Below are 259,811 nucleotides of genomic sequence, written 5' to 3'. Positions count from 1 at the left end.
AAATGTTTGCTAAAATCAAAGAAGACAGCAAAATAAATAAATATTTATTTCCTCAGAGTGCCCATTGATCAACAACCCAAGCAATTCATTCCAAAACGTATTAGATAGACATTTAGGCGGATGGCGCTGTGGTCTAAACCACAGAGCCTAGGACTTGCCGATCAGATGGTCGGCGGTTCGAATCCCCGCAACGGTGTGAGCTCCCGTTGCTCAGTCCCTGCTCCTGCCAACCTAGTTGTAACCCGGCTCCCTCGGCCAATAAAGCGAGATGAGCGCCACAACCCCAGAGTCGGCCACGACTGGACCTAATGGTCAGGGGTCCCTTTACCTTTACCTAACACCACTTTGGTTTTTCATGTGTGTTTGTGTAACCTGCTCTGGCATCTGTATATCTGGAATGCTGCCTAATACAAAGGTGAGAGCCACATCCATGGTTCCACTCGCTTTTGTCTCTTGCCCTGACCGCCACTGGCATGCAGCCCTTAGGCTGAAAAGGGTCCTTCTATCTTGCGTTTAAATTCTCAGGGGTCAGCAAACTTTTTCAGCGGGGGGCCGGTCCACTGTCCCTCAGATCTTGTGGGGGGCCGGACTATATTTTGAAAAATAAAAATAAAAATGAACAAATTCCTATGCCCCACAAATAACCTAGAGACGCATTTTAAATAAATAAAAGGACACATTCTACTCATGTAAAAACACCAGGCAGGCCCCACAAATGACCCAGAGATGCATTTTAAATAAAAGGACACATTCTATTCGTAAAAACACGCTGATTCCCAGACCGTCCACAGGCCGGATTTAGAAAGAAGAAGGAAGAAGAGTTTGGATTTGATATCCCGCTTTATCACTACCTGAAGGAGTCTCAAAGCGGCTAACAATCTCCTTTCCCTTCCTCCCCCACAACAAACACTCTGTGAGGTTAGTGAGGCTGAGAGACTTCAGAGAAGTGTGACTAGCCCAAGGTCACCCAGCAGCTACATGTGGAGGAGCAGGGAATCGAACCCGATTCACCAGATTACGAGTCCACCACTCTTAACCACTACACCACACTGGCTTTTCCCCAGGTTTTGGCTGGGAAGAAGTTAATAACATTTCAAATAATGTACTGATCTCATTGCTCCTATGTGTATCTTGTCTAACATATGCCCCTGCATAATAATCAATTAATTATTTCATTATTGCAGGCGTTTTGGTTCTAAAACATTGTTCTTGGGTATCTCTGACACATCCCACTGTTTTTTGCAACAATTTTATTTATAAAAGGGATGCGCTGGCCTGTTCTCTCTGTTTTTTGCACCATCCCTATCCAAAGTGTTTGTTCTCACTTATTCAGTCTCACCATTTTAATTCCTATAGAACCATTGCTTTTTGAACCAATTTGAATCATGATTTGTTTTTCCCATCTACACAAGGAGAATATCTACCATTCACATATAGAGCACAGCATAACTTTATGAAGACATTATGAAATGTTGTCATAGGGTGTATGGCATATTTAAATACCTTAAGAATATGTGTTTGGGTGCCTTGATACATTTAATAAATAATAATAATAATAAATTTTATTTATATCCCGCCCTCCCCAGCCGAAGCCGGGCTCAGGGCGGCTAACAACATTCAAATAATCAAACAATCAAATAAAACAACATTCTAAAAATATTTCACTATAAAAATTAATTAAAATCAAGTTGATGGCAACCATTAAGCAAAACTCTATGCAGGTTACCAGAGGAGGGAGTCAGGCTGCGCCCTGACCAAAGGCCTGGTGGAACAACTCTGTCTTGCAGGCCCTGCGGAAAGATGTCAGGTCCCGCAGGGCCCTAGTCTCTTGTGACAGAGCGTTCCACCAGATTGGAGCCGCAGCCGAGAAGGCCCTGGCTCTAGTTGAGGCCAGCCTAACCTCTCTGAGGCCTGGGACCTTCAGGATGTTTTTATTTGCAGACCGTAGGTTTCTTTGTGGGGCATACCAGGAGAGGCGGTCCCGTAGGTACGAGGGTCCTAGGCCGTATAGGGCTTTAAAGGTTAAAACCAGTACCTTAAACCTGATCCTGTACTCCACCGGGAGCCAGTGCAGCTGATATAGCACCGGATGAATGTGGTCTCGCAGTGAAGACCCCATAAGGAGTCTCGCCGCGGCATTCTGCACCCGCTGGAGTTTCTGGGTCAGTCTCAAGGGCAGCCCCACGTAGAGCGAGTTACAATAATCCAGTCTGGAGGTGACCGTCGCATGGATCACAGTGGCTAGGTCAGGGCGAGAGAGATAAGGGGCCACCTGCTTAGCTTGGCGGAGATGAAAAAATGCCGCCTTTGTTATAGCTGTAATCTGCGCCTCCATAGAGAGGGAGGTATCGAAGATTACACCCAAACTCTTAACGGACGGTGCTGGCACTAACTGCACCCCCGCAAGAGATGGGAGTTGCCCCCTCAATCCCATATCGTCCCGTCCCAGCCAGAGGACCTCTGTCTTCGAAGGATTTAACTTCAACCGGCTCCCACGTAACCATCCAGCCACAGCTTCCAGGCATCTGGTCAGTGTGTCTGGGGCCGAGTCAGGATGGCCATCCATCAACAGATAGAGTTGGGTGTCATCGGCATACTGATGGCAACCCAGCCCAAAACTCCGAACAAGCTGGGCGAGGGGGCGCATAAAGATGTTAAAAATCATCGGGGAGAGAATCGCACCCTGAGGCACTCCACACACCAAGGAGTGGCGCGATGACAATTCCCCCCCAAGCGCCACCCTCTGTCCCCGACCAGAGAGAAACGAGTGCAGCCATTGGAGGACTGTGCCCTGGATCCCCACGTCGGCAAGGCGGTGGTCTAGGAGTTCGTGATCGACCATGTCGAAGGCTGCTGACAGGTCTAGAAGAATCAGCAGCCCTGACCCGCCTCGATCCAGCTGCCTGCGGAGATCATCTGTTAGGGCGACCAGAGCCGTCTCGGTCCCATGACCAGCGCGGAAGCCAGACTGGAATGGATCGAGAGCCGATGTTTCATCCAGAAACCTACCAAGCTGTTCAGCAACTGCTCTCTCAATCACCTTACCCAGGAATGGAAGATTCGAAACCGGGCGGTAATTGGACAGATCTAAGGGATCTAATGATGTTTTCTTTAAGAGCGGACGCACCACTGCCTCCTTCAGTTCCCCTGGGAATATCCCGGTGCCAAGGGACAAATTGATGATATCCCCCAGGGGGGCCCGCACCTCATCTGGACACGCTCTAATCAGCCATGACGGGCACGGGTCAAGAGGACAGGTGGTGGGCTTTCCAGCTTGGAGGAGTCTGTCCACATCGGCTGGAGATATCCGGTCAAAGTGGTCCAATACTGGACCCGAGGACAGTCGAGGGGCCTCCAGTTCATTTATTGTATCCAAATTGGCAGGAAGGTCATGGCGGAGCAACAGGACCTTCTCCGCAAAAAAGCTCGCAAATGCCTCACAGCTGTGTGTCAGATTGTTATTTAAATTTGGCTGTCCTTCAAGGGACGTTAAAGACCTAATTATACTAAATAATTGCACCGGGCGAGAGCTAGCGGATGCAATGGAGGCCGAGAAGTAAGACTTCTTAGCAGCCTTCACTGCCATCTCATAGGTTTTCATAAAAACCCTATAAGATGTTCTTGAGGCTCCGTCACGAGCACCCCGCCATACTCGCTCTAGCCGTCTGAGATCCCGCTTCATTTTCCGAAGCTCCTCGGTAAACCAGGGAGCCCGGTTTCTGTGGGGTCGCAGAGGGCGCTTAGGTGCGATATCATCGATGGCTGCCAGGAGCTGGATATTCCAGCCCTCAACAAGCTCAGTCAATGAGTCGCCAGGGGGAGCAAGGTCCCGCAAGGCTTGACGGAATCTATCAGGGTCCATCAGCCTCTGCGGGCGAGCCCAAATCGGCTCGCCACCTAAGCAGGGTGGGGGTGGAAAGTCAATCCTGGCTTTCAGAGCGTAGTGATCAGACCATGGCACTTTCATCAAAGGAGACATGATCACATCTATACCGGCGCCAAAGATCAAATCCAGCGTGTGGCCTGCTTGATGTGTGGGGCCCAAAACAAACTGGGAGAGCCCTAGTGTTGCCATGGAAGACACCAGGTCCAGAGCCTGTGAGGAGGGAGTGGCATCAGCATGGATGTTTAAGTCCCCCAATACCAATAGGTTAGGGAACTCCAAGGCCCAGCCAGCCACCGCCTCCAGCAGGCCTGACAGGGTGGCTGCTGGTGCGCTAGGTGGCCGGTACACCAGCCAGACAGCCAAGCTCACCTCAGAGCCCCACACTAGGCCAACACATTCAATGCCGGGGATCAGTGGCGATGGTAGAGCCCTGAAAGAACAATCTTCCCGGATTAATAATGCCACCCCTCCCCCCCGGCCCACAGTCCGTGACTGGTGGAGGACGGAGAAACCCGGGGGCGCCATCTCTCGTAAGGTAACAGTTTCCCCTTCGCGCACCCAGGTCTCCGTCACACAAGCCAGATCGACCCCCTGCGAGGTAAATAAATCTCGCAGGGTGGCGGTTTTGTTGCCTATAGACCTGGCATTGCACAACACCAGTGACGGAGGTGAGTAATCCTTGCTCACCCTACCCTCGTCCCTCGGGATGGGGCGCAGATTGGAAGGGGTACGAGCATATCCGTATCTCGATCCCCTTCGCCTATTTGTGGAATTTAGAAGTTCCTCAGCTTGCTGTGAGAGAGAGCAGCAATTGCAGTCTTTTTTATTTCTTCTTTTGTGTAGGTTTTGTTTTAGAACGCCTTGCAGCCGTCTGATTGCGAGTTTACAAATGCCTGAAACAAAAGCAAAATTAAAAGAAGTAATAAAAGCAAGTGTTGTGTTATGTACTGAAGTTCTCACCCCGGGCCAGCAGGGGGATACTGTAGATAGTTTTCACTCAGGTCTACATATGCAAATAAGGGATCGAAAGTGACGTTCAGTGATTGGATAGTTACAGAAAGTTGTTACAGTTACGTTGTACTTGAGCTCTATATAAGCAGGCTGACTGAACCCTTCAGCTCAGTTCTGTTCTGGCCTGTGAATAAACGAGCTGTTTGAAGAATCGCTGTGTCATCTGATATGTTCACCCACAACTTAACATGTTGCTTCTAGAAGACAAGCAGAATGTTAAAGGTCATTAGGATTCAGATAGAATAGTAGGTAATATGGAAATACAGGTCCCCAAAGTGGAATGTGCACAGCTAGTTCAGCAACCCACTCTTAGCTGGGTGTCCCAGGACACAGACAGGCCAAGCATTTGAAACTTAGCCTACATTTGGTTCTGCAAGGGGGACTGAAACCTGCTGCCTGTGCTGCGGTAATGTGTCAGATCCCTGAGACCACTTTGGAGCATGGATGGGGAATCTGTGATCTTCCATCTCCTATTACCCCTCACCACTGGCCATGCTGGCTGGTACTCATAGTGGGAGTTAGGAGTCGCAACAATATCAGGTTTGCTACCCCTCCATTAGGGGTTGTTTAGTCGTGTCCGACTCTTCATGACCCCATGGACCAGAGCACGCCAGGCACTCCTGTCTTCCACTGCCTCCCGCAGTTTGGTCAAACTCATGCTGGTAGCTTCAAGAACACTGTCCAACCATCTCATCCTCTGTCGTCCCCTTCTCCTTGTGCCCTCCATCTTTCCCAACATCAGGGTCTTTTCCAGGGAGTCTTCTCTTCTCATGAGGTGGCCAAAGTATTGGAGCCTCAGCTTCACGATCTGTCCTTCCAGTGAGCACTCAGGGCTGATTTCCTTAAGAATGGATAGGTTTGATCTTGCAGTCCATGGGACTCTCCAGAGTCTCCTCCAGCACCATAATTCAAAAGCATCAATTCTTTGGAGATCAGCCTTCTTTATGGTCCAGCTCTCACTTCCATACATCACTACTGGGAAAGCCATAGCTTTAACTATACAGACCTTTGTCAGCAAGGTGATGTCTCTGCTTTTTAAGATGCTGTCTAGGCTTGTCATTGCTTTTCTCCCAAGAAGCAGGCGACTGTTAATTTCGTGACTGCTGTCACCATCTGCAGTTAGGGGTACCATGGAAAAAACTGAGTAGCCATGCTGAATTAGACCAAAAACAAACATCTAGTCCAACAGCTGTTCTCTCACAGCAGCAAATGAAATGCACCCATGATAAGGTTACCAAATGTCCCCGTTTCCCAGGATTTACAAATCAGTCCCCATACAAAATCCATTGAAGTTGAAAAGTGTCCCCGGATTCATTGAAAAAAATCTGGTAACCTTAACCTATGAAGTTCACATGCAGAGCATGAATGGGATAGCTCCCACCCCCTTTGCTGCCATGTCCTCTGGCAACACTCTGAAGATGGACAGACGCAGTGCTTTTTGTCTGCGTCTATTTTTGCTCCTCACCAGCCTTACATCTCATCTTATTACAGGGTTCATATGAAACCCTCTTTCTCTTTCAAAACCCGCCATCGGCAGCCTGTAATTTAAGCAACGAGAGACCTGGACTTCTCGTCCCTTTCTTAAAACTTTACATCTACTGTGATGGGGAATTTCCGTCCCTTGTAATCAGTTACTTTGACAGAGGCTTTCAATAAGCCCCCAGCCACAGAGTAGAAATAGGCTTGTCCATTTACCAGAACAGATAAAGTCAGTGCCAGACAAGGGAAATAATTTCCCCCCGAAAGAATATAGGATTTGGGGCAACATTTTTTAATTTTTTTTAAAAAAGGGGAAACTATCTCTGGAATTCCGTTGCCAAATTCCACATATAAGCACATTTTTAAAGTTAGTGAAGTAGCAAAAGACTGATAATACGATCCCCATGCATGTTTACTAGGTAGGAAGATAGTTTTATTGTGTTCAATGAAGTTTATTCCCCCAAGCAAGTGTGCCTAAGACTAAAATCCTATGCGTGTTACTAGAAAGCAACTCTCATTGCATTCAGTGGATCTTACCCCTAGGTAACGGGCCTGATCCTGGACAGCATTTGCGTGAGACTAACTTGGGGAATTTATTTTTGAGTATGCATCCTTCTGATCGTGCTGACGTTGTAAACCAGGAAGATCTTGCCTCCGTGTCCCCGTTAAGCAATAATACTGGGCTATCAACCTACTCTGTTTAAACAGTTGCTGAGACTGGGTTAGTTTCTAGTTATGCATCTCTAGGGATTCTCCCAGAGGGGGGCTAAATATGCAAGTGGGTCATTCAGATCTGGTTTTTATGTGTATGTGTGTGATTGAAGAAGAGAAGAAGAATAGTTTGTATTTGATATCCCGCTTTATCACTACCCAAAGGAGTCTCAAAGCGGCTAACATTCTCTTTTCCCTTCCTCCCCACAACAAACACTCTGTGAGGTGAGTGGGGCTGAGAGACTTCAGAGAAGTGTGACTAGCCCAAGGTCACCCAGCAGCTGCATGTGGAGGAGCAGAGACGCGAACCCAGTTCACCAGATTACGAGTCTACCGCTCTTAACCACTATATCACACTGGCTCTAACATGTTAGGTTCCTAACATTCCAGGTTTTTGAATATATTTCTGCATGCCACCCCAATCTCTGAGCGCTGCAAGACTCCTGGGGTTCCAGGCAGTTATTCAGGGTCCGGTTTCCTTGGAACAAGGGACAGCAAAGATCTCATATGTGCTGTGTTGAAATCCCCGAGGGAACAACTAATCCAAACCAGGTTGTTACAATTTGGAAAGCCCTCAGCATGTAGGAACTGGTAGAATCAAATGTGCTTTTCTCATTTGGGTTGCCAGAAACAAAACAGAGAGGTTGCAGTCAGGTGAGGAAAAAAAAGAAGCAAAGGAGGAGCAGGGATAGCGGGCAACCACCAAAATGTCACCAAACATGACAAACCTCTCACCCCCCCAAAAAAAAACCACCAAAGAGCTTTCACGTCAACTGTGTCTGTGAGTGTATATTACATGTTATTCTTTCTTGTTTAATTTTCCTGGGAATCTGTAAATCCACATTAAATAAAGAAAAGATAAGGGCTGGCATTTTGATGACGACTGTTAAGTTGTGGGTAAACATATCAGACGACACAACGATTCTTCAAACAGCTCTTGTTTATTCACAGAACAAAACAGAACTGAACTGAAGGTTCAGCCAGCCTGCTTATATAGAGCTCCACTACAACGCAACAGTAACCACTTTCTGTAACTATCCAATCACTGAACGTCACTTTCAATCCCTTATTTGCATATGTGGACCTGAGTGAAAACTATCTACAGTATCCCCCTGCTGGCCCAGGGTGAGAACTCCAGTACATAACACCGATGACATTATGTGGACAAAACAACTTCCAAGTAGCATTGATTCCACCATAAACTTCTACCTGGAAGAACCTTGGGCAACAAGGTTCTCTTGGGCAACAAGGTTTGGGACTAGCTTGAAACCTGGTATTCTTTTTCAAGCAAAAGGCCACCTTTCAAGTTTATTTGAATGGGCAGAGACCACAGAAGTTTCCTGAGTTCCCTCATGTTTGCAAATTTCTTATGGTGGCTGTTGTTGTTCAGATTCCCATCTTAGACTTGGATTTTATTGATACTGTCTAGAATCTTATGATGAATCATGTGAAACTGAAGATGTTGTGATGGCTCAGGGGTCCAGGGTGGAGTTGTAGAATCATACACTCCTTGTCTTGGAGAATGTGAAAATACTTCATTTGAACAGCCACCAGCACTTATCACTTTGGGCTAATGAGAAATGTATTGCAAAAGATCTAAACAGCCCCCCAATATACTTTATGAACTAAGGAAGATAAAAACTCTCTTGATAAGTAGGGTTGTGTATGTATTTATTCTGAAGGATAGATTGTATAACAAAATTATTTATGGAAATCGGAGTTTCAAGGCATTTAATTTTTTTTTTTAAAAGGGTTAAAATATGAGAATATACCTGGTCATTCCCAATGTGTTTGTGTCAGGAAGCTTTTAGTTCTTGGTTGCAGAAAAAAGCTTTACATTCACCCAACTTTACTAGAGAGTGTCTAAATTTGGGGAAATAACTTTAAAAATCGCAATACATAAAGAGAAACAAAAATGTGCATATTCAACAAAATTGTATATAAAAATGTATATGTTAGGCAAAACCTGCTGGTGAATTTTCATGATGACCTTTAAAAAATAATAAATGCAAACTGATAATAGAAATGTGGAGAATGGAATTTAAGATTGAAAAAGTAAGAAACTAGAATTGACAAGTTTGCCCATCCCCATGTTCACCCTATTCTAAGAAAAGAGGGAACACAGTAATATTTTCCACTAGCTTTTCAGTTAATATAATACTTATGATATTACATTACAGTTTTGGCAATTAAATTTCTCATTTTAATTCTTCTGGAGATTACATCAATTTAATTCACTTAGAAATAAATAAATTAATATGTATTTTGTTTCATTTGAATGATTAGTTGAGTTGTTGATCATTTGGTATATTGGGGAAATGAATGAATTTGTATTTATGAATAAATAAATGTCTATCTGGCGGGATGCGGGTGGCGCTGTGGTCTAAACCACAGAGCCTAGGGCTTGCCGATCAGAAGGTCGGTGGTTTGAATCCCCGTGACGGGGTGAGCTCCCGTTGCTCGGTCCCAGCTCCTGCCCACCTAACAGTTCAAAAGCACGTTAAGTGCAAGTAGATAAATAGGTACCACTCCGGCGGGAAGGTAAACGGCGTTTCCGTGCGCTGCTCTGGTTCGCCAGAAGCGGCTTAGTCATGCTGGCCACATGACCCGGAAGCTCTACGCTGGCTCCCTTGGCCTATCGAGTGAGATGAGCACCGCAACCCCAGAGTTGGTCACGACTGGACCTAACAGTCAGGGGTCCCTTTACCTAAATGTCTATCTAATACTTTTTGGAATGAATTGCTTGGGATGTTGATCAGTGGGCACTCTGAGGAAATAAATATTTATTTTGCTGTCTTCTTTGATTTTAGCACATTTGCAAATTTATTTTAAAGTGTTACTCAGTTCATAATAGCTTTTGTCATTATGTTTTTCTTAATTAACAGAGCCTAAAACTACAATTAACATGTGGGCATCTGCAAAAAGAAGAAGAAGAAGAAGTTGTTGTTAGACGGGGTCCTCAAAGGTTTGCATTAGGGTAAAGTGTTCATAAAAGTGCATAAACAAGTGCAAAATAGCATACAAAGTACATTATAGAGGGGGAGATTGCTTTTAAAAAATGTGTATATTATGCAAAATTGCATTAAATGATGTGTTTATTGGGATAAATTCATGCTAAAATGCTGCTGAATTTTCATGAGGACTTGTTTCTTGAAAATTCACAAAATGATGAGGAAATGTGGAAAACTGAACCTAAAAATTGGTTAAAAGCCTATCCCTGCTTCCAGATCACCTGTTCATCGAGCCTTCATCCTTATGTGCTTACACAAAGTTTGCAGGGAGAATTGTTGTTGTTTAGTCGTTTAGTCGTGTCCGACGCTTCGTGACCCCATGGGCCAGAGCACGCCAGGCACTCCTGTCTTCCACTGCCTCCCGCAGTTTGGTCAAACTCATGCTGGTAGCTTCGAGAACACTATCCAACCATCTCATCCTCCGTCGTCCCCTTCTCCTTGTGCCCTCCATCTTTCCCAACATCAGGGTCTTTTCCAGGGAGTCTTCTCTTCTCATGAGGTGGCCAAGATGCCAATTGTTGTACAGTGGTTACAGACGCTTCAGGTTACAGACTCCGCTAACCCAGAAATAGTACCTCAGCTTAAGAAGTTTGCTTCAGGATGAGAACAGAAATCGTGCGGCGGCAGTGGGAGGCCCCATTAGCTAAAGTGGTACCTCAGGTTAAGAACAGTTTCAGGTTAAGAACAGACCTCCAGAATGAATTAATTTCTTAACCCAAGGTACCACTGTATTGAGCTTTCATTCTGATTTGTTTCACGGGAAATTATATGATGTTGCATCAAGTAACTGTTATCCCACATTTTCCATTGCATTTTCCTGTCCCTTTCCTTACTGCAAAAGGGCTGGTGGGTTTTCTTTTCCCCCGGGGGGAGGGGGATCCACTTTAATTGTGTCACCTGAACTTGTTCAGTCCCACCTGTGATATAGTGACAATCCGGAAGCAGCCCAAATGTAAATGCATATATTTATCCTAGCCTACTACTAGTTTGACAGGTGAATGCAGTTGAGTTGGAAAATATAAATACATTTGAGCTTTGTTGTTTTCTATTTGCCTTTTTGCTTTAGGTCTTTAGGTAGTTTTGGCATTGGAGAAAACTTACCTCTGGAAATAGGTTAGCTAGAAACACCGCCCCGCCCCCAATGAATAAAATTACTGGATAAATTGAAACACTGGATAATTGCAGCCTGATTCAAAAGCTTAGCTTCTTAGTATGCCTGGAATTGTTTGTCACTTAGTTTATCACCACTAACTTGCACAATTTGGGGGCGGGAATGAGACCTACCATATGCCAGCTATGATGGTTGGGGAGTGTGTGTGTGTGTGTGTGTGTGTTTTAATTAAATAAATAGGAAAACGGGGAGAAATATATTCTTTAGCAGTGCCTCAAAACTTGGGATCCATTGCTTATGTATGATCACCATGGCAACCAGGAGACTAGAACAAGGGGAAATGCCTTTTATGGCCTATTTCCGTATTGAGCATGGCCAGAACGGCTGCCTGCAGACTCCACGGTTTCTTAGCAACCTGTTCCTTATGCTGCAGTCGCTAGGATACACTGTCCATTGCAAAGCGAGGTGGGGTTTTGGTTTTTTTGTTGGTCTCTCCCCCCCCCCCAATTTTAGCAGAGGCTGACATCATGATCATATGTTCCATTCTGCTTACTTTTGGTTCCCCCCCTCTCCCTCCCCCTTTTTTGCTATGAATAATTAGTATGAGATAAAGCTGTAGAAAAAAACTGCTGTTCCTCCTTTGTCATTGCTGCTGCTGCTGCTGCTACTCCCCCCCCCCCCACGACCATGATTATTTAATGCATTAGAGAAAGGACAACAAAGGCACTCAGATCTCGTCTTTGAAAATAAATGTTCTCTTTCAATGTGATGCTTATCAGGTAGATTCTCCCCCTTGTTGGTAGTTGGCACCATGTAAACCTGGTGTGTGTGTGTGTGTGTGTGTGTGTGAAAATGACATAGCACCCTAGTTTTGTGATTATGTAGTGGGTGGCGCTGTGGTCTAAACCGCTGAGCCTCTCGGGCTTGCCAATCATAAGGTCGGCAGTTCGAATCCCCGCGATGGGGTGAGTTCCCATTGCTTGGTCCCAGCTCCTGCCCACCTAGCAGTTCGAAAGCATGTCAAAGTGCAAGTAGATAAATAGGTACCGCTCCGGAGGGAAGGTAAACAGCATTTTCGTGCACTGCTCTGGTTCACCAGAAGCGGCTTAGTCATGCTGGCCACATGACCCAGAAGCTGTCTGAAGAAAAACGCTGGCTCCCTCGGTCTATACAGCGAGATGAGCGCGCAACCCGAGAGTTGTCTGCGACTAGACCTAATAGTCAGGTGTACCTTCACCTTTAGCCTTGTATATACTTAGAGCAGTCTTCCTATAATACTACCCAATATACTATTGAATACAGCGTACATATTAAGGGTCCAGCCTTATACACAATATGCTAGCTTGGGGAAAGCGTTTTAGGATATCGTAGAAGACCTGCTGCATTGCCAGAACCTCCCATTCGCCTCCACCAGTGGAACTATGCTGGTTCAACCCAAGCGGTGTGCAACTCCATGTGAGTGTATATGAATCGCCAACACAAATTGACCAGTGTTGGCAGAAACAAGAGTAGGAGCAGGGAAGGAACAGATATATTCAAAATCCTAAATCCCCCTTGTCTCTGAAGAGCCCACATCGTTGTATACAATATGATGATGATGGTGGTGGTGGAAGTCAAAAAGGTACCACTGAACTCAGTAGAGGGCACAAACCAGCCTCCCCAACTCCTGCGACGAAACCCAGCTTACCACAACAAGGACATGATTCAGGCTACATCTGTGAACATTGACAGCACACCAACCCTGGTATCTAGCTCCCTGACAAGAAGGCCACAATTCAGGGGACAGGCTTTGTCTGTATTTGTATTGTTTGTATTTTTAATGTTTGTTGGAAGCTGCCCAGAGTGGCTGGGGAAACCCAGCCAGATGGGTGGGGTACAAATAATAAATTATTATTATTATTATTATTATTATTATTATTATTATTATTATTATGGCATGGGCCCATATATCTCTGACGACACATTCAGATACGGAGCACACACAAAAGAGACACAAAAAAATAGGACATATCCGGGGATTTTTTTCAGCCAGAACTCAACAGGAACTTGGTTCCTGCACCTCTCAGGTGGGTGCCATTGCCATTCTAAGAGGAGGTGTTCGTGGTGAGTTCTGGCACCTCTTTTTCTAGAAAAAAAATAGCACTGGACATCTCTATTTTCATCAGAGAAATGTTGGAGAGTATGTTTTAGTTGGGCCATACGTCATAGCTCACTTCAGACACATTGCTCTCTACTTTGCTTCCATAGTATGGAGACGCAAGCGTAGAAGATTCCCAATTGATAACCTGACTTATTTTCATTAACCTTCCCCGGTGTCAGAAGGCTTCAGATGTTTCTTGAGCACCTTTGCTATTTTACGACACACCTGGGGAATGGAGTGCACAGCACGCACTGGTGGAAGGCAGAACATGATGGCTTCATTCCTCTTTGATGATGTTCCAGTATCAGTAGCAGAACACTTGCTCTTCTAGTGTCTTCCGCCAAGACAGTGAATGTTCATCTGCACCTCAGGTAATATAAAATCAACAACAGGAAAATAGGGATGTTGACGCAGATTACACTTTCCATATTCTCATTATATGACATTTCTCTGACCATTATTATACCTGTCTCTTCAATATGAGTAGCTTTGGGTTCTGCCCTTCACATGATACCTGGGCACTGTTAACAAATTAATACCTGTCAAGTGTACATTAGGCTGGTGTTGTAATGATTATTCAGTAACACATCCGAGCAAGAGGTTCTGTATCATATCTTCTATGCTGCATGCCGGTGTGTGCTGTTAGTTTAACTTGTAAATCAGTAATAATGTCTGTTAAGTAAGTGTCTCAATGTCTTCATTATGTAAACCACTCATTTGTCAACATGAACTTGTATTATAGCATGCGATGGTCAAGGGATAAACTGTGGGAATGTTCAGGGAGGCAAGAGAAGATATATTGTTTAATAATATCCTTCCCAACTTGCGTTAGCAAGTCCCTTTACTTAGCAGAGGACATTCCCCTTTTAAACGCACAGCAGTTAGCTTGCTGCAAGCTTGTTTAAGCTTCTCAGTTTAGGATTCCTGGTAATCCCCTTTTCTCGCCCTTAAAAAGAATAGACACGACACAATCTTGTGTAAAGTATTATAAAAGAAGTTTACTCACACATTCAGTTCACAGATGGATCCCTGAAGGCAGACTTATGTTACAAAGTATATACAGTGGTACCTCGGGTTAAGTACTTAATTCGTTCCGGAGGTCCGTACTTAACCTGAAACTGTTCTTAACCTGAAGCACCACTTTAGCTAATGGAGCCTCCTGCTGCTGCTGCGCTGCCAGAGCACAATTTCTGTTCTCATCCTGAAGCAAAGTTATTAACCTGAAGCAATATTTCTGGGTTAGCGAAGTCTGTAACCTGAAGCGTATGTAAGCTGAAGTGTATGTAACCCGAGGTACCACTGTACATGTGGAACTACCCCATATGGGAGTTAGTCCCAGTGACTGCAGACAGGCAGTCACTTGCTGCTCACTCGTCGAAAGCAAGATGGAGAAGAGGAGAGTGTGGTGCCTGCCTTGCCCCTTTTGATACCTGGGCAGGTAAGGTCACGCCCACCTCTAGTCACATGCAGAGGAAGTTTGCCCCAGCTCAGGAGGAAACAGGAAGTTTTCTACTGACTGGAGCAAACATCCCCTTTCATGTCCACTCAAGGAATGTTGTATTTGATTGCTATCTATGTGTCACATCCCACATAAACCAGGGAACTGCACATTTATTAAGGATGATAACTTGTGAATTTGGTAATGCTTGAACTGAATGTTCAGCTACACTCCTTTCAAGGCTTGTGTCGCCATTACAACAGCCATATTACCAATGGTGTTCCCATAGGCATAATTCATGCATAACAATGTTCAGGAGGTCTTATTCAAGTGATGCTTTTGAGAATTATTTCTGAACATATTCACCCAATATTTCCCAGGTATTATGGGGATTCTTAGTCAAAGATGATTTATTACATGTGTGTTCTGTTGCTTTCCTGTGGTAAGCTGTGCTTTACTTCAAAGTAGTAGTTTGTAGTTGTGGATTTGATATCCCGCTTTATCACTACCCAAAGGAGTCTCAAAGCGGCTAACATTCTCCTTTCCCTTCCTCCCCCACAACAAACACTCTGTGAGGTGAGTGGGGCTGAGAGACTTCAAAGAAGTGTGACTGGCCCAAGGTCACCCAGCAGCTGCATGTGGAGGAGCGGGGAAGCAAACCCGGTTCCCCAGATTACGAGTCTACCGCTCTTAACCACTACACCACACTGGCTCTCATGACATGGTGCATGACAGGGGGTAGCAGCCCCACCTCCCATTTTTCTCCTTCTATCTGATTGATCCATCCTGACTCTGTTAAGAGGAGTACAGATAAGGAAAGGAGTTTGACTGGGCTGAGATCTCAGCCTATCAATAGTTTATTTTTGCTTAATTTATTTATTGGCTTATTTACGTTATCTCATAGAATCATAGAATCATAGAGTTGGAAGAGACCACAAGGGCCATCGAGTCCAACCCCCTGCCAAGCAGGAAACACCATCAGAGCACTCCTGACATATGGTTGTCAAGCCTCTGCTTAAAGACCTCCAAAGAAGGAGACTCCACCACACTCCTTGGCAGCAAATTCCACTGTCGAACAGCTCTGTCAGGAAGTTCTTCCTAATGTTTAGGTGGAATCTTCTTTCTTGTAGTTTGGAACCATTGCTCCGTGTCCGCTTCTCTGGAGCAGCAGAAAACAACCTTTCTCCCTCCTCTATGTGATATCCTTTTATATATTTGAACATGGCTATCATATCACCCCTTAACCTCCTCTTCTCCAGGCTAAACATGCCCAGCTCCCTTAGCCATTCCTCATAAGGCATCGTTTCCAGGCCTTTGACCATTTTGGTTGCCCTCCAAAAGAGGGTAGACTCTTTATTTCTTTCCTTTTTTTAAGTTATCACTTCCCTGCTATGCTAGTCCACTGATTATACTGAACAATGGTTTCATCTTTGCTCCCCAATTAAATAGAAGAGAGCAACACAATCTTTCTGAAGGAGCATCCAGACACAGTAACTTTCAAAGTCTCAGCCTGAGTGAAAACTCACCTGTTATGTCTTCTGAAGGGAAATTTTGACACATAAATCCAAATTGCCTAACATATTTGCTCTTGTGGCAGTTTTTTGATGTCTCAGAAGAAATAGAGTAGGGCATCTATTTACCTACCACAGACACATTAGAATTTTATGAAATTGTGCCAGGGTCCAATTAAATTATTTGTTCTTACAGATGTACTACAGGGCAACACAAACTAATTTTGACACTTTAATCGCAGTGTGACACGTGCAACCAGGCAGCATAAAAGTCTGAGTTTCTTTCAATGCAATCTAACTTTACCTTAAGTTTACTATGTTTTTAAAAAGCCATTTCCCCCTCCCCATCACAAGCCAGTGGGATCCATTCAGAATGGCTATTTTGGGAGAGGCTGATGCATGATCAACCCTGGAATCCCAGATGCTGTTGACAGATCTGTGTTATTTCATGAGCTTATCACATGTTGGATCTCTGAGGGCGGTATAGTTCCATGTTTGGAGCTCAACATGACTTGTACGTATACTAAAACAGCATTGTGCTGCAAAGATTAATTCTAGCATTTGAATGCAAGTGTGGAACAAGCAGGTGACATTATTATTATTATTACTTTGCAATAACCAGAGTTAAACATACACCATCCAAAATAACACCATTCAGATTTCAAGGGCAAATTTCCTTCTGTCATTGTTGTCATCCAGATGGCGACCTATAAAAACTTAAATTCAGCACGGCAAAAGAATTCAATAAGATCTGTCAATAGTAAAAAAAAATAGTGTTTAATTCTTGGTGGTATATGGGACAATATTTCAAGGCAGGCCGTGTACAGCATGAGACACTACAGAATGTGTTGCTTCCTGCATGCAGTTTACACAGGGAGTGTCCCGCTTTGCTTAACCAAACAATGTAATTATATAGACTGCACTGTCCTATTCCCCCCCCCCCTTTCAGGCCTTGGCTTCTGTTGCAGGCAAGAAATAAAGATGTGTATCTACGATCTGCTGCAGTCTTTGAAAGGCATGTGGGCACTGCTGGTGAAGAAAAATTATGTGCTCTTTTGACATTGTTTTCATTTTAGTGGAATATACCAGACTAGGTTTGTGCTATATATCAGTATCAAACTTAGTTCTCCAAGGAAGCTTGGGCAAAGCCAGTGGGCAGAGGGGCAGCTGCCCCCCTAAATCAAGTAAATAAATAAAAATACTTAACTAAAAGTAGAAATAATCAGAATATTCAAAATTGAAATGATTGCTGAGGTCACTTGGGTGATGTTTTGGGCATTCTAGTGCAACTGAGGGGGGCGCGGGGGGCGCTGCGGGTTAAACCACATAGCGGTTCGGCGGTTCGAATCCCCGCGATGGGGTGAGCTCCCGTTGCTCGGTCCCTGCTCCTGCCAACCTAGCAGTTTGAAAGCATGTCGGAGTGCAAGTAGATAAATAGGTACCGCTCTGGCGGGAAGGTAAACGGCGTTTCCGTGCGCTGCTTTGGTTTGCCAGAAGCGGCTTAGTCATGCTGGCCACATGACCTGGAAGCTGTACGCCGGCTCCCTCGGCCAATAAAGCGAGATGAGCGCCGCAACCCCAGAGTCGGTCATGACTGGACCTAATGGTCAGGGGTCCCTTTACCTTTACCTAGCGCAACTGAGCAACAGGCTTCTGCAAACAGACCAATCGCGTCAGTAACTTCCTAGTATTCAAATGACTGATGATTTTGACAGGTTTTTCTCAGCGTTTGGGGTTGAAAGGAAGTAATTTAAAGCAACTGTTGAGACATTTCATTCTGAATCTGCTGGACAGACCCAGACAGAGGATGATGTCATATAAGTGTCCTGCTCCCCATAACATAAATCCTAGCTACGCCCATGCAAGCATGGATCCTTATGTAAAAACAAAAACCCACCACAGCACCATCAGTGTGCAAAAGTATCAACCTTCTGTTCAAGTCTTACTTACTAAATGTCATTGGTGTTACCATAGTTATTGAATTAGGTAGAAACAAATGGAATGACCCAAAGCCAATAAGGTGCCAGTTTTAATGGTCTAGTTAATAGTACCTATTGTCGTTCCAGCTCGGGAGTTGAAGCACTGAACTGAGAGGGTTATTCACAGATGTGCCCTTAGAAGTGCATGCAACAAAACTGTATTTCCTTGTTCAGAATCTGCTTAAAACAATGGCTTGTGGTAAGTTGTGCTATCTCTAATTGCCTATTTTGAATTTATCCTTAGGTGAGGTAAGTGTTGCAGGGCTGTTGTTGTTGTTGTGGCTGCGGTTGTTATTTAAAGTCCTCCTTGCCACTGTCCCCAAGTCCTATTGTGTTCAATGGGGCTTACTTCACGGTAGATCGGCACAGAAGTTAATAACTGTAGTTTTAATTATTTTTGCAAGTCAATCAATCATTTTTATTGCATACCGTGGTACCTCGGGTTAAGTACTTAATTCGTTCTGGAGGTCCATTCTTAACCTGAAACTGTTCTTAACCTGAAGCACCACTTTAGCTAATGGGGCCTCCTGCTGCCGCCATGCCACCTTAGAACGATTTGTGTTCTTATCCTGAAGCAAAGTTCTTAACCCGAGGTACTATTTCTGGGTTAGAGGAATCTGTAACCAGAAGCGTATGTAACCCGAGGTACCACTGTATAGCCAAAGGCCTTTACAATGGACAGCAGAAAACTTTCATCTAAAATCACACACGTAACCTGTAGCATCCACCTACCCACCCAGAGGTGTACCTGGGGGGGTGGGGTACCAGGAATTCTTGGCAAGGGAGCTGTTATCAGTGTCCCTCCCCCGAAAAAAAATCACTTTACTACAATAGCCACATTAGAGATTAGGACATTTCATGTCTCCCAAGTACTTGAAATGTCTCGTATGACAACAAGATGTGTATCTGACGAAGTGTGCATGCACACGAAAGCTCATACCAAGAACTAACTTAGTTGGTCTTTAAGGTGCTACTGGAAAGAAAATTTTTTTTTTGTTTTGACTATGGCAGACCAACACGGCTACCTATCTGTAACTGGAACAAGATGGGGAGTGAGGGCACAGCGTAAGGAGTAAGGGTTTGATCTTGCCCCATGACAGCAGAGGAGCATCAATACACACACGCGCGTCACCGAGGGGCTATTTTTCCGCTCCTGGGGGGGGGGGAGAGAGAGAGAGACTTGGTTTCCCCAACCCCCAGGTACGCCTCTTTACCCACCCACTCCCCTATTCACGGCAATGCTTCCTTCCCGCTTCCTTTAGGGAGCACCCCCGGTTCGCGAAGACCCACCCTGCTCTATTTCGAGAGATGGAGACCCTTACTCCTGAAGGGTCAGGGGCGCGCCTTGAAACGTGCAAGGGAGGCGGCGGCGGGGGGGGGCGGTGAGGCTCGCAGACCGGGAAGGGAGGAAGCCGAGCGGCCACACCCCCCCTCCCGCCCCGCGCGCACCCGCGCCGGCCAGCCAAGGGAGGCGCTTCCTAACCCCACCCACCACCTGTGCGCTGGCAATCAGCTGCGGCTCCTGCTGTTGTTGCTGCCGCCGCCGCCGCCGCCCCTCCTTCCTCCTTTCCCCCCCAGGGGAAAACGGAGAGAGAGTGCGCGCGCACCCGCCGCCCCTCGCCGCCCGGCCCTGGCAGGCGCGTGGCGCGTGCGCGGCAGGCGCATGCGCGCGGGGGGAATAGCCCTGAAGAAGAAGAAGAATAAGGCTCAGGAGAAGCGCGAGGCGGTACTGCCGCCGCCGACCCCCTCCCCTTTTCTATATCCCAAACCTCGCCGCCGCGCGCGCGCGCGCGCGCGTGTGTGGAAGCGGGTGGCGCGCGTGCGTGCGTGCGCGCACTCCCTCCTCCTCCTCCTCCTCCTCCTCACTATCTCGTCATTTGCTTCTCCCTTGATTGGTGAGGTGTGTGTGGTGAGGGGGGGGGCGGGAAGGAACCAAAACAAAAGCGGCCGGGCTGACTGACTGACTGACTGAGGAGGCGGGCGTTGTGAGTGGGGGGGGGGGTCCAGCCGCCATCCCCTCCACGGTCCCCCCCGTCAGCGGCAGCATCGCCTCCCCGCCCCCTCCTCGCCTTGGCTTGTGTCTGTGTGGAGGGAGGAGGGAGCCGCTCCTCCTTCTCCTCGTCGCTTTCGGGATGTGGTGAGGGAGGCAGGGAAGGCTCCCCACTCCCTCCGCCTCGCAGCCCCTCCCTCACCCCCCCCCCACCCCAGAAAAGAAACCCTCCGAAGAAGGGAAGGAGGTGGAGCTGCCGCGCCCCGGAGGCAGCCGGACGCCCCCCCGCCCCACTCACGCCCCCACCCCGACGCCCCTCAGGAGGTGAGTGTGGGATTGGCGAGAGGGGGAAAAGGGGGGAGCAGGGTGGGCGCTGGATGGGTGTAACCCAGGCGGGGGAAAGTGGGATTTTGTCACCGTCTCCCCCTCCCCCTCCTCCTCCTCCTCCTCCCAGCTGGCCCTATCGCTCCACAGCCTCGATGTGGAAGGAGGGGATAGGTCGCCCGCGCCGTCTGAAGGAGTGGTTGCGTGACAGCGAGCTCCGTGCATACGCGGGACGTGCGGGCGCGGATGCTGGCTGGGCATCGCTTTTATGTAGATGCCTTCCCTCCCTCCCGGGCGGGCGGGCGCACCTTCGCGCGCCGGCCCGACACGCATCCGCGTCCGGCTGCCATTAGCGATGCTCCTGCTACACGCGTAAAGTTATAGGTGGTATGTTAATAATAATAATCATCATCATACCTTGCTCGTTTGCGGGAGGTCACTTGGCCGGCCGGGTTTAGTCGTGGCAGGGTCGCTTGAGGTGAAAAGCACACGCTCTGAACGTACAGTCTTAATTCTTAGATCGGGGGCGAAAATGGGGTGGCGTTTGGACTGGGAGGAGGAGGAGGATGTTGCTGTTTGGGAGCATGTTTTGCGAAGAGGAGGATATCCTGGGCTGCTGATATCCTTTCTCTCCTTCGCCTCCCCGCCATCCCAGTTTGCCATGGTCTGAGGTCATCTGGTCTTGCACGGTTGTATGTGTTTGTGTGTTTTGTGCTTAGTTAGAAGTATGTTATTACAGGCGATGGGGGGGGCATGAATCATCTCAGTGACTCAAAAGGGGAAGGGGTGGTGGTATCTTATGGGGCAGTGGAATTTGCTGACAAGTATTAATCTAGTGGGGCAGGAGTTTGTGGTACCTTGCTTTTTGTTTTGGGTGACAGATGCGAATGTGGGAGCTGTGCGGGGGGGGGGGGCGAACATCTTCGTTCAGTCCGCATATGTAAGAGTTGGGTCACATCAGCCTGGGTGTGTGTGTGTGTGTTCAGAGTGGGGGTGATGCCTGCACTACATCATTACTACGGGTTGTGTGTAGATTGGGGGCAGGGAGCAGAAAAATCCCATGATGTACCAATGTAGGCATGAAGCCCTTTGAACAATGATGTCAGCCATGTATAGAGAACAGAGGGTATATTGACATGAAGAGTATGAGAAATCTTTCCGCCATGGGCTGGAAGGTAGAGACATTGAGTCCATATGGGTATTGTAGGGTGAATGGGCATTATAGCCTGGTGATATTGAATTGGCAGTCTGTTGTCGAACTGGAGGGGTGGGTCTCTTTAGGACTTGTTGATATCAGGGTGACAAAAGGTGCTTGTTATACAACATTCGTACTCATAAGCCTGGATGCGGTATAGCGATTACAGTGGTCCCAGTTGGTGTGTGGAGGGCGGGAAAGTCTGTTTTCAGTATTACTGATGAGGTAGCAATTATATTGGGGAAACTAGTACCCGTATTTTTCGCTCTATAAGACGCACCAGACCATAAGACGCACCTAGTTTTTGGAGGAGGAAAACAAGAAAAAAATATTCTGAATCTCAGAAGCCAGAACAACAAGAGGGATCGCTGCGCAGTGAAAGCAGCAATCCCTCTTGCTGTTCTGGCTTCTGGGATAGCTGCGCAGCCTGCATTCACTCCATAAGACGCACACACATTTCCCCTTACTTTTTAGGAGGGAAAAAGTGAGTCTTATAGAGCAAAAAATACGGTAATTACTTTAAGAAATGTGAATTCAAAACTTGGTGGCCAGTATTTGTATTGGAGTCAAATTATTCACACACAATAACTGAAAGTAGAGACCAGTCTAATATTATTACCTGTTTCAGTCGGAGTAGCACTAAAACTGTGCTAATAGACGTAATATGATATATTGGCTTGTTATGGTTGAAGTGAAGAGTCGCTGTTTAACATTTATTTACTAAAAGTGCTACTATGGATGTATTTACTATTTAACTTTACAAGAATCATGGTCAACTACTCTTCCTCAAACAGTGTGACCTATTTACAAAAATGAGGACGAATCCCTTTCGCCCCAGAAGTAAATTCCACTGAAATGATGCCTAGCTTTGATAGCTTTAGCAATTTCCTCCTCAATTTTGTTTTTGTTTGTCTTATTATCAACTTTACATTTTTCTTTTTTCACTTGGAAAATACTTACTCTCCTCCCCCCCCCCCATACTAAGGAGTTAGACAGTTGGGAATAAGCCCCATTGAATTCAGTGGGACTTGCTTCTGAGTAAAGATGCATACCGTTTTGGGCCTGTTTGCCTTTCCTGATGGTCTGTGGCACTGAGCCTCCATGATAGTGGTTGCTTAATTCTCCAAACTTCGAGAAGGGTTTTCCCCCCTTGTGCTGTGTGCCATCTAAAGCTTTAAACAAATAACACAATTGTCTAATTTTGATAGATGCCACTATTTGAAATTATTGTGTTGCATATGTTGTAAGCAAGACTGTTTGGGAGCTCTACTGTCCCTTGGGGGAAATGCTGAGAATTTATCCATTTTCTATGAATATGATACTGGTGCCTAGGAGTTACTTCCAATTCTGCTTTGGTGGGCTCCACTAGAAAATCTTGTGATGTAGAACTTGTCATTTATTGGGCTGCCATTTGTGGCAGGAGTTAGGGAAATAGTATAATTCCTTACTTTGATATCATTTTTAAAAAATTAAACTTGCATGTCCTTAAAACTGTTGGAATATAAAGGCCTATTAGGAGGAAATGTATTGGACACCATTCTTATTTACTTTCCCCAGAATTTAATTTTACCTTATGTTTAGCTTGATTTCACTGTCTTGAGAAAGGTGAAGAAAAGTTTAGGTTCTAGTCATACAACTGGCCAATTTTGTGCTAGGCAGCCACTGAATTACTTTCATGTCTGTTCCTGTTGGGATACCAATTTTATGTTGGTGGATCCTTGGGTAATGATATAATTTCAGGACTGCGAGCCTTATTTAGCAATGTTGTTGTTACAAAAACCAGAAGAACCTTTAACTCAATTTTCCCATAGCACTGTGCTATAGGAAATGTCTGAGGTGGTTTGTGAAAAATTGTTTGCTATGCCTTACAGAACATGTACAGAAACATCTCACTGGTTTTCTTTGGTTTGCTGTTTGTCAAATAGTGATTTTTGAAACTTCAGATTTTCGGTACACTTGTTTGGGTGCAAAGGCAACCATTAGAACAGTTTGGTCTTGAGAGTTTTTTTTAATAGTCTGCTTCTATATAAGCTTTCATTTTGTAAATGGCGCAGTTCCACCCAATTGTATCTTTGTAGAATGTATTGCTAAGGTTTTGAAATTTTAGAAATTAAGCTTTTACATATGAGTAGCTTTTACATCTTACTGCAATATTGGACTACAGAATGTGCATATGCTCCTATTCTGAATGTGAATATTTAGTTCAATGGTACTATTCATGTTGTGTGTCTTGACATATTTAAGGCTTTAGTTCTTCACAGGGAAGGCTTTGTATGAGGACTAATGGGTGGGGAAATTAATCTGTTAGAGTAGTATGCCTTTCAGATTAGCACAAAAAAGAAGGAAAGCAGATGAATCACGCTTGTTGACATTTCATTTCACTTGTTCTCAGTATTTGCCATTTATTCATGCTAAAAACGCATTTTGGAATATCAAAATATGATTTTGCACAGACAACTAGAATTAAAGCAAAAACATCAATATTAAGGTCCAATGTTATGTTTTAAGTTATTGTGAAGCATGAAAATAAGATCTCATAGAACATGACAACAGGATAAATATACCTTTAAAAAGATCTGACACAGACACCAAAGTTCATACCTATACACGTCTGTTTGAAAGTAGGGTAAATCCCATGGAATTCACTGAGGCTTTCTAACAGTCAGATAGAGGGGCTGCAACCTTCCTTTTCTTTGTTGTTCTTTACAGCATTAGGTTTTGACTTCACTCATTTTTCTTCATATGTGAAGTAGGACAATTACTCCTCTTGGATTTCTGCCCCATCCTGTCTTAGAATAATAGGGTGAGTTACTGTTTATTTGGTTAAGGATGAAGGATTCTGATTTGTACTACATTTGGACAAATTTGCAGTATCAAAGGCCTGCCTTCATTCTGTTTGCGTCTTGTGGAGGCATAATGCTCCCAGTTTGCCTAGCGCTTGGGAGCAGCCCATGGGACTTCAACCTCCCTCCAGTCCCTGGAGTGTGAATTCCTGTCACAACTTAATTATAATTAAGCATCACATTGGCAGAGATGTACACCATGGTCAGGACTATTCAGCGTTCCCACTTAATGAAGATTTCAAACTGCGGTTTGAACCCAGCTCCAAATTATGGTTAAGGAAAAGCCCTAATTAGGCAAGGTGGTGGAAATTTGCACTCCAGGAGGAGGGATTGGGAAGGGAGTGCAAGATCCATTCCTGAGCAAACTGGGAGTGTTACACCTGCGTTTATTAAACATATTCATCAAAATGTATTACCCTCACTTTCCATTAAAAAGTCTCAAGGAAGTTTTAAAAAGTTATGAGAGCAGTAAAGGAGGGAAGCAGTAAACAAAAATTCAGATAAAGACTTGAATGCAATTAACAATTCAGCAGATTAAAGTTTAACCATTTTATGCCAATTGCTCACTGAGATCTTGAGTAGACCCCTTTGCATGTTGTGGCCTCCCCAAAATACATTTAGTTGGGATTAGAGCTAGGGTGGGGAACCTGATTGTGGCCTTCCAGATGTTGCCGGACAACAGTCACCCATGAAGATTGAACATCTGCTGGCTGGAGCTGATGAGAGCAATACAGTGGTACCTCGGTTTTCGAACGTCTCTGCTGACGTACATTTTGGTTCCTGAACGCTGTAAACCCTGAAGTAAATGCTTCAGTTTTCGAACATGCCTTGAAGTCGAACTTGCCACACGGCTTCCGCTGAGTGCAAGATCCTGAGGCCTAGCTGCCGGCTTTTGAGTTTTCGGTTTTTGAACGTTTCAGAACCTGAACGGTCTTCCGGAACGGATTGCGTTCGAAAACCAAGACTACGAATTTCCCACCCCTGGACTGGAGAGTGCTTTTGCAGTGGCTGCCTATGGTTTTAGAACTCCCTCCCATGTGAGGTCTGCTTTACTGCCATGTTGATCACCTTTACTTTTTAGGAAAGCTTTTGATCCTTAAGTCAGAGGCTGATTTCGGCGCAGAGCCTTGGGAGCACCACAGGGGGTATCACAGCTATGATGTAGAATGAAAGGTAAGAGGCATGGGGCATCAAATTTTGGCATTGCACAAGGCGCCGCTGAAATTCGAGGCCTCAAGGTCTGCTACTGCTTGAGTATATGGAGTTCAGGACAGATAAAAGAAAGTATTTCTTAACACAGTGCATAGTTAAACTGTAGAATCTGTTCCCCCAGGAGGCAGTGATTACCACCAACTTGGATGATTTTAAAAGAGGATTCAACAAATTAATGGAGGGGAGAGCTATTTATGGCTACTAGCCACAGTGGCTAAGCGCTGCCACCATGGTTAGAGGCAGCAGTGTTTTTTAAATGCCAGTTGCCGAGGGCCACAGGTGTAGAGAATACTCATGTGCTTAAATCCTGCTTCCTGGCTTCCCGCATGCATCTGGTTGGCTGCTGTGAGAATAGGATGCTGGACTAGATGGGCCATTAGCAGCAGCAGGCTCCTCTTATGCTCTTATGTTCTAATTCTACCATATGTTGTTTTAGTAGAAATGGTTTTAGTGGATGTTTTCTATTTCTCCTTTTATATTCTCAGCATTGTTTTTTTACACTTGTATTATAATGCTTTCAGGGACGCGGGTGGCGCTGTGGGTTAAACCACAGAGCCTAGGACTTGCCAATTAGAAGATCAGCGGTTCAAATCCCCACCACGGGGTGAGCTCCCGTTGCTCAGTCTCTGCTCCTGCCAACCTAGCAGTTCGAAAGCATGTCAAAGTGCAAGTACAGTGGTACCTCGGGTTACATACGCTTCAGGTTACAGACTCCTCTAACCCAGAAATAGTGCCTTGGGTTAAGAACTTTGCTTCAGCATGAGAACAGCATGCTCTGGTGGCGCAGCAGCAGCAGGAGGCCCCATTAGCTAAAGTGGAGCTTCAGGTAAAGAACAGTTTCAGGTTAAGAACTGACCTCCGGAACGAATTAAGTACTTAACCCGAGGTACCGCTGTAGATAAATAGGTACCGCTCTGGCGGGAAGGTAAATGGCGTTTCCATGCGCTGCTCTGGTTCGCCAGAAGCGGCTTAGTCATGCTGGCCACATGACCCGGAAGCTGTACGCCAGCTCCCTCGGCCAGTAAAGTGAGATGAGCATTGCAACCCCAGAGTCGGCCTAATGGTCAGGGGTCCCTTTACCTTTACCTTTATAATGCTCTAAGTTTCTCTGTGTTAACCACCTTAGACTTTGCTTGAGGAAAGGAAGGGCAGAATGATACTTTTCATTCTTGTTTATTGAGAATATTTCAATTAAAAATTAAATAGAAAGTGAAAGTGAATGATTAAAATGTTATAAATAAAAAGCTGATGGAGCAAAAAGGGTTTTATACTGAGTTGGAAGGCTGGCAAAGAAAGAACAATACAGGCGTCGCTAGGAAAGCTTAGGTGGGGCAATCAAAGCAACACTTTTCTGTGTTTTAACCAAAGGCAACTCAAATGTTGGTGGAATGCAAAGGAGTGTGTCTCCAGAAGATTATAATCAGCTGGCGGACCTAATGGTACCGTATTCCCAAGTTGTTCAGGGCATTTTGAATTGGAACCAAAAGCAGACCAACAGCCACGGAAACTGTTGTAATAAGTGGCTCTGGTCAACAGATTGGCCACGACATTCTGGACCTCTGAAACTTTCAAATACTTTTAAAAACGTAAGAGGAACTTGCGTCAGGCTGGCAGACCATCTGTTCCAGCATATTGTTCTCACAGTGGCCAACCAGATGCCCGTGGGAAACCTGCAAACAGAACCTGAGCGCAAGAGCACTCTCCCCTCCTGCAATTTCCAGCAGCTGGTATTTTCAAAGGTAGCTCCACATGGAGCACATTGCAATAATACACTTGCATTCTAGCCAAGCCATGGGTTACTCTGGTAAAATCAGATTTTTTCCAGGAGCAGATACGGCTCATCTACCAGCAAAAAAGGGCAATTTCCAGTGAAAGATACACAGAGAGGGAACCTAAGCAATTTCAATTAGCAGGGCATTGTGACATAGCCACAGCAAAGGCACTATCTCTTTTGTTCACTTGCCAAATCTCCTGAAATGGTATCCAGAACAAGGTCTTTGACATTAATCTTAATTCCTAGGCAGGCTTCTCAACGAGAGAGGTCTCTAAGGTAACCTGGTCCTAGGCTGTTTAGGACTTAAAAACCTATAACCAACACTGCTTGTGCAGCTGTTTTTAAAAATGTTTGAGCAAAACTTTCCATCCCATAACTGGATTTAAAGATGTATTGTAATATGTCTAGATAATCCATATAATCCTGGAAAATTTGGAGTTGAAACATCTCCCTATGCTTGAGCACGTTGCCCCAAAATAGAATATTAGGTACAGTCAAACCTTGGTTCTTGAACGACTCCGTTTTTGAACGTTTCAGCTCCCGAACACCGAAAACCAGGAAGTAAATGCTCCGGTTTTCGAACGTTTTTTGGAACCTGAACGTCCGATGCGGCTTCCGCTTGAGTGCAAGAAGCTCTTACAACCAATTGGAAGCCGTGCCCTGGTTGTCGAGAGTTTCGGAAGTTGACCGGTCTTCCGGAACAGATTATGTTCGACAACCAAGGTTTGACTGTACTATAAAACCTATCTGAACCCTGATGCCAAGTCTCAACACTGCTTCTTTAAGGCTGGGTGGAAAACTCCTTTTCATTCCTCTTACCAACTTGGCCAGATAAACTATGACTGCTTTTATCAGGAGGCAGAGCAGGAAGAACACACAGATGGTTGGCCTTTCTGCTCCAAGAATCCTGTACACATCCTTACGTCTGCACAGGTACTTTGTCCTGCCTACTAGTGCTATTGACTAATGGCCTTCTCCAGTTAACTGAAAAGAAATAATTTTGGTACTGAGTGAGGAGGGAAAGGCCTGACAAGTCAGCAGTGATGAATTCTTCTTATAAAGGAACATGTTTTTGGATGTCTGTGGTGATAATATGGAATAATAATAACAACTTTGCATATTTCCAGGAGCCTTTTTTGTATTCAGATTTTCTTTCCTAAATTGAGATTGTTCACATTATCAATCCGTTGTGAATAACTGAGATGACTAACTTCTATGTCAATGACTGCAGGAAAATGTGACTTTATATGGTATATTGGAAAGTTCTGCCTTTCTTTCACATGGCATAGAACATGGGTTGGGAACTTCTGGCCTATGGGCCAAATCTGGCCCACTAGGCTAGGTTCCTAATTTGATTCACAAGTCACAGCACTTTTCCTCCAGCCTTGTCCACCTATCATTTGCCTGATGTGTCATTACATTAGATATTAACATTAGATATGGAACAGGTAAAGCTATGAATGCAAAGGAAGAATTGGGAGCCTTATAGGACTCCCTACTGTTCCTTTGCATTTGGTGCTGTTTAAATTTGATGCTAAATGCAAAGTCTGCTGCATTTGGCCTGGATTGCATCCACTTGGGAGTTTGAGCGGAGCCAACCAAGCAACACAGCTTGCATTCTGCACCAAATTTAAATAGCAGTGAATACAAGCTATGCTTCAAAGGAACAGTTGTTCAGGAAGGCTCCCAGTTCAGCTGTGTTTTACACTGAATAAAAACTGCACTGCTTTGGGCTTGATCTAATTGGAAGGTCGATAGCCCTGTTAAACTGTTAAACATGTGGAGGGTTAATCAGAATTGCATCCATCCTCCTGTCTGAAGCAGGTTCTTCACTGTGGCATGAAAATAACTTTGTTTGGTTTTGAGATCCCACAGTTCAGTATTTATTTATATTTATATGTATATGTATATGTATATGTATCATATTTAAATTTATATTTATTTATTTATATCCCACATAATCTGTTTTGCAAAGAGCAACAGCATCTCTTGTGCTGGAGATCCATCTTAAACAGGAATTCTTAGCTGAGGATCTTGGTTTGCTTAAAGAAACAATGTAGTTTTGAGATTCATCCATTTTCAGATGAATTTAAGATAAGGCTTTCAAGTTGTCATAGCTTTCTCTGAAAGCAAAAGCAATTTTTTCATCATGCATCCTTCAATAGATGTAATAATTTTATGTAGTTACATGTTTACTGTCCTTAATTAAGCTAATCCACATAGGGGTAGCATAAAATAAGAAACTATGATATCTAGATATACCGTATTTTTCGCCCGATAGGACGCACCTTTCCCCCTCCAAAAATGAAGGGGAAATGTGTGTGCGTCCTATGGGGCGAATGCAGGCTTTCGCTGAAGCCTGGAGAGCGAGAGGTGTCGGTGCGCACCGACACTTCTCGCTCTCCAGGCTCCAGGAAGCTATCCACAAGCCTTGCGCTCCCGGTATCAGTTGCATCATGGCGTGTACTCTTAGTTTTTCAGATAAAGCAATTGTCCATACTTCCTGTGATACCGTGATCTCTTTATTTAAAATATTATTTCACCCTTTTGGTGAGAAGAGCCTCCAAAGCCTCTAAGGAATTCAGTGGTGTGACCATGAATACTTATGGGTACTTTAGCTGGAGAAGATGACCCTATTGTGGATGGATGCTTCCATACAACCTTGACAGAATAACATAGGAGAAACTTATTAGAAAATCTAAAAAAGGAATTAATATTCTAAAGGCATGGAGGGGGGATGGAGGGGTGTTACATTTAGTTGTCCAGTGATATTTTGTTATACATCTATGAAAACAAATAAAATTACTTTTAAAAAAGTAAACACAATTTTAAAACAAATGATGATACTAAATAAAGATTAAAAACCATAAGGCAATGAAACCAGATCAGTAGCAGCACATTAAGTATTATTATAAGCATAGGGTAAACAGCATGGAATTGACAGTTTATTTGAAAAATAGTGAAGATGGCAATAATTGAGCTCTCCTGGGTAGAATTCTTGAAGACAGGATGCCTTTGAAAAGACTCTTCCACCTGCCTAGCCTCAGGACTCAGCTACATTGGCAAAGAAAAAGTGCTTTATATGCGTTGTTTATGTATTATAACACTGTGATACCAGATGGCAGTGTAGAGTTCCATTTTTGCCAACCTGATTTCTCATACAAAGTTTACAACGCATTTAACGAGTACCCAGAGAAAGGCCTCAGAAGAAGATCTTAATTGCTGGGTAGATTCTTGCTTTACACTGCACCTGAACTGAAAAGCATCTCTTGACTGAATTCGGAGAAAGTGTAAATCTTAAAGACAGAGAAACAATTTTAACTTATAATTAAAGAGTCCATGTACCTGTAATATTCTGCATGGTTCAATTTGCAACACCAGCCATAGCATAGACTCTGTACCCTGGGCAAGAGTCAGTAAGTACATTATAATTATTGTATGAGGCTTGGTCATGGACTTGGGGTTAAGTTTCTTGAGTTTATAAATCTGTGGTCTATACAAATATATTAAAGTATTGACTAGTGTGTCTGTGAATATTTGCGTGTTGTATTGTGGCTTGACTGGTGGATCTGGCAAGCTACTTGCTCAGAAGAAATTGTTACTATTCTGCATTCTAACTGCAAGGATGTCATCTTGGTTAATATTTACATATTTATTTTATTTATTCCACAATATTTAGATATCATTTGATTTTAATAAAATCTCAAAGCAGTTTAATATTTGTCCAGCGTCCTTTACTCTTTCTCACCTGATTTCAACATTGGAGATTGCATATAAATCATGTGGGGAATGACAAGTGATTTCTGATAAAGAAATTCGATCCAGGGAAGGAAATAAGAGTGAATAGATAAGAATACGTAACTGACAGTTGAATACATAATTTGACAGTTTTGGCTATCCTCCCTCAATAATTTTTCTATCTACTTCAACAGTCACTGTTTAAGGGAGTACCCAAAACTATGTTATAAAAATATGGGTGCAGCATTAATTTTCATAAGGGTGCTCTGTTAATTCTTTAATATTCTGCTGAGTCTGCTTTCTCCTTTCCCCATCAACATCCCTTTCTAACCTTGATGTAGTATACTCCTGTGACCTACTTCCTTTCCACTCATTAACATTCTTGCTTATCATTGGCCCTTAAACCTGGACTTAAATTAATAGAAACAACAGAGCTCACACCTGAATAATTGTTTCTGGTTGACAGAAGATTGATTTACTCTGTTTATATTTAGAAATTCATGTGTACCTCAGTGGAATGGAAGGCTTTTTCAGAAAATCAAGCAAAAACATCAAGCAAAAACATAATGAAAAATTAAAATAAAAAAACACATCCATTTAAACTAAGTTTCACAACTTTATTACTTTATCTGCAATGGAATAGATGGTTAATTAACCCACTTCCTTTTTCTTCCTATGTGCATTGCCTGCTGCTTAGGTGAGAACCAGAAAATACTGTCTGCATTGCTTAGGTCACCCTATCTTGGCACAAAACATCAATTCAGTGCTAAAACTGAACCTTGCGCCTCTCTGCCAGCATCCCTGAAAGGTGTGTCTAGGAGACCATTGACAGCAGCACCAGTCTGCAAGCCTGTGAGTTTGGGGTCAATGAGTCCCAAGGCTTATTCCCTTTCCATGGTGTCTTGGTGACATGTGAGGAATCATTCATTCATTCAAGAAAAGGTGAATTTCATTGTCACTATAGAAATCAGTCAGTAAGTGCTTGATGCCAGGGATGGAGAATGAAAATCTCCAGTGATGTGTCTCCCCCCCACCCAAAAAAATTCTGAATTAGAAAATGTCCCAGAAAATTAGTTTAACTTAGAACAAGAATGGAAAGAAACCATAAAATAGGCAAAAGCATTAAAGCCATAAATAGTACTAAAGGTATTCATCCGCCAGCAGTCAGTAACAAGGAAATGTAATTTAGCATGTTTATATTACTTTTATTTAGTAGTACTCCAGGGCAGATTTTTGAAAATCCAATTTCTAAATAAATTGTGCCCAAGTCCCCTAAACCTTTACATATGTACCCTTGTACATATTGTAATTTCTCTTCTGATTTGAGATGCCATATCATTTATCCTCTTCTGTCTGTTTTGCCAGGGCACCCAAATGAAAGATTTGTAATCCCTTGTTTATTGGATAAAGTCTTGTATCACTGGACAGGTGTCTAATGTTTTCAAAATTGCTATATCCATAAGAGGTCAAATGATGGACTGTATTACAGGGACTGCATTAATTGTGTTCTGTATCTAAACTGGATCAGGTCTTATTACTGTAATTAAGGTATTGATTGATTACTTGTATTTAGTAAACAAAACTAAAAACATTGAAATAGCCAGGCTTGCCTAGTTTTTATTTGTAATTGGCATTCATTTGTTGTTGCTAATGAATTTAGGAAACAGATCTTTTGTGTGCAGAAAAATAAAGCAGTGAAGTTTTTTTTTTAAAAAACTTCCTCTTCACATCACTGACTGTAGCTCTTCCCCTGTCCAAAAAACCAAGGCTAAGGTGAGGATTAAGGCCACATTCATTCTGATAGTCTAGTTGTACCTTAACCTCAACTGAAGCTCATAAAGTTTCTGCATGTTGTGTTAAGATACTTCACTTGACCAAAATTGGGTGAATGCTGCAATCCAGTTGACCCAGTTGCAGTCAACCTGCTTGTGATGAATGTTCTCCTGGTCTTTGGCATAGCCTGCCACTCTGATCTTGACTTCATGCTCCTTATTCACTCTCCCTTCCCATTTTTTCCCCCTTTTGTTGCTGCAGGCAGGGAGTAACCCTCTTTCCAAAAGAATATTGTGCAACTCTATTAGAGTGAGCATAGTCATTGCCCACCCATCTGTGGGTTATCCCTGGTTCTTGCAGGATGAAGGCATAATGACCTTGATTCCAGCAGGTTCAAGATCCTGTTTCTAGCAAGTTGATGATATGGCCACACCCAGCCATACTTGTTTATATGTCCTACAAGGAAGGCCAAGCTGCTTGCTTAGGGCCTAGAACACCCCCATCCTGCCGTTTAATGTGATATTGAGAAGAAAGACATAGCATCTATACCTCCTGGGGTTGGTAGGGCCCTTATTAGCCACTTAAATCAGGGGAGTCAAAACTCCCAAGTCCTCTCCATCCCCCAGCTAGGTGGAATTAACCTATTTGCACTAGTGCTGTCTTGTAATAATCATTTTTTTGTCTTCATTGGATGACCTAGCTGTTCATTGTTTGCTCATACAAAATCCTGTTAGAAAGTGACTTAAGTTTCTTTCATATTTCCTTCCTTGTATTGGCCTCTGGTTGCCTAGATCAAGCTCTGCTCTATGGGTTGACGTCGGTTTCCCTTTCCTGCTCCAACAGCAGTTGGATTATTATTATTTTTTCCACTCCTTGTCCTCAAATGAAATTAGTTCGGTGTTGGATGAATGCTGTTTCCTGGAGAGCCTTTCTTGGTGGCATGCTTACTGCTGCCATTGATGCCCACTGTCATGAAATACAGTAGGCTGGGTCTCTCCATCGCATGTGTGTCAGAGAGAGGGGGGGTTGGAGGAGTTATTTAGGTATTTCCCCCCCCTTTCTTTGGCACAGCCTGCCATGCTGGTGTATGCACCTGCAGGCTTCATTCCTAGCTGTCACTTGTACTGTGGTCTAAGGGGAAGAGAGAAAAATGGTGTTTATACTGTATGCAGTTTCCTTTAAGGTACTGGGGCAGGGCCGGCAGCAGCCCAGTCAGTTCACTGTCCCTGGATTGGGAAGAACCAAATATATTCTGGTCCAATCTAACTTCCTCAAAAGCACCCCTTCATCATTAAACAGTTTCCTCTGCCAAACTTCTTTTCAGTCATGCTGGACTGCAAAGCCTGCCAGTGCCAGACAAGGAGCAAAAACAGTGTGATCTTGTTCCTGATACTTCACCTAGAACAGGGTGGTGGATGGACACTGTAAAGCAGTCCTCAAGTAGCACTGACTTTTGGTGGCTCATCATAGCACTCTTGCCACTGTCAGCTTGATCTGCCTCTCATACCTTTCCAAGAAGTGGAGGAAAAGATGCTGCTCCTTCCACATAGAATTCAGCATTTTTATTTTGAAATGATAAATTGTTTTGAAGTGAGAGTTTTGACACATACATTTGACACACATATTCCTGTACCACTACACTTGATTGTATGGTAGTGTTTAGAAAAGATACACTTGGGAGTATAATGTTTCAGTGTAAATGTGTAATATACATAACATTTTTATAGAAGTCAAATTAAGCATAGAAATGATGACTGTTGAAATGCTTACTTCTAGAGTATTTCCTTGGTTTTTGCACAAGTTGTTTCAGACATACTTATTGATTAATATTTGCATTCATAGTATGATTACTTTTGTGCACTGTTGACTTTTTTCAGCTGTACTGATGATATATTTCCTCTTCCCTTTAAGTTGCATTCACATACAGTAATTGGTGCCATGTTGTTTATCTCCTAAACTATGTTACCTATTTCTGCAGGCTACAACGATATAGCTATGTAAGCAGTCTGAAAGGTGGTATTATTGTCATGGTAAAGGTGCCAATTTGTAGTAGCTTCAAAGTGGGTAAATTAGTAATTGCCATACTAGTTCATTGAAATGATACCTCAGTGTGTGACAGTGGCCACACCCCAGGAATGGCTTTGACTGGCCAGCTAAACCAGGCAAAGGTAGCCTATTGGTCTCAAACCCTCAGTGAGATAGAGACTTCTCCTGCATGTGAAGGCAGGCTCCAGCGAATCGAGAGGCTGAGACCAATAGCAGGTCCAACAGTTAAGAAGGTGGTTTCTGCACGATCTGTAGAGGGAAGTGAGGGGCAAATGGATGGCTGCTGAATGCTTGAAGCAGGGTTTTGAGCTCCAAGGCCAACTCTAAGGCAAGTTTCTGCTCTATAACCAACCCTTAGCATTTGTTTTTATCCTCTCTTCCATTTTATTTCTTAACTCCTTTCAGTGCTTTGTTTGTTGTTTTAATTTATTGTTTTATCTCATTGTTTTATTGTTCTAACTCCGCTAAACTGTGAGGCTGCATGAAGCTGGGCTGGGCTGAGCACTCTGTTAGGCAGTGCCAAACGCAAGATCGAGCCAAATCAATCAACCTGGTAAGGCATCCCATCTTGGAGAAGGAAAACTTAGTTCCTAAACCCTCTGCCTTTCGGGATATATTTGGGAGAAGAAAAGGCTAAGGAGTAAGCTCTACACAAATCCAGAGTGGAGTCCCTAAGGCAGTTGGATGGCGTCTTGTATGCCTCCTTCCAGCGACTCCTGCAGCCAAGTTGGTGCCAAATGTATTGCTCTGCTTTCCTTTGGACCTCATTAGTGAGGTTGAGAGCAGGATCTTGTCATCTGGGCAGCCCAGGACCTCCATAGACAGTGCCAAGGCTTGTGCCCTAGGAGGGTTGCTTCAGTACTGCTAACACAGCTGTTTGACTTCACCTCTGGAGGCACACTCTATTGTCCCTTGAGACAGACTGATGCCAACAACAACAGCCTTTTAAACAGCTTAGCTTGGATCACTTATACCCTATCCCGAAAAGTGTTTACCCATGATGTAGTTATCAAAACTGACGGGGAAAATAAACTCTATTGATTTATGTTAAATCCAGACAGAATAGATTTCCTGTGTTTTAGATTAAATTGTCAGTTGACTTGTAGTATAGATAATATTTTTTCTTTGGGGCCTTGGGTTGCTTTGACATGCTGAAATACTGCTTGGATTTCTTCTGGGAAAACACTGAGATGACTCAAGTCCACAAGCTAACCACGGTTTGTCGTCATGTCAGGTATGCAGATTAGTATGGCTTTCAAACCAGGATCTGAAACCCGGCAAAGCAAGCACTCACACTAAGGGCACACTTTTAATGTTGCCTAACAAAATGCCTTCATTTTAAGATACAGTAGCTTTAGTATACTAGTAAATACATATTACATTTCTGCAATTTTAGAAGAGATTATCACTGTGAATCTTACGAAGTTAATATAGATTCTGAAACAGGGGTTGGAGAGAAAATAGATTATTTGCCAGGAAGCAGCACATTATATCTATTTCTCATTTGAGTTGCCTCTTCTGTCCCCTTTGCCATCTTGTCTTATAAAGAATAAATTTGCATGTTTGGTGGTAATGAGAAGATGTCCATTGGATAGAATCCTAGGGATTTTATTATTTATTTATTTTCCTCAATAAAAATGATAGAAAACCTTAGCCTGGTAATGGATGGTAGGAGGGATATGTGTGTGTCCCAATGGTTTTTATTTTAATCTTGCACTGATACAGGACTGGATTTAAGCCTATTACTCAGACATGCTTCTGAAACTTTTTGATGTAACCTATTGGAATATCCAGTCGTGATTCTGGTGCAACAAACTGAACACAGCTTCTACAGTTCATATCTATTCAGTGTAGACGCATCTCAGAAGTAGGTAAAACTGATACTAGATTTAGATTTATCCATTGTTGTAACTTCTGGTCTTGTCGAGTTGAAGGTTGGAGGATGGATGACTGTTCTATGGAAGGATCATACTGCGCAATGATATCATTCACATGCTGGAGTGTGTAAAAGGGTTTGGAAAAACTCTCCAGGGTCCAGGTGGGTTGGTCATCCTGTTCACCATTGCCCTCCTCTTCCGTGATTTCAGTGCTGGAACTTGATCTCACCAGTTCCTCCAGGTCTTCCAGACTCAAGGCCTGTTGCCCCTCAATCAGCTCCTCCTCCTGGATGAAGTCAATAAAGCCATCGCCACCAACTTGCCTCACCATCTTCATGATGTTCTCAGCCTCATTGTCAATGCCTGGAAATCCCTTGAAGTCGTGAATGCATTCCTTCCACAGTTTGTGCCAGCATGTTTTAGGTTTCAGGCTTGATTGCATCCACTGCCTGCTTGATGTAGGTGACACAGCCGGCAGTGTTGAAGGACTTCCAGAATGCCATGAGGTTGAGATGTAGATCAGCGTCCATCATATTGATCAGCGAGGCAAAGGTGAGCCTGGTGTAATGAGACTTGAAGCAGTGATCCAAAGGTTGGATGAGTGATCCAAAGGTTGGATGAGTGAGGTTGAATTGGAGGGGAGAAAGGCAACAGTGATGTCGTCGTGTGCAAATGGCAGCTCCTGTGGGTGACCAGCAGCATTGTCCACCACCAGCAGCACTCCAGCCTTTTCTCCTGCAAGTAACACCTCACCTCCAGAATGAAGCGCTTGTGGAACCAGTCCAGAAAGCTTGGAGGCCTTCTTGTTGGACTGCCAGAAGATAGGCAGCAGATTCTTGTTCTTGCCTTTGAGGACATGGCTTTTTTTTTAAGCTGTACACCATGTCTGGCTTGATTGAGTGCCTAGCCACATTGCCTTCTCTGCTTTGTCAATATAGTCTTCTCAAGGATCTTCTACCAGGACAGGCCTGTCTCCTCTGCTCTGAAGACCTGCTCTGGAAGGTATCCTTTCTCCTGCAGCAGCCTCTTCAGTAGCCTCCTGGTCTGTGGATGCAGCTTCACCAGCTGCCTGTACAGTACTTGCCCAGTTAAGTGAAAAAGCAGATAAATGGAGCCAGACTGGTACCTGGGAATAATTTGCACCAGCATGGACCTAAAAGAGAACATGACAAAACACTATTTATAATCTAATAAAGGTAAAGGTAAAGGTACCCCTGCCCGTATGGGCCAGTCGTGTCCGACTCTGGGGTTGCGTGCTCATCTCGCTCTAGAGGCCGTGAGCTGGCGCCGTCCGAAGACACTTTTGGGTCACGTGGCCAGCGTGACGAAGCTGCAGCTGGCGAGCCAGCACCAGCGCAGCACACGGAAATGCCATTTACCTTCCCGCTATAAAGCGGTCCCTATTTATCTACTTGCACTTAAGAGTGCTTTCGAACTGCTAGGTGGGCAGGAGCTGGGACCGAACGACGGGAGCTCACCCCATCGCAGGGATTCATATCTAATAGTCTATTATAATCTAATAGCTCTCAACTAAAACCACACATCATCAGCGATCCGCAACCCATCCTGAATAATCACACTTCCCTCTCTCACAGGCCTTGAGTGTTAGGTCTGTACTTGCTTACAGACAGTGCCCAGCCTAAAACAGGCATTTGCTATCAGCAACAGGCCATATATCAAGAGAGAAACACAGAAGCCAGCCTTGCAGCAGGCGGAGATACCAACTTTATCCCCATATCTTGCAGGCAACACTATTACAGGGCTTAATAATGTCAGCCACATCAGTGGTTTCTGTGTGTGCTCATCTACTTGCCATCATCTCCCAGCAGTGCCTTTCTGCATTCTATATAGGACAAAACAATCCAATTTCTATGCAAAATAAGAAGTAGACTTCAGCCTAACATTAGAAATAGCAATATGCAGAAACCAACCATTTCATTATACCTGAACACTGATTTTAAGGTGGTCATCCTTGAACAAAGGATCTTCAGAGGTAAACCCTAGTCTGAATTATAATTTATTGGGGAATTAATTTTTGTCACTTGCAGCTTGCATTGAGATTAGGGTTTGTTTGGTTTTTTTTTAAAAAATTCTACATGTGCTTGTTTATTAGCTTACCAATGCCAGGATGTTTGTGTTCTCAGCAACAGTGCTGCGGCAATCGGTCATTGCTTTTAGATAACTGTTGCTGTCTGTTACTTTTGCATTTCATTTCCCTCTTACCTCACTCTCTTACATTCCACCTCCCCCGGTCATTACCTGGCAATTTAGGAGTACAATTCATGCATCTGATAAATAATTATTATTTTAATTTCTATACTACCTTTCCTTCTGAAGCTCACATGGTAGTTTACAGTATATTACACAAAAATACACATCATAATAACAAACCAAAACAATGTCTCCTACAGTTTAAAAGGTCATAGATTGTTTAATTAGCCAAAGGCCTGGGAGAAGAGGAATGTTTTTACCTGGCACCTCCCTGGGGAGAGCATTCTGCAAGCGGGGAGCCACCACAGAAAAGGCCCTTTATCATGTTGCCACCCTCTGGCTCTGTCATGGAGGGGGCACATGAAGAAGGGCCTCATACGATGATCTCAGGGTCCAGGTTGGTTTATATGGGGAGAGGCAGTTCATGAGGTATTGCGGTCCTGAGCTGAAGGGGACTCTAGTCCACAAATGCTTATTTCATAACATTTTTTCTTAGTCTTTAAAATGCCACAGGATTCATTGAGTCTTCTTTTTAAGCCTGACTTGCATGAATCCAGGAAAATCTAATATAAAATAATGCTTGATTTACCACTCCTTTTTAAAGTACCAGGAAGCAATATTCACAATGGCTGTTAAAAGCTTCTTCAGCATAGCCGGAGAAGATTTCACAAACCAGATTGGACAGGGATTGAGTGAACAAGTGTGGAGCCTCAGAATTCCAAGAAACCTGTCCACATATTTGTGCAACAACAGTTGCACCCCTTCTTAGGACTGCATGAACTATGATATTGGAAGCAGCTATAAGTGATTTAAGCTGCAAAATGTTTAGCAAATTGGTCACAGCGACAGTACTTCCCAGGAGTGGGTGCATGTGATAACAGTTCTATATATATATAAAAACAAATTGGCCAATGCTGAACAGAAACAGTGGTGGCAGAGTGTTACTTTATTTGCTGTTATCACTGCCACATTGTAGGCTCTGTGAGAATATACCAGATTTTCTGAATTTCTATGAATTCTGGTAATTTTAAGATCTTCAATAAATTTATCACATAGTTTTCATAAATAGGATAACAAAACACACCTACTTTTTCTCCACAAATGAACAAATCGCATTCCGACGAATTTTCCTGTATTTTCTATCTATAAATGTCAAGGGCATTTCTTAGATGGGCATTCTGATTTTTTTTCTCCCTTTAAAAATGGAAAAGCATGAATACCTTTGCTGACAGTGATCCATTTTGTAGTAACAATAGAAAGCTCTATTTTATATTCTTTTCAAGTCTAGATCAGGTGCAGAAATCTTTCCCTTTACTTGTTTTTTTGACCTTCTACTTAGAAGATGATATTATCTGGTCTTGTGACAAATTATATTCTAGCATTAGCTTCTCACATACCAGTGTCTAATATAGTGTATTTGTTTGTTTTAAAGCACACTTTGAATTATATTGTAAGCATGGATGATTTCACAGATTCTACCAGAAGAGAGTCAGTTATCACCTTACTTCCATAAAATTTTGAGAAGAGCCTATATTGCTTGAGATGCAGTGAATCTGGTTATATATTATTTTTTGAAGACTTTAACTGAACCAAAGGCCCAAACTTTTGAATGATATATTATGACCCGTTTCATTATACATTTATGGTATTCCAAAATACCATGACTCTGGATTCTAATTGAGAAAGTGATTCCTGTTGACAATGCAGCCTACATTTTTACAATATTTTCAGCTCCACTTGTGACATTGAGATTAGGGACATAACATGTGTACAGGTGACGACTGATTAACACATGTCTGAAAGGTCTGTGATCACACATGTGCACACAGTGCCAAACCTGTAAGTAGTCGAAAATGTCACTAAACACGTCACCAAAAAGGGTGGAATGGGGGCCAGGTGGGGGTAGAATGGGCTCATACGTGCTCTGCTGATGGGCGGGGGGGGGGATGGAACCCCTGCACAAAATGGTCGTTGACTGTATACTTAAGATCAAAGTGTGTGTGTGTGTGTGTATGTAAAGGTAAAGGAACCTCTGACCATTCGGTCCAGTCGTGACCGACTCTGGGGTTGCGGCGCTCATCTTGCTTTATTGGCTGAGGGAGCCGGCGTACAGCTTCCGGTTCATGTGGCCAGCATGACTAAGCCGCTTCTGGCGAACCAGAGCAGCACACAGAAACGCCGTTTACCTTCCCGCCGGAGCGGTGCCTATTTAACTACTTGCACTTTGACGTGCTTTCAAATTGCTAGGTTGGCAGGAGCAGGGACCGAGCAACAGGAGCTCACCCCATCGCAGGGATTCGAACTGCCGACCTTCTGATTGGCAAGCCCAAGAGGGTCAGTGGTTTAACCCACAGCGCCACCCGCGTCTCGTGTGTGTGTGTGTGTGTATATAGAATGAATATATGACACATGTAAAGAAACTCGTAGAAACATTTACATTCACATCAAAAGTAAACAAGTAGGGGTGGGGTGGGGACATTCATAATGGAAAGAAAGAACATGGTTTATGAAAGTTGATGTTCCAAAATATTTTAAGTAAAGACTGCCCTTTGATGAATGCACACCAAATAGGTTTATCAATCTCTTAATTTTGATAAAAGTGCAGTATCCCATATTCTCCCATACTAATCAGACTTCAGTGGGGCCACTGTTTCCAGTTTGTAGCTATACTTGTTTTTGAAGCCATGAAAAGTTTACAACTACTTCAAGATCAATATCATTGATTGAAGCTTGAAAATGTAGTGGCTAACCTTTTTGGGGTGAGGGCAGCATTGGCACATGGACAGCTTATTTGGGGCTGCATGTCAAATGTATGTGTCAAAAGTGGGCATTTACATTTTTTTTTTTTAAGGAAAACTATAATGAGGGGGTGGGTCTTGGAGGGTCATAACAACCTTTTGGCATCACAATTGCAGCAGGGGGAATGGTCAGGAAAAGAATGACTATTGTTTTTTAAAATAAAAAATGGGTTTACATAAAAACCTTATTGGTGGGGTTAGAGTTAGGTTAAGTTAAAAAGTAATAATTAAGAAAGAAGGAAAATAGAGGCGAGCCTGTCGCCCCTCAACAATCTTTTGGTTTTTTGACATCACATAGAAACACAATAACAATAATTTCCTATATTTATTTTTAAAACGGCAGGATTTGTTTGAGTGTGTGTATATTATGCGGCAAAACAGAAACATAACATAACAAAAATTATGCAGAGAGGGATGGATGCTACTTATGGGTTATTCAACCCTGCCTGAATGAATGGGATGAATATCAAGTTTTTTTTTGGGGGGGGGAATTCACAAGGTAAATGGCAGAGGGGAAATAGGTAACACAGACACATACTGTGGTCTCAGTTTGAACACTCAAGGCTTGTAGTAGCTAACCTAAATCTAAAGAGATGGGAGAACCAGTCATGGATTTCTGTCATTTAATATAGTTCAACCTTTAATCAGATATTGGAACGTTAAACTTTTCTTATATTGACTTGGTTTATGATTAGATCTGTGGATAATCTGTTGTTCCAGTTTTTGCCATTCTGTACATATATGCTTGCTTTGCAAAGTTTATTTTTACTTGCTATGGAGAGGAGTAAGGACTTAAGCAGGGCACCAAATGTGTATTCCCGGCAAATCTTATTAAGCAAACCCTCTGAGTTTTGCCTAAGTTTTGCCTCTGTGTAACAGTTGTTGGAAATCACAGGTGAGAAGACTGCTGTTGCCCTTAAGTCTTACCTGTGGGATTCTCATAGGCATCTGTTTTCCACTATGAAAACAATGGACTAGATGGGTCCTGATCTAGTTGGGCTCTTCTTATGTTCTTCTGTGATATTGCCTCCATGGTTTTAAACTTACCTTAACATCTAAAAGAGCTGGAAGAATTAAAGGTGAATCCTGCACATGTTCAACATTATTTGAGTTTTCTGAGTACAGTTCAATATCCTTGGCAAATACTAATAAATAAGGTTGATAATGGGAGCCATTCAAGGTTTGTGTAAATAAATTCACCCTCCAAGTATCCTGAGCCTGTTCCACTAATACAGCTTGGTGGATCTTTCATACCTGGTCTGTTTCTTATTTATGTAGGTTTGGTGCTCTCAACTGCCTTTACAAGACATGGCCTCTCTGCAATAAAATTCTGGATTCCACATTGTTACCAACATGGGGGCTACTTTGCAAATTTTACCCCATTTGCAGAACCCAATCATGGCAGCATTTTGCCCCAAACTATTAAACAGGTGAGGCAGAACAGAATCCTGAAATATGTGCTGACCATGGTTAGTCTCTGGAAGAGAAGAAAAATTACAATAGAAGATTAGCACTTTATTTCATTTACGGGTTTAAGATCTTTTTTTCTGAATGCTTAGTTTCCTACAAAGAGCCAATTCAGATGTTACATTATTAATACAAATAGCAGTTGCAGAGACACAATAAATCTTTACGTTGTTCCTTGCTGCTAATGACCAAAAATTAGTTAATGGATGCCTTTTATTTTTATATTTATACAGCTTTGGGGGCGAGCTGATTAGACCAGAACAGCCATGTTTCGGAACAGTCTCAAGATGCTTCTTACGGGTGGGAAATCAAACCGCAAAAACAGATCCAGTGGTAAGTGAAGGAAGGAGTATTTGAATGCAGCACAATCATCCCAGCCCAGCAAATGAAATTTGCATGTAGAAACTGGCTGCAAGGTGATGTAGAATATTGCCATGCTAGTAATATAGTGATCCCATTCCTTATTCCGTATCTTTATTGAGACTCAACTAGTGGATAGACTGCTCCCCGCATTCCTAAGATCCCAGACGACTCGAGTTGATGCTGATGGTGCTCCTGAGACTTCAGTTATTTTGTCACCCCTTAATATAATGATAACAGTATAACTTTCAAGCCAGTTTCATGCCTGATGAGCTGAATAATACTGAATGAGAAGGGAAGAGGAAGTGATTCTGATGATTCATGTGATTGCTGGGCAACCAGAAAAACTTCCTCTATATCTTCTAGATTGTAATCCAGTAAGGCCACATTAAAAATTCATATTTAAATGGGTGTGGCTTCAGGCTTGTGTACCAGCAGTGGGGATCCTCTGGGCCACGAGTCTAATTAGGCTTGGCAGGGGTCTTAATTTGTGCCATGTGACATGTTTACAGCAAACCATGCCCACCTGTAGCACACCTGACAACATACGTGACGTCAGCTGTGGGGCAAGCAAAGATGCAAAGGGACAATGGAGAGTCTTACAGTGCTCCTTGGCAAGCGCATATTGCATTCAGCACATTTAAAATTTGGTTTCAAATGCAAATCCTGCTGGGATTGGTTGCACTCTGGAGGTCCTAAGTGGAGATCCTGAATACAACCAGTTCCTCTGAAAATCAGAATTTGCACTCAGTTCCAAACTTTTTGCAGTGATCTTCATTTGCAGCTGGTTTTAGCTCAAAGTGGACGGAAAAGAAAGAATTGGGAATCTTTTTTTTTTTTTTGAAGTTGGGTCTGTCCTGAAATCATGGTTATGTCAGGCTATTGGTGGGTGGCCCCATCCGTCATAATGGCCCATAGTGGTTGGGGGGAACTTGCAACATGCTTATTTAGAAGTTGGACACATTGAACTCAGTATGATTTGATTTTGAGTAAATATGTATAGGATTGGGCTGCAAATGAACTAAACATTTTGTGAATGAGAGCCATTGTGCTTTGAGTTTCAAATGTTTCTGCTATAATATACAATGTTCCTTTTGATCTGAAGAAAAATGTTTGTTTTGTCATATAGTGCACAAAAGATGAATTATCCGCAGACTTCTTTGCAGGATAATTTCTTTTCAAATTCTGGCAAGACTTGATGACTTTATTTTACAAAGTGGCAATATGCCTAATGTACAGTGTTTTATTTATTTGCTGTCCAAGTTGTGTTCTGGAGTTTCTGGAAAAATTGTTACTGTGATTTTTTCCCCTGCCACATAAAAGTCTTTGATGGGGTTGCAGGACTGCCACTGAGTGCAAACCTTGAATCGGTGAGACCTGTTGGTTTGTGGATCTACAACAGCAGTGTGTTTTTGCTGGAATATGAATTGCACACTTTGATTTGATATTTAGAAGTCAGATGAACTATGTTCATCATGCAGAGTAAGCTTGAAAATAGGGAGCCACTCTATGTTGGATATTTAATAGACAAAACATACCGTATTTTTTGCTCTATAAGACTCACTTTTTCCCTCCTAAAAAGTAAGGGTGTGTGTGTGTGTGCATCTTATGGAGCGAATGCAGGCTGCGCAGCTATCCCAGAAGCCAGAACAGCAAGAGGGATTGCTGCTTTCACTGCACAGCGACCCCTCTTGCGGCTCTGGCTTCTGAGATTCAGAATATTTTTTTTCTTGTTTTCCTCCTCCAAAAACTAGGTGCGTCTTGTGGTCTGGTGCGTCTTATAGAGCGAAAAATACGGTAGTTTAAAAAAAAACCTTGTACCTAACCTGCTGGCTGTGTTTTGCATATCATGGTAAGCCATGACTAATGGCTTACCATGAACACACAGATGGCTCTAACGTCACTCCTTCCTGCTGGTGAGTGGGAGCAACAAACTACTATCATTGGCTTAGCCTTATGTCTGAACTAGGGATCATGGTTTGTTTCACTTAAGCAAATCAGATCAATTTTATTTATTTTTCAGGTTCGGTATTAGGCCTTTCAGCTATAGTGAAAAGTACTGTAGCTTCTTTCATTTGGGTTTTATTTGTTTTGGTTTTTACAATGAACACGTTGACTTTTATCAAATTACAATTCTTTGCGGTGTTTTCCCAAACTAAGCAGCTAGCACCAGCAGTCAGGATAAGTGGAAGAATGCTGAAGATGTCAGTATTTGGTGATGTGGTCCCGTAATTCTGGCTGACTATTATTTCAGCTTTCTCATTTTTCATCACCCTAGCGAAGTTGTTTTCAGCTTTTTCACTCACAACTTCTTGTTAGTTCTTTTAGATTCCATGTTATAGTAACAAATACCATAACAAAAGAAAAAACAGAAATTGGTGTGTGTCTGCATGTGTGTGATTATATAGATATCAAAAGTTTTATACTTTTACTCAAAAAAAGCACTGCTTTAATATGAAGTATTGGGTTTTTAACTTGCAAGATGAATGTGAAGGGATGCACTCTCAATTATTCTTAAACACAGCACTAGGACTATTACAGTTGTACCTTGGTTCCTGAACGGAATCCATTCCAGAAGTCTGTTCGAATTCTGAAAACGTTTGAAAACCAAAGCATGGCTTCTGATTGTCTGCAGGAGTTTCCTGCACTCAATCAGAAGCTGCAAAAGCAGCGTCGAACATTTGGGTTCCAAAGAATATTCACAAACTGGAACGCTCACTTCCAGGTTTGTGGTGTTCGGGAGCCAAAACGTTTGAGTCGCAAGGCGTTCAACAACCAAGGTATGACTGTATAGTGTTTAAGGTTAATGCTATCCATCTAATGAAGTAAGGTAAAGGTAAAGGGACCCCTGACTGTTAAGTCCAGTCGTGAACGACTCAGGGGTTGCGGCGCTCATCTTGCTTTACTGTCCGAGGGAGCTGCCATTTGTCCACAGACAGCTTCTGGGTCATGTGACCAGCATGACTAAGCCACTTCTGGCGAACCTGAGCAGCGCATGGAAACACTGCTTACCTTCCTGCCAGAGCGGTACCTATTTATCTACTTGCACTTTGACGTGCTTTCGAACTGCTAGGTTGGCAGAAGCAGGGACCGAACAATGGGAGCTCACCCCATTGCGGGGAACCGCCAACCTTCTGATCGGCAAGCCCTAGGCTTTGTGGTTTAGACTACAGCACCACCTGCGTCCCTGAAGCAGGGGCTTGCAAATGAAAGCTCATGTCAGAAAAGGTTTGCTTGTATTTAAGTGCCAAGGGGTCTTTGATGTGTTTTCTATGATAGACTAATTATCTGCAATTTAAATACAGATCAGGTTTCAGGCAGTATTTAAATTAAGTGGTGCATCAAAGTCAGTGCAGTGAATACTTGTGTAAAACCAGCTTGCGGGGACATCTTGTATTCTGTGTGTTTCCCTGGTGAGAACTTGTGGAAAGAGTATGAGGCATGAGTTGAGGTTCCCTCTCAGTCAAAAGTTGAGCAGGTAGTTTTGGGCGATTTTTGCCTGTAAAGTGAAATAATAGTGACATATCATGCAGGGCAGTTGTATCTTTTCCCATGACCTTTGCTTCTCCAACTCTACTACCACCAGACACCCTGTGATATGATGTTCTTTCAGCTGTGTTCATTCTTTCTTGCTGCCCCTCTTTACCTGGAAAATGCACAACTCTGATCTGTAATTGGTGCTCCGTTCTCTCCCCTCCTGCCCCTTCAAATCCTTACTTCAATCCAACATTTTATTTGGAAGCCTTTGGTTTAATCTCTTCATCCGCAACCCCATCTGTAACCAAACTTAAATATTTGAAGCTGTATTTACTCTGATTCAGTTCCCCCCCACTTTGTCTCCTCACTGCCTTCCTTCTGTTATTGTTTCCCAGTGTTGCCTACCAGGAGGGATCTCTTTTTTTTTGCCAATAGAAATCTTTAATGTACTATAATTTTTAATTATTTACTACCATCAGTGCACACACACACACACACACACAGTAACAAGATGACAGATCCCTACCCCAAGAAGCTTACGAGGTCATGCAGGGCTTTGATGATTAAGGTAAGGAGTTTGTCCTAAATCCAGGCTTGGACAGGAACCCAATGTAGAGCAGTGAATTAGATGAATGAATTTGGTGGTGGAGTTCTGGATAGTGGTGAATAATGGAAGAGAAATTGGGTGGCAGATGGAGAGTTGGGGATGGGTTGATTTTTTGTTTGATTGATTGTTTGAAGTAGGGAACAATGGAATGCTTGAATATAGGAGGGGAGGAGCCAGAGAATGATGATAGGACTTCAGCAGCCAGGAGTCTGGAGGGGATAAGATCAAGGGAGCATTTGGGTGGGGTTAGATGAGGACTAGTCAACTTGTCAAATAATAACATAGAAGAGGGATGTATCTCAAAGCACAAAGGTGGGTCTGCCTTCCCAAGTATGGAGTGAAGATTCTGAGGATCTGAGTGGGGAATGGGAGAGACCGTTGGTGAGGAGAACTATTGCCTTTCATTTCTTCCATTTCTAACTGTAACAACTTTAGTCCACTTGGTAATTGTTTTTTAATTTTTATAAACAACAACATCAACAACAACAACAGATAGTCAACAATACCTGGTATCCTTAAATGCTTCCTTTGATTTTTGCTGCTATCTTTGCAAACCTCAGAACACTCCAAGGAGGCTTTGGAAGGCACAGTGTATAGAATGATTTCTGCCATTCCCCAGAGGAAGAAGAGACGTGTGGTGGTAGCAGGTAACTCACTATTGAGGGAGACAGAGGCAGTAGTGTGTGGAGGAAACAGAATGTCCCAGGAGGTGTGCTGACTTCCAGGTGTATAAAGATTCACAATGTGACAGAGAAGTTGCCAAGTCTTATAAAGTCCACTGACCACAACCCCTTCCTTCTGATTCATGTGGGTACAAACAATATGGCCACACACCGCTTTCAATGTGTAGCTCGGGACTATGAGATTCTGGGCAGGAAGCTGAAGAACCTTGGGACACAGGTGGTCTTTTCATCACTCCTTCCTGTTGAAGGTTGTGGCCCAGGAAGAAAGGATAATACTGGAGGTAAACCACTAGCTGCACAGGTGATGTCATCAGGAAGGGTTTGGCTTCTTGGATCGTGGTATCTACTTTCTTGAGGAAGGACTTCTGGCAAGAGATGGGCCGCACTTCACAGTTGTTGGCAATAGTGTGTTTGCTAAGAGTCTCGCGAACCTGATCAGGAGAGCTTTAAACTAGATCAGGGGTTGTCAACCTGGTCCCTACCGTTCATTAGTGGGTGTTTCAGGATTCTAGGTGGGCGGTAGGGGGTTCTACGGCACAAGCTGAATCCTCCTTCCATTAAGCACTGGTGGGTGGTGAGGAAGTTTTACCATCAAGAAAGATGCATTAGTGGGTGGTAGGTATAAAATGGTTGACTACCCCTGAACTAGAGGATACAACATTACAGACGATAGAAGAACATCTGGTACTGTGGATGATAGATTCATTACTGCACAGGTAACTGAGGTGGAGCTCCAGAAACCTGCTAAAGGGCAAGAAACTTCAAGATGGAAGCAGCTGGAGAGAATGACTAATGGTTTCATTTGCCTCTACACAAATGCACAGAATATGGGAAACAAGCAGGTTGAATTAGAGCTTTTAATGCAGGATGGCATGTATGACCTGGTAGGCATTACTGAAACCTGGTGGAATGAGACTTTGGAAGACAGAGTAGAATGCAGGAATTCAAGCATGATGGGAGGAGGAGTAGCATTATATGTAAAGGATGTGTGCATTTGTGAAGAAATCCATAACCTGGCAGATTTAGAGTATATGGGTAAAATTTTGTAGAGGAGAAAAACCAACACCAATCTTATGTGGATGTCTGCTTATAGACCGTTAAGCCAGATTGAAGACTTGGATGATGTCTTCCTAGAGCAGATTACCAAACATTCAAAAAGGAGAGATGTAGTAGTCATGGGAGACTTCAGCTTCCCCAATATGTATTGGAAATCAAACCCTTCCAAGAATGTAAGGTCCAACAAATTCCCCCATCATCTTGCTGACAGTTTCATTTCCCAGAAGCTGGAAGAAGCAACAAGGGTATTATCTATTGTGAACCTGGTCCTCACCAACAGAGAGAGACTCATTGACTAAGTGAAAGTACTGGAAAATTTGGGAGAAAGTGATCATGTTCTCCTGGGTTTCATGATACAGAGGCAAGGGAAAGTTGAGTGCAATCAGACATGCATTTTGGATTTAAGAAGTCCAATTTCCAAAACCTTGCATTTGATCCCATGGTCAGAAATACTCAAAGAGAAGGGAATCCAAGATGGATGGGAGTTTCTTAAGGATGAAATATTGAAGGCCCAAATGCAGATGATTCCAACAAGAAAGAAAAGTGGGATGCACCTAAGGAAACTGGCGTGGCTGCATAAGGAGCTTATAGATGAGATTTAAGAAAGGCATGTACGTACAGTGGTACCTCGCAAGACGAATGCCTCGTAAGACGAAAAACTCGCAAGACGAAAGAGTTTTTCGTTTTTAGAGTTGCTTCGCAAGACGAATTTCCCTATGGGCTCGCTTCGCAAGATGAAAACGTCTTGCGAATTTGTTTCCTTTTTCTTAAAACCGGGCGCATTGCTTGAAGAGGTGCAGTTCCGTGCTTCGCAAGACGAAAAATTCGCAAGACGAAAAAACTCACAGAACGAATTAATTTCGTCTTGCGAGGCACCACTGTATAAGAAATGGAAGAAAGAGGAAATCACAAAGGAGGCGTATACATGTATTGTGAACATTTGCAGGGTAAAAGTCAGGTGGGCTAAAGCTCAGAATAAGCTCAGGTTTGCAAGAGAGATTATAAATGATAAAAAATAGTTTCTTTGGCTATGTTTGAAGCAAGAGAAAGAACAAGCAAGTGATAGATCCTCTGTGTGGAGAAGATGGGGAATTGCTATTCGGTGACAGAGAGAAGGCGGAACTGCTCAACACCTACTTTGCCTCTGTCTTCTCCCCAAAGGAAAGCAATGCCCAACCTGGTGATAACATAGTAAATGATGTAGTGAGGGAGCTGCAGCCCAAGATAGTTAAGGGCTTAATGAGCTGCACAGGAGGGTACTAAAGGAGCTTGCGGATGTAATCTCAGAGTCTCCATCTATAATCTTTGAGAATTATTGGAGAACAGGGGAGATCCCTGCAGTCTGGAAGTGGGCAAATGTTGTCTCCATCTTCAAAACTGTCAGCTGATCTCTGAATGACTGCCCCAGGATGTTGGCTATTGGGGAGGGCTCCTGGAATATTAAGACAAATTCCACTTCTTGTGGCACTCCTTTCTTTTTAGTGTAAAACTGTAGTTATCCATGAGTGCTGTCAGAGCCTTAGTGATGGAATGAGATATATATCAAGCAACCTCTGCGTAAGAGTGATTTGGTTGTTTTGAATCTACCACTTTGAATATCCCTGCATAGTGTAAACACCATATAATTGTAAATTTGTATAATATATCACATTTGTACTTATTATCCCCTACCCAGACTGGATCAATAGCTCTCTATGTATAGGTAAATTAAATATGTTATTTCTTGTGACTGTGTGGTTCAGATTTTCCAAAGTTTGAAAGGTCAAATAAGCATTTTTATTTATTAAATAAATAAATAAATAGCAAATTTATTACATTTCTATCCTACCCTTCCTTCCAAAGGAGTCCAGGCCACTTGTTAAGCCCTTTTTGGTATACCAGTGAAACGTAACTGCTGCATTCACTATTGCTCTGGTAAAGTTATAGTACCAAATTATGTATTGTTGGTGAGGAACCAGTAGAGGGAGTACAAACATGTTCATTCTACTCTTGCACTAACTTCTGAGTTATTTGTTGCCCTTCTGTTTGCATGCATCTTTCCTGGTCAATCTAAAGGTTCTTGACCCTTTATCTCACTTGTTCCATATATATTTTGAGCCTGGGCAAAAATGTGGCCATTCCATTCTCTTTTGCACAAGAGCTTATAAGGAATGAAGTTGGGGCAGGCACCATACCACTTGAACTCTTTATTTCTCCAGAAGACTAGAACATGATGCAGAAAGGATCATGTCACCATTTTATTAGCCTCTTATAAATGAAAAGTCAGTAAAAGCATTACCAAAATAGTTTTGGAGGTTTTGGCTTTTTACAGGATACTTTCTAGCGCACTGGAGCGATTTCACATTTCTACTAGGGCTTTTAGGATGCCAATACTGCATTGCAAAGTGATTTTGAAGTTCCATGTGCATTTGAAAGCTTCTTGTGGGGCGCTGTGAGGGCTGGGGGAGATAAAAAGCCTCTTCAGGCTGTTGGCACCAGTTTTCTATGTCTTTCAATCCTTGCCTGTGCTTGCTGTTGCGGATTTTGTTGTTGTTGTTGTTGTTTTTTACAACACAGGATTAGTTTGGAAACAACATGGTTACATTTTGAGTAAATATTTTGGAAATTGAATTATCTCAGAGGAAGAACTGATGGTTAAATGTCTTTTTTGGAACATACTGGCTGGCTTTATTTAAAAGCAGCTATAAAGGGAAATTGGTCTGTTTCTCCTTGAACACTAGCTTAATAAAACTTACTAGGTGTGAAGCACTCCCGAGTTGCATCTATATTCAAACAGATAAGGTTTTCTTCTCATGGAAGGGCTGTTTCTGACGTGGCAGAAGAGCATTATGCAGAAAATAATTAATTGTTCTTTTCTTTTTGCAAGCTCTTGCACAAGGCTTTGCACAAGCAATTGTTCAAGTACTTTTTACTTATATATTTTTTTTTTTACAGAAAGCCAGTAATCTCCCCTCCACCACATAAATTAAACCATTCGGAAACCTTACAAATTTGGGGCCCACAAGAAACCATATTCTGGAGTCCATACGTTGTAATTCATGGCCAAAGCGCCCATGCATCTAACTTTCTACGGTAGCACCACAGTCATCCTTTAATTCTTATTTGTTGCAACCATAACATCCGCTGTGTATTGAATCAAGAGTAATGGTTTATTTAAAATGAAATACTAGTTATACAGTAAAATAAAAAATAAAATATTTTAAAGATCTCTCAAGGCAAGTTACATAAAAAGGAAAAGTTAAAATATACCAAAAGCCAGCTTCTCAGCACAGAAGGGTTATTACTTTGTAAAACAGAGTGTGCAACATAAAAGCAACTAGCGGAAATGTAAGGCGTAATTGAAACTTGGCAACGTCAGTGATTATGCTCTCTGTTCTATCCTAGTTCCTGCTGTACGGAAGCTACTCTGCTTGATAGGAATGTTGCCCCTCCTGTTTAGTCCCAAGTAGAGGACAGCTAGCATGTCAACTGTTGAGGCAAGGTTGCTGTTTTGCAGAATACATATTTCTGACTATTATTTACACAAGGGGGGAAAACCCTTTTGCTGAGTATATGGATTATAGTTAACAAAATCCCACTCAGTTGCCACAATTAAGTTAGTCGTTGTCAGGGAACTGCCATCGGAGCCAAGAGTGGAGGTAAGGCTCCCCAACGATGCAGGAGAAGGGACCAGCAGGGAGAGAGAGAACACTTCCTTTGGGGAAGGAAATCGGCGTGACACCAGGAAGAAAGGGGAGCAGGGAAGGACTTCGGAGAGATGGCTCCAAGACTCTTCCACAGAGGCCAGCGGGGAGAGCCCAGGACCTCCGCTGGCCACGCCCACTATGCGCAGAAGACTTCCACGCAGGGAAGCTAGGCGGAGACTTGGCGTCAAGCAGCTTTTATGTTGGAAGAAGTTCAGGAAACACCCACTGATGGATTCTGCCAGTGACTGACACAGCCACGGAGAAAGGGCTGTCCAGCCAGGGAAAGGTTTAGCCAGACAACGTTGCCTAGAGCAGCAGCCCCCTTACGCACGAGCAACCCCAATTCCCTTTACAGTCATGTTGATTAACTTCAGTGGCTCTACTCTGAGTAGGACTAGTGCCCTTTGTGTGCAGAAGATCTAGCATCAGTCTGTTGAATGAGTACTAATATTCTAGCTTGATTACTGATATCAGGTGCAGGAGCACTGCTGGTCATTCCCCGATATATTGAGGCTCATTTGATAACAATAAACTGAGCCTTTAGTATCATCAACTCAGTATTGTGGAATATTCTGCCAGCAGATATTCAGCAGGTGTCTGCTAAAAACTTCTTTCTTCCATTCATTAAGAATGCCTCTCAACATAATGGTTAGCTGTTTTCTGATTTTTATATGCTTATTACTGTGTGGTTTTGCTATCATTGTTGTAAACCACTGTGATATTTTTCATAAATAGTGGTATGTATATACATATTTTTTTAACGTAGATAAAAATAATGATCTAACATAACATTTTGGCATATTGAACATCATGCCAAACTACTGTTACATGCAGAACATCTAGTGGGGATCATGCAGTTGCACTCACATTTTGCTTCCAGCATTCCCACAGGCATCTGGTTGGCCACTGTGAGAACAGAATGCCGGACTAGATTGGTTGAATTGGCTCCAGGATTGTTTTAGGACCAATAAATTAAAAAAGGGGGTTATTGAGAGAGCACAAAGTATAAAATCTGAGGTATGTGAGAGTCTAAAGTATGTAAGGAAACAGCTGGCATTTTAAAACTGAAATTCCCAAAGAGGAAACAAAAGTTTGAAAGAAATACAGTGTTTGAAAGAAAGTTTGAAAGAAATACAGTGGTACCTCGGATTACAGACGCTTCAGGTTACAGACTCTTCTAACCCAGAAATAGTACCTTGTAGGAGATTTAGAAAGAGGCTAATAAAATGGTGACATGAAATAGTACCTTGGGTTAAGAACTTTGCTTCAGGATGAGAACAGAAATTGCATGGCGCCAGCCGGCGGCGGCAGGAGGCCCCATTAGCTAGATTGGTATGTCAGGTTAAGAACAGTTTCAGGTTAAGAATGGACCTCCAGAACGAATTAAGTTCTTAACCCAAGGTTGTTGTTGTTGTTCAGTCATTTTATCTAGGTTTTTGGCCTATCAACAAAGGAAGAAATTGGTTCTTCCCATCTAAGCAACAGCAACCATGCAAGGACAGCAAAGCAAATGTCAGGGACTTGCATTTGGTGGGAGGCACCAGCTGGGGAACCCCCTAGGGGAGCCCCCCGAGATGAGGAGGGCTCAGAGCCTGGGGAGTGGTGGTGGGATACTGAGGACAGGTCGGAGGTTGAAGGGGGAGGAATGGTTGGATACTGAAGAAGCAACTGGCTTTAGTGAGTAAGAAGAACAGTGTGCAGAAAGCAGTTCAGACTTAGCTGAGGATGATGAGGAGGAGTGGCCAGAGGCTGCAGAAGCATCCCAGGAGCTTGCCTTTCCTACTGTGCTAAGTTCTCCATCTCCCTTGTCTCCCAGTAGACTGAGACCTTTGTGCGTTGCAGAACGAAGAGCACAGCTTCCTCCCTGGCGTAGTTTAAGGCAGCTTGAGAAATGTCCAGCTGAGGAGGAGGAGACTTAAAAAGGAGTAGAGGGAGGATTATCATCATTATTCCTGTTCAGGTCCCGCAGTTTTTTGAGTACCTGAGAGCTAACGACAAGCTTGCTTAAATGCGCTTCCTGTAGCAGAATACTCGGAATGTATAAAGAAAATCCCTTGGAGTGCCAGAGTATTTTTGTGTAATTTGCTGGTGGGGAGAACCTTACACATTTTTAATGGAGTATGAAATGCAAATAGAACTGTAAGCTAAACATATTTTTCCATTATTATTATTATTATTAAAATTCAGAAGGAAATCCAACCATGAGAAATTAGTGTAGTTATTTCACACTAAGAATAGGTATGTCATAGTCAGAACAGCAAAATGCATTGTATAGCAGCTTTCTAAAAGCACTCTAAATTTAGTGGCCCTAGGTAATGATTTACTTGGTAATTTTTAGCTAGGAATTAATCCTTCTGTACTGTATGTAACTATAGCAAGTATAATCTAGACTGATGTGTTCGTTTGTGTTTAGTTTTCTGCATAATCCTTGTATGCTTGCATGATCTCATTCTCTAGATTCATGTTCAATATAAAGCTAAATGCTTAACAGAACATATACCCACCCTCCCCTGGCACGGAAAATATATGATACCTAGTATAACCCCCACAATCAAAGATGATTGGCTTGGCTGAAAAGAAATGTAATGCAACTGACGGGGGAAAATCTCCTGCCTCTCGATTCATTTCTGGAATGGTATGTTAAATTTGCCATTTTATTAATTTTCATTCAAACAATACATTTAAATTCATTGGAAAATGGACTGTGATTTGGAAAATGGATGTGAGTCTACTGCGAACATAAAGGATACAACTCTTTATTTGCATTGCTTGGGAATAACAAATTTCAGTATTATATCCAGACATAATTCTTTTCATCTTAGTTGTAAAAAGTATTTGTAATATTTTATTTTTATTTTTTCTTACCTGCTATATTGATGTATCTATTTTCTGCTTTAATGAAAAAAGAAAGAAAAAGAAAACATTGACTCAGTGTGTGGCAGCTGCAAAAATGACAAATTTCCTGATAGTGTTTATTAGGAAAGGAAATGGAAAATAAAAGTGCCAGTATTGTAGAGCCTGCATCAGAGCTGTAGTATGGCCACATTCATAATAATGGAAAAACTCGGAGATATTGCAGGTTCGGTTCCAGACCACCACAATAAAGCAAATACAGTGGTACCTCCAGTTATGAACTTAATTCGTTCTGGAGGTCCGTTCTTAACCCAAAACCATTCTTAACCTGAGGCGCACTTTTGCTAATGGGGCCTCCCGCCGCGGCCGTGCCACTTCCGCTCGCATCCTGGGGCAAAGTTCGCTACCAGGAGCACCTATGTCCGGGTTGGCGGAGCTTGTTACCCGAAGTGTTGGTAAGGAGGACGGTATGTAACCCGAGGTTCCACTGTAGTACAATCATGCGAGTCACACTGGCTGCAGGAGTGGAAGCCGAGAGACCTGGCTCCAGCCCTAGCTAGCTCCACCCCTGTGGCCAGAAGAGGGGTGGCGATGGCGGGGGGCTTCATTCTCCTGGAAGCGGCCGGGCTGCCTGCAGCTGCACCCGTGTCCTTGTAAGGAGAAACACTTGTGAACCGCAAGAAAAGCAAAGTACCAAAAAATCAGGCATGTCTGTACTGTGGACGCTTCTGGTTGTCACATTTCAAAAACAGTATTGGAGAACTGGGAATGCTGCAGAAAAAAGGCAACCGAAAATGATCATGGGTCTAGAGCATCTTCTGTTTGAAGTGAGACCACAATGGTAGGCTTTTTTTTTTTTAGTTAGAACAAAGACAACTAAAGGACAGTGGTAGAGGTGCAGAATACTGTGCATGGTGTAGAGAAAGAGGATGGTGAAGTTACCCCTCTCATAATAAAAAGGTTAAAAAAAAATGCTAAATAATGCTAAAACACAGGCCAGCTAATGCAATTACTTCGTAGGAGATTTAGAATGGACAAAAGACAGTACTCTCACATGATTTTCGGATTTAATTGCCACAAGACCATTAACCTAGATTACTTAAAACGGGTTATGCAAATTGATGGCTTGCAATTCTCTCACTGGCTACTAGTCATAATGGGTGTGTGGAGCCTCCAAGTTTACATTTGGAGAGGTGAGGAAGCAGTGTGGGAAGAATATTGCTTTCATGCCTTGCTTATAGGCTTCTCAGGGGTTTCTGGGCAACCACCATGGGGAACAGGATGCTGCAGCAGGTAGACCAGAGGTGGGAAATTACTAGCTCATGGGTCAGAAGCAGTGCACAGTGCGCCCTAATTAGGCATGTAGCCCTGGACCCTTGTCAGCCCCTCAACGTGCCCCACTTCTGCTCTCATGAGCCACTGAGTGCCTCCCCCGATATGTGTGGCTCCTCTGCCCCTCTGGTAGACTTTTGAGCTGTTCACCTTTGCGTAGTTCATAAGGTTCTATGTCTCTTTCAGAATGTGCCAATGGATATCTCAGACTAATGATTAACTAAATGCAGTCTGCAACTCAACTTTTTCAAGGTTTTGAACTGTTGACTGAACTCTGTTCAGCTTGAAGATTTGCATTCAAACTGTGAAATGTACTTATTCATTGGTCACTAATTAAATGTTAGAGGCAGTTGCTGTAGCACATCATTATTTAGAGATAGAAAAATGAGAAATGCTAAATGGCTGGTGCATATTGCAAAGTAGCTGTTCTGTTTGTGGAGTGTGAAACCATGCAAAATATACTGAAGTGTGAATGTGACTAATATGTGCTTGTAAGCAATCCCACCCACCCACCCTGTTGCTAATCCCCCTCCCTTTACACCTTGCCCCAACCCAGGCATAGGCAAACTCCCCCCCCCAGATGTTTTGAGACTACAATTCCCATCATCCCTGACCACTGGTCCTGTTAGCTAGGGATCATGGGAGTTGTAGGCCAAAAACATCTGGAGGGCTGAGTTTGCCTATGCCTGCCCCAACCCCTCCTCCCTTGCAGCTTGCCCAACCCCCTCCCTCTTCCCCTCACAGTCAACCCAACGCCTTCCACCGTAGCTTCCACAGCTGCTCCTCCCAGCTCGCCCAAATAACTTCATCATATTTCACGCAACTCCATATGCCCTCACAGCTCCCTCAGCCCCCCATCCCTTCATTTCCCCTATCGTTATCACCACTGGCCGTGGGGAAGAGACTGAAGGGGAGACTATATCAATGACTGTTAGCCATAATGGCTAGACTTCACCCCTCGTTTGTCTAATATTTTAAGGTCATCCAAGCTGATGACCATAACTACATAGATTGAAAGTAGATTCCATAGTTTCACTATGTGCTGTGTGAAAAAAACACCTTCCAATATTTGGCTTCATTTGTCCTGGATTCTAGTATCACAAGAGAGGGAGAAAAACTTCTGTCCGTCTACTTTCTCTGCGCCATTAATAATATTATACACTTCTATCATGTCTCTCCCACTCTCATTCTAGAAAAACTCCACCTATTTTTACCTTTCCACTTCTATCATGTCTCCCCCACTCTCATTTTAGAAAAACTCCACCTGTTTTAACCTTTCCACATAGGGGAGTTGCTGCAGCCTTCTGATCATTTTGGGTTGCCCTTCTCTGAACCTTTTTCCAGAAGAAGAGACTAGATTTATCTGGCATTACCCAACTCATCTATCAAGGTTTTAGGTTACAATTCTATGCATACTTAACTGAGAATTAGTTTCATGGACTGCTGTGGGACATGCATAAACATACACATGATTGCACAGCTGGAAACACAGACCTAATGAGTCTTGACTTTTGGTACTGCAGGATTAATAATAATAATAATAATAATAATAATAATAATAATTTATACACCGCCCTCCCTAGCCAAGGCCGGGCTCAGGGCGGCTAACAGCCAATAATAAAAACAGGTTGAATGATTACAACTTAAAAACAAGATTAAAATACATATTATTAGTGATAATATGACAATTAGGTGATCTGTACAAAAAAACCAAAAAAACACTAGCCATTATCATGCTTCCTGATGTTAGTTAGGCTTCAACTATGTTTCTTTTAAGCACACAAACTGAATTAGCATTAGCAGTCTAAATTTAAGTATGCTCTACTGAGTGAAAAGCCAGCTTTTTTATTTTTCTGCCACTGTTGCATCAATAATTCTGACATTTAATTAAATTATTTGATTTCTCCCTCTGCACTTTTCTGACTCATACTTAAGTATACATGACTCATCTGATCATATAACAAATCCTAAATGTATTCTGTAATCTTCACGGTTTATTCTCATACTGATCACCGGTCTGCCAGTGTTGTTATAATTAAAGGTAGGGGAAAGATATAAAGCCTTATATGTGCTACTGCTGCACTGGTGACTTAAATTTATATTCATGGAAGGTTTGTGAGCTCTGTTAAACAGCCTCTTAAGAACCCTTCTTTCCTGTACCTCCACTGATAAAGTCATTTCAAGATTTTCAGTTAAATTCTGCTGTTCAGAGATTTAGTGGATATGTTGAGGTGTGAAGTATAACATGAACTATTGGGTGCCTTAGAACCACTTTTGGCTGCAGTTTCATTGTAGAGATCTCTCTTTTATTCACATTAGGAGTAAATAATACTGTATTAGGCAGGAACCCTTGCTACACAGTACTGTATTAGATGCCTGCTTAAACATTTTTCTTTTAGCAAGCCATATAATTTAGTTATGTATATCTGCTTTTAAAGTCTGTTGATTTTATCTGTATATTGCTGATAATTATTTTATATCAAAACCTAAAGAAAAGAGCAATCCCAAGTACCTTTTAAAATTCTAGTGAGAGGGGCTGTTAACCGGAATTGAGTTGCCAGGAGCCATGATGTCTTAGACTATACTCATCAAAACTGATGTTCAAAACTAGAGGATACTTTCTCTTGTTTGCCTTTCTAGCTGAGGTGCATTCCAACACCAAGGTAGGACAAGGGTGTGTTTATGTCCAATATTACCACTGCAAACCTCATCAAGTTCAGATGGTGGTGTTAAGATGGTGCTATGGTGAAGGAAGGGACGCAGGTGGCGCTGTGGGTTAAACCACAGAGCCTAGGGATTGCCAATCAGAAGGTCGGTGGTTCGAATCCCCGCAATGGGGTGAGCTCCCGTTACTTGGTCCCTGCTCCTGCCCACCTAGCAGTTCGAAAGCACGTCAAAGTGCAAGTAGATAAATAGCTACTGCTCCGGTGGGAAGGTAAACGGCGCTTCTGTGAGCTGCTCTGGTTCGCCAGCAGTGGCTTAGTCATGCTGGCCACATGACCCGGAAGCTGTACGCTGGCTTCCTCGGCCAATAAAGCGAGATGAGCACCGCAACCCCAGAGTCGGTCACGACTGGACCTAATGGTCAGGGGTCCCTTTACCTTTATGGTGAAGGAAGAGCCTAAGTATTTTTCCACTACTCATAAGTCACCTGTGCTTCACAGATTGCTGTTTTATTTTTTTTAAATAATATTTATTGAAGTTTCAAATAATTACAGAAAAAATAAAAAAAAATAAAACAAAAAATACAAAATACTGAAAAATAAAAACAATTAAAAACAAATCAATCCTCGCATTACTTATCTTTCATTGGCTTATTTCCCTGACCTCCTCACACCTCCCTTTTTTGTATTCTAGGTCAATTATCCATTTCAGCAAATCCTTTCCCTCTTTTCAAATTATTGTCCTGTAAATTTATCTTGAAACTAATATAATTTTACTTTCCCTCCTTTCACGAATTAACAGTCTATTTTTCCTAAGTCTTTATAGCATATCTGCTAAAGTCACATAGATTCATTTCAACATCCTTCTAACATTCATTAATTTTACAATGTTTCTGTAAATAGTCTTTGAATTTCTTCCAATCTTCCTCCACCGACTCTTCTCCCTGGTCTCGGATTCTGCCAGTCATTTCCGCCAGTTCCATGTAGTCCATCACCTTCATCTGCCATTCTTCCAGGGTGGGTAGATCTTGTGTCTTCCAATACTTTGCGATGAGTATTCTTGCTGCTGTTGTAGCATACATAAAGAAAGTTCTATCCTTCTTTAGCACCAATTGGCCGACCATGCCCAGGAGAAAGGCCTCTGGTTTTTTCAGAAAGGTATATTTAAATATCTTTTTCATTTCGTTATATATCATCTCCCAGAAAGCCTTAATCCTTGGGCATGTCCACCAAAGGTGAAAGAATGTACCTTCAGTCTCTTTACATTTCCAACATTTATTACCGGGCAAATGATAAATTTTCACAAGCTTGACTGGTGTCATGTACCACCTGTATATCATTTTCATTATATTGTCTCTTAAGGCATTACATGCCGTGAACTTCATACCTGTGGTCCATAACTGTTCCCAGTCAGCCATCATAATGTTGTGTCCAATATCTTGTGCCCATTTAATCATAGCAGATTTCACCATTTCATCCTGAGTATTCCATTTCAACAGCAAGTTATACATTCTTGACAAGTTCTTCATTTTAGGATCTAACAGTTCTGTTTCCAATTTTCACAGATTGCTGTTTTATATCCATCTCTGGTGCGTCCACAATAGGAAGTTCTGATTGCCTTGTCTCTCGAAGGCTTATAGTAGAGCTAGGCAGAGGGCACAGAAAAACCAAAATAATAGAAGCAACGGAGGGTTGTCTTCTGGAATAAAGGCTTGAACAACTGGAATTTCTAGATTAAAGGGGAGAATGATGGGAAGGGCAATTATACAAATTTATAACCTGCTTAGAAGTTTATCAAGTAAGCAGTGTACAAGTTTTGTTAAGTAAAATACTTCAAAGAACAGTGGAGAGTGTAAGACCAGCTAGTATTGATCTTTACAGGTTGTAATGGTGAAGTCAGCAACAGATGGAGTGCATTGCTCCCAATATGTTCTCACTGTTCAATATGCTATGCTCATTTGGCTCTCATTTTTAAAAAGCTGGAAACCAGAAGTTCCCCTCCTCAGAGGCAGATTTTTTTTACTTGCTCTCTAGTGGGATTGACAGCCATTCTTCTGTTTAGGTGCTAGTGATAAAGACAACAGCTATGGAGTATGTTGCTTCTGTCAGTTCTCAAAGCGCCAGACACTAAGCTTGGGCATTGTTCAGTCTTGAAAAGAGGGAAACTTAAAGTATCCTCCCCCCCATGCAACAGATTTTCAGCCTGGCATGTTTCCTTCAAGAATTTGAGCTGCCGTTTCCGGCATGTGGTAGTGGTGCAGGCAGCAGCTAATGCAGGCTCCCTCAACCTCAGCCCTCCAGATGTTTTGAGACTACAGTTCCCATCATCCCTGACCACTGGTCCTGCTAGCTAGGGATCATGGGAGTTGTAGGCCAAAAACATCTGGAGGGCCGAGGTTGAGGAAGCCTGAGCTAATGTTACATACTTCTGCAGCATTCTCCCTGTCCTGCATGCTGTGCTCAACTGCTTCTCATACTTAAAAAGGAGGGAAATTGGAAGTTTCCTTCCTGAAAGATACTCACGATCATAAAATATAGCGAACTCTGCAAGTTAGATATAAAGTTTAGACTGACCAATTACTGAGGTGGAAGTCCACCTGTATTTAGCCTCACTTGAAGATCAGGGTCTAGCTCCCTGTACAATGGGCATCTAGTGGCTATCTTCTTATTTAATAAAGTGCAGGGGTACCCAGACCCATCCTGTGCATTCAGAGCATGTTGAAGGGTGATGCAAGGCCAGGTGGCAGGAAACCCGTACCTTATGAACTGCTCAACAAAGTACATCAGGCCTTGGCCTCAGGTTTGAGATCATCCTGTTCTGGGCTGTTCTATCCTTAACATTGTTTGGGGCCCTTTGTATGGGGGAATATGTGACAGAAAGACAGGTCACACAAACGTCTAAGTGATGCCCATCTGCCAGGGATGCTTCATTTGTGATTTTGCACAATGTGGAGGGTGGACTAGTTGATTATGACTATGATTCTATGATGTGGTATTGCAGCTGAAGGCTGTCACCCTCTATATAAGATTCTCAGAGTCAGGTCAGAGAAGCTGGGGCAATGCTGTTTATTTCTTTGTTTTAAAATTTTATATATGGATGTTTTATGATGGCCTATATTTGTAATGCCCAATAAAGGTTTGGTTAAGTAAGTAAGTAAGTGAGAGCATCTGGAGAGCATTCCTAATAAATTTTTGAGAAATGGTTCAGGAGTAAAAAAAATGTAACTCTTCCTATTTCTAAATGGACATATAACTTGTTGTCTGTTTTCTTTGAGAAGAGAAATGTGTTTGGTAGTATCTTGTGACTAACTTTTCTGAACATAGTTATTGTAAAAAAGCATAAGCTGCGGTTGGCAACAGCCTACTTAATCATATGTAGTATTGGAAGTGGAGACAGCAACATGATAATGGGATAGATGAAAGACTTTCAGCCTTTCCACCTAGCCTAGTGCTGTGATGTGGATGCAAGTTGTCCCATTGTGAATCATATGGTAAGCAGGGAAGGGGTGCTAACCTGCGTCTCAGTTGATGTGCACGAATCACTGAGGGTTTTTTTTGGGGGGGTGCTTTATGACCTGTATGTGCATATGAGTGTGGGTTAGCCACACCCCTACTGGCATGTGGACCCTGGAGGGTTGTTCAGTAAGTGAAAGTGGCCCTTAGACTAAAAGAAATTAGCTGCCCCTCCTGCTCCATGTGTCTACATGATTTGCTGTTCCTCAGAGCTAACTCTTAAGTCCTGTCACACTTTCTCCAGGGAGATTAAAACGATCATTTACTGGTTTCTTAGTGTTCTTGCTCTTTGTACCTGATTTGTGATCATTCAGTCTTTGCCTTAAGGACCATTTAGTCTTTGCTGATGGACACATGAAGCATGAAATTAAGTTTACCATATCCTGAGATGTGTAGGTGTAAGAACCATTGATGTGATGGATTTACATATCTACTCGGTTTACATATGGCTGATATTTGCAAGATTTTGTTCATAAACTAGAGAAGATGTGTTTGTCCATGGTAAGTAGTATTCAGGTTATGTGAGCATTTGTCTGTATGCCAGCAGTGGTGTGCCTCCTGTGGTTTCTTTGAGAACAGGATCATTCCAGAAAATAGGTTGTAGTTTCCTTATGAAGCATTTTAAGACACCCAGCAGTGAGCTGCAGGTAATAATCAACAGGAGGTCTGTCTTTTCGCTTGTGGTGCTTTTATGTTGAAGTAGTTGTCTTCTGAGTATTGAACTGGTCATTGAAATCTGGAGATGTTTAAGAAAGCTTATTTCAAAAGGTTCAGCTGATTGTCACAACTCGATAGATATGAACAAATGCGGTTGTAGTGTAAGGCTTGGTTGTGTTGTGTGGCATGTATAAAACAGATCTTACTGTAAAGGCATAGACGAATGTGTAATTCTCACTTGGATTCTGATATAAGCAGTCTTGAAGCCCCACATACCCTGTTCATCAAATTGTGGTAACAAGGAAATTAATGTTCAAGGTGGAGTAGATAATGCTCAGATTGATGGTGAGATGGAAAGAACTGAAGGTAGGACGGAACATCTTAGGTGACACTTCAAAGTGGGTCCATATTAGTCATGGTTGGTTTATTTATATACCACATTTCCCACAGATTTGTGCCAAAAGTGGTTAATTAGACAAATGTCGTTGATTTAGTTAAGGTATAATAGTGGGGCTGCATAGCAGCTAGCTGGGAATCTTTCTAAATCTGCCATTAAAAAAAGATTAGTGTATTGAGGGGGCATACGTGTACCTATTGCAGTAACTTGCAATAGGTATAATAATGAAGGTATAATTTATCATGAATTTAAAGCAGTATATATCTTCTGAATTTTGTGGACTTGCAGAACGCCTGTAGACCAGGTGGGTCATTATATTTTATAGTAGTTTCCTGTGCTGTTATTATAAGCGGTTGATACTGTTAACACTTTTTGGTCTTTGGATAGACTTCTGTGTCATCTCTATAAAAGCTTTGCTTCTTCATACTATAGCATATCAGTAATAATCACTGTGATCCAGAAAATATAATCTGCATGTGGAAATCAGCCTTCTCCGTGTGTACTTGGTGTACTGGATGTATTAAAAACAGGCATGGTATATGCACATGTATTTTGGGTGGATGGATGTACCGTATTTTTTGCACCATAACACTCACTTTTTTCCTCCTAGAAAGTAAGGGGAAATGTCTGTGCGTGTTATGGAGGGAATGCCTACGGGTGGCATGCCTACGGATTTTCCTCCTCTAAAAACTACATGCGTGTTATGGTCGGGTGCGTGTTGTAGAGCGAAAAATACGGTAAATACATTAGACCAGGCTTCCTCAACCTCGGCCCTCCAGATGTTTTTGGCCTACAACTCCCATGATCCCTAGCTAGCAGGACCAGTGGTCAGGGATGATGGGAATTGTAGTCTCAAAACATCTGGAGGGCTGAGGTTGAGGAAGCCTGCGTTAGACACTGGTAGGTACACCCATAGCTATGCGCCATTCTATAGAAATATATTTGTGTGCATACTTGTATGCAAGTTTGTATACTAGAAAGTTTGCTTCTTGTAAACAGACTTCTTTTGCTTCTGCAACTCTCCTGTGAAAAAAAACGTATTGCTTATATACCATTGTAAAAGCAGAAAAATATCAGTTTTTTTGATGCCTTTAAGCTTACTAAATTTCAGCTTATCAAAGAGAACTAGCAATAGTTCTTTTTGAACCAGTTTGAAATTTTGAAAACCGCTAGCCTGTGTAATTTCTAATCTACAGGGAAATGAGAGCTGCCTAATTTAATACTATGCAAATGAAGTTTCACAGAGTTACTTACCACAGTCAACTGAAATATTATGTGATTAAAAATGCGTGGGAGGAAAATGGGACTTAAATTTTTTTAATTTAAACCTTGCTTTAGAAGAGAACATACGATTTTCAAAACTGAAGCTAAATGGGTGTAGGTCTGATTTCTGCTTTGGAAGTGAGACTGCCTAGAAATTCCATGTGGACTGCCTTAACTTCCATGGAAAAAGGGCAAAAATATAAATGGATTTAAAAGAAAAAGAAAAAGAGAGAATATATTTTAGCATTCTTTTTCTTTTCTTTTTTCAATTGCATGGAAAGGTTGTGCTTGATTATAACCTGGCCTTGATTGGCACTGATAACATGGTGGCTACAATAGTAATTATAAACAACAATTAGTAAAGAAGAAAAATCTTTAAAACTTCAGAAAAGACAACCAAATAGAGGAAGACTTAAACAGTCACTCATTAATAACCTTGGGTATGTCTTCACTTGGCGCTGAAATGAGAACATTGTTGTCTCCTGGCATACCTGTAAAGGGGAGGGGGCATTCTAGAAATGAGGCAATGTAATTGAGGCTGCATTAACTGAAACTGATCCCAAACAGCAGGAGTTGAGTATCTTCTTTGACTCCATATCAACAGCGGTGTTAAGTTCAGTGAGAATATTAGTGACTTTATCCACAAAAAAGTGCCTCACAGATTTGTTGCCGCAGGCTTCTTATGGTTATACCACCTCCCTATGCAGGACTGCTTTCACCACCTGGAGGTGTTACGCTATTTGGCAGAACTTTGGTGGACTTGAGATGCAATGCTGTCAAAAAAGTGAGCTTGATGTGCTGCAATCCCTGCCGCAAAGTAGGCACAATAATAAACCCTTGTATTTGATCATCGTTAATCTGAGACTTGTGCCATTTGTGTTCTAGCTGTCATCGTGCTTGCTTTATAGGCCTGCAGTTGCCCAGAAAACCAGAGAGCCAGTCAGGCTCCACCCTGCAGGAGAGAATGACTGGGAGTGATAATGTCAGTAGCCCTTTGAAACAGTCAGATGGAAACATTCAGACTAAGGCTTTCACAGGAGTACCAAGCTTGCCAGTTGGAAACTCCTTTAGAGCATTCAGGAATCCATGGGATTACATCAGGAATAATCTTGGGTCCCTTTTGTAGGTGTGCTCTGTTCCCTCCCCATATCTTACTGTTAGAAAGTTCTTCCTGATTCTTAGTTGGAATCTCCTTTCTTGCAACTTGAAGCCATTGGTTATCTCATCTCCTCTCAGTCTCCTCTTTTCCAGGCTAAACACACCCAACTCCCTCAACTGTTCTTCATCAGGCTTGGTTTCTAGACCCTTGATCATCTTGGTCGCCCTCCTCTGTACACGTTCCAGCAGAATAGAGTGGTACTATTACTTCTCTTGATCATACCCAACTCCCTCAACTGTTCCTCATCAGGCTTGGTTTCTAGACCCTTGATCATCTTGGTCGCCCTCCTTTGCACACGTTCCAGCAGAATAGAGTGGTACTATTACTTCTCCTGATCGGGATGCTATACCTCTGTTGATGCAGCCTAGAATAGCATTAGCTTTTTTGCTGCTGCGTCACACTGTTGACTCTTGTTAAGCTTGTGGTCTACTTAGACGCCTAGATCCTTTTCACATGTACTACTGACAAGGCAGGTGTTCCCCCCAAACCCCGCTCATATTTATGCATCTGGTTCATCTTGCCAAAATGTAGAACCTTGCATTTGTCCCTATTAAAATTCATATTGTTAGTTTGGGCCCAGTTCTCCAATCTGGTAAGGTCACTTTAAATCCCAATTCTGTGGCATTGGCTACCCCTCCCAGTTTGGTGTCATCTGCAAATTTGATGAACAACTTGGCTTCATCAACCATCACTGCTCACCCCTAACTCCAAACCATTTATGAACAAGATAAAAATTATAGGTGACTTAGGAAACCCAGTCAGATGGGCAGGGTATAAATAATAAAATTATTATTATTTATTATTATTAGGTTCAACATAGATCTTTGGGGTGCTTCACTTTCCTTGTTCCTCCATTGTGAGAACTGGTCATTTATTCCTACTCTCTGCTGCTTTTACCATTTCCTGATCCATAAGAGGATCTGTCCCCTGATTTCATTGTAAGCAAATGGTTCAACAATACTTCCATCTGATTATCATTTAAGCACTCCCAGTTAAGTCCAGTAGAATGGGTGAATATAACTATATTCTGCTGCTTCTGTCCTTTCCATCATGCTGCTGATATAGTGGGCATATCAGGGTGGAGAACCTGAGGCCTAATGCAGACTTCCAGGTCTCTCTATCTGGCCGCTGGGACTCTGTCTAGGCCACACCTCTTCCCCAAGTCATATATCTCACTGGCTCCTCTCAGCACCCTCAAGTGCTTTTTCTTGTAACTTGAATCCATTGGTTCAAGTCCTACCATCCAGAGCAGCAAAAAACGAGCTTCCTCCATCTTCCATGTGACAGCCCTTGAGATATTTGAAGATGCTTATCATATCTCCTCTCAGTCTCCTCTTTTCCTTTTTTTTCCCCCGAGTGAATTTTTATTGTTTTCCTTACATATTCTTTTCCAACAAATTGTAATAGCACCATACATTCCCTTTGACTCTGCCAAGCCGCGACCCCCCTCCCTCCCCACAACTGGTATATTTATCCTCTTTCCATCACGCACATAATTCTCATATTAGTACTATTATACATTGGAGGTGTTATGTCAATCCTGCTAGTGTCTTGACCTCTTTACAATTCTTCTTTAAATATTCAATAAATTTACTCCAGTTATTTTGGTATCTTTGATCTCCCTGGTCCCGGATCCTCCCTGACAGTTTGGCAAGTTCTGCATATTCTGTCAACTTCGCCTGCCACTCCTGAATATTTGGTATATCTTGTACTTTCCATCTTTGGGCCAGAAGGGTCCTCGCGGCAGCTGTAGCATACATGAACAAATTTTGATCTTCTATTTTAATTTCTGTTCCTATTAAGCCTAATAGACACGCTTCCGGTCTTTTGGGGAAAGTATATCTAAATATTTTTTTGAGTTCATTATAAATTGATTCCCAAAATTTTTTTACCTTATCGCAGGTCCACCACATATGGAAGTCTCCGCTTTTCCAGGCTAAACATACCCAGCTTCCTTAACCGTCCCTCATAGGGCCATGGACACTACCTCAGTATCCATCTGTAGGGCACCCATAGGCTGTGGACACTATTCTTTTGGGAGAGGGTTGCAGTTCCCTCCCTCACATAAAAGTCCAAGCTCTCAGTCCATTGTTATCTTTACTCATCAGCCCCTTGGTCTTACCTGGATTGAGCTGGAGTTTCTTTGGCCTCTAGACAGCTGAACTTGAGACACTTGTTTATATTGATCTCACAGCTAACTTGATTTGATGACAAGGAGATATAGATATATGTTACCAGCTTACCAAAGACACCAGCATCCAAAAAACCAGATGACCTCTCCCAGGTGCTTTGCTGTCTGGTCCTTGGAACTCTGCCCAGGCCACACCCCTCATTGGCCCTGCTCTGCATCCCCCCCCTTCAACTGGTTTTACCTAACTGGATTGTGTCCTTTCACTGTGATACTACCTTTTGCTTGTCTGGAAGAAGGATGGAGACTGGTGTGTGTGTGACCACACCCACTCTTGCCACACTCATCAGTAGTATGTGCTGTTTGTGAGGTTGCCTGTGAAGGCATCAGACTGGAAACGGCTTCATACTCTTACCTTACAGACTACTGTCATACTACCAATTCCCAGATATAAAAGGCCTCCCTCACACTAAGGGCCTAACCACATTCATCTCTGACTTTGGCACATTCAGTTGTATAGACTCTAGGTGTAGTAATTTGAGAAAAGACCAATAGTAACTAACAAAGCATGAGGACCCTTATGCTCTCCTGCTCTTGCCACCTTTGAAGTTGCCCTTGCTGGCAATGACTCAGTCTGCTCACAATAGGTTACAGAGGAGAATACCCTTGCACCCTGGAAATAGCTGCCAACAAGCCAGGCACCTGTTGTCCTTCATAGGGATGGAGCTTCCTCCTTTGATGTATGTTGGTTCCAGCATGGTCCACCTCCTTTCTAGCAGTAAGCAAATAGACTTGGGGTAGTAGCAGTCATTATGGATGTTAAGTGCCTCTTCCTAGTTCTCAGCTTTTCCAGCTGCTGCTCTTCTGCAGCTTTTCTTTCGATAGATGGATTTTTAATTGAATTTGTAAGTTGGCCTGGGACCATGATATGAAGAAAAATGGGATAGAAATTGAATGAGTGAATGAATGAAATGAAAGTAAGAACAAATGCCTTAACTACCTGATGACCAAAATAGAAGAGCTATCCTGATCTTTTATCTCCCTCTGTTCTTTCAGTGTCCTCTTCTGAAATCACACTTCGGTTAGCTATGATTGGGATTTATTGCACGTCTGATTGCAGCTTTTGAGTCTTCAGGTTGAGGGGAAAAGCAGAATTGCTTCTGTAGTGGACTCTTATGTTTTCTGTCCTTGCAAGAACAAATTATGGAAAATCTTGGTAGGAGAGCGAGCACATTTTGTAACTTCAACCATTTTACTGTACCAAGCATTTTGCTAGATAACCTCCCACCACCATACGGTTTTATAGCTTTCACAGATGGTTTTGAACAGTATTATGAAAGATCTTGTGCCATATTTTAAGAATATCACCCCGGTAGTCTAGTTTTTTTACACTTCTTGGTTAAAATTGCTTTTTGAGCATTCAGCAACCTATAAAATGAATGTAACCTGTAACATTTCTGAACAGTTTAGGTTGCGTTTGTTCTTTGTTATTATTGGAGAGTTTTGGATTCAAATCCTACCTCGTCCACAAAAGCACACAGGCTGATTTTGTGCCAAACACTATATTTCAGTATATGGTTGTAAGGATAAAATGGAAGAGACCATGCCTAAAGCCCTTGGATGAAAGGGTTGTCATAATTTTATTTTTCCGTTTCTGTAAGAAACTCAGGCTGGTACACATTATCTTTTCCCATTGTATCCTCACAACAAACCTGTAATGTAGCTAAAAGATAGTGACCGACATCTTTCAACTTTTGTGACCTGGGCTGGCATGTTAAACACAGGTTGTCTCAGTCTAAAAGTACCTACTACTACTCCATGGCTGTCAAATATTGTAATGCCTTGGGCCAAAACCTACTAGAAACTGAGAATTGTAGAGTTGGAAGGGACCTAAGGGTCATATAGTCCAACCTTCTGTGATGCAGGAATCTCAAGGGCACTGATAATGAGAAGCAACAGGATTAATTCCTTCATGATTCCAGTCATAAGTGAATGACTACCGTTGGCCCCAATGAGGGGGGGGGGGGAAATGTGTTGCGGCTGAGGCATTGTTCATTTGTATGCAAAATCTATACCTATCAAGCTGTGGGGATTCCATTTATGCATTATATATGTGTTTTATTTTCAGAATACCTTGGGATGAATTGTATTATTTTGCAAGTGTCCTTGAAGTATGGGGAGTTCCTCTGCCACCCACCCAGGCATTTTAAACACTAAAGCTGTGTATTTTAAAAACTAAAGCTTTAAAAAAAATGGTGGTCATTGTAATGCAAAAAAGCTTAGAAGCGTGTGCCTTTAAAGTAACTTAATGCGGTAAGGTAGAATATTCATAATCCATATGCACACACAGCTATAATTGTCTGGCCTTCGCTATTGGTTTAGATATCAGGACATGCCTTGCCCTGATGCTGCTTGATATGCATCCTGTCTCCTTAAGTTGAGATTTTGCCGTGAGCATCCTAAGGGTGGTGCTGATTTACCGTGACGCAATGGGTTAATGAAGAATGAAAGTAGAGCACAGACATTCTACTGAGAAGACGTAACAGCTTGCCTGCAGCTGTAGGGCTCTACGTAGGCACCTGTGGGTCTCAGTGTGTTTAATGCACAGACTGCAGTATGAGGCTAGCACTGACATTTGCTGACTCCAGTATACTCCTTTGCCTGCTGTTCTGCCAGCTTCTGCACCATCCAGAAGACAGGCAAAATGGTGCAGTGTGTGAGAGGCTTCCTTAAGAAACAATAACCTTCAGTATGATGCAGAGGTAGGTTTGCAATGCCGTTTAGCTGCACAGAGAGGGGGAGAACAAGAGGAATTTGCTTTAGCAAAAGCATTCTGATTATACTAACCTATTTAATCCTTCTTTTAGTTACAAGTATTTAAATATTGCAAATAAAAAATAACATTTGCATGCCAATAGAAATAAAATTGACCATATTACTTACATGCATAATGCAGTATATACTGGTTTTCCTTGTTTTTAAGAAATATTTTTTATTCTTATATCAAGCTGTATTCTTTAGCTAACATTACAGCAAGCTTCTTTTAGTCACAAATTATTTTCAAGTGAGGGAGGCAGGAGAAAAGAATAAAGTTTTATTTTATAATAGAGTGGAGGATTCTCAGTTGAGATGGCAGAGGAGGAAAACACGCAGTGGAAAATGAATGCTACACTTGCCACTTTATATTTTATTGATGAATGCAATACCCTGTTAGGTTTGAATTGCAAATGGTCAGCATTAAAAATAGTGCCTTTGTCTGACTGTTGATCAGATTGATCCTGTTGGAGACAGGGAGGGATATAAAAGAACCACGAAGAACCCAAGAAAACAAACATTTAAGAACAGTTGGCTTTTGCTTTATATTTTTTTGCTCAGAACATTGTATGTCCAAGGTAGCTTTAGGTTATTAGATTGATATGAAGATACAACAACCGTACAAACATTTTAATAAAACCTGACACAGAATGATACCTCATTGCGACATATTATTTGTTAGCTTTTAAAGATGGATTTTATGTTTCTTTTTGAGCAGCCTACTTTGGCATGACTCAAGCTTTGGTCGCTGGATGCTGGTGATTAAGGAGCATGATAAAAAGGTTAAATTAACTGGCCACACCTGGGCATTGGGGGGGGGGGTGGCATTTTAAACTGTGATATTGTAAGTTTATAATTAAGTTACTCCCACAGAAAGTGGGAGTGAGAAACGTTTTAAGCAGTGCTGTGTTAACTGAAGGGAAAAGGGATAGTACAGATTGCTGTCCTTTGGTTAAAGCAGTTAGAAAACCTTTGCTTAAAGAATTGCTTCTGTCAGTGTACCTCAAGATAAAAACCTCTCATATACATAGAAATGGTGTGGTGCTATGGATTATGATTGTGTGCAAATTACCCAACATGATGATTGCGTTCATGGAATAAAATGGTTACACAGGAGAAGAATGGAAATTTAATGGAAATGTAGTTTTATGCAGTTTTGTATGTTAAGAAGTACAGGCCTGAATGTCGCCCATACTGAATACTGGTACTATTTCATTTTCATCCTCTTATTTTGAGGAATGGAAGGCTTTCCCCTTACATTTCAGTTGCATGTTGCTGCTAACCGGGTAGTCACTGGTGTGTTTCAATTGTAATCATGTTATTACTTGAAAGCATCAAATTATTTGCCAGAGTTACATATGCTTGCTCTACCTACTAAGGCTTAACCATGTGATAACTTCTGGACATCTTAATGTCTCTAGAATGTTATATAATGCTGATGGAGTGATTGCAGATGAAATGGAGTAATATGATTGGTTCTGTAATAGGATACAGTAACAGTGGGAAGTGTTATACCTTTCTGATTCAACCTCACCTTCAGCATGCTGGTGAGAAACAATCATTTCTGTTAATTTTTAAAGTAAAAAATAAAGATGAATTGCAGTGAGAGCTGTCTTGAGCTGTTTCCTTTAGAGAGCAGCACGTTTTGTCTGGACCAAGAGGTACTCTGTTCTTTATTGTGTAGTGAATATTCATATATTATGCTATGCTCTTTGAGTTGGTTTCTGTTAGACAAATGATTGCGCTATATATTTTGACATACAGGCACTTTGCAGTTTGCAGGAGGAGGTGTGGGCAATCGCTTAAAAATGGGATGTAAAATTTTACGTTCGTGACAGATTAGCTGAATAAAATCGTGGGCCGTTAGCTTCGAAATTGTTTTAATTTATCTTTAAAAAGGTGTAATTTTGGAGATCATTGACACGCCTTGTAATTGGCATTCCTACAGCAGGCTATTGCAGTCCAAGCAGGTGGAGAATAAGCAGTCTTCCTTCGACTGCTTATTAGGTCAGAATAATGTATGCTGGCCTTGATATATTTATTACTTATTGCAAGCTGATGCAGTGAAACACACTTCTTGCATTGTTAAATGTATGACCATTTCCTATTAACCTAAAATATTTAAAAGGCTAATTGTACTCTGAAGCTTCTTGTTGCAAAAGGTACCTGTTTTGAGATAATAGAATTTAAGCCTTGTTTTTGCTTGTGTTTCAGAGGCTGCAGAATATAGATGGCTGTGCAGATAAGAGTTGCAGATAAAATGGGATGTAGCAGTGTTAGAAGCAAAATACATTCTGTTATGTAAAATATTTGTTGCTATGTATTGTTTTAGCACTTACATTTCGTGATCATCTGGTATGCTAAATAGAGAGGTAGAATAGAGACATCTGCTTGTTAGTCTTTCATGCTCAAAACAAAATGGCTGGTGACTCCCATTGCTGCAAACTGCAGATGAAAAACTGGCTGCAATTAAAATATATTTCCAGTGAAAGGGGAAAGCACAAGGATTTTGACTCGATGTTTGGTGCCAGTTGTTGTTTGCAGAGAAGAAGAGTAAAACAGTAGCTTCTTATTAGAGCAAATTTGCAAGCAAATAGCCTGGGCTGTGATTTCTAAACAAAGTTTTAAATGCGAGATTACATGCCAGATGAGTATTTTTAGTTCCGCTTTTGTATGTGTTTATTATCTTTTTTAGAGCAACTAATGTTTCCATTTATTTAAAATAAAATATCATTTAATTGCTGCATGTGAAGTGCATCAAATAAAAGTAAATGAAGTTCAAGTTTCTGAATTCGTAGGCTTAAAAATATATCTTAGGAGGGGAAAAGGCTTTTCATGTGTGTACTCAAAGCATCTTTAGGGGAGCAACTGTTACGGGTTTAAATGTAGGAAAGTGATGTTACAGAAGATAATTCTCAACTTTCTGGGATACAAGGAATTGTCCTTCTAGCCCCTTTTTCTAAAGTGACAATTCCAGACATGACTTTTCAATTTCCAGCTGGCTGTTAATTGAATATATAGATCCACTCCCACAGTGGAAGTCACTTGTCTGCTCTGACCCAAGCAAATGCAGTCTCTGTGTGGAAATGATTTGGTCATGCCACACCCAGCAGCCTCTTAAGGCATACATAACTGTGTGGCAGTCTATGCACACACAAACACCATTTATTTCTGGCCACAGCAATATGCGCAGAAGCTTCTGCTGCCCCAGGACTGTCATGCTCAAGATGTAGCGTATTTAGACAGTGGGCTAAAGAGATTCCCTCCCCCCAATAGTTATTCTCCTGATAGCTATTGGAAATGTCTTGATGGTCCAATTTAATTTACATAGCAGCAAAGAGCTTCATAATCACATATGTGACTATAGAATCAAAGAATAGTAGAGTTGGAAGGGATCATGAGAGGCCATAACTCAATGGTAGAGCACACTGCATGCCGAAGGTCACCCATTTTATTCCTGGCATCTCCAATGAAAAGGACTGCAGATAAGAGACTTGGGAAAGACCACAGGCAGCTAGTTTTGACTAAAACCGCTCTGAATAGGTTGTAGGAGGTGGAGCACCAGCTTCTACCCATTTTTCACCCCAGAACAAATATATTTTGATATAGTGCTTACCATGTTTAGTCATATTTGATTAATTGATTGGTTGGTTGGTTGGTTGATTTTTTTACAGCCACCCATCAAAAACTATTTCCTGAGCAGCTTACAACAAAACCATATTAAAATACAACATATAACAATTAAATGCAACAATAACCAGTAACGGACAGGGAAAAAAACCTAGCCCCCTCTTAAAAAAACCTTAAACACAAACAACATAAAACAATTTGTAGCTTGGATTTTAAAAACTCAATTAAAAAGCCTGGGTGAGTGAAAATGTCTTAATCTTGGTGCAGAAAAGACTAGGAGGCTGAAAAGCAAGGTAAAAATGTAACAAAAAAATAGCTAGACTGCAGGGTGAAGTATGGTCAGAAGCGGCAGGGTGCAGGAAGTTGAAGCGAACCCCATAAACCCTTGGAATCAGTGTGACCCAGGATACTTTGCACCGTTTTAGAGGACTCTGGGCACATTTGAACTTTTCACAGGGCAATGGCTTCAGCCACAACTTGGGTGTACTTCCTTCCAGCATATCTTGTGTGTCCCCTGTTCCCGCTTGTTGTTGTTTAGTCGTGTCCGACTCTTCCCATGGACCAGAGCACGCCAGGCACTCCTGTTTTCCACTGCCTCCCGCAGCTTGGTCAAACTCATGTTCGTAGCTTCTGGGAACACTGTCCAACCACCTCGTCCTCTATCCAGCCACTGGGGAATGGGGGCTGAGATTTGCCACCAGGATTCAACTGCCAGCCCTAGAATAAACAGTACTGGACTGGCTAGACCCAGTAGTCTTAACAATTATAAGACAATTGATGTTCAGAATAATAAAAAAGACAGAACATTGGGGGGGGTACATGTTTATTTATTTGCAGATCTAAATTCAGCAAAGTGGATAATGTGCAGGATAATGTGGTTCCAGTTCTTGTTTTTTTCATATGGGCCTTGCATGCAGAGGGCCCCAGTTCCCTGTCGTTTCCAGTTAAAAGGTTTCAGATAGCAGAGCTAAGAAACATCTCTTCCTCTGACTCTGGGAGAGATCCCTTCCAGTCAGAGTAGACAATCCCTGGCTGGCTAGAATATTGCTCTGACATTATCAGGCAGCTTCAAATTATACTGCAAGTGATACTGAATTAGCTATTCCAGGTGGCTGTCTTTCTAAAGAGGGAGAGGTCCCCTCTTCTCATCTCATCTCTTTCATGAGATGCTTTGAACTGTTCTGTAAATGTGCTGTTAAAGTTACTGCTGTTATTACTGTGTAGTTAATACAATTAACTCTGTGATGGCTATAGGTGACTTTTTCTCATCAAGCTCCCGTCATATTAGTTTGTTTACATAATCTGCTTTTCTAGACAAGGGAATGGGAATCCAATGAGCAAGGAGCTTATATGAAATCACTGGAATTGCTTACCTTTAAGCATGGTTGATCTTTTACTTTCAAACAGCTGACTCCCCTGCCATATCTCAAAAACAATATTTAACTCCCCAGCGTCTCAAAAGCAGTGTGCCTTGCAGCTTCAGAGCTGCTGTTTTGGGCAAAGCATGTCTAAGGCTGCAATCCTATGCACACTAAACGGTGACTAAGCTGAAATGAATACAAAAAAACCCCACCTTCTGAGTTAACGTGCATAGGATTGTGCTGTAAAACACACTTTTGACTATTTGGCAAGTGAAAAAAGATTTTGAGAAGTTCATTTGCAAAACCATTAAGATAAACAGAAGCAGGGAAGCAGCTGGGCCATGAGATAGCAGGTGGGAAAATAAACATTGCAGAGAGCTCAAATAAAATATTATTTCTGTTCATTGAAGCTAACAGGAGCTTTCCCTTCTTGCAAACAGCAGGTGGGTCAGCCAGGTCTGGGACTGCAAAAGGGTTCAGAAGGCTAAACCTCCTCTAGCCTGATGTTGGGGTCCCAATCAGGACTGGAGTCCTGCATGGGCTATTTGTGAAAGCAAAACCCTGCACTAACAGGCAAACCACATGGTTAATGTAACATGTAGTTTGCCCCTTAGATGCCAGGGATAGACTATTGTTTTACTTGTTCAGCTTATTATGGATAACTTGCAGTTTGTGCAGCTTGAGGATGGTATTTTGAGCTTCCCTGGGTGGACCTGTGCTCAGAAAGGCAGTATATAAATAATTTTACATTGAAGGATGGCGGCTAACTATGTGTACCCTTTACCTCATTCTTTCTGGTTAATTAACCAGAACTAGCTCCCATACATAGGGTGGAATTCAGTGTCGCACTATTACAAATGTCTTGCCTGTGCAAACATTTTAGCTTGACAGAACAGTCTCACCCTCCTCACATTCTCTGTTCTGGGTTTTCTGCTGATATCCTCCTTGAACCATGGGGGAAGGGGAGAGGGGGAAAGCCCCACTGAGCAAGTGAAAGTCCTTGTGCATGGCTTCAGCTGAGGAGGCTCCTTAGGTGAATCCCACTCTTAGACATTGGAGGTAGCCAATCTTCTGCTCAGTTGGTGCCTCTGCATCTCATCTCTGGGTGTTTCTAGATGAAACTAATTGTTTTAGACCTTTTATGATCTGAGTTCTAACTTTGGGGATAGAAAATGACTTCCAGAGAATCCCAGCAGCAGCACAATCCTAGTGGATTACTTGCACTGAGTGATGGACTGAGAACATGCCAACATGTTGATTCTTGTACACTTCTCAGCAGCTTTTGATACCATCAACCACAGTATCTTTCTAGGTCACCTTGTCAGGGTGGGAATTGCTTTATATTGTTTTCTGTACACATTGCACATACTGGACACACCTCTCGCCACTGAAATTGGGCTTGAAAGAACATTTTGTCAAGCCTAATGCCTGGGGGCAGCAGGAAGAATGAGTGTGCATATGCAATGGTTGTCATGTTTCTGTGCATGTGTGTATGGTGCCTACAACAATTTCTCTGGTTTGCAAATGTGCTCATGGGTCCCAAAAGATTGGTGACCCATTTATGGAAGGATGTTCCCAGAAGGTTGTGCTGGGAAACTATTGTCCTTTTCTGTGGTTGTCTCTGTCTTGTACCTCATACTGATTCACATCAACATGAAATTTTGGCAGATGTCATCCAGAGGTTAGTCTGAATAGTTATGAGCATATTTTCCTCATCATTGTAGGGAAGTGCTGAAAATTCTGAACTAGCGCTTGGAAGAAGTTCTGGTGTGGATGAGGGCAAACAAACAAACTTATTTCAGAAAATCAGAGATATAGTGTTGATGGTAGACTTCACTGGTCTGGTTGGAAGTGTCTGGTTTGTTTTCTGGCTCAAATTAAAGTACCAGAAATGGCATTGAAAGCTCTAAAAAGCCTAGGATCATAAGGACTGTATTCATCCATTTGAATCTTAAGATAGGCATCAGAGGTCCTGCCATTTTTCCTTACTGATAGTTGGAAAATGAGGACAGGACTTTTTTGGTAGTGACACTATAGCTGAGCACTTTCCAGGAAAATCTGATAGCCTTTCTCTTTTTTCCATTTTTAGATGGCAATTATGAATGCTTTTCTTCATTTTTTGCTGTTTTTTAATGCTGCTGCATGCTTTTACCTTACATGATTTTTATATTGCATTGCTTTTCTGTTAATGATACCACTTCAAAAAATAAATTTGAAAAACATTGTGTAAATAATTGAAATAAATTGTGTTCCAACTTTGTTTTCTAAGTGGCAATGAGAGGTCAGGAAAAGTCAATATATGGGTTTTAAGTAATAGTTGGGTTTTTTTTCCAGATGCTTTAAGTATGATTATAGAAGAGAGAGATTCTTTTCTTATTGTTATCAGGCTTCTAAACTATCCCAAAATAATGTTCAGTCAAACATGTTGGCAAAAGATTCCTGCATTGCAGGGGGGTTGGACTTCACTTCCAACTCTATAATTCTATGATTCTGTGTTGCAGAAAATGCTGAAGAGAGCATTTGTGCTCATGTCATGCAAACCAGACACCCATGAACCTTATAGCCTTACAGTTTGTAATATTCATTTTTATTTTTTAAAAAATCTGTCCCACCCTTCTAATGCATACGTATTGCTTAGTGTGGTTTATACAGTTTCTTCTCTGTTTTGGACATGGTTGCAACCCCCCTGAAGTGTTTGATTGGTAGTCTGAGGGTTCTCCTTGATCTGTTTTTGTCACTTGATCACTGGAGGTATAAGTAGCCTCCATGCAGACTTCTGCATTTTCACTTGCCACATTCATGACGCCCAATGTGCTGCTGCTGCTCTCTGGTGAGCATGGTAGGCAACCAACCTCCCACTCATGTTTGAGTTTGCAGAGGCAGGTGGGGATCATACTAGCAGCTCCCTGGTTTGTGGCAGTTTCTGCTTCCCTCTCTAGCTGCAAGGTTAGGAGGAAGGGTGGGGGTTGCTCAGGTAGAAGAGACTCCTGCTGCATCTTCTCTCCAAACAGCCAAGCCAGTGAGGGATGATGGTACTTCCTTAGCTGTTTGGAGGAGAGACATTCAACTGTTCTGGAGGGAAGCATCCAGCCAGCATATCTTACTGCTCTAAGTGGTCAACCTGCCCTGCAGGACTTGGGAAGACTGGACACAGGCTTCATGGTCAGGCAAAGAGTGTAGTTCCTGCTCCTAGGGGCCTTTACATGTGAGCTGTGCAGAGGGGAAAGGCACAGCATGGGGAGAAAAGAAGAGTGGAAAGTTATTTCAAAAGGGGTTGTTGAGAGTGGGGCAGCAAAGGAGAAAGGCTAGGGGAAGCTGAGGAGCTGGGGAGAGATGTCACGAAGAAGAGAAAGAAATGATGGAGGGAAAGTGGATGGGCGAGAGAGCAGAAAGAAGAGTGGTCTCTCCTAGACTGAAAAGACCTGCGACAGACACTGCTATTTGTTTAGCAACAGCTGATGGACTTTGTTTATTTATTTATTCCTCAAATCTACTGTTGCCAGGTAACCAGGAGTGATTTGTGTTGAGTCACTGTGGAGTGTGTTAATTGTTCATTAATTGTTAACAGTTTTTATTCTTATGAGATAAAGAAAGACTGTTATAATTCATTAGACACTTAGAGTGATTGCCAATCTGCCCCTCCTTATCTTCATTACAGAACCCTGAGGCATTAGAAGAGGAACCTGGTGACCACAATTTTTGACTTGGGCAAAAAGTGTAGGCCATTGCCTCCATTGAACAGAGTTCCTCTTACCAGCTTAGGCTTGCAGTTGGAATACCAGCTTATCTAGACAGCAGGAGCATGTCCTCAGTTATTCATGATCCAGTAACCACCAGATTTGGACTACTATAATGCATTATACATGGGACTTCCATTGCTGATGGTAGCTTACTGGGACTGGGTGTTATGTATGTTCATATTATATTGGTGCTCCATCCACTGCACAGACTTTTGGTCTATTTCCATACTCAATCCAAAGTGCCAGTTTGAGCTTTTAAGTAATAATAATAATAATAATAATAATAATAATAATAATAATAATAATTTATTATTTATACCCCGCCCATCTGGCTGGGCCTCCCCAGCCACTCTGGGCGGCTCCCATAGAAACCAAAAATACAGTAAAATATCACACGTTAAAAACTTCCCTGAACAGGGCTGCCTTAAGATGTCTTCTGAATGTCAGGTAGTTGTTTATCGCTTTGACATCTGCTGGAAGGGCGTTCCACAGGGCGGGCGCCACTACCCAATTTGAGATCAGGGTACTTTAAGAATCTCTTCTCTTCATATGCATCTGTCCAGACTGTTAGGATCTTCATCTGCCTTCTGTTTCCAGCTGTCCTCATTAATTAAAGTGTTGTGGGTGGCTTCTGGTGAACATGCCTTTTCTGTACTGGGGCCCTGATGATAGAACGGTCTTTCTAGCGAAGCTCACCTGGTGCCCAGGAATCTTCACTTGGTCGCAAGTGGCTGATAGTCAAAATGCAAAATGCGCCTGGTGTCTGGGGAATTTCGAACACTGTTTCGGGCTATGATTCTACACTGTGGAAAGAGCATGCAACTTTTAGATGAAAAAGTGGGGGGAAACAACTATAAAACCCATAAAGCACAGCTGAGGAATACCAAAGCCTTGTAATAAATAATTAGCTCAGTTTTGGTAAGCTATGGTATGGAATTCTTAAGCACAAACAAGTAACAAATACCTTTCAACATATAAAGATTTCTTCCTCTCAGCACTGAGCAATTGAAGCCACTTAGAATTAAAATGGGACAACATACCATCAGCTCCTGAAGAGACCATCAATGGCCAGAGATAACCACAGTGGTTCCTCAGGTTAAGAACTTAATTCATTCTGGAGGTCCGTTCTTAACCTGAAACTGTTCTTAACATGAGATACCACTTTAGCTGATGGGGCCTCCTGCTGCTGCCACACCGCTGCCACACGATTTCTGTTCTCATCCTGAAGCGAAGTTCTTAACCAGAGGTACTATTTCTGGGTTAGCAGAGTCTGTAACCTGAAGCTTCTGTATAACCTGAGGTACCACTGTATCGGACACACTTTTCCTCACTTGACCTGGGAATGCTTAAGAAAGACCTGTGTGCTCTGAGGGAATGTGGAAGCTAGGAAGCCCAGGCCAGGGAGCTTGTGCCACCAGTTCTTGAACAGACCATTAGTTGGCCTAAGAGGACTCTGTTGCTCTATATTTTATAAAATTTATTTGTCTTAGTATTTTAAGACCAAACTGCGGGAGGCAGTGGAAGACAGGAGTGCCTGGCAGGCTCTGGTCCATGGGGTCATGAAGTGTCGGACACGGCTAAATTGTATTTAAATTGCAGATAATGAGTCTATCATAGAAAACACATCAAAGATTCCTTGGCAAATACAAGCAAACCTCTTCTGACATGAGCTTTCATTTGCAAGCCCCTACTGCAGGGACGCGGGTGACACTGTGGTCTAAACAACAGAGCCTAGGGCTTGCTGATCAGAAGGTCGGTGGTTCGAATCCCTGCGACGGGGTGAGCTCCCGTTGTTCGGTCCCTGCTCCTGCCAACCTAGCAGTTCGAAAGCATGTCAAAATGCAAGTAGATAAACAGGTACCACTCCGGCGGAAAGGTAAACGGCGTTTCCATGCGCTGCTCTGGTTCGCCAGAAGCAGCTTAGTTATGCTGGCCACAGCTCCCTCGGCCAATAAAGCGAGATGAGCACCACAACCCCAGAGTCATCCATGACTGGACCTAACGGTCGGGGTCCCTTTACCTTTACCTATGCAGTTTTTTATGGTTCCGACACTGAGATTAATCTTTAGTTGTCATCAGCTGCAGAAGTATATGGGTGGGGAAGTTAAGTTGCTTCCTTAAAACTGAGATAATGGATTGGTTGTGTTTTCCCGGGGACAGGATTTTGGAAGACAGGGCTGCATCATGCCTATTAAGAGAGTACTTAAATAGTATCAAACTCAGTAAAACTACTACTCATTTCCTCTCTATTCTGTATGTGAATAACTCATAATCTATTTGTTAAAGTAGTGATACCCATAAAGCTGCTTTGGGCTTAATTTTGTTCTTCTTTCCTTAAGAGCCAAATGAGAAATGGCATTACACCATCTTCACTTAGGTGTGGGAGACAGGGGTGCCATCTGACCCTCAGGATTGTGGGTGCCCGCTACCGCAAGGTGGACATGTGACGTCACATGCGTACGCATGTACATAATTAATTAAAACAATTCTTTAAAAAGATACCGTAGTTAAAAAGACTCTTCTTGAAAACCTAAAAACTCCCTTAAAAGAATCGAGTCTTCAAAAAAGTTATATGATCTAAGAAAGTCTTTAAAAGAATCCTTCCAAAAGAATTTAAAAATTATAATATAGCACCTTAGAGACCAACTGAGTAGTTTTAGGTATAAGGTTTCGTATGCCTGACCCCCACATTTATATTATTGAGGGTGCCCAAGCACCCACGGCACCCTGCAGTTAACTCCTATGGTTGGAGAGATAAGAAATGCCAGGAGCTCTAGAACGAATTGTGAGACTGAAGTCCCTAATGTAAGGTGTGAGTTGGAAGGGCACCAGATCCATAGCCTGGAGACTGTGTATTGCTCTTTTGGTGGGAAGCTCCACTTTGTGGTTCGAGGACCCGACCCCCGCAATGTGAAATGAATACGTAAGGACACATGATCTAAGGTTAATGGGCAAGAAAAGGCCACAACTTTATTGATTACAGCAGTGAAAAGGTATTGGCTTAGGCATTGGATGTCTAGAACAAGTGGGTTTATTCACCAGTAGGTGGAGCCTGTTGATGCTAATCTAACTATAGGCTCTCCCCTGATGTCACCGAGGGTCGTGCCATGGCCTCCCGCCAAGCAGGCATCGGACAGAGTACACGACCGCCAGATTCCTTTAACGGAATACCCAAAAATTGAAGGCATAGGCGATGGCCACACCTAGCCCTTCGACACACCACAACACATTATTCCAATGCCTAACCTACCCACCAATACCACAAAGTTGTGACGATTGCTACGAGGTAGGCGAAAAAACCAAAAAGCCTAATGCCAAATGGAAAAATTCCTACCAGGCCCCCTGGACAACCAGGGCGACCAACCTAAGGTCCATAGCAAGGCCAATGAACTAAGACCCTGAGCTAAAAGGGAGTGGAGGGTGGGTGACTCGCGACGAGACGACGGAGAAGAATGAGGCCGAGGAGAGGCTGGCGCTGCAGCAAAAGGCTGCTGTAAACGCCCCCTCGGAGGCACCTGATTGGATGCCTGCTGAGGGGCGTGGGCGCCAGCCAGGTGAGAGGAGGAGGCAGGGGGCTAACGCCCCCTGCTAGGGGCGGTGCTCGGGCTCCCGCCCACAACCACTCCCCTCTCTTCCAGGGAGGAGAGTCTCTGTCATTTCTCCAGCAGATAGGAGAGCACCACCCTTCATCAGCAAGGTGAGCACAGCCAGAGATTCTTTGCAAACAGATTTCCTTCCAACAACAGGAACAGGCTGAGTTGTCCCAGTTCCTATGTGGCTCATCCATGCTGAAGGAACCTTGCCACAACTATATGCTTGTATTTTACAGATTACTGCTTTGACAAAAAATAAAATAAAATAAAATATATGCAGTAGAAAAGCATCTAAAAGATATAAACACAATTTCTGTAGCAGTTATATAAAAAATACCCAATATCAAATGAGTGAACTGCATTGTTCATTATATTACTATCATGCCCACCTTTCAAGAAACATGAGCGTAGGAGGAAAGGAAGCATAATAATAATAATAATAATAATAATAATAATAATAATAATAATTATTATTATTATTATTATTTATACCCCGCCCATTTGGCTGGGTTTCCCCAGCCACTCTGGGCAGCTTACAACAAAATATTAAAAATACAGTGGTACCTCGGGTTAAGTACTTAATTCGTTCCGGAGGTCCGTTCTTAACCAGAAACTGTTCTTAACCGTAAGCATAAAGGTAATATAAAAATTTGGAAATGTGTATTAAAAAATTAGAATTCGAACGATTGGCAGAGAAGCTGAAGGAAGTCTAAAAATCGAAAATTTATTGTAAATTGTTAATATGATATGAATATATGGAAAATTAATAAAATATATTTAAAAAAAAAAAAAGAAACTGTTCTTAACCTGAAGCACCACTTTAGCTAATGGGGCCTCCCACTGCTGCTGCACCCTGCCCTACGATTTCTGTTCTCATCCTGAAGCAAAGTTATTAACCTGAGGTACTATTTTTGGGTTAGCGGAGTCTGTAACCTGAAGCGTATGTAACCTGAAGCGTATGTAACCCGAGGTGCCACTGTACATTAAAACATCAGTCATTAAAAGCTTTCCTAAACAGGGCTGCTTTCAGGTGTCTTCTAAATGTCAGATAGTTGTATATTTCTTTGACATCTGATGGGAGGGCGTTCCACAGGGTGGGCGCCGCTACCGAGAAGGCCCTCTGCCTTCAGAGGGAGTGACTATACTGTAGATACTATAAGATCAGAGGAAGCCAAAGGAACTCAGGAATTCAGCATATGTGACTGTAGCAAAGCAGTTGGTTGATAGCTTTTATGATAGCTTAGCTGATTGTGATCCTGGACAAACAGCAAGGCAATTGGATACCAGCTCCATGACACACCAGATACGCTTCATATTAGATAAATTTTCAGACTCCTTGGATTTTTCATTTCCCGTGGAGGCATTTGCTTCCAAGAGCATAATTGTTAAGGGCTATGGAGAATTTCTGTCATTTGGAGTTTGGATGTGGCATTCACAAATCCACTGTTTGTACATGCTGTTTGACCTTAGTTTTCCCTTGAGTAATACTTGTCACAAATGAATCATTGACTCATACAACCTGTGCTGAGTTTAATTTGATCAGCCTTGTATGTAAGAACTCCTTGCAAGCAAGTGCATGGAATTAATTTTGTGCAGGCAAGTGAGCAGGCTGGCATAGGAAGGAGAGATTTCTCAGTCCCTTCTCTGGTAGTCCACCAGGTAGAAAGCTCTTAAAAAAACAGGCTAGTAACTTTTCCGGCTTGATATATAAGACTCAATTAGACATGCCACTGTACTAATCTCCATTCTATTATGTGCTGTACCAATAATACCTAGAGAAGTCAGGTAGCAAGCAAGACTTTGACCAGCCAGAAGGAGGAGCTGGTCAGTGATGGCACTGGAGGCAGAGGGGAAGGGCACAATCCTGTCACAGAGAGCTAGGCGCCACCTTCATTGGGGCATCAGATGAGTGTGGATGGGTGTGTGCTGCAGATCCGTAGGGAAAGAGAATCTCGTGAACTCGCTCATCTTTAAAAACTTGGCAAGAGGTGTGTGCCAACTATTGGGACATCTTTGTAGCTTTTGTTCAGTTATGACTTCTGGACCTTATGATGGCTGCTGAGGTTGTACTGCTATGAGCCTGAATGAAGATCTCTTCCTTATTCTCAAGTAATAGCTGCTCTCATGGCTTTGGACGGGAGCACGACAGTCCTCCAGACCTCTCTATGTGTCCCTTGGGACTCTCATGAGGTGACACTCACTCCAGGGCCAATACCTGTCACCAGCCCTGCTTTGCACTCTTTTTGAGCGCTTCGTGCTTGCCTCAATGGAAAATAAAGTGGATTGTGAGTGTGTGAACAAACTAGGCTAATACACAAAGGTAAAATTTTACATTTACTCCTCCCTATTTTGTCTCTGGCCCCGCCTACCAGTTAGCATTTATCCCCTGATTGGCGGCCTGGAAGGGACTATGGCATTGAGTTGAAAAAATTCTCTACCCCAGCTGTAGCAAAATCCCAAAAATCCTATAGAGACACCAGCAAAACAAATAAGGACTGCCAACCTATGAAATAGTTTTTTTGTGTTATATCATATGCCTTTTAAATAATAGATTTTTGATTCATTGATGGTGAAATACATTTATGGGAGACTTTCTGAAGGATGTGTAAGTGATTTTGCAATTTAATACGCAAACTGCCTTCTTCTAAATCTGTTCAGAGATCCCACCTTATCCAATGAAACTAACCTAAGTGTGCCTAGAATTGCAGCCAAAACTGCCATTTGGTATTAATTGTCTTTAATTCCCTATTTTTGTAATACACCAGGATCAAAGCAGTGTTTGAAACTCCCATTGTTCTAGGTGCATTTTGCGACAGGGGATTTCATTAGCGTGAGCAGTTGCCGAGCATAAGATTTCAGATTGAAACTGAAGTGTGGAAGGAAAGGAAGACCCTTTTCTGCCTCCCCACATCCAGCTATTCTCTGAAGACTATAGAAGAGACCCTTGTAATAATATTTTGGGGCGGGTGGGTAGGGGAACGACTAGACCATGTGGAAAATGAACATAATATTTTAGCTGCAGTTCATTCATTTTCAGCTTTGTATTCTTGTTATAAAAAAAGCGTGCCTAGACAGTCCGTTGTTGTACCCATAACCTAGGTCAGGGGTCTGCAACCTTTAAGACAAAAAGAGCCACTTGGACCCGTTTCCGAAGAAAGAAAAACTGGGAGCCACAAAACTCGTCATTATAAAAATAACTTTTTTGTCACGTTTTTTATTATTTCTTTGTTTGACCCCTCAGAATTACTCCTCCTCATAGAAATAAATGTTAAATTAACAAGTCTGTGTTCTTCACTCCCCTTCAAAACAGTGACCAGCGTACATGCCCCCTTTCAATGCAGTGACCAGCATACATGCCCCTTACAATGTAGTGGGCGGGCGGGAAGGTGATGTCGGGACGGTGCGTGACTAACGCACGCACCGCCCCCATGCGACGTCACAGCCAGTACAGCGCCCGCCACAGTGGGGAGTGTCGGGGCGCACAATGCGCCTCCTCCCCTTGCTAGTATCCGCCCCGGAGCTGCGGCAAAGGTGTAAAAGAGCCACATGCGGCTCCGAAGCCGCGGGTTGCAGACCCCTGACCTAGCTTGAAGGTGTCATATCTCAGTTTCTAACACTGCATCAAAGTAGCATTGACAAATAAAGAAGCATGAGCTAAAACTGCTTCCAAGCAATGAGTCTATCGAACAAACTAATTTAAGTTTTGTATCTTTTTCTCTTTATTGATCTCCGATTGATGTTTGGCTTGACATTAACGTGATTTTCAGAATTTTAAGTGTTTACTCCTGTAGACACCTTCTAGACTTGAATGGTGGCATCAAAGATATTTGGGGAAGGTTTCCAAGGAGAGTCTGAGGCCTAACTTTGTGGAAGTAATTTAGCATTGGATGTCTCACTCTTAAATGTGTGTGTGTTTGTGACTATTGCTTGGGCAGACTTAGATTTTTAAGGCTATGTGGTAGTGAATATCACATTTGGCATGGAACGCTTCAAGTGTGTAGCCTGTCCTGCTACTACTGTCTAGTATTGTCTGCCTCCTTCGCTCTTCCATTTGTAATTAAATTTATAGTTCATATAGTTAATATAAGCTTCAGCTAGCTGTTAATGGCTTTACTTCAATGCACATTCTAGTTTGAATACGCCACGCATTCTGGTATATATGTATTGACATGTTTATCTATTGTAACTAATCTGGTAATTTGATCAATGAGAATGACGTGTGGTTAATTGCATAAGATTTCCGTGTCCCCATTTATCCACAAAGGTTTATTTGCATGTTAGTTTCTGCTGCTGTAACTTTTTTTTCTGAACAGCCGCACAATATAAGAAACACTTGTGTATTATGATTGTCTGGATAATAAATTCAGTGTCAAGGAATATTTCACAGAATAAGCAGCTGGTTTTCAACTACCGGTTTTATTTTGAATATTATCAACTACCGGTACTTCTTTTGATCAGTTTATCTAAATGGTTTAGATCTCTCTTGTAAAATTAAATGATGGGCATTGTGATTTTGTCCAGATATTTGTGGAGGCATTGAGAGACTCTTAAAGTAGATTTGGGGGGCCTTTGGTTCAGGGACTAATGACAAGAACCAAAGAGATTTTGCTCTTGGGTTGCTTTCTTTCTCTTGCAACCGAAAGAAAACCAGCTGGCCTCCCAGCCTGATAGTGATGCTAATGGAAGAGAAGCTGCGTCTGCCAGATCTATCTGCCTTGCTGATTTACTTGTGCTGTTTTGGTTCTCCTGCAGATGGAGGAAGCGAGGAACCATCAGACCGAAGGCAGGCAAGCATAGACTACTGTCAGAGCCATTCTGGGCAAGGTAAGTAAACCATGGATTTCCAGATATTACATATGCCTTGCAGAGGCCATTTGTGATATTATATTTTAATGTATTTCAGTCTGCAGCGATGCACAATCTTTTTAGAAACGCCAAACATTTACGGATGAAGATAGACTCCTGTGAATAGTTCTATGTATGTACTTCCGTTAAATGTGATTTAGACAAAATAATGTTCTGTTTCCTTGAATTAGTAGCCCCCACTTCTCCTTTTGTAGTGGGCTTTGTTGAGTATACTGTATTGGGAATAGTGAATACAAATATCCATAGCTGTTGGATAATGGGGTTTGATAATGCAGCAGCAGCTTTCTTCAGAGAAAATACCACATCAGAATGCAGTTCAGTTGGGCTGCTTCAAGAAATCAGTGGAAACATATTCTGAGCACTAACCTGCTTGCTCCACTAAATCAGATCTGTGCCAGCTGTTTGCATACTTCCTCTTTTGCTCCACCTGCAAAAAAATTCCACATTTATTTATTTTGAAGCATTTAAAATCCACTTGATAGTTTTAAGTTCTCTAAGCAGTAGACACTTTAATATTTCTAGGAAGTAATTACTCAAAATATGAAAGATGAACCTTCGTCTCATATCTTGAACAGAAATCTAATTAAATACCTGATAGAAAGTTATCTAATTTTCTGTCAGTAACTTATTAGCTGCACAGATTGTGGAATGTCTGTATTACAAGTAAGTTAGCAGACTGTGACATTGGAGATTACTTCATTTTTATTGTAGGTCTTCACTGTTCCAATCCAGAAAATGACCACTTGGTCATTCTTGTGGCCCTGCTTTGGGAAGAAGGGCAGGATAATAAATTTAATAAATACATTATAACAGTATTAGTGCTAATGCCTCTCTAAGGTGAGATGAGCCAATGGGTTGTACCCAGCAGTGTCAGTTTGGTTTGTGCAGAAAATCTCATTGCCCAAGGTGACCCTGTAGTGGAACAAGTTCAATGTTAACTCTCTTTAGTTTAGCAGTACAGTGGTACCTCGGGTTACATACGCTTCAGGTTACATACGCTTCAGATTACAGACTCTGCTAACCCAGAAATATTACCTCAGGTTAAGAACTTTGCTTCAGGATAAGAACAGAAATCGTGCTGCGGCGGCGCGGCAGCAGCGGGAGGCCCCATTAGCTAAAGTGGTGCTTCAGGTTAAGAACGGTTTCAGGTTAAGAACAGACCTCCAGAACGAATTAAGTTCTTAACCCAAGGTACCACTGTACGTTGGATAGATAGAGCCCATGCCTGTCTGTTTTTTGTTTTGTTTTTTACAATTGTAATAAGTTCTCTAATCTAAACAGTTCTCTAAAACATATACAGGAAGCAATCTCCTCATCATTGTTTGCATGGCTAAATAAACAGAGTGTGGCTTTCCTTGGAGGAGAAGTAAAGAACGGAGAATGAGAGAAGTGGATGAGCAATTGAATCTGCAACACTTAATAGGAAGGACTTGGGAATATATTTTATTTATTTATATAGGGATTTATAGCTTGCCTTTCTAATGCACGCAACTTACTCAGGGTGGCTTTCTGTAGTTGAAACCATAGCCTCATAATAAAATAACAATATACAAAACCAGGCAATGTGAGATAAGATAGGGACATAATAAATGAAAATAAACATAATTGAATTAAACATTATCTATACTGTAAGGCAAAACCTGCTGGGATAAAAATGAAGAGTCTTCCAGCTGTTGGAAGATGGCAAGAGAAGGGACCAGTTTGGCCTCATGGCGCAAAGAGTTCTGCAGTTTGGGCATAGCTACTAAGGAGGTGCTTTCTCTAGTTCCTGTCAATTGTGCTTCCGCCATGAGTGAAACAAAGAAGAAGACTGTCTGTCTGTCTGTTTGTTTAATTTGTATACCACCGTATACCTGCAGGTCTCATGGCAGTTCACAAGATAAAATCAGAATATAAAACCACAAAATAGAAAATAAAAATAAAAACAGAAACAACCCAATATCTCCCTCCAAACACATTTTAGGGAAGTTTTTAATGTTGGTGTTTATTGTATTTTTAATATTCTGTTGGAAGCTGCCCAGAGTGGCTGGGGAAACCCAGCCAAATGGGCATGGTATAAATTATTAATATTAATATTAATTATTAAAAGGGCATAGGGTGTCAGTCAACTAAAGGCCTGGTTATAGAGGAGCGTTTTTGCCTGGCGCCTAAAGGTGTATAGTGAAGGTGCCAGGCAAAACTCCCTGGGGAGGGCATTCCACAGACAGGGAGCCACCGCAGAAAAGGCCCATTCTCGTGTTGCCACCTTCCAGAACTCTCGAGGAGGGGGCACATGAAGAAGGGTCTTGGAAGATGATCTCAGGGTCCAGGTAGGTTCATATGGAAAGATCTGTGGAAGTGGACAGGATGAAATGGGAGGAATGGCCTCTAATATATCTTTGATTCAAGCTGTTTAGGTCTCTAAAGTAATCACCAACACTTTGCATTGCGCCAAGAAACAGATTGGCATTCAGTGCAGTTGCTGCAGGAGAGGCATGGCTGTCCACTTACATTCTTGTTGATGCATTCTGGACCAAGTGATGTGTCTGAAGACTCTTCAAAGATAGGCTCATCTAGAACGCATTGTGATAATCCAGTCTGTATATGATTAATGCACGTGTTGGCATGGCCAGGTATGATCTCTGCAGGAATGGGTGCAGTTAGTGGCTCAGCCTAAGCCAGGTATAAGCACTCCTGACTGCAGCTGCCACCTGAACACACAGATGCTGAGTTAAATCCAGGAGCATCCCCAAACTGAACCTGGTTCTTAAGAGAAGTATTACCCCATACAAAGAACATTTAACCCCAGTTTCAGATTTTTGTTCCTCCTGACCCAGAGCACTGCTGCCTTGTCTGGATTACGTTTCAGTTTATTAGCAATTTTGCCGATTAAGCTTTTTACTGGTTTCACAAGTTAACCTTATTCCCTGTCCCAGTGGGTTGCTATTTGAAACTTGACTGGGGGATCCAGTTGGTGCATTGACCAGAATTTGGCATGGTATGCCCTGGCCTTAATTGGATGAATTCAGATGCTCAGTATTTCTTACTAATTTGTATCTGTGCCCAGAAGGCATTCATTTGAGGGATTGGGCACTGTTTCAGTTCTTCTGATCAAGGCAATCCAGATAAATGAGCTACTGTGTGATGTGCTAGTCAGTGCTAAACCCACATTGGCGATGTACCGTATTTTTCGCCCTATAGGGTGCACCGGCCCATAGGACGCACTTATTTTTTTTTTGGGGGGGGAAATAAAGGGGAAAAAAATTATTTCCTCCCCCGAGCCCCAAAAAGCAAAGAAGCCATGACAGCGAGCGGGATGGATCCTGCTCGCTGTCCTGGCTTCGTTTTTAGCCTCGGGGCTGGGGGTCCGGGAGTGAAGGCGAGGTTGCGCAACCTCGCCATCACTCTTGGAGCTTGCGGGGCTGGGGGCGGGGGAAGCCGGAGTTTCCCCCGACCCCAGCCCCCAGAACGGGTCCGAGAGCGATGGCGAAGCTGCACGCAGCTTCGCCATCGCTCCCGAAGCTTGCCGGGCTGGGGGGATAGCTTCCTGAAGCCTGGAGAGCGAGAGGGGTTGGTGCACACCGACCCCTCTCGCTCTCCAGGCTTCAGCGAAAGCCTGCATTCGCCCCATAGGACGCACACACATTTCCCCTTCATTTTTGGAGGGGAAAAAGTGCGTCCTATAGGGCGAAAAATACGGTAATTTATAAAACTGGCTCCCCAGGCTGAGAACAGGGATGTCCTGAAGGAAAACTGGCTTCTTTTTTTATCATAGAGCCCACCTGAGAGTGCAAGGCTTTCACTATGGAAATTTAAAGATTTTCCAGTTTTTGATAGTTTTAGGACATTCCCCCCCCCCCCCCCCCGTCAAGGATCACCTTTCCTCCCATATTTTGGGAGCCACATTAGGGTGAGTAGAGCCAGAGACAAAACTAGAATCATAGGACTGTAGAGTTGGAAGAAACCCCAAAGGATATCTACTCCAGCCCCCTGCAATGCAGGAATCTCAGCTAAAGCATCCATGACAGATGGCCATCCAACCTCTGCTTAAGAACTTCCAAGGAAGGAGAGTTCAAAACCTCCCAAGGGAGACCGTTCCACTGTTGACCAGCTCTTACTGTCAGAAAGTTCTTCCTAATGTTTAGTCGGAATCTTGTTTATTGTAACTTGAATCCATTGGTTCAAGTCCTACCCTCCAGAGCAGGAGAAAACAAGCTTGCTCCATCTTCCATGTCACAGGCATTGAGTTATGATTTATGTGGAGATTGTTCAGTTTGGTTGTGTACTTTTGGATGTTTTATTTATTATGATTATTTTTGTTAAGTTTATAATTATGTAATTTCCCCCCATGTTGTAAACCAGTACAGTGGTACCTCGGGTTAAGTACTTAATTCGTTCCGGAGATCTGTTCTTAACCTGAAACTGTTCTTAACCTGAAGCACCACTTTAGCTAATGGGGCCTCCCGCTGCCGCCACGCCGCCAGAGCACGATTTCTGTTCTCATCCTGAAGCAACGTTCTTAACCTGAAGCACTGTTTCTGGGTTAGCAAAGTCTGTAACCTGAAGCGTATGTAACCTGAAGCGTATGTAACCCGAGGTACCACCGTACAGTGGTACCTCTGGTTACGAACTTAAGCTGAAACCGTTCTTAAGCTGAAACCGTTCTTATCCTGAGGCGTGCTTTTGCTAATGGGGCCTCCCGCTGTGCATGCACTTCTGGCGCACAAATTTCCATTCACATCCTAGGGCAAAGTTCACAACCAGGAGCAACTGCTTCCGGGTTAGTGGAGCTTGTAACCTGAAGCGTTCGTAACCAGAAGCATTCGCAACCAGAGGTACCACTGTAATGGAAAGGTGGCATACAAATTTAAGGCTTTATGTATGTATTTTAAACAAGGAGGCAATACTTGGTTAATGATCTTTTATTTGTTATATTTCTCTCAGGTGGCAGCTCCACAGAGAACGACTGTGCTTTTGAACCAGAGTATGCTATCCCAACACTCCCAGTGCCTGAAGGTATGCAGCACATTCGGATTATGGAAGGCATGTCCCGCTCTCTCCCATCCTCCCCATTACTAACACATCAGTCTATCAGTGTTCGGCTCCAGCCCATGAAGAAATTAACTGGTAAGGAACTTACATGAGTTGAGTGAGTTTGAAATGTTGAATAAAGGTTGTTTCCACCACCCCACCGAAAACTTCCACGCAGTTTCTTTCCACAAAGCTCCATTGATAATCCCCCTTGTCTGAAATGGTACAAATTGAGCAAGTTTGGGCTGTATGCAATATTCATGTTAGACGTTTTCTACAAACAAAACAAATCATATTAAGTACCTTGCAATATTTATAAAAAGTGGGATAGAAATCAACCGTTTCTTTCTCTGTCCACAGAAGTCTCATGTTCTAGTGTGATCAAAAAAGAGAACAGGGATGCCGCTGAGCTCCCATTGAGTTTTCTGGGATAAGTAAATGGCCTATAATCTGGGACATACTTGAGGGTTCAGAAGTTGCTTCTCTCCCCAGGCCCTGGGACTTCCTGGTTCAGATATAGGGCATAGCCCCTTACAAGCCAGCTGTGTCCCTGGTTACCTTTTCTTTCTCTCATATAAGCAAGCAGTTGTCATTCCTTTCTGTGATGGAACATAAGGAACTGCAGTTGCAGACAACATGGCTGTGGGGCGCAAAACTGTATGCCCTGGCCCTCTGAAATGGGTATGGCACTTCTCTGCACTCCTGGCTTGTATGAACAAAACAAAATAAGAGCCGAGTTTCTGAGGTGGAAATTTCCCACCCTTTATATAATTTCAGTAAAAGGTAAAGGTAAAGGGACCCCTGACCATTAGGTCCAGTCATGGCCGACTCTGGGGTTGCAGCGCTCATCTCGCTTTATTGGCCGAGGGAGCCGGCGTACAGCTTCCGGGTCATGTGGCCAGCATGACTAAGCCGCTTCTGGCAAACCAGAGCAGCGCATGGAAACGCCGTTTACCTTCCCGCCGGAGCGGTACCTATTTATCTACTTGCACTTTGATGTACTTTCGAACTGCAAGTTGGCAGGAGCAGGGACCGAGCAGCGGGAGCTCACCCCATTGCGGGGATTCGAACCGCCGACCTTCTGATTGGGAAGCCCTAGGCTCTGTGGTTTAACCCACAGCGCCACCCATGTCCCAGATATACTCAGACTTCACTCAAAAATATAACTCTTTATCTTCTGCTCAGGGCCTGAACCTGAGGTTATATTTGTAGGGAACAGAGGCAAAGGCCAGGTTTGGGAAAGCAGACATGGTCTCATATTTTGCTTCGTCTAAAGCAGAGGTGTGGAACATGTGGCCCTCAAGATTTTACTGGACCCTTAGCTTTTTTCAGCCCCAATGAGCATAGCCAGTGGTCAGGGATGATGAGAGCTGTAGTCCAACAACATCTAGGGGGCCGTAGCTCCCCACTTCTGATCTAAGATAATGGCGTCAGTGATGCTGGACAGGAAGTAAGGGCTAGAACTCTCAATTCCTTCCTCAGCTCTACTAGTCATACCTGACAGGGCTTGAATTAGTTGTTAATCAGGGCTGTCATGCAATAAAAGAAAACTTAATTGATTCATTGTTTGAGCTTTAGTTGATTAATCAGTTTGCATAAATATGTATATTAATAATGCAGTACTTCTGAAAAAAGCTATCTTTTTAAAGATGATGCACTTATCTTACAGCAGACACCATGAGAGATGCTTCTGCTGCCACATCAACTACAATATTTGTTAGTAGTTAAATTGATTATTATTTTTTAACCAAAGACACTAAAGTGCAAACAATATAAAAACCATCACAATTCTCATATACTTTATCTTAAATAATGGCAAGTATTTCTTTCTTCACATTTTCATGTGGTTTGGCCTTTTTTTGCAACCGATCTGAGCCAATATTTCAACAATGACAATTGATTAGTTTTTAAACTCACTTGTATTTCTTTATTTCACATAGTTTATATACCACTTGATAGTTTAAAAATAACAATCTCAAAGTGGTTTACAAAAAGAATAAAGCAATATAAAATACCTTCCCAACCATCTCTACATGTGAATAAGAAGCAGCAGTTTATTGTTTCCTTTGTTCTTCCCACCTGCATCCAGAATGGAAAGATGCCACAGTAACCATTAAATCTTTGACACCAGTTTGGCTACCCAACCTTTCATTTTTCTACTCTACCAGCCTATGCATTGTGTTGGCTGAGTCAAATAAAAATGCTTTACTTAATTGCATTTCTGGAAGAATATACATGGCCGTCTAACTGCCAGAGCAGATTATCAATTAGTGTGTTCTTCACTTGATGTGTTTTTGAAACAAAAAGTTATCCCAAGGTGGCAATCAGGATCCTAAAAACTTGTTTAAAAACCCACCACTATTTAAAATGTTAAAAACTAGAAGAGTAGCACATATCATTTCAGACCAGTGATTCAAACAAAACAGTTAAATGTTATCACACATTGAAGCATAAAGCAAGAATGATGTACAGTCATACCTTGGGTTACAGACGCTTCAGGTTGCGTTTTTTCAGGTTACGGACCGCCGAAACCCGGAAGTACTGGAACGGGTTACTTCTGGGTTTCGGCAGTTGCGCATGCACAGAAGTGCTAAATTGTGCTTTGCGCATGCACAGAAGTGCGAATCGCAACCCGTGTGTGCACAGACACGCCGCTGCGGGTTGCAAACGTGCATCCTGCACGGATCACATTAGCAATCCGAGCGTCCACTGTAATAGCGTTATTATTCCTGCTGTTCAGCTAGTGATTTCATAGTTACTTACAAATATCAGTGATAAGGCAGTCATTTCCTTTTGGCTTTCATGATGTGACACAAAGGAAAAAGGGGTTGGGAGAGTGGAGGAGGGGAAAGCAGAGGTGGCTCCAAAAGTTGCTGGTTTTTCAGCAGAGTGGATGGACAGGCGCTGCTGTCCCATCTCTCTCTCTCTCTCTCTCTCTCTCTCTCTCTCTCTCTCTCTCTCTCTCTCTCTCTCTCTTTGTCTCCTATACCCTTATGGAATAGCTATTGTACATGACAGTTGAGGGAGGAACCTGATGGAGCTTGTTTTACAGCAGAGGCTGCCATTCAAAGAAAAATTCAAATTCCAGCCCTTCATTTTTAAACAAAGGTGGCTTGTAGTAAAAAGGTCTCTAAAACAATGAGGGAGACAAATTGAAATGGAGTTCCACAGTGACAAGGCCACGACTGAAAAAGCCCTGTTTATTATACCTGCCAATATGTCTAATATGGTGGACGTATGAACATGGTCACTTGGTGATCTTAATGCCTGGGCATATTTAGGCTCAGGAAACTGTATAGGGTAGCTTCCTCCAGCCTAATGGCCTCCATATATTTTTGATAGCTCTCATCACTCCTGATGAGGCTAGTTTAGGGCATTAAAAAGGTCAAGACCATTTAGTAGGCTCTGAAAACCCAACGTTCACAAGCGTCCATCAGCTGCATTCTGTACCAGAAGCTGCTGAACTGTCTTTAAAGGCAATTCTATGTAATGTACATCACCATAGTTTAATCGGGACATAACCAGGATATGAGTAATTGAGATAAAGTACACCATTTCCAAATAGGGCCTTGGACTGGTGTTCCACCCAAAGATGGTAAATGACACTGCAGATGCAGCCTGTGCTTCCCCAGATAGCACTGAGTCCAGGAGGACCTCCAATCTGCAAAACTGAATGGTTCAGAGAGAGTGGAATCCAATCCAGAACCAGTTACAGACCTCCATCTGCATAGGCTGATCTTTCCTCCCACAGTATCACTGTCTTTTCAGAGTGGAGTTTCAGCAATTTGGCCCTCATCTATCCCAAAACTACCTCCAGATATCTGTTAGTAGGTGGAAATGAGAGGTAGAATTTAATGTTATCAGCATTATTCCAAAACTCCAGATGACTTCCTTTCCCACCAGCGGCTTCATGTAAAAAGCCTGGGGACAAGATGGCGCTCTGAGGCACCCTAAGGTACCATGAGGTAGAACAGAAGTCCTCTTGCGCCAACATCTGGATTCATCTTGCAAGGAAGAACCAGATCCACCACAGCATTCTGCTTCCCAGATTCACTCCAGCTAGATGAGCTAGAAATAGACCATGGTTGAGGCACCCAGGGAGAACCATCAGGACTGCACTCCTCCCATTATCCACCAGTTCACCCAATGCTGCTGTTAGGATATTCCTTCAATCTTCTGTTTTCCTGAACTTTCTTAAAAGAGATCAAATCTGTTCTTCCTATGTAAAAGACCTGGGATGAGAATTATCCCAGTTGAGGCTTTTGGAATATTGGAGTGTGGAATTGACACAACAGGATATATTTGACAACATTCTTCTTAATTCAGATTTCTCAGGTGTCCTACACTGCATGAGTATCTCTGCAGTTTCAGGAAGTGTACTTAGGCTGGTAATTTTTTAATGATCTTTTTGTAGTTGTAGAAATAAATTAATATTTATAGAAAAAAAGATACTACTAAGAAGAAGAGAAGAAATGGGAAAACACTCCCCCCCCTTAATCTGACTATAATTGAAATATAATTGAAATGTTGTACCTTTTGTGCTTCTCTGGATTCAGTAATCCTATCTAGCACATTGTAGCTTTTACTTAATTAAAATAAATGGAATTAGTTTATTTTATTTAGTAAATTATAAAGTACTTAAGCCTCATATTGACACTTTCCATTGGAGGTTTTCCCATCATGGTAAGACCATGTCAGACTAGAATTGGTGTAGAATTGCAAATCTTTTGGCTATCAAACAATAAACAAAGGTGTAAATTCATGCAGCCATTTCAATCCAATTTAGCTATTGTGATAGAAATGTTATAATTAATCCTCTCATAAAATGTTGTTGTTGTTTTTGGAATTAATTTTTTAATCCTGGTGTGGCCTGAAATTAATCAAAATGTGAATTTATAATCCCTACGTGTCCTACTTGTCAGATTTGTAACATAACCTTTCTGACACCCCCTCTGTCTGAAAAATAGTTTCGTCACTTGTGGCAACAATTGTCTATGATAGAAACTTTATTGGTCAATTTATAACCTAATTGGAGAGCTAATCTGGAGTTGTTAGATCACAGGAACCTGGGTCACATCTCTTTCACTGTGGGACCTTGAGCCAGTTACTAGTCCTGTCTTTCCTACCATAAGTGACTATTTTGAGAATCAAATGGGATAACTTATTACAGGCACCCCTGAGTTCCTTAGAGGAAGGTAAGGATACAAATTTGATAATACGAATAAAATATATTTGGGCACCGAATTAACTGTGCCCCTATGGAGAAGTTGTGAATCCAGGTTGCTGTGTTTGACAGAAAAATAAGGCAGGCCTACATGGTGCTTAGATTTTTAATGTTTCATTTCTGTAATTTGTAACATTTCCATAGACAAATTAATGGAGGATATGGTTATCAAGAGCTACAAGTTTTGGTGGCTGTATTAGCATCAGTACTGTAGTCAACTGCAGTATGCTTCTGAATGCCTGTTACTGGGGATCATGGATGGGAAAGTGCTACTGCTTGTGGGCTTCCTATGTGCATCTGGTTGGCCTCTGTGCAAAGAGAACTTTGGTCTGATCCAGCAGGGCTCTTCTTAATATTATTTTTAGGTATTCATAATATTCATGCACTGCTTTTCAGCCAAGTTTGGCATCTAAGCTTGCTTCCAAGACCCACACAAAGATACAATATAAGTAGGATTATGTTCATGTGTGGGGAGGACATTCTGGTACCCTAATAATTGGTGATCCTGTTGGATTCTACACTCTTATTTCAAGAATTAGGGAGCAGAAGAAGCTGCAGATGGACTCAGGGTTGTCTGATGGTAAAGGTGCCAACACAGAGAACTAGCCCATCTGAGAATACTGTACTTAATAGGCCAGAGGGTTAGCAGGCTGTCTTTGCAGGTTGAGCCAGGATGTCATAACGGAGGACAGGTTGGGTACATTTCTCTTCTTCACAGGCAAGATAAACCCATAATGCTATCTTGAATAAAAGGACTGCAGGGTGTCTTAGCTATCCCTGCCGAACCTGGAATGCAGCCAATTCCTTTGCCAAGCAACTCAGAGCCTTCAGAGAATTGTTGGGGGTGGAAACGGAGAGAGGCATAAAACACAAAAATAGTCTGCTGTGGGTGGAGTAATGCTCGATGAACATATAAGGTGTGTGGTTTTATGAAGAAGCCGTGAAAGAGACTGCATCATGGCCCAAAGGCACAGGAATAAACCTGTAATTCTTAGCTACTTATCTTCACTTACACGGTGCAAGAAACTCTTCTATCTTTCCTTCAAGATGTGTTTGTAAGGGGAACATACCGTAGACAAATGCTTTGGAAAAATGCAGAATGGTTTGAGAGTCTGACGAGAAAGAGTAATATTGGGGAAAACAGCATTCCTATTGTCACAATTATTTTACAAGTATAGTGATACCTTGGACTCATAATGAAAGAAAATAGTGCAATGTGATTTTCTAGATCAAATGTGAGATTGATATTCTGGAAAGTCAAAAAACATCAAACATCATTTCCAAACACATAATATAGCCAGTTTCTTACCATTGTCTAGTTTGAGCATCTTGCCTAGGTTGAAGTTTTGTGGCTCTTGAATGTTGGAGACCCAAAGAAGGTTGCATGGATATAAGATACCAACCACTCTAAAGCAAGCATGGGAGCAAGGAGCTGTCCTGCCTTTAAAACATAAATGTGTATTTTATTAATTCCATTTGGGAGTTTTAATCGGGTGCATCTGCAATAGCAGGGATAGAGAAACAATATATTGTTGGACTATAGCTTCCATCATTCCTGGATACTACAGGTTCCCTCGGCCATGATACACACACACACACAACACAAGATATATATGTGTGTATATATACAACAAGAATGATATGTTAGAATATTGGTGCTATACCTGCTCTACTTGCTATCCTGGCTGTCGCATTTTGTACTACTAGAAGTTTCTGAATTGTCTTCCAAGAAAGCTCCTCATTAAGCTCCTAGCTTGTGTAAAGGTGTATTTAGTTGTAAAGCAACATGTTCTGATTGGTATGGTAACCAGTTATAAGGTGTGTACTTGCTTTGGAAATATATGAATTTCAAATTGGAAAACTTGAGTTAAATTACTTTCAGTTTGTCTTCCCCCTCACACCTGGTGGTTGTGACCTAATGTTCAGAGTAAGCGCTGCTACTCCCCTCCCCTGGCTCCTGCAGAAGAGCCCCAAGGGTGGCCATAGCCTCTGTCACCTCCAGATACCCCAAGCAGCTGCTGTGGAGTCATGGGCTATGCAGAGAGCCAGCACAGAACTACAGGGGAGTTTGTGAGGAGGAGACAGAGCAGAGCAGCAGTGGCAGGCTGAAAAGGGAGTTCCAATGAGCTGGAAGGGAGGTGAGGAGATGGCAGGCAGAGCACAAGCAGGTTCCTGTGAGTGGAGGAGTGCAGGAGCCAGATCAAAATCTTGAGTGAGGAGGAAGGCAAAGGAGGAGAGTGTAGAGGAGAATGGGCAGCTGGAAGAAAGAGACATGGAGGAAGAGGGCAGGGCAGGTGGCATTGAGCCAGAGATGCCAGAGGAAGAGGAGAGAGATCAGGTAAGTGGAGGGGGTAAAGCGGATTATTGGTGGAGTGGGGAGTAGCCTCTTGCTGGAGAGAAAATGAATCCCAGGACCAACTTGTGAAAGGGCCAACTGTGAGAAAGCAAGGGATAGTATGGGGCAAAGCAATGTGGTGATGGGAATACCTTTTGGAGGTGGTCCTCAGCCCTGTTGAGAGGATTGAGGAGAAGCACATCAAAACTTTTCAGAAAAGGTGCTGCAGGCAGAAGCAGGACTTCTCCCCCCCCATTATGAAATAGACGTCAGTGGGCCCCCCCTCCTTTCCCAAGCTGCTTCTTCTTGCCAATCACATTTGGATTAGTATATTTTTATGTTAACAGAAACTGTCAAACTCTCATACTAGTGTCGCATGTGTTGTTTTTTTACTGGCATGAGGTTGAGGAGTGGCTGTTTGTGATGCCGCTGTTGCCCAAACACACCATAGTGATTTAAATTAATCATTTAAATCAACCATTTAAATCGTTTGGGTTTAAAGCAACTCATCCTGATCAATTACTAGGATCATTATGTCTTGCCGGTTTCTGATCCCAGCTGTCGCCTTTCGTGTGCGTAAGATCCACTCTGTGCTTGCCATCATTGTAGCAGAGTAGGAACCCAGCAATGGCTCTTGAAGAGGCTTGCAGCTGACACCTGGGGTGGGTTATCCCAGGATTGGAGCTGAGTCTCCAGCCAACCCTCTGACATGCTGAGCTGCTATTAGTCCTGTTTTCTCTTCCAAACATATGATTGATAGAATCCCAATTCTCAGCCAAACGTTTTTCTCCCTTTCCCTTGCCTAACCACTGCAAGAGGAGCCTTTGTGTTATTTCAGTGTTACTGCTGCTACTGCAGTATTCCCGGTGCAAACAGTTTTTCTTTTTGAGGTGATTATGCATGTGACAATTTGTTGTGACTGAAAATGAAGGCTGCACAGACATGCAATAGAGAGAAGGTAAGTGTTAAAGGGTTTATTGCTTTTTAATATAAACCATTCCCGGAATCCATGTCACAGTTCCTTACATGGTAGTGCTTTTTTTTCTGTAAGTTGCCATGACAACAGCAGCACTGCACCATTCATCAGCTCTGGACTGGGTTGCATTGCTAGCCTTCGTGTTACTCCTGAATGTTAAGGAGCATATCAGTGAATCATTCACTTGGTATACTGCGCCATTACCTTCATGTCCCTTCTGTAATTTACTCCGACAAGGGGTAGGACAAATTAAAGTGCGCCATAGAGAGATTCCGTATGAAAATACTTAATTTAACCCCCAGGGAGCTGCAGAGTCTACTACTTGTGTGGTAGTCTAGAGAAGAAGGGTTATTTTGTGCTAAAGGACTTAATAGCGAGAGAAGCTTAGCATTTATGTCAGCTCTCCTGAAATTGACCTTGAATTGGCTTTCCTTGCTCACCCAGAAAATGCAAGCACTGTAGGGAGATTGGCTTTTGGGATCAAACCTCACAAGACACGTAACATCACACTGATGCTGTCAGCAGTGATATGGATCTAGCGGCAAACAAACCAAGAGGGTGGATTGCTGGCAACATTGCCTGTGAAAGAGCAGGTTTTTTGTCTTACTGGCAGAAAGATTGCATTCTATCGACTAATAGGGAGGAAGAACTGAACCCTGTAAGTATATGGGGAGGAAAATTTGCATCTTGCATGTACTCTAGCTGAATCTTTTTATTAATATTTTCAGGCCTGCTTCAAACATTAAAAAAAATATCATTGCAGCAAAAGGGTTTTTGTCTCTTGAAAACTCTTGTCACAGAAACCATCAAGAAGCTGCTGTTGTGAATCAGAGGTGTTGTTCTGAGATTTCTGATTGCTTGCTTACAGCTCTTATATAATGTATTTAGTATTGCATTTTAAAATAAGATGTTCACTTTTACATTGAACTAGTGAAAATGTATGTTACAGTAATATTATTTTCTTTATCTTAATAGAGTATTACTAGTTGCATTATTTTTTTGCTTTAAGCTGTTGAAGATCCTGTTACTTGGAACATGGTATCTAATAGATTGCTGCTGCATTCAAAGATGTTTTTCAGTTCATGTTTTAATATATGGCTGGATTATGAAACCTGCAGCTCCCAAGAGATTTTCACCACCCACAAAGGAAAAAATAGACTTGCCACTTGCAGAAGTTGTTTATGTACTAAAAAGCTACTCCAATGTCAAGAAATGCAGCCAAGGTTATGTGTTCTAGATTTTATTGCTAGAAACAGTAAATGATTTCATTTAGCATAACTGTTTACAAATTTTGAGTGCAGTACAAAACATAAGTAGCAATTTTTGCATTTTCAAACCAATGTATTTAGGGGTTTTTAAAAAAATATTTTGTTGAATTGGAATATTCCTTGTTTGTGAACTAGACAGATAAAAGTATGTATTGAATTTTCAGAAAAAATTATGAAAATACATAATGTTTCCCTTCTGAGCCTATTCTGGTATATTTGCTTGGAATAATATTTAAATGTGTAAAGTAGCTTGAGAGATAGGTCAGGTCAAGTGAATATAAATTTTAAAACTTGTTTAAAGATGGGGAAACCTTGGACTTTAGCCATAAAACTTAACAACTATAGAACTAAGCAAAAGCTTTTTGGCTTGCTGCTCATTTGAGCTCGTTAGGTTTGCAGCTTTAAGCCAACTGACATGGAGAGAGAGTCCCTTGAAATCAGTATGGCATTTTCTTATATGTACATTGCTGGAGTGAATTAATTTTATTTCTTGTCTTCACATTAAATAATTTTTCCTCTTTGGGATGTTATGTAAACGTTTTGCCCTTCAAAATTAAGACGGTACCTCTGTGAATTACTAATGATAGAAGTGCAACTTGAGTTGAAGGAATTTGGAATATAACCTCAGTTCAAAATGCAGTGCAAACTCCAGTGCAAGGGGAACCGAAATCGTGTCAAATTTGGGCCTAGGCTCATACTGAAGTCCACTCAGAATCATCACCACTCTTACTAACCAGAAGTAGACATACCTGGCTATGGGGTGGGGGCAGCAGCAGCAGCAAAACCTCTCCTCCTGGCATAGTATGAAAGTGGAAGGCTTGGAAAACTTTTATATATGAGATACTGCTTCCTTCCCTGCCCTTTGGCTCTTTGGCAAGCAGCTCATCCAGATGTCTGCTTTACCTCCAGACCTGGGCAGGTAATCTCCATCACCAATGTATAAAGGTAAAGGGACCCCTGACCATTAGGTCCAGTCGTGGCCGACTCCGGGGTTGTGGCGCTCATCTCGCTTTACTGGCTGAGGGAGCCGGCGTACAGTTTCCGGCTCATGTGGCCAGCATGACTAAGCTGCTTCTGGCGAACCAGAGCAGCGCACGGAAACGCCGTTTACCTTCCCGCCGGAGCGGTACCTATTTATCTACTTGCACTTTGACGTGCTTTCGAACTGCTAGGTTGGCAGGAGCAGGGACCAAACAACGGGAGCTCATCCCGTCGCGGGGATTCGAACCGCCGACCTTCTGATCGGTCCTAGGCTCAGTGGTTTAACCCACAGCACCACCCGCGTCCCACACAATTGATGTATACATTGATGTAAATGAGCACCACAATAGCACTACAATGGTAAATGAGGTAGCCACAAAATTGATGGAACAGTGAGGAAATTTTACTGCACAACTGCCATGTCTATCCAGATGGCCAGTTATTTGGCATGCACATCAGCCTTCTCTGAGGAAAAACTCATCTTGTTCCTGAACCACCTGCCTCAAGGGAAGGAAGCATTCCAACTTGTGAGACAAGTAAATGCAAAAATTCATGTCACCGACTGTTGGTCTAAAATGATTGCCAGAGTTGTGTGTCTCTATGGACACTTGTGGCTACTTTCCTAATCCCAGATACTGGCAGTTTGGTCTCATATCAAGGACCTTCCATTTGATGACAGAGATTGTTTTGTGACAAGTCTGATGGAGAAAAATCCAGAAATATAAGTCAACAGCACTGTCAGCGTGTCTCTTACAAAATTCCAGTAATTCTCTTAAATCCCACTTCTAGTTTCATGGTCTCTGCCCAATGCCAGAGTCTAAAGTCACTTAACAAACCCCCCTCATTGCATTGGGCTAACAACTTTGGGTCTTGGAGGTGTAGCTGTTCTGGTCTGTTTAGTAATTCTCCTCCTCATCTTGTAGCATCTGAAAGTCTACCACATTTATTATGGCATAAGCTTTGTGGACTGGAGTTCACTTTTATCAGATGCATATAGCAGTGTCCTCAGTTGGCCATGTGTATGCATGGTTGTAGAGGGGGGCGGAAATGTAAATGTTGAAGTTACATAACAATGAAATGTCGAAAAGCAGGTTCCCAGCAATCCAGTTAGAGCTAAACAGGATGCAAAATAAGCACAGTGATCATCCGTTGCATATCATGCTAGTACTGGGCTGAAGTATTTGCCCCAGACTTTTTTCAACATTTTTGAGTGGTGAAATCTCAGAACTTTCAGGTTGAGGTTTGGGCAAATAAGGTAGGTTCCCACCTGAGGGTTCTCCCTCCTTCTCCACCCCTCCCGTCTGTCTTTCTCTCTCAATAGAGGAAAAAATCCTTATGGCTGCTTCTGATAAATACTAGACTGTCAGCAGCCCTGTAGCACTCCCTTCTAATATGGGACAAAATTCCCCTATGGGGATGATGCTGTACTGTATCACTCTTTTGGGGGGAAAGTGGCTGCTACCAATGGGTCCTGGGATAGACAGAAATATGCAATAAGTTTCTGGATGAGGCATATAACCTGTTTTTCAGACTTGGCTATGCTGCTGATTATTGATTTTGTAAGAAAGGAATACACAAGTAAAATGCCTAGCACAAGCATGTCAAAAGTAAAGTTCACTCTGTTGCATGTGACAAAATAGCCATGACTTTCAGTCCATTAAGGCTTGATAAGCCCAATTTTTGGCTCCGTGCTGGCCACAAACTACCGCATACAAATTTATAGACTTGTGCTAGACAATTTTAAGAGGGTTGTGTATTTTTACAATATATGTTGAGTACATTGAATGTATCATGTGAGGACTGAGCTTTATTTATATATTATTACATTTATATCCTACTTTTCCTCCAAGGAGTACATGGTGGTGGATATACTTCACCACCACTCAGTTTCTTGTGATGTAGATGAGGCTAAGAGACAGTGACTGGCTCAAGGTCAGGTCACCCACTGAGCTTCACGGTTGCATAAGGATTTGAATCCTTATCTCCCAGGCCCTGGTTCAATACTTTAACCACTACACTCACACTTCACAGGCCTCATTTAGCCAAATTTCTTTAGGAAGAGTTTCTGCTTGGCTCTTTTTATGTATGCTCTGGTCCATATTATCTCTACCTCTTGTGAACAAATATTATTATTTTCCCCCTACAGTAGAAGTGATTTTTATTTACAATCCTGACAAGAAAGTATTCTAGCAAGTTCTGCAACGCAGTGGGAACCCCTGTACCTTTCAGTAGAGTCATAGCTGGTTATGTAAGGCAGGAAGCAAATTGTTCTTGTGTACAAGATTAAAGTACACACACACACCTTGCTTTCTGTATTGGAGAAACAAAAAAGAAAACAATATTTTCAAGGGATCTGCTTTAACTAGCTTGGCAGGCTTTGTCAATGGTGCATATTTTATTTGTTTTATGTAAATACTCTTTCCCAACTTGTTCTTCTGATTTCTTCGAAGTATTAATTTCCTTAAGAAAAAAGGTCAAGGCAGGCCACTTACATGGGAGAGCAGAATATTTCTATGTGGTGTGCCATAACCCATGTGCTGGATTGCAGCTATAGCAGCAGCATCATGTCTTGACCATGAAGGGGACAAGAGGGAGAGAAAAATATCACCAGACCTAGATGTATGGAACCTACTAATGGCAGCAGTTAGGTAAGATGGTAGGATAGGCTACAGGTCAGAAGATCAGGGTTGCAGGACCCCCAAAAGCTCTGAGGTTGACAACTTTGTCTAATGAACGTCAGAGTTAGACAGAACTTTGTTGGTATAAGATCTGAATTCCAAGTCAGGCTCTGCTTTCTTGGGTGAGTGAAGAATGCATCCTTACTCTTGTACCCCTGTGGTACTAGTGACGCCTTGGTGGATCTTCTGGCATCTCTGTTAAATGGAGATAAGTGATAGGTAGGACAGTCATTCTGGTTGTCTGTCCAGGTAGACAGTGATAGTGGATCCAGGTTTTGTGCCCATATGCATTTTACTGATCCTGTACTGCTCTGTTTTATAATGGGCACTCTGTACTGGTCCAGGGTGGCTGTGAAGCTACTCTGTGGTGGCCTTGTAGTGGTCAGTACTGAAGCCTTTTGTAGGCCCAGACAAAATGCTTTCCTCTCCCCTGCAGGATACAAGAGAGGGAAGTGAATAAAAGGCTCCAGTAATTGCCATTTTTGTTATAATTGAGTTTTATAGTGGAAAACCAAGATAAGCTTTAAAAAGCAGAAAAACATGATATTTTTAAACAGTGATTTTGACTACAGTATTTTGCATTGGGCTGTGCTTACAAATATTAAGTATCTAATGATCCATTTCCAATTTTTCCCTGAAGGGTTGAATATATGAGTTTGCCTATGCATGCATGTTCCACAAATTGTATTTACTGGGTGTGTAACCTAAGAATCACCGGCCTATAAGAAAATAGAAACCAACAGAGAAGAGTTATTTAAATAGAATTGATCAGCTAGAGGGTCTTGTGGTTAGGTACTGTGAATATATATATATATATATATAGAGAGAGAGAGAGAGAGAGAGGTTGAATCTCATAACTTTAGAGTTAATTTCAACATTTACTTGGTTTCTTTGAATAAATATAGCATGCAGTGGCAGGTTTATTTTCAGCTTGAGTCTTTTAATGGAGTAACTTGCGAAAGCTGTCCATACGCCTGACTTCTGTCTTGTGATATTCCACATTAGCTGCATATTTTTAGAATCATTTTAGGCTGTAATTCCTGTAGGAGTGAAAGTGTCTCCTCCTTTTGTTCCTACAGAAACAAGAGTACTTTTAATAGCAGGCATGGTGAGTTATAGAATGATTGTGTTTTGTTTAATGCAGTTCCTTTGCAGTAGTCTCTCAGAGTCAAAAAGAATTCTAAGAATATATAGTATAATTTAGCTATGGTCAGTATCTTAAGCTTTGATACATTTGTATTATAGACCTTGACGTATAGATGTTATAGAACAGGATGTGTAGTTTTGTGATACAAATAAGTCAGTGTTTGAGAAGTCCTGACAGATTCAAAGATTTCTGAGGTTTTAAAAAACATAATGAGCTTGGATGTCATTTGGATTTTATTTTGTGTTTTTCCCGTCAGGCTTTCAGATAATGCCACTTCAATCCCTGAGGGTTACCAAATATATAAAATGAAAGCTGGGATTCTACTAAAGAATTCATTTGTTACATAAATGTGCTTTGTACATATGTAAATGTGCCTCCAGATATGTTAACCAACCCTCATCTCACCAAAAAATCAGAAAAACAGAGGCAGTAAATACCCTAAGTCAAACAAATGCAGTGCTCTGTCTCTTTCCTTGGAAGGTAGAATGGTTCCCTAAACATAGTTTTGTCATGTTGGCATTCAGAACGCAAGTGATATTTTTAAGCATTTAACAGTGTTGTGTAAGTTGGTCCTTGGGGTGGATTGTTAGAAAACTGAGCGCACTACAATAGACATGGGTCATTGTGCTGTCTTGGAGATGATATTTTCGGTAGAACATAGTCCTGTTCTTCTATAGCTTAGACCATAATATGGCTCGATGCTTATGCCCTAAGTGAGGCCTGTCTGTGCCTCTATCTCTCCTTTCCAGAAAATTTAAGGACAGACTTGTTCTCTGTCCAGGATATCCCTTGCAAATAAACCACCAGGACTTGTGGAGGGGCAAATTCTAAGCACTGAAGGTGGAAAGGTTGTATCTGATCCAGTGGAGTTGCATGTCCTCCTGAACATCAAGATGTTGATCTAATTACCATGATAGAATGACCGTGAATCCTCACCCTCCTTGCTGGTGGAAGAATAGGGGACATTAAAACTTACACTGCTGTCATGGAGATCCTAGCTTTCAACATTTGTACTTCAGTTTGTAGGGCTACTTGCTGTACCTGCAGTGTCTGGAGTGTCTGCACCATGCCTGGACCTGCCAAGTCACCCGAAGAGTTATTTGTCTTATTTATGCTCAGGACCAGTTTGCTGCAGCCTGGCAAACTGTCAGAGCTAAACCGTATATAAGTGTCAAATGGGAATCAGTAGCAGGGAACCAGAGTAGTCACTGTGAATTTTTGTCCCCATGAATTTGTCAAAAACCTGTTTGAAAAGCCATCTAGGTAGGATCCTTAACCACAGTCTGTGTAAACCCCCCAATATACTATACTCAGGGGTATAGAGTTTCTGCATATAGAGGTTCCATTGAGATACACTAGCCAGTAATCACCAAGAGACCAAATCAGTGGTCCTGGGCAGATTGTCGGAGGTACACATTTTCTGAAATGGAGATTCCATTAAGTCACCTAAACCATCACTTGCTAGAAGCTTGTCAGAGACTGTTCATTCCCGTTTTACAGTATCTTGGAGGCTGGGACAAAGAACCAGTTATTAGCTGAAAGCCATCATCTATGTTCATATCAGAGCAACCTTAAATGTACTACAAAGACCTACTAAGATTACTGCATTATGCATCTGATGAAGTGTTTTTTGGCTCACAAAAACACACACCCAAAAGCCTGTGCTGCAATTATTCTGTTAAATGTACTGCAAGACTCTATGCTGTGTTTGTTACAACAGACTTAACAAGAGTTACGCAACATTACATACCCCTGGAATGTATATTGTATGTACGATTAGCAAAAGTTCTTGTTGACTGGGAGATTTTGTGGATTTATTTTGCAAGACTGTCATATATGAGTGAACAGTTCTTGGGTATTTATTATTGGGTGTTTATTTCTTCTTTATGCCATAATGTGAAAGTGCAGCTTTTAGCTGAAACTGAAGTATTAAGTGAATTGATTTCTTCAGGGCAGAATACATAAGATGGGTCGGTGTAAGCTGCCCAGAGTCGCTTGGGAAATCCAGCCAGAACGATGGGCTATAAATAATAAAATTACTATTACTATTACTATTACTACTATGTGTTTCCTTATCTCTGGTGCCTCGTGAACAGCAGTATATCCCCACGAATGAAAAGTAAAACCATGTAGAATTAGAAGTTTCTAATGGTACACAGAAATGCAGAAATTAAACGTAGAATCCCAGATATTTGATTTTTGTGTTCATATTTTATAAGCTTAGCCTGGAGTTTATTAGACTACTTCGAGGACTAAAATCATTTGTGAAAAACAGGCAGTTCTCTATTTAAAAGAGCCTAGCCTTTCAATAGTCAAGATGCTACTTCCTCTAATAGTGGGTGACTTACCATGGAGTTAACATACATACATGCAATAAACATTAAATAAGGTATGTTTAGAATAATTTAAAATTGGAAGTCATTTGAAAAATCTTGACTAGCCAAAGAAACCATCACATGGTGCAGCTAAGCATTCCAGTCTACAAAACTTTTATAATTACCTCTACCTTTTTTGCTTAGCAAAGTGTGTGACATTCAGGAATACATTGACAATCATAAAGTTGAAAATACTCTAAACGGCCCTTAAGTTGTGCAAAATGAACACAAATACACACCCTTTAAATCCCATAGAGCAAATGGTTCCCATAAGAGTATCACTGTCTCCACTTTCCAGAAACAAGTGAATACATTTTTGTTCTAACAGGCTTTTCCGGCTGGATAAATGGGTTTTTGCCATGAGTGACTGTACTGTACTGTATTTTGTATTGTTTTAGTTCTCTTCTAAATGTGTCAGCTTTTTGTGTTTTTAACTTGTTTTGCTGTTTATGTTGTACATCACCCTGAGATGATAGTGCAGAAGGCGATAAATAAATTGATGATGATGATGAAGTTGATGATGATAATAACAGCATGTGTATATAAAAAAAATAACCTGTTCCCCACCCACTGGATCATACCAAAGCTCATATGGTCCAGAATCCTATTCTGACCATGGCCAATCAGATGCCTATGGGAAGTGCTCAGGCAGGACATGAGTGCAACATCACTTTCCTGCTAGTGTTCTCCTTCAACTTGTGTCCAGAGGAATACCCACCTCCCAATACGGGAAGAGAGCACACAGTCATTGTGACTAGTAGTCATTAATAGACTTATTCTTCATAAGTTTGTCTAAAGGTAAAGGGACCCCTGACCACTAGGTCCAGTTGTGACCGACTCTGGGGTTGCGGTGCTCATCTCGCTTTATTGGCCGAGGGAGCCGGCATACAGCTTCTGGGTCATGTGGCCAGCATGACTAAGCCGCTTCTGGCGAACCAGAGCAGCGCACGGAAACGCCGTTTACCTTCCTGCTGGAGTGGTACCTGTTTATCTACTTGCACTTTGACGTGCTTTCGAACTGCTAGATTGGCAGGAGCAGGGACTGAGCAACGGGAGCTCACCCCGTCACGGGGATTCAAACCACCGACCTTCTGATCGGCAAGTCCTAGGCTCTGTGGTTTAACCCACAGCGCCACCCGCATTTGTCTAATCCCCCCTTTAAAACCATCACAGTGGTGGCCACCATGACACTGTGCAGTTATGAATTACATAGTTATGAATTACTACTTTTCCGTAGTTTAAAGTAGTACTTGTTTGTGTCTGTCCTTCAGCTTCATTGGATGAATCAAGGTGGCTTTTAGATTGAGTCTAAGCATTGTTGAGTCCCCTAATTTGTTTTCAGGCCCGAGCATCCTTCAATAATTTTGTGGGTTTTTTTTTCAGCTTAGATTTTGTACTACGGCAGCCACCACTATTGTTTCATAATTGTGATTTTTAGATGCAACAGAATAAGGCTCATTAAGGCTCGCAGAATAAGCAGGTCTAGAACCTGAGCTATGTTTGGAGTGGTCTTGCTATTTAGAAATGGATTGCTACATGTCTTGAACTATTTGAATCAATAGCACTGCAGCACTTAAAACATTTTAACACCAAAGGCCGCTGGTTAGTGTCCAGCATGTGAGTCAGCTTCTGGCAAGAGAATTCATTATTTAAATGGAGGGGGGCAGGAACACTTAGCTTAATCTGCAATGGCTGGATGTTTGCTTTATTTAAAATCAATAAAAATTATCCTGCTGTGGTCAGCAATAAAAAGCCTTGTGGTGAAACTTGAGGAGGAGTACAGGATAGTGGGGCAAATTTGCTGCCCCACATCCAAGCAGCCTGCCAGAAAGTCTCATTACCATTGCTATCACTGTCCCCATACCCTTCTTTCACCTTTAGTACAACTAGAGAGCCAGATTTGGCTCAGAGGCCACTCAGTTATTGAACCTTACACAATGCGGAAACCTTATACTGCCAAAAAGCCAGAATCGAATATTAGACTGCATGGATACACTGTTGCCCAGCTCCTGTTCAATTCAGCAAATAGGAGAAAATTCGCAGAACGTTTCCCCCTGAATGCCTTAATTTGTCCCTTTCAGTCACCAGTGCAGATGTAAAGCTGGGGATCCCTTAATCGTGGGATTGCTCACTTCCTCCTCACTCTAGTGTCTGTAAAAATGGTAATATTCTAGTAGACATTTTTGATAAACTGACTTTTGAAACTGACTTTTACTCTAGGCTGCTGCTTTTAATATTTTGGTGTAACGTTGTTTTCATAATTTTGACTGCATTGTTGATATTTTGATATGGTTTGTAAGGTATATTGTTATAGAGAGATATGATGGAATGCCACAGCAATGCCCCCCCCCCACGAAAAGCAACCTCAAACACAAGATAGCTCTCAATTCTATTGTCAGCTGTAGAATTCCATGCAGAGTGAGAAGGTTGAAATCTCATATGTATATTGTGGATTTCAAGACTTCTTCTGTTGACATTTGAGGCTTTTCTCGTACCTCAGGTATGTGTGTTGTAGATTAGACCATCAAGCTACAAAGCTCTTTTAAAAAATAAATAAAAATACCATAATTAAGCCTATTTCTTTTGAGAGCTGACATGCTATTTTTCAATTGTACTTTATTAATAATGTTTCTAAAAAAGAAGTCTAAATAAATATTTCCTAATTAAATACCAGCTCAATCATAAATGGCATGTCACAACAAAATAATGTAAATAGAAAATGCAATTATATTATTAGCAAGCTAAATGGATTTAAGTATGGAGTAAATCACATAGAATCAAGAGATTAAACTACTTCAGCAACAAAAGCATTAAAATGTGTTTTTGTTCTCGCTTCTTGCATTAGGAATGGTTCTGAAAGTGATCTGCTATTCAGCCAAAAAGGGCTGGGTGGATGGAATAATGCAAGCAGTGCCAAGAAATGTTCACTGTTATCGTATTGAGTAAAAGTACATCCTTCTTGCAGACCTCAGCTTCTTGCTTTTTGCTACACTGCAGGCCTAGATCCTCTCCCGGGCCGTTGTCCTTGATTCTGCCTTGCTCTTGAGTCTTGCCTAGCTGCTCATTCCTGGCTTATCCTGTGGCCTCTGGACTGCTGCCCACGGCCCAGACTGGTCGCTTTTTGCCTTAGCCTGGTGCCCTTTGTTTATTATTAGGCCACAGCAACTATGCTGATTGGAGTGGATGGAAATTGTAGTCAGACAGCATTTGGAGGGCGCCAGATTGGCAAAGTAGGGACGCGGGTGGCGCTGTGGGTTAAACCACAGAGCCTAGGACTTGCCGATCAGAAGGTCGGTGGTTCGAATCCCCGCGATGGGGTGAGCTCCCGTTGCTCTGTCCCTGCTCCTGCCAACCTAGCAGTTCGAAAGCACGTCAAAGTGCAAGTAGATAAATAGGTACTCCTCTGGCGGGAAGGTAAACGGCGTTTCCGTGCACTGCTCTGGTTTGCCAAAAGCGGCTTAGTCATGCTGGCCACATGACCCAGAAGCTGTACGCCGGCTCCCTCGGCCAGTAAAGCGAGATGAGCGCCGCAACCCCAGAGTCGGCCACGACTGGACCTAATGGTCAGGGGTCCTTTTACTTTTACCTTAGATTGGCAAAGGCTGCTTTGCCTCTTGACTCTCTCCTGAGGAAGGACGGAATCACAATCTCTCGGGCTAGGAAAGTGCAACTGTTTAGAGATGGAGCAAGACCCACCAATCCCATGTTTGTTGAATGGGGTCTCTATAATTCAAAGCATGGGCTCTGTGTCTGAGCTGCAGCTCCTTTTCACTAACTTAAGCTGGGCTTACCCAGTTTCCTCAGTGCAAAGCCTAGTTCTCATCTTGCTGGTGCTTTTCCTCATGGGAACATGGCTGGACCCTCCCTTAGTGTCATCACTGAGCAAGGCTTTGAGGAAGTATAAGCAAAGGACAAGAAGTATCCCAGCTTTGCTAGTCTCCGTTATACTTTTGTTGGATTTCTGGTAGTGATTGTAATGGATGCATTTTTCAATGCGGCTTGTCATACCAGAAAGGATTTTTTAAATCAACTGTTAACTTTCTCACACTGTCCTATTTAGCCATAATTGGTTGCTGTTAACATATGTTCTCTCACATTTGTACACCATAATGAGGCTTTTTGAGGTTACGGTTTAGGAATGATATTTATAATGATTAATAAAAAAGTGCATTTTTAAAAAAGATATTGGTGCTGATATAATGCAAAATGAAAGCCCACTAATTCTAAGTGAGAGATGCTTCCCATCATTGCTTTTGGGAAGCAAGGTCTCCGAAGTTGTTTCTGTGTATTCTTACTCTATGAAGAATTCTCATTTAGTTGCTTATGGTTATCCTAATGACTTTTACCGACAAGTTTTTGAGAAAAGGAGATAACTATCACCATAACAAATCTCAGAAGCCTGTTGCCTGCAACTCTTGTGTACATAGCTTGTGCAAGGTCTTGCAAATTCAAATGTAGAATACAATATAAAAAGATGAAAGATATACAAGTGTTATTTCTGCATTTCTTGTGGCCCCCTGATTCCTGTTTAAAAGGACCTGGATTCTAAGAGAGGTCATGCTGAATCATGGGTGAAAATAGATGGGAGCCTCATAAACAGTTTGTGTTGTGCCATTGGGTGGGGTGCGGTTTCCTGTTCAAAAGAAAAAAGAAAAGAAAAAGCACACAGAAACACCCAGATATCCATTGGGCCCACCCAAGGTTTTCAGAAGCCCAGCCATAGTAAAATCATATTGAAAACCTGTTGGGATTTGCCTAATTTTGCACTTTAAAGAAGCCACATTCTGCAAATATTTTCATGGGGATTTATTGCAAAAGGGAAAGTGAGGTAAGAAAAATGTGATCCCCACATATGCTTTGGAAAAGTTTCCAGACAAAATTAGAATCCATGCTTCATAAAGAAAGGGAAATTTTCAGCAACTTTCAGGTGGGAATGGCAGAAATCCATTAATTTTAATTGGTGTCTCTGTGCGTATGTGAATCTTGTTTTCAGTTGAGGTACCACAAGGCCACCAGCTTCGCTGCTCTTTCAAGTGCTGGTGGAATCGCAGTTAAATCAGCCCTGCAAGATTCCTTTTTGCTGCAGAATGGCTCAATCGAATTGACACTGCATTGTGACATTCCTTTGTTGCTGGATGCCCAACTGACATCCATGGTATAAAGTCCCTTTCACTATCAAGTGCACCGGCTAGAACCTCTCCACCCCACCCCCTCCTGACTCCTGGATAGGCCTGCATTATCCATGCTCTGATAATCTCCAAACTGTATGCGGTTCTAAATGTTATGTCCAGAGCAGTATTTCTTGAACAATCTGTGGGTGAAATTCTTTGTCTGATTGTGGCAGTCGTTTCAGCAGGGTTTACACAGCTTTCTGCTGCTTCCGTGGTCTAGAACCAGATAGAGTAGATGCCATCTGCCATTTACTGAAAACGTTTTCTGGAGAGAGCTTATGAATGCCATTACCTGCATTGAGTCTAAAAAGAGGGCAGGTAATACATTGAAATAAAACAAATGGTAGAAATAACAACAACAACAACACTTTATTATTTATTATTATTATTTCCCCAGCCACTCTGGGCGGCTTCCAACAAAACACTAAAATACAATGACCTATTAAACATTAAAAGCTTCCCTAAACAGGGCTGCCTTCAGATGTCTTCTAAAAGTTTGGTAGTTATTTTTCTCTTTGACATCTGGTGGGAGGGCGTTCCACAGAGCGGGTGCCACTACCGAAAAGGCCCTCTGCCTGCTTCCCTGTAACTTGGCTTCTCGTAGCGAGGGAATCGCCAGAAGGCCCTCGGGGCTGGAACCTCAGTGTCCGGGCAGAACGATGGAGGTGGAGACACTCCTTCAGGTATACTGGACCGAGGCCGTTTGGGGCTTTAAAGGTCAGCACCAACACTTTGAATTGTGCTCAGAAACATACTGGGAGTCAGTACGTGGCGAAAGGAAAGAATTGGCTGTGCCAAGCAATGCTTTTGTGTTTTCTCCTCTTCCTCTCCCTCCTACCACACAGCATTGTATCAGCTCTCAGGCTGGACAAGAAATTGCAGAAATGCACAGGCCACCCCAGAAATGTGTTTTTTTGTAGATGTTTAAGAAAGCTGGAGGGGCCAGCCAGGTGGAGATGTCAGTCGCCAACCTAGCATCCAGAAATCTCCACTGAACCTGTGCCACTGGACCCATACCTGGCTAATTTCTAACACTCTGTACAAGTAACTGTTAAAGCTGATGCTTCTCAGTGCTTTGAAGTGGGACCTGCCTGTAAAGTTACTCTTTCAGAATCTGCTTCTAAACTTATCTATGTTTCAAGTAATGCTCTGTCCGGTGAAAGAGAAAAAGCCCTTGGAAAGGAGGAAACCCCTTGTTGTGCAACTGGGCGTTCCCTTTTGATGGTCTTGCACCATATTTAAATAAGGTCAGCAAAATTTTTCAGCAGGGGGCCGGTCCACTGTCCCTTAGACCTTGTGGGGGCCGGTCTATATTTTTGGTGAAAAAATGAACAAATTCCCCACAAATAACCCAGAGATGCATTTTAAATAAAAGCACACATTCTACTCATGTAAAAACACCAGGCAGGCCCCGCAAATGACCCAGAGGTACATTTTAAGTAAAAGCACACATTCTACTCATGTAAAAACACCAGGCAGGCCCCACAAATGACCCAGAGATGCATTTTAAATAAAAGGACACATTCTACCCATGTAGAAACACGCTGATTCCCGGACCGTCCACGGGCTGGATTGAGATGACTGGGCCAGATCCGACCCCCGGGCCTTAGTTTGCCTACCCATGATATACGCTGACACAAGAAACGGCATTCTTTGTATAGATGGCATGACTCTGCAATGCCCTTCCCTTCCAAATCTAAATGGTGCTACCTCTTATCAATTTTGGCACCAACTTAAAGACTTAATTAGGGACGTGGGTGGCGCTGTGGGTTAAACCACAGAGCCTAGGACTTGCTGATCAGAAGGTCAGCGGTTCAAATCCCCATGACGGGGTGAGCGCCCGATGCTCAGTCCCTGCTTCTGCCAACCTAGCAGTTCGAAAGCACGTCAAAGGGACCGCTCTGGCGGGAAGGTAAACGGCGTTTCCGTGTGCTGCTCTGGTTCGCCAGAAGCGGCTTAGTCATGCTGGCCACATGACCCAGAAGCTGTATGCCGGCTCCCTCGGCCAATAAAGCGAGATGAGCGCCGCAACCCCAGAGTCGGTCACGACTGGACCTAATGGTCAGGGGTCCTTTACTAAAGACTTACTTATTTACCTCCTAGACCTTTGGGTGATTCATTGGTCTCTGCTGCAATGAAGCTTATTTTATTGTGCTGTTATTTTATATTTTCAGCCTGTTAATGTGTTAATTGGTGTTTTATTGTTGGCAGTTTTATTGTTGGCAATTATTTTATTACCAATCAGTTATAATGCACTCTGGGATCTTGAAGAGTAGAATAAAAATATGTTAAATAAACAAACAAATAAACTTACCCAGGAACATGTCAGGATGCAAAGTTTTAGAAGCATGAAGTTTGAGAAGCTGTATGACAGACCTCTCTACTTAATGATGAAAACTATATTTATTTATAACACTCTTCTTTTCCATAAAGCCTATGGTTTATTTTATTTTTAAAATAATCCCTGAGGTGAATGAGGGCAAAAGAGCGAAAAACTAAATTTGGGGGTGAAGATGAGTTAGTCACAAATATGTATCAAGGATATTTGGACACTTTTAATAAAATATTGAAATGCATTCATTTAAACAAGATGCTAAAAATGCTTTTATTGTATCCAAAGATGTAAAATGGGAACAGAGGAGTACGAAGCAATGCTGGAAAAACGCCCTTGGTTTGTGTTGCTTAATTTAGCCATTCTTCTGCCTAGTGACTAAAGTGAATCATGCAAGGTTTAGCTGTATAATTTTTGAAGCAGTTTTGAATTCAAGAAATATGAACATTTGGTGTGTTTCTACTACTTATAAAATTATAGTCATATTCTTAAAAACGTGATTCTGTGATCCTTAAATAGTTTGTAAACCTAACTCTTGGCTATAAAGTCAATTAGCAGCAAACTACTAGCTTGAACTGCAAGGGACCAAATACCAAAAATAATTAGAAATAGATTTAAAAGCAAATGTGAGGAAAATAACCCAGTGCAAACTGGAAACTTCTTTTCCTTTCTTTGATGCATTTTCTACTTCAAACCAGTTGTTTATATGTTTAAAATATTTGTAAGATTGTTTGCATTTCTAATTAAAAGCTAAAGGTTGTATTTCAGCCAGTAGAAAAAGAGCCTTTGAAATTTGTAGTTAGGCAGTATTTTTAATTAATGCAGCAGATTTCTGCCATCCCACTCCCTCTTCTAAACAGTTACCTTCCTCAGTTTATTTTTAAAATAAAACTTACTTGGCTAATAGAAGTGTTTAGCTCTGAGTTATATATCCATATTTTGGATTTTCTCACTAGAATCAAGAGCAACGTGGCATCTGCTTGTGATAGATTCCAAGACTGGAGCAGATCATTCTATAGGCAGTTGAAAAAGGAAATAAATCACCCATTCTTATGACCTTTAACGAAGGAACATATATACCAACATGTGATTTAATCATGAATTTTATTTAAAATAATGAAACCCTAGTGTAGCTTTTCCAAAACCTATGGGCAGTGTGTTTCAGTGATCCATCTTGGGGGGAAAAACCTAAATCTGCGAAGTAGACTCTTAGCTTATGTAGACTTGTGCTACGAAAGCATAAATTGATCAAGACAATATCTGTGCTTATAGAGTAAAATAATATTGCTGTGCTATATTAGAAGCAAAAAAACTTGTTCTGATGAATTGAAAGAGCCGCAAAAAGATTCCATTGAGCACATGGATTGACAATATGGACAGACTAGCCACATACGAACGAATTGCATGTCGACACAAATTAAGAATGGATAAATATGAAGAAATCTGGAAGGAATATTTAAGCGATAAGGGGGACGGTCGTAGGAAGTAGGGGGATGAGAGGTGGGGAAATATTGTTAAAAAGGTGTAGTCATAGGTATATCAGTACTCAAATCTGAAATGTTAAATTGTGTTATTAATGTTATTGCGTTTTTTTGTGTATGTGTTTTTTGTTGGTGTTTGTATTGAAAAAATGATTAAATAATTTTTTTAAAAATAGCTGGCTAGTAGAAAGTAATGCTTGCCCACAAGGCCAGCCATAACTTAACACACCCCTGTCTTTTATACATAAGCCTACTGAGTTCTGTAAGTAAAGAAAACTGCCCCAGGAGTTTGGATCTTAATCAGGAGGGTAGGTCTGGGATAAAATTTGAATCTCGTGTCCTTAATTTTATTTGTCTCTTAATAAGAGCTAATGCTCTTAGAGCATTAGCATTTCGTGTTTTCTTTAGATGGCATTCCACACCATTACATTTAGGTCACATTAATTTAGATTTTTGTTCTTTAAATTAGAGGGCGGGGGGAGCGCAGATTTATTCCCCTGAAACGTTCTGTTGCTGAGAGAACTATCCAAAGATCTGTTCTTTTCTGGTTTCAGGTTGTTCAGTATATCAAGAACATTACAGATTTCAGAGCGCTATTTGAATCTACAGGCATTATATTAGGAAGCTTGATTGCCTTACTCCTTGTTGCAGTCAAATATGTAATCACAAATCAAGGGATCTCTTAATTGGATACCTGCAGATTATTTCCTGGAATGGTAGTTATCTTTTCTGAGTAATATAGATTCTACCACTTGTCATATGCAAGACCTTAGAAGCTTAAAACTACCGTATTTTTATTTTGTATGCCCTTATGTAATGGGTTGTGATGCTGTTACGTTTTCCTTGTTAATGGTGTTCCTTATTGATGTTCATTAGTGCTTTATATTCTGACTTCCTGGTGCCTCTATTGCTTACCTGTTATGCTCTATTGCTATTTAGCTCCTCTTCTTTTTTTTAAGTGTAGGCACTTCCAATATGCAGCAGAAGAAGGATCTTGTTTTTTGTTTTGTGTAATTATTGTATGACTTATCGAAATAATGTAAAATTAACAAGTTTTTTTTTTTTAAAAAAAAGGAATGTACTTTTAGCCTCACAATAACCCCAGAGTTAGGTTATGCCACAAGAGGATGTCTTTTCCAAAAACCACAGAGAGATGTGCATGGCTGAGCAAGTCCAGCACTCCGTTCTTTACACCATTCTGACTCACATTGTTTAACGTCTGTAATTGGATCTTACAAGCTGATGATGTGTAACTAGCAATTAATGTGCTGCTTCTCTGCAGTGGATACTGGAGTTCCTTTAAAGCTTTGCTGGGGTCACTCAGGGACTTGTTCTTGATGTTAAGATATTCTCTCTCTACACATCTCTGGGTGACATCATAAGTCTCATAGGTTTCAGTATTGCTTATATGCTGATGACACCCATCTCAGCTGCTCTAACATAGAACTCCCCACCACCATATCTGTTGCTGGCTCTCTTTATATTTTATGTAAACTTTATATTTGGGTGCTTGATTGCTTTTCCCAACTCTTCTGTTCTGCTTCATGCTCATGCTGCAATTTTGAACACACTTAGTTGGGCATAAGTTTGGAATGTAAGTCCCACTAAGGGTAAATATGCTTAGCTGGGTGCTGTTATATGTTTGGTTCCTGCAGGTTTTGTCTACAGAGCTGCTCACATATTTTTAGTTATATTCGCTGTCTTTTTGTTGGTAATAAGTTCCATGCCTGCTCCTTTCATATTCTGTATGCTTTGTCACCTTTCTGTGTGTTCTTAGGTCCAGTAACAAGCTTATCCACTGGGATACATGGATCGAGTCATCTTGACCACCATCGTTGTAGATCCAACAGTTATAATAATTGCTCAGAAGAGTTTCACTGATTTACAATCTGGGCTACTAAAATGCCACACTTCTTCTAATAATAAGAGGCTAGGACAGGAAACATGAATGTGATGAGTGCCACTCATGTGCTTAATAATAATAATAATAATATAATAATAATAATTTATTATTTGTACCTTGCCCATCTGGCTGGGTTTCCCCAGCCACTCTGGGCGGCTTCCACAGAGACCAAAAATACACTAAAATGTCACACATTAAAAACTTCCCTGAACAGGGCTGCCTTAAGATGTCTTCTGAATGTCAGGTAGTTGTTTATCACTTTGACATCTGATGGGAGGGCGTTCCACAGGGCGGGCGTCACCAGAGCCAGTATGGTGTAGTGGTTAAGAGCGGTAGTCTCGTTACTTGGGGAACCGGGTTCGCATCTCCGCTCCTCCACATGCAGCTGCTGGGTGACCTTGGGCCAGTCACACTTCTTTGAAGTCTCTCAGCCCACTCACCTCACAGAGTGTTTGTTGTGGGGGAGGAAGGGAAAGGAGAATGTTAGCCCAGTGGCGTAGCGTGGGTTGTCAGCACCCGGGGCAAGGCAAGTAATTTGCGCCCCCAAACCCGTGGATTTGCGCCCCCTAACCCGTGGATTTGCGCCCCCTAACCCATGGATTTGCCCTAACCCCAGATGTTGCGCCCGGTGCGGCCCGCCCCCCCTGCACCCCCCACGCTACGCCACTGTGTTAGCCGCTTTGAGACTCCTTAAAGGGAGTGAAAGGCGGGATATCAAATCCAAATCTACCAAGAAGGCCCTCTGCCTGGTTCCCTGTAGCTTTGCTTCTTGCAATGAGGGAACCGCCAGAAGGCCTTTGGCGCTGGACCTCAGCGTCCGGGCAGAACGATGGGGGTGGAGACGCTCCTTCAGGTATACTGGGCAGAGGCCGTTTAGGGCTTTAAAGGTCAACACCAACACTTTGAATTGTGCTCGGAAACATACTGGGAGCCAATGTAGGTCTTTCAAGACCGGTGTTATGTGGTCTCGGTGGCCTCCCCCGGTCACCAGTCTAGCTGCCGCATTCTGGATTAGTTGTAGTTTCCGGGTCACCTTCAAAGGTAGCCCCACATAGAGCGCATTGCAGTAGTCCAAGTGGGAGATAACGAGAGCATGCACCACTCTGGCGAGACAGTCCACGAGCAGGTAGGGTCTCAGCCTGCATACCAGGTGGAGTTGGTAGACAGCTGTAGACAGCTGCCCTGGATACAGAATTGACCTGCGCCTCCATGGACAGCTGGGAGTCCAAAATGACTCCCAGGCTGCGCACCTGGTCCTTCACTAGCTTCACGTTTGCTTCTAAGCACAAATTAGAGTGTTTGCTTTGACCTGTAAAGGCCTAAACAGCCTAGGACCTGGGTATCTGATGGAATGCATGCTCCTATTTCCCCATTTTTGTTTTTGTTTATTACTATAAGAAACATACAGGAATATACATCAGTGTTGAACACACTAATGTGAACATGTTAGCAAAACACCTCTAAAATTTCTTCTTAGAAACAAACTCTATTCCCTTAATCATGCAATATTTGATGAAGCATGGCTACTTTTCTCTGAATTTTATCCTTCTTTCTCTGTGTTCTTTCAGTCCAAGATAATATGGTAATTCTGTCATCATTGCATATTCTGACATTTTGTTTAACCGGTCTTTCACAGACGGTGTTTATGTTATTTCACATACAAAACCGCTGTTGTCATATAAAATACTATTTCTTCATGTCATTGATGGACATACCCCTCCATAGAAATTAAAACATTATTTTTTATATCAGTATTCTAATTCTTTTTGAAAACATGTATAGTTTTTCTCATTGCTTGATCAGATGTCAATTTATTAAAATGAACTCCAATTGTTGAGGACTCTGTTAAAGGTCCCACCTGCAGAGTTGAAGTACTTTGCTATAACATGGGCATAGCCTTCTCAGTTGGCACCCTGTTTATGGAATTTCCCCAAAAAACTGTCCATCAGGCTCATATTTGACCATCACTTTGGTGTCAAACAGTTCTGTTTACCTAAGCATTTAGTAGCACTTGCTTGAACTCTTGTTTTAATCTGGTTCCCTCCCCCCTGTGTTCTGCTTTATTATTTGTTTAAATGTCTTGACTTTTGAGATTTGTCAAGTGGGTTCAAATTATTGTTTTTGAACTGTCATAGGGACTGCATGGTCAAAAGGTGGCATAGAAATTATGAGCAATGTTTATCACTTCACCCCAAAGTCTCTTAATTAAGTGCTTTGAAGCAGTCACATGATTGCTTTGTCACAAGCTCAGCTCAGCCTACAGATTTGTCACACCAACTTTTGTCCTGTGACTTGCAGGACGAATAAGCAGAAAGCATGCTTTTCTTAAATTTAAGTCCTGGTGCCCTTTAGGTCACTCAGAGGAGCATTTTAGGCTATCACAAACAGAGGTAGGTTAAGATGAGATTACAAACTTCCCCAAGATCTGCCAGTGGGACTCATGGTGGAAGAGGGCTCACATCCTGAGTATTTCAGTTAAACCTAGTACTCTGGCTTCTCTCCCAAGCTAGTTTTTCAGGTCTAACAGATGCTTGCTTTATGAAATAATTTGTGTATTATAAAACAATGGAGTAATTTAGTTATGGTTTTATGTACTATCAACATAGTAACTTAGTTATAAATATCTTCAATCCGAATTCAGCAATCAGCACCATTTCTTTCATGGTTGACATGTTTTAAACAGTAATTATGAAGCTCTAAAAAATTGTTCTAGAAATCTGTTCACTACCCACACAAATGTGTAAGTCAGCCTTTGGGAGGCTTGCGTCTTCAACCTGTGATGAAGTGGAATCTGTTTAAATACTTGAGCTACCTTCTTTGGCGTGCAAGTTCACATGATAGGCTGCCTCCCACATTGCTTCCTTGCTTTAATTCAAAGAGGTGAATGATTTAATTCTTCTTCTTTTTTTAGGAAACAAATTTTCCCATAATTTAATCATAGCAAATTAATCTTCACTAAATGTGAAGACTGTTTATTCTTCCTAAATTGAAATTTGCACGTGCTGTTTTCCTTTGCATAAACTTTCTCCTGGAAAGGTGATGTCAGGCTAGGTAGCTGCTGGGTTGCTATAAAGATGGTAATTTTTCGGATGCTTGAAAGCTCTTCAACGTTGGTTTTATAACATTTGTTCAGATACTTTTTTTTAATCCTTCTAGGATCTTTGGCCAAATAGGTTGTGTGGGTTTTTGCACGTCCTAAAGGAAGTGATTGCTTTCATTTCACACATTAATGTGACTCGGTTATACTGTCTTCTGTTATCTGAAAAAGCTAAAGTCTGTCTAGAACATCAGAGTACAGTCTCATAAGGCCTCCATTCAGTAAGCAGAAATTGATGGTATTATTTGCACAGTTACATATTTGTGTGCCCTTAGGATTGTGCGGAAGCTGTAACTGGAAGGAGTCTGGTGCATGGTTTTTTTGTTCAAAGTGGCTTATAGAATGGGCAGTGAAATGTGGTTCCTTTAGATTACAACGAAGGGTGAATTAGTCCCATCACTTGTGCGTGTGCATAATCTGTCCAGGAGACATAACCTTTAGTATGCAATTCTAACCATACTTATATTGGTGTAAACCCCATGGGACAGAGTGGAATTTGCTCCTGAGTAAATATGTGTAGGGTTGTGCCATTAACTGTTTTTATTTCACCTGGAGGTGGTTTCTTCACGTAAGTTTTCTCAAAAGACAGCGTGGAAATTTGCATTTTTAATATGACCCACCTCTTTTCTGAGAAATGTAGAGTTCCCTTTTTTGGTTTTACAAAAGGGAACATGATCTGAGCCTGACATAGTTTGTTTAGCTAAATGCTTCCATGTGTTATTTACTGTTCACTTTCTCATGACCTTCCTTTGTGTTTCCCTTCTTCTTAAGCTCCTCTAAGGAAGGCAAAATTTGTTGAGAGCCCTCGAATTCCAGAATCTGAGCTTGGCTCACCAACTCTCACTTCTGCACCAAAACTGGACCTTGATGCCTACTGCCCTGGTAAGCATGCATACAAAGCCCTCACTGCGTTCGAAGAGAGACACCGTTTAGACCTTGATAAATAGCTTACAGGTTTTGTGTGCTTATCAAATCTGGCAGTTTTAAATTTTGGCAGCAGTTGCTTACAGTACTTGATGCTTGAGTTCTTAGGTGTTAAATTAAGGCTTTCCAGAACTGAAATTACTTTACAGCCAGCATTATATCTCTGCTGGCTCATGTCATGGAGAATGTTTGGAAAAGTTACAGCATTCATTTTTTAAATTATTTTTAAAGATACACTGTGTTGCTCATTCCCTGTGTGGCCTTGGGTGTTAGAGGTTGCTACAGGGGCTGCTTGGGTGCTTCTGGGTCAGGCTGCTACAGATGTGAAACACTGATACTGAAAGCAGAGACAAAACAGTTTTATTTGCCTATTTCCCAGCCAGAGGTGGGGGACATGTTGTGTTCCTTCTGGGGTAGCTTGTCCACCTTCGGTCCCCACTTTGCACTTCACTCTCACCTGTGGCTCCTAGAAGCTATCAGCATGTGACAGCAGCCACATCACGGGAAACGGCTTCAACTGGCCAGCTAAACCAGGTTAGGGTAGTCAATGGATCTCAGTCCCTTGGTGAGTTAGGGATCTCCCCTGCATGTGAAGGCAGGCTCTGGTGGATTGAGCAGACAAGACCAATAGTGGGTCCAATGGACAAGAAGATAGTTTCTGCATGTTCTGTATAGAGAAGTGAGTGGCAGATGGAGCTCGTCAACCTGGGAAGATAGCCCATCTAGGAGAAGGAAAACTCTGGTCCTAAACCTCCACTGCCTTGCGGAATATCGTTGGGAGAAGAAAAGGCTAAGGAGTAAACCCCACACAAATCCAGAGTCGAGTTTCTAAGATGATTGGATGGTGCCCTGTACATCTCCTTCCGGCAATTCTTGCAGCCAAGCTGATGCCAAACGTATTGCTCTGCTTTCCTTTGGACCATATCAGCGAGGCCAGGAAGGGGTCTTGTTGTCTGGGCAGCCCAGGAGCCCATACACGCTACTCCAAACATTTTAAACATCTGTGAAAACACTGGATGAATTGACAAGCTGAAACAGAATCCAAACAAGATGAATGTGCTTGTACTCAAACATACTGGTGATCTAGGTGAAATGTTCAACCTGTCTTGGATGGAGTAGCATTTCTGATGAAGCAGGTATTGCAGGTCTTGCAGTATTCTTCAGTGTGTCGTTTTTCCTGGATACTCAGGTGAGGGTGGCCATTAGGGTGCCTTTTATCTACTCTAGTAGATATACTGGCTGTGTGTGATCTTTCCTGGAGAAGTTGAATTTGGCTTCAGTCATCAGTCCTTCAGTTGCCCCAAGGATGGACTAGTGATGTTGGCCTGAAAACTTCATTAGTCCAAAGTGTGATAGCGAGATCTTTGTCTGGCACCTATAGGGGGGTATTATTACAGTGGTACCTCGGGTTAAGAACTTAATTCGTTCCAGAGGTCCATTCTTAACCTGAAACTGTTCTTAATCTGAGGCGCGCTTTCGCTAATGGGGCCTCCTGCTGCTGCTGCACCACTGGCTCACGAATTCCGTTCTTATCCTGGGGCAAAGTTCTTAACCTGGAGCAACCACTTCCTTGTTAGCGGAGTTTGTAACCCGAAGTGTTTGTAACCCAAGGTACCAGTGTACTATTGAATGTCAGTTTGTTAGCATCTTATCCTCTTCTGGGCTCGATTCAAAATGCACGTTGAAGCGTTGGCTGTAAAACGGTTTAGGACTAATTTGTCTTATGGATCAATTCCTCCTATATGGACTTGCTTGGGAATTAAAGTCAACTTCAGAGGCCTTGCTCTTGGTGCTGTTTTTAAGATAGCCACAAGTGCCTGTTAAAGGCTGGGCTTTTTATGTGGTGGTGTCATAGCTCTACCGTGCCCCCCACTCCCCATCAAAATCCATGAGACTCTTTCTCTGTGCCTTTTCCACCAGAAATTGAAGACACTTTTGTTTCAGTTGGCTTTTAAGGTATAACTGCATTGTTTTAACAATTTTATCTTTATTTTATGATACCGTACTACCTTGATACCTATACAGTAGTACAATAGCAGCATAGAATATTATATTCTATTATAACACAAGAGTGCTCCAAAAGTGCGCCCTCCTTCTCACACAGAAAATCTCCCAATGTTTATGTGAGCAGACTGAGGAGTGGATTTGGGCGATGGCCAGTTGCTAGGGCACCCTCTGCACGGGCTTTAGAAAGATACCTGCACCTGACCAATCCCCCGTCCCGCTCTCTGCCATGCTTGATGCTCATGGGGCACTGAAGCTGCCACTCGGCTAGGTCGTTGAGTTATTGGTCCTTTGTTCCAGCCTATCAGTGGGCAGTGCTGAGGAGCTCTGCCCTACGCCACTGCCCCCTTGCCAGCTGGTGCTGCTGGCAGCGCTGGCGACAACATGGAATAGGAGGACAAGCAGGTTATAAGCTGCAGACCAATCAACAGAGTGGAGTTACAGCTCTCCAATCACCTGGACAAAAATAATTGAAGTTTTTATAAGGTTATGAAAAATAAATATTAGGCATCACATTTGGTTGTGTGGGGGCCCCAAAGGAGAGATAAAAGCAAAATATTTTACAATTTGACTAAATAAATGATAAAGAAGTGAATAATTAAATGTATAGATTGAATATATAATCTCCTAGGAGATACAAGTAAGAATACCTATACTGGTTAATTTTAATACATTAATAAATATTTTACAGTGTTGCCCAGATATGTGTGGATTTGTATTTTCCTGCATCATATTATACCAGTAAGATACTCTCCAATTCTATAAGCATATTGGTCAATTTGACCATATATACTATGTGCCATACGCCAAGTAACCAGTCATCCAGTGTCAGAGTCCTTAAATTAGAACAAATAGTTGTTCATTCTGCTGTCAATAAATGTTGGACCGGTTCCCTGTCATCTGCTAATTCCAAATCTTTAATGCACCCAAATAATATAACGAATGGATCTGTTGGCAAATCTGTTATTTCAGTTTCTTATTTACTATCCAAAGATTTGCTGAATATCAGCATTATGTACTTTATACCCTCAGCATGAACAACTTGCTGTTCTGTAAATACAATTAAGATGTAGTACGGTTAAACACCATTGAAATAGAAATTTATAAAAGCTTCCTTTAAAACTGATACTGACTATACATTTTGAACAAAGCAGATACTTTCTGTCTCAAACATTTGTAGAACTAGATATGACAACTGGAAGCAGGGGTGACTGTAGGTAAGAGTAATCTCATTCTCCTCTCTACATCTAAGCAGGGTTTTGACTATTAGCCAATTGAATTGCAAAGATATTTCTTTTCCAGCAACAGGTTACGCCCTTTCAGAGATTTCTGGGTGATAATCACTTTGGACAAGGGAGTGTTGCCTGGAATTTAAAAGGTTATGTTATAGAGCTTATTCGTGCTCTTTTAGACGTACCTTCTGTGGTTTCAAAAGTTCAGCTTCAGTTACAACTTCAACAGGAAATAATGGGGTCTAGTTCAGAAAAGTGCAGTGAAGGTTTTGCCACCCATTTTGTAGGGGAGGAAAAAAAGGAGAAAGACAAACACCTGTATTGGATACATGGGTTATTAAAAAGGTTCCTTTTTAATAACCCATGACTCTTGGGTTGTGCGCTCATCTCACTCTAGAGGCCGGGAGCCGGCGCTGTCCGCAGACACTTCCGGGTCACGTGGCCAGCGTGACGACGCTGCTCCGGCGAACCGGCACCAGAGCAGCACACGGAAACGCCATTTACCTTCCCGCTATAAAGCGGTACCTATTTATCTACTTGCGCTTTGGTGTGCTTTCGAACTGCTATGTGGGCAGGAGCTGGGACCGAACGATGGGAGCTCACCCTGCCGCGGGGATTCGAACCGCCGACCATGCGATCGGCAAGTCCTAGGCGCTGAGGTTTTACCCACAGCGCCACCCGCGTCCCCATGGGTTATTACAAGGGTCAAAACTACAAAACTTGGAACTGCTTTCATAAAGGGAATTCCTGCTACTATTAGACAGGAATAATGTTTACAATAATGGATTTATAAGATGTTTGTTCTCATGTCTTTTCAATAAACAGTCCAGAAGTTTCCCTTTCAAAGCATTAATTCTATCATGCAACAGCAAGCTATCACTGTGCTTTGGAACACATAAAAAAAAAAAGCCTGACTAGCTTTTCAGATACCTTTTAATTGAATAACTTTCTAAAGAAATGCCTGAATTAACTGATATTATAATTTGAAGTCTTGTTTATTCCGTTATATTTTATTCCAAGAAGACCCATTTATCCTAAATAGAATCCAATAAGGCAGACATGTATGTACAAAGTGCAATGGTACCTTGGTTGTCAAACTTAATCTGTTCCGGGAGTCCATTTGACTCCTGGAACCATTCAGAAACCAAGGTGTGGCTTCCGATTGGCTGCAGGAGCTTCCTGCACTCAATCGGAAGCTGTGTTGGATGTTCGGCTTCCGAAAAACGTTCGCAAAATGGAACACTCGCTTCCAGGTTTGCAGCGTTCGGGAGCCGATTTGTTCGGGAGCCAAGCCGTTCAACAACCAAGGTACCACTGTATTTTTTTTTTATGTGATAATTTTTAAAGGCCTGCTGAAAATGTTTCTATTTGACCAGGCCTATGCGGGCAATGAGGGGACGCAGGTGGCGCTGTGGGTAAAACCTCAGCGCCTAGGACTCGCCGATCACATGGTCGGCGGTTCGAATCCCCGCAGCGGGGTGCGCTCCCGTTGTTCGGTCCCAGCGCCTGCCAACCTAGCAGTTCGAAAGCACCCCCGGGTGCAAGTAGATAAATAGGGACCGCTTACCAGCGGGAAGGTAAATGGCGTTTCCGTGTGCTGCGCTGGCTCGCCAGATGCAGCTTGTCACGCTGGCCACGTGACCCGGAAGTGTCTGCGGACAGCGCTGGCTCCCGGCCTCTAGAGTGAAATGAGCGCACAACCCTAGAGACTGTCAAGACTGGCCCGTACGGGCAGGGGTACCTTTACATTTACCTTTTATGCAGGCAATGAAGAAAATATCTTTCAACAATAGTTATTCAATGTCTAATTTTAATTACTTTTATGGTTTTTATTGTATAGCTTTATGTATTATTGTAAACCGCTTTGATTGTTTTTAATGAAGTAGCAGTATGTAAATATTTTATAAATAAGCAAAAAGGAGCACAAAATTTGGCAAAAGAAATGCAAACAGACAATAAGAGATGCTAGAAAATAGCTCAAAATATAAAGATCAACTACAAAACAATTAAATACATTAATAGCAGGAAATAGAAAGGCAGTTGGACCTTTCGAAAAACAAGGGATCAAAGGTGTGCTAAAGGCAGATAAGGATTTTGCAGAGAAGCTGAATGAATTCTTTGAATCTACCTTTACAGTGAAGCTGTAGGGTAGATCCCTGTGCCTGAACTAACTTTCACAGGAAGGAACAGAAGCAACTAGCGGTGACAAGAGACGACATTTTAGGCCTTGTTGACAAAATAAAAAACTGATATATCACAAGGTCCAGATGGCATCCACCTGAGAGTTCTGAAAGAACTCCCATGAATATTACTCTGTGCGACCTGCTGTAGCTTCTTATTTTATCTACCGATGGATTTCCTCCAGAGCTCAGAAAGGAACTGGGAAGCAGATGTGGTATTCCTCCACTCTTCAAGATAGGAAAGTGGTCAAAGCCATTAGGGAAGTGTCTCATGTGTAGAAGGGTTCTATGAGACTCTCTGCAGCCGGCCTGGGTATGCACGACTCCTAGGGCTGAACTGTATGGAAACCCATTTGATAAGCATCAGTTACAAGTAACAGCAGTCCTGGTTTTTTCCTTTCTCTTCTTTCTGTCTTTACCCTTATTTTGGAAAGGCACTATGGGCACTACTATTTGGGGTCAAATAGCTCCCTTAGCTCATTTCCCGCAGACACAGAGATAAAGATTTTGTACTTTGGGGCAGGGCATTGCTTTATTTAAAATAAAACAACAACAACAACACCCCACCCATCTGGCTGGGTTTCCCCAGCCACTCTGGGCAGCTGACAACATATCTAAAACATTAAAAAGCATCAATCCTTAAAAACTTCCCTAAGCACAGCACATACTTGTCGTTATTTGAAACTTGCATCAAAATAATGGCCTGTATTCTCACCTTTTAGCATGAATATGCCTATTCAAGCTTCCAGCCAACCACCCAAACATTCTTCAAGATTTCATAACATGTAAAGAGCTCAAAGGGGACATTCCCCTCCATTTCCCCCTTTTAGTCTTCCTGCCCTTTTATGCAGTCTGTGATCTTTCAGTGGCTACTGAGCATGATCAATCACCGTTGATCTCCTTCCCTCCCCCTTAAGCTTTGGAGGAAAAACACTTCTGCCGAACCTGGAGCTCCCCCCAGGTATACTAACACTTCTTTCTAAGTTCTCTGTGGCCTCATTTTGGTTCCATTTCTGTCAGCACTCGCTTCCCAAATTTACTATTACAGTGGTACCTCGGGTTAAGTACTTAATTCGTTCCGGAGATGCGTACTTAACCTGAAACTGTTCTTAACCTGAAGCACCACTTTAGCTAATGGGGCCTCCTGCTGCTGCTGCGCCGCCGGAGCACGATTTCTGTTCTCATCCTGAAGCAAAGTTCTTAACCCGAAGCACTATTTCTGGGTTAGCGGAGGCTGTAACCTGAAGCGTATGTAACCTGAAGCGTATGTAACCCGAGGTACCACTGTATAAGGAGTGATCAGGGCTTTTTTTCAGCCGGAACGCACCGGAACTGAGTTCTGGCCCCTCTTTGGTGCGTTCCAGGAGCTCTTTAGGTTGGGGCTGTGTGCTGGCGGGCGGCACAGCACCTGGGGTTGTGCGGTGTGCCAATCGGGTTGCTGCGGCGATTGTGTTGGTGCGGCAATTGTGGCTGCACAAGGTGGAGGTTGGCAGCAGCATCGCCGAAAGTGGCGGTGGGGGGGGGGCGCGAAGAAGAGAAGGTGGGTGCCCCCCTAAGAAAAGCTCAGCAACTTTGGGCGGGTGCTCAGCAAGTTCCACCACCTCTTTTTCTAGAAAAATAAAAAGCCCTGGGAGTGATAATGTTATTATTAATTGCTCTATCTAAATTCTGTGAGCTCCTATGACTGCACTCATGCCATAGGCTAGCAGCCTAAACTACCATCACCCTCCCCACCCCAACCCACTGCGAGCTATTTTCAGCCATCTTTCTCTGTGACTGTGGGGAAACTGTGGAGAGGCAACCAGAGGCTGTTCACCTGATATAGGAGCACTTTCAGTGTTCCTGCTCTTCTTCCTCTTTGTAGGAGTCCTTCTTGCTCCTGCTTTAGATGGAAGAAATTTAACAGGTGGCTGCTGACTCTGCTCTTATTTACCATCCTCAAAAGGGAAGGTTCCAGTGTTCTCATAGTGTTTAAGTGTTTCACAGTTGCTGCCCTGAGTTGCTGTAGCATGTAGTTTGTGCATCTGCAAAGAGATCCCTTTGACTTACAGATCCAGGTACGTAACATGTAGCTTGGTGGTGGGGTCTGCTTTAAGGTTCTGCTTTTGATTCCCTTCTGTTTTGCTTGAAACCCTAGCATAGCAGAATGCAAATGGCTGTGGATTTGCATGCCAAAACGTACCTTTTCCTAACTTGCTAGTTTTGATTCTCTGCAGATTTTGATGAAATGTTTGCATCTCGGTGTAGTCTGCAGAAAATAGCATGGTTAGAAAGAAAGGGCCTCCACGACTTAACCTGATATGTTCCTTGACTCTTCTGTTCACCAGTTGACTTCTTCAGTATCTTGAGGGACTGCAGGCTGTTGCAGATGTGAGAATTCCATTAAATCTTTATTTAGCTGCAGCTCACTGCTTGGCTGCTTCTGAACTTGGACTAGTTGCTTGGCAACCTCATGTAGGCTGTGCACAAAGGGAGCACAATGCAGGCAGACAAGACTTTTATCTGAAGAGTTGGGGAGGATCTATTTTTAGCTGTTTTCTGAAATTTTGACTGCTGAGTTCTTATATGCACAGGTATTGCATGGAGATTGTATTCTTGTGATGTGGACACTGACATACGCTATACTTTGATAAGTTGTGGTCACACAGAGTTTTCCAGTTTAAAACGGGTTCTGAGAACAAGGTCAGAAAAAGAGGCAATGGCAAACACCTCGGTTTCCCCTAGGAGAAAGCTGACTTCAATTTAGCTGGTGAAAAAATGTTGAAAACCAATTGTCGCAGTTTAGCGCAGGCTATGTGTAAGGATGCATTCCTAATCCCGCCTGAGACCTGGAAGGTTAATATTCCTTAAAGAAGCGTTTTGGAATAAGATAAAAATAAATGGCAAAGTCACAAAGCATATGGGAGAGTCATGGAGAGAGCTGTTTATGTGTCAGCAATGCAGTTCCATATGTTAGGATATCTTTCAGGGGAACTTGACTCCCTCCTTCTCCTCTCACCCCTCCCTTCTCTTCAAAAAGGACTGCAGTTCATTGGAGAGAAGGGAGCAAAGAATCTGAATTGCTGGGGAAGTTTGCAGCATGTTTACATACGCGTGTTTGCAGATGATGAAAGAAAAAAATAGAAGAAAATAGGCTTTTTAAGGTTTATGTTGAGAATACTGGAAGCCAAAACTCACCAGAGGGAATTACATTGACATAAAAGGTTTGTTTTTCTTGCTTCCCACCACCTCTCTCCACTCCCTGTTGTGGAACATTCCATATGAGGTATGTGCTATTTTCTCCTGTGATGAAATAGGGTTAGTCCTCAGAAACCTCAGGTAGGAGAGGGGGAGAGGAACTTCGTGTTGCCGTTCATACTTAACATTTTGAAGTTAAAACCAAGGTCTCTGGCCTTAATTTTTCTTCTTGTTTCCCCACACTGTAGTTTCTCATTGCACTCCAGAATAGTTAAGTCCTTTGTTGCAGAGGTAATATTTCAATTATTGTAGTGAAAATGTTGACCCTCGTTTCTTAATTTGAAGATTATTGTTGCATGCTGCCTTTCCCCCACAAAAAAACAGGATTCTTTTCATACTGCTGTGTTTTCACAATAAATTTGTAATGTTTTATAGAGAGAATTAATGGAAGAAAATGCCAAATAAGCAGATTATGTTTTACTTAGAATCTTACATTTTGCCTTTGCTTTTATATCATGAAGATTTTATCTGATCAACAGTGGAACATTTCTCTGTATTATATTTGAAGTAGTCCTGAGATATTAAAAAGAAGGTCTTTGGAAGCTTATTAATTTGACCCTGGACGATATAATGAACCAGAAGGCCCAAGGTGGCTTGAATACTTCAGTTTACAGTGAAACCTTGTGTTACGGACGGGATCCGTTCTAGAGGCCCATCCGTAACACGGAACCGACGCAAGCTGAAGCACTGCGTCTGTGCGCGGCACGATTTAGTGCTTCTGCGCATGCATGAGCGGCGAAACCCGGAAGTAACCCGTTCTGGTACTTCCGGGTTGCCGCGGGACGCAACACGAAAACATGTAACCTGAAGCGGACGCAACGTGAGGTATGACTGTACTTGGGACAGCCCCACAAGATCTCAAGGGGAAGCATCTCAGAGCCCAAGCACTGAGGGCCTTGCCCAATAAGCTATAGCCTTACCCCTCTTATTTGCCTTTCTGTGGCGGGCTCTTGGTTCCAGTATCCCAGAGAGACTACTACAGTGGAACCTCGGGTTACGGCGGGGATCCGTTCCGGAGGCCCTGCCGCAACCTAAAAATGACGCACATCAAAGCCCTGTGTCTGCGCACGTGCGTTTTAGCGTTTCTGCGCATGTGCGAGCGGTGAACCTGGAAGCAACCTGTTCTGGTACTTCTGGGTTTGCTACGGGCGTTCGCTGAAGCGGATGCAAGCGGAGGCGGATGCAGAACAAGGTTTGACTGTAAATGCTTGGTAGAAGATGTTGCCCTTGTGAAATCTCACGTCCTGCCTAGAGATTTTAGTATGATAGAGTCTTCCCCAAATAGGCAGCAAAATGTGAGAGAAGGGATGTGCACGCCATTAAATTGGGACAATTTAAAAAATTTTTTTACAATAGCTACATTTCTAAATAAAATTAACATTGAGTAAAACATGGTTAAAAAGAACCCTGGAATGCCTTCCCACAAAGATGCAGAGAGTGAACACATCTTTTAAGATGGCTGTCTTTTATTAGCTACCTCCCAGGCAGCATTGTTCCTTTTCCTTGGCGGCTGGTGCGATTCTTCAAATGCTGCTGTTAGCATGGTGCAGCCAGTCACCTTACAGAGTTACTTTAAAGAGCTGCAAACTACTTTGGACTCTTTGAGTCTCTAGAAAGGAGTCAAACATAAGATATGGCACAGAGGCAAAAGGATCTTAAGAAATCCTGCAATCTTAGTAAAGGGTTCAGGGAAGCACAGATGGGAACGGGGAAAGGAAGGAGCTGTTTCTGCATGTCAGAGAGAGAGAGAGAGAGAGAGAGAAAGAGGAAGAGGAGGAAGTTATTAAAAGGAAGTAAGACACAAATAGGTATGTGGAGAACTAGGTAGAACATATGTGTTCTTGAGAACCTAAATGTTTATTCAGAAATATGAAATGTATTAAGCATGTACAGATTTTTAAAGAGAACAGAAAAGAAAGCGCTAAGGTAACAGATTATTCCATCGCGTTGCTTAATTTGCCAAAGAAAGGAACTGGAATGGTTCAAGCATGATTGAGCACCATGCTCTGCTTCGGATGCCTGACACCAGTTAATTCTATGCTAACCAGAGTATGTTTGCCCATAAATCCCACTAATTTAAGTGGAGCTTATTTGCTAGAGCATCTGCTTAGGATTACAACCCAGCACTCTTGAAACAGGCTGAGGTGGCTTAATATTCCTGGACCCCAAATCTTATTCATACCCCAACTTCCACCCTATACAGTAGGACGTAATTCTGAATAACATGCAGAGAATTGAACCGCAAACTGCAACCAATGATAATACAATCATACCTCATGTTACGTTTGCTTCATGATACCTTTTTTCAGGTTGCGTCCTGCGGGGCGGCCTGGAAGTACCGGAAAGGGTTACTTCCAGGTTTCGTCGCTCACGCATGCGCAGAAGCACTAAATCGCGCTTTGTGCATGCGCAGAAGTGCCAAATCGCGCCACACACCTGCGCAGATACGGCGCTTCAGGTTGCGGGCTTTTCATGTTGCGAACTGGCCTCCGGAACGGATCCTGTTTGCAACCAGAGGTACCACTGTACCAGATGACAGTTATGCATTATTTTACATTTGAGAATGCAGTGTGTGATTTTCTTTGCTGTTCCAGTGAAAATGTCATGTGCCTGCTCTACTACTCATGAAGTCATTCAGTATATGTTTCTGTGGGGCTTTTTTTTTTTTTGATGGAGCAAAATGATTTGTCTGTTGCATTGACTATTGCTTCTGTGCTATGTCTATCTGATCTGAACCGCATGACTGTAAGGAAGCTGTGTGAATGAAGAATGATTACCCTGTAACTTTAAGAACTGGTGTCTGCTTTCTTCCTCCTCCCTCCCCATCCCTTTTCCTTTTTGTGTTTTGTCTTTTAAACTGTAAGTCTGAAGGCTGGGGCTGTCTTATTTTTTATTCATCAGTAGAACCATTCTGGGAGCGTTTTCAATTGAAGATAAGGAAAATTATTTAAGTAAATAATGGATGCACTGATTGACTTAGGCAAGTCAACCTTGACTAGCAGTAAACAGCAGTGTGGTGTAGTGGTTAAGAGCGGTAGTCTCGTAATCTGGTGAACCGGGTTCGCGTCTCCACTCCTCCACATGCAGCTGCTGGGTGACCTTGGGCCAGTCACACTTCTTTGAAGTCTCTCAGCCCCACTCACCTCACAGAGTGTTTGTTGTGGGGGAGGAAGGGAAAGGAGAATGTTAGCCCCTTTGAGACTCCTTAAAGGGAGTGAAAGGCGGGATATCAAATCCAAACTCCTCCTCCTCCTCCTCCTCCTCTTCTTCTTCTTCTTCTTCTTCAAATGGGAAAGTAGGGATGAAGGAAGTGGTGTTTGTGAACAGCCATTGATATGGTAGTCGGTGGTTAGTAAAAAAAAAAATTTCTGTAGATTCACTCAGTCTTGGGCTTGTCCTCTCAGCTTTGGTGTTTCCCACTTGTAAAATGAGACAGATGCTTTTTACAATGACATTCACATTATTAATTCCACAATAAAAGTACTGTGTGTGTGTGTGTGTGTTAGAGATTTGTGTGGGTTCTCTATGCAGCCCAAATTACAAGGGGCATGATTCAGGTGAGGTTTTTGGTTATCCAGGTCAGATCATGCTGTTAATCAGGCATCTCCTGTCAAATAAGGGACTCCTTTAAAGTCCCAAGTTGCTCTGTTGGCTTGGGTGTCCAAAATTTCAACATTTTGCCATTTAAAATAAAGCAGCTACTGCATCTTTTTTAAAAAAGCAAAGCAAAAGCAATCCATTTATTTTTATTCTGCTGCTTTTCTTTCTCTCCCCACAGGATTATGTTAGTTTTGTTCTTAGCTTGCAAACTTTTTAAAAAACTTAGGGTCATTCTTCAGTTCGTCTCTGTTCAGTTGAAGGGCTCTTAATGTGATTTATTTCTGTGCTTTTTATTCTAATCCCTATCTGTTTTCCAAAAGAACACGTTTGATTTCGCTTATTTTTCCTTGGGTTTGGGCTCACTTTTCCGTTACCCCAACCCTGCTACTGCTGCATGTGTGCTGTTTGTTGTCCAACCTATATGCATTTACAGTTGTTGTTTTCCTTCCAGTTTTAGTTTGCTAACTTAAAGTTTCATCCTGCTCTCTTTGGTTTCAAGGTACCTGTGATTTCATCACATTGAATTACTGTTGTCCAATATTATTAATAAGGGACGTGGGTGGCGCTGTGGGTTAAACCACAGAGCCTAGGACTTGCCAATCAGAAGGTCGGCGGTTCAAATCCCCGCAACGGGGTGAGCTCTCGTTGCTCGGTCCCTGCTCCTGCCAACCTAGCAGTTCAAAAGCACATCAAAGTGCAAGTAGATAAATAGGTACCGTTCCGGTGGGAAGGTAAACGCCGTTTCCGTGCACTGCTCTGTTCGCCAGAAGCGGCTTAGTCATGCTGGCCACATGACCCGGAAGCTGTACGCCGGCTCCCTTGGCCAATAAAGCGAGATGAGCGTCGCAACCCTAGAGTTGGTCACGACTGGACCTAATAGTCAGGGGTCCCTTTACCTTTTAATATTATTAATAACTGATGTTTTCTCCCTTCTGCTTTGTAGGCCTCATACTTTCCCAACACTAAGATAAGCCTGCTTGTCTCTGAAGTAGGCTCCCAGTGGTGTTAGGGACAGGCAACTCTGTCTTAGTTTCTCATTTTTCTGGTTGCGTTCTACACATTTCCACATCGTTTGCTGGATTGTTTTTTAAAATGTCCTCATGAAAAGTAATCAGCACTTTTATTTCTCACAATGCACACATTTTTACTTGCCATTTTGCCTAATACAGTCGTACCTTGGATCTTGAACGCCTTGGCTCCTGAACAAATTGGCTCCCGAACAATTGAAATCCGGAAATGAGTGTTCCGGTTTTCGAACATTTTTGGAAGCTGAACATCTGATGGGGCTTTCGCGGCTTCCGATTGGCTGCAGGACCTTCCTGCAGCCAATCAGAAGCAACGCTTTGGTTTTCAAACATTTTGGAAGTCAAACGGACTTCCAGAACGGATTCTGTTTAACTTCCAAGGTACAACTGTATATTCTTTTTTTTTTTTGGCAAAGCTGTTTCCCCTGGTAGAATTCAAAGCAATTTCCCTGAAACGTTTTTTACTAATATATGCATTTATATGCACAGTTTACCCCAGTATACACATTTTTTACATATTACTTGGCTGAAGAACTGCACCGGGAAATGTTGAGAAGTGCAAATTTTGAAGGTTGGCCATGTTTTGGTTCACATATTCTTTCTAAAAGTGTAATATGTAATATTTACTTCCCTTCAATGGAGAACTTCTCCATTGTCTCTAAGAATTGCTTCAATGAAAGATTTTCTGAAAAACAACAGCAGCCCCCTGTCTACATCTCAGACAGTCATGTCAGGGAGGGGAGGATATATAGCATAACCATTCAACTACATTGGATTCCCCCCCCCCCCCCGACAATCTGACAACTTTGTGGCTATGGAGGCTCTAGTAGATGAGGGAGCTTTGTCTGTTACAGAACTATTAACATATTGGGAGCCAAAACAATTATTCTGGTTGTTGTTTTTCAGACTTTTGAAATAAATAAATAAATAAATAAATTCTAACTAGGGCACTTAAATCTTCCATTTCCCCCGAAGTGCTACTCTAGACTGTAAACCATAGAGAAAATGGATTAATTCCTAAATGAGATAAATCAAAAGAAAAACTTTGGATTTTACCATTAGCTTAAATGATAAAAAAATGTTACTTTTAGCCTCTTAGGAGACTTTGCAAGTTGGGAAATTAATGCATTCTCTGGATTCTCTGATGGGGTGGAAGCAGATATATCAGAAAACAGGATACCAATGTGGTTTCAAAATGTTGAGATAAGGGAATTCCTTTTATCAAAATGTGGTGTGCAGTGTATTGTCACTCATTTGCTAATCTGCAGGAAGTGTACAACATATGGTCAACTTTTATCTTTGTATAGCGTAACCACTCGAAGAGCTCCCTTGTCAAGTAGGAATCTGGTAAAAATGCAGCATACTATCTACTACTTCATTGCACTGGCTCTCTGCAACTTCAGGAATACATTACCAAGCTGGACGTGTCAGTGGGGGAAAGATTTTTCAGGAACTTTTTCATATGAGAGCATGCCATTCTATAATGGCAAGTCTGAGGAGAGATGGGCATAAAGGTTCCCCAGTACTTATTTGACTCATGTTGATGATATCAGCATTTTTCCTTATTTAGCCATCACCTGAAAATGGAACCTTCTGTCTGTAGGCAAGGCCCCCACTTCTTATAGCTACTGCATATATGACCCCAAAACTCCTTTATGCATATGGGTAAGAGAGCTATGAGGGATGCGGGTGGCGCTGTGGGTTAAACCACAGAGCCTAGGACTTGCCGATCAGAAGGTTGGTGGTTCGAATCCCCGCGATGGGGTGAGCTCCCGTTGCTTGGTCCCTGCTCCTGCCAACCTAGCAGTTCGAAAGCATGTCAAAGTGCAAGTAGATGAATAGGTACCGCTCCGGCAGGAAGGTAAACGGCGTTTCCGTGCGCTGCTCTGGCTCGCCAGAAGCGGCTTAGTCATGCTGGCCACATGACCCGGCTGTACGCTGGCTCCCTTGGCCAGTAAAGCAAGATGAGTGCCGCAACCCCAGAGTCAGCCACGACTGAACCTAATGGTCAGGGGTCCCTTTACCTTTACCTTTAAGAGAGCTATGAACTTAAGTTGCCATCTTGACCATTGGGAAACATTGCCCCCCTGCCTTGGTCTGTGTTTCCCTTTCAGTGCTGGATGAAAACCTTTTTATTTGTTCATGCTTTTTAGTTGTTTTAATGTGGATATATGATATTACGCTCGCCTGCTGTGTTTCTGTGATTATTATTTTTTTGTAATTGTATTGCTTGGTGATTTATTTTTGGTAGGCCTCTCTGAACGTTTCAGTTGAAGAGTGACCAATAAGTACTTTTAGTAACACAGATATTGTTGACTAGGGCAACAGAGGCGGTTCGAATCCTGAATAAATTTAGGGCAGAATAACCAAACTATTATGGGAATATAAAGTATCCTGAAGTTGCAAACTCAGTTTGCCAGTCAAGCTAATGCTGGGCACCTTCATACTTAAAATGGCTCAAATATTTTGTGCAACGTATTTATTCAGTAAGGAATATTTACCGTATTTTTTGCACCATAACACTCACTTTTTTCCTCCTAGAAAGTAAGGGAAAATGTCTGTGCGTGTTATGGAGGGAATGCCTACGGGTGGCATGCCTATGGATTTTCCTCCTCTAAAAACTATGTGCGTGTTATGGTCGGGTGCGTGTTATAGAGCGAAAAATACGGTAGTCCTAATTGTGCTTACGGTGTCCACGCTTGAACCCCGGGTGTGTAAAGTAATAACGAAGACGTGAGTTCATTGCAGCATGGAGGGCAATTTTCCTTCTTACTCATGAACCATAGTCAGCCCACTCATACTTAATATCTAGGGGTGGACCTTCCAAATGAGAGTATGGGATATTTCAACGTCTAGTGGAGGCCTAGCACATCTCCTGCGGGAAATTAAGTATCACAGCAAATGAAAGCAAAACAGTAGTTAAAAGCTCAAATTTGGGAAACTGTTAAATGAAATGTGAATTGACTTCAGTGTCTTAGCCAAAGGTTTGTGGCTGGAAGACTGCAACTGTTAACTGAGCTGGAGAAAGGAGGAGTTTATGCCTTCCCCAGCTTTAGAAAGATCTGCCTCATATTACAATAATTATTATTTATCATGTTAGGGTTTTTTTCTTTAAAATGCTCCAAATTAAGCTTTAATATTTCTATATTTCCTCCTGTAGTAGTGCTTTCGTGATCTTTTAATTTATTATGCTAAACAGAGATCATTACTCTGTTGTCCCAACAACTGTATATGAATAATGAGAGCAACTGTGGACATTCTAGGTTGCATGATTGCTGACCTTCCACTAAAACTTGCCCCCTCTAATCAAGCCTTGTCCATGTAAAGGCCAAATGAACCAAGAGAGCTGGGTGTGAAACGTTGCAAATTATTCTGATGAAAATTACTGATAAGCAAAGTACATTAATTTATTGAGCTGGACTTTTATAAGCCGTACCTTCTACAGAGCAGACAAAAGGAGACATTCTGTGTGGGACAGAATTCTTCTGCCAATAGGGAATACAGCTAAAGAAGAGTACTTGTAGAAAATGAAAGAATCTCTTGCACATCCCTTACCCAAATAGGAGAGCTTAACTTTTCCCCACACTCCTGTTTTGCTGTGAACTGTTTGAGCACGGATCAGACAGACTTCTTGTAAATCCTCTTTTGCATCTTAGCAGAACATAAGTCACTTTCTGGCCATCAGTGAATAGGGGCAACACTGTTGTGTCCTAAATGTTAAGATCGCAGAAAGAAAAGTATATTATTTATTTATTTATTCGTTTGTTTGTTTGTTCATTCATTCAAAGGTAAACCGGATGGTATTTTGAATGGATTTTGTTATGTAAGCCCTTTTTCAGAAACCATATATATTAATGCTATGTAGGTATGCATTGTAGTATGAATGAATTGTGTTTTGTATTCTTTGTTTATAGAATATATATAATAATGTTACGTTACTAAGCAAATTTAATAAAACAGTTTAAAAACAAAACATGGGGATATTAAAAAAAATAATCATTCATTCATACCCCACCTTTTTCCCTGACAGGGACTCATAGTGGCTTACAAATAAAATAGGAACAGCTAAAAATATTTTTTTATTGTTAAAACAATTAAACATTAATAGAAATAATACTGTATTTACGCAAATCTAATGTGCACCTCAATTTTCAAAACCTTGAAACCAAAAAAGTAAATGTGCCATCAAATCTTATGTGCACCCTAATTTTCACAATGTAATTTGGCCAAAAATGGTGTGCATTACATTCAGGTAAATACGGTATATGTCCCCCCCCCCTCTCTCACACACACAACAAACACGGCATGGCACCAGCCCTCTCATTAAAAGCAGTCAGTTCCCCAATGTCTGTTGGAACAAGAAGATCTTTACCTGCCAGCAGAAGCACAACAAGGAGGGAGCCAGTCAACTTTTTATAGGGTGGGAGTTTCAAAGTCTGAGAGCAGCCACAGACAATATGTGTTAATGACCGTAGTCCAGCCATTGCGAGCTTCTTTGGAGCAGCATTTGCCCCTCTCTTGAGCTGCCCATGTGAATGAAGTTCATTGAGCTAGTTGCTGGTTGAACTAAAGGTGAATTAAGTTTGTTTTAGGATAGAATTTTAAACGGTTTCTAGTTAATCAATCTTTATGTTCAGTCCCTCCTCACCCCCAGCAGGAGGCCTGAACTCATAGCCTACATTTTTTTAAATAAAGAAAAGTAAGTCAATCAGGCATCTTTAAATAATGTTAGAAAGCAAAATGTGGAGGCAATACTCTAAAACTTATTTAGGCAAATATGGAGGCGCTGCTGTTGCTAAGGTTGCTTAGTCACTTAATCACTGTTGCTAAGCAATCCGAAAGAAGCAATGTATTCTTCCTCCTGGGGAGATTCACACTCTTCCAACAAGAGCACTTTGCAGTGAGAAATACAGGAACAAAGTAAATGATGACTTGTCCTTATCAGCTGTGTGGAAGGCAGAAATTAAACAGGGTAATACAATAATTGGGAAAAGCCTCACCTTTTCACATTCTGTCAATCACACATATTATTTCAGTATAGCACCTGATTTACTTTTTTACACTGTACTTCAGCACAGCGGCCTTTAACATTCTGGATGCTATTTTTGTTGTTGTTGTGGATGAACTGAACTAGCAGTTCACTTTGTTAAAGGAAGAGCTTGCTCCTTTTGGGGCAGGATGAACCTGTACTAGAAATAATAGCTGAAAATAGTTGATGTGCTTTGAGTACATTTTGGTTAATAATCCAAAGAAAGCATTATCACAAATGCACCACCTGTTGTTGCATATATATAGAATGGTTAGCTGGAGAAATGGGCAAGAAATCAACAAAATGGAGTTGCTGGAAAGAATTACCGTAAACTGTTGATGAGTAAAAACTTAATTAAAACATACTAGAATGCACTGGAGTCAAACTGGAGAAGCTATAATAACATTATGGAAGAAATACTAAGTTTCAAACCCAAAATATTCTTGCTAAGCATTAACAATATCTGGAGAGAAAGAGGGGGTACTGTTCCCTATAACAGCCAAGCTAATATATGCCAAATATTGGAAGACTCTAGAAATACCTAAATTAAGGGAATGGTATGTAAAGTAATCGAATACATCTGTTTTAAATCAACTAACAAGGGCACTGTAGAGGAAACAGGAAGCATGTAATTAAAATTTGTTTGAAACAGAATAGAGGGTTGTATTCAGTGTAGCACTAAAGTAAATGTCTTATTAATGCAAAAACAGATTGGGGGGTGGCATGGAGGGAGGAGAGGGGAAGAAGTTATGCTAGTGCCAGAATTTTGTTGCATACTGTCCAGGGTTGCTGTCTAGTACAGAATGGGGTGAAAGATAAAGTATTCTGCAGTTGGAGCTTTGTATGACATTGGAATCAAAGATGTGTTAAAGGAAGAAAATTAGATCACAGAGAAGCTGACTACATTGTCTGCATCTGTCTTCATCGCAGAAGATGTGGGGCAGGTCCCTGTGCCTGAGCAAACTTTTTTGAGAGTGTGAGGAAGTAATGATGCTCTAGTCCTCATTGACATATAAAAAAATGCACAAAGCACTCTTAAGCTCAAATTTGAAATTGCTTATATTCTAACCAAAGTAACTTGTCCCTAAGGTCAGCCTCCATCCCTGAGGATGGGAAAGTGTCCATTGTAACACCAGCTTTTTAAAAAGGGATTGAGAGGGGCTATGGGAATATTAAAGGCCAGTTGACATATGTTATGAGAACACTGGTGAAAACCATTATTGAAGATTAAATTGTCAAGTAGGGTTGCCATATTCCCAAAAGTGAAAATCTGGACAAAGTTGTTGATATTATATATCTATATCTATCATCTATCATCATCTATCATCTATCAATCATTTGTCTTATCTAACATCTATCTATATATCGCCCTACTTGCCATACGTCCCGGACATTGTGCTGATTCATCAAATATCCACTGGATATATGGCAGCCCTAATACAGTGGTACCTTGGGCTACATACGCTTCAGGTTACATACACTTCAGGTTACAGACTCCGCTAACCCAGAAATATTACCTCGGGTTAAGAACTTTGCTTCAAGATGAAAACAGAAATCGCACGCCGGTGGCGCAGCGGCAGCAGGAGGCCCCATTTGCTAAAGTGGTGCCTAAGGTTAAAAACAGTTTCAGGTTAAGAACGGACCTCCGGAACGAATTAAGTACTTAACCCAAGGTACCACTGTATAGATGAACAATCTTGAAGAAGCAGATAAAAAATGACTTTTGCAAGAGTAAGTCTTCACGGATGCTGTGACACCTATGTGCACTGTAGGTAGTATGATTCCAGTTTTGTTTGACGTGACACATCTTCTTGAGGGAGATCCAGGAGAACATCCAAGCACATTTCAGTTTTATTAGTGTCCATGTATTGTTTACTCAGCAGGCACCATCCAAATACGAATCCTTCCACCTTGAAAGGAGCCAAATGGTTGATGTATGTAACACCCAAATTGTTTTGTTACCTTTAAGCTCTAAACTGTTTGGGGCCAAGTTACTTGAAGTAATTGCTGTGCATATAGGTCCTAACAGACCCTGTTAGCAGACCCAGCATCAATATCAGCCAGACCTAGTAGCTAGAAAAGGTTGTGGCCCTCTCACTTGAACTCCCTTCCATGGAATATACACATTGCCCTTTCTTTGTTGTTGTTGTTGTTGTTTAGTCATTTAGTCGTGTCTGACTCTTCGAGACCCCATGGACCAGAGCATGCCAGGCACTCCTGTCTTCCACTGCCTCCTGCAGTTTGGTCAAACTCATGCTGGTAGCTTCGAGAACACTGTCCAACCATCTCGTCCTCTGTCGTCCCCTTCTCCTTGTGCCCTCCATCTTTCCCAACATCAGGGTCTTTTCCAGGGAGTCTTCTCTTCTCATGAGGTGGCCAAAGTATTGGAGTCTCAGCTTCAGGATCTGCCCTTTCTTTAGTCTCTTTTAAAACAGGCTTTTAAAGACTTTCCTATTTCAGCCTGCTTTCAGTTACTGTTGATCTGGAGTTGTTGTTGCTCTTTCTGGCTTGGGAGTGATTGCTGATCTGGACTGGGTTGTTTTCATGTAACTGTCTTATTTTAATCTTTTTACATGTGTACTATGTTTTTAAATTGTCTTTGTTTAAGCCGATACTACTTTTACCTTGCAGAGTCTTTTGCTTGAACTAGCTGGATGTAACCACCTGAATAAATAAATTGCTCTACAGAGTTCCATGCAAAGATATACAGAGAAGTGCATAGACATTTTTTGTTACATTCACCCCTCTTTTGTAACTGTATAATTAGCTGTTTTGGACTTTTCAAAGGAGCATGGGGGAACACAATGGAATGCTTGACTTGAATACGTTGTTCTTTTTTTTAAAATAATATTTATTAAGGGTTTAAAGATTACAGAAAAAAAGAATGAAAAAATGAAAAATTAAATACATAAAAAAGAAAAAAGACAAAAAAACAACAACAATACAGTAAAACAGAAAAAAGAAAAAACAAGCATTTAAAAACACATCCAATGTTTCCCTATCTTTATCTTTCATTTACCTGTTTCATTGACCTCCTCACACCTCCCTTTTTTTGTATTCTAGTTCAATTAGCTGTTTCAGCAAATCCTTTCCATCTTACTCAATTTTTGTTCCATAATTTATCTTAACCCAATCTAACCTTAAATTTTCCACTTTGACCCATTAACAATCTATTTTTACTTAATTCTTTATAACCTTTATGCTAAAGCCATGTAACTTTATTCCAGCATCCTTCTAACATTCCTTAATTTTACAGTATTTCTGTAAATAAACTTTAATTTTTTTCCAATCTTCTTCCACCGATGAATACGTTGTTCTTTCATCCTAGAACTATTAAGGCTTCTTGTGAAATATTGGCTCAAAATCTGAGCAGGTGTGGTGAAAATTCTTATCTCAGTTTTATTTTGTGTGTATGAAATTGGATGCACAATAAAATGGTCTTCTGCTATGAGTGAATTTCTCCTGAAAACATCTTGAGAGTATGAAAACCCCTTTTGAGGCACATTTAAAAGACAAGTCACGCTGCATTATTAATATTCCGGTTGTTCATAAAACTGCACTCTCCGCTTGCACTGTATATCATTCCAGGAAACAGCTGCTTCAGCCAACGACTGTTGCTTGTGCTTAGAGCTCTCAGACATTTTCCTTGTGAGTCAAGAAATAGTTTCCCCTCCTCCTGAGTGTAGCTAAGCTGCTGCAGAATCTGGGGCTAGACAGAGAAGATGGTATGTCTATTCAGCACTTACTTGAGAAACTAGAAATGTTCACTCATATAATCTGATCACGCCAAGGCCAAACCTCAGTGGCCCCCTATAATGGTGCCACTTTTGGACTCATAGCCAGCCCTGACCTGGGCCCCCATTCAGCACTGATGCCACCTTCATTGGGACCATCTTGTTCTTCTGCTGTTGTTGCAAGTGCAACCACTCACCTACCCTCCTCTCCCTGGGCCCAGATGTGTCTCCTTGATGGGCAGACAGACAGACAGTCATGCTTTGTAGAGCCCTTCTCAGTGTCAAGCCCATTAGCTTGTACCTAACTATGCTTTCCCCTATGCCAGCCCTGGACATCATCGTTCATACTATCTATGCCAGATACCATTGAGCGGTAGTTACATGGGATAAACAGCAAGATCTGCACAGTCTGTGCATCTTGCTCATTGTCATATTTTTTACGCTGGTGCTGTCTCTGACGAAAACCCGTTTGCTTTGCTACAAATACTTGCCTGCTTCACTGAAAACCCTGAGGAAGTTCTGAACTAAGACCTGCAGGAAGATAAAAAAGGAGTGTCCACTGTTTGTGTTAGGATCACAGGGTACAAATATCTGCAGAATGGGGTGAGGTTTGTTTTGTTTGCCTGTGTCACGGTGTAGTGTAATAATACTGGGACAAGACATGCTGCTCTTTGAGCCTTCACCTATCTTAATTCAGAACCATCTCTCAGAACAATCTAGCTAAAAGCAGTTCACCCCCTAGACTGCTGCTTTTATGTTGAACATTAAAAAAATGCTATTTATTTGTTTTTTAAATTAACGTAAGCTGCCATGGGCCAGTTTTGATAAGTATATAAAAATTGCACTGTTTAAACATGTAATCCAGGAGCAACTCTCATGAGCATATGTGTGTATAAACATTTCTTGGCTTGAGATTTATGGATGTGTTTCTAAGTTTAAGTTTGTAACACTGGAAACAGTAGCAAGGGCCAAGTATAGGAAGAGTTTTCTGTACATACAGACTCAACCAGTTTTGTTCAGAATTGTTCATAGGGGTTATTTATTTGCTTGCTTTGTAATTGTGGGCTTGCAGATTTCTCTCTAGGAAATCGGAGTCTAATAATTTGGTAACTTTGAAGAACTTTTCTCTTTATTTATTAAAAAAAAAGTTTCTAGCCCTTATAGCAGGCAGTTGGATTGTTTCTATCCTATAGGTGCAATGAGATAATTTGTTTAGAAGTGAGCAAATACTCTTGGCGGGAGAAAATGGAACTATATATTTGGTATATCATCATCATAATCTACAGTGGTACCTCAGGTTACATACGCTTCAGGTTGCAGACTCCGCTAATCCAGAAATAGTGCTTCAGGATAAGAACTTTGCTTCAGGATGAGAACAGAAATCGTGCTCCGGTAGCGCGGCGGCAGCAGGAGGCCCCGTTAGCTAAAGTGGTGCTTCAGGTTAAGAATAGTTTCAGGTTAAGAACGGACCTCCGGAACGAATTAAGTACTTAACCCGAGGTATAACTGTAATTTGAATATTGGGAAGAGATAGTGAGGTGGGAAAGACCTGGGAAACATTGGATAATGATGTTGTGAAGTATAATTTTTACAGTTGACATCCTATTTCCTCCCCTCTCTGCAGGTGAAGCTGAGCAGGAACTGGGACCCCCTCCATCTGTAGATGAGGCAGCAAACACACTCATGACTCGCCTGGGCTTCCTCCTGGGAGAGAAAGTCACGGAAGTGCAGGCAGGGCAGCAGTACAGTATGGAAGTACAGGAGGACAATCAGGTGGGCTTGTTTTGTGCCGATTGATAGTCATTTGACTGTGTCTTGTTCCTTGACATAACGCTTGATTTGCAAAATGAGGGGTTCTGTTAAAAATATAATCCCCGGAAGCCATGGCTCATAATCTAAGATTCATCGGAGATTACTTCATAGGCTCTCTCTTCTCTAGTGGCAGAGGTGGGGGAACCATGTCCCAATGAAATACAAAATGCTGAATTCGAATTGTGAGGCAACCGTAGTAAATTCGGACACAGCTGAAGTGGGTGCAAAGCTTGTCCCCTGTGGCCCAACTTGTTCCCGCAAGCTCAGATTAGTGGAGCATGAGAGCTGAAAATAATGCCACATCTGGCAACCAATGTGCCCCTTTGGTTTCAGAAGTACATTGGTAGGGGAGTCTAAAAAGCCCAGGACACAAATTTTCATGGCCCTCTAGCGGCTATAGTGGTTCGTTTATCAGAAGTAATGTATTTAGTATTAAATCTGTAAGTGTATATGTGATTGTGACCAAATTAAGCCTCCTGGGCCTCCTAGACTGTGGAAATTTGTGCCTTGGGCTTTTTGGTCTGGTCTACCCATGTACTAAGGGGCGCGGGTGGCGCTGTGGGTTAAGCCACAGAGCCTAGGACTTGCCTATCAGAAGGTTGGCAGTTTGAATCCCCACAACGGGGTGAGCTCCCGTTGCTCGGTTCCTTCTCCTGCCAACCTACCAGTTCGAAAGCACATCAGAGTGCAAGTAGATAAATAGGTACCGCTCCGGAAGGAAGGTAAACGGCATTTCCATGCACTGCTCTGGTTTGCCAGAAGCGGCTTAGTCATGGTGGCCACATGACCCGGAAGCTGTACGCTGGCTCCCTCAGCCAATAAAGCGAGATGAGCGTCGCAACCCCAGAGTTGGTCACAACTGGATCTAATGGTCAAGGGTCCCTTTACCTTTACTTTACCCATGTACTATCTGAAACCCAAGGGTGACTTTGTTTGCCAGCTGTGATTTTCCCCCCAGCTCTCCTACCCCACTATGAGAGCCAGTGTGGTGTAGTGGTTAAGAGCGGTAGTCTCATAATCTGGGGAACCGGGTTCGCGTCTCCGCTCCTCCACATGCAGCTGCTGGGTGACCTTGGGCTAGTCACAATTCTCTGAAGTCTCTCAGCCCCACTCACCTCACAGAGTGTTTGTTGTGGGGGAGGAAGGGAAAGGAGAATGTTAGCCGCTTTGAGACTCCTGAAGGGAAGTGAAAGGCGGGATATCAAATCCAAACTCTTCTTCTTCTTCTTCCCACTAGAAAAATATTTTTCTATCTGCAGATGGGGGCCTCCCCTATTTACATTTTTAATGGGGGGAGGGGGGATGCTCCCATTTTCAAGCTAGTGATGGCTCTGCTACAGGCAGCAGAGTTCTTGTGGAGCTCCCAGTACCATGATCTACAAACTAATTTTAAAATAGAATGAAAAGAAACTTTTGATTTTTGAATGTTTATTAAATAAGCTGAGTTGTACATTCTAATGATGTTAGATAAAACAGGATAACAACTACCTCAAATAATAATTAGTAGCTAGGTTTACATCGAATAACAAAAATTAACAAATATATCCAATCAATATTAAATTACTTAAATTTAAATCAAGTTAACAAGAATCACACACAGTTATTCAGATCATTCCCAAAATAGAACAGAGTTGCTCTGCATCATTCCAATATTGAATAAAAAGGCTTCATTTGTCAATGATATCACTGTGTTGCCTTCCCTCTATAACCTATCAAATTTGTAAGTTTAATTGAGTAAACTGTATCTCATACCCTCAGGCACCCGTTCTCTAAAGACAGTGGATTGATCTTTTTCCATTTATGACTGATAGTCATTCAGGCAGCCGTTAATAAATGAAGTACTATTTCTGTGCCCTCAGTTTAAAACGATGCCCTTGACAAAGCCAAATAAAATTAACAATGCAAATGAAATAATTTGTAGACATTTCTTCCTCCTGACGGCTCTAGTTAAGGCGCTTGCAAATATCTTAGGATTGCCATATTTCAAGTGGTAAAAATCCAGACGCAAAAAGTTTTTGAGCTTTTTTTAGGGCAATTGCCCGGTAGCCACTCTGCCGCCGCCGAGCCAAAGCCTGGGTCACCCGAGCCTGAACCAGAACCGCCTGCGCACAATTATTTTTTATATTGAACCACCCCCCCCCAAATCCAGGACATTTGCTTTCAAATGTAAAATTCCCCCTGGATGGGCATGTAGGACCCCCAAAAGAGGACATGTCCAGGAATTCCCAGACTTATGGCAACCCTAAAATATCTGCCTGTGGATCAAGCTTTATCTTCTCCTCACAGTGGCTGCAAATGAGCCCAGCTAGAAGTGCTTTCCCGCCAAAGTTTAGGTTGACCTTGCATGGATATCACTATTTCTTATTTCAGCAATGTACCGTATTCTTCGCCCTATAGGACGCACTTTTTCCCCTCCAAAAATGAAGGGGAAATGTGTGTGCGTCCTATGGGGCGAATGCAGGCTTTCGGTGAAGCCTGGAGAGCAAGAGGGGTCGGTGCACACCGACCCCTCTCGCTCTCCAGGCTTCGCGGACCTCTCCGCAAGCAGCAGGAGCGCTCCCGCTGCTTGCAGAGAGTTGCCTGCATGCTGAAGCCTGCGCGCGCTGAGCTCAGCGCGTCCAGGCTTCGCGGACCTCTCCGCAAGCAGCGGGAGCGCTCCCGCTGCTTGCAGAGAGTTGCCTGCATGCTGAAGCCTGCGCGTGCTGAGATCAGCGCGTCCAGGCTTCGCGGACCTCTCCGCAAGCAGCGGGAGCGCTGCCGCTGCTTGCAGAGAGTTGCCTGCATGCTGAAGCCTGCGGGCGCTGAGATCAGCGCGTCCAGGCTTCGCGGACCTCTCAGCAAGCAGCGGGAGCCAGCGCTGGGCTCCCACGGCTTGCAGAGAGCTGCCTGTTCGGGGGCTGGGGTCAGGGGAAGCTCGGGCGCCCCCCCCGCCCCAGCCCCGCGCCTGGGGGGGAAATAATTTTTTCCCCTTTATTTCCCCCCAAAAAAACTAGGTGCACCTTATGGGACGGTGCGTCCTATAGGGCGAAAAATACGGTATATGCTACTTAATCACAACGGTCTCTAAGCAGTGTACAAGAAACTCAATGCAATAAGAATAAAAATCAGTTAAAATTATAAAATTAGAATTGTTAAAATGCCTTTTGGCATAAAGAAAAAAGTATTCATGAAGCACCAAAAGGTCAACAGGAAAGGGGGCCTGCATGACTTCAGCCAGGAGTTCCATAAAGTTGGGCTCCAGGTTGATATGAGCTGTGCCTGCGAGTCATGGGGCACCATTAACATTGACCCCCAAAGACCTCTGTGATTGGGAAGACCCTCAGTGCAGACTGTTGGTTGCACAGAAATTCACTTCCTCTCCTTTACTCACTCCAGGCTGAGTCGGTATTGAGCAGTATATGAGTGCAAAAGCAGGGCCAATGTTTCTTGCACTCTCAGTTCTCTAGCTCTAGATTTGGTAGCTAAAATTCTTCCGTACTGACAGTATTCGTACCCAGTTCAAGTCATGGTACCCGGAGTTCATTCATATTGACAGTCCTGCTACCAAACTCTAGCCTTGGGGCATTTCTTGGAATGGGCATTTCTGATATCTAGCTCAGGCCCCGGTATCTATAGTTCCTTGGTGCCGGCAGAGATTCTGTTTCTGATTCCAGCTGTCAGTACAACAGTTTTTGATACCCAACTCAAACCTTGGTAGATGGCATTTTACCAAGACATCTTTCTGAAGTCCTTTTGCAAGTGGTTTGCTTGCAGACAGACTTCAAATGCGAGCCCCTTTCAAGTTGTCACAGGATGTCATAATGGCACCAAGTGATTGACAGGTAACGTTGGCCTGCGTGGGGTTGAGTGGGAAGGATCTGGCGTACCATATGGATGCACTTATGCCCTTCAGCTTAAATTGTATTGAGATTTTAATCGTAATCTTTTGTGGAGTATATTCTTATGACTAAATAAAATGTGTTGGGAAGTGGAATTTCATGCAGTCCCACCTTTAAGGTCATTCCATTCCAGCTTGAAAGGTGTCCTCAAGTGACAGCCTCCCAAACTGGGATTGGATGGTTGGCTGTATTTGAAGGCACAATCCCCCTTCACCTCTTTGAGCAGCCTTGTAGGTTTGCAAGTGGGAAATGTCTGAACTCTTGGCCCATGCAGTCTCTACCTGCAAAGTCACCCTCTAGCTGGCTACTAGGTGGCTCTGCACTGGGTGACGTTTAAGGTGAGAATCACATGGAGCTAGCTGACCTGACTGGAAGAATCCAGGGCCAGAAAGAAGAGGAGTTTCAAGAGGACTGGAGGAAATTCAAGGACTATTTGAATAAATATTGTAATATAAAAATAAAAAATATATAAATATATATAATATATGATAATATATATAATATATAAAAATTAGAAATTACTTGAAAGAAAGAAATAGGCCTAGGATTAAATTAAGTTATAATTAAATAAATGGGATTTAGAATGTTAAGAAAAGTGAATAAGATGGACTATAATTGGAAATTGTTTTAGTTTAATAATGATATTGGAAAGCTGTTACTTTTAATTACAAGGAAACTCAGAAGGGAGGGATTTGAGGAAGTCAACCAAGATGTTTAAAAGGTCGGATTTGTGAAGAATTAAGTTTGTTGTTATTGTTTAGCTGTTTAATTCCCCCCCTTCCTTTTTTCTTTTTCTGTTTTCGTGTATCATTTTGCTTTGTGGTTTGTGTTATCACTGTGGAAAATCGTAATAAAAAAAATTATTTAAAAAAAAGGAGAATCACATGGGTTGACAACTATCACAATCCCCTCTTTCAAAGCCACTTATTTTCTGACTGCCAGGCAGTTTCTTGTGGGGGCAACCTGACAGCCAGTGAAGCGGTGTGCCTGGGTAGCGTTGAAGGCAAGGATGTGTACAAACATCCTTTTTCGTTAGTTTATTTTTAATGGGCGCTTAATTGAATACATCAAAGCAGAGAGCAGAGACTTCCGTTATAAGTGGTTCCTTGTGTTCAGGGATTAAAAAATAGATTCCATCTTCTTATAAAAAAGCAAATATGCTTCTGGAAGGCAAGGACAAGAAGGTATCTGTGGAGGAATGGTTGCATTCTGTAATAGATTTATATCTCTGAGCTAGTTTTTGCATGAGCAGGTTTCTGATGGGCTTTGAATACTTTCTGTGTATGTAAAGGAAAAATAATACCTGTAAAAGCTGTTTTCTGTGAGTGGTACTTTCGTTAAGGGCAGTGATAAGGCTGTAGTGAGGCATGGGCAAATTGGGGTGGTTTTGTTAAGAATTCCTCTTGTCCCAAATCAGTGAGTGAACGTAATAACTTTGGCCTAGATGCCGTGTGATGCCTTGGAATTATATAGCAACACAACACAAAGGCCCTAACTTCAAATAGCCTGGTAGAAAACTCAGTGAGACTTAAACATGAAAAACAGCACTTAAAATGGGCTGAAGCACTAGAAGGACCTGGTTAATTAATGTCAGATACATAAGATAACATTCATGTTATATTTTGCGGAACTAAAATTCCCTTTGTTTTGCCATTTTGAAATATATTAGCAATTTGGTCCCTATGATGTTCATGGGTTATATGCGCTTGAACAAGTGACTGATAGCTGCTTCGATTTGGGCCTGGTGGAAGAGTTTTCCAGTTGAGATTCCTTCCTCATGCAATGAGCAATCTGTAGGAGAAGATTATAAAGTATGATGGTGCTCTGAATCAGCTAGCAGGAGGCTGTTATATTAATAGCACTGTTACCCCTTTCCTTCAACCCTCTCAGAGTCTCTTTCCACTCATTGTAGCTTACTGCCACTACACATAGCAGCAAACCTACCTCTGGAACCTGTCTGTCCTGGGATTGATTGCTCAGCATAATGAATCATTCTGGGGAAAATTGTTTGGATTACCAACCGTGGTCTTGCTAATCATAGTATCTGGTGTTTGGTTGAGAATCGAGTTATTAATTTCCCCTTAACTTTCAAATCCCATTAAGTAAAGAAAACCACTCCGAGACACAACAGCTTGCAGACTGTCCCTTTTGCAGCTGGGAGTTTCTTACATAACCAGAACTCCTGAAAAGCCACTTACAATCAATAAAAAAAATAAGAGCCCTGATGGTTCAGGTGGGGTGCTTGGGCTGTTGGCAGTGGTTCTGTTGCCTCCAGTCATTCTGTGTCGCTAACAGATTTTGTGTTCTGGTATCTAGTGTAAAAGCTTGCCTTTCTTTGCTTTTATTGTGAAGAGGTGCTCTGCTTCTTGCCACACTTATGTATTTGCTTTCCGAAGAAGTGAGAATTTTCACAAGCAGCAGTAGAATTTCTGCAGCAAATTCTATCGCTTCCCTCACAGATACCCAAGCAAGTGTCCTTCTAAATTAATTCTGGCTATATTTTCATTGCCCTACTTTACAAGAGTCAGTTGCAGACATTTCTCACATCCATAATGCTTAAACAATTTTTTTATATCATTAAAAAATTAATGCATCTGATTTAAGATTCATATAACATAAGGGACATGTGTGGCACTGTGGTCTAAACCACAGAGCCTCTTGGGCTTGCTGATCAGAAGGTTGACACTTTGAATCCCCACGACGGGGTGAGTTGCTGTTGCTCCATCCCAGCTCATGCTAACTTAGCAGTTCGAAAGCACACCAGTGCAAGTAGATAAATAGGTACCACTGCAGCAGGAAGATAAACTGTGTTTCTGTGCGCTCTGGCTTCTGTCATGGTGACTGTTGCACCAGAAACAGTTTAGTCATGTTGGCCACATAACCTGGAAAGCTGTCTGTGGACAAACGCCGGCTCCCTCGGCCTAAAAGCGAGATGAGCGCCGCAACCCCGTAGTCATCTTTGACCACACACACACACACATATATATGAAGAAAACAAATGAAATACCAAAGTATTCCTGATTACTAATAACAGCACTCCCAAAATTGTTGAGTTATGTTTCATTTGGTTCCCAATTTCATTGTTTGTATAATTTTTGTATAGTTACTACCCTGTTTTTCAATGCTATTCTATTTTTCAGTCATACAAAAGTCTTCCACTTAGTGGCAAGGGTTAATCTGGCCATTGTTATAAAATATAATACAGCTTCTTATATATTTTCCGCTTTTATATTTGCAGATAATTAAGCACACATTCTAGTAGGTTAGGAGCGACGCTATTACCGAAAATTCCTTTAACATTTCTGTTAACTGTTTCTGTATATATTGGTGCTCTTTATATTGCCACCACATTTGGTAGAAGTCTGCTGTTATAAGACAAATGTTGGACAGGAAAGGCTTTGAAAGTTTCCCTAATAAAGAGTTTAACATTCCCAGGGTTTGTTTGCTTGCAATCGACATGTACATCTGGAAGCCTGGGGGAATGGTCTCACAAATACAGTACATTAAGCAAGACAAGATCATTGGTGCACTAATGGCCGAGGAGCAGCACACATGCTATTTGATCTGTTTCTCCAATGTTTCAGATTCCTTATGCATAATCAGGGCTCAGAGAATTGGAGAGCAGTAACAAGTACCAGTACCAATTTTGGTTCTGAGTTGGCATGTGCATTTTTGGTAGGAACACTGTCACAGACTGCAATGTGGGTGGCCTATGATGGCTTTTAAAAGTAACTTATTTTAAATGTGCAAAATTAAAGCAGCTGGCTTTTTCAGCACGCTATAAGCTGAGCATACAAACTCTCTTCTTCAATAGAATCAAGATTATTTGTCAGATTAGACACCTTGAAGCCACTCATCTCTGTGCATGGTTTTGCAGACAGTTAAAGTGAAATAAATCTTCACTTTTTGATCAGTACCAACCTCATGCGCCTTCAGCTTTGGATTATTCTATTATGCAAAGGAAATACTTTATTGGTTGCTCTTTTTCAAAAAATTAAATTTGGCACGAAAAATGTTCCCTGTGAGAAAAAGGGGAGCTGTTTTGATGCGTCCTTCTTTATCTGAGTACAAAATCATTGTCATATTTCGTGAATGGAAGAAGCACTTACAAAGCAAAATTAGATGCCAAGAGAGCTTCCTGAGCAGAGTCATTGGGGAAAGTGCCAGACTGCAAGTCTTTATTGGATTTCCTGTATATATTGTGCCAGGGATGCTAAAATAGAAGGAAACTCAAATAGTCTTCTCGGCTTTCACAGCTGTCTTGCTTGTGTAGAAAACCATTTTTGCCAATGTTCTGCAAAATGCTACCATTCCGGTATTCGTATCTAGCGCAAATAATGACATTATGCTGGTTAAAATATGTGTTGCTTACTACTGGGGGAAAGCAGAAAATAGAATTATGTGTGTCTTTTCTGTGGCTAGCTCTCAAAGTAGCAGGTATGTGGGATACAATCGAAATACAGCATTTTAAATAGGTATTATGGTATTATGTGAGGAGGCTATCAGTCCCAGGTACAATGCAACTTTGGGTGTACTTTCAAGTATTACACCAGCAGCCTGTACTAATTTTGCGGGTTTTTGTTGAAAGAATGTGATTTTAGTGTATTCTGCACCAAGAGAAAATGGTAGGACTTCGAATGGCCTGGAAGTGCAAGAGAGGTTACTTTAGAACCATTGTCTTAGCCCAGATGACATTCCAACAGCCAACTGCCGTATTTTTAGCTCTATAAGACGCAGTTTTCCCCTCCTAAAAAGTAAGGGGAAATGTGTGTGCGTCTTATGGAACGAATGCAGGCGGGAGGCTCTGCTCAGCACTCCCTTTAAAGAGCTGCGTGGAACGTGTGTGTGTCTCTTGGGGGCTTTTCCCTGAGGAGGGAGAAGGGCTGCCCTTCTCCCTCCTCGGGGAAAAGCCCCCAAGAGCCGCACACATGCTCTATGTGCTCTTTAAAGAGAGCACGGCTCTTGGGGGAGCCTTCCTCCCGCTGCCCGGGAGAGGCTGCGCGCGGCTGTCCCATAAGGCAGAACAGCAGCAGGCTATCCCAGAAGCCAGATCCCTCTTGCTGTTCTGGCTTCTGGGATTCAGAATATCTTTTTTATTGTTTTCCTCCTCCAAAAACTAGGTGCGTCTTATGGTCTGGTGCATCTTATAGAGCGAAAAATACGGTATATTTGTTGTTATACTATATAGATGCTGAAGTATGAGCCAGAGTTCAGTATCTGAATGCTATACGAATAGATTGCAATGACTGAATTGTTCCTGTTTCCAATTTTGCAGACCTCAGCAGTGTCCCAACGAATAAGTCCTTGTTCCACGCTGACCAGTAGCACTGCTTCACCACCTGCCAGTAGTCCCTGCTCCACCCTCCCTCAAACTAGCACCAAGGATGTTATAGCAAAAGACTGCAGTTATGGAGCTGTCACCAGCCCCACTTCTACTCTTGAGAGCAGAGACAGCGGCATAATAGGTGAGTTATGTTCATGGGCACCAGTAATGCTATGTGTCTTGGAATCATGTTTAATAGAATGTTAGTGACATGAAGAATTGGCATGAAACTGCTGAATTAAAACTTACTAAGACTGATTCTATTTGCTCAGGCATGAAAAGAAACAATACTTTCCTTTCCTACTACAGGATTAACTTAATAATGAGAGGGTGATTGTATTAATACAAAGTGCTGCTGTTATGAATGGTCACTGTGCTTATTTTGCATACAGCTAAGCGTCAATTTAATAGTTGTAGAGTGTACTTTTTGCATTTCATTGCCATTTGATCCCACTATGGACCACTTAGACACACCCACACATACACCCACACCCACACACCCTGAGGATAGTATTTAATTCATTGGGTGGACTTTAGTCAATTAAAAGCATATGCCATAATAATCCATTAGTCTTTAAGGTGCAACAAGACTCTTTCTCATTCTAACCTTTCTTTGGGGTAGAGTATATCCATGGGATGCTCAGTAGATGAGCCTTCTACTTAACTTGCAGAGCTTGGATCAAGAGAAGCAGTCTCTCAAAATAGATGCATTTCACAGTCATGATCAACTGTAGAATCCCTATCATAGTACTGTTTTGTTTCTCCTGTTAGCAACAAAGTGCAAAGCTTCTCCAGGTCCTTGTGCCAAGGTGCAAAGGGGACCTAACTGCTGTTGTCACCTTGGCTCAGAAATTTGCTTCCATCTGCAGTAACCCTGATTCCCAGAGTGTTCAGGAAAATCAGAACTGAGAGAGTAGATATAATCTGTGTTACCTCTCAGTAGTACCCGCTAGTGAAGCTATTGATGTGATACCAGAGAGACTTCCACTGGAGCGCAGTCTTATCAACTCAGGGACTGGCAAATGTCTGCCTCTTGGTTATCTGACAGAAATGATCTCAACAGCTTTCTACAACACAGTTTATGAAGTAATGTGGAAGGTGTGTATTATGTAGTGCTGGAGGAAGAGAGCCATAGCTCTTCGTGCTTCTTTCAAGTAGAAGTTAGAATTGCCTTAACTTGTCCTGTCTCTCCTCTGTTCCCCCAATCCTTAAAATACTTAACCAGCTTTAAAAAAGATGGAGTTTTGACATGGGAAAGAGGACAAATTTATGTGTATCGATAGACCACTATCTTGCCATATTCAACATTTTCTGTTGCCTCAGTAATAAAAGTTTTAGCTGCCAATTTCTTTGTGTAAGGCATTTACCTCTCAGCCCTTACTCTATTCTCTGCAGTAGAAAAGTTATCAAAATAATTCTAATATATACTTCCCCATTATAAATTGTTAGAATTTCTTGTTTGAAATAATGAAAGGCAAAAAGGTTGTTACAAGTCTGTCTAGAAAACAGATTAGAGTTACCCTTTTCACGTGTGTGAAAGCCACGTGTGTCCAAAAGTAAATTCTAAAATAGCAAGCAAGTTTGTAGTATATTTGTTTCAAATGAGAAAAAAGAGAGGTTTGTGCTCACCCAACACCATTCCTTTGATGAACCACATTTCTTTAACCAGAGGCTGCACCGGAGGAGCCTGTTCTTGCAGAAATATTCACTGCTTGGTTCATTTCCATGAGGATCACGTGAAAATTCTAATCAAATGCTCGTTCAGTGATCTGTTTTGCTTCAGTGGCATCTTGGTAGGTCTGGCTCATAAGTCTCTCCAAATCCGCTGCAACTTCTCTCAGAGAGTCCTCCTTTTTCTTTCTTCCTCTAGTCATTCCTGCTCTGGTTCCTGGCCCACTCTGTCCGGTGGTTTGATCTAAACCTTTGATCAAAAGCCCTGAAGTTTTCATCTGGGGCCATCTCTTGCTGGACTTGAGAGGTCGAGCCATTCAGGCTAACTGCCAGTAGTTTCTGTTTCTTTCTGTCATTTCCATTTTACTGAGCATGGTCTCAATATGAGACAGATATGCTTCTCAGACTGTCTGGCTTCCACGGGCTTCTGAATTAATCCTACTGTAAGAGATTTGATCCATCCCACCAAGACCTTTACACGAGGCTTTCACACAATTAATCCTACTGTAAGAGATTTGATCCATCCCACCAAGGCCTTTACACGAGGCTTTCACACAATTAATCCTACTGTAAGAGATTTGATCCATCCCACCAAAGCCTTTACACGAGGCTTTCACACAAGGTGAAAAAGTTTAAGGGTTTCCCCCCGCACCAATGGCTACAACTAAATCTCCTTCAAGCCACTATTAGAATAGGTTGCACTTTCACTAGTCAGCAGCTATTCATATAGCTTTTTGCTCTTGTTTGCATTGGAAGGCCAGAAGGTAGATGAAGCCTGCTTATTTTCAGCATCTGACTGTAGTACTCCAGTCCAAGCTCATTAGATACTCATACATCTTGTGGAATGTCTTAACCAGACTCAGATGGGATCTGTGCAGCTGGGCTTTTAGGTCAGCTTTGATCCCTTTAGCTGCTGAGCAAGCAAGGCTTTCACCTATTCCTGTGCAGCCTTCAGGGTTGCTTTAAGTCATCTTCATCTCCTAGTGGGATACCCTGATTCTGCTAGAAGTGCTGCGGCAATTTTCTACATATTGGCTAAATCACATCACATCACAGTTTCTCCTGAAAGAAACATTGCTCTACTTCTGACGCTAGGGTTAAGCACTCCGTACTTTCTCAAGTATGAGAAATCCAGGGAACTGTACTATGGGATTTAGTTTCCTTTGAATGAAAGTACGCTACATACTTAAGTTGTCACTGAAGTATCTGTTTTATTTACAAGCAGAGTAAAAGGAAATAGATTTCAAAAATAGGCAGTAAAACTGGTGACCCAAGGCAGCTCCCCAGCAGAAGCCAGTGCAGATGAACTCACATCTGCCTGCCTGTCTACCTCCATCTGTGTCCAGATCTGTCTGACCTCAGCATCTCTCTCCCCATCTGCTTCTAGTGTTCATCCTGTCCTTCCTCAAAACTCTGATGGGTGCCTTATTTCAAAGGCATGGGAGGGGAAGTCCCTGGCTACCCATTGGTTTAACATTAGGTCCATTTGCGCTAATCAAGGCAGCCAAACTCATAACAAAGATTACTAATGGAAGCAATAGAAGCCTCAAAGGAAATTTGTTGCAAACTAAGTTCATCGTTCTTAGATTTGTCGGTCCATGTTGAGTATGCATATTATCTCACTTCAGTTGCAGTTTCTCTCTACCTCTCTCATAACCCATAAAGCAGAGGTTTTCAACCTTTTTGGGTCCACGGCTCCCTTGACCAACTACATTCTTTCTGCATTGGATGCCTGCCCCCCAGCCCTCACACTTCCTTTCTAAAGCAAAGCTCTGGTAGGGTTGTAGAGTCCTTCTTCCTCCTTCCAAAGCATAATTAGTGCATTCCCAGATTTGGGGAGTGGTGGGAGGGCTCTAGGACCCTGCCGGAGCCTCTCTTTGGAAAGGGGAGGTGTGGAGTGTCAAATTGTGTGGCCTGTGGGTTCCATGTCAGAGTACTCTTGCGGCCCACTTGGTATGCAAAGTTGGACTGCCCTTGTTTATAGCTTGCTAAGATAATTTCATACGGTGATGTATACACTAAGAAGATCTAGAAAAATCTAGTTGACCAGATTTCTGTAGGGTGGGGGAAGTTCCTCTGGTCAAGCTCATAATTGGGCTTAGATAATTGGTTTGTTTATTCCTTGACCAGTTGCGAGCCAAATTGGACATCATCATGCACACTCCACAATGTCTTTGACAGTGCAGTGGGCTCCAATCCCACCTCCAACTGTTCCCCTTCCACCCCACAAACTCCTTCCTTGCTTGCTCTCATTCACCCATGTTCTTCCAAACTCCCTTCTAACGCATAATGCTGCCCATGTGCCTGGCTGCTAGATCCAGTGCAGAGGAGGCAATAGCAGGTCTATCCTCACCCTCCACCCCGATCTCCAGTTCTGGTGCCTGCTGCACTGCTATGCAATGTGCTGGATGCAAGCACACAGGGAAGTACAATGTGCTGGGAAGATGGAGAGTCGAGAGAAGTGTCTATTACTTATTTCCTCACTCCTTCTTTCAGCCAAAGCAGCAGGAGCAGCCAAGTAAGTGGATGGAAAAGAAGGAGGCTTGGAGGATCATATGCATTGGGGGTGGCAGGGACATGGCTTGAGGGCTGTGAAGTGTAGAATTCTCCTTTGCCTCAGATTGAAATCTAAACAGCAGAGAACAGACTCCAAATTTCATATTTCAGGGCTGGGTGATATAATGCCTGCATACACAGAAGCCCAGAGCCAATGGCTGGGAGTCAACCAATGAATCCTGTCAGCAGAATCCCTGTGCAAAGGCTCCTCTTTGCACAATGGGGATCCTCTCTCTTCCCCTGCTTGCCCCCCAAAATTGGTTTTGGGGAGTCGGGAAAGTGGGGATCGTTTAATCTAGCAAGCTGAAATGCTTGCCCTGGCGGAACAAATTGCCTTAGTGCAGTGTTGAGTTCCACCCAGTGATTGTGTCCTGTTTGAATGATAGCTAAATTAACCCCGTTGGAGGTAATGTGAGAGAATGACAGAGAAGTGGGAAGTAGCCGTCATCTTGAGTTCACTGTAGCAATGAACAGATTGATGAACAGAACAGCTGAGAAGAAAAGTCAGGGCTCCTGTATATATTATGCTGTAAGCGCAAAACTTCTGCTTAATGATGAACTCCAGCAACTAACAGTTTGGCCTTTGTGACCTTCATGTTTCCTTAAATACAATTTGTGGTGTTACATTTTTCAAACTGCAAATGTATATTTGCGTATTCATCTCCCCTGTAATTACAAAACTTGCATTTATGTGGCAGAATAGTTGCCATATGTCATCTTATATTCTCTTTCTGATTGTCAAGGGAAAATATGCATGCTTGCATAGCCACAGTAGACAACACTCATGCATAAGAAGAAGGGGGGAGGAATCAGCAGACTTAACTTCAAGGTTTGCAGAAAACAAAACAAATAAAACCCGAAAGGTATCAGCAAAGATCCTGGTCTTTCTCATTTAGTTTTTTTTTTGTTTTTTTGTTTTGCAAAATCCAGAGCAAGTGCAAATAATTGCCTATATTGCAGGTTAGAAGGGCATATATCTGGAAGAGAGTGGCTTAACTGCAACATTTTGTTCTGCGGACCAATTTGGATTCCATAATCTTTGAATTTACAGTTCACTTTTTGGTATCTGAATGCAATGCAAAATTATGTTAGGGTTGCCAGATTGTTAACTGAGAGACCACACCTAAAATTTGTCCCTGAAGGCTCTGCAGCACCACCTCCCTGCTCTAGCCTTAACACTGTTGGTCCCATCGCTCACCAGAGATCTAGGCTTGCCTCACAGCAGACAGGAGTGGATAGTATACAGATCAGCAGTGGGGTAGCAGGCCAGAAAGTGCAACGGCTGCATTCATACTCTTATAAGGCAGCTGAAGAAATATACATTGTTGAACCATGGCAATCCTTGCCTTCATCTATAGAGTCACACTTGAATTAACTGCCTCCTTTGTTATTCATGTTCTCTGTTTGTTTGTTACAGCAACACTGACAAGCTATTCTGAAAATATGGATCGTGCTAAGTATGGAGGGGAAAGCAGTAAAGAATTAGGATCTGGAGGAAACTTGAAACCTTGGCAGTCTCAAAAATCCAGCATAGACTCTTGTTTATATCGAGTGGATGAAAACATGACGGCCTCTACATACAGTTTGAACAAGATACCTGAAAGGAACTTAGAGACTGTTTTATCCCAGTCAGTACAATCCATTCCACTCTACCTTATGCCTCGCCCAAACTCTGTAGCAGGTAAGAAATTCTCATTAAGTGCTAAGGTAAATTGTAATTAATGGTGAGCCAGAAACTCGTTACTTACATTTTTATCACCCTTGTAAAAAATTGTGTGAATGCTTCAGGTGTTTAAAATATTATTTCTGAAATAACATCCCACACTAACTTTACATTTCAAGTTATCCAGTGTCTTCTAGTTTTGTGTCCCATGGATCCTGCCTATCTCTACCTTAGTCGTGTCCTTGGCCATGAGAAACTTGGTGAAGGATTACACAAAGCAACATCTCCACTCCTGATAGTTTCAGAAGTACTTGCACAATGTCACTTGCTCTTTGTTCAATTTAACCCTCATATTTAATTAAATCACATAAATTTCTAAATGTGCTAATGAGAGATTAATGAAAAGCTGCTAAAGAGTGATGCTGCGTGAACCAAGTAGTGAAATTGGGAGCGGAGGGGAGCCAAAATAAGACTGCACAAGGCCGCTACAAACTCTAATATTCTGTCATTTCCCCTACTCCTAGGAACAACTTTAATCCAGTCTGGGTCTGCCTTACTTCCAACTAGCTCTAAGTCAAACATTTCTATTGGGTAGTCACCAATCCTAAATTGATGAGTGACTCCCTAGAAGAATTTCACATGTGGGCAGCGACCATTTTAGGCGTGTCCATGTTGGGTGATAACGCCAAAACTGGAGCTTCCTCCCTATGAAGCGTTGCCTGGGATTCATCACTCCGGTCCCGTCATGTCCCAAAGACATGAGCACATGACTAGCAGAGTCCAAACAGAAGCTCAGCCTTGAGGAGTAACATCTAAGCCTAATTTATTGCAAACTAAATCAAACATAACAGAACAAAGAAAAACATGGCTTCTCTCTCTGCAAAGAGAACTGCAAAAACAATAGCTATACAGAGCGGAAACAGCGTATCTCCCTTCCTGCTCACAAGACTCCAGTAATCAGTGCTGGAATGTAAACAGACATGTGACATGTAACAATCCCACACATCTGCAGCACCAGAGGAATGGAATTCTCAACAGTCCAATTGATGTATGATTGCTGACATGTGGGTCCTTTTGGATCCTGAAGAGGGTAGAACCGGGGTGGTGGTGGTGCAATGGGGGTAGGGCATGCTTATGTCCATTCAACAGATGCACACGGGAGCCGGGAACAGAACCCGCACACAAAATGGTTGGTGCTTGTAGTAACAGACCTCAAGTGGTACACAAAAGGTTTATATCAGTGATATTGCAGCAACTAATAGATACTGGTTTGAGACACAGATTTCCTGAGCTTGTATGCTTGGGAGAGGTGCCCATCAAACATTGTTTCCTTCATAATTTGCCTACAGCTGAGAAATGAAATTCTCCACATTGGGGGGGGGGGCATTTCTTCCCAGATGTCTCAGTGCTGGACGCAGAGACACTGGAGAAAAATCTTGTGTTTCATTATAAAGGAGAGGTGGAAACATAAGCTAATGTAGGGGTTCCCAAACTGTGGTCCACGGACCACCAGTGGTCTACAAATTTCATTCAAGTGGTCCACAGTGTATTGATAAAAAGGACAATTAAAGATCTAGTGCAGTGCACTACAATTACTACAACAGGCAGAAAAAGCAACTAAATGGTCTGCCAGGACCCTCAGCAATTTTCAAGTGGTCCATGGAGGAAATGTTTGGGAATCACTGAGCTAGGGGAAGCTAGCAAAGCCTGTAATAAAATTATTTGCAAATGCGATTGGTTGCTTGAGTTAGGAAGCTTCCTAGAACTTACTTGGTTAAACAAGCCTAAAGGCTGCATAGCTTTTCCCCCCTCGAAGTTTGAGAGCATCACTAGACTTGCTCACCTTGTTTGTGAGTCTTAAACATCCCCCTTTGGGGCAGGGTGCACTTGTTTTAGAGCTGAAATTAATATTCAGGGCTTAGGACAAAAGATAGGTGGGATTTTGAACCAATCTGATATAGTACATTAAAAGTCAATTTAAAATAGCTGGTGACTCATTTCTAACCTGAACTGAGGGAGGTTTGCCCATCCCTAGTTTATATCACAAGGGCTTTATAGAATCATTAAGTACCTTTAATCCTAGTTAAGCTATATTTCCTTCACTCTTGGAAAGTCTTATCCCAAGCTCTGCTTCCCCTTTTCTTTTGCAAGAACTTGTGATTAAGTGTTACCTGGAAACTAAATCTGACAGCATGACCTGAAGACACATGATCCAGAAGTCTTGCTAAAGTTGAGCAGGCTTGGATATGGTATGATTTCGTAGGGAAAAGTCATGATATCAGTGAAATAAAATGTTCATCTCAGTAGCCCCCCTCCAAACTCCAGTGGACCCTAGACTGCAAGGCATTGGCTAATATAAATGGGGGGCGGGCAGTAAAAGGTTTAAGATTATAGGCTATACTGGTATCTAGATCCTGATAACTTTCATTTCTCCAGTCTTTGCCACCCTCAGCTGTCTGAAGATCTCTTCTCCCTTAAACAGTTCCAGCCCACCTTTCCGCTCTTGCTAAACTTCCTCCCAGAGCACCTTACTTCTTTCAAAGACCCCCTCAAAATCTACTTTTTTGTGAAGCCTTTGACACGGTAGCCTGGTTTGCATGTAATGCTGAGTTAAACTGGCTTACCTTGAACAAGAAAATTCTGGCCACCTGGCTGATCCCTCGCTCCTCTGCCTCCTTCACTATCAGGAGCTAAGTGATTTGGCTTGGCGTTATGTCTGAAAAGGGGCTTGAGATTTGTCTCACTCCAGACGAGCCATGATCTGTAACCAAGCTTTGTTCATGGCTTGCCATTTGTGGTTTGTTTGGGAGAGACAAGTCCCAAGCCCGGATTTGCTTGTAATACTAAGCTCCTGGCTTAGCTGTTCGTAGCACAGCAGCAGGGAGAGAGAGGAGCGAAGCAGCTGCCAGTTTCGCGTTGTGTGATCAAGGCCACTCTCCTAGTTCTTGTGCCTTACCGTACCTAAGCCTAAGTATCTTTAACTGAAGTAGCGCATATTCTTTTCCTGTTTTCCTCTGCCTGCCTCCACTTCCCTCTCCTTCCTTTGTTGTCTCCATTGTGTCTAATTATAGATTATATCCCTTTGGCAAAAGGACATCGCCTCTTGTAACTCAGCAAAGCAACATGCGCACCAATTATGCTGTTTAAATCAGTCATCTTCATTGCCCAAAATAGCCTCATATCTATAGAAACCTTTGACATTCTTCTTAGGACAAAGAGGTCATTTTTCTCTCCTTTGACCATAACTGTTCTTCATATATTCTCCACCTTTCTGCTGAAATAATATTTCATCATTATTATTCTTTACTGTGGAACTGTTCAAAACAACATTTTAAAAGCATCTAAGCAATTTGTTTATTGTATTTATTCGTTCAATAAAAACTCAAAAGTATTTTACAAAATGCAAATGCAAGTGACACCTTTTGCTTTGTGTGGTTGTATATTATACTTAAAATTACATATACATTCTGTACCGGTTTTCTTTTTCCTGTTCCACGCAATCTGAATACCTCTCTTGCAGTTCTCTTTTTTGGGCTGAGTAAAAGGAAAATATAGATTGAGTGATTTTGTGTGTGCATTGGGCCTTAAGTATTTTGCATTGTTAGTGACTGAAGCCATTCAGCATTCCTTAATTTCAGCTGAGAATATTTACAGTGTACAACATCATTGTTTTCTATGTAAGACTTCTAAAGAACTAATCAGGCTAAAGGTACATTACAGCATGCTGCTATATCATTTTATTCTCACAACAGCCCTTTGAAGTTGGCCAGGTGGAGAAATAATTACTTGCTCCAGGCTGTGGTTTATGGGTGAGAAGGTATTTTTGACCTGTGGTTTCTCTGTAACATATATTTTAGCCTTATGAACAAAGAGCTGCCTCCACCTAGTTATCAGGGTTGAAATGCATCTATTTTCAGGCATTGCATACACCTACCATTAGGTGACATGAAGGCATTTTATAGCTGGATGGAAGTATTCATGGCAATGAAGTGTTTGCCTCATCAAACTGCAAAAGGGTCAGTGAGGGAGTTGGGAATCTATTTACCGCAAGGTTTCAGGCTCCAATATACTCATAAACAAATTCCAGGAAAGGAAGGTCCAACTCTGTATGAACTCTAGATATAGTACCTGACATGATATATATTCTCTTGGAACTACTCAATCTAGGGCCAAAGAAATAAATAAGTGGCTACTTTTAGGTCATTTTGCTTAGGGAAGTTAACACAATTAATTTAAGGAATCTTTCTCCCCATTCTTTAGAAACCTTCAGGTTTACATTTCTATCTTTTTCTAAATTAATAGATATTAACATTCTAATAAGCACGGCCAACATATCTGATGAAGAGTTTTTGTTGACTTTTCTTTGGTCCTGTGTTAAAGAGCATGAATTATTTGCTTTGATCCAACGAGCACAGCTCAGATTCCATACACCGGGGGTGGAGACCCTCCAACCTGTAGGCCAAATTAAACCTGCCAGGCCCTGGAGGTTGGCCCACCCAATAGTTTTGGGCAAAGAGTGCCCACGTTTGTGGGCCTGGCATGTATGAAAGTTCAAACCGCAGGTTAAGGAAGGAGAATCTTCAGCGCACTTTTGGTATGCCTCTGATTCTTCCTTTTGAAGACAAAACACTACACTTTTGAATATGGTGCCTTTTCCCGTCACCCTTCAATATGTATTGAATGAAGAGTGCTGTATATTTACTATAATGTCTTAATACCAATCCCAAAAGTGTGTCTCATCAAGCATTCTATTCATTGGCAGCCACAAGCTCAGCCCATTTAGAAGATCTAGCTTATCTAGATGAACAGAGGCATGCTCCCCTACGAACATCTCTACGGATGCCTCGTCAGAGTATGGCTGGTGCTCGCACACAACAGGACCTAAGAGGTAAGTATTATATGTGTGCAGCTGTGACATATCCCGGGGTCTTTAGCAGCTACCACCCTAGTACAGATGCCTACTGAAGGTGTCCACATTCTGAGAAGGAGCCTAGTGTAGGCTGGGCTATCTCTGGCTGTGCTACAGTAAGTTACCCCGAGCTATCCAAAACATAATTGGAGTTACTTTAAAGCAGGGTTTCCCAAACTTGGGTCTCCATTTGTTTTTGGACTACAATTCCCATCATTCCTGACCTGCTGGCTAGGGATGATGGGAGTTGTAGTCCAAAAAAGCACACACCAAAAAACAAAACAAACAAAAAAACCAGCTGAAGACCCACGTTTGGGAAATCCTGCTTTAAAGTAGTAGGATTTAAATAAAAAATATTTACCACCCTTTTGTCTACTAATAGGACAGTATAAATGGTGCTATCCACATATAGTATGAGAGCTTATACGTACTGGGGGATTTCCCAGCTATGGCAAAAAAGACTGTATATTAAGAAAGATTACTTTATATATTTTAAAAAGAGGCAGGGAGAGAAACCTTTTCAAATGTATGTGTGGTGGGGGGCGGGGGCAGGAAGCTCTTTGTATCTGCAATGTCCTTCCATAGTAACAGAATCTTAAAAACAGTTAAAAGCTCCATAATTATTGAAAGACAGAGCACAATATCCAAAACAGAGGAAAGAAAATCTGTCCACCCCTATTTTTTATAGTCAGCATTCAAAAAGTGAAGGTGGTATGAGGCTGTTGGGGACCCCACCCCACCCCCAAAAAATCCCTTCCCATTGAATTACATTTCCTTCCGCCTTTTCTGAAATTTCCCAATTTCTCTGTATTTGAATAGAGCAGTGCTATAGTAGCCAATGATACCTAAGTTCAAATGGATCCCTTGAAAAACTCACCATTGTTCAGGACTAGAAGGTGGCACTTGGCGCTTCCTTAACCATAACTAATTATAGTTACTGAATTGTACACGTGTTTTTCCCCCCTTTGCAGTACGCTTTGCACCTTACAGACCTCCTGACATCTCTCTGAAACCGCTGCTTTTTGAGGTGCCCAGCATCACCACAGAATCTGTATTTGTTGGCCGGGACTGGGTTTTCCAAGAGATAGATGTACAATTGCAGAGTGCTGATGCCAGTGTGAACAGAGGTGTGGTGATCGTTGGAAATATAGGCTTTGGCAAGACAGCAATCATCTCCAGACTGGTTGCGCTGAGCTGCCATGGCACACGCATGAGGCAGATTGCTTCTGACAGCCCCCATGCATCCCCAAAACGTAAGTAAAGAGATGTACTAACTGGATAAATCTGTTGTGTGCTTATATAGGTTACATATTACCTAATGGAGATGTGCTCCTATATCCTGTACGCAAGCAGGTTGGGACAGTTCCTTACATTTGTAAGAGTGAGAAATTATAGGGATTCTGAACTATTCATTTTCCAGTCATATACTATAAGAGCTTGGAATTGCTAGAAATTCAGCTTTTATTTAAGTCTACAATCTAGACTTGTCTTTCCACTTACTACAGCTCAGATAAGAGTGCTGGCAGCTATCTGCCTATATACTGAAACATTTGGGTGCCAATCTTTACAATGAGGACAGATACAAAGAGTTCTTAGTGACTTCTCCACAATTAAGACTTCTTCCTCTGGAAATCATGCTGAGCAAGTCAGAGGATGTTTTGGAAAGCTATTTTTAGTGGCCAGGAATATATGTCAGCTTGGGTTTATTTAATGCACAAAGCTTTGAATAGGTTTGGTAGTACTTATGCATCAAGAGCCTTCAGGGTGACATAAAAAGCCTAATAGAAAAATGCTTTTATTGATGGTGGAGAGGTACTGTGGTAATTTCATTCTGGGGACTGTAGGCTATTCTAGTTTTATATGGTGCCATTTTGGCTGCATTGCCTTAATGTCCAGCTGCCCATTCCTATATTCCTTTATTTGACTCCTGTTTTCCATGACCTGCTGTTTACAAATGTTGGCTTGTGTAAGTAAAATCGAGCTGTCCTTCTAGGGTGCATAGATGTGATTTGCTTGCTTCTCACTCATTCCAGTCTAAGTCCATCTTTCCGCCTTTTCTGCATTGCAGATGTTGATGCAAACAGAGAGCTCCCCCTCACTCAACCACCTTCTGCTCACTCTTCCATCACAAGCGGAAGCTGCCCTGGAACCCCGGAAATGCGCAGACGTCAGGAGGAAGCTATGAGGAGGCTTGCTGCCCAGGTATCACTTCCCCACCCAAACTTTTCATCCTGTTTTTCTTTCATATGGATGAAGCAAACCAAGGGAAAGGAATAGTGTACTTTAAGTCCTGCTACAGATACTTAACAACTACCGTATTTTTCGCACCATAGGACGCACCGGACAATAGGACGCACCATGTTTTAGAGGGGGGAGAACAAGGGAAAAAAATTCTTCTGCTCTCTGCCCAGCGCCCCTTCAGCGAAGCGGCAGGAGGCGCTGCGCAGAGAGTGGGAGAATTTTCCCCCTCTTGTTTTCCCGCTCTAAAACAAGGTGCCGTTTAAGGTGCGTTCAGGCGGCTACCTTGGAAGGTTCCTTTCGACCTGCTCTTTGGGGCTGGCGGGGGGAAGCCCACCACCAGCCCCAAAGAGCAGGTCAGGGAGCAGCGGAAAGGCACAGCGGAGAGGCTGCTGCCATAGTCACGCGTCACTTCTCCAGCTGGGAGAGGGTCGCGGGGCTATGGCTTCTTTAGCCCCGCACGCGCTCTCCCGGCTGGAGAGGTGACGCACGGCTATAGAGGCTCCTGCCATAGCCGCGCTTCACCTCTCCAGCCGGGATAGAGTAAGCCGGGCTTCTTTAGCCCCATGCGCACTCTCCCGGCTGGAGAGGTGGCGCGCGGCTATAGAGGCTCCTGCCATAGCCACGCGTCACCTCTCCAGCCGGGAGAGTGTCGCGGGGCTATGGCGTCTTCACTCCATAGGACGCACACACATTTCCCCTTCATTTTTGAAGGGGAAAAAGTGCGTCCTATAGAGCGAAAAATACGGTATTTATTATGCTATAAGGTAAAGGGTCCTCTGACCATTAGGTCCAGTTGTGGCCGACTCTGGTCCTAGGCTGTGTGGTTTAACCTACAGCGCTACCCACGTCCCTTTATTACGCTATGGCCATGCTAAAATTCCCAAATATTCCTTCTGCTTGCACAGAGGTTCCACTAATGTCGGAAGATCTCTTCCACCTCTTGGGGTTATTCCTTCACCAGTGTTGAGTGGGAAGTCTTTCCTGCAATGTGATATTATGAAGATACTCACAAATACTCCCCTTCTTTGATAGTTGGCTAGTTTGTTCTGAACAATGAAGTCACTGTGTGGAAGTATTGCTAAGTTAAATGACCACTGTTTGGTTTTGTGGGAGGGAAAAGAATTAAAAATACACAACCGCATCAAACCATTATGTAACCGGGTGTTTCCCAAACTTGATTCTCCAGCTGTTTTTGGACTACAATTCCCATCATCCCTAACCATTGGTCCTGCTAGCTAGGGATGATGGGAGTTGTAGTCCAAAACCAGCTGGAGACACAAGTTTGGGAAACACTGATCCAACAGATAGACCCAAGGTGGCAAACCTCCAACCCCCAAGCAAACCTTGGTCCACCAGGTGTTCCAATTTGGCCTGCAAGGGCATTTACTATACCCACTTGTCACTTAGCTGACATCAGCTAGCTGATGCCAGCTCATGGGCAGGGAGGCACGAGTTCAACTCTGCCTTGGCTGCATGAATAGGTGTTTTCAGCCAAAGCAGGGTTTAGTGGGGGGCACTGAAGCCTGCTCAGTTTGACTGTGCACACTTCTTCCTTACTGGAAAAAGACTCCCATAGCCAGTGCAAACATTCCCAGTTTTTACAGGTCTCAAGTGCGAGAGAGACTTCTTCCACCACGCTTGCAAACTGCACCTCTCATGCGATGGGGAGGGGAGAAAGAAAGTTTCCTTTTGCAAGCATTAGTGGAATGTGGGAGAAGTCCCTCCCGCAGCTAATGCCTGTAAAAAAAGGGGCACCTTGCTCAAGGGTGGGGGAAGCAGTTTCCTGCAGTCCTTGTAAAGGACTCTGAAGAGTTAGGAAACACCCCCCCCCCAAGCTACAAGTACCCTTAATAAAGTACAGTTCCTCAGATCCTATCTGGGACACCATGACCATTAACGTTCTTTAAGGGTGCTTTAAATATGTGGTCTAGGTGTGAACCTAGGCACTCCGCCCCTCATGTCAAAGACATTTAGCACAGGATCCTCCTCCTTGTTAGAGTGAGGGAAACTAGCAGGCAAATGTGGCTATTTTTTAACGTCTGTCCGCTGAGAAACTGATGTTTGATTCCCCTTTTGCAGGTTGTTGCATACCACTACTGCCAGGCTGATAATGCCTACACCTGCCTTGTGCCAGAATTTGTACACAACGTGGCAGCCTTGCTCTGCCGCTCCCCACAGTTCGCTGCCTACAGAGAGCAGCTGTTACGGGAGCCCCATTTACAGAGCATGCTCAGCTTGCGGTCCTGTGTTCAGGATCCCTTAGCTTCTTTCCGGAGAGGAGTTCTGGAGCCCTTGGAAAGCCTTCATAAAGGTAGTGAAAAGCATGAGTTTACCTTGATAGCACTGCACACGACTGCGGCATCATTTTAAAAGCATAAGCTGAACCTTTCTGTCCATATCTTTCTCCCACCTCCCTATTCCCAAACTCTCAGAACGAAAGATCCCCGATGAAGATTTCATCATATTAATTGATGGGTTAAATGAAGCTGAATTTCACAAACCTGACTACGGGGATACAATAGTATCATTCCTCAGCAAAATGATAGGGAAATTTCCATCCTGGCTGAAGCTGATTGTGACAGTTAGAACAAGTCTACAGGTAGGTTGGGGACTAGTTTTTCCACTGTTCTGTTATGATAATTGCTTTTCTCTGAATGGGAGCAGACACCTTACGTGGCCTCTGCTGTGATGGGGCTATCTGTTTGGAAGCAGATGATTGATGCACAGTTTGCAAGGCATCTGCACTGATTGGGAGGAAATTTGGGACGCACAAATGTTTATTAACCACTGCAGCCTTACGGTATTAAGGTAGCTGTCTTGTTCAATATTACCCTCACAATTTCTAACTAAAAGAGAAGATAGGCAGCCACCTTCATTGTCTACAGCTGCAAATAGAATTAGTTCACTTACTAAAGCTGAATTGTTGACTTCTTAGGAAATGAAAACTGTTACAGTTCAAAGGAAGATGATGTTTCCAACCAGTATTTTAAGAAGGCAAAGCCACAGTTAGGTGCACCCAGCAGGACTTCCGGTCTTTTTACATTGTGCCTCTACATGAACTGCTTTTGAAACTCCCCCAGCTTTCAAGAGTACATTGAATGCAATGGAGAAGATTGATATATTAAAAAGGAGTAAATCCCCCCCCCCCTGACATTGTGGTTAATCCTATGATTCTCTGAATTGTTCCCAAGACCAAAACAATAATGGCAGTCAGTCATTTGCAGCTGCTACATTTGGATAATGAAAGTACATCTACCCACCTGCTGGTTTACTGATGAATGGTTTGGCTTCTTTTAAAAAATGACTTTTTCAGCAGCAGCAGCAGATTTTTTCCCCCTCTTCATTTTTTTTTAAAATTAGTTTTTAACGAAAGTGCACTTGTCACCTTTGAGACTAGTAAATTTATAGTGGTGTGAATATTTATAGACAACATAACATGCGTAAATAGGATGGAAAAGGCGATAGAAGAGTTAAAGTACAAAGGAGGATAAAAGACATTCATATGGCTATCAGGGGCATAAAATGTTAATAGAACACATTGCTAGAACATCTGCTTGAGTTTTTAAAAAGTGCTGGAGCACTGGACTTGCAAATGGAATGTGTAACTTAGGGGAATACAGTTTTCTCAGTGAGAACCACCTGTAATCTTCAAACCTTGAGAAACAAAAATGTTTATTAGTTGATTCTAACACTGGCTTAGAATAACACTGAACACTTGACACCTTTCCTTCCAGCCAAGGTTCTCACATTGTTATGGCAGAAAAACAGGTGGAAGCAAGTGTGGAAGAGTGGAAAACATAAGCACAACCCTATTGCCTTTCACTGTGGTTCCCATACCTTGGACTCCACCCAATGTGTTGTTCCATCTTTACTTTGAAAGTGCTGATTCCAGCCTCGTTCCAAGGAGAAAAATCAATTTTTATTTATTATTACTATTTAAATTTATATCCCATCCTTCCTCCCTGAGGGGGATCCTCTTTTCTATCCATTGCTGTGCACATCAAAATCCTGTTCTTTTAAAAAGATGGAAGAGTAGCATTAAAGACATCTACACCTTTGGAGATCATGCTTCTCTTGGGCTCTTCGGCTGGGGAATCAGACTTCTGGCTTCTGAAAAGAAGACTGATGAACCATGATGAAAATGCAGAATGATAATGATGGCATGACATGGGTACCCCATAAAAAAGTGAATGAACAAAACATGGCAGTTTCACACTAAACTGCTAGTGTAGAAGCACCCTAGGTCAGTGTATAAAGGGCAATGAAAGACCAGAAACAAATCTGTAGATACTGCTGATTCCATTGTCCCTTTGCTCTCTTGGTTGTGGTTTTGATAGGCAGTTTGGAAATTTAGCTTTGTGTTTATTTCAAAGTCAGTTTAACTGTACCACCCAGGTTTAACAAGTGGTGTAACCTCATTTGGAGCCAGTATGACAGCATGTTTGGCCTATAACTCATAACTATGTGTGCCAATATTTATACTTCCAGTGGGAGACTGATTGTATTTCTCCCATTTTTAACTTCTCCATTATTTACTTTATTCTTTTTTTTTCTTATAGGAAATAATTAAGTTATTACCCTTCCATAGGATATTCCTGGACAGACTGGAAGAGAATGAAGCTATAGATCAGGATCTCCAAGCCTACATCCTACACCGAATACATAGCAGCTCTGAGATACAGAATAACATCTCTCTTAATGGCAAAATGGACAATACAACCTTTGGCAAACTTAGTTCTCATCTCAAAACCCTGAGTCAAGGATCCTACTTGTACCTTAAGCTCACATTTGATCTAATAGAGAAGGGCTATTTGGTGTTAAAAAGCTCTAGCTATAAGGTAGTCCCCGTCTCCCTTTCGGAGGTGTACCTGCTTCAGTGCAATATGAAGTTTCCAACACAGTCTTCCTTTGACCGGGTGATGCCACTCTTAAACGTGGCTGTGGCATCTCTGCACCCCTTGACCGATGAGCATATTTTCCAGGCCATCAATGCAGGAAGCATTGAAGGTTCCTTGGAATGGGAGGACTTTCAGCAAAGGATGGAGAACCTCTCCATGTTCCTTATCAAGCGCAGAGATATGACCCGAATGTTTGTCCATCCATCTTTTCGAGAGTGGCTGATCTGGAGAGAAGAAGGAGAAAAAACCAAGTTCCTCTGTGACCCTAGGTAAGTAACCCATCACCTTGTGGCAGGAGAAGGCGGATATGAGATCACTTCATTTTTCATTAATATACCTCTGTGTAGTGTTATTGAGATGCGGCTAAAAAAGATGGTCCATTTACAATAGGAAGAGAACCAACCGGGTGTGTGTGTTATTGGGTTGATGTTGTTTTCATTTTGATTATGTATTTTGTGGTTTTATATTCTGATTTTATTCTGTGAACCGCCCTGAGGCCTGCAGGTATAGAGTAGTAGTAGTAGTACTGTAGTAGTAACAACAACAATTTATGAACAACAACAACAATTTATTACTTAAACCCCGCTCATCTGGCTGGGTTTCCCCAGCCACTCTGGGTGGCTTCCAACAAGAGATTAAAAATACATTAAAACATCAGTCATTAAAAACTGATGTCTTCTAACATCAGATAGTTGTTTATTTCTTTGATGTCTCAACTAGGGCCAGGGCCTTTTCAGTACTGGCCCCGACTTAGTGTAACTCTCTGTCACAAGAAACTAGGGCCCCGCGGGACTTGACATCTTTCCTCTGGGCCTGCAAGACATAGCTGTTCCACCTGGCCTTTGGTTTGGACTCAGTCTGACCCTTATATTTCCCTCCCCTTATGGTTTTGATCTATGGGCTACTATTAAAATGAAGCTGCATTTTAAATTGTATTTTAACCTGTATTTTAAACTGGTTTCTCCCTCCCCCCCCTTTATGTTTTTATTGTAATTTTACCAGGTTAGCCACCCTGAGCCCGGCTCTGGCTGGGGAGGGTGGGATATAAATAAATTATTATTATTATTTATTATCTGGTGGGAGGCCGTTCCACAGGGCGGGTGCCACTCTGCCTGGTTCCCTGTAACTTTGCTTCTCGCAGTGAGGGAACCACCAGAAGGCCCTCGGCACTGGACCTCGGTGTCCGGGCAGAACGATTGAGGTGGAGATGCTCCTTCAGGTATACTGGGCCGAGGCCATTTAGGGCTTTAAAGGTCAGCACCAACACTTTGAATTGTGCTCGGAAACATACTGGGAGCCAATGTAGGTCTTTGAAGAGTGGTATCTATATTCAGTAAATAGCAACAACAACATTAAGATAATCATTCTCTGATCACTCTCTCTATGTATGGAAGTCTGTGAAGGAACATCAAAAGGTTGGTGATCTTTGAGGGCATACACCTTTGTGTTTCTTTGGATGCGACTAAGGAAGATAATCACGTGCCAAGATGCTTAGTGATTATTCGTTGTATTTATTTTTAGGTCAATACCTCCGCATTTAACTTGATGTTAGAATTTACTTTGACTTTGCTTAATAATGATTAAGCCGAGTCAAAGAGTTCAAAGAGTTTTATGTACATTTTGCCGTTGTAATCTTTACAGAACAAAAAGGAGAACAGGCTCTGGTATTCGCTCATGCACAACTCTTTATTGTAGCTCAAAACGTTTCAGAATATAAAACTCCTTCAGGAGCTTGAACAAAACTAGAAGGTTCTTAAAATACCCTGTTCTTAAAATCTTGAAAGCTCAAGAACCATCTTGAAAAAATGGTAGAGCCAAATGTTTATTGTCTTGAGATCAGTTGAACGTAGATCTGGAGGGCTTTACAGATGGAAGAAAACTTGTAGGGGGAAGCTAACACTTTGAAAGACAGGAAGAGAATTCAAAATGACCTCCATAGAATGGGAAACTGGGCCAAAATTGGCAAAATGAAATCAACATAGACAAATGTAAAGTTATGCATTTAGCCAAAACAACATAACTAATCGAATGCACAGGTATAAGATGGGGGCCACCTGGCTTGACAGTAGTTGATGTGAAAGGGATCTGGAGACTGTAGTCAATCGTAAGCCAAATAGGAGTCAGCAGTGAGTTTTCAGCTGCAAAAAAACCCTGAATATGATTTTAGGTTGCATTAATAAAACCATCTTTTGCAGCCTTCTGAAAACTGCTGCCCCTGAACTGGATTCCACTTGTTCTTGGTGACTTCATTCTCTACAGAACCCACTTGCTAATGCAGCAATGTGTCTACTGAGAAAGAGCAGAAAGGCAATGGAGTGCAAGGCTCTGGGCCAGAGAACTGCATGTCCAAGGGTCAAAACTCCTCAGCGAAGGAGCAGAGCTTTGGGGGCGGGTTGGGGGCACAGGTGGTATATAAGGGCTCCATAGGGACTAAGCACTTGTCTGAACAAGTCATCTATGATCTGTCCAGGGTGCTGAAAGTCCTGTCTGTGACTGCCTTTGCTGTCCAGTGGCTCCTGACCTTGAATGGGACATCTGCATGGTTTTTGTGCCTGCATTCACCTCAGTTCAAACCAGTTTACTGGACAAGCTTCTTCCCAACACTCCCATGGTCTCAGCCACATCTGAAGTGGACATGACTCCTCCGTAGTGAAGTATCTTTAAAGTTCTCTCAATAAGATAGATTCATAAGTTTGCTTCCTCTCCCCTTGCAAGAAAAGAAAAATGCTCTGCTTCAACCTCCACCTGCTCTATGACTGCAGAACCAAAGGGAAGCATTCCCTGGCCTTTTACCACCATCGACAACTCCAAGGACACCTGGGAGGCTGCACCCAGCCTCACTGGAAGAACTTTGTGACAAGAATGAGACCAATCTGGCCCTATTCACTGGCTATTGAAGCAACAGCTGCTGCAATGCTTGCTTTTCTCTTCCATTCCTTTTTCCTTTTGCATCATGTTTGTAAGCCTATATTAAAAGCCTTATGATTATGATTTACAAGGATTATTGTTATTTAACCATATAATCTCTGATAATCTTAAAAGAAATATTAAATTATGAGACTTCTTTGATTTCAGGTAGCCAAAAATTATAAAGTTAAGAAGGCATACTGTAAACTGCCCTGTGATCCTCAGATGAAGGGTGGTATAGAATTTTTAATAATAATAATAATAATAATAATAATAATAATAATAGCCGGTCACTGCAGCTTTAAACGCAAGTCCCAGCCTGGAAGCATGAGTAGTGGTGGTTGATTGATTCTGTCTGCTATCTTAAAAATAGATTCTTGTGGCACTTGCCTTGATTTCATTGGTTGAGCTCTTCAAAGGGGTGAACTAGATGGATTTCATAGTCACTAAGTTCCCCTTCTTCAATAGGGCACATGCAGAAATAAACCGCTACTGCTTCCAGCTCCAGGAAATAGGTATTGCCCACTGAAGTGGGTAAGAATTATTATTATTATTATTAGTCTGTTTATATCCTGCTGTTCTATTAAAAGTACTCACTCAGAATAGAATCCATCATTAAGTGTAGCTTCCTACAAGAAGGGGTCACCTCAGACTTTGAAAGATCTTTGCTTCTAATATCTTTCCTCTATGTTAGTTCTCCTAGAGAGAGGAATGAGCTACAGTGCTATCTAGTAGTTCAGCAAAGGTTTGATCAAAGCTGATGAACAATTAAGGACAACATGATCCTGATGTGCATCAGAGTACAACTAACAAGGGTTATCAGGAGGAGGGAGAAAAGGTTTATCTCCTTCATTTCACAATCTGAGTGCTAACTGTCAAAAGATACATTGGAGTTAGAATTCTAACTTCCACCATGTTTCTTCTTTTCTCTTTTGCCTAGGAGTGGCCATACGTTGCTCGCCTTCTGGTTTTCCCGTCAAGAGGGAAAACTCAACAGACAGCAGACTATTGAGCTGGGCCATCATATTCTCAAAGCACACATCTTTAAGGTAGCAAAAAATTGTGCAGTGATATCTTCACCTTGGATTTGAATGGTGTGGTACTGGTGTTTTCAGAGTACGTGAAGAATGTTAAGCTTCTGAGATCCTCACTAGGACCTAGCCTGGTCAGCCACAAATTGTGGTGAAGGCCAAGGCCCTGTCCTCAGGTATCCTTAAAACAGGAGGAATTAGTTATGTGAGGATGCTGCCTCACAACAGCCGTCCATGATTTTCTGCTGCTACCAGACAGCTGATACAGCAGAAGGTGACCAAGGGTGAGCAAGAGGAGGAGAAAGAAAGGTTCTTCATTCAGTTTCATGGACCTCTTCATCCTTTTCTTTCCAGTTTTGGGAGAGAGGAGGGTAAATAAGAAAAAAGGTCTCTCTCTTCCTTAGATCTTAGGGTAAGCAGCTGGCAGGAGGGAGACATTGGTGCCCCCAAAGGGAACTGAATTTGGCCTGGAACTGTTAGTTAGTAACCTCCACCCTCCCTAGATCTGTATCATTATTCCATTCTTCTCATGCCAAACATGGCCTATTGATCGGAAATGAATTCCTTTGATCATGAACCCTTTGGCATGAGTAGCTTTAAATCCCTGAACACTAAGGAATGTTTGAGAAGTAATTAATTAGTAGAGGTCTCATTAGCACTCTTGATTTCTGTATGAGAAGTCCTAAGTAGCAATATCAAGTAGAGTATGTTCTAGTCTAGTTTAGGATTTTCCATTTTCTGAGTCAAAAGATTGCTCAGTGCTGCAACCAACTTGCTAAGAGCACCTTAGGAACAGTCACTGTTAATTGTAAGCACCATGTCTTGACATACTGTCCCAAGGAATATGACTTACAGTGTGCAAGTTTTATTTTTGGAGGGGGCTGTAGACAAGAGCTTGGGTGACCTTCCCAAGAAAGGTTCCTAAAATAATCCTTGGGGGGAAATGGAGTATTAGATTGCATTGCCTTTTTCAAAAAACGTTAGGCTAGTTATGATAATTGATTCTTTCAGAATGTTGCTCCTTGTATCCAAGAGTTCCTACTCATGTGATTTGGTTGGAGTTGTTATTTGAAATGAGGTAGACTTCAGAGCATTTACAAAAGAGCAACTCTTTGGTGCTCTGACGTAACTTGCACTGAGTAGTAGGACTTAATCCTTGGAGTTGCGTCCTCTCCTACACTCCTACTTTCTCTTTAGAATACAATATTCTTGTAAAGTTGACATTGAATCCTTGCTAGTCAATTGGGGTTAAATGAGCCATGTGTTAGTGATGTGTAAAATAAAACCAGTACCTTGAATTATCAAATTTAAAGTGTGTCTTTTGCAGGGACTGAGTAAAAAAGTTGGGGTCTCCTCCTCAATTCTCCAAGGGCTTTGGATTTCCTACAGCTCGGAAGGTCTTTCCATGGCGCTGGCCTCTCTGCGGAATTTGTACACCCCTAACATAAAGGTATGAGAGGGGAATAATTTTTATTGAGACTATGGCAGGAAAGGGAAAGTATTAAGTTTTTCTTCCTTCTCATGGTGGCGTGGGGCTACAGCTGTTGTTTACATCTTTTATAATGTGCATGTTAATTGATGTAATGTCACATCTAATTCCGCCTTTGGTCAACTTTAACCCTTCTTCACATCTGTACAGCCCCTTGGGCAGCCTCATAAAATGTCTCTCTCCATTCTTCCCATTCAGTAAGAATTTCGACTTCTCTTTCTATCACTGCCTCCTCTTTTCAGCTTTCATTTTATTTCCAAATAATATTTAAAATGCAGAGAAAATGTAACATCTATTCTAAACCTATGCCAACAGCTCCCTAGGCTTGGAGTTATAAGGCAACATACTTCCAGGTACCAGGTGTTTGGGACAGACCACAGGTTTTCCTTGATTATGGGCTTTTGAGACGCATCTGGTTGACACTTGCCTGGTAGATATCAAGTCAGATTGGGTTTTTTGTTTTGCTTTATAACATTTCTGTAGCACTCTTCAGCTTAAAATTCAAGTGTTGTTGGTAAAATAGCATTAAAACACATTTAAAAATTAAAGGAATACCATATTTTTCCATCTGTAAGACACCCCCATGTATATTTTTGGGGACTTAGATTTAAGAAAATGGGGGGAGATGGCCCCGTGTATAAGGTGCCCCCTCATTTTTTACATTATTTTTTAGGAAAGAAACCTAGTCTTATACATGGGAAAATACGGTAATTATTGGTAGCACCATACACTAAAAGAGGTAGCAAAACAAAATATTAGTACTTAGATTGTAATGTCGTATGTTAAAGGAACTTAATATGAATCTTAATATCAAAATTCCTTTCTAGTTCCATAGATAGATGTTTTCATCCTTTTCCCTGCTACAACCATCAAAAATCTGACTCTAACCCAGTAATTTCCAAACAGTGTGCTGGGGCACACTAGTGACATCTGAGCTAATCACAAATGAGTTGTAAAAGTAAATAAAATAATTGAGGATCTGAGCGTGTTTCCTTCTAATCGCTATCCTCAGAGGGCAGGTAATTCTGCACTCTGTCTGCATCTGATTGATTTAGTCATACCTGCTGCAAAGGAACACCAGAATTCCTTAACCTCAAAAAAGAGCGCCTACTGCATCTCAGCTTGAGTCACAGCTTTGAGAGCAATTCCTCCCAGTCAGAAATAGCATCAAGTTACACAGAAACACACTAGTGTGTTGGAAAGCACATTCAGTGGTAGATCTCTGGAGAGTGTGTGCTTAGGGAGGCAACATCAGAGCATTATTCTGAAGTTCCAGAAAGCAAGAAATTGTTCTGTCACTTGAAATAACCTTGCCCACCATAGAATGTCAACGAGTTTGGTAAGACTCTGGTGACTTGTAATGCCTGCCTTAAAAGGAAAAAGGAGCATGATGATCACCAAATTTTTATTTGGATTGGAATTTAGCCAACTTACCTTGCTTCTGTACTACTGATGACAGACAAGAAGGAAGCTCTCTTTCTCTCTCCCACACCAGAAAAAAAGATTTTGCAACATTCAAGGTGCTGGAAAGAGGACAGGGGAAGTAGAAAGAGAGAGAGAGGAAGAAACGTCTACCCCCTTGTTAGTGCCAGAGGACAGTGGAATGTGGGGAGCGGAGACAGCAGTAGCAAATTTAGAACTCTTATGGGGAAAAACTAACATTTTCCTGTGCATTCTCTGCTTTGGCTAAGAATTGCTAGACAAATCAAGCTTGTGGCCGGGGAGGGAAGCTGCTAATCTCTAGTACACAAAACTCTTTCGCTCCGTTTTTAATTGAGAAAATTGGCTCATTTAAGAGAATGCTGATCTCATCCGTTCCCATTTCTTTCTGTTCAGGTCAGTCGGCTATTGATCTTAGGAGGCGCCAACATCAATTACAGAACTGAAGTGCTAAACAATGCCCCAATTTTATGCGTCCAATCCCACCTTGGTTACACGGAGATGGTCGCTTTGCTGTTGGAATTTGGAGCAAATGTTGATGCCTCTTCGGAAAGTGGCCTAACATCTCTTGGATATGCTGCTGCTGCTGGGTATCTAAGCATTGTCGCCCTGTTGTGCAAGAAGCGAGCGAAGGTGAGGAAGGCGTTGGGCTGGTGGCTGTCCCGTTCTCAAACCTGAGCAAGCAAGCACGGGTGGGCCGCCCATGTCCCGTAGACTGCAGTCCTAATTGTTTGCATGCTTGTAGCTGTGTCTTCTAGCTACTCGCTGGGGTAGTTACGCTAGCAAGAGCACGAGCAACAATTTCATTTTTGTTTCTTCATAAATGTACTCCACAATTTTCACTGGTATTGTGGTCTGCAACTAAAATCCCAGAGCAGTTCATTGGCAACTCAGGTTTGGATAAGGATGTTGCTAAGCTGTTGAACGGAAAGGGTGCTAATCTTGTTTGTCTCGACGTTTAAAGTTCTCCTGTTTTAATTTGCTATCACTCAGATACAGAAAGCAAGGCTAGAGTTCATAATCTTGTTTTGCACAAACATGGTAAATGCCAGCTGTTGGAGAATATGCCTTCTCCCTTTTTACGTGACACTTCGCACCAAGTGAGTAGGAGTAGCCAATATCCCTAGGATGGAATTCCAGAATCTAATACATCATAAAGCATATCCTGGCAAAACCGGGAACTTGAATGTAACATGGATTAGGGATATGATTTAACTATTTGTTCAGGAACATGTCTTTTTAATTGTCATACCTGTCTTCATAATTAAGATGGCTAGAAACTTGTTTTCATTTTAGGTTAAAATTAACTCTTTCAGGCTCCTGAATGTTGTAAAAGTTCCTGAAGGTGGTCCTCGGGCAAAGACTCTTCTCTTTACCTGGGCTTTTGGCCCTTAAAATTGAAGGGGGGGCATTTTGGCCTTTTTTAATGGGGCAGGATTTTTTCATTCCACCTTCTAATTGTATAGCTCTGTTTTTAGGAGGTTTTGTTGTTATTAATGTGAGTTGTTTTTGCTCACTCTGTAAGAATATAACTATATTATAATACATAAATATAAACCAGAACAACAACAGTAGTCTTTGGCAGATTCTCCGTTTCTAGTATGGTCCATTTTGTCTAACCTCAGAAAACATCCAGGAACCAACACCTCTCCAGAAGCCTGCAATTTTACACTGTCTCACTAACCAGCTCAATGCTTTAGGTGACATTTGTGCTCTATAAGATCACTAGGTCATTCTGTCTTGTTGCCGAATGACAGTGTTTGCTTCTAGAGAGCTACTGTGGTTTTCAGTGAACGTTTGCTGTTTCCCAAAAGTAACAGCAAAACGTTCACTGAAAACCATAGGTAGCTCTCTAGAAGCAAACACTGTCATTCGGCAACAAGACAGAATGGCACCTAATTCCCGAATTGGATGTAAACAATAGATTTCTTCAGACCAACTTTGCTTATTGGACTGGAACTTGGTAGATTTTACCAAATGGGGGAATGTAGCAAAGAGGTTTGCAGATCACAGCCGGTGCACATAGCAATTGTGTGTTGCACGATTTGTCCTGAGTTTATATTCTAAACTCCATTTTAAATGTCATTGCTCCTTGCAGATGAAATCTGTGAGAGTGGTTTGTGCTACATGTGAATAATGTGGACACAGAATACAGTTGTCATTACAAAACAGGCACCAGGTTCTGGCTAGCTCTGCATATATGGCCAGAGAAACATGGAGAATATTTCCCATATGAATGTGGCAGTGTTAGGAAAGTAGGAACTGAAACATACAGCAGTTGAGTTAAATTTTAATCAGCCATTTTTTCCTTTTCTTGAAAAGGTGGATCACTTGGACAAGAACGGTCAGTGTGCACTGGTTCATGCAGCTCTCAGAGGCCACCTGGAAGTTGTCAAGTTTTTAATCCAGTGTGACTGGACAATTGCTGGGCAACAGCAGGGAGTGTTTAAAAAGAGTCAAGCCATCCAGCAGGCACTGATTGCTGCTGCCAGCATGGGATACACCGAGGTAAGTTGTCGCTCAGCCTTGTTGAATCCTCACTGGCCAAGCGGCCTTTGTGTTAAGGCAAAATACTGAGTAACTGTTTTTAAAGCTTGAAGTGCGAGGGAGGGTTATGCAGTTGCTACGGGAGCCTAGGTACACCTTTGTATGCAGCAAACCTTTCTGACCATCAAGTGGCTTGAGGGAAGTCACCACACCTATAGCTCTGCAGCCAAAAGCCGTGGACAATCTACTGACTTCTTGTTGTTTAAAATAATTTGCTTGCCTCTCCTGTACTAGAAATGACATACAAGGTGGCTAACAACAAATCATTAAGCAGCATAAAAACAACTGCAAGAAAAGCAAGAAATGCTAGAAAATCAAAATTACGGTATACCAATAAATTGCAGATAAAACATTTCAGGCAAATTATACAAATTGAAGCAATTCCAGCAGCCCATACCATACAGAAACAATGACCGGGAGAAATTAATGTGAAATAGAACAAGGAAATGAACATAATACGGAAAGCCTGAATAAGTAGGATAGAATTCTCCTAGTATCTAAAAGAAAATTAACGTGGCTCTTCTGTGGGCTCAAGTTCCATAGACAGGGTGCAACCACAGAAAAAGTATTCTCTTGGGTACATAAGAGCATAAGAATAGTAATACATAAGAGCATAAGAATAGTACGCTGGATCAGGCCAATGGTCCATCTAATCCAGCATTCTAGGCTCACAGTGGCCAACCAGATAGAACATGAACATAAGAGCACTCTCTCTTCCCATTGCTGCCTCCGACTGTGGAGGCAGACCATAGCCATCATGGTGCATAACCACACATCTAACCTCTGAGGCACCTGGGGAAATGTTATCAGGCAGGCTTAAGTAGGAGCAGGCAGTCCTAAAGCACTGTGTTGTCTCATTAGCTGGGGTAGAGGGTGGGGAACTTCTTTCAGCCCAAAGGCCACTTTCCCTCATAGCCAACCTTCTAGGGCTTCAAATGTGAAAGGAAAACATAGCTGTCCTGTGCAGAACTAGCTCAGGTGTCCTAAGAAGTTTCAAAGACAGCCGGAAACTTTATACACTCTTAATATAATATCCAGTAATTAGTCGGGATGTTCACACATGGATAACTGATGGCACAGCTAGTATACCATATTTACTCGAGTCTAACACGCCATCAAATCTAATGCACACCTCAATTTTCAGAACCTTGAAACCAAAAAAAGTATTTGCTGGCGAATGTAAATGTGCCGTCGAATCTAATGCGCACCTTAATTTTCGCAACGCAATTTGGCCAAAAAAGGGAAGCGTTTGGTTCGAATAAATACGGTACTAACAATCGTTGAATGTAGGCTAGAGTTTTGAATGTATAGTGGACCCGTTTAGTACGTCAGGTTCCTCGTGAATCTTCCCTTGCAGGGTTTTTTAAGGTTATTAAGTGTATTTTTTAAAAAAACAAAAACAAACCATTGTGACTTGTTTGTTTAGTTGGATACTGTTTAAGATTTATGTCCTGATACTGTGTGCTACCTTCTAAAGGTGTTTCCAAATAAATATATTATGGTGGGGGTGGGGGTGACGGTGTGTGTTTTTGTTGTAAAGGCAAATAATTATTTTAATGGAGCTGGGGAGTATATTTCCTTTGTGGGAAAGTGCCAGATAGGGAATTTGTTCACTCCTTTTCCATTTGTTTTGTCCAAAGCAGTTACAGCTTCAGATTATCAGCAGCTTATTTTTAGACACGCAGAGAGTTCAGAAACTGACAGATTTCTTTGTTTTTAGATTGTCTCCTACCTGCTTGATCTTCCAGAAAAAGATGAGGAGGAGGTAGAACGAGCACAGATCAACAGCTTTGACAGTCTCTGGGGAGAGACAGGTAAATTCTGTAGACTGTTTGTGGCTCCCCTTGCATCCGTTGAATACATGCGTGATGTGCTGAAAGAGATTGGTTATCCTCTGGGAAATTCACAACAGTGCCAACATAAACCTCTGTCCTTTAATTTTCAGGGTGTTGAGTATCGGTTGTTGCTTCTGAGTTTAAGGAGGAAAAGCTTATAAATACTTTATTTATTTCAATATTTATAGGCCGCACTTGAATAAAATTACAGCAAGGCAATATGCATAAGAACATGACATCCCAGTTAGAGCAGTAAAAACATCAATTAATAAATACTGCTTGCTAAAAGAAATTCACCTCTCAGCAGCTTGTCTGAATGACACAGTTTTCAGGAGATGTCTAAATGAAGGCAGGGACAATTCTTGCTGAACCTCTACCAGCTCAGTCTCTAGTAAAATCCAGCTGAAGTGGCCCATCAGAGGGTGCCAGTGATCATGGTGGAAAATATGGAGTCAGGAATTACCGTATTTTTCGCTCTATAAGACGCACTTTTTCCCCCTCCAAAAATTAAGGGGAAATGTGTGTGCGTCTTATGGAGCGAATGCAGGCTCCTTGGCTTCAGCGATAGCAACGCAAAGCCTCCGAAGCGCAGAGGGAGCGTGTTGCTTTCGCTGAAGCCTGGAAAGCAAGAGGGGTCGGTGCGTACCGAGGCTTCAGGGATAGCCGCCTGAAGCCTCCGGAGCGCAGCGGGAGAAATGTGAATATGCAATTGTTGCCTCACTTTGGCCCAATTCATACATAATGCTAAGCCAAACCATGGCTTTGTGCGAATGAGCAAATGTGAGTTTCTGAAGTAAATATCACAGATGGTGCCCTACTCCCCAGTCCTGCTGCTCCCACATTACCTGGGGGGGGGGGTGTTAAATCAGGATCAGACCTTGGTTACAGGTCATGGTTCAGATTTAGAGCTAAGCCAAACCATGGTTTAGTCCTGGGTTGTGTAGCAACAGCAGGACTGAGGAAGGAGCACAGTGGCCATTTGCCCTGAGCCATAGTTCGGTTTAGCGTTATGTGTGAACCAAGTCAGTATGTGCTCTTACTTATCTCTGAGCAGTGCTGGGCTGGATACTCAAAAGAGCATCCTGATAATCCACTACAGCAGGTGCCTCCTTATTTTTGGCAGAGAAATGTGGCATTATAGAAGACAGTTGCTTCATAGCTTCTAATTACTCATTTAAAATCAGTTCATTTTGCACAGCTAGCAGATTCACCTATCTCAATGAACTTCTGAGAGATCTGGATCAGGGTTATTTTACAGAAAATGTTCATTTGCATGGAGAGAGGGTTGGTGTGAATGCTTCAAAAGCAGAGAGAGAAGCCAGGCCAGAATATTCAAAGAGGCAATTTTAAGCAGCAGAAGACAAAGGACTTGGTCTGCTGGAGAATGGGAGGAGGAGGAGGTGGTTGGGAAAGAAATTGCTTTGCCGGCAGTTTATTGTGTCAGTCTGGGAAAGAGCAACTTCAAAAAGTGCTTTCGTCTGTTTTTCAGGGTGAAAGTGTCTCCTCTAACCCAGACAGTACACATTATGCCAGGCACAAGGCACTTCCATGTTACACAAAACTCTGGAAGTCTTGAGAATGAATGATCGCTTGGTTGTACAGAAAAGGCTTTTGCTGCCGGTGGGCTCTGCCTTGACCTAAGAAAGGACCCAAGTTTGCATTTAGATGGAATCGTGTCTGTCTGATGGTTGCATTACAGGCTTTTCCCTGGTGAACTCTCAAAAGTATTGCAGATGAAAATGCAGGGTTTTGTTTTGTCTTCTTAAAAGCTTCTGTCCAAATTGCATTTTGGGGACCAGGGAGTCAAATCATTCAGTGCTTTGGTTCAGTTTCAGTTGAAATTGAAGTTCTTCGTGCTCAGCCCAATCATTTTAGAAACACATCCAGCATGCCTAATTTAGTTCAGTTCTAATTCACGTGAGAAAATGTTAATGCCATTCATGTGGTGCACATATGAACAGATGACCCGTATAATTGTGCTGTTCTATATGGTTAAACACACTAGACAGAAAAGTCTGCCAATTGTACGTAAGTTTGAATATGGGGGACGTAATAGGTTGATTTGGGATTATTGCTTAATATGTAATACCATGAGAAATGTAGCAGTTCAAAAATTTAAAATGTATTCACCCACCCCCATGCAGACAGATTTTCCCTCTCTAATCCTTTGAAACTAGGGCTGGCCCACCCACGAGGCAAGGTGAGGCAGGATCCCCGGGGGCAATGGATGCAGCCTGCAAGGAATGTATCACCCTCTGCTGTTGCCTCGATGGCGGCAGCAGCTGTCACCCACTCATTGGAGGCCAGATCTTCCGCCTCCCTTGCAGCCTCTGCCCCCCAGTGCTTCCTCTGCAGTGGCCTTTAGAGAATAGGAGGTGCTGCTGGTCTCCTCCCACCCATGTTCCTGATGTAGATATCCATCTCCTATCCCTTTCACTCATCCCTTCTTCCCTGGCCAGTTGGGGCAAGGGGTGGAGTGCCATTTTGTGGTTTGCCTCAGGTGTCAAAATGTCTTGGGCTGGCCCTGCTTGGAACTGCCTGCTTAAGAACATGTGCCCTGGGGAATTACCGTGCACTGTACTGCCAGCGATCCTGCACACCTGGCTACTGCAGATGCAGCCTGATGGGAAATTTACTTTGTAATAATAATAATAGCAATAGCGTAGATCTATGTACAGGGGTGGGGGGTGCTACCCCAAACAAAGTATTCTCTCTGATAACCTGGATGTGGAGAATTGAACTTCAGTCTTTCCTCGTCCCTTGTTACTTAACATATAGCAATTACTGTGAATGATGCAGATTAAAAAAACAACAACCCCATTTAATGTGTTTTCTAGTCAGTTAAGCATGTGAAGGCAAGCCGTGGGAGTGAGCACGCTAACTCCATCCTCTCCCCAGTTGAAGGATGATCTTCTGAATTGGGGAGATTTCTGTTCTCATAGAGGCTACCCACACATTTTAGAAACTGGGGAAATGCATGGGGGAGAGGAGCCTCCCTGCTTCCGGAGATTACCCTCCAACATGGAATGGTAGCAGGAGGTGGAATTAGTGTGTTCGTTCCCTTGGCCACTGGATAATGCCTGAAGAGGGGTAAATTCTTTCTATGCTACCCTTTATCTCTTGGGCGAATCTTGGAAATTATAACCTAAAGCCTTTTTTATTTTTGGACCACAATCCTTTTATCATGTTCTTTTTTAAAAAAAGAAGGAGAAGCCTGTAGGCAGGGATTATTTCCACTTTAGCCATTGCACAGCACTTAGGTGCATACCATGGCTTGAAGTCATGCAGCAGCAGCGGCGGCAGGCTTTCTTTTATTCTGATTGGTCTTTTCTCTCTTCCAGCCCTGACTGCTGCAGCCGGACGAGGCAAGCTGGATGTTTGCCGTCTGCTTCTGGAGCAGGGAGCAGCTGTAGCCCAGCCCAACCGACGGGGAGTCGTTCCCTTATTCAGTGCTGTTAGACAAGGCCATTGGCAGGTAAGGGGAGTGGGAGGGAGCAAACAGCTGCCTGTCCTTCTCCTAATAAGGTAACAAGTATGTACCGTATTTTTCGCTCTATAAGAGGCACAAGACGCATCTAGTTTTTGGAGGAGGGAGGAAAACAAGAAAAAGAATATTCTGAATCTCAGAAGCCAGAACAGCAAGAAGGATCGCTGCACAGTGAAAGCAGCAATCCCTCTTGCTGTTCTGGCTTCTGTGATAGCTATGCAGCCTGCATTCACTCCATAAGATGCACACACATTTCCCCTTACTTTTTAGGAGGGAAAAAGTGAGTCTTATAGAGCAAAAAATACAGTATACAGCTTGGATTTTTTGGAGCTGTTTCCTGTATCATTTACATCACATGGGCCTTTTGGTGGGATATCCTCAACAACGTGAGAGAGGTTTCAACATGTGTCTCCCTATGGTGAAGACTTGGGAGGATCGCTAATCGATTTTCAATACCTTGGTGTTGCCACAGCATCTTAAAAAATAGATAGGTGCCTGTCTGAAGTTTTCTGTATTTTAGTTACGGAGGCTTTTAGATGTATGTGAGTTCTTCAGGAATGCAAGATGCAAAACAGGGAGCAAGGGAACCAATAACTGCAGCATTCATAGGAATGCAGAAGGAAAGGAGATTGCTTTGACGTACTGCCAAAGAGAGCATTTCATACCAAATGCTCTTCCTCCCTCCTTTAAATGTGTGTGATTCACATGTAAACAGTGCCTAACTCTCATTAGAAGAAAGCTTATGGTTCACAAATGCTGGTGGAGATTTATTGTGCTGGAAGGAACATGTTTTACCCCAAAGGTGCCAAATGTTCCAATTCAAATTTAAGCAATTTTTTCTACATGTGGAAAGCCCCATTAGCCTATTCCAAGATAGGCAATTCACTCTTTATCTTCCGTGTAGCCCTTTTGGCTTCTCCCACACACATCAATAATGTTCCCCCTGACCCGTCTTTTAGATTCCAGTCTGTTCCCACGTAACATTTGATAAATAAGTGTGTTCCCTGGTTGGCATTGTGTTTTCTGGTTGGTATGACGGTTGGTAACTCAGACATTCACTGCATTAATTTAGAAATATGGGGTTGCCAGTGTTTTTGCAGCAGAGTTATTCCAAGACAGCCCAGCATGCACAGATATAGATAAAGAAAACCTACATTATATATGGAAATGAGAGAGGGACCAGATAGCTCAAGGTAAATGACATGGAGGCAGCAGGTGGGAGCTCAAATCACCCAGAATCTACCCGAGAGTGTACCTTAGTAGCCTATTCCATACATTAGCTTATACCATTGGTGGGGAACCTCCATCCCATGGGCTGGGTGCAGCCCCTGTGAACTCTTAATCTGTTCTGCCACCCCCTCACCAGCTCTGTTCTGCTTCCAGAAACTCACTTAGCAGCCTCTATTGAGAATCAACATGGAATATGCTGCTACGTCTTTCTCTGTTTCTCCACTCTCTCTGCGGTGTTCCCTCTTTCTCCACACTCATCCATGGTGCAGTTGTAAACATGATGCCTAGCTTGAGCCCCTCAGCAATCTCTCTCTCTTACTCTCTTTTTCTCTGAGCTTTCCCTGTGCAACCTCCAATAATTTGGGGTGAGCAGATTTAAACAAGTCTGTGCGTCTTATGCTGTCTCTCTGGAGGGAAATGGCCGATGACCTTTTACAGGGAGGGGCTCTAGAGAGACAGCTTGCTCCAGTAAGTAGGTGATAAAAACATGGATCACTTTGGAGGCGCCCCACCCCACTCTGAGGAAGAGCATTCAGGCTGCAAAGGTGTCCCTTTCAAGGTGTGCTGAGGGTGAGCCAAAGCTGGGCAGAGCCACAGAACCTATTTTCCAAGGAAGCCCAAAACATTTGAATGTTGCAATTTGAAAATCCTAACTGGCCTCTCCTTCCCCTTCCCCAGCAGTAAAAATAACATAATGTATAGTCACTGTGTGTGTGTGAATGAGGAGCGAATGTGTGAAGAGAGGCATTTCTGTGAATAGGGTGTGAAGCAGGTGCAGTTGTGAGTGTGAATACGTTGGGTTGAAAAGGATTCTTCACCCCTTGTCTAGAGGAAGGATGTGCAGAACATTGTGAAAACTTCACATCCATTTTAAATAAAAGTATTTCTTAAATGTAAATCCAATGGATATATGAGGAATGTTTGGAGGTGGAAGATTTTGAAAGTACTAGACTTAAGTAGGTGTAGCATAGTGACATTTTAATTGCAAACTGAAACTTGTCATGAGTACAGAGCGTAGGGGCTTATGCATTTTTTTCATGGCTCTCAAACTGTGCACAATTTGTACTCAATGCATCCTTGCTTTGTATGCTTTCAGATTGTTGATCTCTTGCTCACCCATGGTGCAGATGTTAACATGGCAGATAAACAAGGCCGGACTCCTTTGATGATGGCAGCTTCAGAGGGGCATTTGGGCACTGTAGAGTTCTTACTAGCACAAGGTTAGTTTGGAGTCGTGTTGAAATTAAACCCAAATATAGAATCATAGAATCATAGAGTTGGAAGAGACCACAAGGGCCATCGAGTCCAACCCCCTGCCAAGCAGGAAACGCCATCAGAGCACTCCTGACATATGGTTGTCAAGCCTCTGCTTAAAGACCTCCAAAGAAGGAGACTCCACCACACTCCTTGGCAGCAAATTCCACTGTCGAACAGCTCTTACTGTCAGGAAGTTCTTCCTAATGTTAATATGTGTAAGCAGACTCCAAAATTACTGCGAAGATAGACCTTGAGGTTAGCTTTCCATAAATTTCATACCGTTGGATGAAATCATGCAAGCTAGACTCAATTCAGAATTAGGATGCTGAATGTGAATGCTTCATTTACAGTGGAATAGCCTTACTTAGTTGATTGACTTTTTACAGGGTCGAAACTTTGTGAACAAAATGTCCCATCTCATGATTTCCCAATTCAGGTGCCAATCCCACCCCCACCCCCAGTCTACAGATTCAGAAAATCTCAGCTCAGCAGAATAGCTATTGGTGTAAATGACCAAAATCATGCTGCTATTCTGGCTGGCCACAACCTATAGACACTGCACCAGCCGTGTGTTCCTCTATCCTTTGTTTTTTCTCTCTAGGAATCAGCACTATCACGTCATTCTTTTCCAAATGATATTACCTTTATGGTCTGACAAGTAAGCACTTCAAATGTCAGCAAATTAGCTGGTAGCAATTTTCCTCCAAAGATACCTGCCCAGCCAGTATATTGCAGGGCACATAAGTGTCTCTTAAATAAGGCACACACTTCCATGGAAGGAAAAACAACAGCTTCCAGGAATGAAACTCTAAAGAAGGGCACTATGAGTTGCAGGTGGGTTTAGCGTATTTGGAAATACACCTAAGCAGTCTTGCTCTGTGTTTTGTTTTTCCCCAGGATCCTCCATTTCCCTAATGGACAAAGAAGGACTTACTGCCCTCAGCTGGGCTTGCCTAAAGGGACACCTTTCAGTAGTACGAGCTTTGGTGGAGAGTGGAGCTGCTACAGACCATGCCGACAAAAATGGGCGCACTCCATTGGATCTAGCTGCTTTTTATGGTGATGCAGAAGTGGTAAGTGCTTTTTTTTTTTTTTGGAGGGGGGAATTCAGATCCAAGAGAGGAGGCTCAGGATGATGTCAAGCTTTGGAAATCCCTTGGCAAACTTAGTTTCATTAATTAAATTTGTATACTGCCCTTCACCTGTAGATCTCAGGGCAGTTCACAATATAAAAACACATCATAAAAATGAGAACAAAAACAAACCAATGATTCCCTCCTCCACAACACATTTAAAAGGGCATCAGATGTTAATCAGCCAAAGGCTTTGATGAAGAGGACATTTTCGCTTGGTGCCTAAAAGTGTATAATGAAGACACCAGCTGAACCTCCTTGAAGAGAGCATGTCACAAATGGAGAGCCACCGTAGAAAAGGCCCGTTCTCATGTTGCCACCCTTACGAAAGGGGCACATGAAGAAGGGCCTCAGGTGATGAGGGTCTGAGTAGGTTCATATAGAGGAGTGTGATCATTGCGGTATTGCGGTCCTGAGCTGTTTAGGGCTTTATAGGTCAAAACCATGGAGTTTTCTTGGCAGGGATACTGGAGTGGCTTGCCAGTTCCTGCTCCAGGTGGATCACGTTTAGTCAAAACTCTCCACTGTCACCTGTCCGTCTTGGGTGGCCCTGCACAGCATAGCTCATAGCCTCTCTGAGTTATTCAAGCCCCTTTGCCACAACAAGGCAGTTTGACCAAACTGCGGGAGGCAGTGGAAGACAGGAGTGCTTGGCGTGCTCTGGTCCATGGGGTCACAAAGAGTCAGACACTACTAAATGACCAAACAACAACAAGGTCAAAACCAGCACTTTGAAACTAATTGGCAGCCAATGTAATTGGGCCAGGAGCAGTGCAATATGCTCAAACTGAGCAACCTGGCCGCTAAATTCTGCACCAGCTGAAGTTTCCGAACCGTCTTCAGAGGCAGCCCTACGTATAACACATTGGAATAATCTAACCTTGAGGTTACCAGAGCACAGGCAACAGTAGTTAGTCTGGCCCTGTCCAGATAGGGGTGCAGCTGGGCCACCAGCCGAAGCAGATGGAAGGCAACCTCCCATCCATCTGATCTGGGGAACTGCCCACTAACAGTGCTTCAGTCTTATCTGGATGGAGCTTCAGTTTGTTGGCTCTCATCCAGTCCATTACCGAGGCAAGACAAAGATCCAGCACATCTACTGTCTCACCTGCAGATGTAAAGAGGAAGCAGAGCTGTGTGTCATCGGCATATTGCTGACAGCATACTCCAAACCTCTGGATAACTCCACTCAGTGGTTTCATGTAGATGTTAAACAGTATAGGAGATAAAACTGATCCCTGAGGAACCCCACATTGGAGGCTGCATGGGGCTGAAAAACACTCCCCAAGCATCACCTTCTGGAAATGTCCAGCCAAGTAGGACCGGAACCACTACAAAGCGTTGCCACTCACCCCTAACTTGGACAGCTGTTCCAGGAGGATACTGTGGTTGACTTCCTGAGCTAATTGAGGAACGTGGCCACAAACCACCTTCAAATTCTTATCCTACAGTAGTGGTCAACTTTTTGGGAAAGCACACCGAGGGAGTTTTGCTTCTAATGTACTGAGCTGAAAGAAAAAGAAAGAACAGGCCTTAGCCCAATGGTATAGAGTCAGGCAAAAGTAGACATCACACTTCAACACAATGAAGTCTGCAGCTATTTGCCGTGTGGCATATATGCTCTCTCTGGTATGGCCTGGAGTGTGTGGTTGGCATATATGGGTGGTTTTACCTTTGAGCCGAGGGTTGGATCTGATGCGGGACGCGGGTGGAGCTGTGGGTTAAACCACAGAGCCTAGAACTTGCCGATCAGAAGGTCGGCGGTTCGAATCCCCGCAATGGGATGAGCTCCCGTTGCTCAATCCCTGCTCCTGCCAACCTAGCAGTTCGGAAGCACGTCAAAGTGCAAGTAGATAAACAGGTACTGCTCTGGCGGGAAGGTAAATGGCGTTTCCGTGCGCTGCTCTGGTTCGCCAGAAGCAGCTTAGTCATGCTGGCCACATGACCCGGAAGCTGTACGCCGGCTCCCTCGGCCAATAAAGCGAGATGAGCGCCGCAACCCCAGAGTCGGCCATGACTGGACCTAATGGTCAGGGCTCCCTTTACCTTTACCTTACCTTTGAGCCGAGGGTTGGATCTGATAGCTTTTTGATTCATTCCAACTCTTAAGTGCCTTCAGGAGTCAAACAAGGTGAAGGAATAAAAATAGTTGCCATTTTAGCTCAGCATCCCACTCTCAGTTCTTTTGAGGTCAAAAACCTACACTTAATTGCATGATCATAATGCAATGACTTCCAGGCTGATGCTGATTTCAATTGATTGCTTATTTGTAGGTTCAGTTCCTGGTGGATCACGGTGCCATGATTGAGCATGTGGATTACAGCGGGATGCGCCCCCTCGACCGGGCAGTGGGTTGCCGCAATACTTCTGTTGTTGTCACACTACTGAAGAAAGGAGCCAAGATAGGTAGGGAACAGTCAAAGAAAAGAAAACCCACTTTTGTGAATCTCTCAAGAGCCCTATTTCCTCCCAGGTTGTGCAGACATGCAGCACTCCCATGAAAAAGGCATGTCCGGTTTTGAAAGAATGCTGCTTCTCTTACACCAGCAGAATGCCAGCATTCCTGTGCGCTTTGGCTGCTGTGTTGTGTTAATCGAACATTGGATTTCCCCCCTGCCTAGCTCTTGGCAAACTGGGGGAGTAACTCTTAATGAGGTTTTTCCTCTAAGAATGACCACCACTTCGACGGTTCTCCTGTGCTGCTGTGCTGATATGCTGCTGTCAACTCTTGCTTTCCTTGCTCTGTAGATGCTTCCAGGTTTGGGCATTGCCTGCACTGCTCTACTCCCCTACAACCCCTCGCGTCACAAGGGAATTTGCTGGTGCCTTGGCTGCTATGCTGCCTGCCTCTCACTGCTGCTTTTTCCTTTTTTTTAAATTCACCGTCATCCATTTTTTTCTCCCTCTTCTACAACTTTTTTGTTTTCTCCTTTTCTTCAAAGGCTGTCAGACGCTACCGAGTCGACCACGAGGTATACATCACTGCTGTCATCATCCAGCTTGGTGGTCTGACAGCTCTGCTTTCTCTTCTATGGTTTTGCCTGCCTGCATTCTCTCCCTCTCTTTTCATTTTTTCTCACCTTCAAACAATTATTTTCCCCCCTTACTGTTGCAGAGAATAACTTGACCTCAAGACCTAATTCACTTTTAAAATGCTGCCAATTTATTTTTTTTACTCGAAGCCTTCTGAAATGCTTCCCCATGCCTTTCTGGCTGTTTGAGAACTCCCCTATTTGACAATTAGCTTGCCAAGTGAGACCATGAAGGCTTGGTGGATTTGTAAAGGCCTACATAAAACAGCTGTAGAATTGGGCTCTTGGACTGCAATAGAAGGGGAGTGTATCCAAAATACTTCGCAGGTATAAGCCCTGTTTGAAGTGAGCCTTGTTCTGAAACACCGAATATTTTTAAAACTCTGTTCACAAATATACCACAAATAAACTTTCAGCCCCAAATACATCCAGGTTGCTGTAGCATACCATATTTAAAGCTTACATGGATTGATCTATATTGCTTGTTAAACCCTTTGATTTCTTCACTAATCACATTTTCCAGAACATAACTGTCTTTACTTCCCACCAATGCTAATTGGTGGATATTGATGCCTTCTTCTCCAACATTTGCGATTCATTTCAAATGAGCTGAAAGAAAAGATTGCAAGGGAAAGGCGTTTTTAGTCTGAAGCATTCTTGTGAGAACCCCACGCTCCTTGGGTTGGCTGCACCAAGTTGTTCTCTCCAGCAGAAATTTCTTCCCCCCCAGGATGTTTATCCACCTTAGCTTTCCTCCCTTACCACCTTTTGCATTGTATGAGTTTTTTACCCATCATGCATCCTGTACACTACAGGTCCAGCAACCTGGGCGATGGCCACCTCCAAGCCAGACATCATGGTCATCCTGTTGAGCAAGTTGATGGAGGAAGGAGACATGTTTTACAAGGTGAGAGATGAAAAACTGAGCTTTTCACCAAGTATCAGTAAACGACCTTGTATCTAGTTATCAGTGTTTATTTCTTTGCTGCTGCAATTGCATCAAAACAGTTCCTGAGCTTTCACATTTTTAAAAAAGCATTTCCCCCCCCTTGCTCTTCTGACTATGCCACAGGGTGACTGAGTGGGTGTCAAGTCTATGATGTTTCTTTATTCTGCACTCTCTCAGTGGCTAAAAGAACCTAATTTGAATAATTTGAATTCAAATGAGCAAGTATATATAAATGTGCTTAATTTGCACAGTTAATTTGCATCAGTTAATTTGTAATTTTTAGCACAAGCAGTCCTGACAGTAGCTTGAATTGCTGAATGAATAAAAATCCCCTAGTCTCAGAATCCCCTGGCAGCAAGTGACCATTACTCCAAAACACTGCAGTACATCTAAGTTAATGGTTGCCACTGTAGAACATCTCTTTATTTTTGATGTTTTGATCTGGTGGCTCTTGGCACTGCCCATGTCCATTGGGATTAAATGCATACAGTCAGCATGTCCGTAGAACTTGAGACCCCATTGAGCCCTGTGTCTGACAGGATTTTCCGTAGCATCACTGCTTGACTAAATTGCTGGGCTTTGTGAAGCAAAACAGCAGCAGTAGCAACAACCACAAAACACTTTTATGTTCTCCAATATCTGGAATAGCTTACTTAGAATCAAGGTGGTTCTCTTAATTCAGAATCTTGAGCAACTGCTTGGCTACAGTTTATACCTTGCACTAAAAATTAAAATTCTGCACCACATTGCTACTTGCCTTGGGAGGAAAGCTCTCCTGGTGCCAATGGGATGTTGCCGTCCAGTGTAGATATTATGATGATATGAGCAGAAGACACAAAAAGATGCACTAAGCTCATGGAATGCCTTGCCCCATGAAAGTTGTATAGTGGTACCTTGGTTTTCAAACATGCGTTCCGGGTGTCCGTTCGACTCCCAGAACCATTCAAAAAACAAAATGCTGTTTCCAATTGGCTGCAGGAATGTCCTGCAGCCAATCGGAAGCCACGCTGGACGTTCGGCTTCCAAAAATTGTTCGAAAACCGGAACACTCATTTCCAGGTTTCGGTCGCTCAGGAGCCAATTTGTTCAGGAGCCAAGGCTTTCGGCTTCCAAGGTATGGCTGTAGTTGGTTTCCTCTCTTGCTATTTTCTGCTGGTTGTTAACCACTATATCTTGGCAGGGTTTTGCTGCACCTGACAGATAAACCAAACAAACCTACAAAATTAACTGATTCTCACGTGTTTTTGATTGATAAGTGTATATTGTTGTTATTATAAAGTTGTAATTTGTAGATATTGTAAGCTGTGTCTCCTTTTGCAACAGCAAGGGGTGGGATATAAATGGTTTCATAAAGTGAATGAACAAATAGATGAATAAAAGGAGATGTATTGGAGGCAATAGGCCTGAGATACAGAAACTAGAGGCAATGGGGGAAAGACAGGTAATTTAAAAGTATGTGCCTCTTACGATATTATGGAGGTCCCTTGGCACTGACCCCTCCATTTCCAGGACTGGATGTGGTATTGTGGGCAAGAGGCTCTCTCCTGCCAAATCCATCCTTGAAATCCTTCTGCTTCTATAGTGGGGAGGCCATTAATAGTTCAATATTTCCTTCAGCTGGGAAATCAGCCATGTGTGAGGGTTGGAAACAGCCACTTTTTTCTAAGCCTTATGTCAAAGTAGTACAGGAAGAGGTTCTGTTTGGCAGGAACCTTTGGGCAGTTTCTATTACTGTCAGGCACATGTTGTTAGTCGATCACTTGTGTTCTCGTTGGTCCCCTGTCCATGGTGAGATGGACAAGTAATTGACCAGGTCACTTCAGACTAGTACCAATGTGTGCAATACTTTTGGACATACTTCCAGTGAACACGATGTACCCAATCATTCTTTGAGCTAACCTTTACCCAGTGTATTTAGTATTTACAGTCAATCCAGTGGCATCTTAAGAAAACCCACCTAACCATTCTCTAGGGTCTGAGCTTTTCAGCTGTGCTAAGCTTTCTCCCTCCAGTATCAGAACAAGAAACCTAGAAATTAATTTACAATCTACAGAGGAAAGCTTTTCTCTTAAAGATTTCCATGCAGCCAAATTGCATTCGGCAAGGAACGACAGCTGCCATGCTTATTTCTAGATCCCTCTGATGCAACTGTGTAGGCACATTCAGCTGTCTTCAGCGATTGTCTTATAACTGCTACAATGCGGAAATAGAAAACTGAGTGGTGCATTTTGACCTGTTTGCCGTTCTGCTAGAAAGGGAAAGTGAAGGAGGCTGCCCAGCGCTACCAGTATGCTCTGAAGAAGTTCCCCCGAGAAGGGTTTGGAGAGGACCTGAAAACCTTCCGGGAACTGAAGGTCTCACTCCTTCTCAACCTCTCCAGATGCCGGAGGAAAATGAATGTAAGTGGCCTCCTTATCAAAGCCCCTTCCTGGCAATGATCCTTTCCCAGCTCCCTTTCCTGTTCCTAAACCACTCCCTAACCAGACTCTTTCCCAGACTCCTGGAATGGCCTTGAAAACCTCCACCTTTTTGTAACCTGGTTGTCCTTCACAGAGCACTGGCGTTTTACAGTTCTGAAACAGCCAAGCCAATGGTTTGAGATTAATTTCAAGCAATTAAAAATTCATCGCTATATAAAAGCAGCTGTTATAGCTCTCTTTGATTTTTTTTCTTCTCAATGTCTGTATGTGTGCAGATTGGAGGATGCTGTCGGACTTGTAATGCTGTCATAGCCTTCTGAAGCTCATGCTTTCTCTTAGAGCAGTGACTCAGAATCAGAAACACATACCCCCACACCCTCCCATCCTCCTCCTGGAGTTGGGCAACAACTTGCGTTAGCTGCAATCTGTTCCTGTGTCTAAAAACATAGCATGGGAAGTGTTTTTACAAGTGCGTGAAAGAGAAACAATACTGTTTATGCTAGGAATCCAGTCAATGTCTCGGCAATATAGAAGCCAACATACATAATAAAGCTTTACACATTTGGATTTAAAGTCAAGGATTTGGCATGCAAACATTTTAAAGAATAGACGTGTTTTAATCATATCTGTTAAGTGTGGCCACAGAGCTAAGAAACAGAGTTAACTTACATTAGCACTTTGCAGAAATTGTTTAGGGAGTGCTTTAATAGGGAGGAGAGAAGCAAGAAACTAAAAATGTATGTATAAAACCAAACATACCCAGTGAGCATATCCAGACCATTTTGAAGGGTTTTCTTAACCTTTCCAAGGTTTGCATCTTCCTTCTTTATTGGGTACCAAAATAAAATTCAGAGTTACTGTATAAGTAGAGGCTTACTTGAATGCCCTCATTGCACGGTTGTGTTGCATAGCTTCACTGCAGCCATTCACGCCAGCCAGAGTCAGCAGCCGTGTTAAGGTGCCCTACACCGAAACATTCGGCCTAATCACAGTTTGCAGGGCGAGTAGCCAGCATTGAAACTGGCAAGGGGCAAAGCTGTGCAGCTGTGAACCCCTTCACGTGTTCCTTTAGCACACAGTTCAAGAGAACCCCCCCCCCAAAAAAATAGGTCATGAGAAGAACAGATTGATGGAAAGTTCTGTTTCCAACAGTGCCCAATGTAAAGGTCCAGGCTGCACTTTTAGATTAGCGGTGCAGGGAGAAGATCAACAATAAGTACATACACTAAAGAAGACCTGTCGAATTGACAGAATCCTATATCCAGCAGGGTTTCCAGGGCAGACAGAGTGACAGCAGACCGATTGAAGAGACACACAAGGAACGAACTGAGTCCTTATAGGCTCAGCTTGGGAGTGGATAACCTCGTAACTTCACAAAACAGGGTTGGATCTCTCGATACCAGCTATCTGTGACATGACGTCAGTGTTGGAAAATACCAAGTCCACATATAAAAATATTTCCATGTCATATTATTATTTTTTTTCCTTCCCAAATTCTCTCTGTGTGTGTATATATTCAATGACTTATCTACGCACCTATTGTGATGGCAGGATTTTGGAATGGCGGAGGAATTTGCTACTAAAGCACTGGAGCTGAAACCGAAATCTTATGAAGCTTACTATGCAAGAGCAAGGGCCAAACGCAGCAGCAGGTGAGAGGAGAGCCAGAGAGAAATGAAAGGTTCTGTTCTCCTGAGGTTTGGGTGTGACACATTCCAAAAACGCCCCCATTCCACACAAGTGAATCGACAGCAAGGGATTGCCCAAGGGGAGACTATAATTCTAACCCTCGGAAATACCAGGTTAAGAAACTCGCCCTCTTCCATTAAGCTGAGCACCTTCCACAGTTCCAAATATAGTAATTCTGTAAGTTGGACCATAGTGTCCTCAAAAGCATTCTGTCAGTGCTAGATTTATTCACATCGCTGAAGCACGCAGCAGCTGAGCAACTGGAGGGCATGTTTGGGGGTTAACTAGCGATTGCTCTGCTCTGTGCTCGAAATTAGTTGTTGCTATGAAAGCAGTGGGATCCAGTTGTATCTCATCTGTGTTCTGGTTGGTGCTTAAAGGGGCCTGGCTCATCTGCTGCAGGTGGGATCACATTTCAGAATCCTGAACTGACTGGAGAGCTTTGCCTTTCAGCCACTGCTAGCCTCTTTGTACAGCTCATGGAGTAGGGTACCTGCTGTGACTGTTTGGAGCTTTGTTTTGTTCCAGAGTTTCTTTTGTACCTACCCATTTGATCATCACGGCTGAGCTGGAGGCCCTGCAGTTCAACCTCTCAGCTCAAGGGCGACCCACTGAAGTGGCAATAACCCCTCGTCTGGGTCTCTCACTGCTATAATTAAACTTCCATTCCAGAAACAGAGCTCTATGAATCGAGCCACACTTTCCCTCTTTTACGCATTCATATTCGGCTCCCCACTGCTTGCAATAAATTGGCAACCAATTTCCTTTCTGGGACTCTCCCACATTTCTCCACTCAGGGTCCATTATACCACTTTAAAAAAAGAAAGAAAAAGCCTTCCCTTGCCATACCATGCCTTGCCTCCTAGCATCAGCAGTCAGGGGAGGTCGAAGTTTTGGGGCTTGGGGAAATTGTTGTGTTTTAAAAAACCAAACAATAAAACGAAATGCATGAAGGGCGTAGAGGATATTCTCTACCAATCGCAATCACATTCGAGTAGATGACTGTTTTGTTGAAAAGCTACCAGTGTCCCTGTAAATGACAACCCACCTCCCCCCAAACTCCCCACCCTTCTGTTCCTCAAAAGATAGCCAAAGGCATTGTGGGCTTGTGTCAGGCACTCTCTCCCTTCCTTGTTCCCTTCATTCCCAAGAGAACAATTCTCAGAGCAGAATGCATTGGCTGCAGGAAGGCCAGAGCTTGCCACTTGCCCGGAGCGTTGTAAGGGCTTAAGCTCAGACCTTAAATAGTTGGAGGGGCACAGCTAAACCTACCCTGCATACCATAAAGTTGCCTTCCTTGTTCCCTTCATTTCCAAGAGAGCAATCTTGGGAAAACTGGCTTGTGTCCTCTGCTGTGGAAATGGAAGAAACAGCCAAAGGCTGAAGAATCTGGTTCTTACAGGACTCGGAACATCCTCCCCACCATGGCTAGCAATGCTTTTCTTCGCAAGAAACTTGTTGCTTAAGTCTTCCCAAATCCGTTCCGATCCAGAGTAACTTTGGTTCTTCTTTTTTTGTCCCCTCTCTTGGGTCGAGCAGGCAGTTTTCAGCAGCGCTGGAGGACCTGAACGAGGCCATCAAGCTCTGTCCGAACAACCGTGAGATCCAGCGGCTGCTGATGAGGGTGGAGGAAGAGTGCAGACAGACGCAGGCGCAACTACAGCAAGAGCCTCTTGCGGCATCTGAACCTGAAACGCAGCACGAAGAGTTGTATGCAGTGCAGGACATCTTGGAAGAGGAGTACCTTGAGCAAGATGTAGAAGAAAACATTTCTGTTGGCTTGCAGACGGAGTCACGGCCGAGCCAAACTCTGCCCATCATGCAGAGCCCACCTTCTTCTCCTGCCCACCGAGACTCTGCCTACATCTCCAGCTCACCGCTTAGCTCACATCAGGTGTTTGACTTCAGGTCAAATAGTTCTGTGGGGTCACCAACAAGGCAAGGGTACCAGCCCACCTCCCCAGCACTCTCCCCAACGCACCAGAACTCCCATTATAGGCCTAGCCCAGCACACACATCTCCTGCTCACCAAGCCTCGTCTTACCGCTTTAGCCCACCTCCAGTAGGTAGCCAAGGGAAAGAGTATCAAAGCCCACCTCCTTCTCCCCTTCGTAGAGGCCCTCAGTACCGAGCCAGCCCTCCAGCAGATAGCATGAGTGTCTACAGGGCTCAGTCCGGCTCACCCGTACGATATCAGCAGGAACCCAGCATCAGTCAACTTCCCAGTCGGCCAAAGTCTCCACTCTCCAAAATGACACAGAGGTCCTTCCAGATGCTTCCGCTGCCTGTTGCAGTCCCCCAGCAAGGGCTCAGGTTGCAGCCTGCCAAGGCACAGATTGTCAGAAGCAACCAGCCAAGTTCGGCCGTGCACTGCAGTACGGTGATCCCGACGGGCACTTACGGCCAGGTGGCCCATTCAATGACCAGCAAATACCAGTCAGCGTCGTCGGAAGTGGCTGCTGGCCAAAACCGGCTGGTCTACCAGAGCTCCATTGGGGGGATAGTGGGGGATGGGCGGCCCATGCAGCACGTTCAAGCCAGTCTCAGTGCAGGGGCCATCTGTCAGCATGGAGGGCTGGCTAAAGAGGATCTTCCACAGAGGCCTTCCTCTGCCTATCGCGGTGGGATGAGATATAACCAGACCCCACAGATCGGGCGCAGCCAGTCAGCTTCCTATTACCCAGTCTGTCATACAAAGCTTGATCTTGAACGTTCCTCCCTTCCCACTAGCCAGCTTGGTTCACCAGATATCTCTCACTTGATACGAAGGCCCATGGCAGTAAACCCCAATGAAATCAAACCTCACCCACCCACCCCAAGGCCCCTGCTTCATTCTCAAAGTGTTGGCCTCCGATTTTCCCCTTCCAGCAATAGCATCTCATCCACTCCCAATCTGAACCCCCCCTTCCGCCCTTCTGCTTCTATTCAGCAGATGGAGATCCCCCTTAAGCCAGCCTATGACAGGTCATGCGATGAGCTTTCCCCAGTCTCTCCAACGCAGGGCGGTTACCCCAGCGAGCCTGCCCGCTCCAGGACCACGCCTTTCATGGGAATCATTGATAAAACGGCCCGGACTCAGCAGTATCCCCACCTGCACCAACAGAACAGAACCTGGGCTGTGTCTTCAGTGGATACCGTCATAAGTCCCACGTCCCCAGGAAACCTCCCCCAGCCAGAAACGTTCAGCCCGCCTTCCTCAATCAGCAGCATTGCCTTTTATAACAAAACCAACAATGCACAGAATGGCCACTTGCTGGAAGACGACTATTACAGCCCACATGGGATATTGGCCAATGGCTCCCGAGGAGACCTCCTAGAGAGAGTTAGCCAAACCTCTTCGTATCCCGATGTTAAGGTGGCCAGGACACTGCCTGTTGCACAGGCGTATCAGGACAACCTCTATAGGCAACTCTCCAGAGACTCCAGGCAAGGACAGACATCCCCTATCAAACCAAAGAGACCATTTGTGGAGTCTAATGTGTGAAACGGACGTGTCTTGGAGTAAGAGCCTTGTTTTCAGCACACTTTTCCCGGCTGAATTCCCACATTACACTGCTGTTTTTCCTTCCTCCCTTTTTAAATTTTTCATTCACCTAGCAGGCCACCAACTAGGGTTTTTTTCTGTGTGGTGATGAGGCAGTCTAAGACATGCTCCAAACCCTTTGCTGCACACAGCTGACCTCAGATAAAGCCAGCACTGTACATGTCTTCAGCTGTCAATTAGGCAATGTTAGTACACGGTGTTGGGGCTGACCTAGAAGGAATCGCTCGAGAGAGGTAACCAGCTCTTTGAAAAAACAAAATGCGAATTCCAAAATCCAGATTGGTTTGAATATCGGCTTTAAAACACTTACTAAATTATCCTCCGGAGTATGAGCCCTTGTGACTTGGAAATTGCACTCTTTCAGTCAGCACAGTGCTGTCCACATTGTTTTGTTGTGTCCAAAGAGCTTGTTGACCTGCACAGAATGGGGCTTTTATTTTGTTCGTAATATGGTGAGGAGCTATGCATAAAACCCATCCTGCTTTATCTGGTGTGATAGGCGTGAACATTAGTATTAAGGGTTCATGGTTGCGAATTTTTCAAAATCCTTTCCAGCCAATCCGTTGGTATGGACTTCCACGGGTAACATTGCTTTGAAAGGCATGTTCGGAATGATACTGTTTGGATTTCCTCTGAGGCAGTTGAACAAATATTCAGGGAGAAATCAAAGTTCTCTCCACTTCAGCCAATCAGTGGGCGGCTACCTCGGTCTGTATATCTGACTTCCTGTCCATTTTCAGTGGGCTTGTCCTCCTAATGGAACAGGAGCACCTTACCGATTCACACTCCAGGTATTGTTCCCAAATCAAGAAAGCTCATTATAAACTGTGAGGCGTCCTATCATTTGAAAGCGTGATGGGGGGGACTGAGAAAGAGAAGCAGAATTTGTACAGGCACTCCCATTGTGACGGTTAATGCCCTCCCCCTAGAAGTCAGTATTAGTACACTCCTAGCAATGCTTCCTGAGTTAGAGACCCATTGAGCCATCTCGGCATTCCTTTTCCGGCTGACACTTTTGGAGTGAAGCACTTTCTTCCACTCTTCTTCTCTGGTTGTGGGGCGCTGCGACTTGGGTCATTTAGACCAATACGATACTGATGTTTGAGGAATATGCTCCTAAGTGTTAGAAGCTGGAGCTGTTTTTCCAGGCCAAATACAGAAGGCAGAACTGGGTGGGAGAAGATCAGATGTTGACAAAAATGATGGCGAGGAGTTCTGAGGGCAATTAAAGGTCATTCCTGAGTAGCAAGAGCTTTTCAGATTCATGCCGCTGTAGGTAATCCGTGAATGTATGCAGGTGCTCAAAAGGTCATCAGAGGTACAGTGAAATGGCAGGGACACAAAGGAATGCAAAATCACACCTTGCCCTTTCTTCATTTTGGCTGGACAAAGGGTAAAGCTGGCTTCCTGTTAATTAAGCAGGGTTTTTTTCCTCCACGCTTTGATTGCACCAGCCTTGGACGGCTAGTCTTTTGTCCCAGCTGAAACGGGAGTTCCTCATTTCTGTTATCAGGATTTGCAAAACGATACAATGATTTCTGAAACATAAATCAGGTATATACATACCCTTTGCTTCCTATGATTTACTTTCAGTACTTGGCTTCTTTCTGAAGTCTGTTTGCCATCCTCAGGAGACCCTCTCTATAAATAGAAAAGTGATTAGAAAAGGCATTTCCATTAAACAGCAAGGCTTGCACCTTCAGGTGAGGTTGGCGGGTTCCATACCTGTTACTGACAATATGTTTATGCTTTAAGGTCCTGGAATTCAGAGACACAAAAGAGATTAATGTAACAGTTTCAGGAAATATTTTCATTTTCAGAACGAGTAGTCCTTGTTTGTGCGCGCAGGGGATGTTTTCAAGGGTTTGTTTTACTTTGGTTTTTACTTTGATCTTTCCTTGGGACTCTTTTTGTACATCTTTTTCCAGCTCTTAACTGTTGTGTTCCAGAACCTGCAGTAATAGAAAACACTTAGCAAAAGAGGTGTTAGCATAATTTCTTCTGCTGCTATGGGGCTTGCCAAGGTGTACTGGTGCCCAGCAAGTCCAGAAGTTGGCAGCTACATTTTTCGGGAATTTGCTTTTCCGCTGTTTCAACTTGCATGTTGAAAGGGACAGTGCTGTGTCCTCGTGTGAGTGTGTGTATGAGAGAGGGGGGAGGGAGCTTTCGTACATAACCCAAGATATAAAGGAGGTGCAACTTGAAATTTGCTTTCCTTTATTTTGGGGATGGATAAAGCTACTTCCTGCCTTCCCCACACGTTACTTTTGTTGTCCTGGGGAAGTAAAAAAGGGTTGATAACCTCCCCCCTGCACTTGCTGTATGCAGGGAATCATCCTTATGATTTTAGTGTTGTCTTAGACATTTTTTTCTGCTTTATAAAGACAGATTACTTTAAACTCTTAAAAACTGGAAGACACACCACCAAACAAGAATATGTTTGCATGTGTTTATCGGTGATTTTTCTTTCCTTAAGAGATTTGTGGCAACTACTTTGGAACTGCTTGTATCATGCAGAAGATAGAACCCATTTTACTGCAGCGGACAGTGGAAGGTCAAATTAATCGTTTCCATTGTTTGCCTTTTCGGCTACGATAAAAGATCCTCGCACCAAATGGTTTGGTATGGCTGGAGTGCACTGAGGCATTAACCTGCTGTCTTTCCCGATAAAGCAAGTAGAGAAACGCAACCAAATTTAGCTGTCTCCACCATGCGGGAGGCGGGGGAACAATGTTGCTGTCATGCCGATCCGATCACCTTTGCAGTTCCAACATACGAATCTTGATGGCATAATGCTGTAGTTCTTGAATTTGGCTGCTTTGCTCTGCTCTTCACTGCCATGGGGTTCCCAGTACCATATCTGTTTACATTTAGTGTTTAGTGAAAGAAATGGCATGCACATCCAAAACGAGGTTTTAATACTTCCACTGGGCAGGGTTCCCCCTTCTTCTCTCTCCCCCCCCCCCGGTACTGTGTTGTGATTTCACAGGATTTTTGCACTGATGGGTTTGTCACCTGCTCTCTTTGTAAATGGGGGGGGTGCACTTTACAGTTTCATTTGTCACTATGATAAATGCTGGTTATTTAAGTGTGATCAGTGTCTTCATTAGAAATACAACAGAACAGCTCTCGTCTTTCAGTGTATTAAAACAGAAGCAATGACTCAAAATATATAGCACAAGTATTAGCTGTTGTACATAAGCATCAAAAGGTGAAGTACTTTTTTCAATATAAAGAGAAACATTTGCTGTGACTTATCGAACTGATCTCCTAGCAATTCTCTTTAGGAGCACCTGAGGCTTAATTGTGACTGCTTTTAGTTAGCAGGTAACACACATCTCAGCTGAAATAGGAGCCGTTTTTTGTCTTAGAAGTTGGCAGGAGGCAGTTCCTTCTGTTTTTGCTCTTGGCTTAGACCTCGGTTGCTCATTGTGTCCTCTCCTGAAATACAATGTGATAGAGCACAAAGTAATTTCTTTCGCTGTCCTTTCTGCAATTCAAATGCCTTTCCAAGTGAGGCTTTTTCTACTCAGGAAAGTGTGATAGAATGGCTTAACACTCACCCACCAACCCTGAAGGCTCCCAGATGCTTTTTCTTTTTTTTAAGGGCCATGTAAAAATAACTGCACCTGTCTCCCTCTCTAAGCTGGAGTTTTAGAACTCTCTTTACCCGCACAAACACACCAAATAGTCCAGTGGCATTTCTGCTTTGAATGTATGCCTGCGTATGCCATCACTTCATGTCATTCTAACACTGCAGAAAGCTTCTAGGCTGAGTGGAGGGCTTATTCTAGAGCTAGAATCTAGATGCAGGTTTATGGTGCATGTGTTATGGCTCTCGAAGCAGTACCAGCTGCTTCTCTCTGAGGACCAAGGTAGACCTGTCCTTAATTGCGTGAATGCAGTGAAGAAGCACGTTTTTGTTTGTTATGTTAGTAGCTGCCATATCTGAGCAGCCTCAGATCCATAGGGACCAGGAGGGGGAGTTCCACTTTGGTCCCAGCAACAAAGCTGCCAATGGAGTCTTTCTTTGAAATGTAAAGAGCACTTTCTGGACTTTGGCACACTTAGAGACTTCTCTCCACCCTCTGCCACGGTCTCGAGGTTTCGCAGGCTTCACCATGGCTGCTATTTACATACCAAAAAAATCTGTGTGCTGTACTTTAATTGCATTCAAGCAATTAACTTGACCCTGGTTTGAGTCTGCCTCCTGGGGTCTCGCCACTTGGGTGCCTACAAACTGATGCTGGCACCTGGAAATTTGAAACAGGGTGAAATTCAACACTAGGCCTACTCAGAATAGGCTCACTGAAATTAAAGAACATGACTCCATTAGGTCTTTTCATTTCAGAGGGTCTACTCTTGAGTAAAAGTTGGCTGAATTCCACCCAACTCGTCTGAGCTGGCTCTTTAAAATAGGATGGGAGTCTGAATACATTGCAAGGTCTGCTTTGCTCCAGGGAAAGAGAGCTATCAGCTTGGATCATGGCTCTACTGCTAGCTGTAAGAAATGTACTTAGAGGTAAAGAGTTTATTTGAGAGTGGCTGAAAATGTGCCTGCTGTTGCAGTTTCGAAGAGGCAGAGGCTGTCCACATATGCAGAACATTTGGGAAAGTGAACATTTCCTTTCAGATACTAAGCCTGAAGGCTGTTTTTCTTTTATTACATAGCATTAGACTGCGGAGAAAGGGGGGAGGGCGAAGCCTGCACATATTTTGAAAGCCCAAGTCACTGGCCTGGCCTTTTGCAGCAGTTAACAAAATTGCTACTGTTCCAGATCCACACAGAAAGTCATCTAGTAAAAACCAAAGTGCCAGCTTCTCCACGCCTTACATAAAGCAACGAGCATCACTGCGTGCCTAGAAATTATTCTCCTTCTCTGCTTAAGGTGGCCCCTTGCAAACTCTTGGGTGGCAGGCGACATCTCTCCCCATTTCCCTCTTCTTAAATACGCTGGGAGTCCCAGGGCCTTCATCTACCGGAATTCAGCTTATAAAAAGGGCTTAGAAGGGGACGAGAAATAATGTACCTCCTTTGACATGTTAGATGCCTTCACTAAATGTATGGTTGCTGTGGAAAGCGAAGGAAGAACTTGGGGCACAAGCACAAAGGGGTGGAAAACCTGATCTGCTCTCCCTACCCCCCCCCCCGCAATTACTTGAACTCAATTGCTGGATGATTTTTCTCCCCTAACAAAAACATATTAAGGGCTGAAATTACATAGCAGGCTATTACGTTTGCAGTTCTTGATTATAATCCACCTGCTATACCAGACTAGGCCCCTCCTGGCAAATAAAACCCTGTTTTATTCTTGACAATTCTTTGGGATCTTCTCCACAGAAAGGCAGACACCGCTGGCTTGGGGCTGCTTCTGATTCTGAGGCTACTGGGAAAACGGAACGAGGTTTTTGCACTTTTACGCTTGCTTAGAAAGGGAAAGAGAGAGATGATGCTTTTTCTTCTGGCTGCCGTCACACTGAGGCCGTGAGCAAGGTGGGGCAGTTCAACTCTGTTCTGCCTGGACATGCACCAGACCCTGAGTCCATTTCCTAGGAGTACCCACTGTTATTTACCGATACTGACATTTCCACAGAGTGCAAGGCACTGATCTGTATAGGTCCAGGGTTTGGGGTATTTTTGGAGGGGATGAATGTTTTGCACCAGTTCAAACGTGTTTTCCATTCCGATGGTGTTCTTTCATTTTGCATTTTCTTCCCTATGAGCATTGCAGCATTTTGCCTGCCTTGTCTGCCTCTGTACAGTAACACAGCACTCCTTTGTATTAAAGAAAAAAAAAACCTTTAAGGTTTGCCATCCTTCAAGACACTTGCTGGGAAGACACTGAGTTCTTTTTTCCTTTTAGCTTTTCTATAATTCTGATGTAAAGGATTTTCTCTGTACAGTATAATAATATTCAATTGCATGTTCTGTTCTCTTACTGATATATTGAATCACCAACACAGTTGTGATCTTTTGCAGCAGGGCAGCCGCACAAACCCCTGCGCTCAGCTAAGACTCTTGGCCACTCCTGTATAAAAGGAAAGAAATGTGTTTCTTTCCCTTCACTGTACTTGCTTGAGCAGAGTTTTATTGTCTGTACATGTGAGCTGTCAGATAGACGTGGAAAAAGTTCAAAAAGAATGCATTCTCCCCTGCCCCTCCCTAATGTATACAGATTGTAACCTGTACAATGAACTGTATGTATGAAAAAAAATGTACTTATTTATAAATGGTTAACACTTGGAAATATTGGGTTGACTACTGTGTTCAGCACTTCTGCTTCAAATATCTAGCTGGTGGAATGGAGGGGATGGGGACACATGGTTTCCAGGCGTAGCTCCTCAGCTAATTTGCCAGTTTTAGTTTACACCTTGACTTATGAGTTGATAACACACCATGTATCTTGGCTCCTTGCAAACTACAGTGGTACCTTGGGTTACAGACACTTCAGGTTACAGATGCTTCAGGTTACAGACTCCGCTAACCCAGAAATAGTACCTTGGGTTAAGAACTTTGCTTCAAGATGAGAACAGAAATCGTGCTCCGGCGGTGCAGTGGCAGCAGCAGGAGGCCCCATTAGCTAAAGTGGTGCTTCAGGTTAAGAACAGTTTCAGATTAAGAACGGACCTCCGGAACGAATTAACCCAAGGTACCACTGTACACTTCTTGGCTTCATCAGCTCCCATTTCAAATACTTATGCCATTGGCATATTTGTGCTCAAGGGAGCAGTTGGCAATACATGATTTGTTTTCTGATTGTGAGTTTTTATGTGGCCAGGGGGACTGGGGTAGTAGTGCTTCAGTTTCCATTGGTAAAAGATGGCACAGTTTGTTTAAGGTAGTCTTACAGACACCTCTGGTTATTGGCTCTCCGTGTTGGAGTCGTAGAGTTGGAAGAGACCCTGAGGATCATCTAGTCAATACACACACACACACACAGACCCGCAATGCAGGAATATGCAGCTGTCCTGTATGGGGATCAAAATTGCAACCTTGGCATTATCTGCACCACACTCTTAACAAACTGAGCTATCCAATATCTAGATAAGAATCTCACACACATACAAATGAAAACCATTTTACCTTTGTGTTTGGGAGGCTGCTAAAGAAAGGAACCTTGACAGAAAAGCTTCAAAGTAGAGATGTACTGTAATTAAATGAGGGGTTGCATCTTGATGGATATGATTTTAGACCTCGCTGTGGAAGTTTAGTCACTGCATTTCTGCTAACACATCATCTTCCCAGGATCTGAGATAATCTCTAGTCCTGGTCTTCAGTAGAATCTGGATTTGTGTAGCACTGATTAGCTAGCCCTTGCGTAAGTCACAAACCTACATGCATACCACTGTTGGGACAGAGCTGTGTGAAATAACTGCACTGAAACTTTTAGTACTGTAAAAACCTGAATGGATGAATATGCAAATACTGAAAGAATACAAGAGCAAGTGTAAGGCACAGGTGGGGTAATTTAATGAACCACAAGAAGCAATCACATGTTCAAATTGGAGGTTGTATGTGTGTCTTTACAGGAGCAAAGCCAAAGTGAAGCTGAGATTATCCCACAGCAAAATGAACCTCACATCTGTTCCTGCTTACAGGTATGGCCATACAGAGGATGACTTCTATGTCCACAACACATTTCAGACAGGATTATAGTAATCATAGTTGCCATAGGGTGGAGATTGTAGAGAGGTTTGTCTCTGGAGGTGCACTACAGACACACAGTCCAATGCACCCACTCTTCAAACCTGATCGGAACCCATGCTCTAGCTCAGGCATAGGCAAACTCGGCCCTCCAGATGTTTTGGGACTACAACTCCCTTCATCCCTGACCACTGGTCCTGTTGGCAAGGGATGATGGGAGTTGTAATCCCAAAAACATCTGGAGGGCTGACTTTGCCTGCGCCTGCTTTAGCTGCATTGCAGTATATAGTTAACATGCCAGACTATGTTCTTAAGCATTTTTGATATGCTTGGCGACTTGTGAAATTCAGACTGTAAGTACTATGCAGCCTAGTTTTTTGTATGTTTGGAAGCAAAACCCATTTAGTTCAGTGAAGCATTCTTCTAAGTAAACATTAGGAGTGCTTTCCTTATGTAATCCCAACCACTGCCTACATCTTGCTGCAAATACTGACTGAAATCAAACTCGTCCACCAAACACAAAATATATGGCCGATACAAAAACAAGTTGGCCTGTGCTGAGACAACATTTAGGTTAATGCTTTGGTTACAGGGACTGGATTGTTTTTATTTTCATTCTATTACACAATCTTCCAATGGAGAATTTGTGGTGCTTGCAAAGAAAGGTAGCATCTTAATCAATTTCAGTGAGTTTCCAGAAAAATGAATATATATGTGTGTGATGCAGATACTTAGCATTTTCAAGCTCCTTTCAAATACCTAGAGCTATAACAAAATAATCCTCAAAATGGCCCTGCAAAAGTTGGTTAATAGTATCCCCTTATTACAACTGATGTATTGAAACTCAAGTCAGTAACCTGCAAAGCAAAGACCTCCATTACATAAGAGACTGAAATGAAACTTAAATGTCCTATCTAACATTGGCTTTTCAAATCCTATAAATGGGTATCTTTTCTCTGCCCCCAAAGCAAATGAAGATTTATTGATTTATAGCAATTTGAACCACTGGAAGACTAAATGAGGAATTCCACCACCACCAAAAGCACCCAGAATAGTTCATTTTCTGCATGCAATTGCCAATATCAGAGGAAAGGCCTCCATCAAAAATCCTTGAAAGATAATGGATTGTCAGATTCTGGATTTCTATAAAAACTCGGTGAAATAAGATAGGTTAGATTTTTAAGTCAAATCTCTACCGATTGAGGAAGAGGAGACAATTGCAAAAGCAACACTGTTGACTCGGTCTTCCCACATGCTGTGTTTGGTCATTGAAAAGAAATGGAAAAACTTATCAAGTCTTACTTAAAGGCCCTTATTATTGGGGGTGTCAGAAGGTAACTTGCTGCCTTCCCAAAATCCAACAACTTTTGGATCCCATCCAAGCTGGGATCAAGCCCAGAAATCTCTTGTCCATCAGCCATTGATTATTTTTTGCCCATTGCGGCAAAAGCCTGAGTGTGAAGAAAAGCAACTTCCGGGGGTGGGTGGGAATGGGGGCTCAATTGTCACCATGGCTTTTAGCCACAGGTAGCAGGGCACAATCACCATTTGCACTAGGTATTCGACAACACCCTCCTGTACAGTTTTGGAATGGGAGGGCTGCTCACAATGCTGTATTTTGAGGGGCCAGTGCACATATCTGTACAAAAACAAGATGTACTGTGGTTGTGCAATGGTGAAATAAGGATTGCTTACCTGTGTGCATGCTGCAACACAAAGCATACTGACATCAGCACCTGTTGGTCCTGGGTCAAGATGTAGCTCTCAGCTGTTCCAAAGGCAACCTACCAGGAGGGGAACCAAGATATTGACAAGGATGCTCTTGACAGAAAGAACTGTAGGTTCCCTTTAAAAAGTGTTTGCAAAGGGAGCGTGTTAAAATTCGCATGGGTTCTGCAAATGTTGACATGGCAAATATTTTCTATTATACTTTTTGTCATGGCCACAGACCCACCCCACCCCCTCGCTCCTTCCCCTAAAATATACTGGATCTGGAGCATAATAGCTGTACAAAATAGTGGCTAGCATTTAAAAAAAACAACCTGGGAAATATGAGAGAAGCTGTGCATCAAGTCACTGCTGATACTGAGTCTCACCCTTGGGGAAACTCAGATTACCCCGCATGGAGAACTTTGGTGAAATTGTCGCCACCCCGAATTTCTCTGCCAACAAATAGGATGGAGAATTGTAAGAGGTACACAACTCTGCTGGGCAAGGCAGAGAAAGAGCTGCAATATGGAGAAGGAATGGGATAAAAAACACTGGTTCTTTTTATGTGTGCCCAAATTCGCCTCTTCATTCTTATGCTACGAAGATTCCTTTCCCAAGTCTGATAATCTTTAGAGAAACTGTTTAGCAGCTTTGTAACTTGTGTTGCAGTAACCTGTGCTCCTCTTGCATCAATAGCTCTCATGTCTGCGTTTGTAGAAACCAGGGGTGTTTCAGCAAGGGCTGAGGTGGTTTTGCAGCAGAGATAGGCAAGCTCCCTGCAGACTGAATTGAAATTAGCTTCCTGGGGGCAAAAGCTCATCTGTACTGAGAGAGTCCTCTGCCTGCTTTGTAATGCTTTGTGTGTGGCCGTTAATTGGTACTGGGCACATATACCATATTGTAATCCCCCACCCCCACCCGATTTTCTGAATTTAGCTAGAAGTGAAATAAAAATGACTGTCCTACATGGTACTTAATACTGTGCAATATTATCCTGCAGTGCCCACCCCGTGGCAGGATCCTGGCTTCCTCTTTGAAGCCAGAGCAATTTGCTCGTCATTCCCCCCCCCCAATGATGAGCACAATTTTGTAATTTCATAACTTCGTAATTGCACTCATAAAAATTAATGAGAGTTTGCTCTGGTTGAGATGAAAGCCCCTCTCCCTGAAGTGGGGCATAAGATGCAGAGAGGAAGCCTATAATTAAAGGAGCCCGTAGCCTTGAATGGCTTCCGTTGAGCGTTTCCAGTCCACACTGGGCAGGCTAGTGCTGCAATAATGTTTCATGGCCAAAAATGCTGCCCAGAATTGGTTCAAGAAAAAGGCAACAGCAGCTCAACAAGGGTGGCAACAAGAAAAATCTTTGTTCAATTCCAGACTAAACAGCTAGTTTGGCCTCAGCTGCCTTGCACTCACCCCAACAGCATCATCCATGGCAGGCAGCTGATTGGAAAATTTGCCCCAAATCTTCAAACACACAAACAGTATGTTTCCAAGCACAGTTCAAAGTGTTGGTGCTGAACTTGAAAGCCCTAAATGGCTTTGGCTCTGTATACCTGAAGGAGCATCTCCACCCCCAGTGTTCATCCCAAATACTGAGGTCCAGCTCCGAGGGCCTTCTGGCGGTTCCCTCCCTGCGAGAAGTGAGGTTACAGGGAGCCAAGCAAAGGGCCTTCTTGGTAGTGACACCCTATGAAACATCAGATGTCAAGGAGATGAGTAACTATATAACACTTAGAAGACATCTGAAGGCAGCCCTGTATAGGGAAGCCATTTAAGGTTTCATGTTTTATTATGTTTTTATATATGTTGGAAGCTGCCCAGAGTGGCTGGGGCAACCCAGTTATTATAAATTATTATTATTATTATTATTATTATTATTATTATTATTATTATTATGAACAAAAGAGGGCATTAAATTTAGATGGGAGATAATAGTTCCTTGAAAACATTTTATGTTATTAAGTGAATTGGCCTAAACAGAGAAAGTTGTCAGCAAACAGCAAGTTGCTTGGTCCGGTCAGGTGGTCTCGGCATGCATAGAGCAATCAGCAAGAATTTTTTTAATGGTTAAAATTAATGATTTTCTGCACATATGGACTCTGCATGTGCAGGATCTCATTCAACATTCTCAGCCAGAGTAAAACAAATGAAATGGGGTTTGGTTCATAAGGCAGCTGAGCATTTTGAGCTTGACAAATACATAGAATGAACAAGGTACATCTATATTGTATTAAATCAGTCTGAGTTTAATTAAATGGCTAAAGGCTATACTAAGTGACCTTTACTATGTAAAAGCATAAGTCCCCTATTGGATTGGACTAAAGGCCCATTTAAGCCAATATTCTGCTCCCACTGTAGCCAACAAGATGCTTCTGAGAAGCCAATAAGCAGGAAATCAACACAATATTGTATTTATTTAATTTGTTAGTTGTTTTAACTTGCCCAGGGCAACCCAGAGCAACTTACAACCAACCAACCAACCAACCAACCAACAAACAACCCCACACAAATGCAGTAAAACCAAGGTGGGGGGGAGAGATAAATTAAACACACCCAACCCACTTCTAAAAGGTCACATATAGTTAAAGGCCAAAGGCCTGGTTATGTAGGAATGTTTTTGCCTGGCCCCTAAAGATATACAGTGGTACCTTGGGTTACAGACGCTTCAGGTTACGCGTTTTCAGGTTGCGGACCATGGGAAACCCGGAAGTACCGGAAGGGGTTACTTCCGGGTTTTGCCGCTTGCGCATGCGCAGAAGCGCAAAATTGCGCTTCATGAATGCGCAGAAGTGCCAAATCGCGTCTTGCACGTGCGCAGATGCGGTGCTGCAGGTTATGAACGCTGCGGGTTGCGGACGTGCCTCCGTCAAGGATTACGTCCGCAACCCGAGGTTCCACAGTATAAGGAAGATGCAAGGCAAGCGTCCCTGGGGAGAGCTGTCCACAAATGGAATAGTCCTTTCCCAGCAACCAGACAGGAGGTATAATACAACCGCTATGGCTAGTAGCTATTGATAACTTTATCCTCCATGAATTTGTCTAATCCCTTCACTTTAACAACCTATTGCTTGCTTCTACTGACACGGAATTTTGGATTTACCCAAAGTCAGAAAGAGACATGAATGTAATTAGATGTAGATAAACACTGAAAAACATGAAAATAATGTTTTATTAAGCAGCACAACACCCAGATCCCATGCCTCCCCATAACTCATTTTACTTGTAACCCTTTCTTTAAGAAATCATGATGACTCCCAACCTCAGGGAGGTTCATTAAACTTTCTTGAGGTAGCAGCCCTGTCCTAAGCATTACTGAGGAAGAACTAGATCAGGCATAGGCAAACTCGGCCCTCCAGATGTTTTGGGACTACAACTCCCATCATCCCTAGCTAACAGGACCAGTGGTCAGGGATGATGGGAACTGTCTCAAAACATCTGGAGGGCTGAGTTTGCCTATGCCTGAGCTAGATGTAGAGCCTCAATAGCCAGTAATTCACTCCCCCAGCCCTGCATCCTCACACCTCTCCCCCCTCCATCAAGAGCTGTAGAGCAATCCCAAAAGTTATTGCTAGAAGTGTGTGGGGGGGGTTGACCCCAAAGTCCAGCGCAGAAATGGAGAGACCAGAAATTTTACTTGTGTGTGAGCTTGCTGCAACTTTTCTGCTCTGAATGGGGCTGAGTCTTTACTGCTGCACTTTTATATTGGACTACTGCAACGCGCTCTACATGGGGCTACCTTTGAAGGTGACCTGGAAACTGCAATTAATCCAGAATGCGGCAGCTAGACTGATGTCTGGGAGCAGCCGCCGGGACCACATAACACCGGTTCTGAGAGATCTGCATTGGCTCCCAGTACGTTTCCGAGCACAATTCAAAGCCCTAAACGACCTGAAGGAGCGTCTCCACCCCCATCGTTCAGCCCGGACACCAAGGTCCAGCTTCGAGGGCCTTCTGGCAATTCTCTCATTGTGAGAAGTAAGGTTACAGGGAACCAGGCAGAGGGCCTTCTCGGTAGTGGCGCCTGCCCTGTGGAACACCCTCCCAGCAGATGTCAAGGCAATAAACAACTATTTTACTTTTAAAAGACAACTGAAGGCAGCCCTCTTTAGGGAGGTTTTTAATGTCTGATGCTCTATTGTTTTTAATATTCAGTTGGAAGCCGCCCAGAGTGGCTGAGGAAACCCAGCCAGATGGGTGGGGTATAAATAATAAATTATTATTATTATTATTATTATTATTACATTATGTATTGAAAACTGCATGGCTGGGGAGACTTCTGTGACACTTAAGGTGCTCCCAAAAGAAACAGTGTGGCTTGGTTCACTTTTCTGACAATTGTGTATGGCAGACGCTGTCTCCCTGGTTCACTCGCCATTCCCTGGACAGTCACTTGAGGCAGAGTGCTCAGTCATAGATGATGCGTTGACTACAAGAGCCACAAATCAAGTTCACCACATCAAGAAAGAAAGAAAGAACCCCTACCTCCCAAACGCAGATCTTGGTGAATCACATAAACCTGATGTATGTCGTACACACTCTGCAAGATTGCTTTTAAAAAAATCATTTGGGTGAGGGAGTCTCATGGAACACGGTTTACAGCTCAAGTGCTCTTGGTTCACCGAAAAATGACAAGCAACGTTTTGTGTGAGAGACACACCTACTTCAGAATCCACGAGGAAAAACTGGTCGTGCCTGGAGGTAAACCAAAGTCCTTTCTTCCACCCATTTTTCTTATTTGTTTATGTCATTTGACCACTAGGTGTCAGGGAAGGCTCACAAAATTGGATTAAAGTTCCTCAGATTTGGTGGCATTTGAAGGAGGTTTAAAACTTTGCAGTTGGGGGAGGCCTAGATTCACCCAAAAAAATGCAAGATATGCGGGTGGTTTGTGTGTGAGGAGGATTATTAGAAGCCAGACGGTTGGGATTAGATAAGCCAAACATATCAGACATGTTCTTTATGCATCAAAACGCAAAGCTCCTATGAAAAACCACTAAAATACAATGATAAACATGGATTCCAGGCACACAAAATCTGCTTGCAGCTATCGCCTCTCAGGTCAACTACCTCAACTCTTAGATCAGCTATGCAGCCAATGTTCATATACCCTTAAATAGCAACATTTCAAATTAAAATTGCCATACACATTTCAGTCAAACTATCCTTTTCAACTAGTAGATTACATCTGTTTTAAATAGTCGCAATTGTAGACACAATTAAAGGAGATCCATTTCACACTAGGAATACCTATATAAAAAGACGTGTCTCTTTCAAGAGATGCCTTAACAACTTACCTACGCAGTTTAGGGCATCAGCACTTACAGCCAGGTGACTTAAAAATAAATAAATACTGATGAGTTAAAATACATGGTCATTAGTATTTTGTGTAATTTATTTAAAATGTTTATAACTCGTCTTTCTGCCTACCAGGAGGCCTCCGAAGAGGCTGGCACTGTGAAAATTAACACACAATAAACATATGGTCCTTTTTAAAAGGCCTGTGATAACTGTTGAAGGCTTGGGGAGTGAGGGACTGTGAAGGAAAACCTTCACTCCCCAGCCTCCAGATTTTATTGGACTCCCAACTCCCATCAGTGCAGCCAGTGGTGAGGGATGATGGAGTCGTTGTGCAGCAACATCTGGACTAGGGGGTCCCCCACCCCTGCCTTAGATGTTGCCTCTGAGGCTGTTGCACAGACTAAATGTATAAATTTAGTTAGCTTGTTCGCTCCCTGTCTTGGGTTGCTATGAACTGTGCTCCGTGCAATTCAGTTCCTATCTGCAATACAGTGGACGCTTGGGTTGTGAACGTGATCCGTGTGGGAGGCACGTCCGCAACCCGCAGCGCCGCGTCTGTGCATGCGATTCGGTGCTTCTTCGCATGCACAAAGAGCGATTTAGCCTTCTGCGCATGTGCAAGCGCCAAAACCCGGAAGTAACACGTTCCGGTACTTCTGGGTTCAGCACAGTGCGCAACCTGAAAACGTGCAAACTGAAGCGTCTATAAACCGAGGTATGACTGTATACGTATTTATGTTATTAAAATATTTCCATCCCACTTTTCCATTCAAAAACCCACAAGGCAGCTAACAAAATTCTTTAAAATACATAATGCCAGTGTTTAAATGAAGAGGCAGCACCCTACCCCTTTCCCATTGCTACCAAAGGCTTTTGACTTGGCTGTACCCTTTTCTTACTACAATTCTGCAGGGTAAAATCTGCCAGCTTCTAAGCTGACGACAGAAGAACTTGCCATTCTTAAGAGATTCTGCACTCCCTCCTCTACTGAAAGGACGCTGCACTAGGCTTGGTGCACTGCTTGCTTGCTGCAGTCTTTGTTATGTTCTGCTGTCAAAATCCACTTGACTCATGAGAGGAAATGCAAGAGCCTGGGAAGCAAGAATTATCAAAGAGAAAGCCAAGCCATCACTTGGCAGATGCTGCGAGTTACATGGTTCTTCCAGGTTGGGCTTGCTTGTGTGGATTTAGGCTTGACAGACCAAGGCCATGCAAGCTGCTGCTTCTCTTTCAAGCCCGCAAATCAACAGCATGGAAATGCTTGCTGCTTAAAATCAGACCCAGCTCCCAGTTTCACACATTCTTCAAGCGGAGCAAGGCACAGAGAGCCCTGACAGTTGTTATCTCGGATGACAGCAATTTTGGCACAAGAAACCTTTCAAGCAGAAAAAAAAGCATTAGGAAGCAATAGTTTGGCGTTCAGGTCTGAAATAGCCATTTTGATCCTTTGCTGCAAACACTACAGCAATCCTTTTCATTTTTTTTAAAAAAAGTGTAGACATAAACATGCTGATTCAGTAGGAGGCATATTATGGGGCTGGCTGGCTGGGTAGTCTCAGGCCTTGCTCTGCGTATCCTTAGCCAGCACTGTTGTTGTTTAGTCGTTTAGTGGTGTCCGACTATTCGTGACCCCCTGGACCAGAGCACGCCAGGCACTCCTGTCTTCCACTGCCTCCCGCAGTTTGGTCAAACTCATGTTGGTAGCTTCGAGAACACTGTTCAACCATCTCGTCCTCTGCCATCCCCTTCTCCTTGTGCCCTCCATCTTTCCTAACACCAGGGTCTTTTCCTGGGAGTCTTCTCTTCTCATGAGGTGGCCAAAGTATTCGAGCCTCCGCTTCAGGATTTGTCCTTCCAGTGAGCACTCAGGGCTGATTTCCTTCAGAATGGATAGGTTTGATCTTCTTGCAGTCCATGGGACTCTCAAGAGTCTCCTCCAGCACCATAATTCAAAAGCATCAATTCTTCGGCGATCAGCCTTCTTTATGGTCCAGCTCTCACTTCCATACATCACTACTGGGAAAACCATAGCTTTCACTATACGGACCTTTGTTGGCAAGGTGATGTCTCTGCTTTTTAAGATCTTGTCTAGGTTTGTCATTGCTTTTCTCCCAAGAAGCAGGCGTCTTTTAATTTCGTGACTGCTGACTGGTGACAGTAGCCAGCACTAGGACAATGTCAACATTTCCCAGTGGTCATTCACTTTAGTATGTCCCCAGTTCCCTTCTGACTGCGCATGCTGCTGAGCCCCTCTTCAAAAAGCTGTAATGACACCTATCAGCTCTTCAATGATGTGTATAGAATGGGAGAGGTTGGATTTAGCTATCTTCCTGACACAATTACTGCTTTTTGAAGAAGTATTCATGGTGCAACTACATGTGTTTTTTCAAAGGCCGTCTCCCATGGAGGATGGGAATAGGTTTTGTGTTCTGCCACAGCCTCCCTGGGTAGATATGGGACACAATATTTGGAAGCGATCGTGAAATCTGTCCTTTTGAATATCTCTCCTACGAGGTGTTTGTTTAGTTTCTTTGCCTGCGTTTTTTGCACTTGTGCTCACAGGTTCTCTGCAACTGTACCAGCTGGGTGTTGCATGTGTTGCATGTGATTTATCTTGATTTCAAGCTGAACATTGTAATCAGCCCCCCCCCTTAATATTCCAGAGGTTGCAGCTGAGATATGTACATCACAATCATGCTTGTTTTTTTTTTAAAGAAAATGGACTGCAAAAAGTTACATGGACAATCTAAAATGGCCTGCAGTAGATTGTTTCATAGACTTAACAGCAAAACAACAGATACCTGCATTGCATCTCTACAATTCTATGATTCTGTTCTGTGATTCTATGGCCTAGAAGCCTGAAATGTAAGGCATTTATTTATTTTTCATTTGAGAAAGAGAATAACTCCCAAGAGAGGAGAACATGTTTTACTGACCCATTTGAAACAATACGATTACAGTGGTACCTCGGGTTACAGAAGCTTCAGGTTACAGACTCCGCTAACCCAGAAATAGTACCTCGGGTTAAGAACTTTGCTTCAGGATGGGAACAGAAATCGTGCTCCGGCGGCGCGACGGCAGCGGGAGGCCCCATTAGCTAAAGTGGTGCTTCAGGTTAAGAACAGTTTCAGGTTAAAAACGGACCTCCAGAACGAATTAAGTTATTAACCCAAGGTACCACTGTATTAGTATGGATAATGATAACAATCTTCTTCTCCAAACAGAAGTTCATGAAGAACTGAGATATATTAGTGGGATATGAGCAGAAGAACTATTAGATAGAGACAGAGGATTCGGCAACATTCAGGCAATTATATCGTTATAATTGTGTTATAAACATGCGACACCAGATGAGTTTGATCCTTGGGCAATCCGATTTTCCATTATGAGCTTTAGAAAGCGTTTTCCTGTAACACTTTTTAAGATGTCTAGATCCAGCCAGAGTTACTGGGGATAGAGTTTAAAGAACCACAGTATACTACAAAGCTACACCTTATCACACTGTGGCACACATTTTAAAAACTGGCAAACTTTCCTGTATTACCCATGTGGTAGGTTAGCTGCCTGTATTCACCCATTGTCTTAAACTCAGCCAACCTTACTAATGGACTCTTTTTAGTCTTCAACACCTAATCAACGCTAATGGGTAGCATCTGGCTTCCAGTGTAGCTCATTGCTGCAAGCGTTACATAAAAGCCACCCAGTTTCTTTCTGTTGAGCAGCTCGCATGTCGGGAGGGGGTCGGTTCTTTCGAATCTTTTTATATTATTATTATTTCATTTCTTTTTAATCTATCCCTAATGAGCAGCCTGCACATAGCTCTTTCATTTAAAGTAGGCCTGATTTTATTAAATCTGTCTTGGCTCTTTAGCGTATGAACTTCCAACAGCCCGTAATAAAATTCTCACTGAGCTGATTCCTCTTTTTTGCTGTTTCTGACTGGAATTGTCTAAATCTTCTGAACTGGAGATGATCCTGGAAGCAGCCAGATCAGGGATATCAATCTGAGGAAAATGCAGCCGGACACCGAGCTTTTCCTAGCTGATTAAATCCCGCAAATTTTGACCTCCTTGTTCGATGAACTGAGATGTTGTGGACCTTTTTTTGTTCAGGGAGCAAATATTTTGGGCCCATTAAATCTAGCACGGTGTTGTGCAGTATTCAAGAAAGTGAAAGACTTTTATTGCACATCCAAGTGGGCATAACAAATATCTTTGCTGATATTTCCTTTGGATTTTTGAAACTCTTTCCAGTTTGCACATAGAAAAGCCCAGACTCAAGGAATCATCATCCCTGAATAAAAAAAGCATTTAGCATGTCACCATGGTCTCTAAGACAGGAAGCATGTCATTGTCAAAACTGCTCAGACCAGTGATCTTCCCTGCTTACTCTCTGAAAAGCATCTGCCAACCCCTCAGCCTTCTCCACATGCCCTATAGACAGCATCCCACCTTAGCAAGTAAAGCTGGAGTCTCCTTCTGTTGATACGGAATCTTCTTCATTTTCCTCATCTGCCTAGACACCAATGCTACCAGAATATCCATATTGACCTAAGAAACCAAAAAATTTGCTCCTAACTTCTTCTTTTAGCCCTCCTGAGTGCCCTTTTATTTTTATTTCCCCCCAATAATTTTGTATTATTTTCTTTACACAGTCATTCTTACAATACATTAATCAACATATAAACCCTTTTGCTCTGCCGAGCTTGTGACTTCCCTTCTTCCCTTCAGCTGGTAAAGGTAGAGGTAAAGGTAAAGGGATCCCTGACCATTAGGTCCAGTCATGGCTGACTCTGGGGTTGCGGCGCTCATCTCGCTTTACTGGCCAAGGGAGGACAGAGTACAGCTTCCAGGTCATGTGGCCAGCATGACTAAGCTGCTTCTGGCGAACCAGAGCAGCGCACGGAAATGCCGTTTACCTTCCCGCTGGAGCGGTACCTATTTATCTACTTGCACTTTGACGTGCTTTCGAACTGCTAGGTTGGCAGGAGCAAGGACAGAGCAACGGGAGCTCACCCCGTAATGGGGATTTGAACCGCTGGCCTTCTCATCGGCAAGTCCTAGGCTCTGTGGTTTAACCCACAGCACCACCCACATCCCATCGTTCAGCTGGTATCCCTTATCAAATCCAATTGCGTATTTTAACTTTTTACATCTTATCTACATTGTAGGAATTACTTCAATCCTGCTAGTGTCTTTAAATTTTTACAGTTATCCTTTAAGTATACAATAAATTTACTCCAATTATCCTGGAATTTCTGATCGTCCTGATCCCGAATCCTGCTGGTCAGTTTGGCCAACTCCGCATAATCCATCATTTTTGCCTGCCACTCCGCAATAGTGGGAATGCGCTCTACGTGGGGCTACCTTTGAAGGTGACCCGGAAACTACAACTAATCCAGAATGCAGCAGCTAGACTGGTGACTGGGAGCGGCTGCCGAGACCATATAACACCGGTCTTGAAAGACCTACATTGGCTCCCAGTACGTTTCCGAGCACAATTCAAAGTGTTGGTGCTGACCTTTAAAGCCCTAAATGGCCTCGGTCCAGTATACCTGAAGGAGCGTCTCCACCTCCATCGTTCTGCCCGGACACTGAGGTCCAGCTCTGAGGGCCTTCTGGCGGTTCCCTCATTGCGAGAGGCCAAGCTACAGGGAACCAGGCAGAGGGCCTTCTCGGTAGTGGCGCCCGCCCTGTGGAACGCCCTCCCATCAGATGTCAAAGCGATAAACAACTACCTGACATTCAGAAGACATCTGAAGGCAGCCCTGTTCAGGGAAGTTTTTAATATGTGACATTTTAGTGTATTTTTCATCTTTGTTGGAAGCCGCCCAGAGTGGCTGGGGAAACCCAGCCAGATGGGCGGGGTACAAATAATAAATTATTATTATTATTATTATTATTATTATTATTATTATTATTATTCCTTGGGATTTCCAGTTTGGGGCCTGAGTGCCCCTTTAAGCACTGCCTTTTAATATTTCCATTGCAGTAAGTCCTCCCCAGCCAGGATACGTCTAACTGTTTGAAAAACCATATTATGTTCCTTAATCTCCTCACTACATTCATCCAACCACCATGGGGACATATTCTAACCGCTTCTCATTTTGTTCCACTTAGGAATAGCTGGAGTGGCTGCCCCAGTATACTTTGCACCCACTATTCATAAAACTCCACATCATTGCAGCCGCCATAATCCTCAGCAACAGCCAGGCATATATACAATTCCGAATTAGCCTCCTTAAAGTTCATTAGACCTTTGAGCCACATCTATATCATTTCTGATTCCCCAACCCTCATATGAGACCTGGGCATTGCTGTCCACATTGCTCTCCTCAATAACTTCTTACTCACCCTGAGCTTGCAAGACTTTCAGACAGGGCGACAGTCCAGCAAATGAGTCAAACCAAGTGGGAATTCCATCACTCTAAACCACTAGTACATAACCTTCACGTAGCTTTTCCAGTAATTGCTCATTTTTTTGTCAGCCTTCCAACTTTCCCAGAGGGAACTGTGACTAAAAATCACCACACAATATACAAGGACCCAACACCACCTCCAGGAGACAATTTAAACCACCGGCGTCTGGAGGGAGACAGAGATTATATGAATTAAATGCCCTTAAAATATCAACACTTAACTAAAGCGATATCTAAAGCAAGATATTCAAGAGAGGTCTCCAAACCCCACCCCACTTCTCATCCCCACCTCAGCATAATTCAAACCTTCTTTAACAAAAATTGCAACACCTGCTGCCCCTATCTTTCCAAAGAGCCATGTAAGTCAACTGTCTGATCTCCAGAGACATGTTTCTTGTGCTCGGACCAAGTCTGGGAATACCTGCAAATTAGTCAGAAAATGTTTCAGTTCCTGGCCACCAGTCACTAAACTATGATCCTCCCAACTCAGTAGCTCCAGGCCTACCATGCTCTGATTCCAAGCACCCTAAGATCTCATAAACACGCTCACTTCCAAATACTTCTAAAGGGTCCTGAATATCATCATCTTTTTTCTCAGTCTGCAGTTGCTAACTTCAACTATAAATGCAACAAACTTTTCTTTCCTAACAAAGGATAAATACAGTCATACCTCGGCTTGTGAACGTGATCTGTGTGGGAGGCACGTTCACAACCCGTAGTGCTGTGTCTGCGCACGCGCGTGATGCAATTCGGTGCTTCTGCGTATGCGCATGATGTCATTTTGTGGTTCTGCACATGCGCAAGCGCCGAAACTCTGAAGTAACCCGTTCCGGTACTTCTGGGTTCGGCACGGTCCGCAACCCAAAAACGTGCAACCCGCAGCGTTCGCAGCCCGAGGTATGACTGTATAGACTTTCTGCTCCCCCCCAATCAACTCCACCTGCACTGAAAGATAAGGAGGAGCACCAGAAACCACAGAATCGGGCGTAACCCTCCTCTGCTCCCTGGACTACCGAGCTTTGGTGGCAGAGGTAATCCCTTCATTCACTTGCAAAGTTTGGCTGTCCCAGGCTTTTTTAGCCACTGGACAATTCCTAGACCAGGTGTCGGGAGCAGGCCAGCAATAAATCACACAGAGAAAACGGAGTTAACTCTTTATTAGAAGAAACAAAGTCAGCTCAGGAGTGCCAGGCCAATGAGCACAGCAACTCTTCCTAGGTCTTGCCCGTATGTGGCTGTTGTGGAGACTGAAGGTCCCTGCCTTCCCACAGCTGCCTGTCACCTCCTCTTCCGGGTCCTTCCCAAGCAACCTGAGACTATGCCAAGTGCCTCTCTTTGCTCCTCCCTCTTCATACCTCTCCTGGTCCTGGGAGACTGGGGAGCTTGTTGCAGCAGAAGGGGGAGACGCCCTGGCTTCTTCACCAGCATGAATCATCTCTACTTCTTGGCCTCCCTCCTCTCCTGCTTCAGCTTCTGCTTCTGAGTCTGGACTTCTCTCTGCCACAGACTCTCCCAATTCACTGAGCCCTGTTGCCCTTCAGCTTCCAACACCTCTTCTTCCCAGTCTTCTCCCTGTGACCACTCATTGTTGTTCCACCACCACTCCCCGGGCTCTGAGACTTCTTCCCCAGTAGTTCCCCAACTGGTTCCTCCCATCATTCCTCTGTGTCCACCAGTTTGTGACACGTATGTTTTTATTTCTCTTTCTCGCCCACCTAGAAATACAGTTTGCCCCTTCTGTGCCCTCCCAGAATTAATATTTTTCTGGTGCCACCACTGACCATATCTTATCTAACTATGCCAGTCCTAGCTGAATGGTGGGGATCTGACCAACTTCTTGTTGATTCCTATGAACAATAAAATCATACTGGGTGGGGTGGGGGTGGAATATCTATTGCCTTTTGATTAGTTGCCAATTTTCACTTCTCTAACCATTTTTCCACCAAGGCCACCTGCCAGATTTGGTTGTACCATATATTTTAAACTAAGCCCCTCTAGGTTCTTCCATGTCTGCAAGAGCACTGTCTTTGCAACAGTTAACAGATAACTAATCAAGTTTTTCTGCAGGCTTTTGTTTTCTCCAATAAATAAGGAGAGAAAGTATATTTATAATGGGACAGGATATGGGGGAATCAAGAACATGGGATGGGCTTACTTTTCATTTGTCTGGTGAGGCTCATGTGCCTGTAACAGCTGTGCTAAAGCCTTTCTCAGTATAAAGATGTAATGGCAAGGACACTTTTCTTCGTGAATCCTAGCTATTAATCCAGCTATGGGAAAAGGACTTAAGCGCCACAGCCTGGAATAGATTGTGTTTGGGATTTAATGCACTATGACGCAACCTCTCAAATTTGTTCCTATGTATTTGCAGCTTGATTACATAGTTTTTCCAACTCAAGCAGGAATAAGCTTTGTGTTTAAAATACACAAGCCCAAACAAAAACACCCCTAGGTTTTCAGGCAATCTTTGTATGTGCGTGTGTGTGCAACAATTGTGTATCTTTATCATAGTGCTAGGGACGTGGGTGGCGCTGTGGGTTAAACCACAGAGCCTAGGGCTTGCTGATCAAAAGGATGGTGGTTTGAATCCCCACGACCAGGTGAGCTCCCTGCTCCTGCCAACCTAGCAGTTCGAAAGCACGAAGTGTAAGTAGATAAGTAGGTACCGCTCTGGCGGGAAGGTAAACGGTGTTTCCATGCGCTGCTCTGGTTCACTAGAAGCGGCTTAGTCATGCTGGCCACATGACCTGGAAGCTGTACGCCAGCTCCCTTGGCCAATAAAGCGAGATGAGCGCCGCAACCCCAGAGTCGTCCACAACTGGGAGTTGATGGGAGTTGTAGTCCCAAAACAGCTGGAGGGCCAAGTTTGGCCCTGCCTGCTCTAAACAAACCAGTTCAGCTTAGATTTTGGCTTGTCTATGATGCCCCTCCCCTGAGGACATTCTCCTCCTCCAGCTTGTGTAGCAATTCCTGCTGTTGTCCTACGTGGTGAGTCATCAGGACCCCACCTCGTGCAACGACACCACACCATCTAACTGATTCACCAGTTCAACTGCTTTGCTAGCGAATTTCTGCTTGCAAACTCTTGCAATTGCTGCCATCCATATAGCAGAAACATATTGCTGCATGGGCTGCGCAGCTTCTTGAACCCTGCATTCTACAACCCTGTCTGCAGAGAGCAGGTGTAGGTGACTGAAACATTCTGTTAACCGCTGCCTGAGCTTTATGCCTGCTGATCTTCTTCACCCCAAAGTTTTGCTGCTTTAATTCTGCTGCTTCTTGGCATAACTGCACAACTCTATTCAACGTCAACTCAAGCTCCTCATACAAATGTCATTGCAACCCAGAATGGTTTACGCCCAGCACAATCTGATCTCTTGTGAAAGCTTCTCAGCTCTCTGAAAGTTAAAAGAGAAAGGATTGGACTCACAATTTGAGAGAAACATTCCAAAAGTTTCTCCGTCTTGCTGAAACCTTTATCTAAATTTATGCCTTTCCACTGTCAGTTTTAGGAAGACAGTGCTTCCCACCAGTGCCTTATAGCTGTTTTTCTCGCCAGCAGTCAGCTCAGAGGAATAATACAAGTTTCACGCATCAGTGCCTGCCACATTAAGAAAAATAGCAATTTTCTGAACATCTGTCTTATAATCTATGTAGCAAATAAGAAATGTCTTCCATTCCTCAGCTCCCCAGTGCGAGAAAGATAAAGGACTCGGAGCCCTCAAATATTCCACTGTACTTTCACACAATATAAGTCACTCCTGGTACCATGTGTTGTTTTCTGGATGAAGTTCTAAATTCAATGTAGTAATTCAGAGTGGTTATTTTATTAATGAATGAGCAGACATGTATGTGCGAATTCCACCAATCAAACCTAACCTTCTCTAGTGGGGAGGCTTGCTCTTAAGAAACATTATCAACATGTTCAAAGGTCTGGCAAGACAAAGAAAGCTGGTGGATGGTTATAGCCAAGGCAGAGTGAAATGTGATTACACACACATACATACATACACACACACACACACACTCACATGTTAGATGCAGTCTAGGTTATTGAGCCTTAGCTAGCCATACTAGGAACATAGGAAGTTGCCTTATATGGAAGTCCGGCCACTGCTCAGGCTTGCACCCCGGAGAGATCATTTTGGTGTTAATGCTGCAAAAACAGCACGGGAGGCAGCAGTTATGAGTTACTGGCCTCTGCAGCCACATCAGGCGCTGAGATTCCCCAGCAGTTTGACTTCACCCCTGGAACGCACTCTGTTGTCTCAAGGCAGATGGATACCAACAACCGTTGCTCCATCTAGCTCAGTACTGTCTACACGGATTGGCAGCCTCTCCCCAGGGTTACAGGCAGCTGTACCTAGAGATGTCATTGGGCAGGCTTCCTCAAACTCAGCCCTCCAGATGTTTTGAGACTACAGTTCCCATCATCCCTGACCACTGGTCCTGCTAGCTAGGGATCATGGGAGTTGTAGGCCAAAAACATCTGGAGGGCTGAGTTTGAGGAAGCCTGTCATTGAGGATTGAACTGGAGACCTTCTGCACTCAAATCAGATGCTCTAGCACTGAGCTATGCCCCTTCCTACAGAAGGCAAATTATGCACCCAAAAGCACCACTTCAGCCTGTGAGCATTTCCAGCGGCGAGAACCAAACAGGAGCCCTCCAACGTTGCCACGACCAGAAAACAGCAAAGCCTCTCTCCCTCTCTCCCTGGCCACTGGCATTCCCTCCCCAGAGTGTTCCTTTCGGCAGAGTTAACAGAAACAACTGCGTTGCTGACAGTTCAGTAATCGCAAAAAGCATCTCAGCACACTCCAGTGCTGTTAACTTAGCTATCACATGGCTCATCGTGGAGAGAGAGAGGGAGAGGCAGAGAGAGAACAGCAGCTTTTAGGGGTCTGCTTTAGTGGCTAATGCACAAGACTTGCGTTGTGGCGGCGGGCGGGCAGGGGGGAGCAGTCACAAAACATTCCTTCAACCAAAAGCTGCAGGCCATTATATAACCATATAAATGACTGCCCTACTGCCAATGAGAGAAGCTTGTAGTTTCTCAGTGAGAAGCCGCTTGCGTTTCTCCTAGAGTAAAAGAATCTCACTTCTGGAAGAAAATGGAAGTTTTCTGTGTGTTTTCAAGGGGAGACAGGGTGTCATAAAGAAGAACCAAAAGTCTAACCTTTAGAATGCCTGGCTCAAAGGATGTGGGAGGGTATTTCAAAGGACAAATCATTCAGAATCGCCCCATCCCCCCCAGTTCACCACCTAAAACTGGACATTGGACATTGAATTTGAGAGGACTGTTTTTGTTCAGCCCTCCCTGCACGACTTGCATTAAGTTAGGACTCTGTCCTGGAATTGGCTGAGTGCTGGAGTATCTCACGTAATAAGAAAGAAGAGCATGCACAGAGTACCTTTTCATCACCAGGAGGCTTGAACTCCATGTATGCTATTTTTAAGCACTAAAAGTCAAGTGTCAGATCTTAACCACCAGCCCCTGTTCTCTGGAACAAAGGAAGCATCAAAATCTGCCATGTAGCAGATGTGAAGAGGAATCTTAGATGTATCTCCAGAAGTCCCTTTCTCTGGCTTTCAGGACTCTCCCCCACATCATGACCCTTTCACAGCCACATCTCTCACTGACTCTGTTTGCCCACTCCACGAAGGTTTTTGTCTCTCTGGTAATGCCTTTTTTTGGAGGACTAACCCATTGCACCAAGGTAAACTCTGCACTTGTCCATTGTGCTAAAAAACTTTCCCCACCCCCAGACCCTCCAAGTGTCCCTATTTTCCAGGGAAGGTCCTGGATTTACAGAAACCGTCCTGGTTTCTGGCTTGATCCTGGAAATCCCGCTTTTCCTTTGTTGTTGCTTAGTCGTTTAGTCGTGTCCGACTCTTCGTCACCCCATGGACTAGAGCACGCCAGGCACTCCTGTCTTCCGCTGCCTCCCGCAGTTTGATCAAACTCATGTTCGTAGCTTCGAGAACACTGTCCAACCATCTCGTCCTCTGTCGTCCCCTTCTCCTTGTGCCCTCCATCTTTCCCAACATCAGGGTCTTTTCCAGGGATTCTTCTCTTCTCATGAGGTGGCCAAAGTATTGGAGTCTCAGCTTCAGGATCTGTCCTTCCAGTGAGCACTCAGGGCTGATTTCCTGCAGAATGGAGAGGTCTGATCTTCTTGCAGTCCATGGGACTCTCAAGAGTCTCCTCCAGCACCATAATTCAAAAGCATCAATTCTTCGGCGATCAGCCTTCTTTATGGTCCAGCTCTCACTTTCATGCACCACTACTGGGAAAACCATAGCTTTAACTATACGGACCTTTATCGGCAAGGTGATGTCTCTGCTTTTTAAGATGCTGTCTTAGTTCGTCCCTATTTTCATTGGAGAAATGTTGGGGGGCAAATTGCCTCTTTCATCAGGAATGGAGAAGCACTGACTCCCCAGATGTTACACTCCCCATCAGCCCTTGCAAGAATGGCCAGGGATGAAGGGAGCTCAGTTCACAGCAACCGCTGGAGGGCCAAGCGTTCCCCACACCTGCCTTTCACCTTTGTCCCACAGACTCCTGCGGTTCCCCATTGTGAGTTATGATGCACTGATTATGGTTAAGAAATGTGCCTCTTGGGGAACAGCAAAAGCTCTGCAAGGAAAGCAATATTTAATCTGTTTCAAAACAGGAGCACATTTTGCATTTGAGGCCATTCTGATAAGCAGCATTGATAGCCACACGGTAATTAAACTTGATGACTGCAACTCTGAGAACAGGCATGCTAATCAGCCCTCGGGGTGATATTTTTAATCTTCTCTTTAAGAGAAAATAATGAACTTTGGCACATTATATGGACTCATAAAAGCTGGCAGCTTCTAAGACATACATGGGCTTCCAGAGATATCACCTCTGCTTCTTTTGCATTGCCCATGGTTCAAGAAGAGAGCCAAAGGAAAACAAATGCTTGCATATACACATGGTGCGCATTTCTTATGGGCTTCTTCTGCCTCCCAAATGCACTTGTCAGATCCTTGTTTGGCTCTTTCCCCCCTGCTTCAAGAAGCATAGGTTGAATCCCACTCATGTGGACTTAGAAACCACCAACCAACCGTGCCTTTGGCTCAGTTTGAGCCTCAGTTTGTTCATTCTCATAGCCGCACCTAGCTCTGAAGAGAAGGAGCAACGGAACTGTGTGCCATATTGATGATGACACACTCCAAACCCCACTCAGTGGTTCCATAGAGATCAGGGGTGGTGAAGACAGATTCCCCAAGCATCATAGGGAATCTCACATTGCGGACGGCCCCTGTGGAACTGAGCTGAGCACCAGGATTCTTTGATGGAATACATGGGCTTTAGATATATGGGGTGGATCATCTGCTACCTGATATTTCTGACTGGAGATACTGGTAAATTGAAACGAGGACTTTCTGCATGCCAACCAGGTGATTTGCCACTGATCTGCCCCAGTTGTACCTGCCAGGTCAACCTCTTCATCCCTAATCAAGTCATGAGTGAGTGATGTTCTGTTGTGAGCTAGCCTGAGCTTCTTCCATTGGAGCGGGGAGAGCAGTTTGCCTTATTTTCTAACTCAGTCCAATGTAAGCCTGGGGGATGTTGTCCATCTCTATTAATTAGTGGGATGGTGTTGGTGACAGTGTCAAGGGTGAGAGAAGGGGACGTCACAAAAAGCAAGGCCACAACTAAGCAAGATGCCAGAGGAGGAAGGAAATTGCACCAAGGAAGATGTGGGTTTTTCACCCTGGCCTTCCTGGGAATGTTGGTGGCAGAAAATGCCTTCCATCCTCTGCACAGCACAATCTGAGTTTTGTTTCGCTTCTATTGCTGCCTTCTGTAGAGGCATGGGTGTCTGCAAGGGAGGGTACTTGTCCCCTCCTGGAATCCTAAAGGTATTTGTTTATTTACACTCAGTTAGTCTGTGTGCTTGCAGAAAATTGCACAAGTCCTGTTCTGCAACTGAAGCAATTAGCAGGATCAAAGCAACACCACTTTTGCACCAGTTATTGTGCGCGTGTCACCAGCCACATCTTTCATGGCCTTATCTTTTGATCCTAAGCAGATATTCATCAGTGCTGACGTCAGTCACCCAAGTTCTGCAGTCTGTGAAGTTAGATGTAATGGAAATGAAAGTGTATGTATACCAAGAGTTGCTGGAAGTAATGGAACAACACAGAAAAACTAGTGAGGAGACCTTTAGCGCAATAACAGAGAACGACAAGAAACCGGCAGGTGACATGGAGGAAGAACTTAAAGCACCTAGAGAAAAAGTGCAACAAAAAACTCCTGCCAATCATCTCAACCGGTCCATCTCAACCGCAGTGGTCCATCTACATTCCCTACCTATATTCACTTATTACCTCTCCAACGACTTGCTTTGGTGATGAAAACCAAAATGGCATACAGTTTGTTGGAAACTGCATCCATCTCAGATATACCACACTGAAGAAAAAGACCTTTAAGCTCTTTAGAAGTTCAAAAACCTTGGGGAGGAGTTGTGGGCCAAAGAAAGAGAAAGTACCAAAGAAATATACCTGTGATCATATGACATATGCAACCTGAACCTTGTTGAGCCATTGCACCACACAAAACTGTTCCCTGCTATTAAAATCGTCACCCTTACAGCACTTTCTATCCCAGTCACAACATGCACCATTGAACAATTCTTTAGCACTTTGAGCAGGGTGAGGCCATTCAATAGACTGGTTGGCTTGTGTTTGCTGAGTGCCCATACAGAAAAGCTGAAGGAGAAATCTATGGAAGAAGCTACTGGCCGTTTTGGTCAAGATCCTGTCATGGGCCAGGAGTTGGCTTCACCTGCTGAGCAGCAGCCTGTAGGAGCAGAAGGTGCTCCTGATGAGACCCAGCTGGCTCCAGCTTTCTTAAGCATGGTTTCCAGCTTCACTCAGTTGCTAGAAACAACATTTGTCGTTCTTGGCCAGACCTTACTGCTTCTCATGACCTTGGACCCTTGGCTTTCTTGACCCCTGGATGTCTGACTACTCCTGACCTTAGGACTGGACTGAACCTTGTATACGGACTCTGCCTCCAGTCAAGTACCCCCCGAGACTTGGCTGGTTGGCTGTCTTCTCCCTCCACAGAGCTCTGCCATGGCTGGCAGTACAGGGTTACGACAGATCCTCAAAGACTCCAGTTAAGAACACAAGAAGAGCGGGTGAGATCTGATCAGTCAGTCTAACTTCTCATTCTCCCAGCCAACCAGATTTTCAGGAACGATCCACTTTCTAGTAACATATGTCTTCCTTTATGTTACGGACTGGCAAGCATTTACAAAAGTAAAGAAAGGAAAAGTCTGAATGGTTCTAGCCCTTATGTCTTGCATTCACTGCAGCCGAGGCAGATTCTATGAAAAGCTGTGAGTCCTACAGCTTTATTGTGCAATGGGCAAATGGAAGCTGTGTGTCTTTCTAGTAGTGCTTTTCTCTGGGGTTGCCAGTGTGGTTTCCACCAAGTGTTGAAGTCTACAACTCCCATCAGTCCCAACCAGCATGGCCAATGGCTAGGAGTTGGTGAGTGGAGGACAAGTACAAGTAGATTCAGAGCTGACGAAGTGGCTGGGCCAAAGCTGAAAGGTTGCTCAGTTGTGGATATGACTGGAAGCGAAAGGAAAGTCCAATGCTGTAAAGACGAGATGGTTGGACATGCGCTGCTCTGGTTTGCCAGAAGCGGCTTAGTCATGCCGGCCACATGACCCGGAAGCTGTACGCCGGCTCCCTCGGCCAATAAAGCGAGATGAGCGCCGCAACCCCAGAGTCGGTCATGGCTGGTCCTAATGGTCAGGGGTCCCTTTGCCTTTGCTTTGGGTGCCCAATGGGGTGCAAAATTGAGAAGATCCATAATTGAGAAGATCCATTTGGGGGCACCAAATTTTGCCCTTGCACAGGGTGCCATATTATAGAAGATTTCCAGAGTCCACCTCTGGCATCACCCCACCATCTTAAGGTGTTTAAGAGGAACATGCAGTGTGAAGGGAAGGAGATAGTAAGTCTTTTTTTCTTTTTCTTTGATGAGTCCTGCTACCCCCAAATAATTGTCTTCAGCACAAGACACCAGTTGCTTCAGGAAAGCTGTTCAGTGTCTCTCACTTGTTTTCCTTGCAATCAAGAACTGGAGAAAAAAGGGGAGGATTCCATATCCAGGGAGTCACTTCTGCTTAGCTCAGCCTGTGCTGAGTGTGCAGGTTTTAACAACAAGTCAGCAATTCCCATATCTTCAGCTAATTATCTCTTCTGATCAGCTACTGGCATTGCTTGTTTTTCTCAGGCACAGCCCTAAAATATGAACATGATTGTCCTAACGAGGGATTCGTGTTGTGGACTGGCAAGCAGTATGTTAAATCTGCTCAGGAGACAAACCCAGTTATATGCTGATAAGGTGGTGAGAATAATTACCGAGCCTAAACATAGGAAGTTGTGGTTTAAGGCTGTTCTTGGAGATCTAGCAAAGTTGAGAGAAACAGGGGGTTGGTGTCTTTGCCGGACAACTGTTTGGAATACAGGGTGTGAATTCATCTTGTCCGATGCTAAATCAAGTAAATGTTTCTGTACCAAGGCAAGATCTTCACACGACCTTCTTGTGGGCTCTGGAGACATCTTCTGTCCCAGGAGGGAGGGAGGGAGAGCAGAAACATTATCAGACAACAGACAGGCTGTGAAAACAAGGCTGAAGGCATGAAGATAGATACCTGGTTGTACATTTTGTTACGGTGTACTAGAAGCACCTTTGCCTATTATGATGGCACTGGAAGAATACAAAACTGAAAAAGTAAGCCCATTGTGTAGCTTTGTGGGACACAGAAATGAAACACAATATGAAGTGGGAAAAATGGTTTTTCCAGTGCCTCAGGCATCGGGAATCTCTGGCCTGTGGACCAAATCAGTTTTCCAAGGCAATTTCCCGTCAGCCATTCGCACTTGCCTCATGCCAGGGCAGGTAAAGGCATAGCTGGAAAGGAACAACTGAGGGTGTTACAGTGCACTCCCAATTGTTGTTCTGAAAGCAGGGCTTTCATTGGACGCCTTTTAAATTTGGCACCAAATGTAAAAGCCCTCCTGATTGGAGGCCCGAAGCAGAGCTTCCATTCCGTGCTGGATTTAAAGGGACTTCTCCTTTGCAGCCCAACTTGAAATTGACCCAAGCTGGAAAGGAAAACTATTGGGAAGCGGGGTTTGAATCCGGAGAAAACATCTGAGATTTTTCTTCTTCTCACTGCCTGAAAGAAAAGGAAAGCCTCTTTGCAGAATTCTTCTCAAATATTCTCCACATTATTTTTGTTGCAGCCATTATTTCTCTCCTCACCCCCGTCAATATTACTCTGGAATGATGAGGGTCTTTCAACTCCTTCCTGATTGGTTGGCACTCCACCCAGCACTGATTGGCTTCTAGGTCTCAAGGGGGATGACCCAAGATCTGTCCATCACAACTGCCTCCTTTGGAAGTGAGTTCCATAGTTTAACTATGTTCTAGGCAAATAACTACTTTCTTTTATCTGTCCTGAATGTTCCAACATTCAGCTTCATTGAGTGTCATAAGAGAGGGAGAAAAATCTTTTCCTTATCCACTTTCTCCATGCATACTTCTATACCTTGTCGCCTCTTACTTGATATCAATGACGTCCAAGTTTCTCTAAACTTGAAATTCCCAAAAGCTGTGAACTTTCCTCATAGGGGAGTTTATCTTGTCCCTTGGTCATTTTGGCTGTCCCTCTCTGAACCTTTTCCGACACTACAATATCCTTTTTGAGGTGAAGCAACCAGAACTGTACACAATATTCCAAATGCAGTCACACCATAGATCTGCATTATGGTCTTGGCAGGTTGTTGTTGTTGCTTTAATTCCTTCCCAGATAATCCCTTGCATGGAATTTGGCTTTTTCACTGCTGACACAAACTGGATTAACATCTTCCTTGAGCCATCCACGGCAACCTCAAAATCTCATTCCTGGTCCATGACCTCCACTTCAGACCCCATGAGTGTGTATATGAAATATGATGATTTTTTCACACTGAGCCCAAGGCTTGATGTGGCTAAGTCTCCTCGTGTTAAGCTAGGATTTAGCATGACCTCAACTGCATCTATGATTGGCCCAAGGTCAGCTGTTGTGCTTCATGGGTGAGTGAGGAGTTGAATCCCACACTCTAACCATTACATGCTTTGTTGTTGTTTAGTCGTTTAGTCGTGTCCGACTCTTGGTGACCCCATGGACCAGAGCATGCCAGGCACTCCTGTCTTCCACTGCCCCCCGCAGTTTGGTCAAACTCATGCTGGTAGCTTTGAGAACACTGTGGCTCTTATTTCTGATGTCCAAGCATTTATTTGATTGATATTGATTGATTGATTGATTGATTGATTGCTGTGCCTATGCACGGATGGGGTACGGTATGAAGTTAATTAAAACAACCATGAATAAAAACAAGTGATTCATGTTTTTTTAAAAAAAGAAAAGGGGAAAAAAATCTAAATAGAGAAGGCTAAAACAGCCACATTAAAAACCTTAAAAAAAATCTGAGTAAATGAACATGCCTTCACTTGGCACCAAAATGACAACATTATCACTGCCTTATGTTTCTCTAAGTGGAGGAGAGTCCCCAAACAGGGAACAGTTGCTGAGAAAGCTCTCTCCTACATCATCACCAATTGTTGTTGTTGGCATCAGTCTGTCTCGAGAGACAATGGAGCGTGCCTTGGGAAGGGGTTGAAGTCAAACTGCTGTGTTAGGAGCACCAAAGTGACCTCCCTGGGGCGCAAGCTTGGGCAGTGCGCTTGGAGGTCCTGGGCTGCCCAGGTAGCAAAACAACAAGATCCCCCTCTCAGTCTTGCCGATGTGGTCCAAAAGAAAACAGAGCAATAGGTTTGGCACCACTTGTCTGCAGGAGTTGCCAGAAGGAGGCGTACAAGACGCCACCCAACCATTTCAGGGACTCCCTGAGCCTCTTCTATTATTTTTTTTAAAATAATATTTATTGAAATTTTCAAAAAATGTAAAGAAAACAAAGACAAAAAGAAAAAAACACACACACACACGTATAATTACAATCCTTTCTTTCAGTAACATATTTCCTTGACTTCCCCACATCTCCCCTTCTTGTATTCCACTTCCATTTTTTTAATTCAGCAAGTTCCTATCCCCAAATTTTACCCTATTATATTTAAATCCTTTTGATTAACCAATTTTAACATAAGCCTCAATCTTTATACATCAATACTTATTCTTAATATCTTTTTCTAAGGTTGACCCCAATTCCCTTTCACGAGTTCCCCATTTTAATATAAATAGCCAAACAAAATATATGAAAAAAAAAAGAAAAAAAAAGACAAAGTATAATTGTACAGCCTTTGGATACCCAAAACCCCACTCCCCACCTTTCCCGGTTTCAGTCTCCAACAGATATCCATCAGTCTATCTAATGTCAGCCTGGTGACCTCACATCCGAAGCTCTTAAGTCTCTCTCATTTCCTCTCTGCCGGTTTTTTTGATAGTCCTTTATAGTAAACACCGAATCTCGGAGAAGCTCTGTCCCAATAAGGTCCATATTTCTTCCAGCCAGACCTCCATGTTTAAAATTGGAGTCCAAATCTTGTTTCTTACTACTTTTAAGTCCAAGTATCACAGAGACTCCTGCTTCCACTTTAGTCAGGTGTGTAATCCATAAATCTTCAGATCTCCACATCCCTGAGCCTCTTCTAACTCTGGAAAATGCAGAAGAACCCCCCACTCTTTCCTCTGATGTAAAGAAAGCTGATGACAGGAAGTATAGCTATCATATATCCCTGACCAAAGAACAAAGATGGAAGATTTTGGGGAAAACTTGTTATTTCCACCAAATGAATCATCTTCTTTGGCGATCACTCGTAGCCGAGTAAGATTGTCTTCCATGAACACTGTCTTAACAGTGAGTCTGTAAGTGGCTGTAGAGGCCAATTCTGGATGCAAATGTCCTTCCACAGTGGGGACATAGGTTTCTGGGCGGGAGTTGATCACGGTGTGGATTTGCCAAGCATGCCTTCCTCTTAGCACGTTTCTCCCTTTCGTCCTGAGTTTGAGCATCTTCAAAGTCCATGACACCTTTGGTAAAGTCTGTTCTCCCAACAGGAACAGTCACAGGCCAATGTTTCCCAATTGTTGGTGTTTATACTACATTTTTAAAGATTTGCCTTGAGAGAGTCTTTAAACTGCTTTGGTTGACCACTAGCATTACGCTTTCCATTTTTAAGTCTGCAATAGAATAATTGCTTTGGAAGGCGATAATCAGGCATCTGAACCACATGACCAACCCAACGAACCATTGCTTCAACACTGGTGATCTTTGCTTCTTCCAGTACAGTGGCATTAGTTCGCCTGTCTTCCCAAGTGATGTGTAAAAAAAAATTTGGAGACACCATTGATGGAATCTTTCAAGGAGTTGGAGATGGCGTTTATAGGTGGTCCATGTTTCACAAGCATACAGTAAGGTTGGTAGTACAATAGCTTTGTAAACAAGCATTTTGGTTTCCCTGCAAATGTCATACAGCATGCTTTGCTCCTTATCCACCATCACATTACAAATGCTGCACGTGCCAGACCAGACTTCTCATCAGAAGTTTAACTCTCCCCAACATTTGCAATGCCATCATTATTGCCTCTGTTATTTCTAATGCCATTCTCATCTACTGCCATTAAGCATTTCTTCGCACAAATTGCCAGCTACTAATTAAGCCAAGCTATTAGTTGGACGCTAGCTCAATAGCTTAGTGAGATTTGATACAATAAGATTTGTGAACCTTTTTTGTGCCTTTTTTGGTGGGTCAGGTTGGGGGCTGGTAATTGCAGTTTGCACGAGACTCCATGGAGTGAGTTCTGGACATATAATGTACCTCTTTGAGCAGCATACAGCTGCTTACTTCCCCCACTTTCGGCTTATCAGAAAGCTGTGTTTTATACTTGTGTTTAGCAATGAGTTATTTGTAAACCCCGAACAGGAGGCAATTCAGTTCAAAATAAGGAGAATTCTAGACAACTGGCAATAGCCGAAGAAAAGCATATCTCTGTGCAAAACTGTAGTGGACCCACCACTTAATACCACCAATTAATAATGTGGTGGATCCACTCCTGCTATCTGCCCCTTATTAAATATAGTGCACCCACCTCACTGTGCACCAATTAGACAGATTTCTACAATTTACCAAAGGCTATTGTATGGGGGACTTGTGTGAGGGAAAACTTAGTGATTAGAGTCTCAGGCTGGAGTTGATTAAACAAACGAAAAGTTTTTATTAAAAGAGGTTTATGAAACAAAGTGGGTCAGGAAATGTGTTCTTTCGGGCAGAAGTCTCAGGCTTAAACACAATACTACAAGCACAGCTCTTCTTAAACTTCGGTTACTCAAAAATCAGTTTTCACCTTCACCATTTTTCACCTTCTCACCCCTTGCTTTTTCCTGTAAGACCTATTGCAGTCGTTAAGAGTCGTCAACAGGCTCATCACAGCTATCTGCCAATCACCCATTCCCACCACCCTTCTGAGTAAGGCCAACTCCCCTCCCCACCTTCTCACTATATAGAAGGATCTGGCAACTTCTGTTTCAGTGTATCTGAAGAAGTGTGCATGCACACGAAAGCTCATACCAAGAACTAACTTAGTTGGTCTTTAAGGTGCTACTGGAAGGGAAAAAAAATTTTGTTTTGACTATGGCAGACCAACACGGCTACCTATCTGCAACTCAAAAATCAGTTGTTACACTTCAGGTGGTAGAGGTTCAAGTTTCTAGAATAGTTGGTAAAATGCTCAACTTGGTTTCCGTTACTTAGGTATTAGTTAAATACTTTCAGGACCAAAACGTTTCCTTCATAACTTAATACTTTGGTTCATGAGCGAGGGGCACTTTTCCTCAGTTACCCACTCTCTTAACAATCCCACACCTGAGTTATACTAACAGATCACCAGGGGATCACCGCACCCCTTGGTACTGGGTTGGGAGTCTTCTGTCCCTAGAAGAACTCTCCCCTCCTGGCTATACCGAGATACAGGTAGTCTGAATTCCCACAGGCTCAGACTCAGATCTCCCAGGACACTTCTGTCTGTATACCTTCCCCAGACCCTCAGCCTGGTCTCCCTATTCAAGCTGTGAGGCTCTGTCCTCTTGCTACAGATAGTCTCCTCAGTGTGGATGTTTAACTTAACTCAAAACCAGTTCTCCCTAACTCCCAATCAACCCCTATCTCTTAACCTGAACCATGGCCCTATCTCTCATCTTAAATCCAGCCCCATCTAACTCTCTCCCTCAGAAACTGCTCTACCCACCCCGCAAGGTGCTGTTTGTCCCCCTTCTGTGACTAGTTGACTTTGAAGCCCATCAGAGAGAGGCTCCAGCACTCTGGTAGAATTTCAGGGGGGCTGTGTCACCAGACTCTGGTCTGGCTCTGCTGTCCATCACAATAACATAAGGGGCTTAGGGGGAAGGGCAAGTAAGGGGAGATATGATTGAGACTTAGCCTATGTCACTCCCCCGCACAGAGCACATAGTTAAATTATGTAATCCACTCTCACAAGATAAAGCGATGGCTACCAACTTGGATGGCTTTGAAATAGAATCAATGGCTACTTGCCAGGATGACTATGTTCTACGTCTGTGGTCAGAAACAGTGAGTCTCTGAATACAGTGGTACCTCTGGATGCGAACGGGATCCGTTCTGGAGCCCCGTTCGCATCCTGAAGCAAACGCAACCCGCGTCTGTGCGGGTCGAGATTCGCCACTTCTGCGCATGCGTGTGATGTCATTTTGAATGTCTGCGCATGCGCGAGCGGCGAAACCCAGAAGTAACGCGTTCCGTTACTTCCGGGTTGCTGCAGAGCACAACCTGAAAACGCTCTACCTGAAGCAACTTCAACCCGAGGTATGACTGTACTAGTTACTAGGAGCAGTTTGTCCACCTTTGGGGCCCACTCAGCTCTCACCTGTGGCTCCTGTGGCAAGCTGCTGGCATGCTGTCAGCTTGGGAAGGTGGCTCATCTAGGAGAAGGAAAACTCTGATCCTAAACCTTCACTGCCTTGTGAAGGCAGTGAAGAAAAGGCTAAGGAGTAAACCCTACACAAATTCGGAGTGGAGTCCCTAAGATGGTTGGATGGGGCCTTGTATGCCTCCTTCCAGCAACTGCTGCAGCCAAACTGTTGCCAAACATCTTGCTCTGCTTTCCTTTGGACCATGTCAGTGAGGCCGAGAGAGGGGTCTTGTTGTCTGGGCAGCGCAGGACCTCCATGCACACTGCCCAGGCTTGCACCCAGAAGAAGTCACTTCAGTGCTGCAAATGCAGTGATTTGATTTCACCCCCAGAGGCACACTCCATTGTCACCCGAGATAGACAGAGGCCAACAACAACAGTAATTGAAGTATTCATACCCAACCGGCTAACCGAAGTTTTCAAGGCAGCTTGCAATATATGTAATAGACAATAAAAAAACACACAAGAATTACTATGCTGGGGAGAAAGTATATGTAAGTCTGTCTGTTCCCAGTTCTCAGATGTTCCCGCTGCCGCCCTGCCTCTGAATCAACCAGATGTGAAACTTTGATCTGTTCGCACATTGAAAGGTTGCAGTAAAAGTTAAGTAAGCAAAAGGGAAATCAACAACCCTAAGTCACCGTCCTTTCACCCTGGATAAAGCCATTCCTGTAAACAGAAGCAGGTATTTGCTCCTCGAGGGTGGAGGCAACTTTTCCGTAGATAAACTTGTTGCCAACTGTCGGTCAATAAAGGGGAATGTAGCTGCAGATAGACCCTATATTTATTTGTTTTTGTGCGGAAGGCTGGAGATGATAACAGCCTCTGGGTCTTGAGGGTGAAAACAAGCCTTTTTCTGCCCTGCCCTGCTTCCAACAAGATCGATGGATGAGGGAGAAAGGCCTTTCCTTGCCTCTTAAAACAGGCAGCCAGTGAATTGGGTTGGGGGAGAGATTTACCATACTTTTTGCTCTATAAGACTCACTTTTTCCCTCCTAAAAAGTAAGGGGAAATGTGTGTGCATCTTATGGAGCAAATGCAGGCTGCGCAGCTATCCCAGAAGCCAGAACAGCAAGAGGGATCGCTGCTTTCGCTGTGCAGCGATCCCTCTTGTTGTTCTGGCTTCTGAGATTCAGGATATTTTTTTTCTTGTTTTCCTCCTCCAAAAACTAGGTGCGTCTTATGCGTTGTATAGAGCGAAAAATACGGTACTCTAATCTGACATCTGGAAGTGGCTGTAGTTCATTATTGCCAACGTACTCCATGCAAGGGAGACAAGAGGCAGCAGTAGGCTTTGCAGAATCCTAGACTTGCCCAAAGGCAGAATAGCTCAATCGGTGGAGTATTATACTCTTAATCTCAGGCTCTCTTCCACACACTGGAGTGAAAACTTTCCTGTCACCCATTAACAGCAATGATAGAAGTAATGGGGCTTAGAACAACATTGAGTCTGATGCTTTACTACCAGAGCCGAATTTATCTTAAAAGTAGGCATATGATTTGGGATTGAAGTATTACATATACTGTTTTAGGCGTTGGCAGTGTTATAGGAATTCGAGGGTCTCAAATACTGAATAAATGTTGATAATTGCACAAGGTAAACGCACATACATAAGTATATAATTCCAGTGCTTTTTTTTCTTTAAAAAAATGTTTAGGGGTTCTCTCATTTTCCTACTCATATTGAAATACTGCCCCTCAATGAGGTCAAACTTACATTTAGAAAATGTTTAGGGGTATGCGTACCACTAGGGACGTGGGTGGGACTGTAGGTTAAACCACAGAGCCTAGGACTTGCCGATCAGAAGGTCGGCGGTTCAAATCCCCGCAACGGGGTGAGCTCCCGTTGCTCAGTCCCTGCTCCTGCCAACCTAGCAGTTCAAAAGCACAAAAGTGCAAGTAGATAAATAGGTACCGCTCCGGCGGGAAGATAAACGGTGTTTCCGTGCACTGCTCTGGTTCACCAGAAGTGGCTTAGTCATGCTGGCCACATGACCCGGAAGCTGTACGCCGGCTCCCTTGGCCAATAAAGCGAGATGAGCGCTGCAACCCCAGAGTTGGCCACAACTGTACCTAATGGTCAGGGGTCCCTTTACCTTTTTATGCGTACCACTGCGTTCCCCCAGAAAAAAAAAGCAGTATGCAGTAAAATGGGATTGGAAGCACCTTTTTTTTTTGCCTTGCCAGATTCACTTCTGAGAGGCTAAGAGTGAGGAGATTTTTTTTACACACTAGTCTTTTGAAATACAGTGGTACCTCAGGTTACATACGCTTCAGGTTACATATGCTTCAGGCTACAGACTCTGCTAACCCAGAAATAGTATCTCGGGTTAAGAACTTTGCTTCAGGATGAGAACAGAAATCGTGCTCCGGCGGCACAGCAGCAGCAGGAGGCCCCATTAGCTAAAGTGGTGTTTCAGGTTAAGAACAGTTTCAGGTTAAGAACGGACCTCCAGAATGAATTAAGTACTTAACCCGAGGTACCACTGTAACTGGAAGGATGCTTTTTAAGCATACAGAATTCTGCTTCTGTCTCAAATAATCAGAGTAAAAATAATAGCAAGCAAGCAAGCAAGCAAGCGCACACACACACACACACACACACAAAACCACACACACAGCCTTTTCACTGTGCATTGACCCCTCCCCCTCCAATTTGGCACTTCAGAGTGGCCCTAATTTGACTCAAGATGATCCAGCCTCCAACCTGATTTGGGAATCTGGTATGGACATGTGGTCAGACGCAGGGGTGAGGTGTAGAAAAAGGCACGTGAAGGCTGCCAGTACTCTTCCTCTTGCCCATCTCACCACCAGACCACCATCCTTTTGACAGCCCTGCGTTGCCGTACATCTGGAATTTCCCGGACATATCAACAATACCGCAGTTGGCAATAGTGTCTCCGGGCAGAAATCAGCATACAATGTCTGGGAAAATCCAGGTGCGTGGCAGCCCATGCCTGCAGTGCCGATTTTCCATAAGAATAGCTCAAAAACAGCATTTTATTATTATTTATTTATTTTTGCAATTTTGCCAAGAAAGCCCCTCCCCAAATAAAAAAAAAGCTCAACAACTTTTCTGTCTGGATTTTTGCTGTCTGAAACATGGCAACCCTACTGCAGGTACATCAGATCCAACCCGGGGTTATTCAGAACTGCCTCATCCCCAAAACAATGATATCTCAGGTTGACCTGAATCTTCACAGGCTAGTCAAATCTGCCGTTTCTATGAAGAAACAAAACTAGAGTACAGTGGTACCTCTGGATGCGAATGGGATCAGTTCCAGAGCCCCGTTCCCATCCTGAAGCGAACACAACCTGCGTCTGTGCATGTGTGGATTGCGTTTTGCCGCTTCCACGCATGCGCATGATGTCATTTTGAGCATCTGCGCATGCACAAGCAACAAAACCCGGAAGTAACGTGCTCCATTACTTCCGGGTCGCCACGAAGCGCAACCTGAAAATATTCATCCCGAAGCTACTTCAACCCAAGATATGACTGTAAATCTACACAGAAACATGAGACCAGAACAGAACCTGGTACTCAGATGGCCAACAGACCTTGCTGATAGAACTTGGGTTACAAAATTTCTCCCCTAAAATTAAAACAAGCAGGAGGAGCACCTTTTAGCTCCAAGCGAAACCATCCACAATGGCAATAAAGTCCTTGTTCCTAGAAAAGTACAGGCTCAAATAAACACGAACTAAGTCGCAGGTAGTTGCTTCCAAATCTCTGCCCCCTCTCGCTGCTTCAAAATGCAGCTGCAATAAGGAATAGCTGTCAAATAAGTTTATAGAATGATGGATTTTATTTACCGTGTTCTTCAGTGATGTATTTCAGGTTAATACCCAGCTCTGTATCTCTTTTGCTTTATATTGTAATTGTCTATTTTCCTTTTACTATTTAGCATAAGTTTTGTTTTCAGAAACTGAGAAATAAAATCTAATGATAAATAATGTTTTGAAAATGAAATAAAATTCAGCAGCAGAGACTGTCATCTACCGCAGATGCTTTATTCGGCTTTTAAAAAATCTCTTCCTCTCTCTCTCTGGCAAGATCCACACTATACAGTGGTACCTCAGGTTACATACGCTTCAGGTTACAGACTCCGCTAACCCAGAAATATGACCTCGGGTTAAGAACTTTGCTTCAGGATGAGAACAGAAATTGTGCTCCGGCGGCACAGCAGCAGCAGGAGGCCCCATTAGCTAAAGTGGTGCTTCAGGTTAAGAACAGTTTCAAGTTAAGAACTGACCTCCGGAACGAATTAAGTACTTAACCCAAGGTACCACTGTACATTTAATGCACATTCAAACACCACACATGCAAAGCATGTGATGTGACTTCCTCCAGAGGATCCTGTGAAACTAAAAAACCCCATGCAACAATTCCCAGCACCCTTAACAAACTACAGTTCCCAGGGTTGGGGGGATCCTATGAGCATTTGAATGTGCAGCTACCCCCTCTCCCTTCTTCACATGCATAACGCACCTGTTTTTCACACTGCTTCCTTTGCTTTGGATTTCGCCCCACCTCCTAGCAAGGATAGGTGAACAGGTGGTGAATACCTACAGCTAAAGAAAAAAGAACATGTGAGGCTACATGTTTGAAGAACAGCAAGGAAAAAAAATACAAAGGCTGTAAAATTATTTATTTACTGGGAGGAAAGTTCACAACGTGCCATGTGAGTTATATAAAATTCTTTCCTTTGATTGGCTGCAGTGAAAAGGGGGGGGGGAATAGATGTTTTTAGGAAGGGACATAGCATTTAGTGCATAGGTAGGCAAACTAAGGCCCGGGGGCTGGATCCGGCCCAATCGCCTTCTAAATCCAGCCTGTGGACGGTCCGGGAATCAGCATGTTTTTGCATGAGTAGAATTTGTCTTTTTATTTAAAATGCATCTCTGGGTTATTCATGGGGCATAGGAATTTGTTCATTTTTATTTTCCCCCAAAAATATAGTCCGGCCCCCCACAAGGACTGAGAGACAGTGGACCGGCCCCCTGCCGAAAAGGTTTGCTGACCCCTGACTTAGTGTGTGTCATCCTTTAAGATAATAATAAATAAGCCTTTGCGGACTAATTAAGAACTGTGCCTTACTTATTTATTGAAAGCATTTATGTGCAGCCATTTGTCAGGGCAGCTCTCTAAAGCTGGTTATGTAAGACATCAATAAACATCATTGAAAATGATAAAATAGTGCAATATTCACTGGTATTAAAGGTCTCAGATAATGATTACATTGAGGCATGCTAGGCAAGGGGAACATATTATGAGCGTGAGCATGTCTACTCAAAAGCAAGTTCCATTAATTTCAATAGGACATCCAGGTAACTGTTTTCCAGGAATCCCACAAAATACCAGGTGACATTAGGGTTTCTTTAACCTAACAAAGGAAAGTGTTTAATTTAAGCCAATGCTCATCAGGACTTAAAACAAGAACCTGGTTTTAATGAATGGGTCCATCACATGGGGTCTCACAAATCCTGTTGGGAGGGAAGACACAAGAGCTACCCACCCTGGAAGAGTGGCAGATGAAGGTGATGGATTATATGGAATTGGCGGAAATGACTGGCAGAATCCAAGACCTGGGAGAAGAGTTGGTGGAAGAAGACTGGAAGAAATTTAAAGACTATCTTCAGAAACACTGTAAAATTAATGAATATTAAAATGATGTTGGATTGAAAATAAGTGGCATTAGCAACAAAGTTAATAAGAATATGCAAAAATGAATTGATAAATGGATGAAAATATAGAGTGATAATATGTTAAGATATAGAGTTAAGATAAACGAAAGAGGGTAAGGATTTGCTGATTTGATTATTTAAATGGGAATACAAAAAGGGGAGGTGTGAGGAGGCCAAGGAAATAAGATAACGAGTTAGGGTTACAAAAATGGATTTGTTTTTATTTTCCTTTTCTTATTTTATGTATTTTTCTATGTTTCTTTTATGTATTTTTCTATGTTTCTTTTATTGTATTTCTTTCTTTTTATATGATCTCTTAAATTCATGTCTTTGTAAAACTCCAATAAATATATTTAAAAAAAAACAAATCCTGTTGGGAGAGACAGATTAGCCCTAAAGCTGACCTTTACCCTGCCAACAGGTCCTGCAGTCCTGAAAGTAAGCTTTGGGGTGCTCTCTTAACTCCCAAGTGTGCCTAAGGGAGTGCATGTAAACTTATCTCTACCTGAGCAATTATCTACACATACCTGCCACTGAAAATGGACATGTCTCAACCATGTCCTACTCCCTCACTCCACCTGCCAAAGATAAGATGGGGACACTGGGCTTAGTAGTAAAGGTAAAGGGACCCCTGACCATTAGGTCCAGTCGTGGCCGACTCTGGGGTTGCGGCGTTCATCTCGCTTTACTGGCCGAGGGAGCTGGCGTACAGCTTCCAGGTCATGTGGCCAGCATGATTAAGCCGCTTCTGGTGAACCAGAGCAGCACACAGAAACACCGTTTACCTTCCCACCGGAGCGGTACCTATTTATCTACTTGCACTTTGATGTGCTTCGAACTGCTAGGTTGGCAGGAGCAGGGACTGAGCAACGGGAGCTCACCCCGTTGCGGGGATTCAAACCGCCGACCTTCTACGATTCTTTGAGTCTATGATGATATCCCAGAGGCCTTGCGGGGGAACCTATAAACCTTTTTTTTCTTGCCTGGGCCCAGTTATTATATGGACAGTGTTTACTGCAGTTGGGATAAAATTATGAAGAACAGTATTCTGGGGCTTTGGGTTAGTGGAAGGAAGAAAAGGAACCCCACTATCACACCCCCTTCTCCCCCCCCCCCAATACTTGCACTGAAGAATACTTGGAAAGAGACTAAATAAGAAAGCTGAAGAGGGAGAAGATATTTGATGTGAAGAAGTGAGAAACTTAAATTGTATACACTGTGTATACTACATTATGCAACAACAGGGGGAAACTTTGAAAAAACAGCTTAACCTAATCTAGTTTGGCAGTGAGAGATTTTACTTTCTTGGGCTCCATGATCACTGCAGATGGTGACAGCAGCCACGAAATTAAAAGACGCCTGCTTCTTGGGAGAAAAGCAACGACAAACCTAGACAGCATCTTAAAAAGCAGAGAAATCACCTTGCCAACAAAGGTCCGTATAGTTAAAGCTATGGTTTTCCCAGTAGTGATGTATGGAAGTGAGAGCTGGACCATAAAGAAGGCTGATTGCCGAAGAATGGATGCTTTTGAATTATGGTGCTGGAGGAGACTCTTGAGAGTCCCATGGACTGCAAGAAGATCAAACCTATCCATTCTTAAGGAAATCAGCCCTGTGTGCTCACTGGAAGGACAGATCCTGAAGCTGAGGCTTCAATACTTTGGCCACCTCATGAGAAGAGAAGACTCCCTGGAAAAGACCCTGATGTTGGGAAAGATGGAGGGCACAAGGAGAAGGGGACGACAGAGGACGAGATGGTTGGACAGTGTCCTCGAAGCTACCAGCATGAGTTTGACCAAACTGCGGGAGGCAGTGGAAGACAGGAGTGCCTGGCGTGCTCTGGTCCATGGGGTCACGAAGAGTCGGGCACAACTAAACGACTAAACAACAAAAATCTAGTTTGGAGGAAATATAAGGGTTGTTGATAAGAACAACGATGATAAACCTAATGAATTAATAAAACTACATGGAACACAAATAGAAGCACTTACAGGAGCTAACAGAGCTAAACAAACTGAGGAGCTGAACAAAAAATGGTTTTCAGAAAATCAGAAAATGAAGGTATCAGATCAAGAGGTCTTCTTGAAGGAAGGTTGAATGTCAGACTTCTTTTCAATTTGGAAGGGAAGCGTCATGTTTTATTTTAACTGAGAAATGGCAAAACAGTAGGAATAGAGTATGTCCTCTGGATTACTCATGTGGCTGCAAAAAATATTAAGCTTGCCAGGAGGTAGTGTTAGAGAAGAAGTTGAAAAAATTGTTTAGGGTGGAAAGATGTTCAAATGTTAATATCCATCCAGGGATAATAAGAAGAAGACTGCATAAGTTTCTAACTACATGCTTGGGGGGACGGGACAGGGATGGTAGATATGGGGGGTTGTGGTGGTGCTCTTTTAGTTAATAGTACGTTTAAGAATGAAGAAGCACATCTACTAAAAAGACAACCTTCCAAAATCAAAGGCAAGCTGTTTACAGGTTTTTTTGTTTTGTTTTGTTCAATATCATCCTTTGATCTCCCCCATGAGAGATTATGGAATAAGTTGAATCAGACTACTATGGATAGTGTTTTTCTTGATCTAGGGTTTATATCAAATCTCATCAGGCCAGGCATATTGTAGTAATAGCAGTCATTTCTCGGGAGTAGTCTTCCATCTCTGAATTTGGGCAAGTATGCACCATTGCTCCCATCTTATTTAACTGATACCCCCTCAAATTTGTGTTCAGTATCTTCTCACACTTTTAATCACCACCAAAGGTTACACTTTAATATATGCATATAGTGCTGTTTTGATTTTGCAAAGCTATTTGGGTCTTCTACAATGTCTTATTTGATTTTGCAATTACTGTAGAAATGAAATTAAATATGATAAGTCAAAGGTCATGGTCTTTTTTTTTTTAAAAGGAAAGTCAGGTAATCCTGGACTGTGGCTGACCATATAATAGAACAAGTCCATTCTTGTAAGAATATCAGGATTTGCTTTCGTGAATCTACCTATCTGGAACATGCAGGATAAATGAACAAAGTCGTCATAGTGCATATGGTAAGAGCATTGCTTTTATTTTTATTCACAAAAAGAAGTCAACTTGTCCCAGTAGTGATTTCAGTATGCATTGCAAAAGTTGTGACTGGTTTTGTTTGGAACATTTTTTTTAGAGCTCTTTTGGGCACACACAGTCTTTCTGGTACTACTTTTAATTTATGAGCTCATCTTAGCTCATTAGTTTGGCACAGATATATTCTATTCATTATTGGCTTCAAATTTTACATTACCTATAAAAAATCATTTTAAAAAATAAAAAATCATTTAAAAAAACAACAACAAATTTTACATTACCTGATGAAATGTTATTACGTATATTTCTAATAACAACTTACAGAACCATGGAACAGCAGCAATTGGAGTTATTTGGCAAATTTGATAATAATATTACATAATCCTGAATTTTTAACCATTATCTACAGTTGTCTGTATGACTCAGTGGAACTGTGTGTCCTTTTGTCAAATTTTATTTCTTGCATTCCTTGGTTTGTTCTTTTTCGTGAATTAAATAAACTCGAAAAACCATATTTTTATGGCTTCAAATCTTCCCCTCTGCCTTTCTCCTCTTGGCAAATCAGGTGCTGGTTGACTATTTCGTCCTGACGTAGGAGAATGAATCAATGGATTAATTCTTTTCTGCTGTCACTGGAACTAGTGCAGGCCAAATCTTTGGTTAAGCAGAGAACAAGAGACATAGATGTTCAAGAGTGACATGCACTGGTCAGTGGGCCATGTGCAGTCATTGGCCCTGACTTGTTCTGCTTTCAATAACTGCAAACTATATTTAATATTTTAAACAATAACCAAATACAGAAGAGCTATTTTCCTCACTCCAGTTAAATGCTTTACCTTCAAAGATTTTCGATAGCAGATTTGCTAGAGTTCCCTTTAAACATAAACACTGCTGGTACAACCACTCAGAGGCTGAAATGGCTTCCCATGTGTTAATTTCATCCTTGTTTTTATTAACCATCTTGTGAGATGGTTTCCTGATTGATCTTTAGAGACACTTTTGAGTATCTTTCTTGACGGGACCAATACACTTTATTACTGAACTGGAGGTAAAATATCTGAATGTTACCAGTGCTCTTGGATGTGCTACGATTGATCATTCTTAGCTTGCCATTTAAATAATAATAATTGGTTTCACTGAGGCTGGGACTGGTGTATTTTATACTTTGAATTTGTTGTTTTCCAGTTGACTGATTAATTCTTCGGAACATAGGGATACCTTCTTACCAGAAGAAGGTAATTAAACTCAGTTGCCTCCCTTAGAATTCTTCATCACTTTCATCAAGGACACCCGCCTAAACTGTATGCGAGGGATGGTGGTTCAGAATTTATTGATTGATTAAGTGGACATTAAAAGAGCATTTATCATAATCAGTTTGAAAGGGCTTTATAATTTGAAGAAAAAGCGGCAGACTGTTGAAATGGGAAAAACCAGGAGTGCCTTTCTTTCAGGAGACACAATTAGGGAAAGGGACCTCCATCTTCTGCAACAGAGGTTCTCATACTGTGCCTTCGGACCACTGATTGTCCACACTCCATTCATGAGAAGTCCATGGAGAGGTTGCAGAACAGTCAAGAATATCTGTATGCAATCCTGAACACACTCTCTCTCTCTCTCTCTCTCTCTCTCTCTCTATATATATATATATATATTTGACCCATATGAAATTATTGAACAGGCCTAGGATCCATAATTTTTATAATGATGTTAAAACACAGGCTGCGTATGTACCGTATTTTTTGCACCATAACACTCACTTTTTTCCTCCTAGAAAATAAGGGGAAATGTCTGTGCGTGTTATGGAGTGAATGCCTGCGGGTGGCGGGGGGGATCTACTGCAGTTGTGAGCAGAGGATCCATGGTTCCCCTTCCTTCCCTCCTCCGTGGCTCGCTTTGAAACAGCAAAGCGGGAGAAGAGCCGCGGAGTGGGGAGGAGAGAGGGACAGAGAGCCTGCTTCTTTAAAGGAGCAAAGCGGGAGAGGAGAGGAGCCGCTTACACGAGTGTAAGCAGCTCCTGTCCGGTTGGTTCCTTTAAAGAAAGCAGGCTCTCTGTCCCTCTCTCCTCCCCACTCAGCTCACTAAATAGCAGCAAAGTTTTTCAGCTCGCTACCGGGGAGGAGGGAGAAAAGCAGAGCCTGCTTGCTTTAAAGGAGCAAAGAGGGAGAGGAGAGGAGCCTTCTCCCCTTATACCCCTCTTCTTCATTATTAGCAGCATCCTTCTCCACACACCCCATGCGTGCTCCTTGTCCCTTGAGTGCTTTTCCTTCCCTCCCCACTTAAAACGTGGTTACAAAGCACGGATCCACATGGATCCTCAAGATTTTTGCATTGGGCTACTCCAAACTCACTGTCAGATCACATGTCTGTGGCCACAGCATGAACCACAAAAATCATATATCCACTGTTTCGTTTAGAATTTTTTTTTTCTTGTTTTCCTCCTCTGAAAACTACGTGCGTGTTATGGTCTGGTGCGTGTTATAGAGTGAAAAATACGGTACTTTGATTTGCAAAACAAAAAACCAAGTTTATTAAGCGGCCCACCAAGACTCCCACACCAAGTTTCAGGGTGAAAAACCATTGAGAACCATTGTTCTAGAACCCATGATTCCATAGGCAAAATGTACACTGCTTTACCCAACACAAAACAAAAACAAAAAGAAAGGGAACAATAATAATCAAGACCTAGACTGCATAGTGTTAGACTCCAGAGGAGATCCAGAAGGGTGTTTCATCCTAGTTCAGATAGTATTTAATGGGACAATTGTTGCATTAAGAAGTATTTGTGTCCCCAAATATTAGGAATGTGTCATAATCCAGCCAAGTGAGGGAGCTGTCCAACAGTCTGAGGGTTTTATGTGCAGGAGAAGAGCTGTCCAGAAGTTTGTAGGACTAGGAGCCAATCTATGGAGGCTGTTATACTAGCAGCAACTGAACAATCTGGCTACACCATCCTTCCTGGTCCATGGTTCTTCCTCTCAAGTAGGAATCAGCCTTGGGATGCCTCTTGTTGCACCTTTGAGACTGAAAGATGGTCTGGATTTATTGTCATCTCCTTTACTGACAACCTGGCTCCATCCAGCTGGCAGCAGGCAGCAGTGGGTGGTGGTGGCAGTGACAGAGGCAAGGCAGCCACAGCAAAAAAAATGTGTGTGCTCGGATCCCCGGGGCCCCCTGGAGTTGGCCTCAGAGATGCATAGTTTGGTACTTCACAGGTAGAGAACTTCTCAACGAGCTTTGTGCTTCGCAATGGACACTCATCTTTTCCCATTTTCATGGTCTGACATCCTTGGCAAGACATTAATTTTTTCTTTATCTTTTGGCACCTGGTTCTCCTCTCTCATTTCCTTTTAAGCCAGTTCTATTTTTCTAGAAGGGACGTGGGTAGAACTGTGGGTTAAACCACAGAGCCTAGGACTTGCCAATCAGAAGGTCGGCGGTTCGAATCCCCGTGACGGAGTGAGCTCCCGTTGCTCGGTCCCTGCTGCTGCCAACCTAGCAGTTCGAAAGCATGTCAAAGTACAAGTAGATAAATAGGTACCACTCCCGTGGGAAGGTAAACGGCGTTTCCATGCGCTGCTCTGGTTCGCCAGAAGCGGCTTAGTCATGCTGGCCACATGACCTGGAAGCTGTACGCCGGCTCCCTCGGCCAGTAAAGCGAGATGAGCGCCACAACCCCAGAGTCGGTCACGACTGGACCTAATGGTCAGGGGTCCCTTTACCTTATTTTTCTAGAAAAAGAGGTCTCAGAGTTCCAATGAACGTCTCCCTTGTTCTCTTATAATGGCAACAAGAGGTGCCAGAACTGAATTTTGGTGAGTTCCGGCTGAAAAAAAGCCATGCACTGCCCACTGTGCTCTGCAAGCTGGTGGTGGCTACCGCCTTACCTCTGGTGCTCTGACACCCCGGTGGCATCTGAGCCGGAGCCTGCACCTCCACCGTGGGGCCTCTATTGAGGCCTGCTGCAGCCATGGATGTACTTCAACAGAGGCCCCAACAGCAGAGGTGCAGGCCCTAGCCCAGCCGCCACCACAGCACCGGAGCATGCAAGCACGTCCCGTGTCATGATGTGGTGCCGTGACATCATAACATCGTGTTGCAGCGATGTCATGACAAGTGTGGTGTGACACGCATGCACCGGGCAGCCACGGTGCGGGGCCCCAGTTGATGCACCTGTTATGCACGCCAGGCACCTTTTGGGAAGTGTGTTTGAACAAAGCCACCCAAAACCATCTTTGGACGGCTTCCAAAGGTGAGGTTCTCAGTGACTACTACTGAAGATGGCTAGATCACCTACAGCTTTGGAAGCAGTTGCTTCCAGTCACTGGAGAACATAAGCAGAAGAGGGTCATCATGTTCTTGTCCTGATTGTGAGCTTCTCAGGGGCATTGGATGTTTTCTTGTGTTTTCAATATTTTGTTGGGAGCCACCTAGAGCGGCTGTGGCAACCCAGTTGGATAGGTGGGGTATAAATAATAAAATTATCATCTTCATCTGGTTGGCCACAGTCAGAACAGTATGCTAGACGAGATGGTTCTTTGCTTGATCCAGGAGGGCTTTTCTCAGGTTCTTGACAGGGCTTCAGGTTACAGACTCCGCTAACCCAGAAATAGGTTTTTAAGGAGGACGGCGCTGCCAGCGGGGCTAGAGGAGGCGGGCAGCGGCTGGAGGGTGGCTCCAGTGGGAAAGAGAGACTGGACGCGGTGCCTCCCGGCTCAGCTGGCCACTTCGTGCCATGGTGGCCATGGCAGACGGAGGCTCTGGGTGCGGCGCTGCTTCGGCACAGCATGACAGAGGCAGGCGAGGGTGGCGAGCTGATGCCAGGAGACACCGCGTCCAGCCTCCGCCTGGTGCCCTCCAGAACTTGGCGCCCTGGCACCCCGCGCCACTAGCCTCTATGGGTAAGACGCCCCTGGTTCTTGAATATGGGGTGGTGCCTCAGAGGAAACCCTGGAGGGAGGAAAGTGCTCTCCCAAAGAGAGAGGTGAAGGGGAAATGATTGTGAGAGACAGGTAACTGAGGCACCGACAACGCTAGTTGAACAACACCTAGGTGCACACATGGTGACCATACTTCCTTCCAGCAAGGATGGGAAAACCTGTGGCCTTCTGGATGTTAGTGGACCAGAATTCTCTTCAGCCTCAGTCATAGGAGCTCAACTCCTAGGAGCTGAGGTCCCTCTCCCCCCTCCATAAAATATTTGAGTATCCCCCCTAAGTTAACAGACATTGCTATTCAAATTGTGTGCATGCGCCATGTCTTGCGATCATTTATGTGGGGAGGGACTTACCTTCCTCTTCCAATATCTTATTCAAGTTGGCACCCCTGGGCTTAGCCATTGCTTAAAGTCCTGGTACTCAAGTGCCATTGGGACCACCACAAAATGGCTGCCATGGGCAGGGGGTGGGGAAGAGGTGCTGGTACTGGATCCTGTCACAAAAGAAGCCCTGGTCCCAGCCAACATGGCCAGTGCTGGTGATGGCCGTCGTTCTGGGGCAACACCTGGAGGGGCCACACAGGTTCCCCACATCACCTTTCCCCCCCCCCCCGACCCAATCAGTGGACGATTCCATGCGGTGCCGGAGGGGGGAGGCAAGGGTACCTCACCTCACTCCTTCCTGTCCCTGGACCCTTATGGCTTTCTGAGGAGAAAGCGCCTCTCCCCCGTTGCTCCTTTGGTGCCTGCCTCGCCTCAGGATGTTTTGGTGTGCGTGTGTGTGTTTCCCGCCCTCTGGCGTCGCCCCCCA

The 259,811-nt window shown here is 43.0% G+C and overlaps 2 protein-coding genes across 4 annotated transcripts in view; both read left to right on the top strand.

Moving 5' to 3' along the window:
* Window positions 1-19,972: 19,972 nt before the first annotated feature.
* Window positions 19,973-213,495, top strand: TANC2 (tetratricopeptide repeat, ankyrin repeat and coiled-coil containing 2; the record flags this gene model as incomplete). Of its 3 annotated transcripts, none has more annotated exons than XM_083582312.1 (27): window positions 19,973-20,591; window positions 43,759-43,858; window positions 89,250-89,321; window positions 94,287-94,469; window positions 126,113-126,223; window positions 149,931-150,079; window positions 159,272-159,461; window positions 164,964-165,227; window positions 169,972-170,097; window positions 171,090-171,371; window positions 172,187-172,320; window positions 174,439-174,670; window positions 174,792-174,958; window positions 176,919-177,526; window positions 181,105-181,213; window positions 182,523-182,645; window positions 184,521-184,757; window positions 186,447-186,632; window positions 188,392-188,485; window positions 191,848-191,981; window positions 194,320-194,443; window positions 195,378-195,553; window positions 197,887-198,019; window positions 199,461-199,552; window positions 201,847-201,993; window positions 203,566-203,666; window positions 205,243-213,495. In XM_083582312.1, exons 2-27 carry the CDS (start codon window positions 43,792-43,794, stop codon window positions 207,185-207,187), a joined length of 6,186 nt encoding a protein of 2,061 aa, XP_083438438.1. In that variant the 5' UTR covers window positions 19,973-20,591; window positions 43,759-43,791. The 3 variants fall into 3 exon arrangements, with proteins under 3 accessions (XP_083438438.1, XP_083438440.1, XP_083438439.1); XM_083582314.1 differs by lacking the exon at window positions 205,243-213,495 and adding an exon at window positions 43,337-43,488 and having other exon boundaries at window positions 20,026-20,177; window positions 203,566-203,670; XM_083582313.1 differs by having other exon boundaries at window positions 20,401-20,591; window positions 94,287-94,358.
* Window positions 213,496-259,689: 46,194 nt separating this feature from the next.
* The window catches only part of ACE (angiotensin I converting enzyme), a 62,952-nt gene continuing 62,830 nt past the window's right edge, over window positions 259,690-259,811 (top strand). Inside the window, exon 1 of the mRNA XM_083581832.1 lies at window positions 259,690-259,811. This exon is cut by the window's right edge and continues 825 nt beyond it. The gene's annotated coding sequence lies outside the window, so the exon portion shown is untranslated.

This window comes from Podarcis filfolensis (genome assembly GCF_964270895.1).
Source record: "Podarcis filfolensis genome assembly, chromosome: 13".
Classification (NCBI taxonomy): domain Eukaryota; kingdom Metazoa; phylum Chordata; class Lepidosauria; order Squamata; family Lacertidae; genus Podarcis; species Podarcis filfolensis.
This window is presented reverse-complemented; position numbering and strand designations above follow the sequence as displayed.